At 36.8% G+C, this 250,404-nt stretch overlaps 6 protein-coding genes and 2 long non-coding RNA genes across 19 annotated transcripts in view; 3 read left to right on the plus strand and 5 right to left on the minus strand.

The window, feature by feature from the left end:
* The window catches only part of LOC106059564 (neurocalcin), a 116,517-nt gene extending 39,564 nt beyond the window's left edge, over positions 1–76,953 (plus strand). The window contains exons 1-3 of one of the 2 annotated variants that reach the window (XM_013217217.2): positions 28,988–29,560; positions 61,836–62,457; positions 75,252–76,953. In XM_013217217.2, the coding sequence (XP_013072671.1) occupies positions 62,080–62,457; positions 75,252–75,455 (582 nt within the window). In that variant the 5' untranslated portion in view covers positions 28,988–29,560; positions 61,836–62,079 and the 3' untranslated portion in view covers positions 75,456–76,953. Of the gene's footprint in view, positions 1–28,987; positions 29,561–61,835; positions 62,458–75,251 lie in introns of those variants that run through there. The other variant, XM_013217218.2, reaches the window with a different exon arrangement.
* Positions 76,954–80,788: 3,835 nt separating this feature from the next.
* LOC129926263 (uncharacterized) lies at positions 80,789–82,862 on the plus strand. Of its 6 annotated transcripts, none has more exons than XR_008777902.1 (6): positions 80,789–80,827; positions 81,680–81,740; positions 81,881–82,180; positions 82,237–82,442; positions 82,504–82,648; positions 82,682–82,862. It is a non-coding gene; the product is annotated as an uncharacterized LOC129926263 (long non-coding RNA). The 6 variants fall into 6 exon arrangements; XR_008777900.1 differs by having other exon boundaries at positions 81,881–82,086; positions 82,120–82,442; XR_008777901.1 differs by having other exon boundaries at positions 81,881–81,997; positions 82,120–82,442.
* A 728-nt stretch (positions 82,863–83,590) lies between these two features.
* On the minus strand, positions 83,591–90,912 carry LOC106059565 (dual specificity protein phosphatase 23-like). Its single transcript, XM_013217219.2, has 4 exons — positions 90,371–90,912; positions 86,123–86,299; positions 85,550–85,656; positions 83,591–84,527 (listed from the first exon to the last, which is right to left on the minus strand). The coding sequence occupies exons 2-4, from the start codon at positions 86,286–86,288 to the stop codon at positions 84,273–84,275; spliced, it is 528 nt and encodes a 175-aa protein (XP_013072673.2). The 5' UTR covers positions 86,289–86,299; positions 90,371–90,912; the 3' UTR covers positions 83,591–84,272.
* Positions 90,913–93,322: 2,410 nt separating this feature from the next.
* On the minus strand, positions 93,323–107,139 carry LOC106059566 (protein phosphatase 1 regulatory subunit 42-like). Of its 6 annotated transcripts, none has more exons than XM_056028928.1 (11): positions 106,908–107,139; positions 105,703–105,765; positions 104,604–104,798; positions 103,953–104,122; positions 102,938–103,076; positions 102,597–102,831; positions 102,304–102,447; positions 101,989–102,057; positions 100,718–100,805; positions 99,732–99,821; positions 96,542–96,682 (listed from the first exon to the last, which is right to left on the minus strand). In XM_056028928.1, exons 3-10 carry the CDS (start codon positions 104,736–104,738, stop codon positions 99,749–99,751), a joined length of 1,053 nt encoding a protein of 350 aa, XP_055884903.1. In that variant the 5' UTR covers positions 104,739–104,798; positions 105,703–105,765; positions 106,908–107,139; the 3' UTR covers positions 96,542–96,682; positions 99,732–99,748. The 6 variants fall into 6 exon arrangements, with proteins under 6 accessions (XP_013072678.1, XP_055884901.1, XP_013072679.1 ...); XM_056028930.1 differs by lacking the exon at positions 99,732–99,821 and adding an exon at positions 98,789–98,837 and having other exon boundaries at positions 96,543–96,682; XM_013217224.2 differs by lacking the exon at positions 99,732–99,821 and having other exon boundaries at positions 93,323–96,682.
* A 27-nt stretch (positions 107,140–107,166) lies between these two features.
* LOC106059567 (EARP-interacting protein homolog) lies at positions 107,167–126,973 on the plus strand. Its single transcript, XM_013217229.2, has 9 exons — positions 107,167–107,308; positions 109,504–109,587; positions 112,226–112,358; positions 113,036–113,189; positions 113,649–113,742; positions 122,157–122,293; positions 123,551–123,718; positions 123,978–124,145; positions 126,718–126,973. The coding sequence occupies exons 1-9, from the start codon at positions 107,267–107,269 to the stop codon at positions 126,890–126,892; spliced, it is 1,155 nt and encodes a 384-aa protein (XP_013072683.1). The 5' UTR covers positions 107,167–107,266; the 3' UTR covers positions 126,893–126,973.
* Positions 126,974–127,616: 643 nt separating this feature from the next.
* LOC106059560 (uncharacterized) lies at positions 127,617–220,247 on the minus strand. Its single transcript, XM_056028925.1, has 7 exons — positions 219,835–220,247; positions 209,086–209,315; positions 178,445–178,590; positions 152,151–152,291; positions 151,837–151,907; positions 142,929–143,124; positions 127,617–139,074 (listed from the first exon to the last, which is right to left on the minus strand). The coding sequence occupies exons 2-7, from the start codon at positions 209,116–209,118 to the stop codon at positions 136,170–136,172; spliced, it is 3,492 nt and encodes a 1,163-aa protein (XP_055884900.1). The 5' UTR covers positions 209,119–209,315; positions 219,835–220,247; the 3' UTR covers positions 127,617–136,169.
* Positions 154,112–154,667, minus strand: LOC106059568 (uncharacterized). The gene is made up of 3 exons (XR_008777884.1): positions 154,595–154,667; positions 154,477–154,554; positions 154,112–154,396 (listed from the first exon to the last, which is right to left on the minus strand). It is a non-coding gene; the product is annotated as an uncharacterized LOC106059568 (long non-coding RNA).
* A 27,924-nt stretch (positions 220,248–248,171) lies between the features above and the next one.
* Positions 248,172–249,197, minus strand: LOC106063485 (uncharacterized). Its single transcript, XM_013221882.2, has one exon. The coding sequence runs from the start codon at positions 249,195–249,197 to the stop codon at positions 248,172–248,174; it is 1,026 nt and encodes a 341-aa protein (XP_013077336.2).
* Positions 249,198–250,404: the final 1,207 nt, after the last annotated feature.

Raw genomic sequence — 250,404 nt, forward strand, 5'->3', positions numbered from 1 at the left:
CATCTAATCGTATTGTTGTGTTCCTAAATCGTTATTTGATTAGTTTGACTTTGGCAATGAACACGCAGAAATAGTTCAGAACTCCTGTATGTTATAGTAGAGTATGTAATAGATCTATCAATGAAGTCGTTCATGAGTATAAATATTAGATCTACAGAATTTTTTGTTTTTAAATAATGGTATTTGACGGTTACATCTGGCAGTATTAAAAGAGCTGCCTTGGACTTTTCTGTGTTTAAAATATCAACTCATGTGTTGGCATGTCTAAATGAAAATTATCAGAAACAATAGACAAATGAAAAGGAACATTAGAAAATGTATTTTATGAAATCGTGAGCGACTTAACAGCAATTCGTAGACATTGTTTCTTGTATTTGTTTTGTTTGTTTGTTTCTTTGTTTTATGTGGTTTGTTTTGTTTCTGTCTTTGTTGTTTTTAACATTTGGAACGTCCGGTCAGAAGTGAACATGTCTTACTCTACGTCCTGGCCCAAACTTTCTGCAGACGACAGGGAATGATGGCGGGTAAGGTTGAAACTCAGGACCATCATGATTACAATCCGAATAGCGTACAACGCGACCAGGCAGTTCTTTGGATTTTTGTTTTCTCCACTGATGTGTCATAGTGTGTTAACATTTGTGCCACATGCTAATGTCAAAATTACAAACCATTTCAAATTGAGATTATCTGCGATTTTTCGTCTCGTTTCGTTTCTCTGATAGAATTACTTTTGATAAATTTTGAAACTATTAAAAAACAACAAAGTTTTATTGATCACGACAGACATATTACATAGCTGGTCAGTGGACAAATTAGTTGGATTTAATCAATACGAATCATTTCTTATTCAAACACTTAATGGGTGAACGTTTTGAAAAAAATGAAATACTAGCCAAGAATTATGTTCCCATTCACAGTTCACACATGTGGTCAGAGAACAGCAGGATGGTCAGTTTAATGGCCCTAATGCAAGTTTAATACCGAGACTTTCAGCTTTGGCCACGATTGCGTCTCTTCCCCCCTCCCAGGGGACTAAACCGCCATTATCCTCTGACAACTTACATGTTCGCATCGATTGTCTACCCTATGTTTGGCTAGGAATTGTGTTTCTGTTATTTGAACCTCCACCCAACGTTGTCCAATGTTTATAAGCGAAATAAGGGAAGGTCCAGAAGACTACATTACTAGGTCAATGGAGGCTCTATGGAACACATGCTAGGCTAGCACCAATCAATAATCTATCAATCTCTTGCTACCTATTGTAGCACCAATCGATTGATCGTCTTATTCCAAACTAAATACAGTAATGCCCAGACTACATAACATAGCACTAAATAATGATCTTGTAAATACTTACCAAGAGCCACAAACCATTAGTGAACCAATCAATGATCTAAAGATCCAATAACTAGATAATCATTAAAGAATTACTGTATCTTAGGATCCCAAGCTTGCTACAGTAGCATCTATAAATGAGCTATGACCCCATAGTAATTACTGTATCATCGGTCAATGATCTACGTATCCCGTACTAGATAATGTCACTCCAATCAATAGTCTAAGGATCCCATTCTCTAATTTCCGTTAATGAAATTTCGAATCATATACTAACTAGCTAGAATCAATCAATGAAGTTTCAATGAACTATGGATCACAGTCTTAATAGAGATTGAAGCTGCTGTGTCATATATCAATAGGGAATGATGCTACTGTGTCACGTATCAATAGGGAATGATGCTACTGTGTCACGTATCAATAGGGAATGATGCTACTGTGTCACGTATCAATAGGGAATGATGCTACGGTGTCACGTATCAATAGGGAATGAGGCTACTGTGTAACGTATCAATTGGGAATGAAGCTGCTTTGTCACGTGCTAGTAGGGAATGAGACTGCTGTGTCATGTATCAATAGGGAATGAGGCTACTGTGTCACGTATCAATAGGGAATGAGGCTACTGTGTCACGTATCAATAGGGAATGATGCTACTGTGTCACGTATCAATAGGGAATGATGCTACTGTGTCACGTATCAATAGGGAATGATGCTACTGTGTCACGTATCAATAGGGAATGATGCTACTGTGTCACGTATCAATAGGGAATGAGGCTACTGTGTAACGTATCAATTGGGAATGAAGCTGCTTTGTCACGTGCTAGTAGGGAATGAGACTGCTGTGTCATGTATCAATACTGAATGAGGCTACTGTGTCACGTATCAATAGGGAATGATGCTACTGTGTCACGTATCAATAGGGAATGAGGCTACTGTGTAACGTATCAATTGGGAATGAAGCTGCTTTGTCACGTGCTAGTAGGGAATGAGACTGCTGTGTCATGTATCAATACTGAATGAGGCTACTGTGTCACGTATCAATAGGGAATGATGCTACTGTGTCACGTATCAATAGGGAATGAGGCTACTGTGTAACGTATCAATTGGGAATGAAGCTGCTTTGTCACGTGCTAGTAGGGAATGAGACTGCTGTGTCATGTATCAATACTGAATGAGGCTACTGTGTCACGTATCAATAGGGAATGATGCTACTGTGTCACGTATCAATAGGGAATGAGGCTACTGTGTAACGTATCAATTGGGAATGAAGCTGCTTTGTCACGTGCTAGTAGGGAATGAGACTGCTGTGTCATGTATCAATAGGGAATGAGGCTACTGTGTCACGTATCAATAGGGAATGAGGCTACTGTGTCACGTATCAATAGGGAATGATGCTACTGTGTCACGTATCAATAGGGAATGATGCTACTGTGTCACGTATCAATAGGGAATGATGCTACTGTGTCACGTATCAATAGGGAATGAGGCTACTGTGTAACGTATCAATTGGGAATGAAGCTGCTTTGTCACGTGCTAGTAGGGAATGAGACTGCTGTTTCATGTATCAATACTGAATGAGGCTACTGTGTCACGTATCAATAGGGAATGATGCTACTGTGTCACGTATCAATAGGGAATGAGGCTACTGTGTCACGTATCAATAGGGAATGAGGCTACTGTGTAACATGCTAACAGGGAATGAGGCTACTGTGTAACATGCTAACAGGGAATGAGGCTACTGTGTCACGTATCAATAGGGAATGATGCTACTGTGTCACGTATCAATAGGGAATGAGGCTACTGTGTAACATGCTAACAGGGAATGAGGCTACTGTGTCACGTATCAATAGGGAATGAGGCTACTGTGTCACGTATCAATAGGGAATGAGGCTACTGTGTAACATGCTAACAGGGAATGAGGCTACTGTGTAACATGCTAATAGGGAATGAGGCTACTGTGTCACGTATCAATAGGGAATGAGGCTACTGTGTCACGTATCAATAGGGAATGAGGCTACTGTGTAACATGCTAACAGGGAATGAGGCTACTGTGTAACATGCTAACAGGGAATGAGGCTACTGTGTAACATGCTAACAGGGAATGAGGCTACTGTGTAACATGCTAATAGGGAATGAGGCTACTGTGCCAGTTCACTAGTTATCACTCAACACAAAAATAATTGTCAAGAAATATTGGAGAGAACATCCTTCAATGTTAGACTCCAAAACATCAGAACGGATGAGGCTACTGCTAAGGCGTGAATGTTTTCTTCAATATGTGACAACGATGACTTGCAGAGTCGTATTCATATTTCATTCTAAGGAACTAAACATTGTACCAAACAAACTTTATTTAAATCTTCTTTTTCTTCTATTTGTAGACGACATGACTGAAGACAGGTTTTGGAAGATACAGTCATATATTTTTGAACGTTTGGCCTTGTGCTTTATTGTCATGGCCAAGGTTAATCTACCAGGGAATTGTCTGCGCGTAAAGGTAAAAGGCAAATGTGAATCTGATGAAATCAGGGATATCTGGGGAATAAGGACAGTTTGTGAGGTAGCAGTTGCGATAGCTTTACACTCTAGTAGGCCCTACGTTGCGGTTAATGCAACCTCTAAATAGCAGGGATATGGAGAGACTTTGATTCGGATTGTGAACTCGAGGAGGGTCATGCGGACGTTCTCTGAAGTGAATAGTGAAAGAGCGGGAAGTATTTGAGACATCGTGCCACAATTTCAGCCTCGCCACCATAAACGCCGAAAGTATTCATATAGGCAGCGTATTGTCGAGCAGAGTGTATGACTGTGCTTCCGTGAGTAAGAACAACGGACAGGGCGTAGCCATAGTTATCCCAATGTTTGCAAACAAATCTTACAGCCATCTTCCGAAGTTTGAGAGCAACAGTTTCGTCGATGACATTTTTCCAGAAATATGCGACTGACAAAAATAAACAGTTGCCTGATGCAGGAAATTCGACTACATAGAAAGACCTGTTGACTCCATGAAATATATGTGAAGCGGTGGCCCTGGTTAGGAAACAAGGAGCAATAGGAATGGCAAAATCAAAACAAGCTCAGAAAAAACATGCAACTATTTTAATGACACCAGATATTAACGTGTATAAAAAATACAGACATAAATGTAATCAAATATAGAATGTACAAAGAGGAAGATTACTTGTTCTCCCCCCCCCCCCTCTTTTTTTTCTGAGCCGTGCTCTCTGTCGAGGTGAAAGTTACTGGGGATAACTCTAGTCCGACATGCAGAAATAAAAGAGTTATATTTCCGTGACTTTATCGTGGTGTAACGCATGTTTGGGCCATGAAGAGAATTATATATAGAGATACCCACATTTAAAACTGGCACACCGAGTCTAAACTTGATGCAAAGAAAAGTTGTTTCGTTTTTTTTTTTCGTTTGTTTTCCCCCTCAATAACAACGTAAACGTATCGAATAGCTCACAAAATGTGTAGGAGAAATATAGACTGTTTGTGGTCTCAGAAGGTTCTAGAACTATTTGTCTGGCTTTTAATAGAAACTAATCAATAGTAGTCACTAAACTATGCGGATTGGTAGTTCTACAATTTTCCCCAAGAAAAGTGGACAATCTGAATAACTTGAAACCTCTAAGATAAGCAGATTTGGGAACCTTGATTCCGCCCCTCCCTCCAACGCGCACATCTGCAGTGCCAGGTTTAATATGTTTGAAACTATTCTAAGAAATGCAAATGAGTTCTATACTTGAGAGTAGAATACAACATATTGATGCTACCGTCTAATGTGTGACGTGTATCATGTGAAAGCTACAGTCTAATATTTGTAGCACAACAAAGACAAACTAAAAAAAAAACATTAATGATATTATCAAAGTAATTAAACTAATGGGAAACCATGCGTGACAAAGTCATATCGATCTGAACATGCCAGGGCGAAACCTTTTGTTGTCATTTCACTCAGAGAACGATTGAGTTCTTCGTCTCTCCCTCTCTCCCTCCCTCCCCCCCTCTCTCTCTCTCTCTGTCTCTCGCGCTCTCTCTCTCTCTCTCTCTCTGTCTCTCTCTTCGTACTTGCTCCCTAAAGGGAGAAATGAAAAGACAACATTGACCTAGGTAAACAATTCACCTTCAGTGATCATTGCATCTTTCATTACATTGATAGATGTCATCATAGTAGTATTGGTTTCGGTTTTCTCTCTAAAGTTAGCCTTGCCTTGGTCATTAGACTGGTCACGTGCTACAGTAATCAATAGAGTTTTTTCGACGTGTATGATTGGACAATGACGCTCAAGTGTATTTGTTTGACCCCTTTAATGTCCTATGAAAGCTAACAGTGTGAACTATTGTTGTATATTGTCTTACATTTTTGTGATTCATCTCATGGCAAAAAAAAAATAATTGAAAGTTTCCGACTTTGATCATTTCATTGTTTATGTTTCAACACTTGTCTTCAAAATCAAACTTTTTATTTCTAGGCATGACCTACTTACGTTGGTGACATCTCAGACTAGACAAAGTGAAGTTCTCAGCGCGTCTATATTCATCGGTCTACATAAGACATTGTTATTACCAATATATTTATATTGTGGTTTGTTTATAGAAAAGTGAGCCAACGACTCATCCAAATAGAAGTCTGGTCTAATTTTAGGTTCTGTGTTGTAAGATCTCATGTGATTGTCTCATCCTAAAAGACCTCTGGTCTAGTTCTAGTTTTGTGTTGTAAGATTTAGTGTGATTGACTCATGCTAAAAGACCTCTTGTCTAGTTCTGTGTTATTAGATCTCTTGTGATTGGCTAATCTTTAAAAAACTCTGGTCTAGTTCTGCATTGTAAAATCTCATGTGATTGCCTCATCCTAAAAGACCTCTGATCTAGTTCTGCGTTGTAAGATCTCGTGTGATTGCCTCATTCTAAAAGACCTCTGATCTAGTTCTGCGTTGTAAAATCTCATGTGATTGCCTCATTCTAAAAGACCTCTGATCTAGTTCTGCGTTGTAAGATCTCGTGTGATTGCCTCATCCTAAAAGACCTCTGATCTAGTTCTGCGTTGTAAGATCTCGTGTGATTGCCTCATTCTAAAAGACCTCTGATCTAGTTCTGCGTTGTAAGATCTCATGTGATTGCCTCATCCTAAAAGACCTCTGATCTAGTTCTGCGTTGTAAGATCTCGTGTGATTGCCTCATCCTAAAAGACCTCTGATCTAGTTCTGCGTTGTAAGATCTCGTGTGATTGCCTCATTCTAAAAGACCTCTGATCTAGTTCTGCGTTGTAAGATCTCGTGTGATTGCCTCATTCTAAAAGACCTCTGATCTAGTTCTGCGTTGTAAGATCTCGTGTGATTGGCTCGATAGGTTTACAGTAAATAATTAAAAAATAAACGGAGACACTTCGCCTTAAGTGTTTTCATAGACTTATGCTCGCTTATTGAACTCTATTATCAAAGAGTTACAAAAAAGAAATTCTCCTCTTTATCAGGTGTATGCAATTCGGAAGTGTTTCGTTACCTAAGTAGTCTGAAAGGCATTAAATAATTTGTTATTTTCTCCTTTATAGCATTGCAGAATTTAATTTCTAAGCATTTCTTTCACTGGGTCATTTTTATTTCAATGGCAACGGATCTTTCAATAAAGAGCTCTTGACATAAGGTAGTTTCGTCTTTTTGACTTCAAAATCTATCCCAATTTTATTTCATTATATCGCCTTAGCATAGTTTTGTGTCCATTTCTCTTCTTTTTCTATCTTACTGTACTCTACTGCTTAAATAATGGAAATCGGATCTTAAAATATCAGATTACTAACGAAGTGCAGATTACTGTGAATATCACCTAAATATCATAATCCTCTATGCCGATATAAAATATGCAAATGAAAATAAGTTTTCAAATGTTTACTCTTCAGAAGACCAGATCTGACCTAAATTTTACGACAACGGAAAGCAATAAAAGTATGCCTTCCGTGAAAACAGTCTATAAATAAATCAATGCAGGACCGCAGTGAAGCGGATTGTCTCCAGGCAACCAGTAGCTTCGCAGTAAAAGCGTCTTTGGAGATTTATTTTTTTCTTATTTATTTATTTATTGAAACTGTTTATTGGCCCTCTGCCCAAGATCAATACAGAAAATCATGGCTTTTCATGGCTTTCATAATTTAATGGATAGGTTCGTTAGTGTTACTCACACTTCAGTTTTTAATCAATCTTTTTTCCCCCCTGTAAGTTGATGTCCAGATAATATTATTCTTGAGTTTAATGAAGCGTAGACTACTCCAGGCATGAGACACATGTAAGAGAGAGTAAAAGGTGGACATGTTGACAGTGGGCTGACTGGAAGTAGCATAGGAAATGGCGATGGATTTCAAGTCTGAAGGTTAATGGTGAATGTATTGTAAAACGTGGCTGCACAGACTTGAAATGACATCTGTTGAACAAAAAAAATGGAATAAAACCACAAAGTGTCAAATAGTTAAGAAAATTTTAATATATTGGAATTACAAACACTTCCGGATAAGCGACAGTATTTTTAGATCGATATTATTTAGTATAGATTTTCATCTAAAGTAGATGACTATATACTGAACCTTAATGTTGCCAACGAGATAAACAAGAAAGAAATACTTTTAAAAAGACAATAGCTACTGTATAGAACTTACAGGCGATTGTTTGGCTTGTCCTAACTAATTAATGTTCAATTTATAAAAAAAAAATGGAGCCTTTTATTAACGGCCCCATTCCAACCCCCGAGAAAAAAATTCTTGTGAAGTGAATGTAAAGATCTACTAGACTTAATGTAATATTCCAAAGATAAGTTTTAGATTAGACTTAGAAGACAGGGAGCCATAGTAGTCTAAACATTAATGTTTTAACTCTTCAATACATAGAGGCCTATTTATCTTTTAACTTTTTTTTTTAACACCGGTTACACCAGAATGCTAGCTAGTTACAGTTTCTCCACTCTCTTTGACAATCACTAGTAGTAGGCCTATATACTCTTTTGTATCATTTAGTTGTAAACATTGATCTTTGAAATAGTTTTCTTTTAATTATTTAGAATAAAAATGATGTTTCCTGACAATCCACACTATTGCTTGTTTGGCTATTAAATGACGCTTCACAAATACAACAAATGAATGGACTTTTGGTTGTTGTTTTTTTTAGCATCATCCGTGGCTTGGTAAATGGTTGGTTACGGATGCTGACCATTTAATTCTCGCATTTGACATGTTCCGACCTCCGTTGAGTCCAACTCAAAAGTAATGCACTTTCGTTTCTTCAATTTTGTCATTAAGTTTAATTTTTTTTTACAACTGAATAAACACACACAAAAAATTAAGGCTTAAAGCCAGTGGGGAAAAATTATTCTCAAGTTTATTTTTTTTTTAACAATACGTTTAAAAATGTTAACATAATGAGTTATTTGTTTTTCTAATATGTCCCACAAAATGTTTGACCTGCATGAAAATTGCACTTTACATTGTGTGACTTTCTTCAACTGTTTTGCATGTTTCGGATTTTTCTTCAGAGTTGAACATAATCTACATCCTTGTCCAAATCTCCAGCAGGACGACCGGGGGGTGTTGGGGGGGGGGCAGCAGGCATGGCATGAACTCGGGACCACCGAGATGACCGAATGACAGTCCAGCGTGCATACCGCACGACCAGGCATATAAAACTAAATCAAATGGTCTCGTTTCCTAACCATTCTAGTTAAACTGTTGTTTTTTTTTTTCATTTAATTCTAGCCTCTGCATAAAACACAAACAGGTACTTTGATTTATGCTAAGAAAAGATAACTCTTCATTACTGTTCAATGTTAAGCTTCCTGTTGTTGTTTTGTTCAGCTTCCCTCAGTCTTCACTATTCTGCATGGACTATTATCAAATACTTTTAAAATTGGCTTATGTCGACAAAGTAACGTAATCAATCTAGATCACGTGTTTACTGACCAGTGTCCAGACGGCATTTACTTTATATTGTAATAACTAAAGTGAGGCAACTCAACGAGGCACATATATGTTTATTTACACGACATCACAGATACACAAAACAGCATCTATCTTAGGCAGTCTTTTCATTACAGCTCTCAACTTGGGCGGAAATCGTTCTTCTCCTAATGTCAACATCCTTTTCTAGTCTGGTTACTAGAAGTGCGCATCTCTGCACTAGCCTGGATGGCGGTGCGCATGGCAGAGTCATAACAATATCAATCTGTTTGACGTTTGTATGAAATCTGTTTTAGGCATTTTTTTTAAAATTCTGCCAGCTAAAGAACCATTGTGAATCAGAACCGGACTTTATATTTGATTGAACGGCTTGAGTTCTAATACCGAGCAGAATTGTCTTTGTTGAACGGGCAGCACAGAAGCCATGTCCCCACTGGTCCACAAAAGAGATTGGACTTTGCGTGCTATAAGCTAGAAAGATGCACTATATAAAAGCAACTTTTTTAAAAATTATTTTGTTGTAGTGTCAAAAAGAAGCATTGGAGGAAGAAGAATGACTAACTTGCGCTTCGCAGATGACATTGATGGCCTAGCAGGGACAGAAGAAGAGCTAGCTGACTTGGTGATGCGCATTGACAAGACTTCCGCAGCATATGGTATGCAAATAAATGCTGAAAAAAACAAACAAGTTATGACCAATAGCCAACAGGGCTCTAAAATGGGGCATCAGTATTCGAGATGAAAAGCTGACTAGTATCCGTTGTTTCGAATACCTCGGAGCTTTTGTCTCAGACGAGAGAACGAAACCAGGACTGCTAACCTGAATTGTACAGTCCACAGCAGCACTTTCAAAACTTAAAATAATATGGAAAGACAAATGCATAGCCCTCGGCACCAAAATCAGACTGATGCGCTCCTTGGTCATGGCCACATTGTTGTATGCTTGTGTCTTCGACGCTGACTGCAGAGCTAGAGAGGAGGATCCTAGCAATGGAATTGAGAGGGATCCTAGGTATCCCGTTTAAAGACCGCATCACAAACCAAGAGATTAGAGACAGGGTTACTGCAGCGATTGGACCCCACGATGTCCTGCTAAGTTTCGTAAAAAAAAAAACACAAGCTAAAAATCTATGGCCATATTATAAGACCTTCCTTCAGGGAACAGTACCAAGAAAAAGAAGACGAGGCAGACAGAGAAAGCGATTGGAAGATAACATGAAAGAAAGGACAGGCCTGCCATTGAAAGAGGTTCTAACTAAGGCAAAAGACAGAGAGGAATGGAGAAAGACGGTCATCAAATCTTGCATGGTGCCCCAATGGTCCAACAGACTAAGGGAGAGGTAAAAGTAAAGTCAGAAATAAATACATTGTTACAGTGGTAGTAATGGCGGTAAACTACCAGATATAAGGACGGTCTATAGAAACATGAATGTGCCTTGCGCGCGCTAGCGTATGTTATTTCTGTAAATAGACTGTGTGTGGTGTACCTGTAGGCTATATATGTCTGTATGTGGTGTTCGTAAATAACCAGTGTGTTGTTGTGTTTTAGTCTACCTGTGTGTGTGGTGTGCTTGTACATGACCTGTGAGATTTGTATTTGTAGATGACCTGTGTGTGATGTCCATAGATTACCTGTTTGTGTTTTTTTGTTTTTCTAATGACCAGTGTCTGTAGACGCTAAACATTGCCACGGCCTAGTATTCTCTACCATAAAAATGCCTGAAGCAAGCCGTAATATTCACTGGCCGTATTGCAAAGGCAATATTTGGCTGAACGACACACACACACACACACACACACACACACCCCACTGTTGTGTGTACTTTAACTAAGACAAATTAGTTTCCAACTAATAGGCATTTCCGACTATTTGGCTGGTCCTGTTGTGCGCGCCGCCATGACAACGGAAGTGACGTGATGAAGACGAGAGAAAAAAAATTTCCCGCAGCCTGTTCTAGAAACAAACTGTTTGTACTAAGAAAGTCTCGATGTGTTTATGAGTACATAACATTATCAAGTTTTTGACAGGAGATACTGAGTGTACCAGATCTTAACAGCTTCAATCACTTCTCATTGGAGAACAGAGTGACATCTAGGACTATAAATATAAGCCCTACGAAGACCGCATCACAAATGAGGAGAAAGATGGTTGACAGATCATGTGTGTTACCCTAACTGTTCAACAGATTAGGAGACATGTGAAGGTGGTGAGATATCTAAAGTAAAATATATTCAGTTGAACATTCATTGCGCCTCTCGTTAGGAGAGATGTACATCTCTATTCAATCCAAAAAATGTCTTTACACATTTCCATGGGTCTGACATAGACAAACTAGGCAGCCTAGGGCCTCGTACAGGACTCAGAAAAAACTTTTTAGAGAAAAAATTGCGCAACATGAATCAGATCTCAAACCTACCAGAATTCTATATCTCTATGACTACTAGCCTAGCTTTAAGTCTCGACCATGACTCAGGGATTATCCCCGATTTTTGAGATCTGCTTGTTAGACTACATATACTAAAAGACCATTATTATTTTTTTTGGTGGAGTTTTGAAACGTTATTTCTAGTCTGCTCATGAATCGTCCATGAAGCACATTCGTGCATCGACACCACATGAATTGAACTTCTTTGTTGATTTATAGATACAGGAACGTTTTTAAATTTATCACATATATAGTATTATTTTTTTGTTCTACTATTTAAGTTGAGGCATATTCTCTTCGTCTAGGGTCTCAAGTTACCTTTGGCCGACCCCCTGGTCTAGGGTCTCAAGTTACCTTTGGCCGACCCCTGGTCTAGGGTCTCAAGTTACCTTTGGCCGACCCCCTTGTCTAGGGTCTCAAGTTACCTTTGGCCGACCCCTGGTCTAGGGTCTCAAGTTACCTTTGGCCGACCCCTGGTCTAGGGTCTCAAGTTACCTTTGGCCGACCCCTGGTCTAGGGTCTCAAGTTACCTTTGGCCGACCCCCTGGTCTAGGGTCTCAAGTTACCTTTGGCCGACCCCCTGGTCTAGGGTCTCAAGTTACCTTTGGCCGACCCCCTTGTCTAGGGTCTCAAGTTACCTTTGGCCGACCCCTGGTCTAGGGTCTCAAGTTACCTTTGGCCGACCCCTGGTCTAGGGTCTCAAGTTACCTTTGGCCGACCCCTGGTCTAGGGTCTCAAGTTACCTTTGGCCGACCCCCTGGTCTAGGGTCTCAAGTTACCTTTGGCCGACCCCCTGGTCTAAGGGTCTCAAGTTACCTTTGGCCGACCCCTGGTCTAGGGTCTCAAGTTACCTTTGGCCGACCCCTGGTCTAGGGTCTCAAGTTACCTTTGGCCGACCCCTGGTCTAGGGTCTCAAGTTACCTTTGGCCGACCCCTGGTCTAGGGTCTCAAGTTACCTTTGGCCGACCCCTGGTCTAGGGTCTCAAGTTACCTTTGGCCGACCCCCTGGTCTAAGGGTCTCAAGTTACCTTTGGCCGACCCCCTGGTCTAAGGGTCTCAAGTTACCTTTGGCCGACCCCCTGGTCTAGGGTCTCAAGTTACCTTTGGCCGACCCCCTGGTCTAGGGTCTCAAGTTACCTTTGGCCGACCCCCTTGTCTAGGGTCTCAAGTTACCTTTGGCCGACCCCTGGTCTAGGGTCTCAAGTTACCTTTGGCCGACCCCCTGGTCTAGGGTCTCAAGTTACCTTTGGCCGACCCCCTGGTCTAGGGTCTCAAGTTACCTTTGGCCGACCCCCTTGTCTAGGGTCTCAAGTTACCTTTGGCCGACCCCCTGGTCTAGGGTCTCAAGTTACCTTTGGCCGACCCCCTGGTCTAGGGTCTCAAGTTACCTTTGGCCGACCCTGACGTAAATGTCCGTATCGTTGAGCGGGGATATCAGAGGGCCAGCACAACATCCTTACGCCTTTAATTCTGCACCCATTTGCTATGGTACTTAAGAGTTGAGTGTATGTGATAAATGCAATGTTATAATCTCACTCCAAACTGGGATGTACATTCGACCAATATTTGACCACTGTTGAATATCGCACCGTACAAGTATACTATTTTTAGGAGTTAGCCTTTTTTTCACTTTTTTTTTCTCTTTAATTAAGTAAGCTAGTTCTACTTGTATTTCCATTGCTATATTTGCATTTTATCATTTAAATTTATAAATACCTTTTTTTTAACTTGTTGGAAGACAATAAAACAAATAAGTGAAACACTTTCTGTTGGTATATTTTAAAAGAAACACTTTGACTACGTTTTGATCTCTACAATAAAACTGGGATAGACTGGTTCTGGTTTTCGACTTTTAGTTTGTTTTCCTTGCTTCTGACTCTGGCTCTAGTTTGACAGGACTACGTGTAGTGGCCCTCTCGGCTCTCCATCGTATTTATTTAATCCTTGGATGTTGTGCTGTGTAGCGGCGCTAAGATGGCAAACGTGGGGATGTCTGTTGGACCTTTGGGAAATACGCTTTCTATCGTGTGATGTATGGCTGGACTCCACGGATCGGCCTTTTAATTGTCCCCTGTTAGTCGCCCCTGGTCAGCAAGTGTTCCCAGTGGAGATATTGTGAGGAGAAAGGATATAGAAGAGACCAATATCTCGTTGAGGGGTAAGAGATTGAAGCTTGCGGTGGACTTAATATGGAGACAGTGGCGAAGCTAATGATTGCTGATGCTAGTATAGCTTGTGTGCACTTTTACCAGCCAACCCACCAACGTACACAAAGCATAAACACTATAGAAGATATGTAAGATAATGTGTTTATGTATTCAAACACTAAAATATTATTGTTTACATTAGTCATTTAGAAAATATTTGGCTCTGTATGCATGTATGTATAGACTTTATGTAGTTGTTGTCTTCCAAGAATAGCATAGAATGTTGATCTTTGTACCAATGTTTTACATGTTTCGGATGTTCCTTCAGAGTTGAAGATAATCTACTTCCTAGTCCAAGCCTTCCTCAGGACGACGGGGGGATGTCGGCTGGAAGGGTTTGACCCCGGGACCATCGAGACTATAGAATCTCTGTTTAGGGTCTATACCGAACGACCAGGCAGTCAGCTATGTAGCTTTAAAACGTTTAATCCCTCGACTCTTCAAACAAAAATCACAAAATTTTAAGCCAGACCTGATGTTCTCAGATAACAATCTGCAAGTTCAATCTTTTTTAAACGAAAAAAAAAAATCAGGATGTGATTTTCTTGAAATCAAGTTACGAGTCTGGTGAATTCACGCTTAGGAAATGTATCTCCCATCTCAATGTATTTCCTACCAAGTCTGAAGGATAGAACACAGACAACTCTGAAACACAAAAAGGTCCAGGGTGGGCTGCCATAATGGTTTTAAGACCATTTCAATCTGATGTGAGTATTTTAAAAAAACTTCGCCTGCCCATTTGAGTGGCACGATCTTCACGAAAGATGACGGTGAGTGTGGTGCTCTGTCCAATAGGTCAACGGTCCAACGTCTAGCATAATGATTCAACCCTAATTAGCACCACTCGTCAACTGTATACTTATCACACAGTGGTTGCAGGCGTCTAGAGAATATCGAGACCCTTCTGTGTGCATGTACACTATACAAGAAAGTATCGACGTCCTTTATGTACATGTACAGATATACAAGGAGGCGCGATGGCAGAGCGGTAAAGAGCTTTGTTTCCGAACCGGGGTTCGGGGTTCAAATGCTGGTGAAGACTGAGATTTTTAATTTCGGGATCTTTGGGCGCCCCTGAGTCCATCCAGCTCTAATGGGTACCTGACACTAGTTTGGGGAAAAGTAAAGGCGGTTGGTCTTTGTGCTGGTCTCATGAAACCTTCGTTAACCGTGGGTACAGAAACAGATGACCTTTACATCATCTACCCTATAGACCACAAGGTCTGAAAGGGGAACTGTTATACAAGAAAGTATCGACGACCTTTTAGGTACATGTACAGTCAACAGTTACACAAGTAAGGAAACCTCACAACAAAGGTTATAAAGCCTATGCCTGTAAATTTGTTCGTTGACGACTCCCACAGCCAGGAACCCCCCCCCCCCACCTCTCCCGAATAATTGGCCGTGTTGTTTGAAATCTGAACCTGCCATAGCCAGATACCCTGTTATGTTTGGCGCGAAAAGACGCAATTACGCTTACAGTGTTATCTTGTAATCAACCATTCTAGCTAACGTTTTAAATCTTACAGAATCGTGTGACATTGGATCCTTCAGGCCACTCGCACCAATAGAATAAAGAAATTGCAATACGCAATGCTATGTTGAATATTTAGACTTGATAAAGCCCTAAGCTATGAGACATCTAGTAATCGACATAAGGCAATGTATTCCTTTGCTTTGTCTTCAAAACAATATTTTGGGTGCTATTGCTTATGTTGTCTATAGGTAATAACTGCAACTGTGTATTTCGGAGTGTTATTAATTACACGTATGTCAGACATTGTGTGAAGAAAGTCTCACATATACCAATAGGAGTCTGTATTTCTCTAAGCACAACACATCTGAGCTAGACTCTACTTCAGCAACACACACACACACACCACACATCTAGATACACCGACGTAAAAGTTAATTACTATACCACGTGTTGCTGTCTTGGGGCATTGTGCCATAACTCATTCAATCGTCATAAATTAAAAAGTAGCTCGCCAGCCATAGGGGCGAGAGTGTATTTCCTTCACAGGGCTATGGGGATCAGTGGGTGGTGGAATCTCGGGCGGGGTTGGCAGTTTTCATAATTTAAAAAAATTATTTATTACATGTATATTGTTATGTGCATAGTTGACATATGTATTTCTTCTATTTCCAACATCAGTTCTAGGCTTAAACTAACCTATGCAATAATTCTATCTGTGTAACCCATGTTAGTATGGACTATGCAGACACATGTGCTTCATTTGACCACCTACGACTATAACTATGACTTGCTAAAGACAAAACACACTTTGACAGCACACACATTGATCTTGTTCCTAGCGTGCTGTGTCGAAGATGTCGTGAAATTCGAGGCAAGATAATCGGACGCCGTGCTGTGTCATCGATCGAATGCCAGCTCTTGTGTGGCATCAGGCCAATTTACACTCACGGAGAAGCGCAAAAATAAGCCTCACCCTCACACACACACATCCTCACACACACTCACACACACAAACACCCACAAATAGATATCAATGAAACGTCTAGATATTTATGTTGCGGTCTTTCTGATCTCATTCATTGCATGTTACTCATGAATTCTGAGGACAAAAACTACCTCCCAGTATAGAGCTCTCCATTGGAGACCAATCGTCTGTCTTCCTTTGTTAACTTTTTCATGGCTAGTAGGAAATGCGTTTTAAATCGGATTGGATTACGTAGAGAAGGAAGCTACCAACAATTTAACGAATGCCAAATCTATATCTATTTATCTATCTAGATGTATGTAATATTACGAGAATAAATAAGTTAATTGATATTGAACTCAAAGCATTTTCTTTTTAGTCTTTTATGTTCTACTTTTGAAAATTTGTCTTGTGTTAAAAGACCGTTAGAAAAGGCTTTTGCAAAAGAGGAACCTCTCAAGCTCTCACTCAAATGGAGTTTGATAAGGCTCCTAAGTTGATGTGATACCTCCATTAAAATTATTCGCTTTATTGCCCCAAACGCTCTAAGTTTCAAATGTAGTTGTTTCACAAGTATTTGATACATTTTCAATATTGTTTCAGACAGTAATGATTATGGTAGAGTTGCGACTTTTGGGAAAACTTATGTACCTTCGAAATACAACTTTTTTTTTTCTATGGCCTCCTTCAGTCGTAAGGCGACTATGGATCATCTTATAGAAATGAGATGAAATCATCATTATGTATGGTGGGAACAATGTCCACTCAGCAATTCTCCCTTTCCGCGCAAGTGCCGATACAGTTTAGGATCAGTGGCGTCGCAGATTCTACCAGGGTGTAGCACTGTGCTGTAAGCTCCCTAGGGATCGCCGGCTCCTGATTTTTCCTTAGGGTTGACTCTCGAAGCCTTACTCTTGTTTGGGTAAGCCAGCAGAGGTTTGAATTCAGAGTTTTCCCTCCCCTAGGCGTGAAGCCAGCAATGGCAAACGAGTCCCTCCTGCCAGAAGCTTACTGTTTTAAGCGCCAGTTACTCGCATTTGCCCCTTCTCCTGTCAGTGAAAACAGTTCTGATAGACCCAATATCTGAGCCACACGAGAAGGTTAAGAGTTGGACTGGTTGTCAGAGGTTGTTTGAGACGAATGCAATTAGGAAGCATTTTATAGATTGTGCAGTGCTAATAGCCATTACCACTTTTGCCAAAAAACAGCCTTACGGAATCAAAAAACGTAATTAAATTGTTTAGATATTCCCTTTAAAACAAAACAAAAAACATTTATAGTTTTTCATTGTTTAGTTTCTCGCAACGCTTTCTTAATATCATGTTAATGTAAACTATGTTTTGACATATCAAACTTGTACTCAGGTGGTAAGACGTTCTGCGATGTATATAACGCGAAATGAGTCTAAATTAGTCTAAAATGTCACTGCAGACATAGCATTAGGTCTAGCTGCTGAATGTGTTCAAGTCTTTGTGTTACGGGTAAACTAGAAGTATTTAGTCCTGGGCACTGTAGGATCGCTAGCCTTGAAAGAACACATCACTCACTGCATTAGCTTTCTCAAGTGGTTTCTGGGCACACTTTCAACCGGAAGTACTATCTATCTAAATGTATGTAAATGAACATCGTGTGACTTATTTCCGGGTCACAAATCTCTGACCCAGGGGGGCATTGCTTTTCTTTTTTTTTTTTCCATTATCAAAAAGCTCTAAAGATGTATACGACAAATATAGGCAATGGTATAGGTCACCCTTTAACCTTTGACCTCTTCCCATCGCCTGTGTCATCAAGATGTATTGGGGGGGGGGGGGCTACTCATCAATCTCTGAACTCATGTCGAAGTAAAGTCATGACTGATGTAGACCGCATTGAGACTTAAGTATCTGTGTCTCACTGCTACAAATGTCTTTTAGATCCTAGTTCCTTATTTGTACTTCTCTCTTTCTCTATCTCTCTCTCTCTCTCTCTCTCTCTCTCGAATCTCTATTGATTCTCCCTCTCTCTCTCTCTCTCTATCGATTCTCCCTCTCTCTCTCTCTCTCTCTTTCTATCGACTCTCTCTCTATCGACTCTCTCTCTCTCTATTCTCTATTGACTCTCTCTCTTGACTCTCTATTGTTTCTCTCTCTCTCGACTCTCTCTCTCTCTCTCTCTCGACTCTCTCTCTCACTCTCTTTCTATCGACTCTCTCTCTTGACTCTCTATTGTTTCTCTCTCTCTCGACTCTCTCTCTCTACTCTCTCTCTCACTCTCTCTCTATCGACTCTCTCTCTCGACTGTCTCTATCGACTCTCTCTATTGACTCTCTCTCTCTTGACTCTCTCTCTATTGTTTCTTTCTCTCTCTCTCGACTCTCTCTCTCTCTCAACTCTCTCTCTCTCTCTCACTCTCTCTCTATCGACTCTCTCTATCGACTCTCTCTCTCTCTCTCGACTCTCTCTCTCTCGACTCTCTCCCTCTCACTCTCTCTTTATTGACTCTCTCTATCGACTCTCTCTCTCTCGACTCTCTCTTTATCGACTCTCTCTCGACCCTCTCTCTCTCACTCTCTCTCTATCGACTCTCTCTCTCTATTGACTCTCTCTATCGACTCTCTCTCTCTCTCTCGACTCTCTCTCTCTCGACTCTCTCCCTCTCACTCTCTCTTTATTGACTCTCTCTATCGACTCTCTCTCTCGACTCTCTCTCTATCGACTCTCTCTCGACCCTCTCTCTCTCACTCTCTCTCTATCGACTCTCTCTCTCTCTATTGACTCTCTCTATCGACTCTCTCTCTCTTTATTGACTCTCTCTATCGACTCTCTCTCTCGACTCTCTCTCTATTGACTCTCTCTATCGACTCTCTCTCTCGACTCTCTCTCTATCGACTCTCTCTCTCTCTATTGACTCTCTCTATCGACTCTCTCTCTCTCGACTCTCTCTCTATCGACTCTCTCTCGACCCTCTCTCTCTCACTCTCTCTCTATCGACTCTCTCTCTATCGACTCTCTCTCTCTATTGACTCTCTCTATCGACTCTCTCTCTCGACTCTCTCTCTATCGACTCTCTCTCGACCCTCTCTCTCTCACTCTCTCTCTATCGACTCTCTCTCTCTCTATTGACTCTCTCTATCGACTCTCTCTCTCTCTATTGACTCTCTCTATCGACTCTCTCTATCGACTCTCTCTCTATCGACTCTCTCTCTCTCTATTGACTCTCTCTATCGACTCTCTCTCTCTCTCTATTGACTCTCTCTATCGACTCTCTCTATCGACTCTCTCTCTCTCTATTGACTCTCTCTATCGACTCTCTCTCGACCCTCTCTCTCTCACTCTCTCTCTATCGACTCTCTCTCTCTCTCTCTATTGACTCTCTCTATCGACTCTCTCTCTCTCTCTCTATTGACTCTCTCTATCGACTCTCTCTCTCGACTCTCTCTCTATTGACTCTCTCTATCGACTCTCTCTCTCGACTCTCTCTCTCTATCGACTCTCTCTCTCTATTGACTCTCTCTATCGACTCTCTCTCTCGACTCTCTCTCTATCGACTCTCTCTCTCGACTCTCTCTCTATCGACTCTCTCTCTCTCAATTGACTCTCTCTATCGACTCTCTCTCTCGACTCTCTCTCTATCGACTCTCTCTCTCGACTCTCTCTCTATCGACTCTCTCTCTCGACTCTCTCTCTATCGACTCTCTCTCTCTATTGACTCTCTCTATCGACTCTCTCTCTCTCTCTATTGACTCTCTCTATCGACTCTCTCTCTCTCTATTGACTCTCTCTATCGACTCTCTCTCTATCGACTCTCTCTCTCTCGACTCTCTCTCTATCGACTCTCTCTATCGACTCTCTCTCTCGACTCTCTCTCTCGACTCTCTCTCTATCGACTCTCTCTCTCTATTGACTCTCTCTCTCGACTCTCTCTCTATTGACTCTCTCTCGACCCTCTCTCTCTCACTCTCTCTCTATCGACTCTCTCTCTATCGACTCTCTCTCTCTCTATTGACTCTCTCTATCGACTCTCTCTCTCGACTCTCTCTCTATCGACTCTCTCTCGACCCTCTCTCTCTCACTCTCTCTCTATCGACTCTCTCTCTCTCTATTGACTCTCTCTATCGACTCTCTCTCTCTCTATTGACTCTCTCTATCGACTCTCTCTATCGACTCTCTCTCTATCGACTCTCTCTCGACCCTCTCTCTCGACCCTCTCTCTCGACTCTCTCTCTCTCTATTGACTCTCTCTATCGACTCTCTCTCTCTCTATTGACTCTCTCTATCGACTCTCTCTCTCTCTCTATTGACTCTCTCTATCGACTCTCTCTATCGACTCTCTCTCTATCGACTCTCTCTCGACCCTCTCTCTCTCTCTATCGACTCTCTCTCTATCGACTCTCTCTCTCGACTCTCTCTCTATCGACTCTCTCTCTCGACTCTCTCTCTATCGACTCTCTATCGACTCTCTCTCTCTCTCTATCGACTCTCTCTCTCTCTATCGACTCTCTCTCTCTCTCACTCTCTCTATCGACTCTCTCTCTCTATCTCGACTCTCTCTCTTGACTCTCTCTCACTCTCTCTCTATCGATTCTCTCTCTCTCTCTCTATCGACTCTCTCTCTCTCTCTATCGACTCTCATTCTCTCTCTATCGACTCTCACTCTCTCTCTCGACTCTCTCTCACTCGACTCTTTCTCTCTATATATATCGACTCTCTCTCTCTCACTCTCTCTATCGACTCTCTTTCTCTCTTTCACTCTCTCTCTCTTACTCTCTCTCGACTCTTTCTCTCTATATATATCGACTCTCTCTCTCACTCTCTCTCTCTCTCTCTCTATCGACTCTCTCTCACTCTCTCTCTCTCATTGTTTTTTTAACTATACACGTTCCCTAACAAAAAAAAAAGGATATTTGCACTATATATATATATATATATATATATATATAAATGTAATGAGCATCCTGAAATGATTTAATTAAAATGTGAACTTAAATACCGATGTTTTGAAAGTAAATCTCGTACTATCTGAAGACCCAAGCGAAATTTCGTTCAGCCGAGACCCATACATTATTCAATGGCCTGTTCAATTTTCCATCACAAGAATAGTGCTACATCTAGATCACAGTGGATACAAACAAGTATATTTCACGCTATAGATGGGTCAATAAGTCAGCTAAGGTACAATTACTTAAGTCTGTTTTTAAATGTGAAGATGCATGTAAATGATGAATATTCAGACATGCTCATCGAAAAATTAATGTGATCACGTAATCAGACCAAAAACAAAACCAAAAGAAAACAGAGCGTTAGTTTCGATTGTCTGAAAGTCAAAACTTTAATTTAATCAATATCATTAAAGAACTCCATCTTTCTCTGGTGGAAACAGTTGACAGCGCTCTGAATAGAGGTAAATAACTTTGTATTTGTTACTTCCCCTCTATGGGGACTGTTTGAGGTGTGGTGTTTGACGTCACTTCCTTTCCTCATTTTGTTTTTCTCACCATTTTACTCACATAGGCTTTTGTTTTGACTCCTGTTCAAATTTAATGTAACATTATTTCATAGTCATTTAAGAACGCTGCAGTAGGACATTGGGGGGGGGGGGGTGATCAATAGTGTTCTGGCTGTGCGAATAGCGGAAAAAGCAGGATTCTGGGATACCGCTAGATGGCGGGAAATTGACACCTATCGGCCTTGGAGGATTAGTTGCCACGTCTGCCAGATTGATCTGACAAATTATTCATGTCCAGTTGATGAAGAGGGGTAGAAATGGTGGGTCGTAGTTTCTGACCGTGTCCGAGGTGTCTGACTTGAATATGAGTGGTCGCCACGCTTAAGTTGTGCTTGCACGGTAACAACGAATGTGTCATTCACATGTCATCGACACGTCATGTACATGTCAGATATTTTTACGATAAAACGACCATCTGTCCATTGACCAACTCAAGACTCACAAGTATAAAGAGGTTGACATTTGCCGTCTAGAAATAGCTCTTTGAGATATTCTGTTTAAACTACAACTGTACAACAGCAAACAAAAACAATATCGCTTTTTCGTTTCCTCCAATTAAAATGACAATTTTAGAGAATGTTAAACCAGTTCATTGTATCACTTTAAAAGTAACACATTTTTATGTTTAGTGAAATACGATCGCAGAACAAGCCCTTCATTCCCGGATAGCTCTCCTCCCCATGTGTTCATATGATAGATTGGCCCAATACGCAATGATCACAGCCTAATATCATTCTCAGAAAGACGCAAAGATAAAAGCACATTTCTTGTTGACTTTTCTTCCTACAAAAATACTATAAAATAGTTTCGACCTAGGCCATAAACACCCCGCGTAAAACTCATACTAAACGCCAACTCTTTGTGGGGTTTTTTCACTACCAAAATGTTTGGGGCTAAATGTGTTTTGTGACCTAGCCAAAAAAGTATTTTCTACTTTTGAGTGCGTTGTTTAAAATAATTTTTTTAAGTTTATATTATTTCAACTCTACTGAATACAAAGAAACATTTGAGTAAGTGTGGGAATTCCCGTTAAGCCGTGTTCAGTCGAGACCAATCATTGTAGAAAGCCTCAATACGTCGGAGCACGTGGGCAGTGGAAACCTGTGACTTGGCAACGTGTGATTGGTCTCCACTAACCATAGGCTGTGACGTTGCAAATCAGTGTTCAGGCCTTCTGTGACGATTGGTCTCGGTTCAATCCAAATCTAATTTTAAGATAAATATATTTTAAACCATTATAACGGTCAAACGGTTTTCACTAAATGGCTAAATAGGTAGTTATCTTATTTTTTTTAAAAAGTCAAAATCTTAAATTTATAGGAAAATTGATCGAAATCCTCGTCAACTGTCCAGGTTCCACCCAGTGTCCAGGTTCCACCCAGTGTCCAGGTTCCACCAAGATTCTGGTTTGAACCCATGAAAAGTTTGCATGCCAATAAGAGGAATTGTAGAAAAAAATGGAGTGTTTATTGACATTTCTGTTTGTTTATTGCACATCATTGCACATCTTGTTTCTTTCATTGCGCACCGCCCAGCCCCTTCTCTCTCTCTCTCTCTCTCTCTGAAACTACCCTGTACTTCAATCAAAGCTTAATTCTAATCAGATAGATTGCTTCTCATTTTGTTCCATTCACCAAGCTACAAGAGTTCTCATTATTTATTTATCGTAAAACAGCAGTAATGCTGTTGTGTTGTATGCACTGGAGACAATGGGAGTGTTCATGTGTGTTCCGTTAAAATGTGTCGATGGAGATGTAGTTGTTTTTTACCAGTGAGAGTAAATGTAAGATTAATTGCTGGCTGTGGAGTTGCAGCACTTGGGTGATGGATGCTGTCCACCAGGTGGCGTCCGTTTGAGACTTTTTTTTTATAAAGGGAGCACTAATAGGATGACGTAAGGTCCAAGTTGGGTTACAATGTGTCCAAGATCAGGGTCCCACTCACCATTATAGGTGCATTCCACTGTGTCTTTCACTGTCCACGCATGGGTATGTCTTCAACTACCTAGGTGTCAACATAGAAATAGTAAAAGGACTCTCTGACCCTGTGAGGGGAGGCGACTGGACATACATGCTGTAAAGGCGTTTTTTTTTTTCAATGAACAAAAGTTATGTTGTGATTGCAGGTGGCCAAAGATCAATATTTGAGTTTCGATCAAGTAAAACGACATTACCAATGTTACCAATTTAAAAGTGTTAAATTAAAAGACGTCTTTTCAACATACAAATAACAACGCACAACTACACACATATAATCTTAATCTATGCCAGAGGCGCCCGCGACGTCATTGACTTAAATCCAGTCTTGTAAAAGTATTTCAATAAGTCTCTGCCAAAGGAACTTTACCTTTTTTTTTTTTTTTGCATTTGAACGGTCTCGAGAGCATCGTTCATTGATTTGATGACTATCAAACCCATTACAAGTCAACATTGTCCAGGTGCCTCGAATGTCTCTCACGCTTTAGTATCTGCACGATCTCTTCTTTATGGGCCTGCACTTTATTTCTATGACGAAGCTTGTGCTCTAGACGCCACGAGAAGGCATTTATGGAGCTCAGATTACAAGTTATAGCTTGGTACTAGTCCTATACCTCGGGCCCCGCTGGTTGAGCTTACAGCTCTCTCAAAGATTCCCTAGCTTGTCAACGGGGGTCGGGGGGGGGGGGAAGAGACTCACAAATGTCCTTGACATTGATGATTTCTACACGTCGTTGATGTGACGATAAAATTCTGAATATTGGGAAAAAAATAGTAATAATAACAATAACAAATGGTGACTTTCCTCCTGCTTTCAGAGCAGAACGTGAGTTGACCAAAACTGGCCTGTCTGGACAAACAACTTTTATGTCCTGACTTAGATAGTATCGGTGTTGGCAACGAGTGTCGTGTAGGCTGGCTACTTAGACCGAACACAAGTCATCCATTAAGCCGTGACAAGTTTGCTCCCGTAGGCTTGCTTGATACAACGAATCGATAACTGGTAATTAATGTGCGTATTATAACTTGGACTGGCATTGATGTAGTGTTGCTATTTTATGCCAAGACATATTTTGATTACTGTTCTATTTCAAGGCAGCCTTTTGTTTACATGCATTGTTAACGCTTCTTTTTTTAAATGTGTTTTGAAAATGTGTAAAAAAAATAAAAAAAATAAACAGTTCTAATAATTTAAAACGTCCTTGAACTTTTCTTCTTTATAAATGTATTTTTAACATTTGTTTAAAAAAAATACAGTTTTAACTATACAGACTTCCCCAACCTATTCTTTGTTTCAATTCTGCACTTTTATGGACGAGAGGGATTAGATGGCCTAAATTACAAAGAAAGTAGACACGACTGTAAAACTGTATAGAATTCATTATATTGAGTACATTAACGTAGTCAAGTTTTTAAAAGTTCCTCATTCAGACCTTTTAAAAACTTGAAGACAGAGGATGTAAAGGTCAATTGCTTCTGTGTCCTGTATAAAGACCAACCGCCTTTACTTTCCCCCAACTCAGAGACGCCCAAAGATCCCGAAATTAAAAATCCGAGTATTCACCAGTATTCGAACCCGGCCAAGCGATTTACCACTCAGCCACCGCCCCTCCAACTGTGAACTCCCTTGTCTCGCATGTCTTTGTATTATGCAGAAAGTGAAACTGATAAATGTTGGCATCTTTGCGCTGTGTCTTGAGTAGGCTGTGTTCAAAATAAAGGTAACAACCAAACTTCTAACTAGCAGTTGAACACATTCGAGTGCCGACAATGAGACGATCAAGAGCGATGTCATCTCAGAAACATTGAACAGATAAGGAAGAGAATCGGTCTCTGTCGTCGCTCAACTAAATGTTTAAGTCTAAAACCTATTTAGTGTACAAAACTTTGTTTCTAAAGACGCTAACATTTGTAATGTTTTCTTCTTCCATTACTAAACCTAGTCTTTGTGTTTATCATGACGTTATCTTCGTTATATAAAACCTAACCTGAAAATCACGGAACAAATGAATCTCAACTTATCGCGCCAAATTCCTTTTTGTACACTAGTGTAGCCTAATATAAATATTTTTGTCTTGAACAAAGTGAACAGTAATTAAACAAACAAATAAACAAAGACATATAATTTAACTAGCAGTTAGAGGCCTATTGAATCCTCTTTTACAGTGTCCACTGAGGACTTTCTGGTGACTTGGCAGGTCTGCAATAGTACCGCTCTGTTGAAGGCAACCCGGATTTTCTTATGGATGTTTAGGGCCTCGAAGGTGTCTGCTATGTCGTCACTGTCTTCTGGGCTATTATCACAATTGGGTATATTATTACCGGTATTTTAGTTAGCTTTCATAGACGTAAAGTTTAGGTTCTCATATTTGGACTTTTTTTTTTAAAGTTCCTTTTTTGTGATATAGTAATACTGTGATGTCTATGAAAATTGAGGATTTTATTATATTATTTATTATTATATTACCAAAACAAAACCAAATGATACTGAAGGAACGTATTTTCGATGACTTTAAATTTTGACAACTCTTCAATCTAAACTGACAAGAGTCATGACTGCCTGTGACTTGTCGCAATGAAATGATTGATCAGCATTTCTGGTTGGACTGGTCAGTAATGTCAAAGTTTTTACATGGCAAACTTTGGGTCTTTTGGTGCGGTTTAAAAAATATAACAATACAGGTCAACAACTTCTTACTTTAAATAAATAAAAAAAAAATTTTTAAGCCATTGTGTGTCCCAAGTCCTGGCACAAACTATTGGTAGAAAACATGTTGAGTAGCTCAATAGAAAACATACAATTAAATTGTCCAACACACAAATAAATAAAGTCGTGTTCCTTCAAATAAATCGTAATTATGTCGTGTGTGTATCTGTGCGAAGTGCGTGTGTGTATGGCTTGTGTTTGAAAGTTGCATAATGACTGAATTGAAAAAGGCTAAAATCTTTTTTTTTTTTGTCTTTTTTTTTAAATTAGTATTTTAAAAATACCCCCCAAAACCAATAAATTTGCCTTTACAATTATACAGAAGTAATAAAAATGCGCGTTTTGTTTCTTAGTGTTCAAAATATTTGTAGCTTGAAATTTGGTCGAAACCACAAGTATCGTGTATAGTTATCAATAGTTTGTTAAACAAGTGAAATATTTAAAGAATATCTTGAAAGAAAAAAAAAGGTTGTATTGAGTGAAATGACATCGATTATTTTGAATCGATCGTGTAATTGATTTTTAATAGATCTAGACTTACAATAAGAAATATATGCGATTGGAGATATTTTATTGTTTTTGTTTGTAGCAAGTTTATCCCGGACCTATATTCTATGGTCCAATCACATTTGTGGACCGATTGGAAGGGGTGTCCGTGCTGCCTTTTACAAAAGCTCAAACTTCCATGTTGGAGGGACGACGCGTTAGCCACTTAGCTATCCAAGTACTAAAGTACCTACTAAAAATAGATGGTTTTATAGTCAATTTTTTTGGGCGAACGACCAAATTCTCTACACGAGGCTTATCTCCCCTTTCCTCGGTAGGCCCTAAGGCCTAAAGTCTTTATATAAATCACAATGAATTACAATGAATTAAATACGTCTATTTCAGATGTTGACAACCTTTTTGTATCGAGGGTCGCATTAAAAAAATTTTGGGAATGAGGGGGGCCGCACATATAATGTATTTATTTATTTATTTATTTATTTACAACGTAGAAAAATGCGTTAGCTATCTGTGTATAATGTCTTTTAATTCAATATTTATATTGTGTGATATTTTGTTTTCGCACTCCTAATTGAAGAATTACAAGAGTTAGCAATTTCTGAAACCAATTTTACGAGTTTTTTTGTGTGTAAGTTTTGCCATTGTCTTTTTACATCACAACCTTGAACCCCTAATGTACAGTTGTACTTAATGTGAAGTATTTAACCGTTTACTCTCGTATACTAGTTGTTATCCTTGTGACTGCTGTCAATTTACAGTCAGTCAACACCAACCTTTGAATACACTTGTTTAGTTTCCACACACAAAAATTTGTTCACAAATGTATGTTTACCCAAATAATGTGAAAGTTTAGCAGCAAAGTTTTTTTTAGTGTGGAAACACAGCTTCTGGCAACCATTAAACTCCAGTGAAAGAACTGACAGGAACTTCTCTTTCAGGTCGAAAAAGTTCTCCATCAGTTGTTACACTTGCTATTTTGTTTCAAGCATACCCAAAACTCAACACAGTTCTTCATAGCATTGAATAAATACTGGCCTGAGATTATGTCTTCGACTGAGTGTAATGAAGTATAGTCAATTAGCTTAATCTTCTTTTACTTGCAACTTTTTATAATGAGACAGTTTCAATAATTTATATATATAGATATTTATAATTATTTTTAATATATTTGCATTTTTATATGTATATACAGTGGGCACACCATATTTCTGTAGGTGTCCGCGGGCCGCATAAAACACACCGGCGGGCAGCATGTGTCCTGCAATTTGCCCACCCCTGGTCTAATTGACTTACTAATTGTTTTTCTTTTTTTTTTTATTTATTCATTTGTTGTTATCGACATTGAATACTTGTGCACGGTTTCAAATTGATCCGAGAATGAGAAATGGGAGAACGGACGTGTACACGGTTCCATCCAGAGTGAGTTGATAAGATCATAAGTTACAAGTTTTGTATTTTAAAAAAAATATCACTTTAATATCCAGGCCCTAACCTCCTACAGGACGACACGTGATGTAGACACGAGGGTTGAAAGACGGGACTATCTTGGTGTAATTATAAAGACTAACTTTTTTTGTTTGAAAAAGTTAATTTCAGACTTTAAGCCAAAAGCCTTCATACAAACAAAAAAACACCGTTACTAAACTGTAAACTACAGCACTTAATAGGGAAGGGTAAAAAAGGAAAAAGGGGGGGGGGGGCGGGTAGACAACGCACACTATTATTGATGCTGCCAAGTCTACAGAGCGATCGAACCGTTTCGTTTGCTTGCAAGCTCCCCCCCCCCCTTTCCTCACCTAGGCATTGCTCGCCCGCACGCACACAGTCCAGACTGGCGTAAAACACACGAAGGCAGCGCGAGTGAACATTTTGAATTGAGCTAAAGCTTTCCATTGGCTCAACTATTTTCACACGATCTGTTTTTGTTGTGTTTTGTTCGCCTCTCTCTCTCTCTCCTCGTGGATTTGTGGTGTGTGGACCTTTTTTTTTTTTTTGTTTCTCCCCTCTGCGCCGTGCAGACGTACTGTTTGATGTAGATCTAGATCTATTTTTATTTTTTGTTGAATTCTGTTTCTAGATCTTGGCCAACTGGATTATATTTCACACAATATTCTGGTGTGGTGTTGTTTTTCATTTATTTTATTTGATATCACTTACCGTTTTGTTCAAAGCTAGAACTAGAACCAAAGTGAAGCTAGACGTGTGTGTGTGTGTGTAGATTGTTAACACGGGAATCTCCTCCCTTACCTCGGCCGTGAACTAGCGTGGAAGCCATTCTACCGTGTGCTGCCTGCGACGTCCTTCTGTGTGTCATCACATTGGCACAGGTGTACCGCAACACATTAACTGGTGTCCAGAAGTGTGGAGTTTAATACTAAATCTAGATCTAGGAGTCAAAGTCTAGTCTAGTCCTGTCTAGACTATAGATTCTAGATCTAGATCAAGAAAATCAGAGTCTACTCAGTCTAGAGCTACCTTATTAGTTACTTTAGACTTTAGACACTATAGTACCTGCTCAGGTTACGCTGTCAGTTACAGGTAAAGAATTGTTTCGCTTTTCCTTGTTTTTTTTTTCCTAGTCTAATACTAATAGTTTACAATTACAATTAGATCTATTTACAATGGACAGTCGAGGATCTAATCTAGGTTAGAAGTTTTGTCAAAGCTAGATAATCTAGATCTAGAATAATCAAGATCTAGATTAGATATAAAAAAAAATACAATCGCCTGAATAGCTCAGTCTTATAAATAGAATAGATCTAGCTAGTGCTAGATCTTCTATAATTGTAAGTCCACTATAGACTAATCCATGTATTTATAAAAATGTTTTAGATCTATATGTTTTGTCATGATCACGATGATTCGGATGTTCCTTCAAATTCTGAAAATAATCTAGATCTAGATCTATACTGAATACTCTATATTAAGTCCATATAGAATCTTTAATATGAATATATCTCGATCTGTATTCTATATCAAGTATATCCTAGCCCAAACCTCCAACAGGACGAAAAGGGGGGGGGGGGGAGCGGGTAGAGTGGGACTATTGTATGAGCCCGGGACGATAGATTTTATTCTAGAAACTATTCTATTGAATATCCAGTGACTAACTGGCTCTAGATTAGTCTAGATCTATAATTGATCAACCAAGATCTAGATCTATATACTCTAGATTCTGGACGAAATGTTATCTAAAGTAGTATGCACGATTTAGCCCAGGCTTAGATCTATGTGTGTATTGTTACAAATGAACAGTGATAGGTAGAGGTCAACGTATGACCCCGGCGAGATGACACAGCAGCTAGTGTTCCCTGGAATCTACATGTACAAACAAAGACAGGATGTGACGTGTCCACACGTGTTGTTCCAGGGGACGAACAGATCTAAGTAGGGGGACAGTTACTAATGAACAGTGACAGATAAAGGTCACTACGTGTGACCCCGACTTGATGACACTGCAGCGAGTGTTTTCTGGAATCTACGTGTATAAATAAAGACAGGATGTGACGTTTCCTGACATGTTATTCCAGAGAATACTAGGAGTGTTTGTGCAACTTTGGAGAAGCGATTAGGGACTCTATATAAGCCAGAAAGTTAATGTGAAAGTCAGTCGTATGGAGTCGTCAGTGAGCCGTTACAGTCGATACAGACTATGTAAGACGTGTGCGGCTCTGTGGAAGAGAAATGTGTACGACTCGATGCAAGTTAACTAGGGTAGAGTTAACTGGAGTGGACTACTGTCGTTAAAGTCTATACAGCGAACTACAGTGGACTTGAGCCGTTACAGTCGATACAGTCGATGTAAGACGTGTGCGGCTCTGATGTGGTAGACTAGAGTACGACTTGGTTCAGCTTTGGGAGACCTGGAGCGACACTGGGAAGTGTGTCGTTGGTCTGTCACGACTTGGTTCAGCTTTGGGAGACCTGGAGCGACACTGGGAAGTGTGTCGTTGGTCTGTTCTGTGGAATACGGCTCGATGCAAATTGAGAAGAGAGGAATTGCAACGAAGTGAAGAGATGCAGTGCAACGAAGTATAGCTAACTGTAAACTGACAGATATTGTACAGTCTTCTACGCTACACGTTACAGTAACGAATTGTTAGAGTTAATAGTCATTAAAGTTATATGAAACTGAAAGTTTAGTCGTCAAGTTATTAGAGTTAATAGTCATTAAAGTTATATGATACTGAAAGTTTAGTCGTCAAGTTCTTTGCTGTGTTTTTATTTGTGTGCCAACTAATACATCTAGCCAGAAGATTCAGAAATACGTAACAATTGGTGTCAGAAGTGGGATCTTTCTGGCTAGAATGTGTTCCATCAAACTTCTTAATGAACTTGACATGAAAGAACTTAGACAAGAGCTTCGAGAAAGAGGTCTACAGCTTAACGGAAATAAGGAAACGCTTACAGCACGTCTCAGACAAGCCCTGTTGGAGGAAGATGAGAATCCGGACACTTGCCAATTTGAAATCAAACCTAATACGATGGAGCTCCTGAGAACCTTGCAATACAAAATGAACTCGGTGAAAGAGAGCATTAAGGAGATAGAATCAGAAATCAACACCAGATTTTCTTCATTTAACCAGTTGACCAAAGCCATGAATGAAAATGAACAAATAGCTACCACGCCCAACAAGACAGAAGAACAAATAAAAGATCAAACGAGAATCATGATTAATGAGCTGCTGAACACTCAGCAGTATCAGATTGAGTCGACAGATGAAAGAGCTACACCATTGATGAACAGCGAACAATTGTCCAACCAAGAATGTGGCGATACAGACAATTACGATAAAGAAGCTGGTGATGGCTGTGCTGTCTGTGACTGTGATAGCAAACCAAACGAATGTGGCCAACAAGAAATGAAAAGAGACGGTAGCTGTTTCTGTTTCAACGAAAAGCAGAATGAGACCGCTGAAGAAACAATAGAAGAGACCTATAGTTTGACCGAAGCTTTAGCTACAGATAAACCTGATATGAGTACCTCAACCAGCCAAACAGATCAAGACAACGTTGGGTCTGCGTCCAAGCCTGTTGCTGTGGGCCTTAAAGACTTCTGTCTTCTATCTGCCAGTGTCTACGAGAGGAACTCGAAGCTTGATTACTGCAGCTATGTGTTTGACAAGAACTGTACGTACGTAGCTTTAGAAGAAGACTGTGAATGCCAAGAAATACACCAGCAAGGTCTGGACTTAACAGAAGCTTGTCCAGCTGTCAAGATCAGCGCGAGAAGCCCTGGTCAAAGTCAAGGAATTACAATAGAAACTGATGCTGAAGTTGATGGACCTTTGCACGTTGAATGTTATCAACCTGCCCCACAGTCGAGTCCTCCAGACTCGGATGAAGGTGATGACGTGTTTGACAACTTGCCTTCAAGTGGACTTGCAGCTCATTCGCATAGCACCCATCGAAGAATAATGCTGAAACAACTTGTTAGATCAACAGTCTTGATGACTACAGCCATGAAATGCAATACCTTCCTATGTGCTATGTGGCTGCCATCAGCATTAATTGACAAGAGAGTAAGACAACGACATCAACGCAACCAAAGAAATTTCAAATGGAGGAAGCGGAGAAAGCGACACATGCAGAGTGCAATGTGGATGGCCCCAACAAGATCAAGATACAAACCCACCCCTTCTCCCACTGATAGACCCCCACCTGCATTTATGAAACTCCATAGCCCATGTTGTTAGAAAACAAGCCCACCACTTCTCCCACTGATAGACCCCCACCTGCACTAACGAAACTCCATAGCCCATGTTGTTAGAAAGATTCTGTCCGGAACCATCAGACCAAAGAAGAAAGCCTTACGAATCAGTTGAAAGTATGAAGCCACTAAAGAATAATCTAAGAACATTCCTCATTAGAATAGGTTTGATGAAGTATAACAGAGGTTTTAGAAGAACGATAATCAAGTCAGAAGCAAGAATGACAGAACTAGTTTAAGATGCCAGAACTGTGAAGTGAGTAACCATCTGAGATAGAACTGTACAAATAAAACTGTGCGAGAAGAGCAACCCAACAGGCATCGTACAAACCCAAAGTCAGTTGCTGTTGTAAGAAGAACATGTGAATAATGCTGTACTGTAATGAACCTGGTCATCTCTGAAGAAGCTCTGGAAAAAGCCCTAACCCATCTGTAAAAAGATGCTTGAAAATGTAAAACTCAGCCAGTGAAGCACGAACTCGTTAGAATGCTGATGAATTTTCTCGACAAGAGTGCCCAATGTCGTCATCTGAAGGTCGATGTTTCCATACCAAGATTGATGAAAACATTTGTGAGGAACTGCTGAAAAATGAGGATTTGGTTCCCATTCTTCTATAGAAAGAAGATGGACATCGGCCAGATTGAAAGAACATCTCTGAGAAGGGGGCAACCTCCAAAGCTTCCTACTTGATCGTCGATCGATTTCATCAGTATCGTGATGAAGTAGAATCTGTTCGGGACGAACAGATCTAAGAAGGGGGCAGTGTTACAAATGAACAGTGATAGGTAGAGGTCAACGTATGACCCCGGCGAGATGACACAGCAGCTAGTGTTCCCTGGAATCTACATGTACAAACAAAGACAGGATGTGACGTGTCCACACGTGTTGTTCCAGGGGACGAACAGATCTAAGTAGGGGGACAGTTACTAATGAACAGTGACAGATAAAGGTCACTACGTGTGACCCCGACTTGATGACACTGCAGCGAGTGTTTTCTGGAATCTACGTGTATAAATAAAGACAGGATGTGACGTTTCCTGACATGTTATTCCAGAGAATACTAGGAGTGTTTGTGCAACTTTGGAGAAGCGATTAGGGACTCTATATAAGCCAGAAAGTTAATGTGAAAGTCAGTCGTATGGAGTCGTCAGTGAGCCGTTACAGTCGATACAGACTATGTAAGACGTGTGCGGCTCTGTGGAAGAGAAATGTGTACGACTCGATGCAAGTTAACTAGGGTAGAGTTAACTGGAGTGGACTACTGTCGTTAAAGTCTATACAGCGAACTACAGTGGACTTGAGCCGTTACAGTCGATACAGTCGATGTAAGACGTGTGCGGCTCTGATGTGGTAGACTAGAGTACGACTTGGTTCAGCTTTGGGAGACCTGGAGCGACACTGGGAAGTGTGTCGTTGGTCTGTCACGACTTGGTTCAGCTTTGGGAGACCTGGAGCGACACTGGGAAGTGTGTCGTTGGTCTGTTCTGTGGAATACGGCTCGATGCAAATTGAGAAGAGAGGAATTGCAACGAAGTGAAGAGATGCAGTGCAACGAAGTATAGCTAACTGTAAACTGACAGATATTGTACAGTCTTCTACGCTACACGTTACAGTAACGAATTGTTAGAGTTAATAGTCATTAAAGTTATATGAAACTGAAAGTTTAGTCGTCAAGTTATTAGAGTTAATAGTCATTAAAGTTATATGATACTGAAAGTTTAGTCGTCAAGTTCTTTGCTGTGTTTTTATTTGTGTGCCAACTAATACATCTAGCCAGAAGATTCAGAAATACGTAACAGTATGTTTAGTACTTTAGCCTAATTTAAACACATCTATTATAACGCTGCTTAGAATTAGATTTAGGCCACATGCCATCTTATCAACAATGTGCTGTGTTAATTAATGTCCAAGGAATTCTATTGGGAAAATTAAAAAATCACAAGAAGCCTAAATCTATTCTAGATCTTCTTTCCTTGTTGGGGCGTATTTTTTTTTTTAAATGTTTTTTTTTAGATGTATATCTAGATCTATATCTGGACTACAGAATGTACTGAAAATCACTGTTGAAAGGTTCAACCTACCATAGTACAACTAGACTAGATCTAGATTCTAGATCAACAATCAATACAAGTAGTTCTAAACTATCAGGGCATGGTTTTCAAAATCGATATAGATTTAGATCTTTAAATCAGTGGTAATTTAATTATTAGATCTAGATCTAGAAGGTTGGGATTAGTTAGGTACTTTTAATGGACACACCGCCAGTGTAGGCAAGTTTATTGTTGACTTTAATCATGTGTAAACTCTAAATGCTATCATAGTATCGTTACAATGTGACATTGTCATGCCTCCTCAAACATTTACATGTGTTCCTCTGTAATTGGGTCACCAGATGTCGGTGGTGTGTTGTGCAGTGAGTGGGTGGACAAGCCGTAGATCTTAGAAAAGGGAGCTGTAGTTCTTCTACTCTATGCACCCATCATTCACCTGCAGACACTGGTTTCTGCCCTTTTTTTCCCCCTTCCTTTCTGTAAGTAGCTCAGGTAGAGAGTGTGTGTGTGTAAAAAGAAGGCTTGTTAATGGCGATAGCGCCAACTCATTGAAACTATTGTGACTACGTGTTGATTAGCTCAGACAACACATCCGCACTTTACATTCCACGAACCTAAATAGTGGCTTTTAATGGTTTGGTTTGACCCTATTTTACTTCCTCGACTAACGCCATGTGCTTTCTGCTTGCAATCGGGTTGGGGGCAGCATACAGCAAAAAATAAATCTACATTTTTATGGCAAAAATTAAGTATGGATTTTTTTTTCTATCGTGCTTCACGATGTACTTATTCAGTGGCGTAGCAAGGATAGGGGGGGGGGGGCAGGGGTCAAGATTCGAAAGTCCTCCCGATTCCAAAATGAGTGTCCTAAATTTTTTTTTTACATTAAATATTGAAAATTACGCAACTGGTATAAGGCGGTGTTGATTCTTGGCAATATGTCTAATGTAGATCTGTTACTTCAGTAACACCGGCGAAAGGCCGAAACAATCAAATATGTAGTCGACGCTGATATGTTGTTCTATAAAGATATTTAATACTCAAGAAGGGAATCGTCCGATGTCAGCTATGTCCGTAAATCCGTATATCTATTGTACTCAAGTCTACTGCTCTACAAGAAGCGTCTTCCTTTTAGCGTTCTTGTTTTTTAACCAACTTTACGTCATCGTCGCTAAGTAAAACTTTACCCTATTCCCGAAACAAATAACTAATTCCTAATCATGTCATAACAATATATATATATATATATATATATATATATATATATATATATTTCGTTTCGGTTAATTGTTTCCAAAACACTCTCAATGACTATATCGACAGTGACACGCAAATTAAGACCGTTTTATATACTGTTACAATGGCATTGTGATAGTTCATTAAATACATTTTAAAAAATGTCCCCAAATTTTCGAGGTCAATTGGTACATGATGGCTTACATTCATTATGACGAATGAAGGTCAGTACAGTTGAAACCCTCCTCGCTATGACGTCATGTAACTCACCTCTGGGATTCGGGCTGATGTAGAATTTCTATAAATAGACCGACACTTGAAAAACCAATGACGTTTTCAAGCTTTTCGTTTTACATACGAGCCCCCCCCCTCCCTTAGTCCTACTTCTCTCTGCCCCCCCCCCTTCTTTTTTTTTATTAACATTTGTATGAGATAGCTTGGCGTAGCTTTTTTTTTTTTATTATTCTTAAAAATCAGATTTTTGAATTTATATCTTTATGTAGGCCAGTGTTTCCCAAACTTTTTCCTTAACGGAACACTTCGCACATACTGAGTATTTAGCGGAACACTTGGCACATACTGAGTATTTAGCGGAACACTTTGCTTATTTATTTTTTTCAGAGAGATTAATTCTCCTGGTGGCCTACTAGTTAATTTAACTTATTTTAGTAGTTCGTGGCTCACCTATTCAGGCCTCGTGGAGCACTAGGGTTCCGCGGAACACTGATATGACCTATTGTTTGAATTGGGGATTAGCTGTGCATTGAGATCTTTTCATCATTGCCGGAATCTACTTATTATAAGATGAAAACCTTACCCCCAGTTTTGCCTTCCTGGCTCGCACTTTCTGTGTATTTGAACAAGAAAAAAACCAATCTGTGTGTGTGTGTGGTTCAACAGAAGCTCAACTCGTTTTCTCTTTGGGAATAAACAAAGTTTACACAATTTTCAAGTGTGAAGTCCTTCCTGGAAGATTTATCTCTCTTTTGTCAATGAGAAAAAGCATGTATGATTATTTAGCACTTTTAGAGTCACGTGGTGTCCCCAACTAGAAATAAAGATTTCTCTGCGTCTATTTATTTTTAAATAACTTGTATCTTACTATCTCAACTTCCACATAACATCGACTTAAAGAATGGTCTTTCTAACTCTATTTTGTCCTCTAAGCGATCCACAGACAATTTAATTGCAATTCACTTTTTTAAAACTTTTAAGCACTGATCATAAACATGTCATTGACATTAATTGATATACAAAACAAAAAATCACTAATAGATAGTAGAGTCAATTACGACCTGAATCTCACCCACACTTTGTCTCATCTGGTGTATTGACATTATAGGTGTCAGTGTGGACGCAGAGATACGTAGCTAAACATTGAGAGACTGAACTCTGGACTGCAGGTTCTGCTACTAATTATCTTTTTTTTTTTTAAATTTCTGATTTCGTTGTTTTTTTCACTCTCATCGTTGTCCGTTCCGATTCCTACCCCGGCCGTATGCTGCGTCCACTATAAAAGTTAAGTACCCCCTTCAGACCTTACGATCTATGGGGTCAGATGATGCAAAGCCTGTTTCTATGCTCGAATGTTATCGAGGTTATCATGTGACCAACGCAACGACCTTTACTTTCCTAAAGTCAGATACCCATTAGAGTTGGCTGGACCTAAAAATTCAGAGGTTCAAATCCCAGTCTTCACGGGAATGCAATCTCGAGACTTCCTCGGTTCTGAAACCTAGCGCTACTCAGCCACACGCCCCAGCGTCTCTATGGTAGCATGCAGCATTGCGTCTGGTGGATCTCTTTACATTTGTACGCCTTTTGTAGTGTGTGTGTGTGTGTGTGCAAACTTGATTTTCAATTAAGCCGAAATATAATTTACTTCTCTTATAGTACAACGGTCAAAATCAAATACTTCTTCCTGTTCTGTGAGTGTGAAAAAACTCTTTTTGTTCCCCCTCGATTGTTACCAAATATTTCTTCCTGTTCTGTAAGTGATTGTGAAAATCTTTTTTTTTTTTATTATTCCAGTTTTATCATGGCACTTGTTTAAGTATTCATATAGACTATACCACTCTTGCTTGAAAATGTTTTCTGTCAAATTTTCACTTCATTTTTCCCCGGTTTTTTAAATGCCATTTTTCATTTTACATGAAAAGTTTTGGGCATTTTTATGAGTACAGCGAGGCTTTGCATTGTGGGCCTTTACGACAATTGTATCGCGAGCCCCCGGCGGCTTCATTATGAACAGAACATTCGAGGGATCGAACAGTAACGTCTGTAAAGTGATCTCGGGTTGTATTTTGGTCAACCCTGGATGAGTAGTTAGACTGTTATTTATATTTTTATTTTTAACACAATACATTAATCCTATTGAGTCAAAAGGAGGCGCGGTGGCTGAGCGGTAAAACGCTTGGGCCCAGGGTTCGAATCCTGGTGAAAACTGGGATTTTTAATTTCAGGATATTCTGGCGCCTCTGCGTCAACACCCATTTGGGTAAAAGTAAAGGCGGTTGGTCGTTGTGCTGGCCACCTGACATCCTCGTTAACCGTAGGCCACAGAAACAGATGACCTTTACATAATCTGCCCTATAGACCACAAGGTCTAAAGGGGGAATTTTACTTTTATTTAGTCGAAAATTTAATATTGTTATAATATCGTTTTGTTAATTTTTTTTTTTTTGGCAGTTCTGGAAACATTTCAACAAGTTTCATTCTTTTTCCCCCCCCCCTTTTCCTCATCTTCTAGACCAGGAACGTCTATCGTTTGCACTTAACATTTGGTGAAAAAAAGTGTACCTGAGGAATATTTGTTTCCTTTGAATGACATTAAAGGTTTATTTCAAGCATTAATCATTGTTGCTTAAAACTGGAAAGATAGTATTTACATTGGAGCTAACTGCTTGAGATTTAGGGCTAGTGTCTGTTTAAATTAACTGAGTTCAAGAACTTGACTCAAAACTTGTTTCCGTTCTTTTCAAGGCGCTTGTCCAAACTGTGAGATACAAACCACACGAGGGAGGGTTCATTGAAACGTGCCGTTTGTACAAACTGTGAGATACAAACCACGCGAGGGAGGGTTCATTGAAACGTGCCGTTTGTACAACGTTCCAGGTGGATTGTTTGTATACATTCATTCCAGGTTGAACTTTATTATATCTTCACTAGAAGTTGAGCTTTATATACCTTCACTAGAAGCATATATGTATATTATTATACATTCACTGGAAATTGATATTTACCTTCACTAAAAGTTGAATTTAATTATACACTTATACTTGATTAAAAGTATATCTTTTTATACCTTCACTACAGGTTGATCTTTATACCTTCACTAGTGGTCAATCCTTATACCTTCATTAGAGGTCGATCTTTTTCCTTCACTAGAAGTTGATCATTCTTACACCTTCACTAGAAGTTAATCTTATACCTTCAATATAAGTTAATCTTATACCTTCATTAGAAATTAATCTTTGTATACCTGAATAGAAATTGATTTTTAATTTACCCTTAACAGAGAGTATTTTTTAAAATACTTTTACTCCAACATTATTTTCTCTACTTCCCTAGAAGTTGTTAGCTAAATGTTGCACTAGAAGTTGTTAGATGAATGTTGCAGTTGCACTAGAAGTTGTTAGCTAAATGTTGCACCAGAAGTACATCGTTGTGCACTCAACACAAGCTGAGCTGAAATGTTTGTTAGTCATACAGTATCCCAAGCTGTCAAGTTGAATTTCTATTCAATTGTAAAATACTAGCTCGTTGAAACATGAAATGTTGACACAAGTTTACAACACAACAAGTCTCCTTACATTACCGTAACTCAAGTGAACAGGATTTTTTTTTATTTAGCTCAAATTTCCCAGCCTATTGATGAGTGCTAGACAAATACTTTCTTCACTTATTAAAAAAAAAAACACTTTCAGTCTATGTGACTGGTGGATTTCTGTTAATAATTTATAGTTAGATCAGTGCAATTAGCTGTGTGAAGCCTGAGCCTCGCATTGATTTGAAGAATTTATAGTAAGTTCGGTGCAATTAGCTGTGTGAAGCCTCAGCCTGGTATTGATTTGAAAGAGATACTTTTAGTCCATTTACATTTTTTTTGGTGTGATAGACATAGGTCACTTTACGGTGGTGTGTTAGAGATCGTAAGTCACTTTACGGTGGTGTGTTAGAGATCGTAGGTCACTTTACGGTGGTGTGTTAGAGATCGTAGGTCACTTTACGGTGGTGTGTTAGAGATCGTAGGTTACTTTACGGTGGTGTGTTAGAGATCGTAGGTTACTTTATGATGGTGTGTTAGACATAGGTCACTTTACGGTTGTGTTATGCTAGATATCATAGTTTAGTTTAAGATAGTGCCTTAGGTAAAGTAAGTCGCTTTCCATTCCTGTGGTGAGTTACATAAAAAAAAAACAAAAAAAAACATTTGTCTTTAAATCTGCGTTGTGAAAAAAAATGCTCAGAATCATTGCCCTGGTCTTTATTTGGTACTTAAGTGAGCTATAGCTCAAGACATTATTGATCAGAGGCTCAGTGCCCGTCTTGAAGTTAAAGCTTGTCAATATTAAGTCGCTGTTTACTTTGACCGTGTCTTGTCTTTGACGCGAAGAACTTGCATTGCGCACAGATTCGCCCCCCCCCCCCTCCCGATCCATATTTGCTTTGAGAAAAAAAGGATTCTTAAAGTCAATACATATATTTCTGAAAACGGAGCACGGGGGTCATGCAAACTCGTAGGCGGACCCTGCAGGTCATCCCGACTCACTCACTGGCACATAAAACCACACCTATATCACATTGACAACAGGATGCGAAATGTGTATATTGAATAGTGTTTTGATGAGCGGTTTAAAAAAAAAATGGATAAAAGAATATTAGTGCAAAGGAGTTACATCTCTGACTCTGGAACTAAGATCTGTGTGAGAGCTGTTCGTATTAATCAGTGATACACAACATTTTTTTTTTTGCTAGGGTAACAAAACCTTCCGGCATGTGTCAGGGGCCAAATACCGCTAGTCATTGGAAATGTTCCCCCACCCGCTTTCTGCGGCTTCATTGTGCACTGTGGGTAGAAGTTTTGAAAGGCTGGATAGTTCCAGGGGCGGGAAATGGCATACATGCTGTAGCTGAAGCACTAGCTAAACACTGTCAACGACGACCCGAAACAATTTAGATCTAGATCGCTATCAAATCTTGCATTGCCCCCCCCCCTCCTTTTTTTTCGCCATGTTAGGTAAAGGTTTTCATTGCTCTATAGAAAAAGCAGCAGACTATATCGCATCTATTTTGTAGACGATGGGGCTTCAATCAGATTTCCAAACGCGAGTAACACGTAACATTTTTTTTTAAAATAATGTCTTTGAAAACTAGTTTATACGCTAGTGGACACTTAGAGTCGCCATTAAATCTTTCTTGAGCACTCGGAAGGCGAAAGCGAATTCTGATATTTAATAGCGCCTAACATTGTTAAAATTTCAAATTTCCATCTAATACCTGCATTATATAACTTTTATTTTTTATCTCTTGCCAGAGATATAGATCGTCGTCGCTTGTCTATGATTGAGTTCGGGTGCTAAAAAAAATTATATGTTTAGATTTAGGTATTAAAGTATCTTCTATATATATAATTCTCTTCTTCCCTAATCAGGTCAAACAAGAAGTAAAGGAAAGATCACTCTCTTATTTCTGCGGATAGTCACCCCACGAAAAAAACAAAAAAAAAAGGGGGGGGGGGGGGGAGAACACGTTTTCACAGCTCGCTACGGATGGCTGCGCGCTGGACTGTCAAACCCTGCCCGCTCCCATCCCATGCGATCGTCAACTCTGAAGGAACATCCGATACATGTGAAACATTTTACAAACACTAAATAGCAGGGCCGGACTTAAGCATTGTGGGGCCCCATTCGAAACGAATTTCGCGGGGCCAAGTTTGGGTAGGGAAGCGGACTATAAGTCAAATAAATTTAAGAGTTTGTATTAGAAAATAAATTCGTCTATGCATTTTATTCATTCTTTACTACGTACAGAATTACTTTAAGAGCCTTGCGTGTAGCAAAGTCATACAGTACATCATAATAATTCTTTTTCTCACATAAATCCCGCTCAATAGCAAGAATTACCAAATGTTTAAATCTATCTTTGAGAATTGTTGACATCAAGTAATTCTTCATTAGTTTGAGGCGCAATTACACAATTACGGTTAATGCATAATGCCGTTTTTATTAACATCGCGTATGACAGACGTTTTTCATATTGAATGACACCCCAAAATGACAATTTTTTTCTATGTATTTCCGTATATTTTAAGGACTTTTTCATATATTTTGCAATTTTGGGAGATTTCCAGGAGCTCCTGGTAAATCGACAGGAGTGCGCGGGAAATCTGTTTTAAGTTATAGAATGGTTTAATTTAATAATTTATACACCTTGAATTAGCGCGGGTTCCATGAAAGTGCGGATCCTTCGGTCACATAGGTTGCAGTGGCCTAAGACCGGCCCTGCAAAATAGCGGCGTATGCTATGCTGCCGGTCGACTAGTTTTATTTTCATTGGTCATGTAGGTAGTCGTATTGTGTACGTTCTCCCATTAAGTGTGGTGCCAATATAGTCTTTCAAAAGTTATTCTTTATACTGTTTCTTATTGTTCGTAGTGTCAATAGTCTTCTCATATTAACTTGATTGAAGCGGTGGGGAAAAGGACTGTTCTTGTGTTACATATTATCCATGGTCTTGACAATGGCCACTACATTGGTCGGAGCGCAGAGGAAGATAACTTGTGAGAGAGATTCAATTTGATTCAAATCTAGAATGTGTATACACTTCTGTCTGCCGCATCCTCATTAAGTTCCTGAAGCTCGACACTGCACGCGTCCACGTTTAGGTAAATTGGACAAACTTTCATTTGGTTCTTCGCCCTGAATGAATGTTTCATGTCTTTGGTCTAAAACATAGAATAATAAGAACCCTCATTAATTATAGCTGGGTCTTCACGCAAGCAGCCCCGGGTGGAGGGGGGTCCGAAAAGGTGGACACGTTGTTACTTGTACTGCCTACGCGATTTACTGGCGCCTATGGCCCTGCAGTGACAGGTTGTACATTTACATTTATCAAGTTTTATAGGTCACACTATGATGGTGTGCTGATAACCATAGGTCACTTTATAGTAGTGTGCTGAACACCATAGGTCACTTTATGGTAGTGTGCTGAACACCATAGGTCACTTTATGTATGGAGATGTGCTCTGCATTATTGTCATTGGTCACTTTATGGTGGTGTGTTAAATATCACAGATCACTTTACTTTATGGTGGTGTGTTGAAAACCATAGGTTGCTTCATGGTGGTGTGTTAATTGTTAAAGAACTGGTGTGTTGGGTATCATTACGGTGATGTGTAAGACATTATAGGTTGCTCTAGGTTAGTGCTAAAGATATAATAAATCGCTTTTAAAACACGTGGAGCGCCAACACGAACGTGTCATTCACATTACATGTTTTTTTGCACTTTATACGAGTTGCAGTTTAAAGTAAGCCTTGATTTAAGAACGTAGTTAATTTGCGTATCAATAATTGTACATTGAAGTAGCAAAGGATTCGAGCGTATCCTGAACAGAAGAAGGTTTTTGTTTAGAGAGTAAAGAAATCAATAAGAAATCAACGTGGGATCACAACATCCTGTAGCAATAGAGTCACGTGCAAGTCTCGAACATTCCTCGATTTCTCTGTTAGGAATGACACCTGTGTAGGTTGATCTAATATAATTCAAGTCTAACCACCACCTGCACTTTAAAATGAACAAACCGATTACGTTTTCGCTAGAAAGCATGCCGCAATGTTGAATGGTGAGTTTTGTGATTTGCAATTCGAGCGCTCATGAAAACGGGTCATAGTTTTTTGTTTTGTTTGAAAGCCTACACTGGTGCATGCGTTGAAATGTAGGCCTAGAGAACAGATTGTGACTCAGTGGCGAGTGCTGCGCGTTGCATAAAGTACTCACGATCTGGTATCAACGCCAACAATCTGGGAACGGGGGGAGTGAGTAAATTGTAGAAGCCTCAACGCACTGCTGGCTAATCACTGGACTACTAACTAACTAGTGGATTGGCGCTAATCTGTCAGTCATTGACCACATGTTGCAGGTGTGTTGTACACGCTAAAAGTTATTTCGTTTGACGCTGACCTTTGGTAAACACAGCCTTGCCATGTGTTACACTCATGTGCTCCGTAATTCATATGTATATAATAATAATAATAATCTTTATTGTCCGTCAGGAAATTTGTCTTACAATTTGTGCATTACACCAAGCAAAACATTATAGCTATAAAAAACCAAAATGTACATTCACACCAGACTCACTTATAATTTACATGTGAAAAGTTTATATCAGATTGTTTCTGTTTAATGATTTGATTGCCAGGGGAACAAAAGAGTGTTTGTGTCAGTTTGTCTTTGCCATCGGTGTGTTGTATCTCGTTTGTGATGGTAAAATCACAAAATCCTGACACAAAGGGTGATTTTTTATTTCTAGAATCTTTTTCGCTTTTTTTAAGGATGTTTGTATCAAACAGCTGCCCAAATGGATGTAGTTTATTGTCTGGGATAGTACCAAGGTATTTAAAAGTTTGCACTATTTTAATAGTCACACCAGCTACAGAAACAGTATCATATATGATGTATATATGATCTCTAAAATGCGGTTAGTGATACTGGGAGTTTTTCTTTTTGTACATCCGGAAGTTACACACAACCCCCGTAATTAATACATTCATGTTCGATGTTCTAATTTGCTTTTAAAAACTTGAATAAAAACTAAATAACTCACAACATGGTACTCTCTAAACTTTAACATAGGAGATTTTCACCATCAACTAGGCAATGTCAAGGAGGCCAAAGAGAACGTAACTGTTGTCAACTAAATCAAACAAGAAAGGAGCTAAAATTGTAACACACTATCCCAAGGCGTCATCTTAGTATAAGTATCCTATAGTCACTTTTATAGCCGCTAGTTAGTTGGCCACTTTGTTTTGAACTAAGTTTTGAAGTCCTAGAGTGAAAGTCTGTTTCTTTCAACAATTTCTATAGGCTAAAAACGGACGCGCTTAGAAAATTTGGTTCTGCTAAAAAGTGCACGCACAGACACACACAGACACACAACAACAACCACATAGTTATCAACACTTCCTCAGCCCCACACACACACACAACAACAACCACATAGTTATCAACACTTCCTCAGCCCCACACACACACACACAACAACCCATAGTTATCAACACTTCCTCAGCTCCACACACACAGACACACACAACAACCCATAGTTATCAACACTTCCTCAGCTCCACACACACACACACACACACACAACAACAACCCATAGTTATCAACACTTCCTCAGCTACACACACACACACAACAACAACCCATAGTTATCAACACTTCCTCAGCTCCACACACACACAACAACAACCACATAGTTATCAACACTTCCTCAGCTCCACACACACACACACACAACAACCACCACATAGTTATCAACACTTCCTCAGCTCCACACACACACAACAACAACCACATAGTTATCAACACTTCCTCAGCTCCACACACACACACACACACAACAACAACCACATAGTTATCAACACTTCCTCAGCTCCACACACACACAACAACAACCACATAGTTATCAACACTCCCTCAGCTCCACACACCGGATACACCAAAAAAAGCTATCTATTGTTTCTCCGCCATGTATGAACATCTTCAAGTAACGTCCTTAGCTTTTGATGACCTAGCATTGCCCTTTACAAGTCAATATTATTGTAAGTTACAAGGTTGATCTTTATGCATATGGAATGTGAGTTCAAACGATTTATTTTGGCTTATTTTCATATTAGTTTCATGTCTGCTGGGTTCCTCGTTTTTTTTTGGTGGTTTTTTTTTTTGTTGTTTTTTTTCTTTTAGAGTAACAAATGAAAACAAAAACTTTCAGGCTTTTTTTTTTTTTTACCTTTTTTCTTCTCTTAAGTGTAAACCCTAAGATATAGTGAGGGACAACAATAAGGTTAGAACCTTGCTATGAACAGTTCAACATGTTGGCTATATAGGGGAGTGCGTGAAGTTAGCTGACACGTGTCCTGTGTGTCTTTGTCCAGCGAGACACCCGAAGTTTGAACTCCGGTCTATTGGTTGTTTTGACCTCCTTTTTCCGCTTCTAGACTCTATCATTGCGCAGAGGTAATAGAGATAGAGATATTGAACGCTTTCTCATTGATCGGGCTGAAAGCCATTAACTTTGCACAGGCTAGACGTTTTTATTTATTAAAATAATGCATCGCCTGCACATTTTGGTTCAGGAATATTTGGAATGCTATATGAAGACATAATTATGTAACATAGATTTTTGGAAAAGACATTTTAGTCCATTTTACAGATCTCGAAAAAAAAATGTTGAAATCATTGAAGAGCGTCAACATGGTGTATGTATATGATCAACACAACTGTTCACGTGTGACTGATCGCTAAGTGTGTCTCATGTCTAGTGGCAGCTAGTGCCTGATGAAACCCATGAGTGGATTAAATGCTGGTGAATGAAAGAGAAGACAGAACTACGTGTGGATGATTGTATGGTCAGGTGTTTTCTAAACAAGTCGACATCTTATATTTTCACTTTAAAAAAAATATATATGTCTACTTTGGTGGCTATATTAATGTATTAGGATAAAGTAAATGCAAGCATTAAAGTGACGAAGATGATCGAGAGGCAGCCAAAATTGTGCGAGTGGGATATAAGGCAAAGGGTGTCCTCGTCAGACTTGATAAGTCAGAGCTTGAAGAGATGGTTACGTTCACATACCTACGCAGCTTCATAGCAAACGATGGGGGACTCCTATCATACCGAATAGGAAAGACAGGGGCTTGGAGGGACGATCGTGCTTTTGGGCTTGAGACAAAAATCTACCTATTCAACACAATCAACATCCCAACAGCGATGTATGCAAGCAAGACATGGAAGTTTGTCTGCCAAAATCAAGAAAAGTCTGGATTGGATGTGGCTTAGCAAAAGTGGTTAAAACGAATTTTAGGAGTCACTTACATAGGTCAGGCCCCTAATAAATCTTTTGCCAAATTGGGACTCGGCTACTTGATGAAGTTGTGACAGGACGTCGCATGAGGTAAGCCGGACATTACGCATACCAAACGTTCCAATGGCGTGGAGGTCTATACGAGAAAAGTGAAAACATCGACGTCCTCGTATAACCTGCTGCGCGGCACCCTCTTGGAGGACCTCGGATCAATGGACGCCAGCTGGCAAGGTGTTGCCTATGACATATATCTATGGAGGCAGCTTGCCACCTAAGACTCCTAATGGCGTGGGAGTGTCTATGCAGATCTGTTAGATAAAGTCAAGTTTTTGTTTGTTAAAGAAGTTATTGAGTTTTATTCGATTTCTTTGCCATGTTTAGTACGACGAGTACAATGGTAAATTGAAACAGATTTCTGCAGCTACAACTAAACACCACAATCCCTTTCAGCACTGATAGAACCATTAAATGTCGGATTTGTCATCTAGTATATAGTCACACGTCATGCTGACGAAAGTGGTCAATTTCACTGACTGGGCCAAAACATGACCGATATCTCTATTCTATTTAATACGAGTCGTGCGTCTCTAAGTTACTTAATGAAGAACAAGTCCTAGATTTCACACACTTCTTTATACAACCGTATTTACCAATATCTTAGTCCTTTCGTTGATATTTCAAAATAAATGACTTTTTAGTTATCGAGAAAAATGTTTTGATTTTGTACATACGATACACAGAGATAAGTAAATTGTGCCACTGTTTTTAAATGACATATAAAAAAAAACAATACATGCTTGTCTACGAGTCCGAAGATTAACCGCGGCTACACAGACCGTTCAGCTAGCTAGTTGGTCCCCTCTAACGCAGACAAGATAATATAATATCCTTCCCAGTGGCCCTACAGTCCATGGAGGGATCTGGCTGCTTCAACACATCCCTCCATCCTCTCCAGGGCCTTTCGACTCCATGCCCTGATATAATAAAATTTGCATTTTCTGTTTTCGCCTTCTTTGTCTTTTGGGCGGTCTTTGTGGTATTAATAATCACACAGTATAATATCAATAGTAATGTCTATTAGCTGTTATAAAAGTGTTACAATTTGTTAAAACATAAACACAGTTTAGATCGCGTCTTAAACTTTCAAAGCATTGAAAACTCTCGAAACAGTAGATAAAACTGTTTCCTTCAATGTTAATTGAATATTTTAAACGTCTTAATGACGTGCGATACCATTCTGAATTTTTAGCATATATATATATATATATATATTTCAAGCTATGTTCAAATGACCATTACTCAAGTAGTACACATTGTTTCCCCAAGAGACATTCCATCGGTTCACTCTTAACATATACCGGTCCTACCAGTCCAGTTTGTTAGGCAATAAATTGTTTTTTATTTTCACACTAGTCGTCGAGTGGTTATATCTGGCTGAATATTTAAGTACCTGTATAGATATATATTACCTTCATGTCAATTAAAGTTGAGATATATTATACACAAGTCTAAATGATATTATGTCTCACGTGGTGAAGAGTTACTAAAGTATATTTGATTTTCTACTTAAGTTCCATTGACTTAATATAATGACACAGTCTTCTCTAAAAAAAAAAAAAACAAGGTTACAAAACAGTTTGTGTGGAAACACAAAACTTAAAATTGGCATCCGAAGGGGTCCACCCAGGCAGGAAAAAAGGCACGTTTCAATATTTTCAGAAAGAACATCGTAATGAAATTCTATTAAAGGCAAATGACAGAGAAGAATGGAGAAAGAAGGTTGACAGATCCTGTGTGGTGCCTCAAAGGTCCAGTAGACCAAGGGATAGGTGAATGTGAAGTTAGATGTGAACCTGGCCTAACTGATGTCTTATAATGAGTATCTAATTGATCTAATTGTTTTTGTAAAGGGTCAATCTCTTATTCAAAGCCTCAAGAAAAAAAACATTTCCGTTAAAAATTAATTTTAAAAAATTCTTTAGTTTTGTGTTCCATGGAGATATGGATAATCTGCAGTTCACGCGATAATATGAAAAACTACTTATTAATTGTTGTTTTAAATTATGTCTAACTTATTTGCATAGTACACAGATTTTTTCTCTTAAAAAAATTTTTTTTGTAAATGTAAAAATCTTTTTTTGACCAAAAATCTAAAACCATTTGCATAAATGTGCTATAAAAAATTGTAAATAGACATCTCCCTTACTAAACAGCCTCCAGTGTAGGTTACTGTTAATAGTTGTAAAAATGATGTATTTTTTATGAAAAAAAAAATGCATGCATAATTAATTTTAAAAAATGAGATTTTTCGCTTTCAGATAAGAAAAAAGAAGCCCTTGCACCAGAACGATCCAAAATATCATGATGTCCGATTTTCATTTTCTCTTCTAGTTTCTGAGATCTAAACGGGACAGACGGACAGACAGGCCACACAAAACCAATAGCGTCTTTTCCCCTTTCGGTGGCCGCTAAAAAGGCAAAGAGACACTCCACTACTTTGTCAGATTTTGTACATGCTTATCTTCATGTCACTGATGTTTGTATACATTTTATTGTAGCACAAGTAATCTAAGGTTTATTTATTCTTTTGTTCTATATGGATCCTTCTGTCAGAAACAAGTCGATTCCTGCGCGGCGAATTTAGCCACAGTTTGTACATCAGAATGCATCTGTTGTTATCGGACAGGGCAGTTACTTTTCGTTTTCTCGTGTTTAAAGCCGCCCAGGCTTGTTATTGAAAATGACCTTCTTATATAGACATTTATTGATTGGCTCATCCGTTTCCACTTCTGTGTGCTCTGGAAATAGGCACAGTTGGCTGCATTCTTTTTGGAAAAGGAAAGGTGGGTGGGAGGGTAACTTCTTTCATTGATTACAATCATCATAAGAGCGTTAAGAAATGCTCGTTTTTTTTTTTTTGTTGAGAACAAGTTCAAGATTTTGTGTCAAAAATTTATCACAGATTATAACTGTCTAAAATAATTGCTGAATACATTCCTTCCATCTGAAATGTGGAATCTTCTGTAAGTTTAAATGATTAAACTCTCAATATTTGTTCTTTCTACCCTAGGAAAAACAAATTTTTGAGAAAATAGTAGATGAAGGAATGTAATCGTTTTTTTTTTTTTTTTTTTTTTTAGTTTTTTTTTTGAACAAAACACACTTTTCAAACTTATAAACTCATTTTGTTATACCTTAGCACTCCAGGTCACACTAACCTATTCAAAGATGAAATGTTTACAAAGTCATGTCCATTTCTTGTCTGTTGTTCAACATTGAAGTTCAGCATGTTGTTTGTGTGTGTGTGTGCGTATCACTTCGGGTCGGGAAGGGGGGGCGTGGAACAGAGAACAACAGTTACACAAAAATAATGTTTGGGTCAAAATCGTTGGCACTACCGTGAAGTCAATCATACAGTAACATTGAATCTCTAATTTCAACAGGGAAAAAGATCAATTCTTGTACATTTTAATTTAGAGTCTTATTTCTTTATACTGCAAGATAAGTTCGATGATACAATATTATCTTTTCATTTATTTATGTGTAATGCAAGTCTGAAATAACAACTCAGTCACTAAGGGAGCAGGTCGGTGTATACTTTAAGCCATCCTTTAGGTGCTACAACCTGTGCGAGTTGGTACACAGGAACATGTGACGCGAGTCGAGCTGAGAGATAGTGTGTATAGGCTTCCACACTGAGACTTCAATCATAGATGTAATGAAAGAATTTGAGATATAATCTTATAGCTACCGGTACATAAATTTATTTTTTTTTTGATCTAACAATAAGGCTTGTCTTCGAGTCCCAAGATTAATGAGGAATGCAGTGGCTCTAGCAATATACATTGACTGCTTTCTTATCTATTTAATGCCATAAATCTTATATTAAAAGTTATATTAAATCAGTAGAGACCAATAGGTTTGGTCACAATCTCGATATTTATCAAACTTTTTTTTTTAATTCTATAACCTCCATATCACCATAATAAGTTGTAAATCTTCTGACATGTTATAGTGTGACATCATCCACATCAAATAATATTGACTTTTTGAATTTATATTGTTATTTTTATGCCAAAAGCAGTCTTTTTTTTTTGGGGGGGGGTGTGAACTGAAAGGTGGTCGACGGTGCCTACGGAAACGCTTTAAATACCAGCTTAGGAACCAACTTGCTTTAACTGACATAGAAGAGAGCACCTGGTTGCAGCCGGCTTGAGAACAAAACAGCTGGAGGTCACTTAACAAAGCTCGCGGGATACACATTTGAGACCAAATGAAAATCCACTGCTGAGGACAGACAGCGAAAAGAAAATCTAAATCGACCACCGGCGGACAATGGCTATGCATGCGCTGGTTGTGTTGCAAAATATGTAGGTCACAGCTGTTGCAGAGTAGCCACGGGAGATACTGCATCCCTCATTAATCTTTGGACTCGAAGACAAGCCTTATTATGTGGTCTTTATCATTAGAAAGTAACAATACCACGTTTTAAGGGACGCGAGATTAGAGATGTAGCTATCTATGTACTATATGGTATAGGGATCATCTTATCAAGTTATCTTTAAAGACGCTAGTTATTTCATATAAGGTACTGATCTAAAGTCACGTGACAAACTTGACAGAAAATAATTTAATACATTTTGCTTTTATTTTTTGATGAGGCTATCATACACCCCCCTCCCATCTCTCTCCCTCCTTCTCCCTGTTGTTTGTTTGTTTGTTTTAAATGAATTGATTATTTTTGGGGTGACTTTTGTCGCGCCAGTCAAATTGGTTTCGTGTTTCATGGGATGGCTACACCAGCTGTAGCCTTTAAATCACGCATGGAGTTAAAATTGTTAGCATCTTTCTCGAGCTTTCTCGTAACAGTAATTGTACATTTAAAAAAAAAATCTTTTTGGGGGAAGGGCGAACGTTTCAACATTTTTCTTACCGCAATAGATTTTTTATTTCGTTTCGCGACATGGTGACTTGTCTTTGATGGATTACTTTTTACACGCAATGACGTCAGAGCTGTGACGTGAAACGTGGTCTTGGCCTGGCAAGGCCAGTGTTTCTTCTGTCTGGACCTCGTTAACTTACAGACTTTTTAAAGAAATCTTCTTTCTTATTTTATTTTTGAATCTACATGCTGTAAATGGTTGCTATATGTATGCAATTGTGTCACTAGGTCATCTCGAAAACGAGATTTCCTGCTCTAGTGTCCTACCAATAATTCAATCTTATATTTAGCATTTAAAAATGAACATAGATTAAAATATATTTCTTCGATGTATTTTTAACCCAGGGGTTCAGCGTTAGGACTTGGATTAGTCCGCCGTGTGTAGTATGTGTGTTTATAATCTGATGCAAGATGCTATTTTTAGATTATGCCGGAATACATATAGTTTATTTTGAGATAGCACGTGCGGGGCTTGAACAGGAAGTGAAGTAGGATGAAAGAGAGGACGCATGCAGAAACAAAATGGCGTCAGTAGATTTCACAATCCAATATCATGTTGTGTTTCGACTTGTAATTCCAATATTGGGCCTCCTAGACGGATTTTGAAAGCCTTGAGATTTTCGTGAATAAAAATTTGAGTTTATTTTTGTTTGTGAATAAGTATTACAATCTTATATTGTTTTTACCCCTTCAATGAAATTCATTCAACGTAAATATTCATAAGTGACCAAAAAGTACAATGATATATTTTACAAACAATCCAGAATGAAGGGTTATGAACTATTCTAAAACAAAAATAGGTTTGATGGAATAATACAAAGTGTATATACGATTTTTTTTTTCTTTGTACCGGTGTGAATCGAGCTTGTAACAGGTTGCATGACTAAGTTAGACTAGTAGAATACTTTCTTTGCATAATCACAATGTGAACACCTAGATTAATACACGAATCACACTAAGGTGTAACATGCTGTTTCTGTATTTCTTGTGTGTACGTTTTGCAAAATGACAATTAATAGTACGCTGTCATGGTCAGTATTTTGGATAATGTCCCTAACGCTATTTTTTTTTTCCATTGTGATGATTTTGAAAACATTTTCTGTGAAAAGTTGTCTGTTCTTAAGTGGTCTTCCCTACAAACTATGTCGGGGCTTTCCTCCCCTTACTGAACGTATCCATTAATGATGGATGGGCAGAGGCCATCGCGTTCATGTTAATAAGTCTGATATTCATATCCTGTTTTCTTTTAGAGTCGTCTACATTTTTGTTTCTTTCATAGAAAAATATGATTAATGATTGGTCTGTCTGGGCCAGAGGCTCTCACGAATGACCTTTCTGACGCGGTTGCTATTTTTTCATACGATGTGCTTAGAAGTTATACTGCTTTGGTGAGCTATGAAAATTATTGGCTCGCAAAAAGAAAAAAAAATATTGAGAATCCTAGTGAGGTGGAAGAAACCTGGGAGATGTATCAAAGTAGTATCAGTGTCAAGCGCAACTTAAACTTGTTGAATACTATGGGAATAATCTGCCAGGACAAGCTTTGGACTCAGCATATGGATCTTCCATGTTTGGTTTTGACCAGGTCAAACTCTTCATGTACATCTAAAACTCAAGAACAGGGCATTGTCTGTTATCTATTTTTAAAAACATACTCATTTACACCTTAAGTCGTACTTTCTTCAAAGTTGGTTATCGACAACTTTCTACATAAAACTAACGCCCACAGATTTGACACTTGCATATATACCAACTGTATCAAGTATTTACAACCGTTAAATAACTATTCACTGTCACTGCTCTATGTTGATATGCTATTTGGTGCTTCTGTAGCTAGTGGTTTTTCTACAGGGTAGCGTTGCTAGCCCAACGCCCAACCCTCCTCCTTTCTCAGTCGGGCTTGGGGCCATTCTATGGCGGAGTTCATACTGTTATATACTGTCCGGTAAAGGGAGATGTCGTTGCTGCTGTTAGTGGGAACAAGTCTGATGTGGTTGGTGGGAGTAAGACTAGGTTGAACTGACCACAGAACCAGTACCTTATCATTCGAATATAGCTTGAATTCAGTTCCAACCATTGTACCTCCTTTAACTTTGTCCTCTGAGAAATATTCTGGTGGTGTGGCAGGTCTGCAGCAGCACCACCCTCTGACAGACGAGAATCATCTTTGGGATGTTTAGGGCCTTGAATGTGTTGGCGAGGTCAGTTGTCATTACTTCTTCGGGTGATAGAACAACAGGAATCAGACATTGTCGTATATTTTCCTTCACTTTCACAGTCGCTAAATTGCAAATCTTTGATGTTCATATGTTTGTGTTTGGTCTTGTTCTGCTACACAATCTTTCATTCCTATATTAGGTTAACAAAGAGCACTCGTAGGATTGATGTTATAAAGGACTTGCTTCAATTCGATATTATCGTACATTTTGATCTGGTATCGATCTGAATCACTAGCTCGCCTTGTTCACCCCGCTCTGCGCTTTAAAAAAAACCCAACTGTTTCATAGATTTTAATGACTGCAATAAAATGTTGAGTTTAAGCCTTTTGGACTTTACCGTGAACAATTTATAACCAAGTATCAACAAATCAGCTACAATGAAAGAGCAACTATTGACAGCCCAATAAATATTGACAACTCCAAATGAAGGTCTTAGAACAAAGGGGGCTTATCGTGTCATGACATAATAAACTATAGATGAAAGTGAATGTTTAGATAAGTGATCTCTTGATAGGATTTCATTGTGATTAAATCCTTTACTTCTGACACCATTTGAATGTCTTGGAATCAACTGACAATTGTAGGTAGATTTTTTATTGTGTTACCAGATTTTATATATACATTTAAATATTTAAATGTAACCACTGCGATATTGATCTTGAAAATGACTTTGTTGTTTTAGAATGCTTTATGTAATAACGGGTTCAATTTTCGTATTGTATCGTCCATCACAAGTGGAAGGATTGGTGATCAGTGAGTCGTCGGAGTTTTTTTTTTATTATTTCTACATGCATACACCAATTTTAACTGAATTTTACCAAACAAAACAAAAACAAAAACGGATCTAACAAGTTGTTGATTGCCATATTCTACTAGTTTTCCAAGAAGTCACCAACTTCACTGGATATACGGATATTTGAGTTTTTACTTCAGACTGTAGACCTCAGCTAAACGCAATGAAGGCTTTAGTTGTTGAAAAATATCTCTTAATTGGAAGGTCAGATTTTATGGTTAGCTCTAATGAAAAAAAAGGGGGGAAGGGGTCAGATAACAAAACCCTTTGCCGTCGCGAGACACTCTAAACAAACTTTTTTCTCAGGGTTACATGAAGAGGTAACTAGCAGTCCATATCACGAAGGCACTGAATGCTCTCGAGTTTAAACTAAGTTTCAAATCTATCCATTTGCATTATACCCTTTATAATAATTAAAGGAAATATAAAACATGTGTACAAGAAATATTAAATCAGACAATGTCTGATCACTGGATGTTCTCATCTTTCACTTTTGATAGCTTACGAAGAACCCCCATCTGTTTTATACCATTCATAGCCGTAATGTTATTTTATTATCTGCATTAATTAACTGCCTGAATACCCCCCCACCCCCACCTCCCATACTAAGCTGAAGTGAACGAATGTTTTCCTAAGAATGTCAATCTGGTCTGAAACACGGGCCCAGATAATTATTGTGTCGTCTGTTTCATGTAAATTCTGGGAGTTATTCCCCCTTGAAAAAAAAATTCCTTCCCGCCTTTCTCCGTGGACACGATTTCTCGCCCCTGACAACATCAATGACTTGCTTTGTGCTGTGCTGACGTCATCGGCATCGATTCCTGTCCGATTCGCTGTTCTTCACTGTTGCTATTTTGTTTAAAAGGTCCTTGTGGTGCATGATTACTCGGCCTTTTTGTCGTTACGTCCACAGATGTGATACAGTAGCTGGGCCTTCATGTCTCCAGTATAAAAGGATGTATATATATATATATATATATATATATATATATATATATATATATATATATATATATATATATATATATATATATATATATATATATATATATATATATATAAACAGTGCTTTTTTGTGACGGTACGCACCGGCACGGTGTACCGGCACATTTTTCAATGTGGGGAAAAAATATTATTTTTTCTTGTATTCTAACGTTTACTATTAATTTATTTGTAGTTAAAAGTTAGGCAATACATCACTGAGTACCGGCACATATTTGTTTTTTACAAAAAAAAAGCACTGTGTATATATGTATATATATATATATATATATATATATATATATATATAGAGAGAGAGAGAGAGAGAGAGAGAGATGTGTGTGTAAGTGTGTGTAATTAATACGAACCTAGTAGTAATATAAAGTCTATTTCTCGCTTGTCTGTATCGGAAAGGCAATGTGGTTGAGTTACCTGTAGTAATAAGACTGGCGATTGTGACCAAGATTTATTAGCGGCTCCAGAGAGGGGGAAAGACGCTATTAGTTTTGTGTGGTCTGTCTGTCCGTTACAAGGCAATCAGATCAATTAGATCATAATCATTATAAGACATCAGTTAGGCCAAGTTCACATCTAACTTCACCTTCAATTTCACCTATCCCTTGGTATGCTGGACCTTTGGGGTAACACATTAGATCGGTCAACCTTCTTACTCCATTCTTCTCTGTCATTTGCCTTTGATAGAATTTCATTCTGATATTATTTCTGAAAATATTGAGACCTGACTTTTTACCTGCCCGGATGGATCACTTCGGGGACCCGATTTTGAGTTTCCACACAAACTGTCTTTGTAACCTTGTTACTAATGTGTTTATCTGTGGCATGACTGGGAACGTAAGAATGTTAAAAGTTTCCGTTGTACGAAAGATTACAAATAGCTCTAAGAACCGAGGTGTCATAAGCTAGGGTCACTATTACAGTTGACCAATTAACTTTGCCGATTGGCAGGCATGACTTCTTCTCTACGACAGCCACCCCCTTTTTTTTCCCGCCTACGTTTATATCGAGTACCCTAATATCTTTTCTGTACTTGATCGTCTGGCAAGTAGATTAGCCTGAATTAAACCACGGGTTTGATTTAACAAAAAAAAGGGGGGGGGGGAAGTGAAGGGTGTGATTACGTCATCCTGTTTGCATTAAACTTGAGTATATCTTTGTGTCTGCGTATTAACGTAATCCACGATTTGATGGAGAGTAATCCGCACTGTGCACTCAGATGTGGACACTAATGGACAGCCGAAGAGTTTTATTCTAATCCTGAATAGTGGGGTTTACATGTGGGAGGTTGTGTGTACTCCGATAACCTCTGACCTCCAATTCCTAGTTGATGATCATCAGTAACTGTGGTTCCCCTGTTCCTTTGCTCTCTCACACACACACTCATGGAGAGTCACACTTCTGTCTGGCTAATTGTATACGTTATTGTAGTCGTTCGTGACCTCAGTCGCTACGTGTACAATAGATCAACGACCCAAGAGGATGCTATTCGTTTCCAGGTTTCTTGGTGGATTTAATTGCGCAGGTGAAGAATGGGGGAATTACATATGTGCCTAATATGAGCTTAATGCAAAAGAGTCACAAAATTCGGCAGCCGGATAACTCGCTTTTCCTTTTTACGAGAAAAAAAATCTTCGTACGCGAATGCATTAAGTCACTGATTAACATGCATGACTAGATTGACACATGAAATGTGTTAGGACGTAATTATCTGATATCTTGTAACGTCTCTGTAACTTATAGAATAGGAAAATAAAGAACAAAATATGAAAACTTAGTTTAGAAGTTATTTGAAATAATAATATGCTCTGTTCAATCAATCGAGGGCATAGAGACAGCTAACCTCGAAGAAACATTCGAGGCCCTAAACATCCCTTAAAAGATTCTCATTACCTGTTAGTAGGCAGTACTGCTGCAGACCTGCCACATCACCAGAAAAATTCCTCTGTGTACGCTACAATGAAAATGTACTTCCCTTTAACGAAGCTCGACCCATGCAGTGCCACTCGCTGCCAGATAATGAAAATTAGCTCATTTTTACAATAGTAATGCTAATAAATTGTCCAATGAAACTGACCCTCTACACCTTTATTATGTAGTGGGCAGTAATTTCGTTTGGCCGGATAGAACCCTCGGGTTATAATTTGGTCATCACTGATTTAGTCACGTACTTTACTTTTTTGAAGTCCACTGATTCATTTTCAAAAACATTTTCGTAAATAGTATAATCATTTTTTTTTTTTTAATTAAATGTTCTCATTATTACTAGCCTAAGGTACATACTGCGCACCACTATTGCGCGTCTCCCCTTTGTGTTTCCATAAATAGCCACCCTACACCGGCTCCGTGATCAAACGTAAGTTCCTAACATTGGACGCGTCCCGTATACTCCTTGAAGAGACCCAAGAGAAAAGTGTGTGTCTACCGCGGCCAATGTCCATTGATTAGATTGTGAGCCTCCCGTCTGCTTCTCTTAGCGGGTCGAGACGAGACCTGGAGTGTCAGCGAAGGCGTTGGTAGACGGGCGTGTGGTGGTCGAGGCATAGCCTGGATCTTGAAGTGGTTTGAGGGCGTAACTGAGCGATCAATATGAGTATGGAGTTTTGACTGGTATTGCCATTGACATATGGGTCTAGGGTTAAGATCTAGCACGGCAGGTTTTGTTCATGCTTTAAATATTCTTATCTCAAAGGCATGTTTGATCGCTCGTCATTTGATACTCTCAGTGTGTTCATTAATTAGAACATACGTTAATGAAATGAGATCTAGTCTAATTAATAGTATACAAAACTAATTTCACTTCAAAGTTATCTTTCTTGTAGCTTTATATTCGCTGGAGTTTGATTTCGACTTTTTTGTTTGACAAGCATATGTTGTGTTTTTGTTTTTCTACGCTATGTCTGTCTGTTCCAGCAGGTCTTATTCTCAAAAGAGGAGAAGTGTGGGAATATTGACCTATAAACACAGTCTAAATTTCATAACAGATTGATATCAAATGTAGTTGCGCGCACTTTAAAACAGAAAACCATTTATTTTTTTTTTGTAGTATTTAATCAATAGATATCAAAGCATAGAACTATTTAAATTAGTTTTCTAAAATGTTTTTTGTAACCTAGGAACGGTTACGTGTACGCACATAAAATTCAAGTAACAGCTAGGGAATGGTTACAAAAATAAAGATTGTTACTGATGTGTTTTTTTTTTATTGTTTTATTTTACTGGAAAGCTTTGAATCATGGCCAAGTTTGTATCAGATGATGTCTGCGATACAAGTATCTTACATATTTGTTTACATTTGTATCTCGATATCAAAGACATTGTTTGTTTTATTTTTTTGCACATGTAAGAGGGGGAATCGTCTTTCTCCTGTGTAGATACTGTTTGTCTGTTCTGTTTGCTTTTCTTCAATGACTGCCATGTATATTCCATAGCAATAGACACACAGAATACCTTGATAAAGCATCAAACAAATATCCCTTTTAGTAGACCGTGCCATCTATAGGGCAGAGGATATAAAGGTCATCTGTTTCTTTGTTTAACGGTTAACGAGGATGTCATGTGACCAGCTTTTCCGAACTAATGTCGGGTACCCATTAGAGTTGGGTGAACACAGGGGTGCCCTAAAAATCCAGAAATTAAAAATCACAGACTTCACCGAAGTTTGATACCGGGACCTCTCAGTTCGGAATCCAAACGCTTACGACTGTTCCACCACGACCCCGATAAAGCATATTCAAAAGGTCATCAAAACTAGACAATAAAGAAATGGTTTTTATATATGCATTTCAATTATACTTAATGACTTATTCTTTATCATTATCACTTTTTTTCTATCTCTAACGGACAATACCTTGAAGATGTTTTTTATAAGCTGTTGTCAAATCGAATGCGATCCTGAAATTAATTTCGACTACTGCACCTCTCTCTAGTTTTTACTTCCTGTAGCACTTGACTATATCTCCTGATTGAAACAGTAAGGTTTATTTTACATTAGAAATACCTTATCTACATGAAATACTCCCATGAACTGTGTCAGGTTGTCCAAAATATGCACAGTTCTCTTGTCCTTTTTACACTCGACATACGCATTAGGTCAAGGACGCGTATGGTCAAAACAGAAGAAAAATGTGCTCTAGATGTTTAGAGAAGCTTCAAGTTAAGACATTGACTAGTCGGTATGAAAGAATATTCTAGTAAAGATTAGAAAGCTAATTTGCTCATAGAAATGTTTTTTCGACATACCTTTAAAAAAAAAAAAAGAGTTGATGGCGCATATCGTGTTCAGGTAGAGTCAGTTCTTTCAGTCACGCTCCGTTGTGTCAGTTAATTGCGCTAATATTCATACGTTTATGTTGCATTTAGTACTGTTATTTCTAATTCATTTTAACATTTGGATCTGTATTGTCTTTGGGCTTAAACCCTAACCCTAAACCCTTAAGTTACTGCTGTGTCACTCAAGTCTATAACTTACACGTGTATTTTCTATTGAGAGACAATACCACAAAAACATGAACATCTTTACAAGAACGCGCCACTTTAATCAATATTCTCATTGGCGTCCTCACCCCAACATTCTGTTTGTTCTTAGCACTACAGTGTAAAAAGTGTACAATGTAAAAAGTGTACTTTAATCAATATTCTCATTGGCGTCCTCACCCCAACATTCTGTTTGTTCTTAGCATTACAGTGTAAAAAGTGTCCAATTCTAACGGTTTCACAGCACCCCCCTGCGACTCAACAGTTTGGGAACTACTAGAGCCATGGCTCCAGTTAATGCGCCTGATAATCCAACTTAGATTATCAATGCGCCTAAACAAGGTACATTTTGTGTTTTAGTTGGTCTTGAGGTCCCCCCCCTTCCCCTCCCGCATTTCCCTGACTTGTTGACGTTCAGCGATTATTCCCGGATTATTTACTGCCCTTGTGTCTGTGTGTGCTGCGGGAGGTAGGAAGGTGTGACGTCTCGTTTGACCTCTAGACAACGGTGACCTTTAAGGAAAACTGATCTCAGTACAAATTAATACATGTAATAAATAAATTGTGTCGTAATGAAAGGCGGTCCTACCAACTTGTAGTTCGTTAGGCGCACCCCTTCGTGTGAGGTACGAGCGAGATATTGACTCCGAGGCTCGGACGTAATGTTTATTGGCTCATAAATGTGACAATTATAACCTTCCGTTGACATTTGTCTTGCACAAACATCATTGAATCTGTTCTTGACTTTCATTGCTACTTTGGTTACAACATCATCAGGAAATCAGACTTTGTTTTAAAATAAAGATGATGCTTTTAAACAACTTTACTAAACCATGATTAGAATGTTTTTGTTTTCTGTAAATAAACAACAGAATGCATTACGTTTTAGTTCTATTAGTTCGATGAAGATTAGACACACAACAGAGGTGCTAGATGACACACACACACAATGTATATCTCTCGTAACAAAGCGCATTAAATTATTATTTACAGTAGATCTCAATCTCTATGTACATGAAATATGCGGGTAACACGTTGTACAAGCGGGCTCAATGGCAAAGCAACAAGGGAACAATTTATTGTGTTAAATTCCTTTGAAGTTATTTTGGTGAAATTTGATTCCCCTCGGATCGATACCATGTCAACGTGACGATACCTCCACACGATACCTCCACTTGCTCTACCAAGACATTATGTTACAGTGTTTTACTGTTTGAATATAGAGAATGTATTTACATATTGAGTTTAACAAAGTTTTCCATTGACCTTGGTCTTATTTGATTTTTCGTTTCATTTTGTTTCAGAAATTGAGTTTTTGCTAAAGACATTTGCCACCCAGCTGTTGTTCTCCAAGTCACAGACCTCAGAGCCGGCTTCTTCCAGGGACAAAGTCCAACAGGGGCACACTGAGCTGACATCCGCTCTTTGCTTGGACCCACCGCCATCACACATAGGCAGCTTTCGTCGTTAGTTTTTTGGGGGATTTGTTTCTTCTTCCCCTTCGTTTTTCTTCATATTTTTTTTTGATCTCATCGGCGTGGACATACCATGGGAAAGCAGAACAGCAAGCTTAAACCTGAGGTCCTGGAAGATCTCCGCCACCAGACACAGTTCACAGAGGAGGAGCTCCAGGAGTGGTACAAGGGTTTTCTCAAGGACTGCCCCAGCGGGCACCTGTCTGTGGAGGAGTTTAAGAAAATTTACGGAAACTTTTTCCCCTACGGCGATGCGTCGAGGTTTGCGGAGCACGTGTTTCGCACCTTTGACACCAACGGGGACGGTTCCATTGACTTTCGCGAGTTCATCTGTGCCCTGAGTGTTACATCCAGAGGGAAACTGGAACAGAAGCTGCGATGGGCCTTCAGCATGTATGACCTGGACGGAAATGGATATATCTCACGACAGGAAATGTTGGAAATTGTAACGGTAAGAAACTAAACACCTTCTTGTGTTTCTCTGGTAATTACATATATTTATACGGCTGTATATGTGTAGTACTTTCTCTTAGATAAGCTTTGTGGGGTTTTTTTCCAAGACGTATTTTTTTTTCTTTTGCTTGTTATTCAGATTTTTTCGTGTTTTTGTTTATAGTATCTTGTATTCTGCCTATTCTGTCTATACAGATAGTACATGTTTAGGCCTAAATCTTTATTAGTGAGTACTTACTCTCGTGTTTTTATTGTGGATTACTGGTGAGCTGTAATGATTCATCTCGGCTATCAAACTAATCTTGAGACATTACATTCAACGCTCAGAGCCAAGTTCTCCCTTTCCATAGATAACATTTAGTCTAGCTTCGCAGCTGTGTACAAATAGATAAATACTGGAGTACAAACAAATGAATGAAATGGTAGTACGCGGAGAGTAAATTGCGTCATCAAATCTTGTTGCGTCTAACCCTGGGAGTAAATTTAGGTTTGCTATTCGGTGTTTTCAGCCATCTAAGGTGGGTTGTTGTTTTTTTATATTATTATTAAAGTGATACTAAGTCGTTATTTTAAACAGCTTTTTCAAAATGTAAACAAACTATAGCTCGGCTGTTTGACTCCTTTACATTCTATTGTTGATTAAAAAAATCCTCATAATTTCTTATTGTGGAATCTTCTAGTTTGCTTTCTATATTAGTCTATGTATGTTCGCCGTGCATTGTTGAGTAGAATGCAATAGTTAATTTGTTACTTGTTTAGTTATAGGAATTGAAGATGCTGTTGTCTACATTATGGTACAGGGGTAATAACGTGATAGAATACTGAAAATCAATAGACATTCAATGAATTGATCTACATAGATTACGATGTCCATAGACATGCCAATAAGAACTCTTTATTACTTTCTGTACATACATACAGACTGCGTATATTGCTAGTCTCCCCTGAGATTATGCAAATTGGCTCAGTATAAGTCCCGAACGAATGTTCCGCACATCAGGTGTAACAAATGTCTAAGACGGTTCACTGCTTTCGTAGTTGTTGCCCTTGTTCTCAGGGAACGAATCGTGCTATTAATAGCACCTTTCTGACGTCAGGTCTCACAGATTTTCTGGTGAAATTAACCTCTAATTAAGTTGAAACTGTCTTGCTTAATCCGTTTTTTTTTATATCTACACTATGACGCTTCCAAATCCTTGACACATGAGTGAATACTGCTCTACCTAGCTGAAACATATCTCTACAAATAGGTGTACATTTTTTGTGGCTTACTAGATCTAGAGGGTCTGTCTGTACAGATGACCTATTTCTCAGAAGACTATCAACAGAGTCAATGTCACAAGCTGAAGATCTCACACAGCTAACTAAACCATGAAAACATTATTCATAGATATCTTAGTATACGTTCCATTCACTAATTATTTTAATTATATTATTAATAAGTTCACCCTTGGTCATTTTTTTTTGGTCCGATATTAGATTTCTATTGGTTACTGGCCTTGTTATCAATTCTCATCCTATCGGTGGCTATTGAAAGCTTTAGAATAGGACAGGTCTCCCCTTATGGCATTCGTATGTATAACATGAAAACAAATCACATACTGTTAGGGAATCATTATGGAAGATCTAAACCTTTTTTCCCCTTTCAATTCTTAATATTTAAATGACATTTAGTTAACACTTCTATATCTGCTCACACATACCAGACACAGAAATCTTAAAGCTGTCCAACATGAACAGTATCAATGCGACAGTGAAAAGGTCCCAACTTCGACGGGCGGGACATGTAGTCCGCATGCCAGACAATCGTCTTCCCAAACGACTTCTGTACGGGGAGTTGTGTGCAGGAAAGCGCTCCCAGGTAAGCCAATACAAGCGCTATAAAGACACTTTAAAGAGCTCCTTCAAGGAATTCGATATCAACATTCATGGCTGGGAAGAACTAGCTCTCGTGAAGCTGTGAGTCTCAGAGTCTCAAGACTTGAATCAAGAAGAGTGGCCAGGGTGAAAGAGTGCAGAACCAACAAAAAAGCTGAGAGAAGAAGCAGGCAGCAGACCTATCTGCAACTGACCAAACCCACCCATGCCACATATGCGGCCGGCTCTTTAAAGCAAGGATTGAACTTTACAGTCATCTTCGAGTCCATAGGAAATGAGAAATGTACTCATTTTCGATAACGGAGGAGCTATATATATACATCTGCTCAGAACTTTTGTTTTTTCCACATCTGGAGTGGGCTTCTCTTTATTACTTATAAAGTGGGCTTCTCTACATTAAAGAGCCGAACCTTTCAGACAGACAAGACAGTTTTGCTTAAGACATGTCTTGTTAGTTATTAAAAACAGGAACTAGACCACTCTGTATAGTTTGAAATCTTTCACTGAAGACGCTTCTCTTTAAATGTCTAGAAGTATAACTAAACATTTATCGTTTAACCTTGGTAAATATAGCGCTATGTGGTGGGCAATAAACACTACGGAGACTCACTAACGATAACCTACGTGAACTTAGGCGACAGTTGTCTCCCCATCACTTCTCTCTGGGTGAGAAAAAGTCAGTGTTCTATAAATAGTGTCCTCGGGATCGCTGAAGGCACTCCACACCTGTAGACGGTGACCATCTCGCTACTCATTGACCATCAAGTATTGATACCTGGAACCGGCAGTATCGATGATATCAGCTCGGTTGAACACAGTGCACAAAGTGCATAGTTGACTGTAATAGAACATAGTTCGTTCAGCTTGTTAGTGGCTTCTTTACCAGTTAAAATTCTTACAATGACGACAAAGTAAAAGATTGTAGCATTAGTAATCTGAGTCAACAGGGCCGGTCCTACAGATTGCGGGGCCCTATGCGAAACGGATTGCGCGGGGCCCAGTCTGGGTAGGGATAAGGATAATAAGTGAAAATTAAGATTTTGTATTAGAAAATAAATGTGTCTTTGCATTTTATTCCTACTTTACTAAGTACAAAATCACTGTCAAATTAACTCTAAGAGCCATCTGCAGTAGATTGTAGTTTTCCAACAAAGACATTCAGATCTGCTTTTTAGATTTACTATCGACTAACAGAATATCGCTTTGGTTGTCTTTTTTTAAGAGGTCGAGATAGATTTAGATCAATATTTGTGGTATTTGAACTTCTTGTTTTGGTTAAAACTCGCCTTATTATTAGGCCTACATTTTTATTACATGAAAGCCGACAATGCCGTTTTATTTTATCGCGAGTAGGATTGGCGTTGTTCATATTGAATGACACCCCGAAATTACAATATGTCTGTTTTTAAGGAGATTTGCATGAGTTTTCAGAAGATTTTAATAATTTCAGATTTTCATGACTTTTTCGTATATTTTGCAATATCAGGAGAATTCCAGGAACCCTTTAATAATAAGTTAAAATGGTTTAATTCAATAATTTACACCTAGAATTCGCATCGCGCGGGGCATATGAAAGTGTGGGGCTCACTGCGGCCGCATAGAATGCAGTGGCCTAAGACCGGCCCTGTCTGAATAACAATGTAACTGATAGTAACATGAGTTATGAGTCGCTGTTACAATGGAATAGGCTGATTAATACGTCTTGGTACTTTCAGACGTTCAATCTGGTGACCCAATACGAAATTGTATGCTTGAGATAAAGAAACAACAGATCTATTCTTTTCGACTCAAAATAATTTCATTTTTCATATAGTCAATGTATCGACTATACACTGAGCTTAACTAAACCAAGTCAATGTATCGACTATACACTGAGCTTAACTAAACCAAGTCAATGTATCGACTATACACTGAGCTTAACTAAACCAAGTCAATGTATCGACTATACACTGAGCTTAACTAAACCAAGTCAATGTATCGACTACACACTGAGCTTAACTAAATCAAGTCAATGTATCGACTATACACTGAGCTTAACTAAACCAAGTCAATGTATCGACTATACACTGAGCTTAACTAAACCAAGTCAATGTATCGACTATACACTGAGCTTAACTAAACCAAGTCAATGTATCGACTATACACTGAGCTTAACTAAACCAAGTCAATGTATCGACTATACACTGAGCTTAACTAAACCAAGTCAATGTATCGACTTTACACTGAGCTTAACTAAACCAAGTCAATGTATCGACTATACACTGAGCTTAACTAAACCAAGTCAATGTATCGACTTTACACTGAGCTTAACTAAACCAAGTCAATGTATCGACTTTACACTGAGCTTAACTAAACCAAGTCAATGTATCGACTACACACTGAGCTTAACTAAACCAAGTCAATGTATCGACTACACACTGAGCTTAACTAAACCAAGTCAATGTATCGACTACACACTGAGCTTAACTAAACCAAGTCAATGTATCGACTATACACTGAGCTTAACTAAACCAAGTCAATGTATCGACTATACACTGAGCTTAACTAAATCAAGTCAATGTATCGACTATAAACTGAGCTTAACTAAACCAAGTCAATGTATCGACTACACACTGAGCTTAACTAAACCAAGTCAATGTATCGACTATACACTGAGCTTAACTAAACCAAGTCAATGTATCGACTACACACTGAGCTTAACTAAATCAAGTCAATGTATCGACTATAAACTGAGCTTAACTAAATCAAGTCAATGTATCGACTATACACTGAGCTTAACTAAATCAAGTCAATGTATCGACTATACACTGAGCTTAACTAAATCAAGTCAATGTATCGACTATACACTGAGCTTAACTAAATCAAGTCAATGTATCGACTATAAACTGAGCTTAACTAAATCAAGTCAATGTATCGACTATAAACTGAGCTTAACTAAATCAAGTCAATGTATCGACTATACACTGAGCTTAACTAAATCAAGTCAATGTATCGACTATAAACAGAGCTTAACTAAACCAAGTCAATGTATCGACTACACATTGAGCTTAACTAAACCAAGTCAATGTATCGACTACACACTGAGCTTAACTAAATCAAGTCAATGTATCGACTATAAACTGAGCTTAACTAAACCAAGTCAATGTATCGACTACACACTGAGCTTAACTAAACCAAGTCAATGTATCGACTATAAACTGAGCTTAACTAAACCAAGTCAATGTATCGACTACACATTGAGCTTAACTAAATCAAGTCAATGTATCGACTACACATTGAGCTTAACTAAACCAAGTCAATGTATCGACTACACATTGAGCTTAACTAAACCAAGTCAATGTATCGACTACACACTGAGCTTAACTAAACCAAGTCAATGTATCGACTACACACTGAGCTTAACTAAACCAAGTCAATGTATCGACTACACACTGAGCTTAACTAAACCAAGTCAATGTATCGACTATACACTGAGCTTAACTAAACCAAGTCAATGTATCGACTATACACTGAGCTTAACTTAACAGTTCTCGACAAAATAGCAGGTTAAACACGAAGTCCAGTTTACGATGTCAGAGAAAACCTTTCACGTGCCATCGAGTCAAAACGTGGATTTGGATCAACGGAGCACTGGCAATAGCAAAAAAATAGGAGCAGCAGCGTCATTGATTAGCTGCATTAGCTGGGGTCTTGCAGATATCTCAGGCAGTGAGCTGATTCTTTGGGCGTTCTGTTTGTTGATGGCGATTGTATTCTCGAGGACTTCATTCGTTTTGTCTGTCTAACGTCATTGTCAGCAACTACATTAAGTACAGACTAAACATGGACAAACTGCTCGCCTAAGGCTACTATGGCTGTCCCGTGATGTCTAACATCATTGTCAGCAACTACATTAAGTACAGACTAAACATTGACAAACTGCTCGGCTAAGGCTACTATGGCTGTCCCGGTGTTCAGACAATAATAATTAACCTTGCAGTCAGTGACCTGACATTTCAGATATACGTAATGCTGTTGGTGTCATCAAGAAGATTATCAATTTCTTTCGTAACAGTCCCAAAACGAGAGCGTTGGTACTAACATTTACCCTTTTAGTTACAACTTTAAGAAGATCTTTGACTGTTTGGGTAATCTTAAAATAACAGCTGCTGGTGAAACCAGACAAACTGCGCACGTGTAATCAGTTACGACTATAAACCATAAGTTAAAACGTGCACCTCCCTTGGATCTCCCCTGATCAGTGGACTATTGTATTGGAAGCTTTACCGGACCTTAACCAATATTTAGCTACATCACAGGACTCATGCATTGAAAGCTATTACAAAGCTTTACTTTTGCATGACAGCCTCACTAGAGACAATCCTTTCGGCCCCCTCTCAATATTCGGGTTGTCTTTTACCCTGCGCCTTTACGGTTTCAATGCTAGTTGTACTATCGATCTAGTGGCTACGCCCATGCAATCCGATTAGCTTATAACGTATTTGTGATACGTACAGTTATGAAGACTGGAAGCTTCTATCTCTACTGTATGTGTGACGTTTCTTTGGAGGAAGAACTATTGATTTCTGGGTTGTACTGATGGGGAAACTGGGTTGTTCTATTTTTAACCTACAAAACATCGCTTGTTTTATCTTTAATAGTAGAGAGTGCCACAATAAAAGATTTGCAGTCTAATTATGCCTTAACTATTGTTTGACTGTCAGATTCTAGATCAGCTCATGTACATCTATATTGTCTATCTTCAGCGAGTTGATAGTCACGTGATGTATATAGGAAGATGGGTCGGACCTAGTGAAGAAGGGGAGATGGCGTTTCTATTTTAGTTTCTGTTTGGACGGACGTCAGCAATGAGGGATCCATTATAACTATAACCCACGACTGTACATTTTTTTAAAGCGTTTGCTAATATGTGTTTTGTATGCTTATTTTACCTGCTACTGTGTGCGACTTTAGCTTGTTGTGTGTGTGTGTGCATGTTTTCAGCTAGTGTGTGTATGTTTGCTGCTAGTGAGTGTATGTTTGCTGCTAGTGAGTGTGTTTTCTTCCGGTGTGGATATAGTTGCTGTGTGTTTGTGTGCATGTGTGGTGTTATTAAAACGTCAAGGGCTATAACATGGCTAACAGAGCAGTCTGGTATCCCTTGATGTTTGCATGTTTGTTCATCGTCTTTGAGAAGTTTTGATCGAGTAGCTTCCCCTCTCCCCTTTCTATTCTATAACACACACACACACACAATTGATTAACAACAAATCGCTTTTGTCAGATTTCCTTTAGAATCTGTATGAACAAAAAAAAAATCGATCGGACTGACCTGTCAACACAATTTAAAACATTTTCTGTGTCCAGCACCCTGATTGATTCCAGGCATCGATTTTTGTTCAGTAGTGCAACAGTGATGTAGATTGTGCATGGGTGATCGGTTTGATTGGACATTTTCATTGAATGAAGCCAATAAGGTTGGGGAGCGTTCGCACGTGCTGTCATAATAAAAGCATTAGAATGAATGGATTGATTTATCTTTTGTTTGTCGATATCCATCAACGTGCTGATCAGGTCCCAGTTTTTTTTTTTTACCCTGAACGAACGTCTGGTGTCTATTATCACAAAGTAGGAATCGATGCTGACAATTAGCATTAAGAATCGCTGCTTGGCAGTTTTGTCTAATGGCAGCCGGAAGTTGCCAGAGCAGGACACGACCCCGCACTATTCGGCAATTCTGAACATTTCCTGTTGTCGTGGCCATATTGGGAGTCCCGGAGCGTACGGCGTGAGTCATCTTTAGATGTATTGATAATAATAATATCGTATGGGATTTCGATCGAACTGCACTATGGATATATATATTATATATATAAATATATATAAACCAAAGCCCTAGATGAGTGTTTATTCATTCATCTTAAACTAATTTCCCCACATAGGGTGCACCCTTTGAGCATAAAACTCACGGTATTCATGCCCATTGTTAGACCCCTTTGAACTGCTCTTCTGTCTGGGAGATGTACATTTTTTACATCCTTTAGACCGATGGCTCGTACCCCAAGACGCTCAGACCGAGCACATGGGGGATACATTATCAGTCGTGCGGGTGTCCGACATGAGACGACCCCTTGAGAGGCTCTTCCATCCCCTCCAGTGCAATGCACTCAATCCTTGGGCACCCCCAACTGGGTTTTTGTTTTTGCTACTTTATTGGTCTAACCGTCTTCTCTAAGGACCGTTTCCGCACGGCTCCACGTTAAGGCAAAGATCCGGAACGGTGGACAGAAATCATACATTTTATTTTGCCTGCTATTTATTGACTTTGTTGACTACGTGGGAAAACAAAGCACGTTTTACTATTCAAATTAGTGGGTTGTTTTTGGTACCGATACTTGTTCATAGAACTGCGAACTACAAAACATTCAATTAATAATATTCCTTTGCTTGTTACTCTTAAGTAGCGGAAAAAAAACATGGTCGAATACATGTATCGTAGCCTATATGCTCCCTGTGTAGTTATTTTGGTCACCATTTTTTAATTTCATGTTTCTTTTCGTCACGTGACAGTTTTGTCGCTTACTTGTCAGTTTTGTCAACATTTGATTTAAACTAATTTAACCTTTTTTAGCGGCCTCCGAAAGAGGAAAAGACGCTATTAGTTTTGTGTGAAATGTCCGTCCGTCCGTATGTCCCGTTTAGATCTCGTAAACTAGAAAAGATAGTGAAAATGCGACATCATAATATTTTAGTCCATTCAAAGTTCTGATGCAACAGCTACTTTTTGTTTTCTAAAAGCGAAAAATCTAAATTTTTTAAAAATCACTTATGCAAGCATTTTTTTTTTTTTATAAAAATACACCACTTTTACAACTATTCACTATTAATAGTAACTAACATAGGAGGCTCTTTACTAGGGGAGATGAATAGTTACCATATTTTTAACACATATATGCAAATGGTTTTACAGTTTTTGTTTAACATTTTTTTTACATTTGTATTGCTACATTGTGTAAGTTCTGTCCTACTACTATATTTACCCAAAAATAATGTTTACTTTTTTTTAAGAAAATAAAATCTATTTTGTATGCAATTAGATATTTATTATAAGACATCAGTTAGTCCAGGTTCGCATTTAACTTATTCACATTCACCTATCCTTTGGTTTGCTGGACCGCTTAGGCACCACACAAGATCTGTCAACCTTCTTTTTCCATTCTTCTCTGTCATTTGTTTTTGATAGAATTTAATTCTGATGTTCTTTCCACACAAACTGTCTTTGTAACCTTGTTGTTGTTTTTTTTTACCGCTTATTCATTCACATGGTAGTTTTTTGTTGGCGACATTTTGTCAGTTCTGTCACTGACAACTCACTTGTTAATTGTAACACTGACATCGCGCGTGCCGCATGGCACTATTTTTTATTTCTTGCGCGTGATTGCACTTTAAACATTGAAATTGAATTGACATATCAGAAGAACCAATGTATTACTTCATTGACATGTAATTATGTAATTGGATAAATATTATTTGGCAATATGCAGATGCTATAGCTCCTCCTTCGTAGTCGAAGATGAGCATATTTCTCATTTCTTGTGGACTCGAAGAAGTCCAATCCTCGCTTTGAAAAGCCGCCGCATACGTGGCATGGGTGGTTTATGTCAGTTGCAGATGACCTGCTTCTTCTCTCACCTTTTTGTTGGTTCGGGTCTCTTTCCCCCCTGGCAACTCTTCTTGCTTCAAGTCTTGAGACTCCGAGACTCACAGCTTCACGCCATGAGGAGAGACCGAGAGCTAGTGCTTCCCAGCCGTGAATGTCGATATCGCATTCCTTCAAGGAGCTCTTGAGAGTGTCTTTGTAGCGCTTCTATTGACCTCCCTACCCACAGCTCCCCGTACAGAAGTCGTTTGGGAAGGCGATTGTCTGGCATGCTGACAAATGTCCCTCCCATCGAAGTTGGAACATTTTTACTGTCGCGTTGATACTGTTCATGTCAGACGTCTTCAAGATTTCTGTGTCTGTATGTGGTCGGACCAACGCACCTTATGGATACTCCTTAGACAGAGTAGATAGAAGGAGTTTAGCTTCTTGGTGTGGCGGGAATATACGGTACAGGACTCAGATGCATATAGGAGTGACGGGAGAACTACAGCACTGTAGACTTTCAGTTTTGTGAATATGCAGATGATATACACCGACTAAAGTCAGGAAGCTACCATATCTTACGGTAATCAAACGAGTGGACCGGTAACGTCTTGACAGTTTTGGAAATGCCATAAATATGTCTGTAAACTTTTGATGTATTAATTGCGGTTTTCTTTCTGAAGAGAAAGGGAGCACTGACTATATTATGTACCAGTCTTTTTGCTGCTTTATACATTAACTGTTATTTCTTTTTTAGAGCACGCATTGGGATAGAGGCTGCTAACTTTAAAACGTGTTGGGATAGAGGCTGCTAACTTTAAGACGTGTTGGGATAGAGGCTGTTAACTTTAAGACGTGTTGGGGTAGAGGCTGTTAACTTTAAGACGTGTTGGGATAGATGCTGCTAAATTTAAGACGTGTTGGGATAGAGGCTGCTAACTTTAAGACTTGTTGGGATAGATATATTTAGAGTTACTAGCTGCTTAAAAAATGACCTTTTCACTTAGTAAGTGTGTGTATATGCAACAGATGGTGTGTTTAATTGGTTCGTTTGTTGTGTGTTTGTCTGTTGTAACACTGGGCAACCATTTTTGATGCATGGCGGCCTTAGGTAACTGGAGGCCCATGGGAAAGCCATTAGGAAGAAGCACCAGATGAAATGGATAAACAAAAATTAAGACCGAATAATACGAAATGAATTATAAACTGTCCTATTTCTAAATCAATAAAGTTAAATTCATATAGCGTTGATAGCACTAATGTGCTTCATGGATGATTCATGATCACCAGACTTGAAAAAATGTTTTGATATTGCAGCATAAGGAAGAAACCACATAGTAGAGACTTAGAGCGATGCTAGTAGACATAGAGCCATAGAGTTCTGCTATGTTTGAGATTGGATACACTTCGCAATTTTTCTGTGCGATGCCCTAGGCAGCTGCCTAGTTTGCCTATGCTTAAGGCCAGCCTTGCTGATGTGATCTGTAACAGATTTGTTGTTCTTTTCCTCATAAAGATAAATACATAGTGTTCATTTAGGAAACAAACTATTGTTTTACAATTATGCAAAAATCCTATACCATTTATAAAAGACAATATTTTGTTAGCTCTATTTAAGGTAAACACAGAATAAGGTTAAATAGCATACACAATGAATGCAGTTTAAGGGTTGTCTTCTGAGTAGGCAAGAGTAGAATAGTATTTGTATCAGCCAAAAAAATGCTGAATCAGATGACATTATTAGATTTTGAGATTTGAAATGAAGGGGAAAGTAATTTTTAACCATAAAATAGATAGATACCTGTTCATACCTTCTTATATAATATATAAACATTTTTTACTGTTGGCACAGAAGTTTAACAGAAAACAATCTACATTTCTAGAGGACCATCTGGAAGTTACATGTCAAACAACAAAAGAATACACATACACACATTTATTGATGATACTGTACTGGTTCCTTGTTCCATTTAATACTAGGACAAATTTCTACAACTACTTCTTCTTCCCAAGTGCTATTAGAGCATGGAATGGGTTGCCTGAGTCAAAGAAAATGAATGACATTTAGAGTGTAAGTTATTGATTAACATGCATGGCTAGATTGACCTAGGCACACTGGTCTGGTGTAATTATCTTCTTTTTTGAAGTAACGTCTGTATTTTATAAGATTTATAAGATAAAGTAGACTAAAATGTAAAATGAACTCTAAAAACTAAATGAAAGAATAAAAAAAAGTCCAAACCAAATAGTGAATTTGATGATGAGAGAGATGTGTATTTCCTTAGTCCTGAACTTTCCTAGCAATATTTTCTTGTTGCTGATCTGGGGGCATTCTCTCCCCTTTCTTTCCATGAGAATGTTTTTCTACTGCCCACTATGACTTAGTCCCAATGCCACATTGAATAGATTTCCACTTAGGAAATATTGTGTTTAATTACTCAGTCAGTGCATATATAGAAATATTTTTTTGTATTTTTCTATATCTTTAGGATTCTCTTTAAAAGTTAGAATAATGTTGGTTGTTTTGTATGTGCCAGCATTTTACTCTCTTTAATGGTGAAATGAGAAGTTTAAAAAAACCTAAGATTAATTGAATATACTAATTGCTAAATTAGCCCAAATTTCTTTCTCTTGCTCATTTTTATTTTCCTTGTAATGGTTACGTTTTTCTAGAACAAAATCTTTATAAAAAAAAAACAAAGCTTATCTAAGAGGGAGAACTCCACACTTACAAATATATCTTTCAGTAATGTTCATATCAAACAAATTAATTCATTACCAATAATTAATTGATTGATTGGTTTCTTTTTTAATTGACTCACGTTTTGTTAGTACAATAATTTTTTTTTTTTAATGTTCAACTTGATCCAAGAATGGATGTGAGAGAAATAACGTGTTCAATTCTCTAAGGGGGCGTAATCCTATATATTTAGATGAATCTGTGAATACCGAAGGATTGATTGGTCTTGTTGGTATGAAACAAAATAATTACTGGTAACTAATTGACTAATTTGTTTATTTTTTTATTGATTCATGTCTTGTCCATGACAATGAATAATTGTGCAAAGTTTCAACTTGATCTGAGAATGGGTGTGGGGAGAAATAACCTGTACACACTTGTTATCAGACGGACAGAGTGAGTTGATAATAAGCTTTTTAAAAAGATAAGGTTATTTAGAAAATGTTTGTGATCGTTTCCTTCTTTCATAAAACTGTATTGTAAGTTACGACACATTTTTTCATGACTTTTTAATTTTTTTGTAATAAAAGTTTTTTTTATTTATTTTTAGGCTATTTACAAAATGGTAGGCACTGTCATGAAAATGCCAGAAGATGAGTCCACACCAGAGAAAAGGACAGATAAGATCTTCAGACAGATGGACAAAAATCTGGACGGCAAATTATCTATCGATGAGTTTATAGAAGGGGCCAAAAGTGACCCTTCCATAGTGCGGCTACTCCAGTGCGACCCACAGGCTGCAGCCCAAAGTTGAGACCTATGGGTTCTCACTATTCAAAATAACAGGTCAAGGGGGTGAAGGTTGTTTGGGGTTGGATATTTTAATATGATGTAATGAGCACTCCACCGTACGGGGTGGGGATACTTAGAGCATATATTTACATACTTGACATGTATAGACATACATTTCTACAGTTGTGAATGGAGATGTGTAAGCAGGTTTTTAACAAGATTCTAGTTTTCAATAATGATTTGTGTACTTTTATTTTTATTCAACCAAACAAATTACACAAGAATAAATTTATTCTACTACTGACATTAAAAAATAGTGTGTTTTTTTTCTACACAGATGTGTTTCTCATGTGTAAAGGTTTTTTTTTTAAATCTTACATTTATTGTATATATACCTTTAAAGTCAAAGATTTGAAGGTTTTTAAAGTTTTACCTGACGATGCCATTATGAGGGCTTATTTTGTTTTTCCTGTCCAACCTCTCCCTCTCTGACCTAGATTTAGGGGGGTGTGCCCCTCATCCCACACACACACACAAGATGTGATAGGGTTGAGCCACGTGTGAAGTGGTCAGTTACCACCCATTCCACATTTCATCCTGCACCTGAGAGTGTCTGGTCCTACTGTGGTAGGCACCCCATGCTTGGATGCATGTAGCCCTGGTAGCCTGTCATGCATGCCTGTTTGTGAGTGTACAAGTGATAATATCTCTATACTTATGGACTTTTTTTTTAACACCGCAGTGTAGAATTTTTTTTCTATAACTTGTGTGAGAGCAACATTGCCCATCACTAGATTACCATTGTCAGTTTGCCTACCACTACACTACCATTATCAGATTGCCCACCACGAGACTACCATTATCAGTAATTGCTAATAAAAAAAAAAATAAAGGTTTTGCAAAAAATGTAAATTAGATATTTTAAAGTGTATTTAGTTCTGTTTTTATTTCTTCTAAGCAAAATAGAACAAGCTGTTCTACTCAATTGTAGATCAAAAGGTTTTATAGCATTCAATTGTATGTTACATTCAAACTCACATCACAAAAGGTTTTATGTGGTTAGGACAATTATCTGTTTGGATATCAAGATTAGCTAACGCTTCAAACCCAAGCTTTTTAGGATCACACCGCAATGAACAATTCTCTTTGTTTTGTTGTGAATAGTATTTCAGGAGGGAATGAATGTCTGGCATCTGAATGGAGTGGATAAGAGAGGATCATGGGAAGGATGGGATTCATAAAGGGATGATTATGAAAGTAAACAATTGTGTTTAGGTTGTCTGTGTTGTCAGTGTTGACAGTTTTCCCATTGTCTCATTTATTCTCTCCACTCTGCATCATGGATAGATGGATTCATGGGAGAATCTTCATGTTGTTTGTTGTAACGACAGTTCAATATTTTAAAGATTTATTTGTTTTGTTCATCTTAAGACAGATGCTTTCATTTATAATTTCCTTTGTAAACAGCAAGATGTGAAAATTTCACAAATATGCTTAGTAACATTTAGTTTTTATTCAATGTTATTGTCCTTAGAAATTTTAAACTTAAGATAATTTCATTTTTGCATTTTGTGACAATTGATTAGAGATTAGATAATTTAAAAGTTTGTGGGGGGTTTTTTTGTATGATTTAGTCAAATTTTTAAAATAATATTCTTATTACTTTAAATTAATTTCAAATCGACTTTATGAATTAATTTACTTGTTTAATCCTGTTCTTTTTTTTTCTTATCAAAGATAAGTTTTTGTATACTTGCACTGGATTGTGTTTTAGATTGATACCTTATTTGATATATATGTAATATTGATTTGGTTTATAAAGTATTACATCTTTATTTAATATTTCATCCATTTTAATATTTAATGCAGAATGCATCTGGCATATAAAAAATAATTAACAATATGTTAATTGTGGAGATTTGAGTCTTAAGTAACAATAGAACAATATCACACTATATTGAGTTCTATATTGTGAATGATGTATGAAGGTCAAATTATAATGTCTAACTTTTTTTTTTTTATTCCTCTGATGTCTGCTGAATTGATTTTACTGGATGGGTTTTTTTAAACAATTTTAGCAAAAATTTTAACAATTTTGTGAACACTGTAAATAGCATTCAAGCTCAGCACTAGAAGGGGCACTGGCAAAGTGTTGTTTTTGTTCTTGATAGTTTCTTTTCTTGTTTTAATAGCTTTGAAATTTGTCTAAAAAATTTTTATTGAATGAAAAAAAATATTTAAGTTATGTTAATGGTGAGGTGTCGTCTTTTAGTTCAGTTAATGGCCTAACAACTTATGAATCAAGAAATTGTTTTAAATTTGGGATTTGCATTGAAGAGGACTAAATAATCCTGAGATGAATGAATGGTCAGGGCAAGGTTTAAAATGTGCTGACATGCAACATGACTTTCTAAAAGATCTAGGCCACACACTTGGTACTAACCTAGAAGTGTGAAACTGATCAACAATTAGTAACTCGTGCAGCGGTGGTAAATTTTGGTTCCCACTGGCTGTTTCTACTAACAAACAGCGACATTTATAATCACTAGTGAGACCCCCATTTCTAGTGCTTTGTTGTTTCCCCCCACACGTTTCATTTGTTTCTCTCTTAATTGTGTGCACTAAGAAACTATTTCAAACCAATGTTTCTATCTGTGATGTTCCATAACACACCCTTTTTCCTTTCATATCAATTTCCTGGTCACTGGATGTATACAATATAATTATTTGTAGCTTTTATTTGGCCTGTTTCCTTACATTGTGTGCATCAGACAATTACTTCTATAGTCTTGTTCTAAGGGAAACTACTACAGTTATTGCCTCACTTTTTTTTTTTTTTACTATTAAATGTTCTCAGATTATATTTTCTCCCATCTGTTCTGTAGCTTATATATTTTGCAGTTACTGCCCTTTATTAATTCTTTAGAGTGCTTTATTGAATTAAGTATATTTTTTAATCAGCACACTTACATTTGTTAATGTTAGAATCCTACTGACATGTCAATCTACAGGTAGCTTTTCTTAATGTTCTGAAGATTTTTGTTTCCGCTAATTAATTGGAGAATATGTATTGTTTCTGACTTTTGATCTAAAACGAATATTTCTTTCTTGCTTTTCATTTCAGCTTTTTAAACAAAAAAATAGAGTACAAGTTTTTTTTGTTGTTTTTTTATTGATGATAGCTTTTTTATAAATTTTTACTAGGTTTTTTTGGCACAATGTTCTACTTTCATATTTGTTTTCCTTTGTTGGCCATTTCATTGAGTCTAGATATCATTAAAGTACATTCTAAACCCTGATTGTGATATGAAAGCCCAAATATCAACTTACATATTACTCTATGTATTTATTTTGTTCTCTATAATATAATCTCTAAGCATTTCAAATCAAACTTCATTTAGCCTTTCATGGACATTTCCCAATCTTCAAATAAACATTTTAAATTGTGTCTTTAAAGAATTTTTTTTTGTGTATGGAATAGAACTGGAGGGTTACAAAACAAATCTGTCTGGTCTTGTGGTATGCACTCTGGGCTGTCATCTTAATGGTCCCAGGTTTAAACCTGGCTTGCTGCCTGCCCCACCATCTTGCTGGAGGTTTAAGCTGGGATCTAATAATCTTCAATTCTGAAGGAACATCTGAAACATTTATAAACCCTTTCCAAAAAAGTATTAAGAAAAATGATTTAATGTGGCAGACAATGCATCTCAGATTTAATGTTTGTTCATGCCACAAATTCGAATCGTTAGAAATGTTACCAATAAATATCCTTTAGAAAAGTTGTGCATTACTATTTTGCATTGCTGTTGCCAAGTATATTAACTGTATTGCTGGTTCAAGCAGTGATTTGATTTTTTTTTTTTATGGCAATAGTCTAATTTTTTATTTTATTTTAATTAACTTTCAGGTTTTAGTGAATATTTATATCAGTAGCCTTTAGATGCATAATGTATCATTTGATTATGATGATTTTAGTTTTCATGTGAAACTATGTAGCTTTATAATAAAATCCTGTTATTCCTTTTCTACCATCACACACTTTCATTATTATGTTTATTTTTTTTTTGCCTTTCTTTGCAAATGGAAATAATCTAATAGAATTTCTCTTTTTTTTTTTTAAATAGTTTTTAGGTGGTAATAATCTAATAAAATTATTATATTTCTTTAAATGAGATTTTAAAATTAAATGCTGTGTTTCTAGGTTATATTTGGCAAACATTTTAACAATTTGAAATACATTTTTACAAGCAGGTATATTGAATTCTGTAGCCCATTAAGATTTTCAATATTCTATTTGCACCCTTTTTTTTCAATTTGTAACAATGCCTAGTTTTCCCCCCACTCAGTACATCTATAGCCTCATGGCATCAGTTGTTTTGGTTTTAACTTTTGTGATAACTTTCTTGACAAAAGTATTCTAAAGTAACCCAATGTTCATGTTACTGAAGTAAGGCAATACTACTGAGATTACATAGTTAGAGCTTAGGTTCTGTTCATCTTTCTCAATGTTCATTTTCATGTCACCTTCTTCAGCAGTTTTTGCCTTAAATTTCTCATCCACATTTCAAGGCAGGTTTTAGTTCATGTCAAGGCCATTTGTTAAGGTCAAGGCTATTTTCTACAATTATTTCTTGTTCAGAGACTAATTGTTACATTTTAGAGAATCAGTTTCATTGTCAAATTTTTTGTTTGTTTGTACTATATTTTATTTTTATATCAAGCTTTTAAACTTAAATTTTTTTTTTTTCAAAATCTTATCCTGTCATTTTTTTAAAAAACCAGGTTGCATCATAGATGTTCATTTTATTAAACAAAAATATGAATCAAGTCTTTTTTTTAACTTTTATTATAATAAAAAGTGCTGTATTCAATATCATGTTTTCAATATCATAGTTTAAATAAAATGTTTAAGAAATATGTTATAAATAAACCCTCTTTAGAGTCCATATCCAAAAATTCATGAGCTTTCTATATTGCTAAGAACAATGAACAGTAATGAACACAAAGGCTACATCATTGAATTGTATGGTTTAGCACACGTACACAGAACAAGAATGTATTGTTTTTATCTCTCACAGAATTGATCTGTTCCCTTTTTGACCTAGGTCAAGTTAGTAGGAATCAGTCAGTGTCCACACAACTCTATTGTCTATTAGTAAATAAAATATATACCAGACGTGGCTAATCATGATTAAAAGTGATTTGGTCACTGCATTGTTGTGATGCCACAAAAAAAAAAAAAAATATTAGGAAGGTGGGATGATCTTTGTTGTATTAGGAAGGTGGGATGATCTTTGTTGTATTAGGAAGGTGGGATGATCTTTGTTGTATTAGGAAGGTGGGATGATCTTTGTTGTATTAGGAAGGTGGGATGATCTTTGTTGTATTAGGAAGGTTGTTGTTGTTGTTGTTGATTTGAGGCACATCGGCACAATTTAGGCCATGTCGTGCCTGCAGTCCCTCAAGGACCACTCTCTCTCTAAACAACAAGGGCCAGATTCTATACAGTCATATAATTAAAATCAAGGTCTATTCACAGTTAAAATAGTAAAGGTAGTAAAAATTTAAATATTTGGTAGAAATCTAATGTAAATAGTGCATGTTCACAAATTCAGAAATCAGATCTTCGTAGATAGCCCCACTTCCCGAATAAAGCCCAGTACCTTCCCAGGGTCGACATTATTTAATAGTGTTTTTAGATTAGTGGCTCTAAAATATTTCGCCCTGACATCCTGGTATCTGGGGCAATCAACGAGGATATGTTCCACGGTGAGGCGAGAGTCACAGTACTCGCAAAGTGGGGGCTCCTCTCTCTTCAGTACAAAAGAGTGCGTGATGTAGGTGTGGCCAATCCTAAGTCTGGACATGGTTGTGCTACCACGCCTTGTCAGATCCTTAGGTGTGGGCCGCCACCTGACATCCGCCACAATCTGCCTGAGTTTACTGTGAGTCTCAGCCTCCCATCGGTTCTGCCACTCTCGATAGGTGGCAGAGGCAATACTTTGTCTCAGGTCCGAGTAGGGAATTTGGGTTCCTGACATCGCATGATTTAGGGCTCTCTTTGCTTCTCTGTCTGCGGCTTCGTTTCCCTCAATGCCAACATGGGAGGGGACCCAGATGAAGGTGACATCCCTACGGTCGGCTGTTATTAGGTCCAACAGCTTCAGGCTCTTATGTACCTATTAGGAAGGTGGGATGATCTTTGCTGTATTAGGAAGGTGGGATGATCTTTGCTGTATTAGGAAGGTGGGATGATCTTTGTTGTATTAGGAAGGTGGGATGATCTTTGCTGTATGGTATTAGGAAGGTGGGATGATCTTTGCTGTATTAGGAAGGTGGGATGATCTTTGTTGTATTAGGAAGGTGGGATGATCTTTGTTGTATTAGGAAGGTGGGATGATCTTTGTTGTATTAGGAAGGTGGGATGATCTTTGTTGTATTAGGAAGGTGGGATGATCTTTGCTGTATGGTATTAGGAAGGTGGGATGATCTTTGTTGTATTAGGAAGGTGGGATGATCTTTGCTGTATTAGGAAGGTGGGATGATCTTTGCTGTATTAGGAAGGTGGGATGATCTTTGCTGTACGGTATTAGGAAGGTGGGATGATCTTTGTTGTATTAGGAAGGTGGGATGATCTTTGTTGTATTAGGAAGGTGGGATGATCTTTGCTGTACGGTATTAGGAAGGTGGGATGATCTTTGTTGTATTAGGAAGGTGGGATGATCTTTGCTGTATGGTATTAGGAAGGTGGGATGATCTTTGTTGTATTAGGAAGGTGGGATGATCTTTGTTGTATTAGGAAGGTGGGATGATCTTTGCTGTATGGTATTAGGAAGGTGGGATGATCTTTGTTGTATTAGGAAGGTGGGATGATCTTTGCTGTATTAGGAAGGTGGGATGATCTTTGCTGTATTAGGAAGGTGGGATGATCTTTGCTGTACGGTATTAGGAAGGTGGGATGATCTTTGTTGTATTAGGAAGGTGGGATGATCTTTGTTGTATTAGGAAGGTGGGATGATCTTTGCTGTACGGTATTAGGAAGGTGGGATGATCTTTGTTGTATTAGAAAGGTGGGATGATCTTTGCTGTATGGTATTAGGAAGGTGGGATGATCTTTGTTGTATTAGGAAGGTGGGATGATCTTTGTTGTATTAGGAAGGTGGGATGATCTTTGCTGTATTAGGAAGGTGGGATGATCTTTGTTGTATTAGGAAGGTGGGATGATCTTTGCTGTATGGTATTAGGAAGGTGGGATGATCTTTGCTGTATTAGGAAGGTGGGATGATCTTTGCTGTATGGTATTAGGAAGGTGGGATGATCTTTGTTGTATTAGGAAGGTGGGATGATCTTTGTTGTATTAGGAAGGTGGGATGATCTTTGCTGTATGGTATTAGGAAGGTGGGATGATCTTTGTTGTATTAGGAAGGTGGGATGATCTTTGCTGTATGGTATTAGGAAGGTGGGATGATCTTTGTTGTATTAGGAAGGTGGGATGATCTTTGTTGTATTAGGAAGGTGGGATGATCTTTGCTGTATTAGGAAGGTGGGATGATCTTTGTTGTATTAGGAAGGTGGGATGATCTTTGTTGTATTAGGAAGGTGGGATGATCTTTGCTGTATGGTATTAGGAAGGTGGGATGATCTTTGCTGTATTAGGAAGGTGGGATGATCTTTGCTGTATTAGGAAGGTGGGATGATCTTTGTTGTATTAGGAAGGTGGGATGATCTTTGCTGTATTAGGAAGGTGGGATGATCTTTGCTGTACAGTATTAGGAAGGTGGGATGATCTTTGCTGTATTAGGAAGGTGGGATGATCTTTGCTGTATTAGGAAGGTGGGATGATCTTTGCTGTATGGTATTAGGAAGGTGGGATGATCTTTGCTGTACGGTATTAGGAAGGTGGGATGATCTTTGCTGTATGGTATTAGGAAGGTGGGATGATCTTTGCTGTATGGTATTAGGAAGGTGGGATGATCTTTGCTGTATCCTCACTTTGTCTATGTAGGTTATAAATCATTGGGTTAACAGTTTTCTGTAATTTAGTGCTGCCTCCATTAGAAATTCATTTAAGTATATTTTGGATTAATATGAATTTGAGTTCCGATTCATGAGCTCATAAATTGATCCAGTGTGCTAAACATATTGCTTTGTTCATCTTTAAGCCCCCCCCCCCTTTTTTTTTTTTGCCTTTGATTTGGCCACAGGGTGTAGGGTGGAAGAAGAGACAATTTTTGTTTATTCCTTAAAACCTAATGATCTTGTAGTGATGCACCAAGTAGAGCTCTGGTCCTACATTGTTGAATGCTGCATAACTACAAATGTGAATCTAATAAGAGTTGAAACACTGAAGGAGGAATCAACATGGAAGGTTTCTAAAGAGTTGGATACAGTAGATTTAATGTGAGAAAATAGTGAAAACTCTGGCCTGGGCACCAACACACAGGGTAGCAGTAACACCAAGACCATCCAGAGTCATAAAAGTGCCTTCTATTTACCTACTCTTATTTAAATAGTGTTTTATATTGTTCTCATTCCATAAGTTACATGTTTGTAAACACCGTAAATTAGTGTAAATAGTATTCTAACCTAGCACTACATAGTGACCAAAATGAAATTCTGCTTGTAGTGCTGCACAAAGCCTTGTGCTAATCAGTTAAGTCTTAGTTTAAGGTATCCATACTTCTTAAGTGTAGAGTCTTCAAATGATATATAAAGACTCTAAGAAAACAAAGACAAGGCTGAGTAGGACACGCCTTTGACTTGTCTGGCTCACAAGAATCAAAGATGTAGCTCCAATGTCCAGAAACAACTGTTATATGCAGAGGCGTCTCCAAGACATCTAGTATGGGCTTGTTTCGCTTTCTCCTACCAGCGCTCGAGAAGCTGATTTCTCCCCTTGCGTCTGTTTCTGTAGCCAGTAGGAATAGAAATGTGAAACCAGCATTTCTTGTTCAGCTGTTTCTACAGATCCAGGTCTCAGTCGCCTAACGTGTGCAATGGCGTCCATGTCAGTCATCCCTTTAGTTTGGACAAAGTAACAAGACAGCATGGTGCCGGTCCTACCTAAGCCGTGGGCACAGTGAACACAGGTGGCCTGAAATAGTTCAATAATTAAGCAATCAATTAAGCCGTACTCTACGAGGCCGAAGATCTATTTATCAATACATGGCATAATTGTCTCCCTTTAAAACCTTTTTTTTTTCCCTCTGTAAAATGAAAATTTATTTTAAAAAGTATAGTAGACCAGTTACCAATTTTTTTTAACTATTTATATAACTCTTTATTACATAGTATGCTAGTACAGGAGTTTGGGGGGGGGGGGGGACAATTAGCGTATATTTAGATTCAATAGTTAAAAAGTATGCTAATTTATTGTCAAGATGCTGACATAAAAAAAAATCCTCCATTTTGTCTTATTGGTTTTAAATATAGAAGTCTAAAACACAGACGCACTGGTTAGAGAACACATTTAGACGTCAATAACTGATGCTATCCCAGCATGCAGCTGGTTATCCAAACCATTCTAGAACACCAAAGACAAAGTATCAATCTCTGATATGTACGCCCGGTATGAACAGTATAGAGTATAGAGTGACTTCTTATGGTCCGACAGTTACGTAACCCGTATGGGAGACGAAGGTATGCCAGTGAAAGGTGGTCGACAGCGATGCCCCAAGGAAACGTTTGAAAGACCAGCTTAGGCGCCAACCTGTTTTAACAGACATAGAAGACAGCACCTTACAACTTACAAAGACTGCGGGATACGCATTTGAGACCAAAAGAAAATCCACTGCCAAGGACAGACGTAGACGGCGAACGGAGAATCTAAATCCATTACTGGCGAACAATGGTTGCCTGCGCTGGATATGGCAAAAAATGTAGGTCCAACTGGGGCTGCGTATCCACATAAAATATTGCACTCCTCATTAATCGTCGGGCTCATAGTCAATGCCTTAATCTGAACAATTACATTGACAATGAACTTAATAACTTTCTCTTAATCTGAACGATTACATTGACACTGAACTTAATAACTTTCTCGAAGGAACGTCTGTATTGTATACACCAAGTCAATAGTTCATGCATGAATAAAAATGTTGAACAAATAGTTAGTACCCTTGCTTTACTTTTGGTTTCTCTGACGACTTCAAGAAATAGTTCCACTTGTTCTAGAGTTGGTGGGGTGTAATCACGGAAAGGTATCCGAATCACTTGAAACTCATCTGAAAGACACAAACCCTCAAAAAATGTATTACGTCTCAAAACAATAAAATGATTTCTACTGTATGAAACTTATTAACCAGTTAATGACTGTGTCCATTCTTTCATTCTTAAAATTCATTCTTAAAAGAATGAACGGGCGTACCACTGAAAGAAGTTCTAACCAAGGCAAAAGACAGAGAGGAGTGGAGAAAGACAGTCGACAGATCTTGCATGGTGCCCCAACGGTCCAACAGACTAAGGGATAGGTAAAGGGCAATTACTGGGTTCCTAAAGTTCTGTAATGCTTATTCAGATTTTCTTTCAAGCCACAAGCGAAAGCTAAACATAATGCTTCAAGTTAAACAAAAATAAATAGTTATAGGTTTTGATAGCAGTCTATCACAGCCATTCCACACTACATACTCCATGTAAAGCGTTAGGATCGTATTTTAATTTATTGAGCTCAAAGTCCTGCAGTCTACCTACCCGTGATACCATCTGAACAAACTTGCTTCTCCGCAGTCAGTGAGACCAGAGTGTAGATGTTATGGTCAATCATGTACTGAACATTCTCCATGCTGGATGGGAAAGCGCAAGCAGCAAGAACCTCTTTTTCAACCCACGAAAAATTGTCAGGAATAGCTGCAGCCATAGTGAGGGTTTCTGGGAAGATAAAATGACATTGCAATAGTTCAATCATATAGAATTATGACACTAAGGTTTCAGTATTTAAAGCAGTAGAAATACTTTATATAGATCTATTTTCATGTTACAATAAAGACTACATAAAATTGCCTATACATTTGTTTATAGATTGACATCTATTTTGGTTTTAATAATGTGTTATCTTTATCATTCTCTTGCCATTCCTAAAAAAAAATATATTTATAGATCTAATAATGTGTTGTCATTGGAATTTTAAGGTTTATTGAATACCAAATACAAATTCTTGAAGTTTAAGGCTAGTGATCAGATATGCTGCTTTCTTCAAAGGCTTTAAAAAATATAATTCAACGTTCTAACAAAATTGAAAGTTATATGTTCGAAATTACAAAAAATGGGAGCTCTAGTTTTCATTTGAACTACTGCTGTCTGGTTATAACTCAAATGTCGACGAAAGAAAAAAATAAAGCTTATCTAAGGGAAACAAAACTCCATATTTACAACTAAATCTCTCAAAACGTATTTCCCTTTTTCGATAACAGACAAAATAATTAATTACCAGTAATTAATTGACAAGTTGGTTAATTTTTTAAATTGAATCATGTTTTGTTAGGTACAACAAATAATTGTGTAAAGCTTCAATTTGATCCGAGAATGGGTGTGGGAGAAATACCGTGTTCAAAATTGTGATAGTGAGTTGATATTAGCATTGTAAAAAAAAACAAGGTTACAAAGACAGTTTGTGTGGAAACACAAACTTAAAATCGGCCCCCGAAGTGGTCCACCCAGGCAGGCTTCAATATTTTCAGAAAGAACATCCTAATGAAATTATATCAAAGACAAATGAGAGATAAGAATGGAGAAAGAAGGTTGACATCTTGTGTAGTGCCCCAATGGTGCTGCAGATCAAAGGATAGGTGCAAGTGAATGCAAAGTTAGATGTGAACCTGGCCTAATGGACCTCATTCACCAATCGTAAACAAACAACATTTAGTCACGTGATCTTATTGATAAAACAACGAAAAAAACTCTCACGTGACAACCATCAAAAATTGAACATTAGATCGTAAATTATATAGAAGAGATAGAGCACCACGTGCTAAATGTTATTTGTTTACGATTGGTGAATGAGGTCCATTGGTTCCCCCTTCAGACCTTGTGGTCTATAGGGCAGATGATGTAAAGTTCATATGTTTTTGTGGCCTACGGTTAACGAGGGTGTCATGTAGCCAGCACAACGACCAACCGCCTTTACTTGTCCACAACTAATGTCAGGTACCCATTAAAGCTGGGTAGACTCTTGGGCGCCCAAAGATTCCGAAGTTGAAAATCCCAGTCTTCACCAGGATTCGAACCCGGGACCCTCGGTTCGTAAGCTAAGCGCTTTACCGAGCCTCTCCTGGTGTTTACATAATGTGATTGTTTTGAAAGTGCCTAGTCCTTTATTCAAATTCTCATTGACAATACTTAAAATAAATATTGAAGAAAATGGAGTTTCTAAGATTACTATTCGTTTTTAGGTCTAACTTAAAATGCATACTAATCAGCTTTTTCTCTTAAAAAATCTGCTTGCATAACTGATTTTAAAAATTAGATTTTTCGCTTTCAGGAAAAAAAAAGTAGCCGTTGCATCAGAACTTTGAATGGTCTAAAATATTGTGATGTCGGATTTTCAATATCTTTTCTAGTTTACGAGATCTAAACGGGACGGACGGACAGACGGACAGACATTTCGCACAAAACTAATAGCGTCTTTTCCCGTTTCGGGGGCCGCTAAAAAGTATGTTCAACAAAAGTCGTCCACTAATTCCAAAAAACAGGCGTCCGCATTCAGGTCTGGCCCTAACATGATACGTGCCATGAGGTTAGTGGCGTAGCAAGGTACCTGACAACTCTGGACGTGTGGGATCCTATGCAGGTCTCTACATTTACCACAGTCCACTTGTAACGGCTTTTTTTTATATATAAAGTAGTCCAAGACGTGACATTCGTGACCATTCTCGTAGGGTTTCAATCGTGTGTGACCAAGCCAACTAAACATAAACAGTGGACATGACTTCGGTTTTATCGTTTCAATTATCTGTAAGAAACCTTTTATTTTTATTTAAACTCACCAGGGTAGATAACTGAATGAAAATAATCTGAGTTATTGGACTTTACAAAATTACGTTTTTGAATAGAGTAGTGAATCGTTTTATTAGTGTATTTTGTAACCATCTTTATATATACGAGAGATGAAAACTAAGCATGTTACATGTTGATGTCATTATAAACCAGCCTACTAGACTTTACAGTCATAGTGCACTCCAGCAGCTAGATGACTAACATCTGTGGGAGTGTGAAGATCAATGATTTACACACATGTTAGAATAAGTCATAAGAGCCTGGTTTTTCATCTTTTTCTCATTTTAAAAATTCAAAGAAGGTTGAACGATGTTTTCTCATTATTTATTGCCTTCAAGTTTGGCGCCTCTTAATGTTCTTAGCTTCATAGCTTCAATCTGGCATTATCTTTGATTCTTTCCATCTGATGTGAGACAACACTCTCTCAACGATGTCAGAAATTAACCTTTTTATTTTTAAATTAGCAAATCAAATCCAGACTTTATTTTGTTACGTTATTACCCTGACTTAATATCTAGTAGCTATTTAAAGGCTTTCCTTTATGTACTGTTGTAAGGCCAGGTGGTAGCTGCGTAGCCGAGTAACACAGCTTACTGCAATCCTAGAACATGAAGGCAATGTCACATCACTACCAATAACAAGTCGAAAGAAAAGTTTTTCTTAGCATATCTAGATCTAGATAGCCGATTGGTGTGACTGGCCTCGCTTTTTTTTTTTTTTTTTGGAAGTGTCTCGCAACTAGACATAACAGCAGTTTTATGTTTCTTGGGGAGCAGTATAGGCTATCAGTAATGTGTCTTGGTACAAGACAATGGTAGGTCAGATACGTGTCTCTGTAAGTATAAGACTATGGTAGGACACGCTATCGGATGTGTCTTTGTAAGTACAAGACTATGGTAGGTCAAGTTATCAGATACGTGTCTCTGTAAGTACAAGACTATGGTAGGTCACGCTATCGGATGTGTCTTTGTAAGTACAAGACTATGGTAGGTCAAGTTATCAGATACGTGTCTCTGTAAGTACAAGACTATGGTAGGTAAAGCTATCGGATGTGTGTCTTGGTACAAGACTATGGTAGGTAAAGCTATCAGATACATTTCTCTGTAAGTACAAGACTATGGTAGGTCAGGCTATCGGATGTGTCTTTGTAAGTACAAGACTATGGTAGGTCAGGCTATCGGATGTGTCTTTGTAAGTACAAGACTGTATGGTAGGTCAGACTATCGGATGTGTCTTTGTAAGTACAAGACTGTATGGTAGGTCAGGCTATCAGATACGTGTCTCTGTAAGTACAAGACTATGGTAGGTCAAGCTATCAGATACGTGTCTTTGTAAGTACAAGACTGTATGGTAGGTCAGGCTATCGGATGTGTCTTTGTAAGTACAAGACTATGGTAGGTCAGGCTATCGGATGTGTCTTTGTAATTACAAGACTATATGGTAGGTCAATCTAGATCTATAGCAAATAAAATATCTTTTTTTGTATTCTACCAACTGAGACACTCCATCTGTTTAACTAGATTAGGCTCAAATATGTTCATTCTGTACTTACAGCCGATAGCTTCGTGGTTGTTAGTATCGTAAATATCTGGCCAAATGGTAAAATTGTTGATAAAACGAAATTTCAAATTCTAGAGGTAGGAGGATATTTTTTTTACCAGAGAATTTAGAATGTGTCTCAGCCCTCTTAAGTTTTACTCTTACCTGAGTTCAATTTGTGAAAAAAAAAATTCGAATAACTGTTGTGGTGTCAACACTATACCCTGGCCAATGACGTGTCTCTAAGTTGAATTATAGAATAACTTTGACTGTGCTTAGTTTTTTGTAAGCTATATTTTGGAATTTTATTTTTTTTTAATCAAAAGCGTTTTACAATTGAATCCGTGAGCATAGATAATACAACTCACAGAGTAGAAGAGATTAATGTACAAAGAATTTACAACTTACCTTGTCAAAAGCCCAAAGTGATCAATTCAAAGCCCAGCGAATTCCAAACTGTTCAACTTTATACAGTGCCGGCTGTCACATTCATCTTGCCCTGCTCAAAGAACTGAATGTCCACTGTCTGTATCATAGATTTAGATAAAATGCCTCATCAAGACAAAAGGTTTTCATCTCCCCCAAGACTACATATCAAGACTCACTATGGACATCCTTATTTGAAACATTTTGTGTTTTGGTTACGTTTCAAGTCAAGCAGTTGAGCTCCGCCCACTTCAACGATGAAATGTGTGTTTTATGTACACACAGCCGTCACGAGTGTGTAGTGTGTCGCGCGTTGCCTCCATATATTTATTTTCACGCTTTGATTCCGTTTTTTATTTTTAATTGACACGCTTCAGTTGTCTACCGGAACTGGCGGGTCAATATAGGGCATGTTCCTTTCCTCTAGTAAAAGAAGGAATTAAAAAGACGAGCACTTCAATTTTGATGAAAATTTCATGATCTCAAAATACGTTAAGGTTTGTCTGACCCAAATAAGTGTGAAGGGGGGAAAAACTAGATCAGTTAACGGTTAGCTATTAACAGCAGCACTCACACGGCTGACTGAAAGCACTGGGCTAACCAAGACGGGCGATTCCAAGTATAATGACCTTTATGAGTTACTAGATCTAGGTCTAGACCCAGTTCTCCCTCGTTCCGAGGAAAGTGGAATGTTCGGTTAAAAATTAATGAAGCGAGCGAGTTGCGAGGGAGGTAACTGGAACAATAATTAACAAACTGAAGGGAGAGAATGTAACCTTTCTTTTGAAGACTGTCGAGATCACTTAAAAGTACTTTTAAAAAAAATAAATTATAGTATTATATTTAGTTCTCGGAATCGAAAGGTGTTATTTTTCGGATCTCGAGGGAAAACATTGTTGTTGTTTTTTTGTATGCTCTTTCACGCTTAACAACATTCATGAACTCCGATGCTTAGCCTACATTTACCAGATCGTCTGTACAGCTATACACTAAGAATGCCTATAAGGGTTTTCAACACATAAAGACTAGTATGCGTCACTAGGCAGGTGAGGGGGGTGCGGTCCGCACCGGGTGACACCCGGGCACCAGTGAGTGACACCCAAGTGGAAAAGAATTGTACTTTGGAAAAAAAACAGACAACTTACAAGAGAATAAATGATTAGCTAGAAACCCAAACATACTTTGATCTATATATTTTAATTTACTTTTTTTGGGTTGGTCTACAAATGTCAGAAATGCTAAGTGTTGAAAATTGGGTCGCAAAGGTTGTCTTTCGTTTAAAGAGAAAATGTCGGTTGTATTTGCATTGCAATTCTTTCATATTTTATTATTAATTAATCAAGTAAAAACGGCTTTGTTGCCAAAATTTAAAAAAAAATATTACTATAACTAGAACCTTTAGAACCTTTCCCCATTAACTACAAGATCGAGGCAATTGTTGTTTTTTTTTAATAAGACTTTTCAATGCGTCTTCAACAACGCAATTTTAAAGTCTTCTAACTTCTTATGACAGAACTGATAAATTTCTCTCGACTGACGTACAATCGTACTATTGTGTATGATACGTGAACAGAACAGGCCTGCTCCTGCTACAAGCCTTCTTGTTAAACACGAATATGATCTAATGAATATCAAGCCCATTGAAAACGTCCATGTTCTACTGCAGTGTTTCTCAAACTGTGGTGGGTATGACAAATTTGGAGGGGGCGAAGCCTTTTAAATTATATTTCAAGGGTAAAATTAAAAAGTTGTATTTTTGTGGAAGTTATCAATCTACGTCTTAATATTAAAACCAGTCAAAAGTCTTTCTTAGGGCAGAAATTCTCACAACTGTTGAATGTTGTTATTTTGATGACTTTGTGTGACAAAAACTAAATGCTTCTCAGCGTACGTTCTTACTGAATAAGAAAATGATCTTAAGACCGTCACGCCCACTACAGACATACGTGCGCTATGTGTAGCTTGAATATATCCCTCGCATAACAGTATTGACCAATGTTAACTCCTTCTTTATTAGACTTAGCTTTTGGCTTACGACTTTTACTTTTTTAAATTTGAATGCATAGTGCCTTCTGATTGCAAGAAAATAATTCAACATCGGAACGTCCTTGCCTGTTAGTCATTTCTACATGATCTCTGCATACTACGAGAAAGAACTTTGAAGCCCAGAACGCAGGAAGGCGCCAGGCGTCAAAGCTTACGGCGCTTCCCCTGGATATTTTCGATTAAAAGGGGGGGGGGAGTGTTACTGTTATCTATGTAGTTGTACAGTGCAATTATTTCACTATCTAATAGCACCGCTTTCGTCTATTTTGATGACTTGAGTCTACAAAAATTATCTACAAATCAACATTTACGAAATCAAAGGCTCGACGGACTAGCTTTTCATGAACATTCATTTCGATTCTAAACTTATTGTGAATATTTATTTTTTAGAATTAAACCGGAAAATTGTATCATAATTATATGTCTTTAAGTATCTTTTCTTTTTCACAACATTCTTAAAAGCCTTCCGAAACCCATTGTTAGAGCCTTCATCTGTTTCCCCTTTTAGGTACCTAGCTGACTAAGGGGGTGCGATAAAACAAAATGTCTAGGGAAAAACCAGAGGGAAAAGTTTGAGAAGCACTATTCATTCGCCTCGAATGTTTCTTACACTTCAAAGTCGGCCCTACCACCTCTTCTTCATGTTTTGTTAAATGCGATTTCTGACTAGGAGAAATGATGCTATCTAAAACCAAAGAAAATGAGTTTCTGAAGTTCAGAAACACTGAAAAAAGTTGGACCAATAAATGACTAAGGGGGCAGCCAACATTTTTTGGTCTAGATTCTAAAATATTTTAGATGGTAATAAAAGTTTGAACAAGGTTAGCATAATGTTAAACAGTTTCTGTAATGTGTAAAGGACATTAAAATATAGGAAAGAAAAACATGTTTAGTTAATGTAAAGTCTATTTCTTATTTAATACATCTTAATACATGTAGTAACCATGGATAAAATGTCATAATCAATCACAATTAAAACAGAATAGAGACTCATTTTACATTTGTCTAACAATATTGGGAAATGTTTGGAGACTGTTGTTGGGGAGGGGGGGTTGAGACCCTGAGCCTACAGCACTGGTTGACACTCACCCTAGTGGCGCCACTGGTATGCAGTTATTTGATATGTTGTCCACATCAACACAAATATACCAGAATCAATTTTTGTAAGATATTTTATTTATCAAAAAAACATTGACATATAGATTGTATGTAATAATAGATATCAAGTATATGTATTTATAAATTAGACACTATGCAAATAAGCAACAAAAAATAATAATAAACAGCCTTCAATATAAAATATATTACATTTGGCCTTTTAAAGAAAGTAAAGTTCCCCTTTCAGGCCTTGTGATCTATAGGGCAGATGATGTTAAGGTCATCTGTTTCTTTAGCCAATGGTTAATGAGCAGGGTGTCTATTAAATGTGAAAACAATATGCAAGCTCTGATGAGATCCAACAACACTGATGTACTGGTAGTTCTTAGTTTAAACAAAAAAATATAAAGTCTCTATACTTTGATAAACTTCCTACTTTGATTGTTCAGAGTCCTGAAGAAGACTATCAATTATTAGAAAAGCACTTTAAAGTGTACAATTAAGTAGTCAAGATAAATAGCAGTCAGATCATTTTGAAACTGTTAGTATTCTATTTCATAGCTTTCTAAACAACTAGGAAAAAACACAAGGAGACCCAAAAAAAAACTCACATAGAATGAAAATTGATAATATGATGTGTATATAGCAGTAGCTCTAAAACATGGCTGTATTGCTAAGCATGCACTGTTCTCTGGTCCAGATCAATTTCTGAGGAACTTTTTATGTGATTAATAGAAGCTTTTAAAGAAGTATTTTATAAAGTAAAACCAAAAAAATAGTATGGCCAATATCTTTGTCCATAAAATAATTTACTGGTGAATACAGTAGGCATATGTGTAACAGTGAGAAAGATTATTTGTTACTAGTTTCACTATGCTTGATTGGAACTGGGGAAACAAAACACAGCCCCCCCCCCTCCCCATAAGGACTTGAAGTTCATGGAATGGTGACCGAATATTTTATGTCACAAATTCACAGCACTCACTACTAAATGAAGTTAGATAAAGAAAAGGACAGTATCTGACGTTTTGGTGCAGCTGTTTTAGCATAACTATTTTGGTGCAGCCATTTTGGCACAGCAGATGTTTTGACATGAGATATTCTGACTAATTTAAGAAACATAGATTTTATAATAAAGTTTATTTTACTATATGTATGTATATTATGAGTTCTACCCCCATCCACCAATTTTTTAAAAATAAATGTTTTGAAAGTCAGATTCCTACCATAAACTAATTTAATTAAATAAACCATTTTTGTGTCAAATAAAATATGTATTGATTTTTTTACTTTATTTTTTCCACTTTGTACCTGTAAATTAGCATAATTACTTAAACAAATAGTTTGAAAATAAAAATGTTCCACTTAATAAACAAAAATACATTATGTTGTTATCAGACATAATAATAAATACTCATCTAATTTATTTCCAAATCTAATGAACAAAAAATTACAATAATTTTTGTCTATAATATTCCCCCACACACACACACAAAATGACAAAACATTTCACCCCAAAAAGTCTCTTGCACCAAAACTGTCATCATGCCAAATTGGGTGTGCCAAAACGGCTGCACCAAAAACCAAAATGTCCAGCTTTGGACTAATATAAACAAAATTGGTCCAAAGTAATCAATAAGAAGTATGAGATAACTATTCATTATATACACAATTATATATCTATATACTAATTCTAGAAATTGAACACAGTTATTAACACAGTAAGGCAATTAGTGAGAGAATACATTCAATAGATTTGTTTTCAAGAGAATCAAAATATTTAGGTATTTTTTAATTTTGTTAAAAAAAAAATTATATCTAAAAACTTCAAATATAAATATGACATAGATTTTTTAAATCTTAAATAGCCCCCAAAAATAAATAATGTAAATAATCCCACCCCACATCCCTAAAAGTGATAAAATTAAAAAAAAAAAGCAGACTACAGGTATTCAGGTCTTTAAAACCCTAGTAAGATGCAAAATATCCCTAAAACAATTTTTTTTTAGTACTGCAACATTGTATAGTAAGTATTCATATATGAATACTTACTATACAATAAGTAAATAAAAAATAAAAAAAAAATATATATACATACATACACACACACACACCTCAAAAATGAATAATCTATCAAATTTAGCATACAAAATATTTTTCTTCTAAGCCTTTTAACAAATTTCAGCCTTAATGAACAAAAAAGCATTGGTGCAATAATACTGCTAGGAAAGTGACAAGCAAAACAAACTAGAAGCCAACAGAAATTGAAGCACTATTGGGATACCAAGTTCCTGACTTGCAAGAATAATGACTGATAGTTAAATACAAATTACATTTATTTAAAGGGCTTGGACATGGTTTTCTTTTTTCTATCTATATTTAAAAATTTGTTACAAATAAATATTACTGAATACAAAAATAGAAATGCTTTTCCTAAATTATAACCAATAAAAAATTGACGTTTAAAATCAGTTCAGGTGGAATTGATTTTATCTCATCAATGATTGATACATTGTAAGCTCCTGTCAGTCCTCTATAAATATTTGTTAATATAGCAAAAGCTGCACTAAGTTAGAATATAAAAATGAATGACTTTAATATTTTATTTCTAAATCTTAGTGTTGACTAAAATTATTAGCTGTTAAAAAATATATTTCTGAATATAAAAAAAATACATGCAAAATAATGAAATATTTTTTTGGTGAATAAAAAGCATTGTGAAAAATGAAATGAAATAATTTTTTATTTTTTTTTGAACACATGCATTAAAGAGTGATGATTCTTTTAATACTGAATTTCACTGTAGCACCCCAAATAAAAATTTAATGACATTTCATTTTAATTAGTAAATTAATAAAACAAATTAGGAATTAACACATTTCTGTGTTGTTGTTTGTATCTATTTTAACATATTTTAAAGATGATTTCACACATAAAACAAACTCATTCATAAAATTATTTTAAAAAGTTAAATTTTCAAATCAGAAATTAAAGGATAAGATTAAGAATTAAAACTTGAAAGAATTTTATGTTTTATGTCGACGGGCAGAATGTGAAAGATGAATGCTCTCAACACTTAATGGTCTTGGAAGTCGATACAAAGGTGCTGACTCAGGAACTCCCATTCTGAGTATTCTTCCTCGTCCAAACCTACAATAACAACAATAAGCATGTTAACATTGCACACATTTAATATTGTATTATAGACAATTTAAGATAGGAAAATGCAAACATGTTCTATGCGCTAATTCAATTCATTGCTAACAATTTAAAAGAAAAATAGAAAACAATGTCACTTAAGAAAAAGATAAACTTTTCATATTAATCTATTAATTTTGAATTTGAGTATTAAACTTTAATTATTTCATATTTACTGAGAACTTTAGCTTATAATTAACTATTGTGATGAAACTCATTTTCTTTACCAAAAACAACAAAAGAAAATGCTGGCAAATTAAAATTGAAATATTTGTTAAACATTGGTTAAGTAATCTTCTTCAAATACAATTTTTTTGTACATAAAAAGTAATTATTGACATTAATAACAAATTCTGCTAATTTGAAATAATGAAAACACTATAATTCTGGACTAAATGGATTTATTTTTGCTATATTTTAGTGTTGTTTTTAAGAAAGCACAGCACAAAATAGAAAAGTTTCAAATGGATTTTCAACCTAAGTTAAGTCTGGTGGCACATGCATGAAGCAGATTCTTGACAAGTTTTTAGATGAAGTTTCAGAAAGTAGGATATAGGCTAGGAGGTTATAGACATTTAAACACAATTTTAACAAGCAATAGAAAAAAAAAAACTTTTTAAAAACAAAACTTCTCTAAGGGAAAGAACCCCTAATTACTGTCATTTATCTGACATTACATCGTTTAGCTCCCTTTCTACTATACAAAACAAAATTAATTAATTAGTATTAAATAAATTAACTAATTGGTTAATTTTTGGATTGATTCATTTATTGTCATCGACTATGAATAATTATGCAGGATTTCAACTTGATCCAAGAATGGGAAGTGGAATAAAAAACATGTCAAGAAGTAATAATGGGATTAAATTCAAATATACATCCACATCTCTCATTAAGTAACATTTACTCCCCTTATTTCGATCTCAAACAAAATAATTTAACACCAACAATTAATTAACTAATCGGTTAATTTTTTTGATTGATTGTCAGGTTCAATGCAAATTTGTGCAAAGTTTTAACTTATTCTGAGAATGGGAAACGGGAGAAAAAACATGTACAAACTTTTTACCAGACAGACAGAGTAACTTGATATACGCTTTGTAATAAATAAATGTAAGCAGTCTATTATGTATTTATATTTCCTCATGATTTGTTATTAATGTCTGGTTTACTTATCAAAAAATCAAAAAGAATTATTAATAGGCTAAAAGGTAAATTAAAAATACTTTTGTTTTTGTTTGTTTCTTTGTTTTTCTAAAAAAAAGGAATAGCAAGAGTGAATATGCACTCTGTGCTACTGATTCATCTAACTAGCAACACTATCCACAATACACCAAGGTATTAATACAGAATGCATTATGTGCCTAGTGCCATTTACCTAAGCTAAATGGACTAAAAACAATACATTATGACCAATGAAAAGTAGAAAAAATAAAGAACATAAACGTATAGTGGCCACCCTTACAGTTAAAAGCAGGGTGAAAAGCTTAATACAACTTTAAACATCAAGTTTTTAAACCAACAAGAATCCAAACAAAAAAAGTGTAACAAAGAAACTGCAACTTAAAGTAAAATATTCACCATCAGAAACTTTATGATTGATAATTAATTAAGCTAGTTTATTCATGTTTTAACTTTTCTGTTAGTTTTAAAGAAGCATTTAACAGTAAACAAAGATTGAAAAATGTATGATTGCTATTTTGGCTGCTTTTAAAAGCTTAATAAAACAAACAATTTATATTTTGTAATAAACAGACATATGAATATTTCATTGAATGTTATAATTTCCACAAATTTTTTTTTAGATTAACAGCCATTTAGCATAACAAATAAGAAGTTTGGTCAACTACTGTTTCTTTGTCAGAAGATCATCTAGACTTGTTATCAACATCAACTAACAAACAAGAAATTATTTTTTTTACTAATTTATAATGAAATTAATATTTAAAAATAAAAAAGGGGAGTTGAACAAAATTAAAGAAAAAAGTTAGTCTAAAACACAAACTCAAAACCCTATGACAACAGTAGAGCTAAGAGCTGAAATGCACATGTCATCACCATTAAAATCCTTCATTCCTTAAACAAAACATGGGTACCAATCTTTTTTCTGCAACAATAAATGTAAGTGTCTTTCACTTGATTACATCAATAAGAAATAGAAGCACAGTTGTGAAAGAAAAATGAAACGTTTATAAAATCAGGAAAAAAGTGACATTTTTTTTTACACATTTAAATAAAAATTGTGTACGTCCATTAAAAAAATGTCATATCTGAAAGTCAAACTAAGAAGTTAAGTTTCAAGCTCAGAAATGAATACTTTCAGTGAACAGTTCAGTTCATAGCATATATTATATAAGAGCAATCACAGACTCTTTTAGATGTATATAAATGTATTTCTGGAGTCAAATCAATCCATTCAATTCATAAGTTTCAAGCTTTATGTCAAGTCTACTTTTGTGAATCAACTCTTGAATTTGAATTATAAAGTGTAGTATTGCTTCTGAATCACAGACGTTGCTAGTGTATTAAATATTTTCATACTTTATACTTGGAAGGATTAAAATATTTTATTTTGTGAACAAGAATTCAGTTCAATCTAGACAAGGATGTCTTGCAGTTGGATATCGGGTCAAGAAATTTAACTTCTGAAAATGCCAAGACTTATTAACCACCGAATTCCATTGTAACAATAATACAAATACTTGCATTGTAAAGTGTGAGTTTTGATATCAGTTTTTGTAGACAACTGTTGTTTTTTTTTCTACTTTAAATCTTTTGCATTATCAAATATTTATTTCCCACCACTGTTTTTTTTTTTAATTATTGCTGTTTAAATCTCTTACTACTATCTAAGATCTGATGCTGTATAGTCTAACTAAAATCAAAGAAGGTGTCAGAAGCTTGTACAGCATAAACAGAAAACAAATAGGAAGTTAAATGTTTGAGAAGCATCACAGCACACAGGAAATTCAACCATCAAGTTAGAAAGATCAAAACACACTTTTGATCATGTACTATTCAGTACAACTCAAATAAAAATAAGGTTGGCTCCCTTGGACTCATTAAAGACTTTTCTCTTATTGGTGGGAACCTGGAAAATTGTTTGTATTTGAAATATTTAGATTTCATTAATTGAATGTAACTATAATGATTTATGATATTACTTTTTAAAAATGTGAATGTCATATCAGTGATTATAGTAATGTTCCCCTTTCAGATGATGTAAAGGTCATCAGTTTCTGTGGCCAATGGTTAATGAGGGTGCTATGTGGCCAGCAAAATGACCAACCGCCTTTACTTTTCACGAACTTATGTCAGGTACCCATTAGAGCTTGGTGGATTCCAAAATTAAAAATTCCAGAAGCCAAGTACTTTACTACTCAGCCACAGTGTCTCCCATATCAGTGACACATTTGTTATTAAACTTTAACTAGTTGATCACTGCTCTAGATATCTGAACTCCTCTTGAACTATTGGCGACACATATTTTGATATTGCCTTAGGTATCAAATTCAATTTTTTCTAACTTAGCAAATATTGTGTCACACACCCTCAGTCATTCAATGATTGAGAAAATGATTTAGAAATCATTGATTATCATTTTTTGAAATTATAATTAATATTCATTCATTCATTATTGGCCTCCACCAGTCAAAAAAAAGAAAGATGACTAGGACTCATGACTAGGTCTGAACATTGGTGCCTACACAGCAGTTTTCCCCACACCATGCAGCAGGGTCTGACACAGTGTAACACAGTGCTACAAACTTCTTAAGATTGTGGTACTCCAATGGTCCAACAAAGGGATAGGTGGAGGTGAAAGGTCACCAGCTCTTATTTTATCTAAGGGTTGACTCTCATTGACTTTCCAGTCTTTGGGGGCAGTGGAGATTTGGAGTTTCCCTTCTCCTTTATAAGTCTTCTAATTCTCATGTATGAAGACAGTTTTGGTTTATTTTGATTACAAAATAGAAACATATTCATTACTTTGCTCTCAGAATACCATTTCTTGGTTTGTCGTTGTCTGTAACTGATGATTTGGCCAAAATTTCATCAAATTGTCGTCTCTGCATTCCTAAAAAGATATATTAAATTATAATCTTTTTTTTAATTCAAGATTTAATCAATAAATACTTTTAAGTATTGTTTCAACCAGTTCAAAAAATTTAATTAGTTTTCCTTTTTAATCTAGAGATCTATGAGGCAGATGTAAAGGTATTGTCAGGCAGTGTTTGAAAACAGAACACATGAGTCATGCTCATTACATATCCAAGTTCCTGACAGATCTTCTCACCCAGTTATTTTAACGTTAGTTTGGAATAACAATTGAATAGGGGAGTTTAACAAATTGAATAGGGGAGTTTAACAAATTGAATAGGGGAGTTTAACAAATTGAATAGGGGAGTTTAACAAATTGAATAGGGGAGTTTAACAAATTGAATAGGGGAGTTTAACAAATTGAATAGGGGAGTTTAACAAATTGAATAGGGGAGTTTAACAAATTGAATAGGGGAGTTTAACAAATTGAATAGGGGAGTTTAACAAATTGAATAGGGGAGTTTAACAAATTACAAATTTATTATTGGATGAATATGTAAAATATCTACTATTGACCAAAGCAATTGTGTAATAACTAACTGCAAATAATTAATATAGACATTTTGTAGTATTACATAGGCACAGAAAAAGATTGCATATGCTACAATGATCCAAAAGGGTCCAGACCAATCTGGCTTGACAAAGATGTTGCCTAAACTGGATCAGTTATGCATGGCAAACAGTATAGTACAGCCCAAAACCAAGAATCTCATCATGACTAAAGGCATCATAGCGAAACAAGATCAACACATGATAAAATGGTGTTCAATTATGCAAAACATTTAACTACTGCAATACACAAAAATAAATTACATTTAAAATTGTCTATTGAGCACCATTGAGATTAATAAATAAAACATGCACAAATAACAATCTTTCTTTCCCCAATTAACATGGCCTTAATTGTGCTGATGTGCTAAAAAAAGAAAAAAGACTTTTTCTCAAAAAACTCACTTAAGATCTTCTAAAATATATGATTTCAAAATCACAGCCTTCACTAGGGATTAGTCTTAAGAAACCTCTTATCAGAAGCCAAATATTTACTATTGATGCCATGAAAAAACCCACTAACTTAACCAGTAAATACTTTTTTTTTTAAATTACACATTTAGCATGTTATAAAATGTATTTTTAAAAAGTCTAAAGAGAATCTAAATTACCTGGCATTATATAACCTCCAACACCTTTCAATCTGGTAGGTATGCTTTTTAATGGAGGCAGTTCAGTTCCTGATGAAAATAAATTATAAAATAATTCACATTGGCAAAATTTCATAGAGCCCAATGACTAGCAACATTAAGTCAAATTTTTTTATGTAATAAGACTGGTTTTTAAAAATCTGAACTGTCCCTATCATCATATTTATGACAGGAAAAACTTAAATCTAGATCATTGAAAATTGTTTCTATTTTATACCGAAAATGGCTATTTAAAAAAAAAAATTCTAATATATACTTAAGAAGTGTAATATTTACCTGTATATGTATTGGGAAATGAAGCAAATGAATCTTCTCGAATGCGGATTTCTTCAAGTTTTTTTCTGTTTTCATCTCTATTGGCTTGCCAATTGACCAAAAACTGACGTGCTGTGTCTGTTATACTTTTCCCATCAAGCATTTCTTTAACAGACAAAAAATTATTGATGAAAAGTTACTTTTGGGACTTCTGCAATTTGTCTGATATAGCAGCAGATCTATATATTATTATACTTTATGTAATGAATTTCACATTATTCAAATAATATTTTATAAATAAAATTGAATGCTACCCAAGTTTTTTCCAAGGACAATAACTCTGTCTTTGTATTTAGTTCTTTGGCACAATGGATTTCCAGAAAGATCAAGTTTGGTGAGAAACGTCCACAACACTAAAAGCTGAGTCAATTCTTTCATATCGTTTAGTTCATTCTCTGCTGCCATTAAATGTGTCAAATTAGGCAGCTGCTTAAGGTCTGATAAACTGGTCAAATGGTTGCCAGAAACATTTAACACTTGTAAATTTGTCTGGAAGTACAACAGGCATCATTGTTATTATGCTAATATTAGAAAAGGTGATTAAAAATAACAGAAAAAAAGATTCTCCTATATCCTAAAAAAAAAAGCAACTCACTCCTAATGCCTGTAATGTACGCGGATCAAACAAAAGTTGTTCCCCGATCGGCAATCGCTGATTCTCAATGTGTAACTCTTGTAATTTGTCTAATTTCTCCAAACCCTCTACTACTGTTATTGTGTTTCCTCCAATAAATCTACAGTTGGAAAAATAGAAAAATGTACATCTAAAAGCACATCAATGTATTCAAGTGAATTTTTAAAGAAATAGTAGAAAAAATCTTTTAAAGATTAAAATAATGATATTTACAAAAAAAGTGAAATTCCCCTTTCAGACCTAGTGATCTATAGGGCAGATGATGTAAAGGTCCTCTGTTTCTGTAAGCCAATTGTTAACAAGGGTGTCATGTAGTCAGCAAAATGACCAACCACCTTTACTTTTCCACAATTAATATTAGGTACCCATTAGAGCTGGGTGGACTCAGAAGCGCCCTAATGATCCAGAAATTAAAAATTCCAGTCTTCATCAGGATTTGAACCCCAGGCCCCCTTGGTTCAGAAGCTAAGCGCTTTACCACTCAACTACCATGCTTCCATATATAAATACAAATATAATCAAATCTAATGGATATCGTACCTAGGAATTATGAATTTCTAAATTACAAAGTATTGATTTAAGAAACTGAGATTCTCATTGATCCCTTTTTTAGGAAATGTAAACTCTAATTGATGACCATTTCAACAATATTACACTATAATACTTAAGATAATGAAACTAAATAATAGAAGGGGTAACAAAATAAATCAAGTTTAACTTGAAATAAAAAATCAATGCTTCTTATTAAAGGCCTAAGTGTATTTATAATGTAGACATAATTGAACATTAAAAATGTTGAACCATTTATTATAATAAACTCATTGTTTTTTTATATGTCATCAATTACAGTTCACTCTACACCCAAAGTCTCAGTTACATTCTTGGCACAGACACAATATACAGATAGACATTAAATCTTGGACCATCAAACTATCCTACTATATAAATAAAAAGTATAAATTCTGATAATAATTACAGTTTCTGCAAATGCTGTAGTGAGGATAAATGCTCAATAATACTGATGTTATTATTTTGTAAATATAGATGTGTTAGGCCACTGCTGTTGGCAAGGCAAGGAATGTTGTTGAGATGGTTATCATACAAGTACAAGACTGTTAAATTTCGACATAAAGATAAGCAGTCACCCTGAAATCAAGATAAACATTATTGAAAATCTTAATGAATAAAATAATGGTACTGAAGCAATTATATTTCAAGTTTCATAAAATCTTTATCTTAGAAATGAATAATATAGAAAAAGAATGTAATGTACAAATGTAAATATGTGCAAATATAAATTTATCAAGAAAGCAATCCTTTTTTATCACAAGGAGCAGAAGTATATAAAGATTATAAAGAATGATTGTAATTATATATTCTAAGAATTATATTTATTACTCAATGCACAATTTGGAAAACATATCTATTCTATTTATTTTTTTTATTATTTATTCTATTATATTCTATCTATTTATACATTATTTAAAATATTAATTTCTATTTTTTAACTACCTTTGCATCAACCAGTATTTTCTTTTAACGATTTCAACAATGTAAAATGTCTTTTTTTTTTTTAAACATAGATTTAATAAATTGTAAAATAAGGTAAATGACAACCACTTCTTACCACATCATCTATGTTTTTATTCTCCAGGTAGATGTGAGTCAATCTTCCAACAAACTGAGGTAATGTTTCATCTTTTTTCTTTTTGGTATATCCAGAGGTTGCCCTTGCGATAAGTTCTAAGGATAACTTCACCATTATACAAGGCAAGTTTTATCTCCAGATACTAGCAAACTATTTACATATGATTCTTGAATCCTATCAAAGAATGTCAAATGTATGAAATAAGTAGAGTATAAAGTAAAAAGAAGAAAGTCACTTTAAGATCTATAAAGGTCAGTGGGGCAGATGGTCTGTTTCTATGGCTAGCTAGTATGATAATGAAGCATCACCTTTAACAACATTTACTAAAAATTTCTCAGAAAAATAAAAATTCCAGTCTTCATCAGATCCAAACTCATGATTCCTCAATTCAGAAGAAAATTAAGCCCTTAAATTAATATTATAGCTTGGCCTCATCTACATTCTCTAAAGGCCTATAATCTGGGCCTTGGATTAAGATTATTCAAATTAATTAAATATATAGGCCTATTTATATATATATATATATATATATATATATATATATATATATATATATATATATATATATAAATATATATATATATATATATATATATATTTACAAATTTATGGCAAGCACTCAAATAAAGGAATATGTATTAAGTAAGGAATTGAATAACTGATGTGTTTATTAAAAGATACAAAAACAAAGACATTGCAGGACTTCAGCTTTCAATACACAAGGAGTCTTGTCTTTAGTTTCACCAGTCCTTTCCTACCCAAATCTTAATACCAACCACAAACACACTTCTCAGGGTTAACAAGATCCTCGAAATAAAGAATCACCCTTTTGTGTCAGGATTTTGTGATTTTACCATCACAAAAGAGATACAAGACACCGATAGCAAAGACAAACAGACACAAACACTCTTTTGTTCCCCTGGCAATCAAATCATTAAATAAGAACAATCTGGTATAAAGTTAACAATTAGCCCTTTCGTTCAGTCTTTGCAATCTATAGAGCGGATGATGTAAAGGTAATCTGTTTCTATGGCTTATTGTTAATGAGAGAGTGTGAAGTGGCCAGCACAACACTTACCATGTTTGTTTTCCCTAACTTTATAGGAGTTTGTTTTGTTTGCTTCAGAAATTTCTGTCATTCCTTCAGATATGAAGATTAAATTATGAAAAATTATTTGAAAAATTAATATCTCTGCTTCCATTCATCGCAAAGGATAAATCTGGTGAAGATGGAAATCTTCTTTTCAACTTCTTTTTAAAAAATTAATATAGGCTATAAATTGAGAGTCTAAATCTAGACCTATATATAGGGTAAAATATATAGATCTAGTGTAATATTGTATTATTTTGATTTTTTTTCCTACTCAGCTACTGCCTACTTCAGTAAATCTATACTATACTCAATAGGCCCTTATAATCTAGATTCTAGATCTATTATATTGTTTAGTTAATTGCATGCATTCATATGTGCCTTGCAGAAGGATCTTGCAGCTAATCTAATTATAATATTACATATGTAGCCTATGTATTAATTGTTTAATAAATTATTCTATAAAATAAATGATAATATTAAACATAAAGCTAAGCATAAATAAATAAGTCCAAGCCTAAGCTTAATGTGTATATACTGCACATGTATATCTAGATCTGAACTTCATATAAATATATATATTATATATTAATATATATATATATATATAATTAATTACTTAAATCTAAGCCCAGCTCGAAATCTAGATCTACTTGATATCCTGCTATGAACAGCTGCTGACTGGAATAAGTGGAGGGATTTGTTAAGCTAAGGCTAAGGGACAGATCAGATGACAGTCCATGAGAGAGAGAGAGAGAGAGAGAGAGAGATTGAGAGAGAGTGAGAGAGGGAGGGAGATGGAGAGAGAGAGAGATCTGCATCTAGATATAGTCAATCTTGATTTAATCTTATAAAATACAGATGTTACTTCAAAAAAAGAAGATGATTACGTCCTACGACTACATTTGTTCTTAGTAAGTCTTAGAGTCTTAGTCTTTAGTCTTGTCTTAGGCGACTTAGGACACTTACTGACTTAGGACAGTAACTTAGGTCTAGAGTCTAGGTCAATCTAGATCTATCATCTAGATCTAGTCATGCATGTTAACAATGAATGACTTAAAATTAACTTCTGAAAAGTCTAACAATACTGACAATAGATCTAGATCTATATTATTACAAGATTTCAAGATAGATCATTCTAGTCCTTCTAGTCTAGATCTAATATCAATAATAATAATAGTTTTTGTTTTTACCGTTTGAGACATTGTTAGTGTTGCTATGCTGGTCGTCAAGAAAAAAATTGCGAAAAAAAAAAAGACTATTTCGACTTTTTCTTTCTTTAGACTCTAACTACTCTAAGTCTAATTAGATCTAGATCTATCTTATTTTATAAAATACAGACTCTAAATGTAGATCTAGATTAGATCTTAAGTGATGAAGCCTTTAATTATTTGTTTCAAACAGAAATTATGATATTTTTTAAAGACTAGACTCTCTACGTAGATCTATATTAGATCTGATATCAACTTTCTTGGTCTAGAATCTAGACTCTAGTTAGATTTTTTAATAACTCACTAGAAATCTAAAAATTAAGACTGTTATTTTCATTAAAATGGAAGACGAAGCTCCCGTAATTTATGGGTTGGAATTCCAGGCGAGTTCATAAATTTTCTAGAGATGTAGATTCTAGATCTAGATCTGTCTTCTACATCTAGATCTATATCATTTTCCTTATATCTACATAATATAGAGTCTAGTCTAGTGATTATATATAATATAGCCTACATATTAGATCTACGTCTACATCATTATCATAACATTTAGTTACAAAAACATGTTCATGATGTTGATGTTTTCCCTTATTTAACTTATTATTCTAATACTTGTCTTATCATAAAAGACATTATCATTCATTATGTTATTCTGAACTTATTGAATCAAGTTATTGGCCTTATAACCTTATATTTATATTAATAATTCAATTAACTGTTAACATTTAAGGACAACTTAAAAATAACTTAGTTAAAAGTACTTAAAGTTAAACTTAATTTAAATGTCTTAAAGTTATAAACCCCCAAAGGGAAGGCAAAGGGCCAAATAGAAATTACATGAATAATGAATTCATGTTTTAATAATAAAAAATGCTTTTTTAGCGGCCCCCCCGAAAGGGAAAAGACGCTATTAGTTTTGTGCGAAATGTCTGTCCGTCCGTCCCGTAAACTAGAAAAGATATTCAAAATCCAACATCACAATATTTTAGACCATTCAAAGTTCTGATGCAACGGCTACTTTTTTTTTTCCTGAAAGCAAAAAATCTAATTTTTAAATCAGTTATGCAAGCAGTTTTTTAAAGAGAAAAAGCTAATTAGTATGCATTATAAGTTAGACCTAATTTAAAACGAATAGTAATCTTATAAACTTCATTTTCTTGAACATTTTTATTATGTATTGATTTTGAGAATTCGAATAAAAGATTAATTTTTTTTTCAAAACAATTACATTATGTAAAGACCAGGAGAGGTAAAGCACTTGGCTTCTGAACTGAGGGTCCCGGGTTTGAATCCTGGTGAAGACTGGGATTTTCAACTTCGGAATCCTTGGGTGCCTCTGAGTCTACCCAGCTTTAATGGGTACCTGACATTAGTTGGGGAAAAGTAAAGACGGTTGGTCGTTGTGCCTCATTAACTGTAGGCCACAAAAACAGATGAACTTTACATCATCTGCCCTATAGACCACAAGGTCTGAAAGGGGAACTAATTAGGCCAGGTTCACATCTAACTTTGCACCTATCTTTTGATCTGCAGCACCATTGGGGCACTACATAAGATCTGTCAACCTTCTTTCTCCATTCTTATCTCTCATTTTTCTTTGATATAATTTCATTTGGATGTTTTTTCTGAAAATATTGAAGCCTGCCTGGGTGGACCACTTCGGGGGCCGATTTTAAGTTTGTGTTTCCACACAAACTGTCTTTGTAACCTTGTTTTTATTATGTTTAGGCATGCAAATAAGAAGAAAATAAATAATTTTTCTTTATAATTATATCTTTTTTAACAACTTTTTTAAGAAAAAAAATTTTTGTTCCAGGTATTTTTAGCTAAAAGTAAAATGTAAAAATAGTTAATTTTCATGTCAAGATTTCTTGAAAACTATTAATTAAACTAAAGTCACACTAAAGCTAGTTCAATAAAACTTCAGCTGTTGATTATCAATACTATTCTAAGTACTACTAGTAGAAGATTGTGAAGCAGAATTTACCATATTCATTGAATAGAAAAAAGTTACAGCTCTAAACAATGTGGCTCTTTATTTCAAATGCTTATAGAGGTAGGCATAAAATTTTTTTAATTAGGCCTACTCTAAAAGTTTTCAACCTTTTGTAATTATTCTGCTTCACTTTCCTACTTGTATGTATATATATACAACATTATGTGTGCCAAATTTCAAGGCAAAATATTCATAAATAAATTTTTTATCATGCTATCTCTGAACAAAAAAATATGAAAATGGTTAATAGGAGAAAACAGCAAAAAACGACAAACTCTGTGGTAAAAACTAAATTAATTAGTATATAAAATATAAAAAAATATTTAAAATTTGGACTTGTTGTATATACACCAAATTGTTCAGAAATGAATGCTGTCAATGCTGTATAATATCTAGTTATAAAAAAAAATAGATAATTTTGAACCATAGGGGGGTTTAAGCTGTCCTTAATTCCTAGACTCAAGGCAGCCTAGGCCAGGCTTTTTAATTAATTTAATACTTTTATTAGTTTTATTTAATTTTAGTTAGATCTAGTCTATATTTTATTATTAATTATTTAGATTATATATATTTTTTTTTAAGGCACGATCATTGTGTGCTCAAGAGTCTGAAACAGACAGCATCAGATTTCTTGTTGGTACACAGTCTCTCAGATCTGAAAATCAGGTATTTGGCACACTATCTTAAAAACAAAACCTAATAAAATACTCAGAAAGACACAAAGATAACTTAAAGACACATTCCTTGTTCTGTATTGCTATTGCTCTGCTGGGACAAATTTATACAAATACTCCCTTTTTCCCTAGTGCTATTAGATTATGGAGTGGGCTTACTGATTGATTAACTTGCTAACTATACGACCTAGGATAAGGTGAACAGATATGGGGAGCCAAAGTGGTACACTTGTTGATAATGTGACGTAAACTGAACAGGCTTCTAAAGAGCAATATTTCTTACAATTTAGATGTTATTAAACTACATCCCAATGGACACAGACATTTAAAATTTAAATCATTGCTGGCTTTATGAAATGTTTTCCAATATATATCATCTTTCTGTGCGATCCATCTGAAAGTGCTAACCTGTCGAATAGGTTGCTTCTCTCTCTGAAATACCCAGTACTCTGCATAATTTTCTTATAATTTTATGATTGCTGCTCCTACACCACTTTTTCTAACCCGCATACTTTATTGGTGTGTAACCTTTTTCAAATTTTCATGCTTCTTTCATGCATTTCTGAACCAATCCATCAAGGGCAGAAGATAATGCAAGAGCACTGACTTTCTAGAACTTCTGCATGGAATGTAACCGCAATGCAATGTACAAAATGAAGCAACAATTCATCACGCTTTTGATTATGGTGGGACACTTCTCTTCTGAAAAAAAAAGTATTTCAAAGCAGGATATATTTTAAACAGTCCTGCCACCCAATGCTTCAGAGCACCTGGTCTTTCCATAGCCCAAAATTCTGCTATATTCTAAATCAATGAATATTGTTTTTGTTTTTTTAAAGATTTCCTGAGATGGATGGAACACAGAACTATATCATCAGGGGAAACAATTTCACTTTATTGTGGGCTCAAAGCTTTCATCGTTGCTGTCAAAATGGAGTATTACTAACCTGCTTGTTACTTTGTTCGTTATATAGGGGTCATACCTTTAGTTCTTGCCCATTTGTATTTTGGGTCTTACATTTTTAAGCAATTTCAAACCTAGTCAATTGATCCAAAACTATTATTATGGAAAACTGTATGATAGGTAAAAGTACCTATAACGGCTGTGACATTTATTAAGGATTCCTGTTTGTAAATGTTGGAGAAAACCTTGAAGCTACCAACTGAAAATTACAATCTGAATTCAGCTGTGATGACACATCTAGCATCACACTTTACTATGGCTGTTGATTTTTACTAGCACTCTTTATAAATAGGAACTCTGTAAGTCCATATATATGGACTTTGTGCGACATCCCTGTTTGTAAGTCCATATATATGGATTTTGTGCGACATCCCTGTTCGTAAGTCCATATATATGGACTTTGTGCGACATCCCTGTTTGTAAGTCCATATATATGGATTTTGTGCGACATCCCTGTTTGTAACTTCATATATATATGGATTTTGTGCGACATCCCTTACCCTGTCATCGATTTGAACAGAAAGGAAATACAAGTCAAGGAATACTGCATGCTGGAATTGATTAACAGAATTAGTGAGACTTATGCCTAATGACAATACTCCAAGAGTCGACAGGAAACATGCTGATGTCAGTATCTGAAAAGAAGGCAGGAGGCTGTAAAGTAAAATCACTACTATGAAAATCATGTCAGACGGTCCAAAGCGATACTGTCACGCCTAAGTCGGGACATCTGGTCCCCTTTACTTAGGGACATGCGTAGGACGTAATCATCTTTTTTGAAGTAACATCGAAGTATTTTATAAGGTATAGGTCATCTTTCTTGCATATTCCTAGTGCTATGGTCCTATCTCTTTAGTGAACCTGTTGGTGAGGAGGGTAAGGAATGTTTAGGTACATCGGTACTCATTACAAAATTACGCATAGTTACTGACATTCTGGGGGTGCTGTCTGTCACCTTGTAATAATTCTAGATTTGGTGACTTACACACTTGAATCCATACAGAGACTTTAAGTAGAATCCCCTTACAGACCTTGTCATCTAAAGGGCTGATGATGTAAAGTTCATCTGTTTCTTTGGCCCACGGTTAGCAAGGGTGCCATGTGGCCAGCACAACGACAACCGCCTTTACTTTTCCCAAAATAATGTCAAGTACCCATTAGAGCTGGGTGTCCAAAAGAGCCCAAAATTAAAAATCCCAGTCTTCACCAGGATTTGAACACAGGACACCTGGTTCAGAAGCCAAGCACTTTACCGCCCAGCCACCACGCCTCCTACAAAGAGAATAGTGAGTTAAAAATGCAAATTTACAACTGACTCCCTGATTTGTCTTCTCTGTCCTGTTTATTTTTGTTTCTCTATATTTATCTTCATGAAGATGTTCATGTCAAATCTGAAAGAAAATGCAGAAAACTAAAACTTTTCTCTCTACAATCTTTTTTTTTTTTACATTTATCACAACTTCCTGTGATGCTATTTCTATTGAAAGAATTTACTGAGTTCCTGGAAGATACTGTCACAGAATTTCTTGTACTACAGCAGTACTGTGCATGCTGTCTGTGTGCAGAAGTATCAGATGTAGATTTGACATAAATACTGTTTTTGATTTGCCTTTAATATTAGTTTCTAAAATGTTTTTAAGCATTTTGTTCCTTCAATTGTAAACAGGTCCACTACATTGACTTTGACGATGAAAACAATATCATCAACAAAACTATATTTCTTCATCGTGAAGGTGAAATTTGGCACATAAGCTCATCTACTTTTGATGCGTCACTTTTTTCAACATGTTATAATAAAAGTAAGTGAAATTAAATTTTTGCAATTGAAATTAAAAAGTTTCCTTGATTTTTTTATTGACTGCACTGTATAGATGAAAGACAAATAATTTTAGCTTAATGCCATTTGTCTCGGCTAAGTAATTTTGGATTTTCTGTCATTTTCCTAAGCAATAAGACCCAGAATCTCTTTGTTTAAAGTAATAAATGTCCGCATTGTGTTTTTGTTTATGATTTTAGTGTTAAAATTATTCCCCATGACAAGGATTTCATATTGTAAGACTGTGTGTAAGGTGTGCTAAGTCAGTGGGTAAAGATACTCTAGTATCCGGCAATTAGTGTGAACATTACTTATTGCATTAAGTATTATCTAGTGTACAATAAGCTAGCAATTAAATAGTATAAGAAAATTATTTTTTTTATAAATAATCTCTAAATTTGTTGAATACAGTGAGTTAACATAAATTTTATTGAAGACCTTGTGATCCTTTGAGCAGGTGATGTTCTTATGTTTTTAGGTCAAAGGTTAACGAGTGTGTTTTTTGTCAGTCACAACTGCCTTGCTTTCCCCATATGAGGCCAGTTATTTAGATAGATATGTAGGTGAACTCAGGGACTTAAGTTATAATAGTTCAGATCACCAATGAAATTCCCTGTACGTCCCATAACTATACTTGCACTTGATTTCCATGATTCAAAGCTTCAGATTGCAAGTCTGAACTAAAGGCTGCAGTGTGGCAGATCCCAGAGAGTACAGATGCTTTCAACTCATCCAGTGAGGACACATCAAGTGCTCACCCACACCTACAGCTCAAGTGTTACTTAACTCCTGAAGAGAATGTTGATGTTAAAAGGTAAGCCTTAAGATTGCCAAGAGCAGGACACAACCTTACATTTGTGTTTCAACAAATTCAATTTCACACTATTATTGAATTATTGACATAGTTTCCACCCATACCACGCTAGGATAGTTTCCACCCGTATGCTGGGGAACATTACTTTGTTATGTATGCGTCATCACAACTCTGAGATAGAAGGATAATTGTGCTTGATTTTTGAGGCACAAACTTCAGAAGAGCTTACAGCAGCTGGCTAACAAATGAGAAGTTTTACTTTTTTACGGGAATGAGAAATACTTTCTTAAGTTTTATTTTTTTTAAATACCAACAATGTTTTTATGCTTTCTCTACTACAACATAGTTATTTGGGTTAAGAAATATTTTGTAAGTAGCTATTAGAGATGTTTACATTTGCAATATTTGACTTATGTCCTGTGTAATTACTTTGCTTTTGAACTGCTATTCTCTACACAGTATTTTATGGCAGCCTGCTGGAGATAGTCACTCAGTCATTGGACTCTGTGAAGATAAAATTATTTCTTGGGATTTGAACTCCTCAACATCTAAAGTAAGTTCACTTTTTAGGCTATCATTTTGAATTAATTGTAACTTTTTGTCTTTAGATCATCTCTCCCATCATCAATGGAAGCTTCAATGCCATTATTACTATATGATTTGAGTATCTTTATTTTATTTATGCTAAAAGTTAAAATTTTTCTTTTACTTTTAAATCTACAAGAAGAATCATTGGCCTGTACAAAACATCCAGTTTTTAATTTTATTTCAAAATTTATCAAAATAAGACCATATAATTACAAGACTATATTTTTTTTGTTTTTTGTTTCTGAACTGATGTCTTATAATGAATATCTAATTGATCTAATCTAATTGTTTTGTAAAGGGTCAATCTCTTATTCAAATCCTCAAGAAAAAACATTTCCATAAAAAATAGTTCAGTGTACTATATTTCCCGTTGGCATATGACTGTTTATGTGATAATATGAAAAACTACTTATTAATTATTGTTTTAAATTATGTCCAACTTATGTGCATACTAAATAGATTTTTTCTCTTTAAAAAAAAAAGAACTTTTATTTTTTGTAAATGTAGTAGTTAGTATGACAGAACTTACATAACTTAGTAATACAAATGTAATAAAAAGGTTTTGACAAAAAATCTTAAACCATTTGCATAAATATGTTAAAAATATGGTAAATGTTTATCTCCCCTTCTAAAGAGCCTCTCCTGTTTGTTACTATTAATAGTGAACAGTTGTAAAAGTGGTGTATTTTTATGAAAAAAATGTTTGCATAAGTGATTTAAAAAAATTAGATTTTTAATCATTTAGACATTGTCCATGCTAGATTCCTTACATAGCTGTAAAAACAACTCAAACAACAAACTAGAGTCGTATTCTTCTGAGTTGGAAGTTTCTTATAACTAGTACAATGAGACAAATTGCGCAGTAGTTTCCAGATCAGTCAGCTCTCAATATAGTTTTTCTTCTTTAGAAAGTTTTTCTGGGCTATCTAAACAATGAAATAAACAACAAACAATAGTAGTTTCACTCACTTTCAATTAGATTGTGAGACTGATATTAAGTTGGAATAGTTCAGTGTTCTCTTCTTAATAAATTATTTAACATAGCTGTCACCGTAGTTATTTTATATGTTATGAATGTGGCTGTGGTTATCAATGTAGGCGTGGTGGTGACATTGGGTTCTTGTTACAAATCACTGAATATGAAATGACGCTGGGTGTAGCATACACAATAAGTTTAATATAACACCACATAGTGAATACACCATACAATTCGACCCAGGAATGGTCAGTATTAATCCAACAGTAATATACGAATATCACAACTTAGTACTTATTCTATAACCAACTACTTTAAACATCTAACTCTACTGCTTATATCTTAAGTGACTCAATACAAGTGCTTGCTACAAGCTCTCTATATGGACTGACTGCCTTTAACTCTCTGGTTCACCTAAGGTCAAAAGTGTTCACCTTAGTGCAACATGGGTTGTGAATAAGATTCACAATATGGAATTAACATACACAATACAGAATTTGGGTTTCTACTCTATGGCACCAACTTTGAGGTGGTGACATTACCTATCACCCCCCTTTTGAAAAAAATTTTGAAGAAATTTTTTTCAGCTTGACGACATAAAATAGAACTACAAACTTGCAATAAAATATATAATATGACAGTGTTACACAAAATATTTGCTGAATCAAAAAAATTCATACAAGGGCAAAATTCTCTAATCCATCATATTCTTGTAAGGCAATTCAAATAATTCTCTGAGTCAAATACTTAACATCCCAAATAATTCTTTACATGTAGTTCTAATATATACATCAATGTTCAAATGTGTTCAATATTTACAAGTCTTTATCATAATAATATGTGCAAAGTGTGACGAAAATTTCAATGACAATCTCCTATGTCACAATGTGAAAAATTAATACAAGTTTTTATTCACAATATCTATTTATAAAAAAATCTTTGACACTATATAAATGTTAGAAGTCTGTTTTTTTAACACCAATAGTACAATATGTACAAATCATGTAGAAAATGTTACAAGTAAGTCTCAATATGTAAGTGATAAGTATAGAAAAATTCAAAATATATGTGTCAAAATTCAACATCAAATTGATTAATGATCATTGTTACAAATTCAATGTATCTGTTTACTTCAATATGAGGTTTGACATCTCCATAAAAAATTGTTGTGCATTAATATTACACAAGTAAATATGTATAATTCAAGTATCAAAATATTGGATCAAAAGTATCAACATGAAATCAAAATCATAAGTATCCTTCATAGTGCTTTTACATGCACCTTATGTTTCAATTAAGTATTTCTCTATATGCCAGTTCAAATAATTTGTAGCTAGTAATGGCAAAAGTTTAATGTTACATTGTTTATCAAATAATTATTGAGTACAAAGTTCAAAAAACTCTTTTGTCAAAAAAAGATTCAACTGAGAAAATGTGTCAGTTGTGATACAATCTTTGAAGTTACATTAATTTGTTCAAGCATATACATACAAGCATAACATCATAATGGTTTAGTTGTATTTATTTTAATCTGTTGTGAAAAAATGTGTAAGTCCAATTTAAAAGAATAATATCAAGTGTCTCTTTCAGTACTTGAAATATCAAAAAGTTTGTACAACAATCTTCTTGTTTACATCAATGATTGTTACAAAAAAATATAGTCCATAAGAATAATTTGACAAAAATGTTTTCAAAAAAATACAAGTGTATGTCAATATTTCATTACACTAATTGACATTAAATAAATAAGTTACATTATGAATCAATCTCCTTTTTCAATAGTATTGAAAAATGTGACTAAGTTATATAATTGTGATAAATGACATAGTAAAAAAAATTCCACTCTTGTTTACAATAGCTGTAGAAAAAAAAATTTGTCACAGTTGTTCTCAATACAATGAGAAAAATAATGTTTACATTGTATGGAAAAAAAAATTAAGCTAGGTACTGAATAAGTTGGGAAAAAAATTCAATGTTTGTTTACATTGTTGAGTACAAAAATGTTATTCTTGTTGACAAAAGAATGTGAAAAAAATTGTTGGTTACAATGTAGTAATCAAATTCCAAAGTTTGTTTACAAATAGAGTTTTAAAAAAATGGTTTCTAGTTCAATGTTTACAAATAGTACTCAATGTTTACAAAATAATGCTCAATGTTTACAGAATAATGCTCAATGTTTACAGAATAATGCTCAATGTTTACCAGATGCGATGTATTAAGTCAACAACACTGATGTTAATTGTGAGTCCCTTAATTGGTGTTCCATATATTTTATGTAATAACTCTTTGTAATGGAGAAAGTTTTTTATTTGTACCCACATTGACTCTCCAAGTTCTGGATGTTTCCAAACTTTTTTATATCCAAAATCACAAGTTATATCTTGTACTATTTGAAAAATTTCTTTCTGAAAATCAGAATCAGACAGGTCATAAAACCATATTGTTTTATGTATTACTGGCTTTTGATGCACTTTAACTTTTGGATAAGATCCAATAATTACTGGACTGATAGTATTTTCAAGTATTACAACTTTTATTTTCCCTTTTATAAATGGTGATTTGATTTCAGCAATGGCAGTTTTACATTCTATCTTTCTAGAGTTTGGTAAGGTTACAATGGCTATATCATTCAAATAATCTTCTTTTTCTACTAAATTGGGCTCTACAAAAGTGATTGTGGATTCTTCATCAACTATGCATACAACATCCTGATAATTGACTTCTAGATCATATACTTCTATCTGTTTGCTATTTTTAAATGTCAAGGCTAATATTTCCTCTGTTATTATTACTTTAGGTGAGCTAGTGTTAATGTCATTTTGTATTTCTTGTTTTTCAGCTTTATCTTTATCATCTATTTGTATTTCATCTGTTTGTATTTCACTATCATTTGTTTGTGTGTTAATTGTTTGGCAATCTTTATTTAGTTTAGATGCTTCTGTTAGCAAATGAGTTTGACATTCTACATCTATTTTATTTGCATTTGTAATTGACTGATTATCTTTAGTTGCTTCATGTATACTGACATTGTTGTAATCATGTGAATTAGTAGTTGATGCTAACTCAATGTTTTCTTGATTTACACTATTAGCCCATTTTACTAAGGCTTCTTCTGATAGTTCAACTATATTCTCTATGTTCCCTATAATTAGTTCTTCAGCTGGGTTGTTCATTACTATGGCTTTGTATTGACCAGTGAACCATGGTGATTCAATGAAAACTAATGCTGTTTCACATTCTTCCCATAAGTCTTTATTTGCATAAGTCAGTGTGACCTTGTCTTTTAGGATCTGTTCAGGTTTTACTAGTGATTTCTTCACAATGATTGAGGTGCAGCCGCTGTCACGTAATGCATATACCTTAATGCCATCCACATAGGCAGGATACACTTTTAATTTGGCTACCTTTGTCTGTATATATGCTACTGTTTCATATTCTATTGGTCTTTCAGTTGCTACAGCTGCTATGTTTTGTCTGGTATGATTGTTATTGTGGTAAGTATGTTGTCTATCTTGAAATTGGTCTCTTCTAGACATTCTGTTGTTTTGCCATCTTCTGTTTGTTTGATGTGATCTACTGTTAGTTGGACTGTAGCTTTGCCATGTTCTTCTGTTATATTGTTGTTGATAGGATCTATTGTAGTTAGGACTGAAGCTCTGGAAAGTTCTGTTATCTCTTCCATATTTATGGTTTCTATTTACATATTGCTGTTTTTCTGATGCCATTCTCTTTCTGCACTCTGCTTTGGTGTGACCCAATATGCCACAGAAAAAACATTGTATGCTCTTGGCATATTTAAATTTATTTGTAGTTCTTGGATGGTTTTCTGTCACTGTTGCAGCTACATTGTATAATTCCCTTTTGTCAATGGTGATGTTTGGGTGTGAGTCTTTGTATGTTGTTAAGTTTGATATCAATTCAGCTTCATTTTTTATTTTTCTCTCCTTCAGGAATGAGAATGCTGCATCTGTAACATTAATTAGCACATTCTCAATGAGAAAGAAATCTAATATCTGTTTGGGGTCATCTAAGTTGCAGTTTGCGAGTTGTAGCCACTTTGTCATGTTCTGGCGCATGTCATGTATTGTTCTTTTTAAATCTGCATTCTTGGCTAGTTTTATTTCCCTAAAAAGTTTTCGATAGTGCTCCTCCGTTTTGCCAAAATGTTCAATAAGTCTTTGTTTTACTGTGTTGTAGTCTTTTCTTTGCTCCATAGTTAGTGTGTCGATGATGTTTAGTGGTTCACCTCTTAGGTTAGCTAGAAGTTGTTGAGCCATTTGTGCACTATTCATATTTGCTGTTTGACAGATGTATTCAAATTGAATAATGAAATTTTCCAATGTGTCTTCTTTTGGGTCAAAGTTCCTAAATTTGCTATGATACTGATGATGAGATGAAGTTTGACTTGCTGAATTGTCTTTATTTTCCTTTGCTAGTTTTGCCATTTTTTCTTCATGTTCTTTTAATTTTATTTCATGCTGGCGTTCTTTTTCTTTCTCTAAGTTTTCTTGTTCTTTCTCTCTCAGTCTTCTTTCATGTAGCCTTTCTTCCCGTTGCTTGTCTTTTTCTACTCTAATTCTATCTATTTCAATTTTTATGAATGCAGCTCTATCATCTTCTTTTAACTTTAGTTTTTCCACTATCTCTATTAGTTTTTCATACTCAGCCATTTTCAAAGATTCAAATTAGTAATATAGTTTATTAATAGATATGTGTACACTAGGTAGTTGTAAATGAATATTGTACGATAAATAATTATTATAGCTCAAATAGTAATTGCAGGTAATAGTAGATATATATTTTGTGCGAAACAATTGAGGTTATGAGGTATCTTAAGTTATTCTTGGTACTTTGTCTAGTTCGTAATGTAATACTTTACTGATCAATTATGTGATTATGTATTTCTAGTATCTCCACTTGCAATGTAAAAATTTATTGCAACAAATAATTCACAATTATGTGAGCCTTATTAGTCTGATAAATAGTGATCAATGTATCAATAGTATCAAAATAGTTGAATGTGTTTGAAGAGTATATACAATATAAATCTTGTCAATCTCAAATCAAAATATATCCCATAGTGTATCAAGTGTGTAGTGTAGTGTTGATAATAAAAAATAGGTTGAAATAAGAAGTAAAATAAATATATATATTAATAAGTAATTAGACAAACATAAATACACTATAGATACTAAACAGTCTGCTTTAAAGAGACATTACAAGATAGTAGAAATAGTAGACAAAAGAATTACAATGAGAAATAACTATGACGCAAAAGAAAATTCAACAGATGTAAACAAGACAATATCAATACAAGAGTTTAACAATATGATAGATACTTGACGAAATACAAACTTGACTAATACAGCTATACGATCAAGTATTTACTTTATCTAAAAGAGTCCCTACCAATACCTGGATGCTTACTTGAAAAAAATATAAATGCTCAGACTCAATAGATAATTAAATTTAGTCCCTAAAGTCAAATGTATATATAAATACAAATGTAAACAATGAAAAAAAATTGTGGTGTAGTTCAAGAGAACTAATCAATATTCATTAATACTAAAGGGTAATTAAAGTTACTTCCCTTAAATATTCACTTGATGCTTGACTTGTACATAAAGTTCCGGTGATGCTCCACATAAAATATGTCCACGGTACAGTTCATATGTAATCCACTTTCTAAATCCGCAGCACAACGGTACAGTTCATAAGTAATCCACTTGTTAAATCCACAGCACAATAGTACAGTTCATAAGTAATCCACTTGTTAAATCCACAGTACAATGTTACAGTTCATAAGTAATCCACTTGTTAAATCCACAGTACAATGTTACATTTCATAAGTAATCCAATAAATAATTCATGTGCTTGATAGGTAATCCACTGTTTCGTACAGTTGCTGAAACAAATATAAATTTAACTAAAAATGACCTTAGGTAGTGACGACAAGAGAGGTCTAAGAGTAAGAGCGCTCTCTTATTAACTGTGCTGTTAGACAGCGACAATAGGAGTGTGTCATTAGAATTATGACGAGCACTCGATGTAGATGATTCTTGAATATGTCAGCTACTTCGACTGACCATATATCAGCTGTCTTCAAACGATGACTTGAATGACTTGTAGTACTAGATTTTCACCCACACCGGTTGTAGTATCACGGTTGTCTAGTTTCACCCACACAGGCTGTAGTATCCAGGTTGTCTCAGCATATCATGTTTGATCTCTTTCGCTTAGGATGTTAAAGTGACTTTGAACAATGCTGTGCTCCTAAAGCTATCTCAACTGGTGTAAAAGTACAACCACATAAATCAGGCTTCCAGATAAATGACACTTAGGACAGTAGTCAACTGGAAAAGTTGAAAATACAGCTCAGACAGGAACAGTTCAAATTGTTCAGTTCATCACAGATGAAAAAAAATAGCTCGCTAGCGGTAACTGTGTCATGGCAGGTCAATGTGACATGTAGTAGTAGCTCTAGATACCAAGTGTGTAGTCAAAAAAATTTAATAAATTCTGGATTAGTTGTAATTCATGTAGAGTTCAATCTTGAAGTACAAGTTAAAATAGTAGGCACAGTTAACTTTTAATTTCAGCTCTGCTTTCTGTTAGAGTGTTAGACTAGCTGAAGATAATAATAATGTCACTCCTGGATCACGTGAATCTCACTTGAAAAATTGTGTGCTGGTCTCAATAAATGTAGATCTAGGTCATCTCTATAATGTTGAATGTGTCGCTGAACGACCAAATGAGAAAAATAGTAGAGTCTATAATAATCAGGTTTTAGCTTTCTTGCTCGTTGAGTGGCGTCATGATTTGTGTAAACAAATATTTTTTAGAGTTACTTCTGACACCATTAAATGTCACTGGTTTATTTTATATGTTATGAATGTGGCTGTGGTTATCAATGTAGGCGTGGTGGTGACATTGGGTTCTTGTTACAAATCACTGAATATGAAATGACGCTGGGTGTAGCATACACAATAAGTTTAATATAACACCACATAGTGAATACACCATACAATTCGACCCAGGAATGGTCAGTATTAATCCAACAGTAATATACGAATATCACAACTTAGTACTTATTCTATAACCAACTACTTTAAACATCTAACTCTACTGCTTATATCTTAAGTGACTCAATACAAGTGCTTGCTACAAGCTCTCTATATGGACTGACTGCCTTTAACTCTCTGGTTCACCTAAGGTCAAAAGTGTTCACCTTAGTGCAACATGGGTTGTGAATAAGATTCACAATATGGAATTAACATACACAATACAGAATTTGGGTTTCTACTCTATGGCACCAACTTTGAGGTGGTGACAATAGCCAACAAAGAGTTTTCTGTACATTTTATAAAAAATAATTGTTTTTTTTAATTTGCTTGAATGCTCAGGTTACTAGTAGCTTTAATGTTGAAGCTAGAGGTCAGCACAAACTGACCTGTGGTCGATGGAACCCTCATCACAATTGTAATCAGATAGCTATAGCTAGTGACACATCAATTAGAGGATTGGATCTTCGCACAATGAGGTCAGTGTAAAAGAATATTTATTTAAAAATTTAAATAACAGCAGAAAGAATCTTTTTTTTTTCCTTTGGTTAAAAATTAAATTACAAAAACATAACTATTTTTAAATGCTAGGCTGATTGGTAAATTAAAACAAAAGTATTTTATGTATCTACGGATTTAAGATACCACTTTATTTCTTGATTTTCTTGAATTCTTATTTGCAATGCTGTAATGTAAAACATATTTCCTTCAAGATAATAAAGTTGTTTTATTCATTATGTCTACTGGCTATGCCTTATGTTTTGATCCTTATTTTGCTTCGAGGCACATCAACTCCACAAGATAAGAATCTAGGTTCTCCCATCCTCAGTGTTCTAGCAAGAGTCTCACACCATTTATTTGTCACTGCTCAAATGTTGTAGTCTTAAGGTTGCACTTGTTTATGAACAAAAGATTTGAGCAGCTTGTTTAGTTCAAACATTTACACACACATAATAGCACATTTGTAATCACCTGCTACAAGGAGACTTAAATGAGCCATAACAAGACAATTCAAAATTTTGTGAACAATCACTTGCTATCTGAGCCTGATTGGAGGTTACTAGTAACACCTTTCTAGATTACATAGGATGTAATGCTCGTTTTAAGGAATGTCTGTAATTTATAAGATTAATCCGCTAGTTCTCTGGTAACCATAATTTCATTCATTAAGTAGGCTCGACTTACTTATTCAAGGCTAAAATATTTTACTACATTTAGAAGATAAACTTGTTTAAATCTTGCGAACAACTACCTCAAATAGCCAGACTTCTCTGCTTTGTGCCACACTTTATTTACTATAATGATACTCTTTAATTTAAAGTAAATTTTTCTTAGGGTAAAATGATTTATCATTAAACTTGAAACTAGGTGGTTTTAAATCTTTTCACTGGACAAAAAAAGTTAATAACATGTTCACCTCAGATAGTGTGTGTCATAAACAACTTAAATATAAATAATATAAAATTTAAAATAATTTTTTGGAGGTGGGGGATTCAAAAATACTTTCATAGAATGATAAATTTAACAAAATGATTCATAACAATTTGCTAGCTTATGTTGATTAAGTATAGTATTATGGATAAACTACCATCTAATTGTAAAGAATCCTTGAAAAAAGAATATTCATATTTAGAAACAAAGAATCCTGAAGCTTATATGAATAATTTTTTTTAGTGCTAGCTATCTAGACATTTTATCTACATTTGTATAAAAACTAAATTGTGTGCATCTTATAGCCAGGTCTTTCAGATTGAGTCAGCCCATGGACAGCTTGTCAGGGACATTGACTTCAACCCAAACAAACAGTATTACCTTGTTTCTTGTGGTGACGACTGTAGAGTCAAGTTTTGGGACACTAGGAATGTATCAGAGCCTTTAAAAGTGTTGTCTGAACATTCCCATTGGTGAGTCAATAATATACATTTTAGAATTGAAACATTTCAGTTTTTGAGTTGAAAGTGTAGCTGAAAATTTATTTTTTTTAGTTAGGACATTAGAATAAAGGTCTCACAAGGTTTATCTTGATCTGTAAATGCAATCATGCATATGATATGGATTGTATTTCACTAGAGACATTTCAAATTTTTAGCATTTTTTTTTTTAATAGATTTGTTCTGAATTTTAAAAAGAAAAGCTTTATTCCAACACTTTGCTATTATTCAGGGTTTGGTCAGTTCGTTACAATCACTTTCATGATCAGCTGGTGTTGACCTCCAGTAGTGACAGTCGAGTTATTTTAAACAGTGTCATCTCGCTGTCTTCTGAGCCCTATGGCCATCTGTTAGAGAAAGATGAGAATGAAGAAGGTGACTCGGACAGTTTAAATGAAGGGTAAAATGTTGGTTTTTTTTGTGTGTTTTTATATTTTTGTTACGCAGGCTCCATCTCATCTCATTTCTGCCTGTGGGAGGGGGGGGGGGGTCTCTCCAACTGTCCCCATGTCTGGTCCATATGCTTGGCATCTGCTTCGCCATGTATTCCTAGGCCATCTCCTGTTCCTCTTTCCTTGTTAAATTCAGGTTAGGGCTTGCCTTGTTATGTTTTGAACTATCCATCTCAAGTGTCTCTTAAGGCAATCTACTTCAATGGGCTTCTGCTTTCTTATTAGCCAGTTTCTCATTTGAGATTTTGTCTGGCCAGCAGATCATAGGAATCTTCCTCAGGCAGATATTTAAGAATACCTGCATTTTTTTTCATGGTGGTGATGGTGGTTCTCTGCTCCATATTGTAGTATTGGCTTAACAATGATGTTAAAGAACCTGATCTTGGTGGTGGTGCTTATTTCCCTAGATCCCCAGGTGTTCTTCAGCTGATGGAAGGCTGCTTGAGCTTTACCAATGTCGGTTCTGGCATCTACACCTGTTCATCTATGGTTGTCTAGGATACTGCCAAGATAGGTGAAACCTTCCACCTCTTCCAGCACCTTGCCTTGGACTGTAATGGGTGTGTTGTTGGACGCCATTATCTTGAACACCTTGCTCTTCTCTCTGTTTATGGTGTGACCCAGTCTAGCTGAACTGTCGGCAACATGCTTCTCTTTTTCTGCATCTGCTGTTGTGTGTGAGAAAGAAGAGCCAGGTCATCTGCAAAGTCAAGGTAGTCTAGCTGTTTCCAAAGTGTCCTCTGTATACCACTCCGCTTTTGGTCTGTTGCTGTCTTCATGCACTATTATGTAAGTCATCCCCTCATGTGGCTTCCTGATGATATTTGTACTTCGTAGTATCTCAGTGGTCTCCAGAGTCTGTCCGTACTGTCGAGTGCCATCTCATTGTCTATAAAACGGACTGTACCAAAATGAGGCTTCATGGAAATTGATTAAATAAATGTATACCTATATTCATGTAGTTATGGCAATACATTTTTTTGTCTCTCATTGTGTCTATATCAGATTATTCTTTATGTCCATATATTTTTTTATACAGTAACTAGCATTACCCACTGGTTGTGACAGTTGATATGTTCCCTGGCTATATATTGTTTAGTTTGCCATAGACCCTTGCCTTTTTTTCATACTTACAGCTATAATAATAAAATGGCCCACAAGTAAACACTCCCCCATTCATTCCTTTGGCCAACGAATTCTAGTAACTATTCTGTTGAATTAGACAGGCCCATAAATTCTAGTAACTATTCTGTTGAATTAAACAGGCCCATAAATTCAAGTAACTATTCTGTTGAATTAGACAGGCCCATAAATTCAAGTATCACTTCTCTTTTCCCCCTCCAACACTCCCCCTTAATAAATAGTCTTATTTACACAATCTGACTATTCTTCTGCTTTTCTGTTCTTTATCAAAATATTTATTAATAGTCTCTTAGATATTTTTTTGTATGGGCCCTTTATTCTTTTTACATCCCACAAATCGTAATGCTCACATAATATTTTGTCAGAACCCCCATCCTCTTTTTTTACTTTCCATATAAAACTACCCACATTTCAACAAATCCCCTCTCTCTCCTATCTGCTAGTATCTGTTTCGTCTACTTGGCACTTAATAACTCCTACCTCCCAAACATATACCTTTGCCCATGAATTGGATTATTGGTATGACTTTATTTCCTCCACCCTACGCCTTAGGAAATAGTCTTACAAACAAGCTCTGAGTATCATTCTTTTTAGCTCTTTATTGAACTATGTGAACAGTTCTATGGTGTTTTTTTGGCTAGAGTGTTTTATTAATGCATCCAGCACATCGAATGCTCACATAATATTTTGCCCCATTTAACGCTTCTAATCCTAATTTTGGCCCACAAATTATAGTATGTTATGTTACATTAGAACGGCCTCCTTTTAATGACCTCCCATACTGACACACATATTTCTGGCCTGTGAATTCTAGTATCATTTTGTTCACTCCTCCCTCCCTTATCACTAGCCTTAAAAAAAATAATACATACATAATATATGCTTAATTTAATATTATTTCCTCCCTTGCAATCTAAAATCTCTTAACTAAGAACACACCTCTGTTAAATTGCCAAAATAAATTTAACAAAATAAATCCCACACTCCTACCCCTTTGTAGAAGCTGCGCCCACCCTTATGAAACTGTAAACCATATCCTCTTTGAATGCCCCTTCCTAATCCACCTTAGGCAGACCCTACTACCACTAAAGCCCAGCATAACCAACATTCTGTATGGCAGTGCTGAACAACTGTAGAGGACAGCACACTATTTTTCCTTGGCGCAGTCTGCAAAAGAGCTCACAGCTCAGCAGCAAAAAGCTGGCTAGAAGAAGAAGAATTTAATATTAAAGTATTTCTTAAGCTCTATGTTACTTTTTGGTCTAATGTATTTTTGTGCTATCTCTGGCATCATAACAGCATTTTTAAATAACATAAAGAATTTGAAGAATGGTTACCTGGTTATAATTCATAACATTTATTATTTAACTTATTCAGACAACAGGAGCCTGTAAAAGATGGAGTGATTGCCACATATGAAGAGCATGAAGACAGTGTCTATGCTGTGGCCTGGTCAAGTGCAGATCCCTGGACCTTTGCATCCCTGAGTTATGATGGTCGTTTGGTAATTAACAGAGTTCCTCGTTCAGAGAAATACAAAATTTTATTGTGATTATTGTATTATTAGTTGAATTTTTGGTGCACTGATGAAATGTATGTATTGAGTTCATTATTAAAATACCTCTATTCAATTCGTACATTTGTGGAAACTAAATCCTTGGTAGTCAAGGATCTCATAAAAGGCTCTAATGATTTTCCTAGAAATTTTCACAGTTGATGCATATAACTGGGAAAAGAATTATCAGCCACACTGGGGAAAACTTTTGTTTGACCATTAGAATTTTTCAAAGTATGAAAAGGAATTAACCGACTTTACGTCTTCAAGTATTCCCGTATGTAGGCCCTGTTCATTAAAGAGTTTAATAAATTTATGTTCCGGAACATTTTGCATACCATCTTCTAGGTCTAGATCTAAATGGCTATCATTAGAATATTATTAAGTGTTCTACATTTGCATTTTGTTCTTGTGGGGTGGAAGGGGTATGGAGTGGGGTAAAGAAATGTTTGTATTTTGGATATTTGGCACATCAGCATAATTAAGCCATGTTGTGCCCTAAAAAATGTTCCATTTTTTTAAAATCTAACATTCATTGGTTATTAAGAGCAAAATAATGGCTCTGTAAGTTATATAAAGAAGGTATTGTCTTTTTTTTTTAAAGTATTTTTTATATTGTTCTTGTTTTCAGGGTTATTTTTTTATTTTTTATTTGTTTCTTGGGCTTTTAAAAAAATGGTTTCATTTGTCTAGAAAATTTTTTTTTTTTTTTTTTGCATCCTCAATATATTTGTTGCATTAATTAATTTTGTCTTCAAGTGATATTCAAAACAATTTTGTAAAGATGTTTGTTTCCTGTGCACTGTCAACACTGGTGTTCACATCTTGACACTATGTAGAAAATGTTACATTGATGCAGTAAGTCCTGAGCTGGTGTAAGGAGATGTGTGCCCTACTTTCAGTGAAAAACAAAAGACATTGTTTGAAGGCTGCAGGAACAAAATATTTGTTTTAATATTGTACAAGCTGAGGAGAAGGAGGGGAGATCAAAACTTGGATCTTGAACATCAAAAATAGAAAGGTTATAGGTCAAAAAATGAGACACAACATAATATCAGAGGCAATACAAATTGTATGTATATAAAATAGTGTGTTGGTAAAGGATACAAATGGACTTACATAAGCATGTGTGTGAGTTGATGATGGATGAATGAAAAAAAAATGTTGAAGTTTCAACTGGCATGATATAAATCTGGGTCTAGTATATAATCATGGTGTATTTTTTAATGTTACTTCATTCCATATTCCATTGACAATTGTTCATTAAAGTACCTTATAAAAAACATAAGCTAGTCAGTACATAAATTGTCTACCCTATAAATACATTTTTGTTTTGTTTTTCTTTAAAAAAGAAATAGAGGCAACACATGTAATTAGGATGTGTGTTCATTACAGACCACTGAAAAGGTGAAAGTCTTTCATTAATGTGGAATGCTTGAAATAAATTAAAAAAAAACAGATGTGTTTAGTACAATGACCATTGGGCTGGTGTATTTTAATTAGTGTTGCCTCACTTTGAAGCTCCTTGAAAGCAGTTCAATTTTGTAATGGTCAGTCCTTGTCTGCAAGGTTAAAATCTTATCAAATATCACAATGTACAAATTTTCTTCAAACTTTTGTTTTAATTCATTGGTGGTATAACATTATTAGTACAGCATGTATTGCTCTGGTTCATGTTACATTACGAAGTCTACATGACATTAGTCTTTTTTTTTTTTTTTTTATGACTATTTAGTAAGACATTAATTAAATGTGGTGTATGTGTTTGTGCATAATATGAATAACAAAAAAAAACAATACTTTTTCACAGCAATTTCATTCAACATTAACATTTGATCAACAGCACCAGTTTAAAACTTAAGTAATGCCAGACAACTAATAGGCCTGTGACCTGAAAACTCTGAATCATAATACAACTTTTTTATCATTTATAATTTTTTAGATAATGGAGAAAAAATTTAAATCCAATTTAAAAATTAAAAGTTAATTATGTTTTGTAAATTTAATACATTATGTCCTTTTAGTAAGTAGAGATCTATAGGAAACCATTACAACGTTAAGATTGATAATGTTCTAAAAATTACTTATTTAATATCATCTATTATGGTTGTATTTTGGAAATAACAATTATATAATTAAATAACTGGAGATAAAATTATTCATATGCATATAAAAATATACATACATATTACAGTGAATCACAATCTAATGCATTTTTTTAAAATATATAAACATAGAAATATTATACTTTATAAATATATATTTTTTTAAATATTGGCCAATAAATAAATAGGCTTTTCATGTGAGTATAAATAAGTCTTTGTATTTACATGACATAAAAACAGTGACAATGAAACATTGAGAACAACAAAAACATTTAAGGAGCAAAAAGTTTATTTGGAATGAGGGAGAGACTTGATCAGAATGTCAGTTGGCTTAATGACCATGACCATCTAATCGTAAATAATCATAGGCTGGGTTTATAGTGTGAGCAGAAATGGGTTTCCGTGTTCAATCGGAAGTTGATATCATTGTGAGGGAGAAGTGGTTAAAGTATCCAGGTGTCACGTTGACACAGATCTCTCCTTGTATCTGGCTAGGACTGGGCGTTACAGGTAATAAGGTCATGTGACTTCAGTAACTATGGTAATATCCGTAACAAAGGTCAAAACACTGCCCTTTTTAAAGAAAAAATATCTGTATTTGTACTTCGACGAACAGACAACATTCCAAACAAATGTCGAACAATAGTCGTAGAAGACAATCTTCAAACTTACAGTTGGAATAGGATTTTAAAAAAAGAGAAAACTGGATAGGCTATTGACCTGAATATTTGTCCCAAGTACAGAAAGTGTATGAAGTTGTGAAAGAATCTTATCATTGCTACAACTTCCATGAGGTTAACAGATTAAAAAAAAAACAACACTAAAGAGCAGAGCAGTGTTTCCAGAAGGATAAATACCTTGAAAGCAATGCTTAACCTTGTCGGCTCTAAACGCTATTAAGAAATGATGTATAGATCTTCTAAACTGTGTCTCATTGTTCAGAATGCTCAAATGTCTAGCGGTTCTACAAATAGCACAAATACTCTCTAAGATTTTGCTGTGCTACAATACAATATGTTGTATGATTCACTTTGACGTCATCAATTTGTGAGGACGACCTAGATCTACTCGTATTGCCTCTTAAATTACAGTGCTTGACATTAGAGATGATTTGCTAATACGAAGTCTGTGAAAGCAGATCGATAGTCATGGCAACACCTGATTGTGGAACAACAATTTTACATAGTTAAGCTGTTACCAACAAATATCTCGCAAGTTCCAAGATGGCTAATGAAAAAAAAAACTTTTGTCTTTAAAATTATTATATCAGGGACGCGATACTTGCAGAGCAATAAATTTGTTTTCTTGTCTAAACTCATTTCTCGAATGAAGAGTTTGCTGAGAGAGGGATGGCTTGTATTTCCACCCAGGACATGCTATTTCATCACACAATCTCAAGACTTAGTGTTTAAGAGCTTTGATAAAACGCTGAAGAAGATTCCAAGACTTGAAGACTAGGGCTCAGTACTGTGAACACAAGTGAGGAAGACATTTGACATAAACGATAGAATAGTTAAAAATGGCAATGTCTCCGATCCCGAATATAAAGGATGAGTGAAACTAGTAAGGGGGGGGGGCCTTAAAGTGCTCGTCGTGTGCATCTATTGAGTTATTGTACTAGCAGTAATGCCCAGATCAGTTGGAGAGCTCTCACAAACATTTGAGACTCAAAGGAAAGCCATCATTGAAGCCGGAATGAAAACTTAAAAGCACCGTCAGCGGACAACGGTTTTGTCTGCATAAGACGCGAAAAATATTTAGGTCGCAACCGGGCCTGCACAGTCATATAAAACGCTGCACGCATCCTTAATCTTCGAAATCAAAGACATTGCCATGAATGCAAAGAGAGTGAAACTGAATTTCCATTTGTTGGGACCAATACTATCTATTCTATAGGCCGATGTCGCAATTATGTGTACCGGTATAAAAATTAGTGTCACAGGTCTTAACAAATTGGAACCAAATAAAAAGCTTAGAAAAGGTTACTTTAGGCTGTCATAATGTAATCATTGATCATCTATAGCGTGGTCGAGAGGCTAAGTGCGTTTGAACTTAGCTTGGCTTGGCTACCTATGAAAAGGGCTCGAGGTTCGACACTCGACTCGGGCAGAGAGGTGTTTACTGAGCATCTGAAGGCAGCACGGAAAAACCTTATCCCAGATACCCCCTCCCCCCACTGGTCCACAACTGAGATTTGACCAAAGCGCTTGAGCTTTGAAAGCATGAAAGTAGCCACAATTTATTTATAATATATATATATATATATATATATACAGAAGTTCTTGAAACTTGGGAGATTTTAATGTAAGACAACAGAAACATTGATGATCTATGTCCTGAGAATTCACGGATCAAATGTTAGGAAATAAAAAGAGCCAGAGTTGCTGATACAAGTCTAGGATTAGAATGGTTGGTAAAGTAATTTCCGAAGCGTTGCTGGTTCAACTAAGTTGTAACATGAGTGTAACAACTCAAAAGGCTATATAAGAGCTTCACAATAAGGTTAAAAAATAGAAGCATTAATGGTTCTAAGGTTTTGTATGTAGCACCTACAATTAATTTAGTATGTTCTAGATCTATTTAGTTTGACGACAGGATTTATATTACGTCCCTCTTGAACCGGTATTAATAATTATTGTCATGGTTTTAAAAGAAGGATTAATTAATGCATCTTACAAGATATTTTTTTAAATAATGAAACCCTTGAAGCGCTTTGCTTGTTTCTTTTCACTGACATAGGGCCTAAGCTAAATCAAATGTTCAAACCAATGACTTAGCAGAGTTGAAGTCTCTAATTGACATGTACGACTAGATGAACCCATGGATACGCGTAGGACGTTAGTAGGCCTATCTTCTTTTTTGACGGAACATCTGTAATTTTAAAAGATATAGATTCCAAAACCCCACAGGTATTTAAACAAGATAGGTAGTGTGTAATTGTGCAGAATTGAGCAGTTTATGAACGGTGCATTTTTTAATTTTTTTTTTTTTTGCATGGGTAGGCCTATAAATAGAAACATGAGTGACAGCAAAGTTTACCAGAATAGAACAACTTTCAAAATTGTTAGAATCAAAACAGCCACGGAAAATATGAAACAGAAAAAAAAAAAAAATCAGGTCAGCTCCCCGATAGTTCAAGCTGTAAACGACAAATTAATTGGCGAGTCCGCGAGCCAGACAGGAAGTAGATCTATTACATCACGTCTTTCGATCGTCACATCAACTCAAACAAATTGGTAAAGTTGTGCTGTGGTAAGGTCAGGGTCGTGAGCATGCAGACATTCATTATTTCAACATTTTGTGCATTTAATTGAAAGCGTACAACGAAGGTGCTAAAACAGCCAAATTATCAACAAAAGTGTGGAAATTAGAAGTGAATTAAGAGTTACTGTTCTTTGAGTGTCTGTTTCTCGTTTTGTTTATTCTTATAAAAACTGGTATCATTTCATTTTGAAATGCCCTCTTAGCTGGGTCAAATGAGTAATCTTTAAATACTAGATCTCATTGTGTTTATCTTTGCATGTCTATACTATATGGTTCTTGATTTTCTAAGGGAGGCAACTATTAGCATAAAATAAAAATGTGTATTGTAACCACACACCTATGTACCTATAGTATACCTAGACTGGACATGGAGATTTCTAATACTGCACAAAAATGTAATGAAAAACCTTTAAAAAACTGAAACAAGGCGTTGTTTTGTTAAGTAGTTATAAAAAGGTAAAGTTTTTGTTCCAACCCTTACCTATGTAATTGAACATCGAAAATAAGAGCACTCTTGTCTCATAATTATTATTCTGCAAATTTTATAAACATAATATAGATCTAGAAAGTTGTAGGCAATAAATCTATTTAAATGTATAATCTAAAATCATAAGATGATTAAAATCAACAGACTTACATTACTTCGATCTAGGATTTTCGAAACATTATCTCCACAGGAAATGGCTTTCTATCATAGATTTGCGTAAATATAAAGTTTTGTGATTAATATTAATAATAGCCCATTCTATTTAAAATAAAAAAAAAATATTTGAATTATTTCTAAACTTTGAAAACTAAAGATCATTACTTTTCTAAGATAGAAAAGATCGATTTTTCTAGATTTGTGGCGACTTCTCTAACAGCTTGAAAAAGAGTTACGTACATAACAATACATATATATATATATATAGGTCTGTGATTGTAACAATGAGCTCATTCAGTACAGTGGTTCCCAGAATGTGAGACAAAGCGTCGGTGCCGAATTAAAAGTCTGTGTCTTATTAATTTTTGTGTGCATTGTACTGTGGTAATAACTTAATTGAAACTACTAAACACGGTGTAATTGATGATCTAAAGCGATGTCGATAGACATAGGAAACAAAGTCGTTCAACTACAAGAAAAGAGAGAGTTGGGGAGAGATTCATATTTTAAATGAAGATTGAAAGATCTAAATATAAAATAAAAAAAGTTTTTATAATGTACTTGAAATGTAATAAGTTATTCAAAATACCTAAGATCACAGAAGATTCTTTAACTAGGCTTTCTAGATCAGATTATCAAGCGAGTTCCTTTAACAATTCAGCCACATTGGCAACCATTCAAAACTCAACCTCACTGACAACCCTTGGCAACCCAACCTCAATGACAACCCTTGGCAACCTAACCAAACTGACAACTTTTGAAAACTCAACCACTTGTTGTATTGAACTTGATCTATAAATGAATTCAGAAAGCTTTTGACCTCCTGGAGTTAACTGCTGATACATTTCCACTTTCTCATGGATACTAAAACCTCATGAACATTTTGTGACCAAGATCTAAAATAGAGAGAGAGAGAGAGAGGGGGGAAGATGACAGCATCTGAACATATCTGTTAACACTAATTGTGCCAACGTTCTCTAGGTCAAGCGAAGTCATTCTGGGGTAAGATGGCAGACGTGCCAGCAGTGATTTCCTTATTGATTAAATTTCTGGACTTTTGTGTGTGTGTGTGTGTGTGAATGTGTGTGTGTGTTATGAAAAAAAAAGACTGAGAGAAGATGAAACAATACAAACAAAGTGTGGACCCATGGTGTCCTGTTTTCGTTCAAAGAAATAAAAACAATAAAAAACCTTTATTAATTAAGAGAAATATTATTTTGTCCAACATACAAGAAACCTGCGGGACACATTTTGACAGTTATGCTCTTAGATGATGAGAAGCTATGTAAGAAGAGAGACGTCACCAAGGACAATTCTAGGAAAAAAAATCTCTTGGAATTAGTATTGACAATTTTTAGTCTAGTAATACAATGTATTTTTGAAGGCTTCATTATATCTGATATTTGTCTCTCCCCCCCCCCCCCCATTTCCCCATCTCTTTTGAAAACTTTTGTTTTTCTCGCATTATTATGTTAATTAAGTTGCATATGCTCGATGATTAATGTATATACACTCAGAGGTGTGTGGTTGTATATATACAGAGAGGTGTGCGGTTGTATATAAACAGAAAGGTGTGTGATTGTATATATACAGAGGCGTGTGTGGTTGTATATACAGAGAGGTGTGTGGTTGTATATACATAGAGGAGACTTGTGATTATATACATAGACATCGGGTCTGTGGGGAAGCATACGAAGACAGGGTGTGCGGTAGCAATGCATATTCAGATTGTATTATTTACATTGTTACATCTAGTAAGTGAACAGGTTTGTACTAAAAACAAGTTATAAAATGTATATCACAACCAAGTTATCACGGCCATGTTGTCACATCCATGCTGTCACAACCAAATAGTCACATCCATGACGTTATAACCACGTTGTCACATCCATGCTGTCACAACCAAATAGTCACATTCATGACGTTATAACCACGTTGTCTCAGCCATGCTGTCATAACCACGTTGTCACAGCCCTGGTGTCACAATTAAGTTCTAATAGCCATGTTTTAAAAATGCCATATCAACTTCATTGAAGTATCACATTTGCGTCTAACAAATCCAGTGTCACAATTATACATTCCTAATGTCCTATTCATAGCTTCACATTTGTTTTTCGAATTCACATTGTCACCCTTCACATTGTCACCCTTCACATTGTCACCCTTCATATAAAGCGAGAAAATATCTAAATGAAAAGAATAGCTTTGGGTAATGAGTTTTAAGTGAAATAATAATAATATAATAACCATTTTTTTTAGAAATAAATCATTTTACATTAAGCCATACAATTTCTTGTAGCTTTCTGTTGCACACGGACTATGATATAAGTATTGTCAGTTAAAAAAAAAACAAATAAAAGAAACAGATACAACACACAAACTTTTGTGAGTGTCAGTTGCTTTGTGTGAGACTACATAAACTTTATGTACAAAAGAGTTAATCATTTTAGAAAAATATAGAATGCAATCTCATTGTATGGTACATTAATTTGAAATAAAGGTACAATACAACTATAGTTTTTGTTTATGCAAGAAAGCTGTTCTTGCCCACAAAATAATTATAGAAACATGGCAATGGACTTAATAGGTGAATTGTGAATTTTTTCATTTGATTATCACAATAAATATCTTTGGAACTGTAAACAAACAAACAAAAAAAGCCGAGAAAAAAGGTCCTAGTTTTAAATTAGCTAGCCTGATGTCAACTGCACACCTTAAGGATTTTTAAACGCTGATATGGTTATGCCTGAGCTAGATGGGCAAAATATGTAGATAACAGCTGGGGCTGTGTAGCCACGGGAAATACTGCATTCCTCAACGATCTTTAGACTCAAAGGCAAGCCTTATTTTTATTATGTTAGAAACGAACGACCCTGGTAGAGTTTCGTTAAAGGGAAACAAAATTCATCGTAGTCCCTTTATCAGTTTCCACTGAGCAATTTTCTGGTGATGTGGCAGGTCTGCAGCAGTATTATCATTATTATTAATATTCTATCTTTCTATCTATCTATCTATCTATCTATCTATCTATCTATCTATCTATCTATCTATCTATCTATCTATCCATCTATGATATTGCACACATTTGTATATCTGAATTCTGTGGTCACGGCATCTCTAATTTTGTTTCATGAACCAGACAGTGACATGGATGATATGAACTGAATGGATGATATGAACGGAATGGATGATATGAACGGAATGGATGATATGAACTGAGGCTTTAGCATTGAGAAGAATGTGCAAGAAACATTGGGAGGGGTTAGTGCACTGAAGTCTCGTGTAGATCTTCTTCAGGGAGTTTAATAATGGGAATGGAGCGGTCCTGAAGCGTGACAGACTGCAGCTGACGTTGTACGAATGTTACAGGAGATCTAGTGTGACAGTTGGACCAAGCTGCAATCCGTCGTATATGCAGAACTTCTTCATCTATCTCGTCCTCCTCTTCTTCTATACTGTCCTGAGGTGAGATTCTTCTGGCAGAACTAGCGCTACTGTCACTACCGAGGCTCGAGCTGCGCACGCTCGGGGCTAAACGATCTCGCCTGCTGGCACGGTCCTCACACAGAAGTGCTGGTTCGGTGTGCTTCCGCTGCAGCCGGTGTCGGTGAAGTCTGGGAGATCGTCGGATTCCCAAACGCCCCGTTGTTGTTGCCTCTCGGCTGGCTCCTGCTGGTTCATGGGGCGTCGTAGGGATTTCCTGCCTGACGAACTCATTGAAAATAGAGTTAGTTTTCTCGTCTATGCTATAGTCTCTGACAAGATATCTACTTCTGTGACCACGAGAATGGGATTTGAAAAATCTGGCAAACACTGAGATTTTGTTCGGGATGGAGCTATCTTCGAAGCTGTCTCCAGAGTGAAGCTCTGGCTTAGAACATGTTGGCGGCTCGTTGATGCTTTCGTAGACCTGCACCGTTTGTTTTTCCCTTGAGTACTCGCGGCGTTTTTTGGAGGCCGTTTTTCCGTTGCGGCGATCAAAGTGTGTCGTTGACGAAGGTGGCGATTTGTGAGGACCTTCAGCCTTTGCGTTTATAACATTACTGCTGATGTGACGGCTGTCGCGATATAATGGCGATGGTTCGATTCCGGAAGCCACGGCGCCGGCGATAGGGCGCTCATGGTGCAGGCCTTCAAGTCGTTCTATTTCCGCTTTGCTGCTGCGGCGTATGGCAAAGCCGACCACGCCGTCAACTATGGGCTTGCTGTCCCGGCGAGCAGAGATGCCTTCACAGCAATCCACGCTCATCCTGGTGTCCCACTTCATTGTTTCATGCTCTCCGCACTCTTTGGAGCTCTGCTGTTGAGTCTCCAAAGACTTGTAACCGCTGTCGGCTTTCATCTGCCTGAGCTTACTGGCCTGGCTCTCCGTGGTGCTGTCTGTGTTTTCTGTGGTGGTCGTGGTCGAAGATTCAAAGGAAGTGGTGGTCACCTCGTACCTGGAAGTATCCGAAACGTCTCCGTCCGTTTCGACGCTATCAAAACTGTTCTCCACGCTAGTGGACTGGTTGTTTCTCTGAAACCGGTTGTTGATAACATTCCGGTAGTTCTGTCGCCTGTTTTCGTAGTTGGGATGTAAAAAGTTGGCTTGATGACCCGGCCGCGATGACGTTGTACTCTCAAACTGGATCCCGCTGTCTCTATGATCACTTGGGCACGGGTCGCTTTGAGCGTTAGACTCAAAAGAGGTCGTAGCAGGCGTCACGTGCTCTCTGTCGGGAGAATCATCTGGTGATGTGATGTCTTCCATTCGAATGTTATCACTGCATTCCTCATCCTCCTCCAAAGTCGCCCTCAGCCTCCACAGAGCTCGATATTTTCTTGTCCCGTTCAGTGTCTCTGCGCTGTCCTCGTTATCGTCGGGGCGCTCTTGTTCTTTTTTATCCTCCACTACAGTTGCTTCCTCCACCTCGAGCTCCGCGGAAAACTCTGCATCGTTCAGCTGCTCTAGACTTCCTGTATCGTTATACCGAACCTTTGACACCGTCGGCGATCCCAGCTCCAGAATGATGTCGTAATCAGCGTTATAAAATGGCCCTCGTGAGAACTCGGTGATTTTCAGCACGTCATGATCTTCGTGGTCATCTCCGTAACTTTTGACCTTTCTGCTGTTTCGGTAACATTTTTGTCGAGACGGATTAGCCGACTCCAAGCTGTGGGAATACATTGTTTTGTGCTGGGCCTTACTGCGTAGTAGCAATGTCTTTTTGGGAGGATTGCAAGAATCTGTGTAAGATCTCGTCCTCTCCAATCGCGCCAGGAGAAGCTTGTGCTGCTCGTCGGCGACCGCTTCTCCAGAGTGAGAGTGAGGAGCACCAGTGTGTTGAGATCCAATGCTGGAGTGCTGTGACGTCGAGGGCACATGGTGGGAACCGCTGATAGAGTGTTGTGTAAAGCTGTGGATCTGCTGAGGGTTGTGAACTTCTACAGAGATTTGTGTCTTCGCTGATTTGTATGTGGGCGAAGGGGAACTGCCCAGACTGACCATTTCGTTGATGGGCCTAAAAGGAGAAGGTGGTGAGCCTTTAACCCCTGTGTCACGTGTAGCCAGGGGAGAGAAATTTGACGGACTGTCCGGGATCGGCCTGAGAGGCGGTGACGGAGAGTTTTTGCCAACCACGTCCTTGATGAAGTTGAAGGTCGGGGAAGGAGAATTTTTTAAGCCTTTAGGTGTCCGGTAAGTGGGCGAAGGTGAGTCTCGTTTATTTGGTTTCAGTTGGTCTAGAGACAAGCGATTGTCTCGCGAGTGCTTGGGAGATGTCTCTCGCTCTAGAGACAGGCGATTGTCTCGCAAGTGCTTGGGAGATGTCTCCCGCTCTAGAGACAGGCGATTGTCTCGCAAGTGCTTGGGAGATGTCTCCCGCTCTATGCTTGTCCGCCGAGACTCACGCGAGGTCTGTTGCTGCAGCTGCTTCGGTTGCTGTTGTTGTTGTAGCTGAGGTGGGAGTGGTTCAGTCGGCTGTAAAAGTGACGAATGCGCGCGCTGCGCTTCTTGAGCCACTATTGGTGGAAGGAAAAATGTCTTTCGCTCGTCCAAGGAGTTAAATTTAAATTGAGGGTCTTCCAACAAACTTCTCCCTGGCACAGCGCCTCCCATGGAAAACTGTCTTGGTAAATTTTTTCCTATCTTTGAATGTTTCAGATGGTGGAAATCGCCCTCGATGTACCTGAAATAAAATAAGAAAAGTTGCACGATAATTAAGTTTACCTTGTGTACCTACAAACCTAACAATGCTGCTTCGTGCTTTAGCATTGGATAAAAGAAGGTTTACTGTTTTCACTAAACGCAACTAGATTTTAATTCATAGAGCACTGCGAGGAGATATCATGAAGTTCAAATCGTTTTGAGTGCATTGAAGTCCTAAGTCAAAGGTAACAACTCAGACTGATCTAAATACTATTAGAACAGTTTAGTTTTGAGGTCTTTTTGCATTTAGTGATGCATGTAATTTGTCTAAGCATGATCTATGCTTAAAGGAGAGCGAGCTCTCTTGAATTTCGGAATTTAAGGTCCTCTAGTGGAAAATACCGAAAGAAATGTGCAGCACTGAAAGAGACGAATCCATGGAGCGCGAGTATTTCTGGGAACATATGGAGTGGTCAGTTCTCTAAGACACGAGAGCTTTTCATCTAATGGATGTAAACTAACAAAGCATGTTCACTTCGTAATCACAATGACACACACATACATATAGATATTTAGTTTTAGAGACTCGTGATGCCTGCATTATCATTTTCAAATTCAGCCTAACAAGTTCACATTAAAAGTTTAACATTGAAAAACCCAGCTGTCCCATTTCGTATAGCTTGAAGTGTTTTATGATATAACAAGATCATAAAGATTGTGACTGTATCCTATAACAAGAAAAACATATTTAAAAAGATATACGAAGTGTAATTGTATCAACTACCTTGGATCAGTTGTGTTATTAAATTTGTAATAGGTCTAGACCAACAACAATAAATATGTGCGATTAGAAATATTTTTACCAATTGTTTTTGTTGAGCGCTTTTTCATGCTTTTAGCTTTCTATATGCTGTGATTTGGACCAGTTGGGAAAAGGGGGGGGGAGGGAGAGAAAGAAAAGGTTACCTGGGTGAATTTTACCGTAATCAGGGTTTAAAAGTATTTACAAAACAAAACAAAAAAAGGGGGGGGGGTGGGAAAGACCCGAATTTGAACTCATGGCTCACGCCTCCTCAGGCTAACACATTAACCACTCTGCTAGTGAGGTGTTTATGACTATAGAAGATTTTATTGTTATGTATTGTTTGTTTCAAACGTACTTTGAGGCGGCGGCCTATAAAGAGGACTAATTCAGCTTATACCACTTCACCACTTCAGTCAAGTACAATTTCTTTCCCTTGTTCGAGATAGTTAATAAAAAAAATAATATTATTAATAGTTAACTAATTGGTTAATTTATTTTATTGATTCTTGTGTTGTCAGGTAAACAAATAGTGCGAAATTTCAGCTTGATCCGAGATTGGGTGTCGAAGGAAATAAATTGTACCAACTTTTTACCAAAGTCAGTTGATATAAGTTTGGTAAAAATGTATTAAAACGCGTAACAATTTATGAAGACTATTTCGTTACAGCCGCCTGCCCATTCGTGGTAAACCATTTGAACTATCCCTATACTGCTTAGAAACATAATTGTCATCCCGACGTCGAATTGTGTAGCAAGAACATAAAGAAAACGTTCAAATATGACCTCAGAGCAGTGGACACCAATTGGGAAGATGCAGCAAACATTACTAGAGACTGATTGTCATGGAGACAGCTGGCCGACAAAGCGCCAAATGATCAAAGTTAATTAGTCAATACACTAATGTCATTGAAAATAGCCTACATTCTCAAAGTCATTTTTTAAAAATATATATGGTATAAGTTAAATAACTTTTTATTAGGCCTATTGGATTAAATGAAAGTATTAAAAAATGCTAATAAATAAATTTCAATCATTAACTTAAATATTAGAAATAGAAATAGCCTGCCGATGAAGTTGTTTGTTAGGATTATTGTTTCATTTCCTAAATATAGAAATGTTCTTGAGAGAATCCCTAGCCAATACAATGCCCCAACAGTAATACTATTACAGAAGTGTGGACTGAGGCGACAAAAGAATGGATCCAATAAGATCCCAAGGTTACAGAAGTGAATCTTTGCATTAATTGTGACACTGAGCTGACGTAGACTTCCTGTAGCCATGACACTGGAGCGTGATGGTCCAAACTCATTCACGCCCATTCTAATTTAGATGGAATACAATAAGGTCAAACTTCATCCTTCGGTGTTTATGGGGTTATTGCCCTTTCAATCACGTGACCGGATTTTTTTGTCAATGAAAACTTGCTTTTATGTATTGCATCGTAAGAAAATTGGCACAGTTGATCCCACATTTCTCTACAAATATTTACGAATTAAATTAAAAACATTTGTTACATTTCTGCCTGTTGTAGGGATTTGTTTATCAAACAGCAGAAAGCTTTTCTTTATTTAGCTTTTAATTATATAAGATATTCTTACTCCAGTATTGACCAGATTGACTACAACATAGGATGGCTGCCTGGTCGTGCGGTTTGCGCGCTGGACTGTCGTTCGGATTTATCGAGGGTTCAAACCCTGCCCGCTCTCATCCCCCCTCGTCCTGCGGGAGGTTTGGACTAGGAAGTAAACTATCTTCAACTCTGAAGGAACATCCGAAACATGTAAAACATTTTACAAACAAACATATTGATAAAACAAAATTAAAAGGAAACATTTATAACCTTAGCAATGTAGAAAAAAAAGAAGACTGTAGTTAAAGTGCCATGAGAAATAAAAAGTTGTATATTTTAAAAAAGTGTCCTTCTGTCAAAAGTAAGCAAATATAGAGAAGAAGAATACATAGCGATGAAATACTGCTGGACGAAACATAAAAAGAGTGGCTTTGGCCACTAGGGCTTTTTCATTGACAAACAATGAACACAAAGTAAGGGTTAGGGTTGAGACATTTCTGCTCATACATTTCAAAATGTACAATTGATCTAGGATAGATGAAACAATTTACTGACAAACTCTGACATGTTTGGTAACCACATTAAAGGAGGCCTACTACCAAGCAGTGCACAATGAACACTGAGAAAAATGTCCACATGTAGGGCAACAAAGTCACATGACTCAGAGGCGGCTTTAGCTGGGGACCTGGGCGAACGTATTAATAAATAATAATAAATTTAGCTTTTATATAGCGCTACCCTCATGCTTATAGCATGCTCAGAGAGCTATGGTCCAATCTCAGTTGTGGACAAGATGGGGTGGGGGGGGAGGGGGTATCGGGTAGAGGTTTTCCGTGCTGCCTTTAGGAGGGGCCGACACAATGTGTTAGTGTAGAGTAGACTAACCCTAACATTGTTTGGTGATTGGCTAGTTAGTTTAAATCCGACACTGAAGGTCGTATTTATATCCCATTTTGATACCAAAAAAAGCATGCCAAGAGTTATCATGGTACTTGGTGTAGCTGTCATGAGAAGCTCCTAGAAAATTAAGTCACTATTCCTGATTTATGAGAACTGCATTAAAGTAAATTGCAATGACTTCTATAACGTATGTCTACGGTACATTAGAAAGTGAGGCAGAAGCCCCGAATGTTAGTATGAAGGATAACCTGATGGGGACAAGAAGTTTCGTATGGCGGGTGCGGGGCCTGATGCTGTTGCCCCACTCATCACCCACAAGGGCCGCCTTTGAAGAAGATATCGTGACCAAGTGACCAACACAGATTACAACAATAGGTCTACTTTTGTAGGGCGAAAATGGAAAGAAGTGGATAGCGTTTTGTGCTTAAAAGTGGATAGTATACAAGAGATGTGCCCAACACACAAAAGAAACACTTATCAAACAGAAATGTGCCATTATAAGTTATACTTTTATGGTAATCTCGGACAGCGTTTATTAAAAAAAAGGGTGCATTTTCTGTCAGAATTTTTTTAAAAGCGGAAGTCGCCATTGGCAGAGCATGCGCACTGCAGCGCACACCTTCGAACTTTGAACTCCACGTTTGAGCTTGACCTCATCAGATTGTCCAGCTGGAATGATACTCGCCTACTTCCGCTTCCGGCGTTGCCGCCATTTTGACTTGTCTTTGACGAAGTAGCAGCAGTCCCTTGTGCCGAAGTAGTCTCTGTTTCGTCGACCTGGGTGTAGAAAGTGCTGTGCTGGTCTCCGAACTCATCTGTTGAAAAAATGAAACGACACACGTTTTAGAAATAAAACACTTTGCGTCCATTATTCTTTAAATTTAATTATTTTTCGTGAGCCTAGCATTTGTTGATTTTTCAAGCAAAATATTTCTGAATGACAATTACTTTGACTATTGGCTACTAAAATCTTAGGCTACAAGCTAAATCTTACGGAACAATCGCAACACAGTATGTAATGTCATCAAACGGCCAATAGTAAAGTACCTACTTAAGATAGGCCTACTTTGTTTTGTAACAACAATAAGGACGAGTGTATATAGTGTAAGTTAACGGCTCCCGGGCCCTCGAATGGCGATCATTTAGCCTTTACACTTCCCCCTCTCCCTATAAATGAACATGAATGTAGGTCTCGGTGGCGAAAATGTGCTGAAACGAGAGGTCTGAGCTCAAATCCCAGTGTGGATTTTAACATCATGTAACGCAGTTTTAAGATGAAATGTAAAATCACCAAGTCATTGTGCTAGCTACATAATCCTCCTAACTGAGGATCTAAGATAAGTTAATACATCATGAGCTCTTTAAAGGGCTGCTATCACATCACATTGTCACGTGACAAAAGGTTTATTTCAACGACGAATGTTTAGTTTGAGTTCATTTGTTAATCGTGTGTCCATATGTGTTCTGGTGACATCGCCCCTTCTTGTGTTCACGTGAATTCGCCCCTTTTTTGGTTCATGTGACATCGCCACCTTCTTGTAAAAGTAACAGTAAAGTTCCCCTTTCATGACCTTGTGGTCTATAGGGACAAGATGATGTAAAGATCATCTGATTCAGTGGCCTACGGTTAACGGGGGTGTCATGTGGCCAGCCTTTACTTTTCCCCAACTAATATCAGGTCCCCATTAGAGGCTCCCAAAGATCCCGAAATTAAAAATCCCAGTCTTCACCAGGATTCGAACCCCGGACCCCGGTTCGGAAGTCAAGCTCTTTACCGCTCAGCCACCGCGCCTCCTCCACCTTCTTGTATTCAGGTAATATTGCTTCATTCTTGTGTTCAAGTGACATCGCCCCCTTCTTGTGTTCAACTGACATCGCCTAATTCGAACCCCGGACCCCGGTTTGGAAGTCAAGCTCTTTACCGCTCAGCCACCGCGCCTCCTCCACCTTCTTGTATTCAGGTAATATTGCTTCATTCTTGTGTTCAAGTGACATCGCCCCCTTCTTGTGTTCAACTGACATCGCCCCCTTGTTGTGTTTAAGTAGGATTTGTGGACGAGAGGCTAAGTATGCTTGAACGTTGCTTGGCTACCTATCAATGGGGCTCTAGGCGCCTAAAAGAGACCACCCCCTCCTCCCACTGGTCCACGAATGGGATCGGACGATAATGCTCTGAGAATGCTATAAAAGCAGGAAAGTTGCGCTATATAAAAGCTATTTTTAAAAAGTGACATCGCCCCCCTTTTTTGTGTTCAATCTAGGTCTAGAGAGATATCGCCCAATCTGGGTTTAAAGTGACATCGCCCAATGTTGAATCAAAATGACATCGCTGTGTTTTAAAAAAGCTTTGTGTTGAATGTTTTCTTACAGACCACAACAAAATCAGACTTACAGACCACAACATAATCAAACTTACAGACCACAGCATAATCAGACTATCTCAATATTACAATTTTTAGAACATGCAGGTCATTCATCAATTTGTGGATTGTCACAAAAGCTGTCTTTCTATATTTCAACCATTTCGTAATGCGACGCTCATGTGGTTGTGACATTTCATCTAACAACCGAACGGAATCCCAGCTTATTAGCAAATCCGATAGATTGAAAATAGATATTTCAAAGCAATTGGAAAACTATCTGAAGTAATGGGGAGATGACTCCGGCTGTGTGCGTCATGCGTTGCTAGGCAAAGGGAAGCAAGTGTCGCTGGAGGGGACATAACCGTGTGGGTTTGTGGGATTGCGTTGAGAAACACAACAAAAAACACGAGCTCCAACGTCTGCTTGTGTTCACTGGAGAAAGACATGAGAATTGGAAGACCGGTATTCAATCAAAACACAGACTTTCTAACATTAACTGTCACTCTAACAAAAAGCAATATAGTTTGTGTATGACGTCAAAGAATTTTTATGTGATTAGAATAAAAAAATATTTTTTTAATATAGACTAAAGGATAGGTAAAGTAAAACACAAGCTATAGCTTAGGGCCCCCACTAACTTAGGGCCCCTACTAGCTTAGGGCCACAACTAGCTTAGGTCCCCACTAGCTTGGGCTCCCCAAAATATTTTCAATCCATTCGAAGAGAGGGCAAAAAAAACAAACAACAACAACAACAACCTTGCGTTGATTAAAAGGGGCCCGTTGTTATTTTATTATTATCTCTCTAGGCTATTATTAGTTCTAAGCTGACTGCTGCAATAACAATGAACATAGACTTTTGGTTTACGTACTGGCAAACATTATACACGTAACCTTTGAACTTTTTGAGGCTTTAACATCGGCTATAGATAATGACAATGAAATCTATCTATCTACATAACCTTGGTAATCATACGCAGCCTAATTGCACTACGTGGTTGAGGGGTGCAGTTCCATAAGTAGGTCAAATAAATATTCACATTGTGACAAACACACATTTTTCAGAACTTATCAACCCTTTCTTCTCCTGCCATTGGTCAGGTTTGTGCTCAGGATTGTTGGTTTAAAGAATTAAGAAGCAGCTTTCAATTAATTTTAAAAAAATTAAACTTCGGATTCTTTAATCATCAAATGTCATCATCTAATGACATCAGGAAAACCACAAGTTAGCTTTAATTACTTGAAACAGGTTTAATTAGTGCCTTGCAGTCTTCCCATACATCGGTCATGTTTTTAATAAGGAGTTTTCTAGTCTGAGTAATGAAAGACAGACGAATATGATTGTACATTAACAACTCTTCACCTTAATTTTGATTCGTAGTTGTGCTGACATAAATACTAGTTTTTGTTTTTTCTTAACTGTCCTACATTGTGTTAAGTGTCGTTTCACTTTCACTTTAAAACAAAACATCAGAGGAACGTGACGGAAAAATGAATGAACTAGTACAGTCAATTGACAGAATCATATCATTATGGAAGCAAAGTTTTGCATTTCAGTTTTTGTCACCTGTGAAGCCAATGTTAATTGACGAAGCATACGTTAACTGGTGAAGCCAATGTTAACTTTTGGAGAATGCGCAGACCATTGGGGAATGGGTTGACTTTTGAATGCATGGACCATCGGAGAATGCATTGATTGTTGGGGAATGCTTAATTGTTGGAGAATGTGTTAAACGTTGGGGAATACAACTATCGGAGAATGCTTGAATGTTGAAGAATGCTTTGTTAATTGAAGAATGCCTTGACTATTGGAGAATACAATGACTATTCGAGAATGCAATGACTACTTTATAATGTCTTGACTATTGGATAATGTCTTGACTATTGTTGAATGCAATGACTATTGGAGAATACAATGACTATTGGAGAATACAATGACTATTGGAGAATGCAATGACTATTGGAGAATGCAATGACTATTTGAGAATGCAATGACTATTGGAGAATGCAATGACTATTGGAGAATGCAATGACTATTGGAGAATGCAATGACTATTGGAGAATGCAATGACTATTGGAGAATACAATGACTATTTGAGAATGCAATGACTATTGGAGAATGCAATGACTATTGGAGAATGCAATGACTATTGGAGAATGCAATGACTATTGGAGAATACAATGACTATTGGAGAATGCAATGACTATTGGAGAATGCAATGACTACAATGACTATTGGAGAATGCAATGACTATTTGAGAATGCAATGACTATTGGAGAATGCAATGACTATTGGAGAATACAATGACTATTTGAGAATGCAATGACTATTGGAGAATGCAATGACTATTTGAGAATGCAATGACTATTTGAGAATACAATGACTATTTGAGAATGCAATGACTATTTGAGAATACAATGACTATTTGAGAATGCAATGACTATTGGAGAATGCAATGACTATTGGAGAATGCAATGACTATTGGAGAATGCAATGACTATTGGAGAATACAATGACTATTGGAGAATGCAATGACTATTGGAGAATGCAATGACTATTTGAGAATACAATGACTATTGGAGAATGCAATGACTATTGGAGAATGCAATGACTATTTGAGAATACAATGACTATTTGAGAATGCAATGACTATTGGAGAATACAATGACTATTGGAGAATACAATGACTATTTGAGAATGCAATGACTATTGGAGAATGCAATGACTATTGGAGAATGCAATGACTATTGGAGAATACAATGACTATTTGAGAATGCAATGACTATTTGAGAATGCAATGACTATTGGAGAATGCAATGACTATTGGAGAATACAATGACTATTGGAGAATGCAATGACTATTGGAGAATGCAATGACTATTGGAGAATGCAATGACTATTGGAGAATGCAATGACTATTGGAGAATGCAATGACTATTGGAGAATGCAATGACTATTGGAGAATACAATGACTATTGGAGAATGCAATGACTATTGGAGAATGCAATGACTATTGGAGAATGCAATGACTATTGGAGAATGCAATGACTATTGGAGAATGCAATGACTATTGGAGAATACAATGACTATTTGAGAATGCAATGACTATTGGAGAATACAATGACTATTTGAGAATGCAATGACTATTTGAGAATGCAATGACTATTGGAGAATACAATGACTATTTGAGAATGCAATGACTATTTGAGAATGCAATGACTATTTGAGAATGCAATGACTATTGGAGAATACAATGACTATTTGAGAATGCAATGACTATTTGAGAATGCAATGACTATTGGAGAATGCAATGACTATTGGAGAATGCAATGACTATTGGAGAATACAATGACTATTGGAGAATGCAATGACTATTGGAGAATGCAATGACTATTGGAGAATACAATGACTATTTGAGAATGCAATGACTATTGGAGAATGCAATGACTATTGGAGAATGCAATGACTATTGGAGAATGCAATGACTATTGGAGAATACAATGACTATTAGAGAATACAATGACTATTGGAGAATGCAATGACTATTGGAGAATGCAATGACTATTTGAGAATACAATGACTATTTGAGAATGCAATGACTATTGGAGAATGCAATGACTACTGGAGAATGCAATGACTATTGGAGAATGCAATGACTATTGGAGAATACAATGACTATTGGAGAATGCAATGACTATTGGAGAATGCAATGACTATTGGAGAATACAATGACTATTTGAGAATACAATGACTATTTGAGAATGCAATGACTATTGGAGAATGCAATGACTACTGGAGAATGCAATGACTATTTGAGAATGCAATGACTACTGGAGAATGCAATGACTATTGGAGAATGCAATGACTATTGGAGAATACAATGACTATTGGAGAATGCAATGACTATTGGAGAATGCAATGACTATTGGAGAATACAATGACTATTTGAGAATGCAATGACTATTGGAGAATGCAATGACTATTGGAGAATGCAATGACTATTGGAGAATGCAATGACTATTAGAGAATGCAATGACTATTTGAGAATGCAATGACTATTAGAGAATGCAATGACTATTTGAGAATGCAATGACTATTGGAGAATGCAATGACTATTTGAGAATGCAATGACTATTTGAGAATGCAATGACTATTAGAGAATGCAATGACTATTTGAGAATGCAATGACTATTTGAGAATGCAATGACTATTTGAGAATGCAATGACTATTGGAGAATGCAATGACTATTAGAGAATGCAATGACTATTGGAGAATGCAATGACTATTTGAGAATGCAATGACTATTTGAGAATGCAATGACTATTGGAGAATGCAATGACTATTGGAGAATGCAATGACTATTGGAGAATGCAATGACTATTAGAGAATGCAATGACTATTAGAGAATGCAATGACTATTTGAGAATGCAATGACTATTGGAGAATGCAATGACTATTTGAGAATGCAATGACTATTGGAGAATGCAATTACTATTTGAGAATTCAATGACTATTGGAGAATGCAATGACTATTGGAGAATGCAATGACTATTGGAGAATGCAATGACTATTTGAGAATGCAATGACTATTGGAGAATGCAATGACTATTTGAGAATGCAATGACTATTTGAGAATGCAATGACTATTAGAGAATGCAATGACTATTGGAGAATGCAATGACTATTTGAGAATGCAATGACTATTAGAGAATGCAATGACTATTTGAGAATGCAATGACTATTAGAGAATGCAATGACTATTGGAGAATGCAATGACTATTAGAGAATGCAATGACTATTTGAGAATACAATGACTATTTGAGAATGCAATGACTATTGGAGAATGCAATGGCCGGTGAATTAAACGTTATTCTGGTGGTGGAGCATGAGTTGACTGGTTAAGCATGAGTTGACTGATTAAGCACGAGTTGACTGGTTAAGCATGAGTTGACTGATGGAGCATGAATTGACTGATGGAGCATGAGTTGACTGATGGAGCATGAATTGACTGATGGAGAATGAGTTGACTGGTTAAGCATGAGTTGACTGATGGAGCATGAATTGACTGATGGAGCATGAATTGACTGATGGAGCATGAGTTGACTGGTTAAGCATGAGTTGACTGATGGAGCATGAATTGACTGATGGAGCATGAGTTGACTGATGGAGCATGAGTGGACTGATGGAGCCTGAGTTGACTGATGGAGCATGAGTTGACTGATGGAGCCTGAATTGACTGATGGAGCATGAGTTGACTGGTAGTCGGATGGCTTAAATTTTTTGCCTACTCTGAAATTCCTTGCTCCAAAATATATTGATATTTTATTAACCGTCTTCTTTCATAGAAAAAGTCATAAGTAAAAATGTTGAGAAATCTCCAGAATGAACTTTGAAGTACATCAGTTTCTTCCAAGTCAGTTTAACCCTTACACTCCGTACAGGAGTACACAACAGTACATCCAGCATTCCGTGGGATTGTTTTATGCCACAACAACCTTTTTAAAAAGAATTTTGCAACAAGCTGTCAAAGCGTGTACATTCCCGACATAATCAATGGTCGTTCTATAAGTGCTCTGGACTGTTGTCTCGATGGTCCAGGGATCGAAACCCTCCCGCCAACATTCCCCGCCATACTGCGGGAGGTTTGGTCCAGGATGTAGAGTACAATAAACAAACAATTCTTATCGCTCTAAATTGCTTTGTTGGGCTTATGTTGTATGTCCTTGTGGGCTAATGTTGTATGTCCTAGTGGGCTAATGTATGTCCTACTGGGCTAATGTTGTATGTCTTACTGGGTTAATGTTGTATATTCTGTGCTAAAATTGTATGTCCTACTGGGCTAATGTAGTATGTCCTAGTGGGATATTTTGTATGTCCTACTGGTTAAATGTTTCATATTTTATTGGGTTAATGATTTTTATGTAACTGTTTTTTTTTTCTGTTTTTGTTTTTGTAATTCTAAATTATATATTCGTTTCTTGTAGTGGTGTAGAGTTTTAATTTGATACTTCCACATTGTAACACATGACACCCTCAGAAAAGAAATAAAAGACGTGTTCAAAAATCATTCTATAAAAGATATTGGAGATTGTCATCTACGGAAGATAACTCTGAAGCCAGCAGTTTGGTGTATCTGGTGTACAGAAGAAAGGACGTGCTGATGACATTTGTAGTTTTCTTCTTCTTCTTCATCGTTCTCATTGTTATGTTGGAGTGTTCATATGACTAGACCAATACATGAGATGAACTGCGCAGTGGTTTCCAAATCAGGGAGCTCTCCATTTAGTTTTCTTTCTATTGGGGTGATTTGGGGCCAATGTCTTATACGGGCCTCTTGGTAGAGAGAGCAGTTTTGGAGGACGTGGTCGGCATTTTCTAGTTTGAAAGGTATGCAAAAACTAATGCGTGAACTTATCTTATAACTTACAGACGCTCCATCAAAAGAGAAGATAGTTACGTCCTAAGCGTATCCATGTATTAATCTAGTTGTGTCTTAATTAGAGACTTAAAATCTCTTAAGTCATTGATATTACGGGCTAATTTAGGCAACCCGCTCAATGCTCTAATGGTACTAAAGAAGAAGGAACACTTGTACGAATTAGTCCTAGCATACGGAATAACGTTTGTACCTTTATCTTTGTGCATGGATCTTTTTTGTGTTAAGTTGTGTTTTGTATTTGTAGGTTATGGTTCAATGTCTAATGTATTATCGCTACCTTAATTTTTAGTCTTCTGATTGAAGTGTCTCTCAGTTTAGTGACTTTACTCATGGGCGTAGCAGGGAGGAGGGAGGTTGGGGTTTAACCTTTTTTCTGAAATAAAATCACCCCTCCCCCAGGAAAAAAAAAGAGTGGAGTTTGTTAATAATTAGTATTTTAAAAGGTTTTTTTTAATTGGAAGGGAGTTTTGAGGTTCAACTTCCCCCAGCCCACGGCGTAGCCAGGTATGTGAGTTTGGGAAGGGGTTGAGGTGAAATCCTCCCTCCACTACAAAAAAAAATGTAAAGCAAAACTACAGTCACGAAATTCCATGGGCGTAGTCAAGTGAGTTTTGAGGTTCACGCCCCCCCCCCCTTTCCCATTTTCGGCCCCCTAGTTTACTGTTTACCCAATGTATTGAAATAATCAAAATATGTCTATGAATGCAATAAAACCTAGAAATACCTTTTGGAAAATCAGACCGGAAGTTAGTTGTCTCCGTGGCGCCTTCCTGTTCGCTAACACGATCTGGAAGTCTGACACAAAACAGGAAGTCATATAAGCATGGTGGGAATGAAATAGTACGCCAGTACATAAGTTAAAACTAGCTTCTTTAGCCGAATTAATATTTCAATAGATATAGATTATGCTAGCAGCTAATGTTTGTATTACAGTGTAATCTGCGATTGCCTTTTCTTTGTTTTTTGTTTTGTTTATGTTACATTCGAATTGTCATTATTTTTGGTTAGATAAGAGTTGAATAATTTCAAATGTATTACCTGAAATCGACTGTTTTCCTCGGTGTTTGGGGAATGTCAAAGGAATAGGAGCTTGGATCTGAGAAGATATCAGAGTTGATAGTTTCGTATCTTTGTAAAGCTCGCAATGTGTTGTCAGAAACGTTCTCTCTGCTTGATGTGCTGGATTAAAGAAAAAAAAGATCTTCTTGATTAATCACGCTTAGTCTAATTAGATAGTATCTTATAGTTCTCATGTATCGCACCAATATGCACTGCATTAGTGGATTTGTCCTAAAGAAGGACTTGTTACTCTATTATTATCAAAGTCTTTCTGCATATAGATATCAATTACGGTGAATGTTCTAGGCAGAACTGGATTTAGACTTCACAAGGCCCTCACATATTTGAGATCTGGGTCCGCTTGGAAAGAACTTGTGGCAATTTTTTCTTTGCTTTTTCTTCAAAATGATAGAAAGTATTCCTGGCACATTTTTTTTTATTACTAAACTAAAGCTTGTATTACCTTTAGGTAAATCTAGCACTCGCTCTTGGAATGATATTTTGGATTTGAGCAGGGGTCCGCAGAAAGATGAAAATTAAATACAACTAAAGTAACTTCTCGCTAAAAGCCAGTTTATCGGATCAAATAATCTGGCCCTATCAATGGCGGGGCCCTATGCGAAACGTATTGCGCGGGGCCCAGTCTGGATAAGGATAAGGATAATAAGTAAAAATCAATATTTTAAATTAGAAAATAAATTCGTCTTTGCATTACATTTTTATTAAAATAAAAGCTGACAATGCCGTTTTTTTTAATCGCTCGTAGGAATTGCATTTTCTATATTGAATGACATCCCAAAATGACAATTTTTGTCTATCTTTAACGAGATTTTTATGAGTTTTCGGGATATTTTCAGAAGCTCCTAGAAAATCAGGAAGCCGCGGTTATAATGGTTTAATTTAATAATTTACTTCTATAATTAGCGCGTGGCTTATGAAAGAGCGGGGCCATCTGAGGCCGCATAAGTTGCAGTGGCCTATGGCCGGCCCTGTTTATTAGGCTACGTACTGTTCTATGACGACCTAAATCACATGGCTATTCCCGACTGAGTGTTGAACCCTAACCGCATGAACAAACTCAGATCCCAATCACAAGTGAATCCACACTAATACAGGAGCAGCTTATTAAAACAACCAAAAAAGGTAGGAACTTAAAACAATGTTTGAACAGATTCCCATATTTCACATTCGGGCTAGGCTATATAAAAGGATCCCGGAGTACAAAAAGTTTGAGAACCTCTGGATTAGAGTAATGGTTTGGCTTCGTATATGACACAAGGGTGTCTACTGGCTGCCTGGTCGTGAGGTTTGCGCGCTGGACTGTCGTTCGGATTTATCGATGGTCGAGGGTTCAAATCCTGCCCGCTCCCATCCCCCGTCGTCCTGCGGGAGGTTTGGACTAGGAAGTAAACTATCTTCAACTCTGAAGGAACATCCGAAACATGTAAAACATTTTACAACAAACATTTTACTGCGAAGCCGCCTCTGCACTCACATTCATTTTCTGGCTACTTATTTTTGTGACCCCCACAGCGTCATAATCAACAAGCTTGACCAAGTTTTGTTTTCTTGTTTTGTTTCTTTAGGTTCGATAAAAAAGTGTTTTTGTTTTTAACTCTACAACTTGGAAAGTGCTAGAATGGACCGCAAGAGGGCGAAAGAACGTGTGGCTGACGTCATGGTGGCCAGTGATTCGGTCTTTACTCTAGGAACGTCAATTTCCCTTCATATCCTGCTGGAGGGCTGAAAGAGAGCCAGGGCGCCGATGTTAGTAAGACTGTGGGGGATGAACTTAAGGGAAGAGCGGGGAGTGTTAGGGTGAATGAAAAGACCACAAGGGGAAAGTTTCAACTCGATTGTCTCTCGTGTTGATTTCCTTCAAGCCAGAACAAAAAAGTTCAAGAGAATAACAAAAAGAGTGTCACATATTAGTTCCAACAGTTCAATGTAACCTATCTGTTCCAGATCATTCGCCAACAGTTCAATGTAACCTATCTGTTCCAGATCATTCGCCAACAGTTTAATGTAACCTATCTGTTCCAGATCATTCGCCAACAGTTCAATGTAACCTATCTGTTCCTGATCATTCGCCAACAGTTCAATGTAACCTATCTGTTCCAGATCATTCGCCAACAGTTCAATGTAACCTATCTGTTCCAGATCATTCGCCAACAGTTCAATGTAACCTATCTGTTCCAGATCATTCGCCAACAGTTCAATGTAACCTATCTGTTCCAGATCATTCGCCAATAAGTTCAATGTAACCTATCTGTTCCAGATCATTCGCCAATAAGTTCAATGTAACCTATCTGTTCCAGATCATTCACCAACAGTTCAATGTAACCTATCTGTTCCAGATCATTCGCCAACAGTTCAATGTAACCTATCTGTTCCAGATCATTCGCCAATAAGTTCAATGTAACCTATTTGTTCCAGATCATTCGCCAACAGTTCAATGTAACCTATCTGTTCCAGATCATTCGCCAACAGTCCAATCTGAACGCTTTTCTTTAGAAATACATTTTGCGATATTAAACAAACTAGCTCTATATTGTCTGAAATGTTGTAATGTCTTGTTGACACCGGAGAATATAATTTAGAAAAACGCCTAGTGTGTGTGTGTAGTGGGGTGATTATAGTTGTGAGAATATATAATGAAATAAATATAAGATTCTTAGCGTAACCGGATATATTAGAATTGGTGAAGAAAATAAAATCCTCCTCAATGATTGGAGAGTTAAATAATTTTAATTTTAAATCCTAGAATGTATATACACAGAAAGCTAAGCTGGAAAACGGAAAATGATTTTAATTTCAAAACCAAATCCACAGAAGTAAAAAAAGAAAAAAAGTTCCTTCTCAGACCTTGTGCTCCATAGGGTAGATGATGTAAAGGTCATCTGTTTCTGTGGCCTACAGCTAACGAGGGTGTCATTTGGCCAGCACAACGACCAACCGCATTTGCTTTCCCCAACTAATGTCTGGTACCCATTATAGCTTGGTGGACTCAGAGGCGCACTAAGATACCGAAATTAAAAATCCCAGTCTTCTACAGGATTCGAACCCCAGAACCCATTTCGGAAGCCAAGCGCTTTACCGCTTAGCCACCGCGCCTCCACAGACCTAACTTAATATTAAATATACAACTTACGAACTTCTAACTTGTCAACTGTATGTGTATTCTTTTTGACCAAGACAGAGCAAGAAAGAATCTCCATCATTGGAAGTCATGTTCAATTTTGGTTTTAATTAATGTTTCTAGTCTACTTAGTAAAACCATGGTAAAACTTAGAGACAATGTCGTCTGGAATAAATATGCAGCCAAAAACCTTATTTACGTTCTGCAAATTGATAACTTTTTTTTTACATTTTACTAAGGAGGCGTGGTGGCTTAGTGGTAAAGCGCTTGGCTTCCGAACCAGATGTCCCGGGTTTGAATCCTGGATTTTTAATTTCAGAATCTTTACTGCACCTCTGAGTGCATCCAGCTCTTATAGGTACCTGACATTAGTTGGGGAAAAGTAGAGGCTGGCCACATAACACCCTCGTTAACCGTGGGCCACAGAAGCAGATGACCTTTACATCATCTGCCCTATGGACCGCATAATCTGAAAGGAAACTTTACTTATCTTTTAAGGTAACTACTAGAATCTAGCTATTTCTGGGGGCGTGGTGTTCTCACTATGAGCAATGTTTATGATGTGATTGTGCATTGCAGTATAGTTGTATTCAAGAAAGATCGAAACTATTAAAGCACTTCGACATGAGAGAGATAGAGAGCAGAAAGAAAAAGAACGTGAGATAGATAGATAGATAGATAGATAGATAGATAGATAGATAGATAGATAGATAGATAGATAGATAGATAGATAGATAGATAGATAGATAGATAGATAGATAGATAGATAGATGTTTGTAAAATGTTTTACATGTTTCGGATGTTCCTTCAGAGTTGAAGATAATTACTTCCTAGTCCAAACCTCCCGCAGGACGACGGGGGATGGGAGCGGGCAGAGTTTGAACCCAGGACCATCGATAAATCTGAACGACAGTCCAGCGCGCAAACCGCACGACCAGGCAGCCATACAGGCAGCAGATAGATAGATAGATAGATAGATAGATAGATAGATAGATAGATAGATAGATAGATAGATAGATAGATAGATAATCTATAAGATTACGAGTTTAAACAGTAACAAGGATCATCTGTTGCCATATATATTTTCCTCATTACGTCACAGATAAGTACGCTCCTCCACCATCCCCTGACTTATTGACATAACTAGCAGCTGGGTGACTAGAATGTCACTAGGTTACTAGCTAACTAAATTTAAACCCTCCTGTCTGCCAAGTTACTGGGTTATTGGGTAATCATGAGGACTTAACAAAACTGCCAGCATCGATTTTGTTTTTCTCAAATTATATTCACTTGGCTCTTACAGCGCGGGCTCAGTTATCATTGTTATTAGAAAGTGGGCGTGGCCAGATATGTGTGTCACATGATTGGGGTCCTGATATAGCTAGGCAGTAAATGGCATATGTTATATGTGTGTGTGTGTGTGTGTGTGTGTATGTTTACGCGTGTATGTGTTGTGTGATACTGTTTATATTTTGGAATGTATGGGTACACAAGCGTGCATGTGTGTGTGTGTACATTAGGAATTAATAATGAAGTGCGTGTAACAGCTTTGGCACAGGAACGGATTGTTTAGACTTTAATAACAAGTATGTTTTATGGATTGTATATAGGATAGAGAGAAAAAGAGAGAAGAGAGTTAGAGAGAAAAAGAGAGAAGAGAGTTAGAGAGAAAGAGAGAGAGAGAGACGGAAGGAATGGGGGAGAGACGTGAAAGAGAACAGAAAGAGTGAAAGAATAAAATGAAGTGTAGAAGGAACAAGGAACTACGCGAGTAGGTCACTGTTTGGGAACAGCAATTGTTTGTTTCGGATGTTCCTTTAAAAATGGATTTTTTTTACATTGCAGTCCAAACGTCCAGCAGGTCTGCCATTGACCAATTGAGACGACAGTGTAGAAGGCATACCAGATCACCAAACTACCATCCAAAATGTATAACAGTAGATTGGAGAGAAATTTTAGTTGCGCTAGAGATTGGGAGAAATAGAGAGAGAGAGAGGGAGAGAGAGAGAGAGAGAGACGGAGAAAAAAGAAAATAAGTGAGAAACAATGAAAGAGAGAAAGACAGAAAGAGAGAAAGAGAAAGACATATACAGAAACACAGCGAAAGACAGAGAAATAGAGAAAGACAAATGCGGAGACAGAGAAAGATAAGGAAAGCAAGACAAAGACAGATATAAAGAAAAAGATAAAGGCACAGAAACATAGAGATATTCAGAAACAGAGGTAGAGAGAAAGACAAAGAGATAAGAGGTAAAGACAGATAATGACACTGAGATAAAGAGATAAGAGGTAAAAACATAGAAAACATTATAAAGACAAAGATAAAGAGATAAAGACAGACATAAGAGATAAAAGCTAAAGACGGAGATAAAGATGTAAAGATAGAGTTGTCTAAAGAAATAAGACAGGCGTAAAGACAGATATAAAGAGACAGAGATAACTGATTAGATTTAGAGTGACAAATGCCTTGTTGTGTATAAATATAATACGATGTCAATGATATATCCAACACTAAATAATCTGTAATCTTGTAAACACTTCCGATATAATTACTGTCACCTCTAAACTATTTCACTATTGTTGCGTAATATTTATATATACATCGACTTCATGACATACATAAGAACTCAATTGTCCTTGACATTACCAATCAATAAGAACGCCATTAAAGTTGATTACAAAATAAATATTGAGAACCTACACGGTATGCTTAATGAAAAGTTTTGAGTGTAGAGAAACATTTGGTGGGTTGGGGGTGTTCACTCTTTCTCTCTCTCTCTCTCTCTCTCTCTCTCTCTCTCTATACATATTATATTTATTTTATTTTATTTTTGTATGTTTGTGTTTCCAGCAACACTGACTAAAGTCAGGGGCGTAGCTTGGAATTTTCCAGCGTTTGTGGGCCCCGGGGGGGGGGCGTAATATTTAATTTTCAATGTAAAAAACTCTCATTTGGCCCCCCCCCCCCATTAAGTGGGGGCCCGGGGGATTTTCTAATTCTCCCCCCTTCCTTCCTCCACCCTAGCTACGCCACTGACTAAAGTCTATTTGAAATGTAATTCTCTCCTCTCCTTACTTTATCAGTCAATCGTGTTACTATTGTAGTAGGTAAATAGTCTATAGTGTCTATAATAAACAAGCACTTGCTCCATGTTAAGCTCAGAATGTCATAATAAAATAAAACATTACGCGACTAAAACATCACTACATTAGTAGGCTATTACTTTATAAAACGGGCTACTGTTATTTTAGAAGACATGTTCCCAAAAAATCCAATTAAAGGAGGGAGAGGGGAGGGAAGACGACACAAACACACAGACACACTGTGAAAAAATCTCTATCCCCCAGGTATTACATCACCCAGTGACTCGATTAGCAAAAAGTCTATTTATCTCCCCCAAAGGGCAAATTGGGCCCAGTCGATCATTAAGTCTTGTATTAGACTTGTAGTACCAGGGAACAGTCTTGTATTAGACTTGTAGTACCAGGTAACAGTCTTGTATAGAAAGAAATAAGTTGACGCATTTTCTTCTAGCGATACCAAATGAAACTTATCGTTCTTATAAAGTGAGTCTTCTGTTAAGATAACTATTCTAATTAAGCATTGTTGTGTAGGATGACCACTGGACATTTTAGTGACATTAATATGGAGAATTAATTGCCACAATGAACAACACCTTAAAAGTAATAACATATTGATAGAATAACAACTTTTCACATTGCGATTGTTTTTGTATGTACTTATCAATGAGAGAATATAGAACTTGTGCTAAAAGGAAATTATGCCAATTCTATATTATGAACATGACAATAACATCTTCGATACCAGCTGACCTAACTCATCAACTGTGCTCTAAGTAAATATCCAATAATATCAATATATTAATATATTTATTAATTTCACTAAATCTGACGCTGGATGAGGAGGACTCTTGAGAGTAAATTGGGACCGTTGTTTTTACAAAGTTCTGTCCGTCTGTCTGTCTGGTACAAATTTTGTACACGTTATTTCTTTCACTTCCTATTCTCGGATCTTATCTTATCTTATATAATACAGACGTTACTTCAAAAACGAAGGTGATTACGTCCTACGCGTCATGCATTCTGTCATCAAGTTGAAACTTCACACAATCATTCATAGTGTAAGACAATACACGAATCAATCAAAAAATTAACAAATTAGTTAATTAATTAATTAGTGGTACTTTTTTTTATTATAGAAAGGGAAATAAATCTTGCAGTATTGAGATATATGCTGTAGTTATGCGGTTCTTTCCTTCATTTAAGCTTTGTATTTTGTAAAGTATTTTTTTCTAATTTTACATATTGCTATTCGATTGAGGTCGAGAAAAGCTAATTGTAGCTGTAAGTTGTTTATATTGAAGAGAGTCAGCCTAAACAAAGTTCGCTTAGTATTTGCCTTATGCTATGTTACTTCCCCCTGTCTTTTCATAAGTTTCCCCGACTTGTGACTGTGTGCTTACTGTGTCAGTTCATGACAACACATTCATTACAGATCAGAAGAAAACTTGCATTCCCAGGTCACGTGGCAGAAAAAAAAAAGATTTGTATCTTTAGTTGGGAGAAAGGAGGATTAGAAGCATATCAGGTAAGTTTCAGTCCGCCATAGGCGGCGCTCACTAGGTTTGACCAAAATGAGGGGTGGGCATAGTTCATCATTAGTTCAACCCAGTGGTGCAGCAGGACCCGCAGCTTGCAAGAGCCGGCCCTGCGCAGTTCAAGGGACGTGTTTCAGCTCATCTTTCCGCTCAATATTGAGCTAATTGTTAGACACGATTATTCGATGTCACAGAGTCAGAAGTGTTTAGAATTGAATTGACAACAAGTTAAGCCCTCCAAAGCTTCGGCGCTGACGTCAGACTTTTTGTATGACGTCATCGTTAATGGTTTTTTTTTTTTTTGAAGAATCAGTTCCAGAAAAACAGCAGTTCTTTGTGTGTGTGTGTGTTCGTGTTTGCCTGTTTGTTTCTTTGTTGTTGTTTCATTTCTTAGCAGAGCGGAAACAACGTTTTACGTGACGTCAGCTTGATTTCCTTGACACTTCAGACCAGGCCTACACGGAAGTGGTCACGTGATTTCAAACAGGCGATCTTCTTGAGCGTAATGACGTCATCTGCCTTGAATGAAAACTGTCGAGATTAGCCTGTCTTGTTGACAATGTAGAGAAGTGACTCTAGAGACATCTGCTAAGTAGCTCGAAACGCAGAAACTCAGTTTTGTTTTTAATGACATGAAAAACCTTCTACCTGGCCCTATGGTCTGTCGTAATGATCATCTTTTTCTACCTGAACGACTGTCGTAATGATCATCTTTTTCTACCTGGCTCTATGGTCTGTCGTAATGATCATCTTTTTCTACCTCGACGACTGTCGTAATGATCATCTTTTTCTACCTGGCTCTATGGTCTGTCGTAATGATCATCTTTTTCTACCTGGCCCTATGGTCTGTCGTAATGATCATCTTTTTCTACCTGGCCCTATGGTCTGTCGTAATGATCATCTTTTTCTAACTGGCCCTATGGTATGTCGTAACGTTCATCTTTATCTACCTTTTAGAGTTGGGTGGACTCAAGGGCGTCCTAAAAATCCCCGAATTATTCATCACAAAACGCTTTACAGCTTAGCCGCCAAGCCCCCGACTGGCGATAAGGTTAATCAAAATGTACCCTAAAGATTTTTCCGTAAAATTGGTACTTAAAATGACTGGAAACGTTTTTTTAGCGGCCCCCGAAAGGGGGAAAGACGTTATTAGTTTTGTGAGAAATGTCTGTCCGTCAGTTCGTCTGACCGTCTGTCCGTCTGTCCGTCCGTCCCGTTTAGATCTCGTAAACTAGAAAAGATATTGAAAATCCGACATCACAATATTTTAGACCATTCAAAGTTCTGATGCAACGGCTACTTTTTTTTTTCTGAAAGCGAAAAATCTAATTTTTTAAATCAGTTATGCAAGCAGTTTTTTAAAGAGAAAAAGCTAATTAGTATGCATTATAAGTTAGACCTAATTTAAAACGAATAGTAATCTTGTAAACTTCATTTTCGTGAACTTTAATCTCAAATCCGATATAGAGGTAAGAGATTGGGCCTTTTCAAAACAATTACATCAATTATAAGACTTCAGTTAGGCCAGTAGAGGCGCGGTAGCTGAGCGGTAAAGCGCTTGGCTTCTAAACCGGGGGCCCGGGTTCGAATCCTGGTGAAGACTGGGATTTTCAACTTCGGAATCCTTAGGCGCCTCTGAGTCCACCCAGCTCCAATGGGTACCTGATATTAGTTGGGGAAAAGTAAAGGCGGTTGGTCGTTGTGCTGGCTACATGACACCCTCGTTAACCGTAGGCCACAAAAACAGATGAACTTTACATCATCTGCCCTATAGACCACAAGGTCTGAAAGGGGAACTAGTTAGGCCAGGTTCACATCTAACTTTGCATTCACTTGCACCTATCCTTTGATCTGCTGTACCGTTGGGGCACTACACAAGATCTGTCAACCTTCTTTCTCCATTCTTATCTCTCATTTTTCTTTAATATAATTTCATTTGGATGTTCTTTCTGAAAATATTGAAGCCTGCCTGGGTGGACCACTTCGGGGGCCGATTTTGAGTTTGTGTTTCCACACAAACTGTCTTTGTAATCTTGTTTTCTTAAGTATTAGGTAAAGTGTCTCCTAACTCACTAGATATAGGCGTTGTTCCTGTAATTGCAGTCAATTAGATTTACCTCTAACATTGTGAAATGGAAGTAACTGTTCATTAGATCCGGATTTAGAATTGATAAGACCCTAAGCTATTTGAGATATCGGGCCCCGCTGTAATCAAAATAAAGCAATTTTTCCTTCTCTTTTATTTTAATGTTTGCAACTCTCCCTGGTAAAAAAAAACTTTTGAGAGCCTCCTAGTTAGTGTGTGTGTGTGTGGGGGGGGGGGTCATTTAGCAATAGCTTATGTTGTAGCCTAAAAGACCAGCAGTGCTGTTAATTGACATTGGCCAAATGTTTGTGTTTTTGGTTGTACATCTACGAGACTCGAAAGAAGTAAAATGACCTTTTAGGTGTCATAATAGTACCACAGAAAAAAACAGCTTTAATGTAATCTCCCATTCTGACCAGTAAACAATAAAGGCTACTAAACATTGCTGTAATAGATTGGTCAAGAAAATGTAGCCAGAGTTAAAATGATATGAGAATTGAGATAATACAATTATGATAATTTGGTTCGCAGCCATTTCAAGATTCCTATCATTATACGCTCATTCAACATAATGTTAAGGGCTAATTTTGATTTATAAATAAGATTGTTACCTAAAAAAAAAAAAACATGGCGAATGTCTATAAGTACGTAGTTGTATAACTTGTATAAACCTTTTTTTTTTTTTTTTTTACTTTCAAAACTTTACTTTTTCTCCCATATTATTTGACACTTTTCCAATAATCTTGTTTAAACAGACCATTCCAAGAATCTGACGTGAACCTGACTTCCCATAACACCGGCACACTCGGATCATTAGACTCGGGACAAGACATATATTCCGGAAACAGGCACCAGCGCATTCTATCCACATGGGAATTCTTTGAAGCAATTTGCTACCAGGCTAGTTCTCCCTCGGCGTTTTGTAGGGAAAAGATTTTATTTCTAAACTTTGTTATGGAGAAATTTTGGAAGAACGTGAAATGAGACAAATTGTTGAACTATTGTAGACAGACATTTAAAAAAAAAAAAGAGTAATATCTTCACTAATGATTCTACATAACATCAGAACAGGATATAGTATCTATGTTTGTAACTCTGATAGTGTTTATGTTTGTGATTCTTATAGTGGCTATGTTTGTGACTCTTACAGTGCCTGCGTTTGTGACTGTACCTATACTAGTGATTCTAATAGTGTCTATGTTTGTGACTCTTACAGTGCCTGCGTTTGTCACTGTACCTATATTTTTTATTCTAATAGTGTCTATGTTTGTGACTCTTACAGTGCCTGCGTTTGTCATTGTACCTATATTTGTGATTCTAATAATGTGTATGTTTGTGACTCTTACAGTGCCTGCGTTTGTCACTGTACCTATATTTGTGATTCTAATAGTGTCTATGTTTGTGACTCTTACAGTGCCTGCGTTTGTCACTGTACCTATATTTGTGATTTTAATAGTGTCTATGTTTGTGACTATTACGTTCGTGACTCTTACAGTGCATACGTTCGTGACTACCACAGTGCCTACGTTCGCGGGTCTTACAGTGCCTACGTTCGTGACTATCACAGTACCTATGTCCGTGACTCTTACAGTGTCTACGTTCGTAACTGCGGCTCTAATGCTGTATATGCTTGTGACTTTGCCTATGCTGTTACTTTTACAGTGCCTACTTTCGTGGCTCTCACAGTTCCTACGTTTGTGACAGTGCCTATTGTTTGTGGCTCTAATAGTGTCTTGTGTTTGTCAACCTGAGCACAAAAAAGCAAAATATAAAAACTATTTTTTTAAAAGCAAAGCTTACATAAGGGAATGAACCACCCAATTACTGCCATTGTATCGTACTGCAAATTTATTTCCCTTTTTCTATATAAACAAAATTAATTGATAACCACTAACTAATTAGATAATTCGTCATTTTGCGGTTGTTTCCTGTATTGTCATCGCCAACAATGGTGCACATTTTCAACTTGATCACAGAATGGGAAGTGGGAAAACGTGTAAAAGAATACTGCCACCCAGACAGACAGACAGACGGACTGACTTTATATAATCTTTGGAAAAAGTTAACGAGCAAAAGTTAGACAGGTTATTGTGTATTTCGGGATCTCCATGACGACATACATTCAGGTAATAATAAGAGACGTTGTAACGTTACAACTTCCCTTTGTAGAACACAATGATAACTCACGTCAGCTTTTCAGTGGGATTGTGAATGGGTTGCTACATAGTTATATATCAAATGACATTTAATATTTCGCAATTCAATTTTGTTTTCATTGTGGTAACTGATAGTGCATGTACCATCAGGAGACATAAGTGCAAATAATATCATGTAACTAGAGGACTAGGTCCTTCAAGATGTGAGACTTAAGATCACTAAATTGTCAGCTTTATATCAATGTACTATGGGTTTCAGAATTGATAGCAACGCGTTCGGCTTTACACACAAGCCGATGTCTTTTTATCACATCTTCACTCCCCTAGTGAGGTAAATCTCATCTTTATGGAAAATGAAAGTTAAACCTAGCCAATGAAGCAATGAGACTTTAATCTTCTTCCCTTAATGCCCCAGAGATCATGGAAAGGACTTTTACTTATTTGACATGTAAATTTATTGAAACAGAAAATCCGAAATAATAGTCTACTTTTCTCTTAAGCCGGTTCTTCACGAGTTTGTGTTTTTAAATTAGTCGAATCATGTGAGAAGTAGTTTCTAAAAATAGAAATCAAGTTCCATTCCAGCAAGTCGCAGTGTGATCTTGTTTTATGTTTGTACACGCCACTCTCAAGGGCTAGGTTTTAAAGGATTATCCACAGGCTACACCAGAGTCTAGAAATGAATGAAAAAAAAGTATTTTGACTAGTCACTAGTAGATCCGAACGGGAAACCAAAAAGACTTTATTTCTTTAATGTCTACTCTTTGCTTAATCTGGACACGTTATGACGTCAGTTTCTGTAACGTTTTGAAATTTCAAACTTGTGATTTGTAAGTGAAAAGTTTTGGGCTGCACGAGGTATCTATGACGTCACGAGCCATAATTCAAATAGAAATCATTAACACTCTTTCTAGAAATCTGATATGATATTTAAGTAAAAGTTTTCTGGATCAATCAAATCCGTATCAAAATTTGTATTTTCGACTTAGGAGAGTGCTGATGAACAACGAATAACGCCCAAAGCTCACAAAAAGCTTGGTTAACATAAATGTGTAGATAGTTGTGTGATTTGAATAAAGACTTTATACATAAAGGAACAATATTTTTAATACAGTCATCACGTGAAATGCATTGACATTTTATTTTGTAGGCGATTTCTTTTGTAGGATGTCAACCAAAACTTATCAGCGAAAAGTTGGAAGTTTGGAAATATTCTGATTCATGCTTTTAACTCCTACAAGGATTCCTCAGCCGTTTCAAGCGCACACATAATCTATTAACAGTAAAATAAAAGTCATGTTTTTTTTTATTTTCTCAGCAATGAATCAAAGCACAATTTGCAGTACTTGACTCTTACAATAATTATATAGTCTAGTGCCCTAGATCCTAGTCTTCAATGGTGCCACTTAGATTCTATATTTAAGTAATCTATAATAGGGGCCTATATGAACAAAGGCTCTGACTGAACGACTCAACACTCACACCTCACGTGAGGTGGTCGAAAACAAAAAAAAGAAAATTTAAACTGTAACTACTTACAGTGTAAATAAAACAACAATGCCATTTTCACAATCAAAACCGCAGCGGTTAAATTGAATAAAAACGACTTTTATTCTCTAGCTCAGGTTGTTGCAAATATCCAAACTTCGGAACTCGAGGAGATCCTACATTATGTACTGTAAATAAAAGAATCAGTCTTTGTTTATTTAAGCTTTTTTAAAAATAATCTCCTCGCCTTCAAAAATTATTTGCAGTTAAGCGTCATCGCTGAAAAACCAACTTGTTGTTATTTTTTTCGTATAGTTTAATTTCAATTTCCTGTATTTTGACTCGGGAATGTCTATGGAGGAATATAAGAAAAAGAAATGTAGAACCAACGAAATCGAGCAAACCCCATGAAGTTTGGTCCAACGAACCAAGGAGATCCATTGTTAGTAACGGCTAATTGATCGTCTCGTTCATATTTAGCAAGGAGTAAACGTTAACCAACAGCACTTTAGTAACGGGGACATTAGTCTCTAGTCTCTAGTCAATTTTTTTTTTTACTAAGGAAGCATTTAAATGATCTTATTATCTGATGGCATAAATGAATGAGTGTGGGCTTATGAAGGGGGGCTTTTTGAAGGGGGCTTATGGAGGGGGCTTTAGACTCGAGTCTTAACATAGTTAAGGATAGGAAGGAAAGAGAAGTGAATTGAGGTACGAGGAAAGAGCGAATGAATTCATGGCAATGTGTGTTTCGACTCTGAAGATGAAGGATGCAATGTCTCCCAGGACCACACAAACCCAGTTGCCACCTGCATATTTGTCCACAAGTAGGAAACAAAAAAGTTTTCTTCTGGCGCTTTATTTGTTGTCTTTTCTTTTCGTCTTCTGCTCCTCAACAAGTTTCTTTAGGCCTGATAGGTGTGTCCCGTGGCTTTTGTGAGAACTCTCCAACTTTCTCTTAGGCCATCTGCTGCTAGCTACTGTCCTCTGTGCCTGTGAGGGAGGCATGGCGCCTGAGTTGATCATCATAGTGCTTACGGGGGGCAGCTCTGCGTCTTCTTTGACGAATGTAAAAGGGGAGACAATGAAAGTAGGAGACAGGAATGCTGTTTGATCGGAAATGTTTTGGTTTTATGATTTCTTAATGTAGCAAATTTTAACAAACGTTTTTTCCCCTAATTTGGATGACTTGTTCGTTAAAGAGAAACAAATTGTAGAACTTGTTGATCTAGCAAGTTATTGTGTTGGAAGACTTAGCCTCGGAAATGTCTCTTTTTTAGTTTTATTTGTTTTCCATTGATCGCACGTTCTATTAGAACTGAAGATTATTACAGTCTAGTTGGAATCTCCTTCAGGACGATGTGGAATGGTGGCTACCAGGGTTTGAACCCGGAAACATCGAGACGATAGTCCAGAGCGCAGAAAACACGATGTGACGGTCACTCATTTAACATTTACCAACTTGCGAATCATCTTTTTCTTCAAAACTGTTTGACTACGATTAAACAGAGCTCCGACACTATGTTAGCTGACCTATGACCCGGAAACAATCCATTGATCGCTTTAAACAACTAGCAGAAATCTAGTTCAACAACTAATGGCGGACAACTAATGCCAAGGTCAAACTTTTTTTTCTTTTCTCTAAAAGTTTTTTAAAAAAAGGAAAGAAATTGATTGGATAACGCTTTGACGTCACACACAATCGTCTGCGATTCCGGTACAAAAAAAAAGTTTCATATTTTAGATGTAAAGAATCTTTGGGTGAATTCCCTTTGTGACATTGTCGCTAGTAAATGAAAACAACTTTATCGTGCTTGTTGGTAAATTATTGATTTCACTTTGTGTCCGAGAGTAATTGTCATTTCTTTATCGCGGCGATTTGAAATACATTGTTAGGCGCGCGTTCAGCGAATGGATATTGTCGAAATAAAATTTTACAAAAGATCAAAATCTGAAATACTTTGAAGGACGTTTTGTGCTTTCCTAGAAAGTGTAGATAGACGGTTTGTACACAACTAAGCAAGAGGACTACATTGTTTGAAACACTTGTAGGCTGACTCGCAGTCCAATATTTGAATGAAGTTAATACAAGTCTTTCAGCTTTCTAATATCATGAAAGAATACTTAGATCTATGTTTTTGTTTATTTGACAGGAAAGTACATGCAGTCAGAACTAACCGTCTTCTAGGACACCAGGGCCTCTAACGCCACTTTCCCTCAGCTACCTGTGAGTTTTACTTTAGAAAATTAAAGTCATCAAAGGTTGTTGTTTTTTTTTATTGACCACAAAAGTATGTTTGATTATTGAGCATAACATGATTAAATGTGTTTGTTTGTTAATTAACATTGGTGATGTCTTCAATTCCAAAGATCAAGGATGGGTGCAAGTCTTTCAGCGTAGGACTACGTAACTGTGTGTTGACTGTCTCACACATCTACTTAGGACTACGTAACTGTGTGTTGACTGTCTCACACATCTACTTAGGACTACGTAACTGTGTGTTGACTGTCTCACACATCTGCTTAGGACTACGTAACTGTGTGTTGACTGTCTCACACATCTACTTAGGACTACGTAACTGTGTGTTGACTGTCTCACACATCTACTTAGGACTACGTAACTGTGTGTTGACTGTCTCACACATCTACTTAGGACTACGTAACTGTGTGTTGACTGTCTCACACATCTACTTAGGACTACGTAACTGTATGTTAGGACTACGTAACTGTATGTCTGTCTCACACATCTGCTTAGGACTACGTTACTGTGTGTTGACTGTCTCACACATCTACTTAGGACTACGTTACTGTGTGTTGACTGTCTCACACATCTACTTAGGACTACGTTACTGTGTGTTGACTGTCTCACACATCTACTTAGGAATACGTAACTGTATGTTGACTGTCTCACACACCTACTTAGGACTACGTAACTGTATGTCTGTCTCACACATCTGCTTAGGACTACGTTAAATGTTTTGTTTGTTTTACATGTTTCGGATGTTCCTTCAGAGTTGAAGATAATTACTTCCTAGTCCAAACCTCCCGCAGGACGACGGGGGATGGGAGCGGGCAGGGTTTGAACCCTGGACCATCGATAAATCTGAACGACAGTCCAGCGCGCAAACCGCACGACCAGGCAGCCATCAACGTTACTTTGTGTTGACTGTCTCACACATCTACTTAGGACTACGTAACTGTATGTCTGTCTCACACATCTACTTAGGACTACGCAACTGTATGTGTCTCACACATCTACTTTGGACTACGTAACTCTGTGAGGACTGTCTCACACATCTACTTAGGACTACGTTACTGTGTGTTGACTGTCTCACACATCTACTTAGGACTACGTTACTGTGTGTTGACTGTCTCACACATCTACTTAAGACTACGTAACTGTATGTATGTCTCACACATCTAATAAAGACTACGTAACTGTATCTCTGTCTCACACATCTGCTTAGGACTACGTAACTGTATGTCTGTCTCACACATCTGCTTAGGGCTACGTTACTGTGTGTTGACTGTGTCACACATCTGCTTAGGACTACGTTACTGTGTGTTGACTGTCTCACACATCTGCTTAGGACTACGTTACTGTGTGTTGACTGTCTCACACATCTGCTTAGGACTACGTTACTGTGTGTTGACTGTCTCACACATCTGCTTAGGACTACGTTACTGTGTGTTGACTGTCTCACACATCTGCTTAGGACTACGTTACTGTGTGTTGACTGTCTCACACATCTGCTTAGGACTACGTTACTGTGTGTTGACTGTCTCACACATCTGCTTAGGACTACGTTACTGTGTGTTGACTGTCTCACACATCTACCTTAGAAACTAGTAACATGTTTTTTCCCCACTAAATCACTTTGTAGTAAATGGCTAATGTGGGCGGACTGCTGGAAGAATCCCGCAGTTTGAAAACGGTAAAAGACGTGGGATGGGTCAATAATCACACGAGTCGATGTTTTTTTTTTTTTTTTTTTTTTGTCTTACGATCCTACAACTGCGAGCAAGTGAAAAAGTTTTTTTTAAAGTAGTTTTAGTTTTTTTTTTTTTTTGTTCTCTTGTGAATGAACTTTTGAATGAATGAGATTTAAATCAAACGGAACAATGTCTGACGTGGGACTATAGAAAGAGAAAAGAATAAACAAGGATCGAATGTATTCTTCTAGTTCTAAATGTGGAGTTGTATTATCATTTACCATGTTATCTATTTAGACTGCACCAATAGGGTATGGATGATTGGACAGTGTAACAAGTGTCACTAACAAGAATTCATTTTGTCGCTATCCAATCTCTAGGTCCTAGGATCACTCTCATAGAATGACCTGGACATCTGGACATGAGCAACGATCGGAACGAGGGTTTTATCCACTTCACCAGCTACTATTCACTGACATACTTTAGAATCATCTTCATCAATTCTAGTTGCAGCATTCAATATAGCAGTGGTTCTGGAACTGTGATCCGCGGACCACAAGTGGTCCGCAAGACGATCATAGTGTGTCCACAGAAAGATAAAATTGCATACAACTACATTGCGTCTTCACTAAAGCCAGTTTATTCCATCGGATAATTTGAATTGAAATCCACTCGCCCCTCACGTCTGCTTGATATTTTTAAATGAAATGATTCAATGACGACCTCAATGAAATAGTTAAAGACATTCTTCACTTTTCGTTATTCCCGTCGGGATATTTAACCCTTTTTACGCGTGGTCAAAACTTAGGTCCCACAGATAAATACATGATAATGCATGAGCAGCTTATTGAAATATCCTCCAACGAGGAACTTAAGTGAATGTTTGAACAAAGGAGACCACACATTCTGGTTAGAACTCTATCATTTTTATCTTGCATTTATTGTCATTTTGAAAGACTTTCTGCTTTCTCACGTCTTCTTCTTGGTTACAACATGGAGTCGTGGACGTCATGGGACCTCATCACAAAGTAAAGAAACCGACTAGAAATGTGTCCTCCTTGAAATTGGCGGGCTGCTACTTACGTTGAGCCGGACTTACATCAAGTCTTTAATTTGTAACAATTTTATTTGAAACCAAAAGTTATAAACTGACTAAACACACCTTCAACAAAATGTTTCTTTTTACACTTTTAAGTTATATTCTATGCATTTATGTAGCCTTTTTTTTACTTAGGGGTCCTTGTGCAAAGTTTGACTATATGTATAAAAACAAAAAGTTTGAGAACCACTGCAATGTAGGACAACGAGATCCGAACATCACACCTGATACAATTGTTAAAACTTCCTCTCTGTTAGCTCATGTTTTGGTTTGTAGTCAGACATCTTCATCTGTCCTTGACCTTTCACTCCATGTGCCAAGTAGGGCATATTCCTTTGAATTGAATCGTGTGTTGGACTTTCTATAGGATTTAGTCCATCGCCATCATTGGGAACTGGCCACCTTGGCAGCATGCTCGATTGTCTGTAGGTTCAATGGTTTTTTTTTGCGTTTGTATTCACATGGACCTAAATTCAAAGGATTATTGACTATTCTTCTTATCTTATCTTATATATTACAGACGTTACTTGAAAAAAAAGTAGATAATTACTTGTGTCAATCTAGTCATGCGTGATAATCAATGACTTAAACTCAAAACGATATAATCTAATTTCTACGAAAATCGTTAAAGCCGTTTTCGAGAACTAAGTCCAGGTTCCATCAGAAGGCTTTACCAAGTAACTATGATTTAAATTAGGTATTCTGTGGTTGACAAATGGAAGGAAATTATAGAAATAGTAACTCTATTTATCTCTAAATTACTTTAAAATTGTTTTAGATTTTTCAATATTATCAATAATGTTATTAATTACATTTATATTGAAGCTCCATACAAATCCTGTCCTGTGCCTCCACTTAGTTAAATCCGGCACGGATGAATACTCTGTATATCCTGGTGCCGAACTCAATTCTCAAAGCTAACACTTGATGACATCATTTGGGTTTATTTGAATTCAACTTGATCCGAGAATGGTAAGTGGGACAACTAACGTATTCAATATGTGTACAAGAAAGACAGATTGAGTTGATATAAGCTGTGTAACAAAAATATCAGTTTTGTTGAATAGCATGTAGTTTGCCTGGACTAATCTTGATGAGCATACGACAGAAATGTCAATGGAACTAGTGAATATTTTCAAAGCACAAGTGTTCATTTGGAGGCGAGGCGGCTGAGCGGTAAAGCGCTTGCCTTGCGAACCGAGGTCCCGGGTTCGAATCCTGTTGATGACTGGGATTTTTAACTTCGGGATATTTGGGTGCCTCTGAGTCCACCAAGCTCTAATGGGTACCCGACATTAGTTGGGGAAAAGTAAAGGCGGTTGGTCGTTGTGCTGGCTACATGACACCCTCGTTAACTGTGGGCCACAGAAACATGACCATTACATTATCTGCCCAATGGACCACAAGGTCTGAAAGGATAACTTGACTTGACTTGACAAGTGTTCATTTAAAATATATCTCTGTAATTGTGTAGGTACTGTTTCAGCCCACAGATGCTTACCGTGTATAAAATATGTTGATGTGAAATACATTTAAAAAAAATTAAATACAAAAAGAACAAACAAAAAAAAAAAACATCTGCGGAAGTGCCAAAGGTCATGTTTTAAGTGACATTTACGCTTTGAACAGTTTGGGGTGTAGGGTTTCGGATAGATCAGTGTTTCCCAAACTGTGTTCCGCTGAAATAATTAACACCACGTGAATAATCTTTCTGAAAAAAATTAGCAAAGAGTTCCGCTAAATACTCAGACTGTGCGAAGTGTTCCATTACGGAAAAAGTTTGGGAAACATTGGCCTAGACAATGCAGTTCGTTTTAAACCTTACCTACGACGATAGTATGTCGGATTGCCGAAAGTACCAGCCTAGTATTCTGGACTCTCAAAGAAAAGCTGTATGTCTACCGCCTGGACAGTTCAGTAGGTCTCGTGGATCATAATTTATATATTTATTTCCTTGGTGTAGCGTTCAAAGTTCTTATTGAAGATTGAAATGCATTTATTATGAAATCAAAGAACGGAGCTGGACATCAAAGAATCATCCACAAAATTAATAAAACAAATATTAATTTTTAAATAAAATATATAAACGCCAGCACGTCAAGTAGTCGACCTACATAAACCGAATGTTGCCAAGGCAACATAATCTATTGCCTACGTCATCAACGCTCTCTTGTATTGAACAAAACAAGAAAATAAGAACAACTTTAGCGACAGAAGAAGGATTTGATGTTACTATGATGCACTAATATTAGTCAATAGATTCAAGTGCTTTTTTTTTTTTACATTTTTAGGTTTTGGTGGAACTTTATGGAATGTTCCAGGTAACAATACGTTTGGCAATAATATTTTAATTCAAATGTATTTAAGTGGCAGCTGGCGCCAGGGAAAGATGGAGTCTCGTTACCTATCTAAGTGTATTTTGTCTTCTCGCTCTGATAGTTCAACTACATTTGCTCGTGGTCAGATTATAATGCATCACCCTTCTAGTAAGGTTAAAGTTCCCCTTTCATATCATGCGGATGATGTTAAGATAATCTGTTTCTTTAGCCAACGGATAACGAGCAGGTTGTCATGTGGCCAGTACAACGACAGACCGCCTTTTCTTTCCCTAACTTAAGTCATTAGAGATGGGTGGACTCAGGGGCACCCTAAACATCAAGTAATTCAAAATCACAGTCTTCACCGAGCCCAGGACCCCAGGTTCAGAATCCAAGCGCTTAACCACTCACCCTTCTACATTTGTAATACCCCCCAAAGTCCATAAGGGCTCACCAGTTGAGGATCCCTGCTCAGTACGATGTTCACTTTTATTTTCTCTATGGATCTAGATCTATAAACAATACAAATAGCTGAACTACAGCACTACACATGCCACAACACAGTTCTATTCAATATTCAATGAAAGATTTAAGCATTGCAAAACGAAATGGCTTAAAAGTGCTTTTGTCGTTGCATTTAGTTTTAATGTGGCTCTTTAAAATTGTAAGTATTTATTTTTTTTTATTGTTTTTTCAATGCGATTTTCTAAAAAATCTGGCTAGGCGGAATATTCGGAGATTATTCCAGACGTTATTGAAAATACAGCCTTCCGTAATGGTAAGACCTGAAGACATTTGCCTTAAGAAAATATATTTACTTTCCAATGACTCTTAGTTATCAAAATGTTTGTTACATGATCTACACGAGTGTTGCATCAGAAAAGGGACGAGAGAGGTTGGTTGCCGGTCTTTGGACTTGATGGCTCTCAGCAGACGCATGACCCTTCGTCCAACCAGGCGTGGCCACGTGACATTGTGGTTTTGATCCCCATCCCTTTAGGCGTCGGTTCTAGTTACATTCATGAATGATATTACACTTTTCATAGTTTCATTTGGGGGGAGTGGGGTTAGAACTAATTATATTAGTTGATGAGTAGCATGTCTTATTTTACAATGGCATTTAAAAATGGGCAAAGCTCTTCGGAATACATGTACTGTTTTTTGGACACTCAGTTAAGGCTACTATTATTTCATAATTTTGTGAAACTAGTTAAACAATTTTTGCGGACAACCACAAAATGTTCACATAAGCCAAGATAAGACAACCCGTTGAGCAATGACAGAAATCCGAGATATGTTAACAGTCGTTAAAGTCATTCATCTAAAGTTCATTTCGTGGTATTTAAAACTAAGAACTCGGTCAATAAAAATACCAAGATATCGTCTCCCATCAGTCATCAGGTTTTGCTTTACTAATAATTTGAAATAAGAGACTTATGTTTATGTGTATGTCTCGTGTGTCTCAAAAAGGGTATGTGTTGGCGTTGGTGTCTATATGTGTCTAATGTGTCTGAGATAAATCGGGTGTTGGTGTTATGTTGCTAAATCTAAGACACTAAGACAGAGCTGGTTAAATAAAACAAAGTGAAAGTCCGACATAATTCCGTTTTTTTCACCCACTTTTGTCATTGCCACATCTTTGAACCTTTCAGCGGGTATTCCCGCTCTCGACTCGAATGTTCTTGTGTAGGCCTATTTAGTAAATCAGTAGATGTTCATGAACAAGTAGGGCACCATCTTATGTAGAAATGAGTTGGTCTGTTAGAATTGATTTGTGAATAAGGTACTTGTACTCTTTCAGTGTATCGATACACATTTTCAACACTATATCTCTTACTAGATCTATCAATAGTACATCCATAATTAGATCCACCAGTACTATATCTCTAACTAGATCCAGTATTCTAGTCTAGAGAACTGTCTTTCAATACTTTGAAGTCTGGATCTATATCACCAAACTAAAATATTCTTAACCTGAGTAGATTTATAACATTACTTTTTTTTTCGGGTGGGGAGAGGGTGAGGAATGGTTTGTGAGAAATATTTTTCCTTTTTTTTTTTTTTTACAATTCCTCTGTTCAAATCCTTCCTTTACGGAGGTTGGAAGCTGATCTCGAATACTGCTCTAACGATTTTCCTAGAAATGTAACAGTTGATGTGTATCGCTGAGAAAAGAATTACTAGCTTGTTGGCCACATGGGGAAAAGTCTAGTTTGACCTTTATAATTTTTCAAATTAAAATATAAATAAATATGAATTTGGTTAGAAACTTACAAATCTTTATAGGCTATAGGTCTAGAGCCAACATGGCGTAGTCAGTAGTATTACAGTAATTATGCGATAACAATTTAAATTGCTTCAACATATTGAGGTTCATAACTCATAAGTGTTGCTTATATTTTTATGTAAATCTAATAGAGATTATATCTGAATTCTAGATCTAGACTAGATTTTAAGAGTTCTCAATCAGAACTTTAGGTCTAGTGTTAGACCTAGATGTCCATAAAACAAACATACCAATAAATAATGTCAGAAGCATGTCTTCCCCGCTAACCGTTTGAACTTCAAGGCAATCAAGCAGCTGACTGTTTCACAGGTTCGATATCCGAATTGAATTTTATTGAATCAAATATTTAAAAAAAAAAAATAATAATTATTATTATTATTTTATCATATTCGAAGTTTAACGATGGAGGTATTCTGTTATGTAAAAAAAAAATATTTTTATCTACACCATCACGCAGCCTTTATCTACACCATCACGCAGCTTTTATCTACACCATCATGCAGCCTTTATCTACACCATCACGCAGCCTTTATCTACACCATCATGCAGCCTTTAACTACACCATCACGCAGCCTTTATCTACACCATCATGCAGACACCATCAGGCAGCCTTTATCTACACCATCAGGCAGCCTTCATCCCAGACTTTAATATGTCTATTTTTAAAAGAGGAGAGAAAAACTCCCCCACCCCAGACTCCATACTTTCAAAGCTGGGGGGGGGGGAGGAGAGAAACGTAAGGTGGAGGGGGAGGGAATGACGCCAATCACCGTTTCGCCCTCATTAATTATAAATGCTCATCTTGGTGGAGAGAAAGACTTCTATTTTACTCAGACTCTTGAGAAGGAAGAAAATACAAATAGAAAGTAAAAAAAAAAAAAAAGCGAATATCATTTAAAACTTCTTATTTTAGCCAACAGTATTATACCCAGCGTAGAGGCACGTGGGATGTCTTGAGACTCAAGGAATAATGACTTTGTATCACAAAGGCGACTTTGAAAGAAAAAAAGTTCTTTGTTGGCTTTGGAGCTGGATAAAGTATTAAATATTTGATGTCCCACAATTCATTAGGATGTATACACACAGAGGTCAGCGGAGGAGTCAATACAAGAGGTAAGTTCAGATTCGTAGAGAACGCTAATTGGGTTTGGGCCCTAAGGTGATGGTGTATGAGGCAGGCTAGTGTCCAGCATTGTGCAAGACAGTCAGGGATAAAGAATCAAAGACCTACGTTTGTTAAGAAACACAAGGATACAGAGACAAGGAAGAATCCAAGAGAGACAACACCTAGTTCCAGGGAAATAATGCTATAGAATATTTTCCAACCATTACAAAGGTAACACATAGCATAAACTAAACACCAACGAAGAATAAAAGACAGTACATAATACATAAATGAACAACAATGATTCATATCAATGTAAATAGATTTCATAACGACAGCTAGCGAATACTGTACGAACATGGCATCACAAGATACAAACATAGTATCACAAGATACAAACATAGTATCACAAGATACAAACATAGTATCACAAGATTCACGCGTGGTTTCACAAGATACACATTTAGTACAATCTCTAAATTTAGAAACCTTTCAGGATAGATGACTTAAAAGTAAAGTAGCAATTATAGATATAACATTAAACCATAATCTTCAAATAAAAAAAAATAAAAAATACCAAGAAAGTGTCAAAGATAAAGGCATATTCCATGTTCCATATGCTAGGAAACATTTGTACAACTGCTCCTTCTTACCCTGTGCTATTAGAGCATGGAATGGGTTGCCTGGGTCAGCCAGGAAAACCTATGACTTGGCAGAATTTTAGTAATCGATTAACATGCATGACTAGATTGACATAGGAACACCCTTCGGACGTAATCATTTCCTTTTTTTTTGAAGTAACGTCTATATTTCATAAGATAAGATAAGATACGAACATGGCACCACAAGATACGAACATGATATCACATGATATCACAACACCCTTAGTGCTCGCAAAGACCTTCATACAGGGAACACTTCCAGGGAAAAAAGAAGAGGCAGACAAAGATGAAAACAAGATGAAGAAATGGACATGTTTGTCAAAGAGAGAGACCCTAATCCTGTCAAAATACAAAGAGGAATGGAGAGAGAGATGGTCAGTAAATCATGTGTGGTGCCCCAACGGTATTGAATACGCCATGTAAATGGGACTGTTATGGCAGTTTTTAAAGTTCATTCAGTTTGTACAGATTATTTTTGCTCTTCAAAACGATAAGAATTTTTTATAAAAGAAGCTTCAATCCTTACAGTATGAATATAAAAAACGGTAGTAAGTCATTTATACAACTCAAAGTGAGTTCAGTTTCAAATGTTATAATAAAATGCTTAAATGAAAAGTTAAAAAATACCAAGCTATCTAAATACAAAGACAATAAGGAATATAACAAAGCTTGTCGGTAGAGAAACAGGGGGGAGCGTGAAAATACCCTGTATGTGACGTCATAGGTCATGCACAATAGAGTGAGATCATATGAATCGAAAAGTCGGAAATTCTCATTCCAGGTCTAGGTCTAGGTCTAGGGCGAGAAGGTTCGCGTTGACTCTTAGGCTTATGAATCGTATATATGAGAGGATGCAATATAGTGAAGAGGAAGAAATGTTGATTCATTTCTATAATGTACTTTCGGTTTGACTTAACAAATATATTCATCGTATTGTGTTATTGTGACTAGAATTAATGAAGTCATTCTTAATATGCTTATTGGATTTATGGAATTTTCTGAATTACTAAATCTTATTTTTTTTTTTTTTTGAAGTCTTATATAGAATGAAGCCGCTGATTTATTATTTTTTTACAACTGAATTACACTCAATTAAAGTAAATGAACAGCTTGTCAATAAGTCATTCAATTGATTCTTTAAAAACCTATAAGTATAAAACTAATGCTAATTAAATGTAACTTTGCATCAATTTTAAAAAAGATGTATATCGCTGGTGACAATTAAGAGTCAACTAACTGTAACTAGTTGCATAATAAATTTCCAATTGTCAAAGGAAAATGTTTATTTGTAAGCAGACGAGATAATTCTGGGTTGTGTATGTCTCCATTCCCCACTGTAACGCCCGGCTCAGTACATCTAGTAAATGTATTTCGGACTTACCTTCGATCTGGTTTTCTTTTGCCCTGACAATAGGTACAGACTAGGATGACCGTAACTACGATGACCAGTCCACCAAACACACCCACCAACAGGACCAGGCTGGTAATATAGGTGGACACAGAAGCCTGTCTTTCTCCTGAATGGTACTGTGAAGAAAAATAAAAAACTAAATGCTACAGGGGTAGACAATTGTGTCAATAAGGGGCCTGTACAATGTTGATGGTATTTAAATAGACCCATACATTCACATACATATTTTGTAAACTATACTCTGCATATATACTGGGTTTGGGTAGTCATGTGAAACTCTGTACTCATCCTTCATCTTTGGAATCCAAGACATTGCCAGTATTATTTCTATACATATTGTAATAACTTAAGTGAGGCAACTCAACGAGGACATAGACGTTTATTTACATAGAGACATGACAAACACAAAGGACATCTGCCTTGAGCACAGCATCTCCATATTGGCTCTCTCCTTGGGCGGAAATCGTTTGTCTCCTAATGTCAACATCCGACTTGTTTAGTCACATAGTGCGCACCTTCTTTCTGCACTATCTTGGATGGCGGTGCGCATGGCAAAGTCATAACAATATAATTCTCTTCATGGCATAATGCCGTTTTTTTTATCGCGCTTAGGATAGGCGTTTTCCATATTAAATAACACCCCAAAATGACAATTTTTGAATACATATTTCAGGAGATTTGTTTTCAAAATATTTTAATAATTTCCTGATATTTCCAGGACTTTTTCGTATATTTTGAAATTTCAGGAGATTTCCAGGAATTCTTGGTAAATCAGGAGGCCACGGGAAATCTGTTATAAGTTCTAAAATGGCTTAATTTAATAATTTATACACCTAGAATTATCACGGGTCTTATGAAAGTGCGTGGCACACTGCGGACGCATAGGTTGCACTGGCCTAAGGCCGGCCCTGCTAAAAAGCGGCGCATGCTAGGCCGCCGGTCGACTAGTTGTTATATAATTATTTTTATTTTGCTGCTAAGAGTGTCAGAATGTCAAAGTTCAAATGAACGCCATATGTTGTGGCATGCATGTGTAGGGTTACCTCCTGCACTTGCACGCGCCTCACACACAAACACCAGAGCAACATCTGCCATAACACAAGTCATAACATGTTATAACTACGTCATAACATTTCTGTTATAACTAATTTATAACATTGCTGTTATGACTAACTCATAATATTTCTGTTATAACGACTGAAGGTGACCAGCACCAAATAATTGTTTGTTTTTTTATATTGGAACTGAAGGCCGAGCAATTTGAAGCATTGGATTATGTACTTTTTTTTTTATGACGTGGGTTCGAATCCTATTACTGCTTAAAAATGTGTATGCACTTTTTCTTAAGCCAAACGTATCTGAATACGAATGGTCAAAAGAGCAGACAAGTTACACAAAAGTATGTAGAAATCACGGATGACTCTAGGAATAGGCGTGTAATGCAATGTACCTTCTGATCATTATTAATTTGATCAATAGAATCATTATACAAGTGGTACTCAAACGTTCATGCAGAGATCCCCCTCCTCTAAAAATAATCAGGTGGGGGCAGTAGCCGTGACTAACGTTTAACGTGTTGCTAAGCTCGTAACTGTCATCTGGACAGAGCCGGCCTTAGGCATAGGCAAACTAGGCAGCGGCCGATTGGTCTAAACGTTATTTCTAGTCTGCTGGTCACGAATTGTCCATGAAGCACACCTGTGCTAGCGGCGCTCTAGGAATTGAACTTAGTTGCTGAGGGTTTGTAACTCATTGCGTCCTAGCTTTTACATTTTTCCTTGTTCATTTGGGACCAGAGTATTCACCTCGCCTAGGGCCGCCAATAACTTAAGGCTGGCCCTGACGGGGATAAACAAGAGACTGAGGCTACTTTTCTTGCTAACGTCCATTTTATTTGTTTTATAGGATGTCTATCGGTGTAGGTGAGTTTGTGTTAACTTGCAGAACTTAGCTTCCATTTACCAAACCTTGTTATTGTAGCACATAGATCTCTGTTGTTGGGGTTAGGGTTAGGGTTGGTTACAATCCAATGAGAAAATACCCGGATGCAAGTTCTGGTACATGACGTATAGGCGATACACGTGGCACGTTGCAAATCGCCATATTTGACAGTTATATCAACGATGGCTACCTGGTCCTGAGGTATGCGCGCTGGGCTACCGTTCGGACGTCTCGATGGTCCCAGGTTCCACCCGCCGTGGTGCTGCGGGAGGTTTGGACTAGGAAGTAGATTATCTTCAACTTTGAAGGAGCATCCGAAACATGGAAAACGTTTTTCTAACAAAAAAAAATTAATGGTCAATAGCACATCAGGTAGCTATGAGTCTATACCCTCACATTCCATAGATAAAAGCCACGTTGTCACGTCATGGACGCTCGCCATCTATTTGTGACATAAACGATCATTCTTATCTATCAAAACTCACACGTGTTCCTGCTAAAACCTCATAGCGCCATTACGTCTTACAGGCACGTCAGAAACTCACGTCATTCGGTCACATTCATTCATGAACCAGCGAGACTTTGGTGTCTTCTGCTGTCACTTTTCAGTCAAGTCCTCATCCGGGAATTTACAAGGTAACTCATACAGCCTTAATTTACGTTGCACATTTATTTCCTGCTCTTGCCATCCTAAACACACTCTTTAGTAAGACGTCTTTAACTCCCGCACCCTAATGTCATGCAAGGTGAAATCAAAACGTCACACTCACACACGTCTTTTGTTAACGTCTCTGGCTCTCACTTTACCGCATAAAACCTCGGCGGCATACTGAACAGCAGCGTGTATTGCATCGTGTCAATCCAGACTAATGACTTGTGACTCATATTGATGTCAAACAGTCACGTCAATCCAGACTAATGCCTTGCGACTCATATTGACGTCAAACAGTCACGTCAATCCAGACTAATGCCTTGCGACTCATATTGACGTCAAACAGTCACGTCAATCCAGACTAATGCCTTGCGACTCATATTGACGTCATACAGTCACGTCAATCCAGACTAATGACTTCCGACTCATATTGACGTCATACAGTCCAGACTACCGTTGTGACTCATATTGACAGCCAAGTTGTATGACCAAAATAATGAGTTTAAATAACAAAACAAAACAACATAACTCTGTTAATGACACAAAACTGGGGTTACTGGTGTGTGTATTTTTTAATAAACTGTCTGGGAATGTACATACTTGAACATACAATTCTACTTAATTCTACTTGGGGTATCTATTGGCAGAGAAGTGTTAAACTAGAAGTTTCCAATCAAAATTTGGCCCGATGCAGGGAGGGTCCACTCGTGTACTCCTTCCCCGGCATCGCCGTGATGTGATCCAGTGATCCTCTAGCTGATGATGGATCTGGACAAGGAACAGCTGAAATGATTACAAACATACAGACATAGCCATAGTGTTGGCTGTTGTTGTTTGTTGGTCTTCATTATGACGCTAGATGTTTCTAACCCTTGTGAGTTGTGTTTCTTTTCACTTTTGGCGGGTAGGTCAACTTTCATTTTGTTTTTGTAATTCTTGTATGTGATATTTTGGAAGCTATGGCTAATAAATTAGAATGAGACTAAACAGTATGTGCATTATATATTATCTTTAGAGCCAGTGAAGATATGATATTATGACGGTTTTACCTGTATTGGTATTATAAGTTACACTTTCTGAGTTTATGTCTATAAACGAAGATTGATTTAGCACCTTTTTCAAGAACAGAAAACTGTTGATGTTGTGGTACCTAACTATATGCATATACTCTTAGTTATGTACACGATTACTAAGAAGTCTGGGAGGATGTCGTAATTAAAGTCATAAAATGGAAGTTACTTCTTTGTAGCATTCAATATTTATTATTTCTGTTTTATATGATACTTTAAATACATTTAATGATTCATGTTTAAGTAAATAAACATTTGAATGTTATGTACATAAACATCTCTAGGTGTCAGAATTGTATTAGTGTGTTTTTAGGTGTCTGCCACAAATTTACATACTTAGTGAATTTTGAGTCGTGTGTGTATGTGTGTGTGGGAGAGAGACAGTTTTATGTGTGAGTGTGAGAGAGAGAGAAACAGTTGTGTGTGTTACTGTGAGAGAGAAAGAGAAAGAGAGAGAGAGAAACAGTTTTGTGTGTTACTGTGAGAGAGAGAGAGAAAGAGAGAGAGAAACAGTTTTGTGTGTTACTGTGAGAGAGAGAGAGAGAGAGAGTTTTGTGAGAGGGAGAGAGAGTTTTGTGTGAAAGAGAGAGAGAGAGAGAGAGAGAGTTTTGTGTGTGTGTGAGACAGGCAGTTGTAAAAGTGAGTTGTAAGATAGTGAGCTGTGAAAGTTGGATCAGAAAAATTATTTTAACTTTTTGATTCTCAAACTATTAAATTACATTTTGACTCTATCTAAAAAGTAAGAGAATAAAGAATTAATTAATATTGACTGTACAGACACATACAGCATACACATTGTAGAAAAGAACTCAAAACGACAAAGTGATTCAACTTACATTTTACTTTCTAATATCCCAATGGCCGCTGTATGAGAAACAAAAAGATTCTTTTGAATGAATTCAGTGATAAAGCTTCCTTGTGTCTGCTGTTTACAAGGTAGACAACCAACAATGACGTCAGATGACAAAAATAGTTGAACCTGTTCCCCATCTGCTACAACTTTCTGCCCTTTCCCTCCACAGGAAATTCTCAGCATTCTGGGAAGGGAGTACCTCCCAGCAGACGTGGCAGACGTATGTTTATGTACTCACCTACGTGTGATAAAGGTAGGTAAGTAGGTCGCGGTCTATCCGATTTCTCGTCTGATTAATCGATAAGAACGGAGTATTTATCCATGTTTTAACCCTAACTCTAACAAACGTCCTTCAGAAAATTAATTCATATTAATAAAAAGGTCAAATATGAACTTTAATTATCGTGAGTTAATATGTGTGAACATTTGTATACTAGTCAAAGCAGTCACGCAGTCTAACATGACCAAGGGAAATGACACACGCCATGAAAAGAAAGCAAGATTTTAAAAATTGACGTTAATGTACAAACTTGTAGGCGGCCCCACCGGGTCAGTTATGTTCAGACATATTGTGACACAATACACACTAGCTAGCACCCAGGCATTCCTTTGTATTCCTACAATATACCGCTACTAACCGCGAAAAGACCGCCATATTGAGGGCGGTAAAAGATGACATGTACCAGATTGTCAGGTTCTGGCTGAACAGATGCGTTTAACAATATTCATTCAGCATACACTCACTTGGGTACCGGGCCCCTGACCCATTCATTCTTACACGTAAAGAGTTATACAGGATAAGCAAAAAATGAAAGCAATGAAATCTATACACGGTGAAAATGAAGTGTGATTCTGTAATATACAATCATCAGGCCAAGATCACACTGAACCGTTTCTTCAATAACAATCAGTTAGATGAATAATTAGGAACAATAACAATGTCATCCTGACAATATCGAAATAAATATATCTGCAAACCCTGAGGTGCCACGCTGTCATTCGTCCAAGCATTACAATCACGCTGAAAGCACTTTTGCTACACACGTGAACTTTGTGTGGATTGATGTAGGATTGTGATTGTTGATAGTTTGTAGTTTATAGCTTCTGATATACGTTCTGGTAATATTGATATCTACATTTTCCCTGCATTTCTTACCAAACTAATTACCCTTAAGTGGACCCTTCGGGGCCGACTCTGAGTTTATATAAAAAAAAAACTTTGTAATATTGCTTTTCTTCTTCATTCAAAGTTCCGTAATGCATTATTAATTTAGATCTACACATCAACGTATATTAAACAAGGTTTTTTTTAATGAAGAAAGGGAGATCGATGCTGCTCAAATAATGACAGGTAGATCTAATTCTACAAGTACATGTAGCCAGCGCGTGTGTTTAGTTCGTATTGACACCAAGTGGATGTGATTAGGAAATAGATTCTAGATCAATAGAAGCTACAAGTGGCAATCATTTGTCGTGCAGTTTGAAATCATTGACCTCAACTGATTAGGACGTGCTCGCAACACGACGACCTAGTCATCGATACCATCCAACCGACATTTAGAACAAGTAGTCAGTAGCGTTCAGGTTTGATTGTACTGCTCACTTTGGATGATAGATATGCACACACACGAAGAGAGAGAGAGAAAGAGAGAAAGAGAGAGAGAGACAGAGAGAAAGCGAGAGAGAAAGAAAAGGAGAGAAAGAGAAAGAGGGAGGGATTAGAAGAATGAAAGGTAAAAACAATTCAGGTAGGACCAGGTGTGTTGTGATGGGCCAAAAATGTGGCCATTTTGGACAAACAAACATTCTGCAAGGAATTTCATGAACAGCGATAGTTGTAGCAAGTTCTGTGACTTTTGTCCTTTATACAGACCCTGGCGAACCTTCAGTAGAGATTGTTCATCACATTTTGTTTCCTTGCATTTAGTCCTCATCATAATCATGTGTAAAGAGGAAATTTGTAGAGCTCTTTTTTTTATTCTTTTACTTTTAGCTGACATCCAAGGTAAAAGTTGTCGGTGCTAGGAAGTATTTATCTAGTTTATCTAGATCTATAGTTTAATAGATCATGACTAGTCTAAAAATTTAAATAATGCGACGTCATATAGTACTTTAAAGTACATGAGGCTACTTCCCAGAGTGCCGAGATTCTCCTGTGAAGTGAATGAATAAATTGCCGAAGATAAGACAATTATAATTTTTTTTTTTCGTTGAATGGTTCGTTCCATCTGTTGTCAACACCCAAATGCAAAGAGCAAACTTAAGTGTTGGTCTCTCGCCATTTTATAAAGTTTATAAAGTTATACCCAAGCTTTCCATGTTTCTTGTAGCGCAAAACGAAACGGTCTTAGTTCTTAGATCCTGAAAGTAATATTTTAGTGTCGACGCGCAATCAAACAGGTTTTATGTTCTTAGCCTACAAAATATATTTGCCTGTTGTTTTTTTTTATTCCGAATGGCGGTCATGTGAAAATGAAATTTTAACAGTTGATCTTGCCTTTTCGGAAGAATTTTTTTTTTTACAAATTTTGCATCAAATTGGTCTAAGACATTGTTTCTTATTATTTTTTGTAATGGTGAGTACCCCTCGCTCCCCTCCCTGTCGGGAAGTTTTCTTTTTGTGTTTAATAGTTGTGTTTTAATGTATAGGAAATAGTTTGTATTAGGTGCGTTTTGTTGTCAAGAATATTATGTGTGTTTACGTCACGCTTAGTTCCCGTATTGCCTTTGCAGTGGACAGGCCTTTTTAGCTAGTTACGTTACAGTTCTCTGTTTTCCCGTTTTAACGGTACGTAATTACATAGTTTTTGTAAGTAAGCTGATATTTCGGTACGGGTGTCGCTAATGAAAAATTCTTTGATGTAGCGGCATTGCTAGATTTAGGTTTTCTTTTGTTTCAGGGTGTTAGGCTTAGGGCTATGGGGACGAGTGTCGTCTTCTCTCCCTTGGTGCCGTGTCTTTATCTAGTGTTTTTTGTTATGTATGAAGTGGCCGATCTGCAGAGCGCCGAGATGGAGTGTGCGTGTGGAAGGTGTGTTATTTGTACAATTATTAATGCAATGTTAAACCACCATGATTCGTTGATTGGTAGGCCTATACATTGAAATATCTTGTTAATTTGCAATTAGGTTATTATTAAATAGTGTTCGAGCTGAACAATTGTTGTTTATTCGTTAACTGTTCAGTTGAATGACATTTAGTCGATGTTCAGTTAAGTCGTAGTTTTATATGCTTTTACTCTTTAGTTTCCTTTATACTGTTGGCGGGGAACCCGGAAAATCAATGCAATTAGGTCATTCCCTAGATAAACAACCTGTAAACCCACTTGACACCCACAACTGTATTTTATTAACAGACCATTGTAAGTGGATATTTAAGAATACCAGATTAGTTCTTTCCCGTGCAACGCGTGCCTTCTCCAAGGTCTTCCCGTACCCCTGGGGGTAGGCCTACCCACTTTGGGAAACACTGGTCTAAGACATGAACAAGTGCGAGAAGTCTAAAGGTAGTCACCAAACACACACGGACTAACCAGGCAGGGGTCTTAAATAAACATTGAGTCTGTATGTTTACTATATGTACGTGTATGTTTTTGAATGTGCGTGTAATTCTATTTGCATTTCCCTATTCTTTCTTTAAAAAATCCTAGCCTTTTTTTTTTTTAATGCGGTTTTTTCAGATATACTTTCAATTACAATAACACACAAGACAAACAGGTGAACGAATCCACGTCCTATTTTTTTATTTTTTTTTAATTTGTCAATTTTTATTCTCTGCTACCTTATTATTTTCTCTTGAATATGCCTATTTCAACGTTGCGTTAATTGAAACATATAAATAATTCCTAATCGTGCTATAACAGGTGAATATGTCCTGGAATATTCAGAAGTTCAATCTGATGACTCAGTGTCCACTCGTGTGTTAGAGATCGTTGGTTATAGAGAAAATTCCCCTTTGTTATTGAGAAAGTTTAATCCTTAAGTTGTAAACGTGAGTACGCACACTATATGTCAAGCAATAAATCGCTTAATAATTCATATTGAATAATAAATAAGATTAAAACTGATGAACTGAACAAACTGAGTTCGAATCTTGAAAAAAAACTCTTCCACTCGATTTTCACACCGAAAGTTCAAGAATGTACTTCTATCGGAAACGAATTATTGCCCTTTCGTTCATTTATTTTTCAGTGCACAAACTATATAAACGCTTCAAAAAGGCTGAGGGTAAAAAAAATAATTTTTGTTTACATTTCTATTGAAATCTTGACGCGTACACCACGTGATCATAAAGTACATCATGTAACAGACTCTTACCACGGAGAGCTCTAAAGCTAGAGTGTGAACGAAGTTTTAGTAGTGCATAATGAAAAACATTTTTGGAAGGGAATGCGATAAGCTGTTGAATCAACACTTGATCAAGTCATAACTTAAAGCCTGTTTGTAACGATTAATGAAACAAATAGTTTGCCTACTTAATTATTCAGTATACCTGCTCGAATCTGTCACCAAAACCAGTTATATTATGTTCAGTGGCATAGATAGGAATTGGCCATCATTTGGGGGCCCGGGGGGCATGACCTCTTTGGGGGGGTCTCTGCATTTTGACATTTGAGATCATGACATGAGATAATGGCGTAATATTTAATATTTAATGTAAAAAAGAAGTTCGAACAATTATTTGGGGTCCCCCTCAAGTGCAGGCCCGGTTTAATTTTCAATTCTCCCTCCCTAATCTCCCACCTTAGCTACGCCACTGATTAGGATTTAAGTTTTTTGAACGTGTTAACGATCTTAAGCTTCACCATCTAACAGACTAGGTGCTCTTCATTCCGAGGAGAACTTTTCAAAGCTTCACCATCTAACAGACTAGGTGCTCTTCATTCCGAGGAGAACTTTTCAAAGCTTCACCATCTTACAGACTAGGTGCTCTTCATTCCGAGGAGAACTTTTCAAAGCTTCACCATCTAACAGACTAGGTGCTCTTCATTCCGAGGAGAACTTTTCAAAGCTTCACCATCTAACAGACTAGGTGCTCTTCATTCCGAGGAGAACTTTTCAAAGCTTCACCATCTAACAGACTAGGTGCTCTTCATTCCGAGGAGAACTTTTCAGAGCTTCACCATCTAACAGACTAGGTGCTCTTCATTCCGAGGAGAACTTTTCAGAGCTTCACCATCTAACAGACTAGGTGCGCTTCATTCCGAGGAGAACTTTTCAAAGCTTCACCATCTAACAGACTAGGTGCTCTTCATTCCGAGGAGAACTTTTCAAAGCTTCACCATCTAACAGACTAGGTGCTCTTCATTCCGAGGAGAACTTTTCAAAGCTTCACCATCTAACAGACTAGGTGCTCTTCATTCCGAGGAGAACTTTTCAAAGCTTCACCATCTAACAGACTATGTGCTCTTCATTCCGAAGAGAACTTTTCAAAGCTTAGAATCACGTCATCAATAAGAATGGCACATAGCCACGTAAGTGGGTGGAGCCTAGATATCATTCAAACTGCAGGAGAAAGTAATTGATACGTCGCTTAAGAATAAGATAGTTGAACGACTATTTTAAACTATAAAAGCAAAACTGTGTCTAGACACTTCATTAACAATGCAGTTGTGTTTATTTCACTTGACTTGACTTCTAAAATTACAAAAATATTGACTTATTATCGTGCTCCATACAAAGCCCAAAGATCTGTCCAACTTTTGCTGGTAGTTTCTACATTCAGAGTCTACTTCTCGTTTCTTCGACTCTTCCATTTCATTAACGCAATAATATTAAATGTTACGATACCATTCGCGGTGAATCATAAGAAGACGACCCAAAATGATTCGGCAAAGTTTTTTTAAAAAATTAAAAATAACTGTCAAATCATCTCGTTGAAACTAAGTAAGTATTTTTTCTTAGTTGAAAATATTGAAAAATCTTTGATTCTGTCCGGTCAAGGTAAGAACAGTTCGTTAGGTTCAGTTCGTACCGATCAGTTGTAAAGTTTGGGTTCGGTTCGGTCTTAAGTGAGTTTCGAGCTAGGTTCGTTCGGTTCGGGTTCGGTTCGTGTTTCCCCATCTCTTCTTGTAATCTTATTTCGATTACACACAGACAGACACACACACACACACATATATATATATATGTTGGTTAAACCTAGCATTAAATAACGTCAAGACCCTTGAATAACTCTCTCTCTCTCTCTCTCTCTCTCGTTTCTTCTCTTTTCATAATCGATCGATAAATTACACTCATATCTGTGTTTTTGAAAAGCTGGGTTTAAACTTAAGCCTGCCACTCCAACACAAGTATGCTCACTGCCTAGCAACGCCTGTTGACGGAATCATTCTTTAGAAAAAAAGCGACTCATTGCGTCAGTCTGAACTCAATGCACACAGACACACGTGAAAGTATTACTCACCCATCTCTAAGAGTTGACACTACAGCTTCTACAAGAGGCTTTTTTTTTCTTTAGTGCTTTAGTTGTACACTATTCATTTTGCAATGAAAGAAAGTTTAAATAATACATTTATAAGTTAATAAATCTTTGGAACAACTGACCAGAGAACTGGCTAGAGAACTGACCAGACTAAAGAAGTGACCAGAGAAGTGACCAGAGAACTGGCTAGAGAACTGACTAGAGAACTGCAGACTAGAGAAGTGACCAGAGAAATGACTAGAGAACTGACCAGAGATCTGCATAAGGGAACTGTCATTGGAACTGTCTAGAAAACTGTTTAAGTAATGTCCGAGAAACTATCTAGGGATCAGTCTAGGGAACTGTCTTTGGAACTGTCCAGAAAACTGCCTAAGTAATGTCCAACAAACTATCTAGGGATCAGTCTAGGGTACTGTCTTGGGAACTGTCCAGAAAACAATCTTGTGAACTGCCTGGAAACTGTTCATGGAACTCTGTGAAAAACATTTTCTCGAATAATGATACAAAAATATTAAAAGTTACGGGTAAAAGTTGAACAAGAATTGATAAATATTTTAAAAATAATTAATTTTTTTTTTTGCTTTGAAAATCGATGAGTCACAGGGAAAGCTTATAAAATTCTAATAGGATAAACTATAATAATACTTATTTATCTCTTCGTCGACGTTAATTAAACCAGTAACAATTGTAATCAATTTTAATTAGAAAAAAAACAACAAAATATAGGGGTTGTCATTAACGAGTTTTAATCTTCTTAAAAAACTAAAAAAAAAACAATGTATTAAATAAGATAACAATCGGGCTTTATACAAACTCGTAGGCGACCCCTGAGGGCCAGTGATGCTCACATATTACGTAATACCTAAATTCATGTCCACAGTATTAGCCACAGTCACAGGTTAGAAAAATGTAAATCCTACATATAAACTATATAACAACGTGAACGGAAATATGACTAGCAATAGAATTTGATGCGTAACATAATCTTAGCCATTATGATCGTTCCAAGTCATAAGATTACAATAGTATCATATATTTGTCATTATTAAAATTGTTTATGTTGACTTCCATGTGTATAAAATATTGATATAAAAGAAATCTCTGGGGATTGGATTTCCCGACGTGCTGGTCTGTCTCTTTGGTATTTAGTTGTAGAGAGTTGCATTGAATTTGATGTATGGAACGATTTCTAGTTTTGAATGTTGTCATGTATCTGTACAGGTTCTGTGACGTTTGGTGACAGTGTGTGTTCACAGCAGGGAATCCTTGTTGTGTGTTGCAAATTGATGTCTTAAATGTAGTTATTAAAATATTGTATAGACCACTTGAACAAAATCAGAGTCATTAAAAAGATGTATGTACCAGAGAGAGAGAGAGAGAGAGAGAGAGAGAGAGAGAGAGGGTGGGAGAGACGGATAGATTTCTACAAGAGATTGGGACAAAAGAGAGAGAATAACTATAAGAGAGAGAGAGAGAGAGAGAGAGAGAGAGGAATATGGAAAAATAAAAATATAAAATATACTTTTTAACAAAACTTATATTAAATATAATTGTATCAATTAGTTTAGGTCAGTCATGTCATTGAATGTGTAATAACACTAGACTAACAATCATAAATCTATGCGATTAGAAATATTTACCCATTGTTTTTTTCATGTTTTTAGCTATCTCCAGGCGCTATGATCCAATCACTTGTCTCCAGGCGCTATGATCCAATCACTTGTCTCCAGGCGCTATGATCCAATCACTTGTCCTGACCAGTTGAGAAAAGGGGATGGGGGGATCTTTGCTGACGGCTACCATGATAGCAAAAGTTGTACGACTTAAACAGGAATTTGAGGGCTCAAACCGCCACAAGCCAATACACTAACAACTATGCCAGTGAAGCGCTTATGAAAATAGAAATTTTCATAGCTATCTATAGTTCGTTTCAAACTTGTAGGCGACAACCTATTTCTTTGCACAAAGTATAAAAGCGACTAATTCAACTTATCATTCAAGTACAATGGTCGGATACCAAGAGTTATTTTTAAAAAATTGGTTCTTGTTATGTCTGGTACAAGAAATAATTGAGCTACATTTCAACTTGATCCAAGAATGTGTGTGGGAGACATAAAGTGTACAAACATTGTACTACACAGACAGAGTGAGTTGATAGAAGTTTGGTAAAAAGAGAGAGAGACGAGGAGAGCGCATGACCTAGAACTGTTTGATACGATCATTATCCAGTGTGTACACATTACCTCATCCGCTATTCAACATTTAAGAAGAAAACATTGTCTGTTTGTTATAGAGTAGATGAAAGACATCTCCATGTACATTGTGTACATTCCAAAGCCTAAACTGTTTTAAGGTAAAGAGTTGCTGCTAGGACGCGGGCTCGTGATGAACCTTAATGGGAGATCGTGGGGGAAAAGTAAAAATCTTCTTATAATCTTAGCTCTAAAGTTTACAATAAGATTTAAAAAAAAAAAAAGATTTTAGAAATAAACTTTAGCAAGGTAATTCCAACAAAGTTTTTACAAAATAGACTTTGCCTTAGGCTTTCTGTTTCTCTACTCCCGTAGAGGTCAAGTTTGAGGTCAAAGTTAATCATTTCTTAAATATATTGGCTTACGTTCGTCTGTCTATCGTGTTAGGCCTCAACAACTATTTAAAACAAACAATCAAAAATTTTTAAAAATTAATTTCCCCTTCGTTTTCTTGTCTTATACATTATAGAGGTTACTTCTAAAGAGAAGATAATTACGTTAATAATTATGTTAACCGGTGACTTTAAGTTTGCTAAGTCGATGGTTTTCCTGGCTGATTCAGGAACCCATTCCATGCTTTAATGTCAATCAAACCAAGAACAGAGAGGTACGAAAACTCGTTCGTACCTCACTCGGTCAGACTATATCAACTCCACTCGTTGATCAGGAAACATGAAAAGGACCAAGATACCTGTGTTTAGTCGCTGAATGAACTTTTTATGTTGTGTCTGTTGTATTTAAGTGTTTGTTTCTGTTGTGTTGTCTTTATATGAGAAAAGAGTCCTTGCAATCACAACAAATTTCCAAAAGGATCAATAAAGCAGTCTTAGTCTTAGACCGCAGTATGTGGAGAAAAGGAAAGAAAGAGAGAGAGAGAGAGAGAGAGAGAAAGAAATAAAGAGTGACCAAGAAAGCTCTGAATGAAAACTATACGTAAAATGGCTGGTCCCTCTTCCATCAAACCAAATGCCACCTTGAACTCCTTTCAAAGTGGACGGGAATGTCCCTACAGAATAAAGTTCTACAGTCACATGAACAAGTTCTCCACCAGATGAACCAAAGTCGTTCTGTGACTTCATGATACCAACGAAGTGTGTATATTAGACAATGTGAAGACATTCAATTGTTCTGTGACTTCATGATACCAACGAAGTGTGTATATTAGACAATGTGAAGACATTCAATTGTTCTGTGACTTCATGATACCAACGAAGTGTGTATATTAGACAATGTGAAGACATTCAATTGTTCTGTGACTTCATGATACCAACGAAGTGTGTATATTAGACAATGTGAAGACATTCAATTGTTCTGTGACTTCATGATACCAACGAAGTGTGTATATTAGACAATGTGAAGACATTCAATCGTTCTGTGACTTCTTGCTACCAACGAAGTTTGTATATTAGACAATGTGAAGACATTCAATCCTGCTAACGTTAAGAACTAGAAACCATTCTGTAAATAAAACTAAAACAACAACAGTCCCACAGAAATTGAATCTTTCTCTTATGGATAAAGTATTTAAAAACAAAATGAGTTGCTAATGAAATATATTTTTTTGTGTTTAAAAGTAATGAGATCAAATTACTTTTTTTAGTCTCTAGGAAACTTTTTATGATATAATTTGAAAGCATTGTTTTCATTTGTTACGTAATGAAACAACAGTGAGTGTACTCTGTTGTTGTTGTTGTTAATGTTTGGCAAGGTTAACGTCAACAATGAGTTTAACGAAATAAGCAAAATAAAAAACTTCGTTTAAAAGGATATTCGACCTAAAGATCTGATGATAGCAGATTATGTTACATAGAGGCAATAGTTCCATGAAGTTTAAAACATACGTTTCAATACATAACTATTTGTTTTTTTCTTCAGTTAAAATGGCAATTTAACGAAACTAGAAATTTAAAACTATTCTTAAAGAGATAAGGGAAAAAAAATGGGTGGAGGGGGGAGATATCCCACTATCTGAGTTCCAAATCATTAAGTTCACTTCCGGTGACATCTTTGAAAACGAGTCGTCTGCTATCCTGGAGCAGAAGACGCAGACACGAAAAACAACGTAGGTTTTCAACAATGAAGAGTTCCACTGAGAGAGAAGAAGAAGACTTGGCTTTCTGTCCCACTATTTGCTTTCTAAGGACGCGGAACTCTTCAGTCTTTGAGTTTACTCTCAGAGGACTTGTAAATCAAGCCTTCTCCATTCCCCAGCATCCATTTTTTTTTTATTCCTATTTAACAAAAATCTTAAGTATTGAAAAACTTTTTTTTTCAATCATTTCTTTTCATTTTGAAAAGAGATTAACATTTTTTTTAACTATCACATTTAATAAGCAAAACACTTGCTTATTAAATGTCCTCAATGGAAGAGCGAGCCTTGACATGGTTGCAAAATGAAAAAGTCTGAATAATTGCTGAAATTATATAATTACACAAAGAACGACATGGAAAAAGTTTTTAAAAATATATCTTTTTCATTTCCGTTCACCTTCTCCGATAATCCATTTACAATGTCATTACAATTCCTTTTATCCGCTTGCAAACTCTTGGTGGATAGAAATGGGTGGACACGGATTTTGAAAACGGCTCTAACTATTTTCCTATAAATTTGATATTTTTTGTATATCTTTGGGAAAGAAATTACCAGTTCATTGGCCACACAGTGAAAACTGCGGTTTGATCATCATAATTTTTCAAAATATAATCATATTTCTCAGTCTTTTCTGTTCAAACACTCTTCAGGAGGAATTCCCGCACTAACTTCCATTTTTTAAAATTCAGTGGCGTAGCCAGGTATCTGTGGGCCCGGGCTCAAAAAATTATCTTTTAACACTGTCCATTCCGCAGACTACTCTCGTCACTGCACTAGACTAAATCTACTTCTTCATCACTACACTTGACTAGATATACTTTTTCGTCACTGCAATTCGTACCCATTTTCGTGTCTATTTCAACCCTATTTTTTCATTTATGTCTGTATGTGAATACATTTTACTGTTTCTTATATTGGATTATTTAGAACTAGAGTTTCGTCCATGTTGCTTTGCTATATTTTTAGAAAGCTAAGGAGTGAATTAATCTGACTATTTAATTGTGTACCTGTACTGTACTAAACTTGATCTAAAGCTTTATCAGAAGTACGAAATTCTGATACGTTATGAGAAAAATGTCATTTTGTGAAGTAGAATATACAAGATGTTTTCTGAGAAAGAGAGAGAGAGAGTGAGAGAGAGGAATGTACTCTGACGGCTTTGTAACTGATCTGCAAATCCGTGGAACATCATTTGTTTCACATCTGGACGCCTCTAGGCAACTGTCGATGCATCATTTTTTAGGCCTCATTAAAAGCCTCTGGGCCAAGGACTGAGTTAGCATTAATCTAATAGCATGTGTAAATAGTACTTTTGATTCTCGGTTATGTAAACACAGGTCAGTATTTTTAAGCGTTTGAAAAAAAAAATGGTTTAGTTTGACTGTTACTATTTTAAGCTTGGGGAGACTAACTGAAGTTGGCAAGCTACAGAAGATTAGAAGTCCCAAGAGGGTTTGGAACCTAAATGGTTTCTATCGGGCTGGTCTGAGAAACTTGTACGGAAAATAGAGAGAGAAAAAACTGTGCCACATTTAGTTTAATCCGATTGCTGTGTTGGACGAATGCGTTTGGGATTTGACTTAGAAAATGCCACAAGTTGAACTTGTCAAGAACTGTATGTTCTGGAAACGCGGTTCAACAGTTTGACGATTCGAGAAAAAAGAGAAAAAAGAGAAAGAGAGAGCACTTTACACTTACACATTTATTTTTCACTTTTCCCCACCACAATACACACACTGAAACACTTTGAGTGAGCTAGGTCCTCGAGTTACATCATATGGTGTTGTTAGTTCCCTTAGGGTTGAAGCGTTAGGGGCACCACACATGATCTGTTGACCGTCTTGAACACAGTTGAATGTAAGTAATGGCGTGTTGGGAATAAGCATTGACCCGTCATTGGCCATGCAAGACAGAATGATGCGTCAACCTTAAGGTCAAGGCTGTTGGTGAAGTTGGTGGTCCCACTAAATTAATGAGTAGCTTGGAAGGGGGGCGGCATGTTCCATGTGATAAGGTCCCTCCATTCCCCCCCCCTCTGTATCTCTGTTTTATGAAGTGTATTTTTTAACAAAAATTGTTTAATGTTGACCAACCAATAGTATTTATAGGAGGACAAGGATAAGCATGGTTATTCAGCACAAGAACAAGAACTGTACTGTAAAGTTTGGTAAGTAACTAAGTGTTTGTTAAAAGAGTTCTCGTTCTTACCACCACACATTATGTAATCAGTACGTTCAAGGAGGAAGACATTAAGACCTTCAACTTTACTGCCTCATCTTTAGGAACTCTTCAAACTATTGAAACTAGAAATTTAGATTCTTTAGAATAAATACTATGTCCTTCAAATGTGTGATCTAAAAGTTGTATGATTTATATTAAATGTTGTCTGATTTTAAATGTTGTATGATTTAAAAGTTGTGTGGCTTAAATGTTCTCTAATTTAAAAGATGTGTGATTTAAATGTTGCCTAATTTAAGATGTGTCTGATTTAAATGTTTTAAAACTGTATGTTTCAAAAGCTGTATCGTATACAATCCATTTGAGTGTTTAATGGATGTGTTCATCATGATGTATTGCCTTTTTCAACCCATGTGTGTTTTTCTCACTAGCACTGTGTTTATACAGCACTGTTTAGATCAACTTCTGTCCTTCTACGCAATTCAAATAATTCAACAAGTTTTAATAGCTGAAATGAATGTTCAATACGTCCAAGAGGGATGAAAATCGATTATCAAAACGTCACCACCAGTAAGCCTACCCCTTTCTCTTCAGTTCAAACTCAAACCCCTCCCACCCCCCACCCCCTTTCCTACCCCCGTCCTCTGACAGTAAATGTAGAAAAATGAAGAAAATCACAAACAAAAATTGCTAGGAATACTGTTGACCGTGTGTCTCCCGCTTGTTGCCAGTAACCCGAGACGTTCCCAGAGCACTCCGTTATTATATTTCAAGCCGTGAGCTGTTAGCGTCACAAAAGTCTGGCCAATACATAATTCATCATGGAAGTTGCGCTGCTAGTGTAGCCTAGCGATGGCTGGCAATAACAGTTGCCAATGTGGTAGCTATGTTAAGGCAGGGTGGCCAGATTGAACAAGTCGCATTTATTTCTCTAAGTTTATAAAGCGAAAAATAAAGAGTAGATGGCCAGGTGATACATATGGTGTATGATTCTTAATCTTAATTAGCAAAGAAAATGTTAAGTAAAATTGCTTTACATGACATTCGGTTGATATTAGAAAGTTCAAAAATATGGAATTCAAAAAAATATTTCTATCTAACTGACCTAACAGGAAATACATCACTAAAAAGTCTACAAATATTTTTTTTTAATAATTATAAATAATTGTCTTTTTGGTTAGAAGATGGAGAAAAATTGTTCTACATGTAGCTATGAAGACCCAACTGTAACCTATATATCACAAGACGCAATGACGATGTTTTCTTAATGTTGGACGAAATGTTTTCAAACGAATGGCAGCCTGGTCATGTGTTATGCGCTCCAGACTGTCGTCTCGATGGTCTGGTGTTTGAACTCTTCCCGCCACCCTCTCCTGTCGCCCTGTTGGAGGTTTGGACAAGTAACATCTCTAGGTCTGAAGAAACGCCTTTAAAAAAAACGTGACACTTCCACAAAAGACTTTCTTGAAATGTACTATAGAACTAGAACTTTGTATGGCTCTAATGATTTGTTTGAAAACTTCTCGAACTCTATCCCCACATTTTTTTGTAATTCCATCCCATTCTCCAACAGTATCGAGACCTTATCACAGACGTTAGAAAACAAATGGCGGGAACGAGAATGGACCAGTGACCCAAACAAAGGTCAAAGTCGATTCGCGTGTTTGCTGTCAGAAGCAGAGCGCGATCACTTTCAAGTCTCCGAGTTCAGACCGGGGCTAGTGTGTGGTCTAGAAACAAAACATTTCAGTGCAAAAAAAAATAAAAAATCATTCATTTGTAGTTTGATGTAAAATTGTAGTTTTTAGACATTTTTGTTGGAATTGTCTTGTGGTATACGCTTTGGACGGTTGCCATGATGGCTTCGAGTTTAAAACCTTCCCTTTTTCATCCCGTTTTGTTTCAAGAGGTTTTTGCTAGGATGTTATAATCTACATTTTTGAAGGACATCCGAAACTTGTTCACATTCACCATCACCTTGCACCTATACTCTAGTTTGTTGAACTCTTGGAGCACCACACACGATCTGTTGACCATCTTTCTTCATCCCTCTGTCTTTTACCTTGGTTAGAATTTCTTCCAATGAAAGGCCTGTACAATTTTTTTTTTTTTTTTTGCTTTCTCTGTCTGCTCTTTTTTCTGGTTCAGTTCCCTGAAGGAAGGTCTTTGCTAGCCCTGAGGACCTTGTGATATGGCCATAGAGTTTAAACTTGCTTTTTTTAATAGTAGTTAAAGAAAAAAATATTAATTTAATTACATACATTTAAAAAATGAAAATATATGCGGTTAGGAGAGGGGAAACTACGTGTCTATTAATTGGCTGGACAAGCCAAACAGAATTGGTTCAAGTTCTGGACAAGCCAAACAGAATTGGTTCAACAAAATTATTTTTCATATTTTAACCAAGATCTTCAGTTTGGATTTTAACAATAGCCATCAACAATTTCCAAATCTTTATAGTTAATATTCGCCATGAAATAAGACATGTTACTCGCATCCTATTTTTAATTCCATCAATGGATCCACAGAGTAATAAAGTGTACAATTTAGAATTCCCTGCGCCTGGACATGAGAATGTCAATGACAAGTTTTGGTCGGCCAGCAATCAACTTGGCATGAGATGACACAGAGAGTTTTTTTTTTCTTTTCCTGACCCTCATCAACCATGCTACCCCCTCAGGCTAGTAATTACTCTTATATTCGCTAATATTTCAAACAGCACTGGATCGAAAGCAACACTTCCGGTAAACTTAATTAATGGCTCTTGCTTTGAGACATCTATATGGCCCGTACTTTGAGACCTCTACATTGGCTCATACCCCCCGAGGAGACATCTGAGTGGTTAAGAGGGGCGGTTGGTTGAATATAAACCTGGCAATGGAGGGGTCAACTGTGGTCTGAACATGCGGTGGAGATCAAATAAAACGTAAATGGGGCGACTAAATGTTGGATATTTACGCGTAAAACGAGTTTTGGAAAGCACCAGTAAACAGATGTATCATCAATGATGACAGAGACAGGGAGACAGGTATATATTAGCTAGTTCAACGATGCGTAATGACATCATGACATTGTGATTGTTGAGTACATCTTCCAAATGAGCATCATTTGAAGTCATAAGAAGTCCCAACTGCAGAACTTACGGCTCTAGCTGGTCTTCAAGTGTAAAGACTGAGAGAAGTACAGTATATCACGTGATTACACAGTCCTATCTGTGACCTACATATTTTGACACAAACAGTTCAGACATAATCATTGTCTGCTGTTTGGTTCTCATTACGTCTGACCTCGGCAGATTCCCTTTTAGTCAATAATGTGACTATTCTATATTCTTGATATGAACTATCCCCCTCACTCGTTCGGCGGTTGCCTTCTGCCAGGTGCCCCCTCCCCCGAAAACGTTCAACTGTCATTGTTTCCATTTGTATAAAGCTGTTAATAAACCTAACGTAGACTTCAGACGTTATGAAAACATAACAGATACCAAAACAGGGGCCTAGCTAGGAATTAGCCATCATTTGGGGGCCCGGGGGGCTTGACCTCTTTTGGGGCCCTGAATTTTGCGTACTATTCAATACTTATCGTAAAAAACACTCATTTGGGGGCCCCCTTCAAGTGACGGCGCGGGGGGATTTTCAAATTCTCCCCCCTCCTCCCCCTACCCTAGCTACGCCACTGTAACAAAACAAGAGTAGAGACGATAAACTAATCGAAACAAATTGTGAACAGGTAGGTCTTAATGTTATTCTTGGAAGTAAGAGGTTAGTCTGAGCTTTAGAGGAATCGAATTTCAAACTTTTGGCCCCAAAACTTTTAAGCGGCAAAAAACGCGGCACAACTGAGCTTTAACATTTTATAAACATACGAAATTCAATTAGAGAAGTCTATACATAGATACTGGTAGCATTTGAATGAAGTTCAAACTGTTAAGTTAAGACCTATTTCAACACACATCAATGTTTCAGTTTTCATAACTTGACTTAAGTAACTCCTCACACGACTCACGATACATGTATATAGTAACAGGGCCGGCTTTAGGAGCCCTCGTGTCGATTTACCAGGAGCTCCTGGAAATCCCCGGAAATTGCAAAATATACGAAAAAGTCCTTAAAATATACGGAAATATTTAGACAAAAATTGTCTTTTTGAGGTGTCATTCAATATGAAAAACGCCAATCCTACGCGCGATAAATAAAAACGGCATTATGAATTAGCCGTAATTGTGTAATCTGGTAAAAGAAGCTTCTCGCGCCTCAAACTAATGAAGAATTACTTGAGGTCAACACATCTTCTTGCTATTGAGCGTGATCTATGTAGGAAACAGAATTATTATGATATACTGTATGACTTTGCTACACGCAAGGCTCGTAAAGTAATTCTGTAAGTAGTAAAATGCATAGACGAGTTTATTTTCTAATACAAACTCTTAAATTTCAATTATTATTTGCTTCCCTACCCAAACTTCACCCCGCGAAATCCGTTTAAAAAATGCCCCACAATGCTTAAGTCCGGCATTGCTCTGATACATCGACAGAGAAATATTATGTAGACTATAGAAAGAGATTTTTAAAAAGAAAAAAAAAACATACAGCCCAAAGAAAGTTAAATTAATCTCTAAACGGCAGCTAACAGCTAGAAAATTAATCAATATATGCGGTTAGGGGAGGGGAAACTACGTGTCTATTAATTGGCTGGACAAGCCAAACAGAATTGGTTCAAGTTCCATGAGAAAAATATTTTCTGGACAAGTTCCAGGAACATGTCAATTATATTCCTGAGATAATGCCCCTACACAAAACATCCGTTGACATATTAAGGTCAGATGCTGAAAGAAACGTTTTTAAGAAAGAAATAACGAATGGAGAGAGAGAGAGAGACCGAAAGGAGAATAAAAGAGAATCACAAGACAGTGAAGACATTCACACATTCCTCTGAATGGCTCCAGTCGGTTGTACGTCGTGATTTAAATACGCGCTGGGTTTTAAAACTTAGAAGTTTGATTTGATCTCAAATGTCTCCCTGTATATAGATATCAATGACTTTATCATCAACACTAACTTGGGGTCCTTGAAGAACTCTTTTGAAAGAATGATTTTATTACTGAATGATCTTTTGGTAGAACGATCTTTTGACAAAACTATATTTTGGCTTCGTTCAAACGTTTGTCGGTATGGGTGTTATTTCTAGAAATCAAGATCTTGATAAAAATTGGCATGAAGTTTGTTTACATTTTAGCAGAGACTACGCTAAATTAAAAAACATGATTTTTTTTTAATTTTTTTTTTAAGTTTTCTAATATGACGGACGATGGTTTTCTTTAATAAAGTTACTGACAGCTACAAATATGCTAATTACTTTTACCTTTAATAATTTAGATTTCACTGGGGATTTTAACAATAGAAACTTTATCATGTTTGCAATGCATGATGGCACCACAGAGCCTATGTATGAAAGCCTCGAAATGAATGTCACATAAATGGGAAAGTGTATGTTGTCGGTAGTTATAAGAAACAAAATCTGTTGGCCTATTTCCACGGGGGGAGGACTTTGTAAGATGATAAAGTTTTTTTTTTAAAAAGGAGCCTAGCCAGGTACCTGTTTGTGTGTGTGTGTGTAAAGAGGTCAATACCAAAATCGCAAAGTAATTTCGGCTTACAATATCTCAATCTGGCACCACTTACCCACCGGGAGGCACCTATCAATACGTAAAACAGCTGAGGCGGCTGAAGTAATCTGGCAGGCAAAATAAAATCAAAAGTAGGATGGAACATGTCAAGAAATTCTTGTTTTTAAAAATAACTCTTTCATCTCGTCACTATCAGGATCATCAAGAGTACTGCGCCCTTACAGAAATGCCAAGATGAGTGGAACTATAGATCTCCATTCCTTCTTTACAAAAGCAATCCATTCTAGCGCAGTGGTTCTAAGACTGTGGATTTTTAAACAAATCATAATGAATCAAAAGACAATCTGTGGATATCTTTGCACATCAGGCAAGAGTGTATGCAAATCAGGAGACAATTATTGGCAAGGTAACAACAGTGAATGAAAAAGCTCTTAAGGCTTTGTATATTATTACATTGCAAAAAGCGCAGAGCAGAAAAGCACACAAGGTCGCGGAGAGTTTCATTATGCCAGCAGCTTTAGAAATATGCGATTCGGGAAGACAAATAGGCTGTCGGGGGTCCGCTAACATCGTATGACTTGTAAAGGGGTCCCTGAACTGAAAAAAAGTTTGAGAACCACTGCTCTAAGATATGGAGAGACAGGCACTGTAGTATTTCTTTCTTTTTTTTTTTGGGGGGGGGAGGGGGGAGAGAATGTGGTCATCTTATCTCCCTGACATGTACTACAGGTCTGTACCAATTCCGTTTCAGTGTTTTGTTGCTAAAATATAAACTGATTTAATTTGATTCGAAACCTTCAGCTCGACAATTGAAGTCCCTGTTACACCCGTGCTTCTTCTGCCTGGGATCATTTCTGTAGAAAGTTCATCTGAAGACAGTTTTACTTGAACAGAGACTTTTATAAACTGACTTTCTCTTTATGGCAAGAATAAGATCGTCTGATGAATAGATAAACATTGTACATGCTTAGTCACTTTGTTTCAAATACAAAGAACTTAAAGCTGCGTATCTACACTCATGTTTCTGAGTTCAAACGTTCAAACACTGATAGATAGATAGATAGATAGATAGATAGATAGATAGATAGATAGATAGATAGATAGATAGATAGATAGACAGACAGACAGACAGACAGACAGACAGACAGACAGACAGACAGACAGAGATAGATAGATAGATAGATAGATAGATAGATAGATAGATAGATAGATAGATAGATAGATAGATAGACAGACAGACAGACAGACAGACAGACAGACAGACAGAGATAGATAGATAGATAGATAGATAGATAGATAGATAGATAGATAGATAGATAGATAGATAGACAGACAGACAGACAGACAGACAGACAGACAGACAGACAGACAGACAGAGATAGATAGATAGATAGATAGATAGATAGATAGATAGATAGATAGATAGATAGATAGATAGATAGATGTTCAAATGTCTTATTCATTTTTTCATTTGAGTTTTAACTCACGCACACGAACACGCACATATATTACACACTCACACACACACACTCACACACACACACACTGACCCTGGCCTATATGAAATTAAATATTCTAAAATAGCGAACTGGTTAGAAGACGTGCAAGTCTACTCCATCTTGGTTAGTTTACAGAAAGTAATTTCCCCATTCTTCTGTCATCGATATTTTTTTTTCCTTTGGCTAAGCCCAGAACACAACCACATACTCACACACATACACACATACACAAACAACGCGCCGACATTTTTTTTTCTTTCGCCCTGTCAGGCACGGCCCTATCTCCAAGTGCGGCATTTTAAGGTGATTGACCCCAAGGGAGATCTCAGTGGTCAGTAGCTTTCACCGGGTCAGCAAGGAACTTCACGACATTCCCATTGAATGTGTTCGCTGTCTGCAAACTCTACAGAGATCTAGAGCAGGAAGACGAATGATTATAGCGTGTTTTTTATGGAAATTGTATTCCCTAGAGCTCCCACCAGCCCAGAGCTCCCACCAGCCCAGAATGCACTTTAAGACCTATAAGAATTTAAACAATACAAGGATTTTTGTTCGTAGTAACTTAGAAAATGTACGCTCCGAAAACAATGGACTTTCGCGTGGACAATAAGCACTGCTATCATTTGGTAACTTTTTGATGTGACTATCCTTTAGATTTTCTAATTACTAGTCTTTCCGAAGGAGGCGCGGTGGCTGAGCGGTAAAGCGCTTGACTTCCAAACCGGGGACGGGGTTCGAATCCTAGTGAGGACTAGGATTTTTAATTTCGGGATCTTCGAGCGCTAATGGGTACCTGACATCAGTTGGGGAAAAGTAAAGGCGGTTGGTCGTTGTGCTGGCCACATGACACCCTCGTTAACCGTTGGCCACAGAATCAAATGACCTTTACATCATCTGCCCTATAGATCACAAGGTCTGAAAGGGGAACTTTACTTTATTTATTTAGTCTTTGCGAACACATTTTTTTTAAAAATAAGCGTCGGACTTTCTTCAGAAATCAAGTTTATCGTTTACTAGTCCAAACCTCCTGCAGGGGTGCAGTAGATGACCACGGTCAGGATGACCGAACATTTCTCAGGATATATGTAGAGATTAAGTTCCAGACAGTTCATCTAAATTATCATGTAAAAGTTTAGTAGCATTTTATTTATTTGAAATATTTGACTTGGAATGATAGAATCTTCTCCCTCGTCACAATAAGCGACTCACAAAAGCAGAAGATTCGTTGTCCTGAACAAGTAAACAGAAGATAGTGTGTAAGGGTCTAACATTGTCAGATATCACGACACCCTACATTTGTCGTAGTCCTTTGTGTAGCATATTAATTATTTGTCTTGTTGTAATGATTTTTTTTAATATAAAAATTATAGGACACTTTGATTTTTTTTTTATATCAGATTCTATTCGAACCAATTCTAGACTCATTCATGATCGGTTCCTGAAAGTCGATTACATAATCTTGATAAATGACTAAATATGGTTCTTCTTTGACTTATCTATTTTAAGCTTATCTGGCCAATTTGGTTGTCATTAGTTACCAATTGTTGCTCGGTGTTTATGAAACTCTATAATCTTGACAATGCTCTTCAGACCAAGTCTTCCCGTTTTATTTTGTAAGTACACAAGCTCGGCGGTCTAGCAATCAACTTTCCAAACTACGGTAAACTGATAGTTTGATTGAACAACTTTCTTAACTGATGGTCTGATTGAACAACTTTCCTAAATGATGGTCTGATTGAACAACTTCTCTAATTGATGGTTTGATTGAACAACTTTCTTAACTGATGGTTTGATTGAACAACTTTCTTAACTGATGGTCTGATTGAACAACTTTCCTAAATGATGGTTTACCTGATTGCAAAATCATTGGGAATTCTGGATCATACGTATAGCGTTCGTGATGAGTGGGCGGGAGTTTGTGTAATCCAATCCTCTATTATATAATTATTCCAATGAAAGAAAGTCATGTCCTAGTAACCACTACAACAGTCACGCACAAGCCTACCCACTCAAACACACACACTCTAACAAAAACACATCTCTTCGAATTGAAAACATTCCAAGGTTGAATATTTTGTTTCACTCTAGAGACTTCTAGTCCGTTTGCTCCAAACGCAAAACAATTTTGTATTAATTTCCGAGAACTTCAGAGGCAAGGAGATTTGTTAGTTGACTGGGAAGGTGAGATCGATCCTCTGATATCTCAAAAGTATGATCACGATTTAAATTTTTTTTTTACTATTTAACCCCTAAGCAATTAACTTATTAAGTTTCCAATATTTATAGAATATAATAAATAAAGAAACAACAACGAAGACAGGACCAAGATACATCACTGTTACAACTCATGGAATAACTTAGAAAATGAATGTTTGGGAAGTGGATAAGCGTTTGATTGTCTAACATCAGAATGTTTAGAAAAAAAAAATAAAGAATATATTGAGCTTTATTCAATTTACATGTTTTAGGGCCCAGTAGATCATGGTTATTAAGAAGTATTGAAGTGATTAAGGATCTTTTTTTATTTTCTCATTAGAAAACTCCATTGAATCAAGAATGAACATAGAAAGAATCAAGAATAAATCAAGAATGGATGATTGAATCACAATGAATCAAAAGGCTTTAAGTATTCCAACTTGAGAACAGTCATGAAATTATTCAGGTTTATACAATTATATAATTCAATTCTACTGGTACAAGTAAAGAACAGTTTGAATGACCTGGAGCTGTCCATCAGGATCAATATCTGTTGGAACCAAACACAATCAACATAATAAATGTCTAAATGGTATAATTTAATCAACCATTCTAAATTGTTAAAAGCTTAACAACAAACACTTGAACAGTACCGTTGACAGACATACGCGTCTGTGTGTATCGTCTGAACTGTGACCTGTAAGAAAGCCATTCATGAAAGACAGACAGACTGGACTAATAGAGAGCTGTTGATAGCCTGGTTTATTTGACAGACTTGACTTAATCCTGTGCTCTCCCAGTGGGAGCAAAGGGCCGCAACCATACGTCTCCGCCGAACTCGGTTCTAAGCAGCATTTATCATCTGCTCCCATGTCAATCCAGTAGACTCAGCTTCTCTGATGACTGACCTCTTCCAGGTTTGCTTGGGTCTGCCCAGCTTCCTCTTTCCTTGTGGATTTCAATCAAGTGCCTGCCTTGCAACATTGGTAGCTAGTTTTCGCAGGGTGTGTCCTATCCAGCCCCACTTTCATTTTGTACGTGGTGTGTTAGAAGCGTCTCTTTTTTTAAATATATATTCCAATGAGACATGTCTAGGAACATCTGTGATCTATCTAAAGGCTTGTAGTTGAATGATAAAGTTAGTTGCTGTTAGCTGCTGAATGAGTGGGTCAACGAAAGAAGCAAACATGGAAGCATTATTATTACAATAGCAACCAAAGCAATGCCAAGCACTGCCAGAAGCATAAATAATTATTCCAGAGTTGTCCACTTTGTGTCACGTTGGTCAATATGGGAAGAGCATTCCAGAACATATACAGAACAAAAAAGACAGGAAAGACAATACGTCTGCTTTAGCATTGCATGACGTCATATCACGTTCACATTCACTATTCATTCCTGGCTATGACGTCTCTTCCGGTGTGTGGAACGGACGGAACTCTAGTGTGCATCATTACCGAAATGTCGCAATCTCCGTGGCTTTTCTTTCACGACTGGTTCAAGATGTCATCCTCTCTTGTTGCTTCATTCTGTACTCTTTTTTTTTTTTATTAACCTGATCACTAGACCTCTCGTGTGTGTGTGCGTTCTCGCGAGTGCGTGTTGGTGTGTGAGTGTATGTGTGTGGAACATAAAGTGTCCACTCTCCTTCAAATCTCTGACAACGTCCAGTTTGGCACGAGCAAAGGTTTTACAATTTGATTCCGGCCTTAACAAGGGAGACAATCTTGTCTTTCCCAGGAAGATTAGAAATTCGGTTAAAGAGTAAAACACATTACATCCATTTACATGTACGCATTTTATTAATTATAATTAATTTACGTTTTTTTTTTTTTTACTTTTCTTTTAAATCCAAAAATGTTGACATCTTGGGCTGGAAACACAGTCTAACAATGTCATTATATATCCTCTTTCTCAGAGAATTGTTATTTATTTTTCCTAATCATAATTTATTTTATTCTACAGATTCACTGCATTCATCTTTATATCTTTATTCTTCTTAATTTCTAGAAGGTCGTAGGGCAGGCCACACTACACTCTCATCAAATTGTATATACTTGCTGAGCCATCACTTGCCAAGGTTTCAAGAGAGACTTTCCAGTTTACGTCAAAGACAACAATAAGAACTGACCGTTGTAAAAATGTTTCAAACTAAGCTTCTCAGTTTGCCATAGAGACGTGTCCAGAAGACTGAAGTCCTAGAGGCGTAGAGAGAATAGTTACTTAGACTTAGGTTCCTCTATAGACGTAGACAGAATAGTTACTTAGACTTTGGTCCTTCTATAGACGTAGAGAGAATAGTTACTTAGACTTAGGTCCTTCTATAGACGTAGAGAGAATAGTTACTTAGACTTAGGTCCTTCTATAGACGTAGAGAGAATAGTTACTTAGACTTAGGTCCTTCTATAGACGTAGAGAGAATAGTTACTTAGACTTAGGTCCTTCTATAGACGTAGAGAGAATAGTTACTTAGACTTAGGTCCTTCTATAGACGTAGAGAGAATAGTTACTTAGACTTAGGTCCTTCTATAGACGTAGAGAGAATAGTTACTTAGACTTAGGTTCCTCTATAGACATAGACAGAATAGTTACTTAGACTTAGGTCCTTCTATAGACGTAGAGAGAATAGTTACTTAGACTTAGGTTCCTCTATAGACTTAGACAGAATAGGATTACACAAAGTATTTAGAGCCATAAATGAGTGTATTTAAATACACAATTGTGTTTGTAATGATGTTGTGGCAAATTGTTGGCCTAAATTGATAGAAATATTTATTTTGTGATAAAATTGTTCTACCAATATATAATAACACAAAAGGTTGCTATGGCGACACAACGACAGAATGTTTCTATTGCAACATAACATATACTAAAAGTGACGCATGATGGGAGTCGTGGTGTCTGAGTGGTAAAGCGCTTGGCTTCCCAACCGAAGGGTCCCGGATTCGAATCCTGGTGAAGACTGGGATTTTTAATTTGAGAATCGTTGGGGGCCTCTGAGTCCACCCATTTCTAATGGGTACTGGACATTAGTTGGGTAAAGTAAAGGTGGTTGGCCACATGACACCCTCGCTAACCGTGGGCCACAGAGATGACCTTCACATCATCGGCCCGATAGACCACAAAACAACTAAAACTCTATGGCCATATCACAGGGTCCTCAAGGCTCGTAAAAACCTTCCCTAAGGGTACAACAGTACCAGAAAAAAGAAGAAGAGGCAGACAGAGAAAGCGGTGGGAAGACAACATAAAAGAATGAACAGGCCTGTCATTGAAAGAGATTTTATCAAAGGCAAAAGAGAGGAATGGAGAAAGACGGTCAACAGATCTTTAGTGGTGCCCCAACGGTAAAAAAAAAACAAACAACGAAATAACAATCTAAACCATTTGAAATTGCACAAGCGCTTTTAACAGGTGTAGAAGAAATAAAAATAAGTCAACTGAAGTAGAAGAGAGATAAGTCAGTCAACTGAAGTAGAAGAAAGATAAGTCAGTCAACTGAAGTAGAAGAGCGATAAGTCAGTCAACTGAAGTAGAAGAAAGATAAGTCAGTCAACTGAAGTAGAAGAAAGATAAGTCATTCAACTGAAGTAGAAGAGAGATAAGTCAGTCAACTGAAGTAGAAGAGAGATAAGTCAGTCAACTGAAGTAGAAGAGAGATAAGTCAGTCAACTGAAGTAGAAGAGAGATAAGTCAGTCAACTGAAGTAGAAGAGAGATAAGTCAGTCAACTGAAGTAGAAGAGCGATAAGTCAGTCAACTGAAGTAGAAGAGAGATAACAGCAGCAACAACAACATGTACTGTTCCAAGAAACCTTGTCTTAACTCACCCCGGGTGTGCCCGCGGTTGTCCCTCTGTCCATGACATCATACTCTCAGCTGGGGTGAACAAGACTTGACGTCATCAACAGTTCGAACGGCCTGGAGCTGACCCTCATGTCACGATCAATGTCAGTGTTTCAACAGGTCACCAAGCCCGTCAGAACCAAACCCAATCACAAACAGCTGATATACCTTGGTCTCGTTCCCTGATAAGCTCCTTCCCAGTAGATCTCTTAGACTGAAAAAAAAAAGGCCAGTTAGTAAAAGAATGAAGGGTAGATAACTAGGCTAATCAAAGTAATGTCAGGGGCAGTGCATTTATCATTTGATAATAAAAATAAATATAATTTAAATTACTATTGATCTATTGATCTAGATACAACTTTGTCTTTGAAGTTTGTATTCCATATTTAAATAGTGACCCTAATAACTTCCACGCTGCTGAAGCTAAGAAAAGTGCGAAATAAATGTACCGTGTGGAGAGTCACGTGATACGCTAAAGTTTCACTGTAAGACAATTTGAATTCTCAAGTTTGATTTACAGTGTTCCCCGGGACACTAGTACTTCACGAGATCTAAATAGGTGTTCCATTAATTTCTAGAACAATTAACTAGTAGGCCACCACGTGAATTAAGCTCTCTAAAAATTAAGTAAAGTATTCCGCTAAATACTCAGAATGTAACAAGTATTCCATTCAGGATAAAGTTCGGGAAACATTGCTCTAGCCAGATGGTGGAAAATATTAATTATATATAACACATTTTTCTGTTGAGGTGACTGCAGCCACGGGAAATACTGCATTCCTCAATAATCTTCGGAATCGAAGACAAGCCTTATTATGTTGAGGTGACCACTCCCTTAAATAGTCAAAGTTGGTTTTCTGATTTGTTTATTAGAATCCATTTAATTTAAGTGAAAATTTACAGTGACTGTACAAGGTTAGTTACTCAGACATTGATTTAATCAATTAGTTTCAATTAGATCTGTACACTCTTTGGGTTTGCCATCATTAATTAAAATCACTGTCTTTATATTTTTCTCTGCCCCCTTTTTTATGCGGGTAGGGTTCGAACACGGGTCCGTCAAGTCGACAGTCCAGACCGCAAACAAAACAACTAGGCCACCAAATATTTGAATAATGTATTGTGACAATTTCACATTAGAATAAGCAGCCCATGAATATGCCACTGTAACAAATTAAAAGTGTTTTATTGAACAGAAAGTAAAACAAACGATCTATTTAAATTTATCCCAAACCGATTTGCAGTTTTAAGATAACCTTTTATGTTCAATTTATTTCCAGATCGAGCGGGCAAAGGAGAGCAGGATTATGACATTGAAGCCCGTGGTGACAACAACAGCCAACTTAAAGTATCAATACCACAATGCGAAACAGTCAAGTTTACAAGAAGATAAGATAGTTTCTGTGGTCAGTCGTGAGTTATTGTTAGTTTTAGCTGCTTAGAAACCTATGGTCCAAAGATCATCTGGACATTTTGAATGACTCACTTTTATCCAGTGGAATTAGACCTTACGAAGACCATTGATTTAACAACTAAGTTTTCTACCATAGGTACTATACAGAAAGCAACAAAGACTTAATCCAAAGATGCCTGCGCTCAATCGTGACAAAAAATACGGTGACAAGAATGCACCACTAATAGTGAAGTTCTTGCGAATGCCTGTTTGGACGGTACAGAGAGATGGCCTGACAGCTACGTTGGGCATGGCACATATTCCGTAATGGGGAAGACCGTATTCCAAGATCAATCTTTTTGGTGACAGGAAAGCTGGTCTGCGTAACAGATGTTCCACTCCATCCCATTTGGAAACGCTTTAAAGACCAGCTTAGGTGCCAACTTGCTGAAACTGACAGCTGAGAAGCGGATAGCAGGAACGAGACGGAGGATTCATACAAGGGCCGCGGGATACACATATGACACCAAAACAAGAACCACTGCCGATGACACGCAGACGGCGTGCGCTGGATGCCTGCGCTGGATGTGTCAAGATATGTAGGTCGCAGCGGGGACTGCGTGAGCACGTGATATGCTACACCATTGATCTTCGGACTGGAAGAAAAAACCTTTATATTGTTACGTTCTTCTCTATCAGGCCTTCTGCATACACTGCTAAACACAACAGCTCATCTAACACAAGAACTAGACAACAAGCGCTTCAACACACAAGGTGGCGGTTTATTTACAATTACATAAAAAGCCAATACAACACAATTGGCCACATCAAATTCAAAGGCTTTCTTGTACAATAGAACTGCCTACTAAACACTACAAGTCTTTCTCTGTCTACTTCGACTCACTTTGTAGCACACAGTCCTTACTGCTTGCTGTCCTGGACTCTACTGTCTATTGTTACACACTACCACTAGTCCGTGAAGGCTCTCGATCACATGACCACAACATGGGTCATATTTGCGTGAACTAGCAGTATGTCCCCTGTTCAACAGCCCTTGACCTGTGTGATTGGCCTGAATCATTTGTGTCAGTAGGCCGCACACACATTAACCCTTTCAGTCCGCCACTAGGGTTATAACAATATTATTATTTTTATAACATTCAGCCTTTATATTATTATTATTCGTAACATTCAGCCTTTATATTATTATTATTCATAACACTCAGCCTTTATATTATTATTATTTATAACATTCGGCCTTTATATTATTATTATTTATAACATTCGGCCTTTATATTATTATTATTTATAAACTTCAGCCTTTATATTATTATTATTTATAACCTTCAGCCTTTATATTATTATTATTTATAACATTCGGCCTTCTTGTATAACAAGCATGAGGCAATCTATAGAATCCAGTTTGAGAGAGTGTTGATATTAATATATAGATTGGCTTTGAATATTACATCTAAGGAATCACTGACAAGGTAAAGCCACGAATTTTTTATCTTTCTTATCAGGAGTTCATTCCATTAGCGGCATTACTCATCCTCTTGTCTCCTTCCATCTGCCCCTCTGGCGAGGTTCCGTGGTTGACCCAGTACAAGAGCTAGATCGACGGTAGGGTTCATAAATCCGAAAGTTAATTACCTTTTGACCAGTGGCTCTGGGTGATGGCTCATCGATCGAAGGATACACTTTGATCTGGTTCTGGGTGATAAATTCCCCTCTTCGTATTTGTCTTGGCTGTGAAGCACACATTGACAATGCCGAGTCAGGGCGGAATGGCTTTCGGCGCTTTTTACCTGGGCCACAATCTAATTTTCAAACTTTTAAAATTGACGGTCGTTGTTTGACATGGACCATTCACGTTCCGTTTTCGTTTGAAACATTCACACAATAAAGTTTCTCTTGTTCCTCCTTAATGTAGACAAAAGTGTTCTAATAATACAACAATAAATATATTAGACATTTTTATGATCAGAACAGGTGACTTTCAATTTTGAAACTTATCTGAGAAACCCGTATACTAACAAACTCTCCATCAACTGAGAGTATCGACATTGCCGAGAAGACAATTCAAAAGTTTAAATAAATTTGAAAGAATACGAAACGAACGATATAAAGTCCAGCGTTAACGTGTTGGCCAGTAGAAGAGAATGCAAAGTTAGAATAACAGGTTCTTAAAATATGTACAACCTTAGACACTATTCAATAGTCTTAGTGTTGAAATAGCGAACCATGTCAAGACACCAGATAAATTCTCAGAAAAGTAAATGTACAGTGAAGATGTAGGCGTAGACCATCCATTAATTAGTCATTGGCATCCTTTAGTTTATCTGGCTACAAAACAAAAGCTTTCATATCAATCAATGTTAAACAGGTTAATTCAGACTAAACGCATTGATATCTTGTATTTTATAAGTGCATGCTTAACGCTCGAAAAAAAAATTCCATCTCTCTAGAACTCACTTTGCTGCGGACACATGCAAATGACATTCGAATGTCTGCTTGTTGACTTGGCGCTACACCTTGCTAAAATAAACCAAATTACACCATGCGGAAATATCGTTTCCTCAATGCGTATTGATTTTTATTTTCTGGACGTGCCACTTTTGCCAGTATGGACAAGGCGTTAATGTGTGTGTGTGTGTGTGCCGTAGTGTCGGATTTCATCGCAAAAACCTTATACTTTTTTTTCTCTTTGTTTGATCAATTTAGTTCCAGCATTAGCTTTAAAAAAAAGATGTGATTAAAGAAGATTATGTTTCTTTTTTTTTCTTTCTTTCTTTGTGCTTCGGGGTGAATCGAAGCTAGTCTCATTTCTGCTGAAAGTGCACATTTGCATCCAAGAATGCAGACATGATTTCAAGGCGAGGTTAGATAGCGTTGAGCCTGTGATCTCAGAAGATATTCTGCTTACATCTAATCAAAATTGGTCTGATTTACATTTCACAAAAAAATATTATTTTTTTTTGGGGGGGGGGGGGGGGGGAGGAAAAGTTCAGTAAATAATAAAACCAAATACTGAACACAAAATGCTATATGCTTCTATCTTTGAATGATTTACAATGAAAAGTGAGATGTGTGGCTTGGGGGCTTAGGGGCTTAAACCGCTCGAGTTTAAAACCCGACTCAGAGTTGTATTTACTGAACGCCTCAAGAAAGCATGGAAAACCTTCGCCCCAGATACTCCCCCCCCCCTCAGTGGTCCACAAAAGCGATTGGACCGTAACGTACGCACAGAAATGTAAAATAAAAAAATAAAAAGATAAGTCTGACTCTTGAGTGTCTCTCTCTCTATATGCACTGTGAACGTTGAATGAATCAGCGAATGTCTGCAAACTTCCTACAAACTTCCTACAAACCTCCTGCAAACTTCCTACAAACCTCCTGCAAACTTCCTACAAACGTCCTACAAACCTCCTACAAATCTCCTACAAACTTCCTACAAACCTCCTACAAACCTCCTACAAATCTCCTGCAAACTTCCTACAAACCTCTTGCAAACTTCCTACAAACCTCCTGCAAACCTCCTGCAGGTCAGCAAGGGTTCAAACTTGGGACTGTCGTGACCACTTCGGTCGAGAAATAAGCCAAACATAGAACTAAAAGTTGGTTGATATTTTTTAAATGGCATTCTAAAATTTTTACTTGTAAAAGAACTTAACGATCTAATTTTAATGATTGCGGGCCAAATTTTAGAAACATCACACTAAATTGCAGGCCAAATATGTATGTATTAGTAGGCTAACTTTAAAAACATTTAGGCCAAATTTAATGTACCTGTAGGTCAAATGTATACAATATTTAGGTGCTTGCATAGCAAAGTTATACATATAGAGCAAATGATAGGTGCCTAGAGGCCAAATTTAAACAGAAATAGAACATTCTAGGGGTTGGAGCTACTCACTAATTTCTCGCATTTCATTGGAACTCACTGGCAAGGTCAAGAAGGGAATCCGTTTATCTAGTGTCTTCTAGACTGACCTTATGACTAATCTGTGGTAGATGTAATAATCTTCAATTCTGAACACTATTAGTTTTCGGTTTTCAATTACATGTAGCTATCGGAAGATGGGCTTTTATTTGCGGCTTCTGACATACGGCATTGACTCAATGTCTCTTCGTCTGTAGCAATACAATACATTGTTTGGGGAAAAAGTAGTAACTTATTTAAAATAGAAATGAATTCATTTTGAAAGACATAGACGAATCAATTTCAAAGACGTGAATGTGCCCATTTCAAAAACATATATGTATAAATGTTATAGACACGCATGAATCTATTTTAAAGACATGGATGAAACTATTTTTAAAGACATCATTCTGGGATGTCTGAAAGACAGCATCATGCTCTGACACTTGAGAATGACAAAACGAGTTGAACTAATTTAGCCGTCACTGACGTCACAACGTAATGCGAAACTAAAACAATTCCTACAACCGCACTAATGACGCATGCATTTTTCAAAAAGCAACTGTCATAAGAAACTGCCAGAAAGATCACGGAAACTCCTAAAAGATAGTCATATCGTCTTAGTTCGTGTGTCTTCTGGAGTTCTGAGATTAGATTTGCTATTCTTGATGACAGAGCGAGAACTGTCTAAACAAACTTGATGTGATTTACCACTATACAGTTGAAGCAGTCAAAAAAAAAAACAACCTTCGTCCACTGAACTCACTAAAAGTACTTTCACTATTACATTATTATTCTATGGTCATTTAAATAACAATAATTGCTGTCGTCAAACGGATAGGCGATGTTCCAGATGTATAGTAAATACAGAGGGTTCAATGCAAGAATGATTTTACCCAATCAAGAAATCAGATAGACATTAAAATAAAATTATATTAATGCTTAGAAATAAACTATTCTTTCAGTAACATCTTTTTAGTAGTGCTATCCAACTTATTTCAACATTAAACTTGTCAGATGAAATGTAGACCTATAGATAATCTATAGATATATGAAGCGAAACTCCCCCATTTGATAGATTTAAAATTGTGTAAATGACCAAAAATAATACTTAAGAGATTGTTTCTAAATTTAGTAAATTTTAACTCCGCCATCTTGTCAGTAGAAATCCATAGCAAGAACGTGCAGATCACGTGACTATGCTCCATTACACGAAGCTTCTACTTCTAAAGTATTATTTAGTTTGATAAGTTGGAAAAACAAATTTAAACCATTCTTTTTTTACCAAACTTTGTATGACTATAACTGCGAATGCCTTGACGATCTTATGATAATGAACATAGATCTAGTTAGTTAGATGCTTCAATGTAAACCTGGCTGCCATTTCATGAGCTATGCGCTCGGGCTGTCGTTACAATAGTCTTGGGTTCAAATCCCAGACGCTTCCATCCCCGCCCTGTAGGAGGTTTGAACTAGAACGTAATCATCTTCAGTTCTGACTGAACTTCCGATGAAACCCATAAAAAAAACTTTAAAAACGTTTTATTTTAAAAAAATATATTTAAAAATTCTAGGACGGAAATAAGTTTAGCATACGATCCACAACCGAATTCCAAAATCTAAATTCAGCTTAGAAAAGTTTATTTCTAGATTTAAAAAAAAATAAATAATAATAATAGTCCTACGCATTAAGTTACATATAGTCAGTCCTTTAAGACACAAAAAAAAGTTATTTTTAAAATCACGTCTGCTTGCATAGAAATGGAATAATGACGCAAGGCGGCGTGACACAATATAAATAAACAACAAAAGTTATCTGTTATCTTGGGCTTTAAATATCATAGTGCGACTTACTGTGCAGAGGGAAGAGGCGTGGCAGGGCGGGAAGAAGGCGTAATTGTAATGAAATCGAATTGTCGTCTGCAACTATTTACCAAGCGTGTAGGCAGAGAAAATAGGAACGCTGCTTAGTGACGAGCATAGTTTGAATAGGAGATAAAAAAAATGTAGATTATTTTTGTTTCGTTTAAAAGTTTTTGAACGATACTTTTTAAAGTAGTTTCTTTCAAAAGTTGGCGTTAAAATAATTAGAGGGAAACAAAAAACGACAGAAATGTTTGCTATTCGCTAATTAGGTTTTTGTGGGAGTTTTCTTTTTTTTCTAACGTAAAAGAGATCGTTTTATTTCTCCCCAGCAATAACTGTAATTAATTGGCTAATTGCTTTGAAATAAAAGTGTATTAAAGAGTAAAAAGCAGAATGTTTTGTTGGAAGAATTGATTGATGACACTCTTGTATAATGAAGACATAAATGGTTCAGAGTTTTGTTTATTTCTACTTTTATTTTCATCCTAGGATTAGTGAGTAGAGCCTTATTGGTTGACACGCATTAGAAAGAAGATAATTAAGTTAGCAGGTATCGAGACAGTTATCGAGTCAAGTATTGAGTCATCAGGACCACACATAAAGCAATGTGCTACAAGCTAAACAAAAGTTTTAAAAAAATATGAACATCTTCTTTTTACAGAAGAATCAATTTTTCATGAATATTCAACATTTCTTTACTCTTACAACTTTGATCAATGAAAAAAAATGCATGCACTACTATTTATGCACTACTTTTTACGCACTACTTCTTATGCATTACTTTGCTGGCGATTTTCAATATACATTAAACAATACTAAAGACAATAAATTAAACCTCAATGTTGACAGCTTAAATGCATTTAAAAAATATACTTTTCAAAAACCAAAACTTATCTGATTACTGCCATTTATCTGAAATTTACAGGGTCTATCGCCCTTTCTGCAATATACAACAAAATAATTAAATAATACTATATGATTAACTAATTGGTTAATTCTTGGATTGATTCGTGTAATGTTATTGATTATGAATAATTATGCAAAATTTCCACTTAATCAGGAATGGGAGTTGGGAGAAAAACATGTCAACACGTAATAAATGTTTCTACTTTCTGTTTCTAAGTGAACAAATATAGAGAGATTGTTCATTAAGAAACATTTATTCCACTTATTTCAAAATTAAATTAAATAATTAATCATCCACAATTTATTAGCGGTTAATTTTATTGATTGATTCGTGTCTTGTCAAGTTTAATGAATTATTGTGCAAAGTTTTAACTTGATCCGAGAATGGGAAATGGGAGAAAAAAAATGCTCAAACTTTTTACCAGACAGTCAGAAAAACAGACAGACAGCGTGAGTTGATATAAGCTTTGTAACAATAGCTACAAACAGAAGAACTTAAAAAAATGAATTCTTCAATACTAAAAAGTGCACAAAAGTGAGAATATACCTTTTTAAAAAACAAAGCTTATCAACAGTCCTTTTTGTTCTGCTAACCGGATACACCAATACGCTAGCTATTTATAGTTCCGGTCATAGATTACAATGTTGGACAGAAGTTACAACCAACATTAATTGTTTCTAATATTATTGAGTCAAAGCAAACAATGGGAAGAGTGTTGTTGTGAACTAGAAATGTCTAATTCAAAAAATGGGTTAGGTAAGTTGTAGTGCTTGGCAAATGAAGGCTAGCTTCGTGAGAACGGATTTGGGTAGTTAGCTAGGGTTTTCTAGCTTTTTTTATTTTCCTAGTTTTTTTTTTTTTTTTTTTAACTTTTTTGGTGAACAAATTTTATAATGTGCCTTTTCAGTCCCAGGTCATGGTAAGTATGACCACCTCCAAATTGTGCCATTTCTTTCTTTTTATTTTCTTTCTTTCTCTCTTTTTTCACTCTATCTCTCTCTTTCTCTCTTTTTTTGTTTTTTCTCTCTCTCTCTCTGTCTCTGTCTCTCTCTCTCTGTCTCTCTCTGTCTCTCTCTGTCTCTCTCTCTGTCTCTCTCTCTCTCTCTCTCTCTGTCTCTCTCTCTCTCTTTGTCTCTCTCTCTCTCTCTGTCTCTCTCTCTCTCTCTCTCTCTGTCTCTCTCTCTCTGTCTCTCTCTGTCTCTCTGTCTCTCTCTCTGTCTCTCTCTCTCTCTCTCTCTCTGTCTCTCTCTCTCTCTCTCTTTGTCTCACTGTGTTTCTACTTTTTGTTTCAAAGTGAACAAATTCACGTTCTTCGCTTTTTACATAAAAATTTTCTAGAATTTTCTAAAACAAAACCAAAAAAAAATAATTTAAAAATACTTTTTTAAAACTCAAATAAAAGTAGAAAATGATGTCGTGCTGGGAGAGTAATTGCCGACCTCCTAGTGTTAGGTTGCAATCATCCCCCCCCCCTCTCTGCTCTGCCCTCCCCTCATCAACAAGACCGGAGTTGATCAAGTTAAAAATCACAAGTCCTACCACCACACACCCACCAGACCTAGCAGGCCGTCATTGTCAGGACCTGAGTGAACTACTGTACTAGCTACAATCAATTAAACACCGTAGTCTGCATACGTTAGTTCTTGTTTTACTTAGACAACGTAGTCTGCTAAAGCTAGTTCTTGTTTTACTTAGGCACCGTAGTTTGCATAAGTTAGTTCTAGTTTTACTTAGGCACCGTAGTTTGCATAGGTTAGATCTTTCTATAGTTAGACTCAGTAGTCTGTATGAGTTCTTGTTTTACTTAGACACCGTAGTCTGTATGAGTTCTTGTTTTACTTAGACACCGTAGTCTGTATGAGTTCTTGTTTTACTTAGAAACCTTTATTTTTTGCATCATACATGAGATACAAATATCTATCAAACAGAGATTCTTTGGGTCTTCATATGTCAGAGGTCAAACTTAAAGACAAAATAGACCGCCTTCTAGCTCCTTTTTAGATGCTGTGTAAAATTCCCAGAAAATGTCCAGACCTATGGAGTCTGACCTACACAACTTCTAAACGGGAGCAAGGAGACGGTCTTTTTTTTTTCTCTTAAGTTTCTCCTATCTCACATATGACATGTGATCGGTAATACGTTTGAATTCCGTAACGTGCCTAGTCTCAGCCACAGGCAGAGTAAATTTCATGTAGCGAACACTACCATTATGGGAACACCCCTCTGTCTGACATTCAATATACTTAAGTGTGCATATTTTGATGAGGTAGTGGGCATGTATTTCGAGATCAAGTTTGAGAACTGCATGAAACACATAGAAAACTTTTCACGTAAACATTACATCCCACAAATAAAAATGTTTACTGTAGAGATGGTTCTAAATATGTGGACAATAAGCCACAATAGTCGCACTTTGACTATTTAAAATGTAAAGTTGCTTGTTGTATAAAAATATTCTTATCATTTTATTCTTATGTCTTGTTAGCTCACCCACGAATCAAAGAGTTAAATCATTATGAATCACTCTTACATGTTTTTTATTATTTTAAAACATACGAATTAATGAGTTATATCAATTTAAATTACTAGTGTTTTATTATATAACCCACGAGTCAATGAGTTAAATTAATTTGAATCACTCCTACCTTTTTTTTTATTACATAACCCACGAGTTAGTGAGTTAAATCAATATGAATCACTCAGTAAACTTCCTGCCGTCTTTCCGAGTCAATGGTTTTGTGCTGAAACTACCGAAGAGACCTTAGAACTAAATCTTTGTTTTGATTCACTACTGCCCTCACATCAATGATTGAGTAAGCACTAGAGCACTGGCGACATGAATGACCCTAACTGTCCTCCAAGTGAATTCTAAATCTCCGACTGACCACTTAATGAAATCTTGACCAGCAGTGACCAACAGTGTCCAAGCCTCTGGGGGTCGCTAGCGTAGAACTAAATCCTTGATACAGACTAAGCACATAAATAAATAAGCACAGACTAGCACACTCACGCTACTACTGTGAGTGCTCACCACTGTGACGACAACTCCTACACGAGATGCTACGGCAGTCAAACTCTACTGGTGACTTAAAGCATTCACACAAGGCGTGGGGCTGGCTCGGGGTTGGGGGGGGGGGGTGACTTGGTAGAGGTGGGAGAGCAGGAAAAGGGATGGGAAGGGTTGGGAGAGGGAGAGAGAAGAAGACCGCATTGTGCGTTTGTCTCTGTGCGCGTGAGAGATGTTAAAGGACAAGAGAGAGAGAGAGAGAGAGGGGGGGGGTGATATTAACTTAGTCAAAGAACCAGAAGAGAGGAGTTATCTAACCAAATTTCTCTGCTTACTTTAATCAAAGAGATTCTGACTTGGATTACATACACAGAAATGAGTAATAATTATATATTTTATCAGCAGAGATCAAATGCGAATAAGAGTGGGTCGGCATGGGGGGTCTTCAAACTTAGGGACCCATCACCATCATTCTTTTATCTATAGAATAATTTCTGAATTGTCAGAATATCTGTCACGTTTCTAGGTCGGTTCTCCCAGGAACCTCTTCAGTTAAAGAGTTTCATTTTTTAAATACTTCCTAGTTTTTGTTTATGTTTGTTTTTGCTTCTGGAAAGAAAGACAGACATGGAGATTTTCATAAATGGCGGGAAAACTAAAATTATATTTTTGGTGTATCCGGTGCACAAACTATGGGAAGTGTTGCTAAGCTATGTGTTTTAGAAGCTAAATGATATCATATACGCACGTTTTAACACAGCATAATCCTATTTTTTAATCTCTTCGATTTGTAACTTTTAGTTGGCAAATTTGAAGATCAATTTAGCGTCCTTGACATTGTTTAGCCTATCGTGAAAACACATTTTTGAATAAATTGACCTTTCGTTTCTCTTTAGCATCACTGCTGACATTTCCGGTACCTGTCCACCCCATATAACGTCGACTTAGAGCCGGATTTACCCATAGGCAACACAAGCTATAGCTAAATGCCCAGAAGAAATATTGAGCACTTACGTCATGTCTGGGCTATTGAGAGCCCAGAAAGGGACCCACATCACAAATAGGTTTGCTTTCATCTCAATATTTAATCCGGCACTACAACAGATTTGTGAAGTACCCCAAACTGTACCCCATTTTTAAGTACACTCTACAGAGAAAGAAATGAGTGGCTGGGAGGTTTAAACCGCTTGGTTACCTTTCAAAGGGGCTCGACTTTGAATCCCTACTCTAGTCTAGTTGAACTTGCTGATCGCCCAGCACGGAAACCTTCTTCCACATACTCTCGAGTCTTTACCCAATATGTCCTCAAATAAAATAAAATCATGGACCATTGCGCGACTGAACATGCTTTGGATGAAAGATACGTTATGCAATAATAATAATACTAATGATAACAATTCACCATCATCTTTCTTTGGTATCTCACTTCCCCCACACCTTCTTTTTTCTTCTACGCCTATGCATCTTTTATCTTATCTTCAGTTAATACTTCGCGCCAGTGATATCGTGGTCCAACGGAAACCTGCGACGCCCATGGAAGAGGAGATCGTGCGGTCACGTCTGCGCCGGGGAGGAGGCTTGGGCTTCAATATCGTCCAGTTATTGAACTCTGGGAAGGAAACGGGAGTTAGTGGGGAGTGGGGCGCTGCTTTGAAAGGCGAAAAAGGAAACTTCAATTTCGCGTTCTGTGTGTGAGTGTGTGTTGACGAGCTGAGAGGGCATGGAGAAGTGGGGAGAGGGAAGGAAGGCGCGTTCCAGTTGACCGTGAATCGAGATCTCATTTTCTCTAGCTCATTGAGAAGGTTGCCGAGAACTCGCTGAATGAAACTAACCCCTAGCACGGGATTGGTGGAGAAACTATTGAATGGGCAAAGGAGAGACCACGTGACCTGTTGGGGACGTAGACATGTCGCTATTTTGTTTGACAGTGTGAGCTTGTTGTCCAAACAGGGGCGTGAGGGGGGAGGACTCGGTTTCGCGTTTTGTTTTGTTTTTGTTTTGTTTTGTTTTGTGACGTAGTGATTGGGAGAACAACAATGCAAGTTTCACAAAGCGATGAGGTGATGACGTAAACGACGCTGCAAGGTGGCGCTGTCAGCTGCAGACGTGCGATCGCGTGTTTTATACAAATAGATATCTTTAAAATGACCTTGAAAGACGCTATTTTATTATTTCAATAACGTTCATGTTTTAAAGTGAACATCTAAACATTATCAGGTTCTGTCCTTTGTTTTTTATAGATTTTAAACGTATTCACGTGAATCACAAAATCAGCGCTGGATTTACATATAAGCAACAAAAGCTATACCTTAGGACCCCATTGTTTATTGTCCATCATTTTGAAGAAAGATCAAAGGAAAAAAATGCCTTATGTTGATTGCATGGGGACCCATATCTCAAATAGCTTAGGGCCTTGCCAAGTCCAAATCCGGCCCTAATCCCAATATATGTATGAACCCTATCCACATAACATAGACATAGTTTGAAATCAGTGGTATAAAATTAGCTACTTTAACCGAACTTAGATGGAAAGAGAAGGTTAGATTCGATAAAGCAGTTTGTCTACATCACATATTTTTAGTTGTTCAAAGAGCAGTCATGTACATAGTAACCGTTTCAAGTTTAGATGTTTATTTTTTTTTTTTACTTTGTGTTAATATTAATTTCAAAAAATTAAAAATATGGATCAGTGATACTTGAGTTTTATTATACTTCTAGTCATGAATGTTTACATTTCTTGCCTTGATTCGAAAAGAGAATGAACGAGCCTTATAGTTCGAAACATAACGTGTAGGCATTAATTATTTAGTTTGTGCTTCTGGCTATCTGAGATTGGAGCTATTTTATTTATGGTGGTGACATACACTCCACACACATACACACACATACACACACATACACAGTGTGTGAGCATGGGACCGTGTCAAATGTAACAGCGTGGTTGTTTTGGTCCTGTGATAACGTGGTTGTTTTGGTCCTGTGATAACGTGGTTGTTTTGGCCCTGTGATAACGTGGTTGTTTTTGTCCTGTGATAACGTGGTTGTTTTGGTCCTGTGATAACGTGCTTGTTTTGGCCCTGTGAAAACGTTGTTCTTTTGGCCATGTGATAATGTGGTTGATTTGGCCCTGTGAAAACGTGGTTGTTTTGGCCCTGTGACAAGTTGGTTATTTTGGCCATGTGATAACGTGGTTGTTTTGGTACTGTGATAACGTGGTTGATTTGGCCCTGTGACAAAGAGACGCATATTCTAATATTGGCGTAATTTAAGTTCCCCTTTCAGACCTTGTGATCAATAGGGCTGATGATGTAAAGTTCATCTGTTTCTATGGCCCAAGGTTAACGAGGGTGTCATGTGGCCAGCACAACGACCAACCGCCTTTACTTTTCCTAAACAATTGCCAAGTGCCCATTAGAGCTGGATGGACTCGAAGGTACCCAAAGATCCCGAAATTAATAATCCCAGTCTTTCCCACGATTTGAACCCCAGACCCCCGGTTCGGAAGCCAATTAGCGTAAACAACGTTAAATAGCTTTTAGTTTCATGTTCTTGTTTGATATGTAAACATTCTTAACTTATTCTTATTCGTTTTACTAGACACTAATGTTTCGTTAAACAATGTTTCTTTTTAAATGTATTATCAAGTTAATTTTATATTCATTGCACTGTTGTTGATTTGTGTGTTTCCTTCTTTCTGAAGACCATTGTTTTTAAAATCTTGCTATAAAATAAAATACAAATTAAAATGTAAGATAAAAAAAACAAATGATATTTCTAATTAGTAAAATAACATTTTTATCACGCCATACACATATTTTTTTTCCTAATATATCAAAAGTTTGAAGTTAATCATTGTTAAAACACACAAAGGCGCACACACACGCACACATTAGACAGCTGAAGTTAAAAACTTTCCTTGTCCTAAAAAAAATAATTCTAATTTTGAATGTCGTAAAAAAGAAAGTCAGGTTTCATCATTTTTGTTAGTCTGATGTATTATTGACGCTGGCGTTGTGTTCCACTGTTTCCCAGGCCATCAAGTCTTAAGCAGAGCTACTGCGAGAGACAACCAAATCTGTAAAATTACTGCCCCTGGTATGACTCGTTCCCTGCTGCGGTCTTCTGGGACAATTAAGTCAAGACGCCACCTTTTAGTTAATAGCATCAGGTCGGAGTAGATTTCGCCATCCGGAAGTACAGTCTGATGGGTGACTCGTCATCATCGAATGATGTCGCAACCTGTTTGCCAAAGTTTTGGACAAATTACGACATTCGTTGTGAAACGAAAATGTAACAATTACGTTTTCAAAATATATTTCAAGGAGTTGCTTTATTTTACTACCAAAGTTTATCGTCTCTTTATGAGAAACTGATAACATTTACATTAATAAAATATGAGGTTATGGCGTGATATTACAATAAAAACGTAATACTTGCAATGATGTCACTATTATTATAGCTTTTATATAGCGCTACTTTCTTGCTTATAGCATGCTCAGAGCGGTTTTGGTCCAATCTCATTTGTGGACCAGTTGGGGGGGGGGGGGGAGGGGGTATCTAGGAGTTGGTTTTCCGTGCTGCCTTTAGGCGCTCGGTAAACACAACTCTGCCCGAGTCGGGGTGTCGAACCTCGAGCCTGTTCTAGGTAGCCAAGCCAATCCAAGTAGAAGCGCACTTGGCCTCTCGACCACTCTTCTCACAATTGGAAAAACGGAATTGTTGCTCATATACAAAGCATAATATACTTCAAATAAAAACTTTTTGTTCATCTGCCACAAAAAGGACTTCTCCAAGAATGTCATTATAGAAGTCAGTAGGTCAGTAGATGATCTTTTCGTTTGACATTATATCTCAGAGAGTTTTTTTTTTTTTATCTCATTGTGAGATTTGTCCGTCTAGATATCTAAACTTGTAAAGAGAATTTTGTCCTTCAAGAAATCTAAACCTGAAAAGAGAGCTTTGCATATCAAGAAATCTAAACTTGTAAAGAGAGTTTCCCGTCAAGAAATCTAAACTTGTAAAGAGAGTTTCCCGTCAAGAAATCTAAACTTGTAAAGAGAGTTTCCCGTCAAGAAATCTAAACTTGTAAAGAGAGTTTCCCGTCAAGAAATCTAAACTTGTAAAGAGAGTTTCCCGTCAAGAAATCTAAACTTGTAAAGAGAGTTTCCCGTCAAGAAATCTAAACTATAAAGAAATTGTTTTGTTTGTCCATCCAGAATGTTGACTTGTGTGTAAACCACTCGACACTTGCTTGTCATCCCAAAGAGCTTCTGGTCCACTGTTGATCTTGATGGAAACCAAGGTTTTAGTCACATTATAAGACGTCAAACACTAAGAAGGTCTTATTATTTCAACAGGATCTTCTTACATTGCCTATAGAAAACCTAATACTTGGACATTGTTTGTTTGTCAAATGTTTGTGAAATGTTTGTGAAATGTTTGTGAAATGTTTGTGAAATGTTTGTGAAATGTTTGTGAAATGTTTGTGAAATGTTTTGAACGTTCATTCGAATTTGAAGATAATTTCATCCGGGACGGCGCCGGGCTGGAAGGAAACCCGGGACCATTGAGACGAGCCGACCGACAGTCCAGTACGCATACACCACGCCAGCAGCTATTCTCTATTAACTGAGAGACAACTTGCTAGAAATAACTTCGTTTACTTATGCAGCACGGAAGCCTTCTCCCAAATACCCCCCCCCCACCCACTGTTCCAAAATAGAGATGCGATGATCCATCACGTACTGAGCATACAGTAAGCTTGAAACTTGCGCTATACAAAAGCGATTCCAATAATATATTTGAATAAAAGAATCAAGAAATTTAGTAGTTGCATTCAATGCAATATTTCTTTATAGTCTGCACTAGCTATCCATTATTATTGCTAAAAATTCCTGTAATCTTAATATGTGTATAACTTCTATTTTAAGGATAAACTTTTTTTTTTACAAAAACCCATTAGCTTGATGCCTTAACATTTCCCACTTTTTAACCATAAAAAGCACCTGGGTCAAATCGACAACAAATGGTAATGTCACCCTCATGGAGTCTACGCATCTGTTTTATTTTTCTTTTGGCAGTTAATGTAAAGGAAGGAGTAATCCATAAGGAAAGCTGAGAATTCTCTAGCGCCCTGTTGGGCGCCTGCACGCACCGACGTCATTTGGACACATAAAAATAAAAAGACAAATCAACTCCCGGAAACAAACATGGTGTAGATATTATTTATTTCGTATCTCATGGGTGGGAGAGGAACGAGAATTAATCAGCCTCCATATATGACGTCAAAGAGCTGTCCGGGACTTTATTCTGACACCAAGTGGAGAACGTCAGAAGACAAACACATGAGTTCAAACTCAGTCCTAAAAATAATTTTATATACGCCTTTTTAGTCTGGAAAAACTCAAATAGACTGACAACAGGGCCGGATGTAGACTTGATTAGGACCTAAGCTATATAAGTTATGGCGCCCTGTTATGGAGATGGAGTGAGTGTGTGTGTTTCTATGGTGACTGTGGCAAGCAATTGGTTGTGAATGATGTAACATAGGTAGCATTGTCGTCATTTGGTTTTAGTTAGGAGAGACGAGTCCAGAACGTGAGACTGAAAGGTTGTGTTATTGAAGTGATTTAGATTTTGTTTAAAATATTATTTTTAAAGTCTACTACATTTATTTCATTTATGACCAGTTGATTTTGTCTAGATTATAAATAAACTTTTATATAGTTATGTTCACAAGGAAGTTATTCAAGTTATTTACAGCGGTTTAGTTGTCTACCAGCATTTTGGTGTTTAATGTAAACGACCGGTAGCATATTTGTTTTAGAAAAAATCAGAAAACAATCAGATAAACAGGTCTACATTGGAAACGTATCTAGGGGAGTGAGATAATACATCTTTAACATTAACATTATTCATAATTTCATATCAAACTCAGGCATAATGTTGACTTCCTCTCCCCCCCCCCCCCGAAATGCTTTAAGAAAATGGATGCCCTAATCATATAGGACATTATAGGTCAATCCTGCACTGACTGGCATGTGTTAAATGATAACAGTAAGCAGGGCGTCAAAGCATAATATTGTTTTGGGTCCATCATATCAGTCAAACGTGTGCTCCACTTACAAAGACTTTAGGACAAACTATCTCACTTTGTGATATTTCATTTTTGGGGTCCAATAAAAGAAAAAAAATAACTTTTAATATTTTTTTTTAACTTGTATTCATATTGATGTGTTTAATGTCATTTTTATGCAGGCCTATTGTACTTATGTGTTAATGACACTTTGGGCTAGCTGCTAGGCCCATTACAGTGTTGTGCTACCTTATTTAAATGTAACTTTGAATCCATTATTATAATGTGCTATCTTCTCTGATGTAGTGCTAGCTCTAATAATACATTATTTTTTAAAATTTGGATAATAGCAAAAAAGAGTTGTAGTTTTGGATAATAATGATTACGCAGTAAAGTCAATACCGTTTTTAAATCATGTTATACTAGACACTTTTCGTTACTGACTGTGCCTTACTTAGTGTAAGGAAATCAAGAAGAAACTACTGTTCAATATTTCATCCAATATGAATATGAGTATACAAATAAAATAATTGGTAAAAATAAAAAATAAGGTTTGAGTCGATTTCCAAAAGTTTCAATTTATTTTGTTGAGTTCGAATGAGTTTATATGTAATAGAAAAAATTTTCTGAATGGATTCCTTCCCTTCACAGATTAGACAACAGGAAACTTAAGATACGCGCACTTTAACTTTAGGATGTCGCTACAGTAACTGATGGTAAAACTATTTCCTACTTCTGGTGGATCTCATTCTGACCTACTTTCCACGTTAGTATCTCAACTGTTGATTATGACTACACATTATCAGGACGTCTTTTCGGGACTAAAATAGTAGGTCACTAAAATAGTAGGTCACTAAAATAGTAGGTCACTAAAATAGTAGGTCATTGTTTTTTTTAATAATGGAGTCTGTAGGCGTTCCAAATGAAGACTTTAATAGTTCACATATCAAGACAGACCTACCAGTGACCTACAAATTTTGCTTCTACTGATGCACACAAGAAAGTTGATTTAAGTTGTTTTTTTTCGTTTCTTAACTATGTATTTGTATGTTACTTTTCTTTTAAATCTTGTCTAGCGGTTTTGTAAGAGTCTTTTGTTCAGCTATGTCAATCAGCGATAAGAGAAAGTTGACGTCTGCACTGGTTGGAAAAGCGTTTCCGGGAAGCGTCATAGTTACAATGACCTCACGTTTACTTTACGAAAAGGAAAATGCCTTTGACTTGGCTGCACCACAATGGGGCACCACTCAACATGAGAGAGAGAGAGAGAGAGAGAGAGAGAGAGAGAGAGAGAGAGAGAGAGAAGAAAGAGACACAGATAGAGAGGAAAATAGTGAGAGATAGAAAGTCGGGGGGGGGGGGAATAAGAGATGAAATTAAAGAAAGGGAGGGAAAAAGAGAGATACAGAATTAAATGGAGAGAAACAGAAAGAAACAAAGAGACAAAGAAAGAAAGATATATTATCTTATATAATACAGACGTTACTTCAAAAATGGACGAACAGAGGCAGAGAATAATAAAGAGTGAAAGAGAGTGAGAGTGAAAAATATTTTTAAAGAGAAACGAAGGGAGAGAAAGGGAGGAAGAGAGAGGAGAGAGAGAGAGAGAGAGAGGAAGGGAGGGAGAAAAATTGAAAAAGAGAAAACGGAGGAGAGAACTCTTTCCTGCTAGACCTCAAGGATTGTTTCGTTTCTAGCAAGCAATAAAGCCAGCAGCACGAGTCTTTGACAAAATCCATCTCTCGCATGACAACAAAAAGAATTCGATGTCTGTCTCATTGTGTGTCTGTCGCATTGTGTGTCTGTCTCATTGTGTGTCTGTCTCTAGTTCTTCATTCATTTCCACTTTCATTCTTTACTTCCCCATTCACTTGAAAGTGCCGCTGCACGGGGGTGGAATTGGCGATGATTTCCATTGAGTTGCTATTTGGTCATTGCATTCAATTCTTTTCTTCATCGTCTGTGTGTTTTATTGTGTGTTGATTGTGTGTAGGTCTACGGTTTTATGTTTCTTTTACTTATTCTAACTTTTTCTAATGTTGTTGTGGTAGTTTTTGATGTCGGTGTTGATGTTGTTGATTTCGTTGTTTTTGATGATGATGTTTTTGTCGATCTCGATGTTGTTGTTGATGATGTTTTGTTGTTGATATTGTTGTTGATGATGTTGTTGTTGATGATATTGTTGTTGATGATGATGTTGATGATGATGTTGTTGACGATGTTGTTGTTGATGATTTTGATGATGATGTTGTCGATGATGTTGTTGTTGATGATGTTGATGTTGTTGATGACGATGTTGTTGTTGATGATGTCGTTGATGATGTTGTTGATGACGATGTTGTTGTTGATGATGATGTTGTTGACAATGTTGTTGTTGATGATGTTGTTGATGACGATGTTGTTGATGATGATGATGATGATGACGAGGTTGTTGATGATGTTGTTGTTGATGTTGATGACGACGTTGTTGTTGATGTTGATGACGATGTTGTTGTTGATGATGTTGTTGATGGCGATGATGTTGTTGATGTTTTTGTTGGTAGTGTTGTTGATGAAAAAGAAGAGGCAGACAGAGAAAGCGATGGGAAGGCAACATAAAAGAATGGACGGGACTGCTATTGAAGGAGATTCTATTCAAGGCAAAAGACAGAAGGGGATGGAGAAAGACGGTCAACAGATCTTGTGTGGTGCCCCAACGGTGCAGCAGACTAAAGGATAGATGAAGGTAAAGTTATCTTATTCTGAATGTTTTTTTTCTTATAAAAGCAATTTTTTTCTAGGTGAATAAAAATTCTCTTCTATTTATGTTTCTGTCAGATTCGCCGATGCCACCCGAGATTCACGCTATCTACCACGAGCAATGAATACGAGGCTAGGAGTGTTTCATCTGTTACGTTAGTTCTATTTCCCTCGGATATTTCTTTCCCCTGAATGCACGCCACACGGCACTACGACTGTTCAATCAAAACAACTGCTTGTATTTCTACTGGGCCTAAGCAAATCTTTATTTCTGCATCGCGGAACTGACCGGGAAAGTGACGTCATCGTCATGGCTTTGAAGCCAGGAGAACAAAACATTGAGAGTTAACAGTGATGGGTAGGGGCCTGACTGTCGTCTGTATAGCAAGACGTCCACTAAGCCAAGTCGATAGATGATCGGCAGACGATTACAAAATATTTTTTCCAACTTGACACTGTAGAGGTCGATGTGCTTGAACGAAATACATTAATATCTGAAATCAGCAGACGATATTTATTAAGCAGACGATAATGGGTGTATTCATTGTAAAACTTGGAAAGGTTGATTCCGAATATTCCAAGACTTTTATACTACATTTACAAAAAAAATGGTTACTATTTTTTTCAAAGAGCATATAAGTGGAACATAATTTTAAACAACAATTAATAAGTAGTTTTTCATATTATCGGGTGAACTGCAGGGAGTCCTGACTCCTACAAGACACTGAACTAAGGATTACTTTTTTTTTTATGAGGCTTTGAATAAGAGATTGACCCTATACAAAACAATTAGATCAATTAGATAATCATTATAAGAAATCAGTTTGGACAGGTTCACATCAAATTTCACATTCACTTTCACCTATCCCTGGGTCTGCTGGACCTTTGGGGCACCACTCAAGATCGTCTCTGTCATTTGTCTTTGATAGAATTTCATTCAGACATTCTTTCTGACAATATTGAAACCTGCCTTTTTACCTGCCTGGGTGGACCACTTCGGGGGCCGATTTTGCGTTTGTGTTTCTTTGTAATTGATTGTATTTATCAAAAAAAATATATTTCTAGACTAAAGTTGTCATTGAAAGGTTTAAAAGGTAGTTCTTCTCTTGGAAATGCTATTAATGTCTCTAATTTATTTAGCTAGATAATTCAGTTAGTTGATCAGTTAGAACATTGCATTGAGAAGCAAAATGCTGTTTATAGATTTTCAGCACCACTCCTGTCTGCAACAACCCTTTTTCTTGCCAAACCCATGACCAATGGGCGTCCATGTCGTAAGTGGCAATTGCCTTTCTGAAAAGAAAGTTTCATTTGAAATTATTTACAGTAATTGTTCTAAGCATTGACCTTATTTTGTTTCATTTTTTCCCCTTTCATTGTTCCAAATTTGGTAAAACTATAGAAATCGTATTGATTCTGAAATTTACTAAACAGAAAAAATAGCTTAAGACTCGTTTTGTTTTTGTTTTGTTTTGTTCCTATTCAAAGAAACGCATGCCATCTTATTGATTGAATTGATCAAGACAGCCAAGAGTGATCGAGCAGTTGGAATGTGAATGAAGTTCTACGGTGGGATGGGGAGATCACGTGCACTCGGAATCGGAGATGCTGGGAGAGCGTTGACGTGCTGGCACGGCGAAAATCGCGCTGTCACGTGGTGGATCGGGTCGCCGAGATTCAAAACGAGGTTAATGCTTTGACAGCAGCATTGTAATTGCTAACTGGTTTTATTGTCCGGATCTGGAGGTCGCTGTGAATTCGCTTGGTCGGCGTTGCGTTGGCTTTAGTGGTGGTGTCTTATTGTCCCTTGTCGACCTGCAGCGGTTTTGGTTGACGCTTGTTTACCCCAAAAATGACGTCATGAATGCTACAAGATCTCATAGTTGTACGTTATTTTGTGTGGTATATTGTTCCAGGAATGATAGAAAATGTTTAAGATGAAAATAGTAAATGCCATACGTTTTATTTATTTCAAGCATACTGCCTTAAAGTGTATGGTTTGCTTTGAAAAGTTAGATTAAGTTTAGACACTTTAGTTTTGGTCATACTTACATGTTTGTAGAATTTGTAATTCCTTTGGCACTGTTGCCCTGATCCTGTTTCCAAAATACTTCGTCATATCATCTCTCCCTATTACCTGGTCCTATTCCGCTCTTATTTGGGGACTATAGGATCAAAGCAGACGCCATTTTGTTCTCACTGCAGAAAAAGCAGGCAGCAGGCAGCAGATTGCTTCTGAATAACACCTGGAGAATTCTCACAAAGGTCGCGGGGTCACACATTTTAAACAGGCCCAGACAACGATAAGTCACCTTAAGTAGACTTTCTGCGGACTACGGCTACATCTGCGTTAGGAGTGGCAATAAACATCCTTCATCTTCACCTTGATCCCTCGTTGAGTTGCCTCCCTTAGATTTATAATGCTTGACCGCAGAAAAGTGCTAGGTCATGCTTACATGGCACTGTCCACTATAAAATTGGCATACTCACTGTCACATAGCCACTGTCAGTTAGACACCTTTAGACTTGGACATGGTCACAGGTGTTATCTTTCATTCAAGGCAAGAGGGTCAGTATGACACCTTAAAGGTTAGCCAAAATGTTAGTTAGAACGATGTTATTTAGAATATTCATTTGGCCTCTAACCATTCAGCAATCAAAGAACCAGAGAATACCAAGAATTTGTTTTTGTTTCTCTGTCCGTCAGTAATACTAGTACTTAGAGATATTTCAAATGCCTATATAAGCTCATTCCAAAGCTAATATCAACTCTGCCTAGCACACCATATTTCTCCCATACCCATTCTCGGAGCAAGTTGAAACACAATTATTCATTGGCCTAGCCCTAGACTCTAGACAACACATGAATCAGTAAAAAAATAATAATTAACCAGTCAATTAGTTATTGATTATTAATTATTTTGTTTGATACCAACACGGAAAATTCATTCTTCAGTATTTACAGATACGGATAAATATGTAAAAGTTTTGTCCCCTTAGATAATTGAATACGTTATTTCTCCCACATCCATTCTCGGATCAAGTTGAAACTTTAAACAATTATTTATCTTTGTTCTTAGTAAAATATGAATTAATATAAAAAAAATTAACCAATTAGTCCATTTATTTTTAGAAATTAATTATATTGTTTGATATCGAATAAGGGAAATAAATCATTCATTAATATTAATAATAATAACTATTTATAAAGCGTTGTTAAAAAAAAAATGTAGGCCCAGGGCGCTGTTATAACAAACTAATCTAAAAAAGTTTTAAACAGGTAGGTTCTTAATGTTCTTCATGAAAGTAGTGTAGCATGTTGTCTGTCTCAGATCAATGGGGAGTGAGTTCCAAACCTTTGGTCCGTGCACTGAAAAAGCCCTCTGACCGTAGCTTTTGAGAGATTAAAATGTAAGAGCGAATTATTTTTTTCTAATCTTGCTTGTTTTGAAAGTGAAATATTTGAGATTATCAATTTGAGGGTGGACTTTTATTATTCTGTGGGTATTCTGTGAATCGTGTGTGGTAGAGGAACTTTCGTGTTAAAGATTCTTAGGCCGGAACTGCTGTCATCATCGATTCAACTTGAATATGGTTTACTCACCAATACAGGCGTTTCACTGACACACATTAAACTTCAATAGTGGAGATTTTCACAATCAACTCAACAATTTCAAGGACGCTAAGTGACCCTCAATGCTGCCAACTCAATCAAAGAATATAATGATAAAATTTCTAAATGTATTTTTGTTTATTGAATGCAATAATTACTAGCCTATAATTTCAAAATGGTTATTTATATCCCGCTATTGCTTATTTCCTAGAGTGAAAGTCTATTGCTGCCTTCATAGTGAAATAAGTTCGTGTTTAGAAGGAAGAATTTAGACAATTGTATTCTGCATAGTTTCTTGCCATTAGAAACCTTTCAACATTTATTTCCTAGAGCTAAGTCTTGCCACCATTAGAAACCTTTAAACCTTTATTTCCTAGAGCTAAGTCTTGCCATTAGAAACATTTAAACCTTTATTTCCTTGAGCTAAGTCTTGCCATTAGAAACCTTTAAACCTTTATTTCCTAGAGTTAAGTCTTGCCACCATTAGAAACATTTAAACCTTTATTTCCTAAAGCTAAGTCTTGCCACCATTAGAAACCTTTAAACCTTTATTTCCTAGAGCTAAGTCTTGCCATTAGAAACCTTTAAACCTTTATTTCCTAGAGCTAAGTCTTGCCATTAGAAACCTTTAAACCTTTATTTCCTAGAGCTAAGTCTTGCCATTAGAAACCTTTAAACCTTTATTTCCTAGAGCTAAGTCTTGCCATTAGAAACCTTTAAACCTTTATTTCCTAGAGCTAAGTCTTGCCATTTGAAACATTTAAACCTTTATTTCCTAGAGCTAAGACTTGCCATTAGAAACCTTTCAGAAACACCAAAGCTTATCATCACTTACTTTGTACACCAGATTCACCAAAAAGCTACTTTACTGTTTACAGTTTTTTCGCCATGTATGAAAATCTCCAAATAAAATAAATAAGAATGTTTATCTCAATGAAAAATATAAATTACAAAATTGGGCCATTTGGAAAGTCAGTATTTAATTCTTCTTGATCGAATCAGTTGTTCTCTTTTGCCATCCATGCCATGGTCGCGTGCATTTGAATCACAACAGCTCAATTGTAGATTTTTATACCTTATACATGAAGGTAAATAGACATAAAAAGAAAGTTTTGTTGTTGTTGTTTATCCGAAGTATAGAATACGAAAGTATTAGTAAGCGAAGTATTTTAATAAATCAAATAATTTGTGTCACTTCTCACCACCGTGGAGTCCTTTGCTTGAAGCATTAACTACGTTTTATTAATTAGTTGGCAACAGTGACCTTTTACTATAGCGCCCTTGACATTGGTATTTTATTTACTTTAATATCAGAACCAATCTTCCACTTTTCATTGACTTATGTTTTTGTATAGGCTCCATCATATCACCACCATATTTCTTCATTTCACTTTCCCTTTTTATCCCCCTATTGTATTTTATCGTTTAAAGAACTTAAACGAAATCTTACAAATCAAGGTGAAAACATGGAGCAAATGACTGTGACTAAGCATGAGCATCTCAAAACATCAGAATCAATACTTTGGTACATGTTTAAATATCAAATATTATATTTTATAGCTTACAATAAAATGACATTGTAACTTAAAACAGAGACTTCTTTTTCTCTGACTACATGGTGACTCACTTAAATACAAGATGGCTGTTTCTAAACTTTCGTTTCAAGCTTATGCTTCCGGTCATGTGATGATCCTACAGAACAATTCACTCCTGCTTTATTCCTAATTCACGAGTCATCTCCCCATAGCCTATGACATTTTTTGTACCCGTGACCAGGGCCGGCCTTAAGCATATGGAAACTAGGCAGCCTCTAAGCTATATAGGCAAACTAGGCAGCCGATAAGCTCTCCTAATTGGTTAGGGCTTGGCACAGGAATTTTTTATATAAAAAATGCGAAACTTAGATCAAAACTCAAATATAACAGAGACCTTTGTCTACTAGCCTAGCGCTACATCTCTACTGTAACATGGTTTCTTAGTGAAGGTTTTTGTTCAACTTGTTAGACAACTATGTTCAGAAGTACTTTGCTTAGTTCTATTGGTAACTAGGTCAAAACGATATATCAATTCTGTTACATCTAAACACAAACGAAAAGCGGAGAATGTAGAGTTAATTTATTAAATTTCGTTAATCGTCAGCATTGATTGTTTTAACAAAACAATAGAAATTGTGTTATTTTATTGTATAGTCATAGACATAAATAAATATAGACTGGAAAAAGGAAGTAACTTCATGTAACTTGAAAACATGTATATCTATTGTATTCGGATTTCCGAATTATGAAAAGTTGCATGATCTTCATTCTTAGAGATTAAACAAATCTACACTGCCTCCTTATATACAATATATATGGGTGTGTATCAAAGTTAAAAAAGCACTTTTATACTGCTCATAAATGCTGTATAATAAAGTACACAAAATTGCAAGTCACACATTTTCGTTTCATAAAACTCTTTAATTGGCCAGTCTATATTTATTTATGTCTATGTGTATAGTGTTTATTTCTATTTTTCTATTTTATTTGGATTTGGAGCTACCAAATGCACTTCGCCTATGGCCTCCGATTATTTAAGGCCGGCCCTGGTATGATAAGAGTAGTTGTAATGAAATCTATAAACATTAAATGTATGACACACACACACACACAAATTATTGAACGACCATTTAAAAAAATGAAAGCGACACACTGAAGTGCAAAAAGTCCAAGACATTGCCTCGAACTGAAAGTCAAGATATCCAAATATTATTTGATCAGATCATTTCTTCATTTAATTTTTAAGATGCAACACAACTTATTATAGAAGTTAAAAAAAAGTATTTCTTTAATCACAATAATTCAATTGATTTTACATTGTCCGTAATTCTTTTCTTTTTCAATATTCTAAAAATAAAACCTGAAGTATGAGAAAAGGGGAAGTAATTGGAAGGAAATGTTTTTTAAAGAAAAGGAATTGACAAAGCGCTCCTTTCATAACACTTTTTTTCCACTTGTTCGATATTGCTAGGAAATAATAATAATTATTAAAAGCAGGAACTTGAGATGAATACGTTACTTCCTTATGGGTGGGAATCAATACAAGCGTGGAATAATGTTTCGTCTTTGCTGTCTCTTCCCTTATATTTTCCACTCACACACCTCCTTCGCACACATTTCATTTTTTTATACCTAACTAATTGTTGTGAAGATGACCTTGTAGGCCTGTTGCCATGACAAACGAGTCAAAGCCTGGACAACGATTAGCTCTGTGGTTTGAGTTCTCTCTCTCTCTCTCTCTCTCTGCCTCTCTCTCTCTCTCTCTCTTTTTGTTAGAGAGGTTATAGAATATGTTTATAAACACACAAAAAATACAGTGGTTGCTATGATAGGTGTATACATTGCCATGGCGACCACGTAGCCTGGTTGTCAGCGTGAATTGCCATGTTACCAGTACACCAATGAGCTGCTAAATCATCGGGCTGTTCAGCGAGTGTTGGTGACAATGTCTATGTAAACATTACTTTGTAGACATCTTTACCGTCACTATCATCATGTCCACGTAGAGATTACTTTGGGGACATCTCTATCGTCAATATAATCATGTCCACGTTGACCTTACTTTGTAGACATCTCTATCGTCAATATAATCATGTCCACGTAGACATTACTTTGTGGACATCTCTATCGTCAATATAATCATGTCCACGTTGACCTTACTTTGTAGACATCTCTATCGTCTATATAATCATGTCCACGTAGACATTACTTTGTGGACATCTCTATCGTCAATATAATCATGTCCACGTAGACATTACTTTGTGGACTTCTCTATCGTCAATATAATCATGTCCACGTAGACATTACTTTGTGGACATCTCTATCGTCAATATAATCATGTCTACTCGGTGTGTTAATGAATGTGCTCTTTATATAGATTTAGACTGCTTTAATATAGGGTTACCAGGCGTACTAGTACAATGGGATATTGTCCTATGTCCAACAGGCATCGTCCAACATTTGGAAAATGTCCGGCTTTTACACAGTTGTAGACTGCAGTGGCATATTTTTCATCAATTTAATTCACTCCTCATTCAATGTTTCATAACCTCTATACAAATACACGAGTATGTTGAAGCGAACTACTTTCTTGTTATTAAATATCCTTCTTGAACAGGTATTCGTAGATCGTATATTCTAGGCAGTACGATTTATTCAGATCTCCTGATGTACTGTGAATTTTTTTTATTTCTTTTGCAGCCCCGGCATAAGGCTGAGGTCAAAAGTTTGTATTCGCTGACCACACAGTGTACAAAAAATAGGCATGGACTCTCTATTGACTAATTGAGAGTGTTTTTTTTCACGATGCATATCTGAAGAAAATGTCAGGCATAGAGTTCCACACGTATATAATGTTTGCACAAATAATACACTGCTGAGAAACATCACTTTGTCTTAAAGGACTTTGAGTTATCAGCATGATTTGATAAAATGCGATGTAATCTTAGTGTGTGTTTTTTTAAAGTTGTCATTCCTATGTAAGGGTTTGTCATCTTTTGTGTCCTCCCCTGGACATGTAAGTGTCTGTTAACCCTGCTTTAGTAGAATGTATAAAATATTAATGTACTAGAATAACTAGATATTGTTAATATTGAAAGATAATTTCGAAAGTCAGTTCCTCAATGTATTTTGTCCACATTATTCTATGTTGTCATGACGTGAGCACCCACATGGCCAGATTTTGATCACAACAAAATTTTGTCAGATTGAACTGCTGCCAACTGAAAATGGGAAGAGCTCAGATGTCAACACAAACATTACTTTGGAAGTTGTTTCTTGTTCCCATGGTCTTAGCAAAAAAAAAAGAAAAAGGTTTTTGTAGCCAAGTCAACGCCAATGGTGAGATTGTTTCACTTGATCATTCCAACAAAGTCAACAAACTCAGACGGTAAATGTATTGAAAGTATAACCTTTTAGAAACTAGATTTAAAAGAACAAGATGAAAAAAATATGCTTTTATTCTTTGAGTCACAACGTATTCATCTCAAAAGTATTTTAATTAGACATAGATATCATTGTGACGGCTCTCTTGTGTCTTTATGCGTTTAGTGTCTTATATCGTGATTCTCGATCCAGAAAACGATTGGTAGAGATTTATGTATAGATTTATGAACAGATTTATAAACAGATTTATGAACAGATTTATAAACAGATTTATGAACAGATTTATGAACAGATTTATAAACAGATTTATGAACAGATTTATGAAAAGATTTATGAACAGCTTTATGAACAGATTTATGAACAGATTGAGAGATGTAGGAATGGACAGAATTATAAGAGAATAGATTTTAGAAAGATAATTTAATAGACAGATTTTTATAGAATAATAATTTAATAGATGGATACAATGTTGGTTTAATAGACGCATAGATTAACAAATAGATTCTGTATGTTGACTGTTGTCCAGATTTGATTTCTCGCTCTCTAATTTATTTATTTTTTTATTAAATTCTGGTCGACACTTCTTTGAAAACAATATGATGACACAAAATGGAAATTAAAGTACAGGACAAAAGAATACAAAATAAAGTAGCTATAATACATCAAACGCTAAACCATAATTTACTAAAAAAAAAAACCTAATAAAATGATATCAATGTGATAGACGGAGGCGCGGTGGATGGCTTACGTACCGGGGGTCCCGGGTTCGAATCCTGGTGAGGACTGGGATTTTTATTTCGGGATCCTTGAGCGCCTCTGAGTCCACCCAGCTCTAATGGGAACCTGACTATAGTTGGGGAAAAGTAAAGGCGGTTGGTCGTCGTGCTTGCCACATGACACCCTCGTTAACCGTGGGCCAAAGAAACAGGTGAGCTTTACATCATCTGCCCTAAAGACCACAAGGTCACAAAGGGGAACTTTGCTACTTTTTACGTGATAGACGGACGGACTGTGCTTGCAATAAGCAAGGCCGAGATAGAAGTAAGCCTATTCCTATATTTTTTCTTAATTTTGTATTTTAGGTTAATACTTTTAGTCATCTTTGTGATTATGTTAGACTCTTCATGTTGTCAAGAGGACAATGACCGAACTAGAAAAGTGTGGAATGAAACAAATACACTGTACGTCTAGAAGAGAGAGAGAGAGAGAGAGAGAGAGAGGGAAGGAGAGAGAGAGAGAGGGAAGGAGAGAGAGAGAGAGAGGGAAGGAGAGAGAGAGAGAGAGGGGGAAGGAGAGAGAGAGAGAGAGAGGGGGGGAAGGAGAGAGAGAGAGAGAGAGGGAAGGAGAGAGAGAGAGAGTCAGAGGGAAGGAGAGAGAGAGAGGGAAGGAGAGAGAGAGAGAGAGAGGGAAGGAGAGAGAGCGGGCGATAGAGAAATAAAAAGAAACTGAGGAAAAGTGTAAACCGTCGAGAGACAAGTAATTGATCTGGTCATGTGACTAATGAATTCCCTTAGGGAGGCAGAGTTTCTCACTTTAAACACACCGGCTGGACCCTGATGACTCAGTTGACCACTCTGACCACATGAGCTAACAAACTAGACAAACTAGATAATGGGAGAATGATGTCATGGACATTAGACAAAGGTCACGGCAATCTGAGGATGTTGAAAAACAAAACTTCAAGATATCCACACACAAAAAAAAATTAAAAAGAAGAAAAAGATTACATAGGTTACATTTTCCAAAGTTTAGTGTTTCCATTTTATAGATCTAGATCTAACTGATTCTACTTTGGTTTTTAAAAGTTGATCATTGGTTCTAACTCTCTCTGGTTGTTGTCACGTGGTGCAGTGTCAAGGTCTCAAGAAAAGTGTAACCAGGACTAACAGGAAGTTTACTTACACATTGACTTCTGGAAGAATAAAGATTCTACATATAACAGTCAACATGTCTTGGGTTATTTTCATTTTAAAACCTATTTAAACGGATACGAGCTGGAGTCCTCAAATCTGTTCTGCTCATAAGTTTGAGACTTCATGATTACTCTACTTTTGAAAATGTATTATTGAATCTGAACTATGAAATGTATTATTGTTTGATATATCTGCTGAGTGTTTTTAATCTTTTCATGATCTATAGTTGGAGAGCTCAAGTATTTATTTCGTAAAGAATTGTTATTCTTATCCCCCACAAATATTCCCCGGCATACTTTGGACTTTGGTCACCGCATTCGACGTTTGAGAATATAAATATGTATTAGGCTCCCTATTCCATTGTAATAATTGTTTTAGCAATTTGGAACCGAAAGATTTGCCTATTAAACATGCAGATATACTTCTCAGGAGGACAGAAGCAATCTATATAGTAAGACTGTCAGATTATCTTATGTCTATAAATATACATTATAGTGTATCATTCTACAATTAATACAATACCTCTATCAGAAGTCAGAACTTCGTGGAACCTGGAGCCTGCATGCACGCTGATCTCAAAAACGGCTCTAACGATTTTCCTAGAAAATTTACTGTTAGTGTACACGATATATCTCCCACGCTTATTCTCTCCTCAAGTAGAAACTTTGCGCTTTTATTTATTGACATAGACAAGAAATGAATCAATTAAAAAAAAAGTAACCAATTAGACAATTAATTACTTTTAATTTACTATTTCGTCTAATAGCAACAAGGGAAACTAATATTTTAGTATTCACAGATATGGATCAGTTTATTGGGTTTAGTCCCCTTAACTAATTGATAACACTATTTCTCGCACACGCATTAACTGATCAAGTTGATACTTTAAACAATTTTTTTTACCTAACAAAACGCGAATCAATTACCAAAAAATACTCAAATAGTCAATTAATTATTGGTAATTAATTATTTTATACTTATAATAATTAGGGAAATAGTTTGTACATTATTGGTAGATATCGTTTTAAGGAGTTCTTCCCCTTTAGAAAACTTTTTTTTTTTGTTTCGTAAGGATTTTTTTTTTTATGTTTTACAATTTCACCGTTAAACCATGAAGAGAATGCAAGCTAATAGAAATTGTAAAAATATCTTCTGAGACTTGCTGTGTGGATAAACCCATGAACACGTTTACATGGAGTTTCTGAGATTATATTGTCAATGTTACTAAAATATCTTAACACTTTCTCTCCGTAATTATTTACCACATTCTGGTGGAATCAACGCTGGTATCGTCAGTTAGGAGAGAAAGAGTTAACACTTGAGCATGTGCACTAGATGATAATGGGTCCTACAACATTCACTACACTATTACGTTTTTATTTTAAGGTTCTCAAATTACTCTAAACGTGCCCGATGCTGATATGTTGTTTTTTGTTTTTTTTTAGCCAAGTATGAATCCCGCTTCGCCGCAAATGTTGGCGAACCGATTGAGACTTATGCCAACCAGTTGCATCCTAATCGTTTCAAAAATTGTTTTGACTCGCGTGACTATCCAGATTAGGCGGTCAATATTTCTATCTTGAACAAATGCGAGACAGAACTGATGTAGAAATACCAAGGACGCGCTCCACACAATTGCCTGGTTGACATGTTTCAAGTAGCAGGATTGCTTCACTCTCTCAGTCTAGTAACAAAGCACACGTGACTGTGACGTGACATGACCAAAACAAAAGGGGAAGGGAATAAAAGTCGATAGTTTATAAATATGGTGACCGGTTATTTCATACCCGGTCGCTTCATCCCCGGTCACTTCATCCCCGGTCATTTCATCCCCGATCACTTCATCCCCGGTCACTTCATCCCCGGTCATTTCATACCCTAGTCATTTCATCTCACGGTCACTTCATCCCCCGTCATTTGATCCCCTGTTATTTTCATCATCTGAACATTTTATCTAAAAAATAGTAATTGTAGAAATCATGAATTGAGAAATATTTAATATACTCATTTTTCATGGAGATCCTCAGAGCAGGTGGGAAAAGGGTTCAGACATGCCAGTGACAGATTTTGTGGATACAGCTTGCCGCCCAGTACGCCGAATGGCGCAGGAGGATAGGTTAAGGGTAAGTAAGTAAGAATAGCAGATTAGGTTTTTAAAATAAAACTTTTTAATAGCAGGATACTGTAGATATCTCAGAATATGTATTTTGTTGGCTTTCAATACCGAAAATAGTGCTTGGCGGAGGGGGTCTCACAGCGCTCCCCCAAACCCCATTGCTGGCAAGGGCGGGGAATCTACAATTTTTCCACTAACTCCAGGAACCTATTCTAGGGTACAATATACGTCTTCCGAAAGAACGAAAGGGCAGAATGTAATAAAGATTAATGATGTACACACACACACACACACATAAATTTATATTTATATATTTGGCCCCTCAAACCCACCCCGAAAGAAATCTTGGATACGCCCATGTATATATAAATATATATTTCTATGGCCTCCTTCAGTCGCGAAGCGACTATGGATCATCTCGGTGAGATGCATGCCCATGGTCGGAACGATGTCGCCCACACACCAGTTCCCCCCTCTCCACGCAGCTGATGTATCCAAAGGAACGCAGTGCCGATACAGTTTGGGGTCAGCGGCGTCGCAGGTTCTGCCAGAGTGTAGCACTGTGTGCTGCAAACTGCCTTAGGGTCGCCAGCGCCTGATTTTTCCTCAGGGTTGACTCCCGAAGCCTTTCCCATGATTGGGTTTAGCTGCAAGGTAACAGAGGTTTGAATTCAGAGTTTTCCTTCTCCTAGGTGGGTAGCCAGCCATGGCTAACGAGCCCCTCCTGCCCGAAGCTTACTGGTTAAAGCGCCAGTTACTCGCCTTTGCCCCTTCTCCTGTTAGTGAGAACAGTTCCTCCGGACTCAATATCTGAGTCACTCATGAAGGTTAGGAGTTGGACTGGTTGTCAGAGGCTATTTGAGACGCATACCATTTGGAAGCATTTTATAGGTAGTGGAGTGCTTACATCCATTACCACTTCCGGCATATATATATATATATATATATTCCTTTTATTAATTTATTAATTAAAAGACTTCACAACTTAATCATCACTATCTTTTCTGCAATCTCCCCGTACAAATGTTTTATTTATTATGAGAAGGGAAATAACTATATTCTTTGACTTTCACGACTTTAAATGTTTATCGCCCTTTTATGTATTTTTCTTAATTGACCTTTGTGTAATTTGTAATGAACAATCCCCTTCCTTGTTGTAAATTTAATCTAAAAACGTCTATTTGTTTCATTAATGCACAAGAAGGCCCTCTTTAACTTTTTTTTTTTGGGGGGGGGGGGAGGGAATCTATTTATTTAGCTTAGACTTAACCTTGCTGTCAATTACACCCATTACGTTACGGATACACCTAATGCTGTTTTTGTCGTTATAAATGTCCACAATATTAAATTTGCCTCTTTTGTGTGAGAAAGTATGGAATAAAAAATACGAATCCATCTTTGACTGGCGGATCTTGAAGTCACGTCTGGTGGTGAAACCAAACCACACGTGTGTAATCAGTGCCTGCTTCTCATGTACATTTCTGATTAGTCTTTTTATTGTTGTTAATTAATCATCCTTTTTTTTGAACCAGTAGCTCAGCTGTTGCAATCTGTCCAACTTGACATGGTGGCCACTCAACAGCACATCAGCAGTCTCAATGACTTCATCAAAAACCACCGTGACCATGCCACTCCAGGGATGACATCCTGAGTACAGCGAAACTGCTGGCGGATACACATGATGTTGAGTTGGTGCTGCAGAGAATATGCAGTCGACAGACACACCAAACAAACACTAAATTAGGATTTTAAGAGTTGCCCCAGTTCTTTTCTTTAATATTCTCCATAACAAGAAAGTTAAAACTACAACTATGAGCCATTGGTTGCAACTTGAACCCCCCCCCCCTCCCTTTTCAGCAAAATATCCTGCGGGAGCCCCTGTTTAGTGAATTCCTTTTCAATTTCCCTTCTTGTTGGTTATTATAACAAGGCGTAAGTAAATAGTTAATTAAGCGTAGGGTGTAATTAGATTCTTTTAGAAGGAATGTCTCTAAAACTGTATAAGGTATAACGTATTGAAGTGTAGGCCCCTATAATGAGGATATGTCAAAAAAGTAGTTCGTTATTTTTTAAACTTATAACTAAAACGAAGTTCGAATCAAAATTCTTTTTTAAAAATAACAATTGAATCAGTATTCTATTCAATGAGTTAGTTAATAAATGGAAAATCTATTTTGTAATGATCCATTGACACTTTTCTTTTACCATTGTTACCTTAGTTGCAAATGTTTTGTACCAATGCTTAAATCTATGAATGAAGCTTGATTTATTAATGAAGTCCATGACCTTTCAAAAAGAGTTATCTCCCCTGAAGTTTTTCATTGAAAATTGGTGTAATTTTTTTAAACATCTGCTTGCATATCTAATTTTAAAAATTAGATGGTTCACTTTCGGAAAAGAAAAAAGTAGCCGTTACATCAGAACTTTGAATGATCTAAAATATCATGATGTCCGATTTTCATTTTCTCTTTTAGTTTCTGAGATCTAAACGGGACGGACGGACGGACAGACAGGCCACACAAAACTAATAGCGTCTTTCGGGGTCGCTAAAAACATTCCCATAAAAAATTCCTTTTTTTAAATAAATTTTTATTTCAAAGAAAACACATTACATATTATTTTATATTAATAATAATACAAAGAATATTTCATAAAAACAAATTTTTATAAAGGAAATAGTTTCAAAAACACATTCCAGGATTTCCAGCATGATCGTGGAGTAGGCTGCAGCAAAGGTCCAGAAAATGATGACAACAAGGGTCTACTAAATAATGACAACGTCAATTTACAAAAATCTTGAAAATTTTTGTCAAATCAAATATTCCAAAACAATTTTTTTTTTTTGGGCTTCTGAGAAATTAAAATGGCCCTTTTTTTTTTTTTTTTTTGCAACAATTTTTGCCCTTATGAACCCAAGACAAAGGACCTCCATCCTATGTCATCAGGAGTGCTCTGGGGTCTGTTAGAGTTACAAAAATGTACATATAATGAATCAATTTGGTTTCTATAATAGTACAGAATACTTACATGTATGCGTATGAAGAGCATAAAAAATATTACATTTTTGAACATAACTCATTTTAAGATTAATCCTATTACTTAAAACAAATATTTTATAGATCAATTTTGTCCTTATTTAAATAGTATTTTAAACAATTTAATGGTCCATTTGGTCCATCCTCTTGAATTCATATCCTGTTTGGGTTGTCTTGACAATTTATTATATTTAGTCCAAGGGGATGTAACCAAAAGAAAATTTCGGCGTAATACTGGAATGATTGTCAATAAGTTAACAACATTGGTAGTACAGAGCAGGAAGCACTGCACTCAGTTCTAACTACTCAAGTGTGACAAGAATGAAGATCTTCTTAAGTAGTTTTTGGGTCTTTTTTATCTGAGCTATAACGTTGAGAATATCCGTGGAGTTCATTGTTTATGAGACAATTGATGGATTCATATTTTTTAGTGATTTGTATATTCTTGTAATCTCCCTTGGGACGAAGCATTGGCGTTGTCTGAGTTTCTCCTTCATTTTTTGTTCAAGTTTATAGTGGTGTGAGTTCCATCGAACAAACAGACTTTCTTGTCAGTGTGTAGGACTCCAACTTCCGGTAACGGTGTGCTACTGTTGTACTTCCTCTTTAGAGAAGAGGTACGTAAGCACTTGTTGTAGGACTCCAACTTCCGGTAACGGTGTGCTACTGTTGTACTTCCTCTTTAGAGAAGAGGTACGTAAGAACTTGTTGTAGGACTCCAACTTCCGGTAACGGTGTGCTACTGTTGTACTTCCTCTTTAGAGAAGAGGTACGTAAGCACTTGCGAGTTCGTTTGTTGGGTGTGCTAGGGGTGGGACACTCACCAAGGCGACCCGGCCGTTGTCTCCATTATAACTGAGCACCGAGGAATTAGACTTTTTAAAAAGTATTATTAAATTTTGCGTTCTAGCTCTAAATACATGGTTACTATAAAAACTCTTTAACTAAATAGAAAGGATTATTTGGAATATATATATATTCATGCACACCCACATACACACATATATATTTCTTTTTCTTTAAGTTAATGGACAATCTTGATATATTTATTGAATACTACATTGTTTCACTTTGCGTTCAATAATTTCCTTAAAAATGTGATCTAATATAACTTTATTATCGATTTTGTTATGGTAGACAATTTGTAGGTAGGTATTCCGAATGAGATTTCTATATTCTGATAGAATTATTATCTTATCTTATCTTATATAATATATCCATATCTCTTAGTTTTTATTTATGGCTTTTGGTACTTTATTCAAAAAGTATTTACATTTGCATAGGTCTGACTGTTTGCCTGAATAATATCTTCTCAAGTGTTTTTCACTTCCTCAACCCTCTCACATTCACTAAATAAGTGTTTCTCTGGGTTTGGGTTTTCTTGTTTACAAATTTCCCAGGTATATTTGGACCCGTTGTATTGGAGACGCTTCCTTTTATTGGGGTCATCCCGAAAGTAATCTGTAAGCCACATCTCGTGCTTTGGGTGCTATGTATTTGTTGCGTAATTGCGTGAATGTGTCTGTCCAGTTTAATGTTTTAACCCCTAACTCCCTGCTCCACTTACTTTTAACTTCTAGGGTTTTCTTTCAACTTGTCTCTGAGTGTAGTTTATATTGTTTTTGAGTCGTGGTGTGTTATGTTTTCTTTGCTTGGTAGGTGACTTGTAAGTGGCCTATAGAATGGGTGTGTATGGTTACCGAAATGATGAGGTGTGTTGTTTTGAATGGGGAGAAGTTTGTTTAGTCCAAAATAATATAATACTAAAGGGAAGTTCTTGTGTTTTTAAAAATGAAATTTCTGATAGTGGTGTGGATGTTATTTATGAAATTATGGGGTTGTTCCACTATATTTGCTAAGTAGATTATCTTCGGGATGACCAAGTTGTTTATTAATATAGCTCTCCCAAATATGGTTGTCGCCTATACTGAAACATTCCAATCATGTTCTTTGTGTGGGCCAGAATCTCTGCCCACTGTTCATTGCAATAGTGGGTTGCTGGTCCACACCATGCCACATACTTTTATTTCTTTTTGTATTCTAAGGTTAAAGGGGATGTTGGGGGGGGGGAGGATTTCCCACCTACCCAGTCCCATAATGGAGGATTTATTAATGTTTATTTTGGGCCCGCTCGCCCTCCCAAATAATGTAAATTTCTCTATAATTTTTGATATGTCTTTCTCAGAGGTCGGGAAAAGTGTGGTATCGTCGACATAAGCCTTAATTTTGACTACGGGGTTGGACAGGGGATTTTTATTCCTAAAATTTCTTTGTCTAACCTAATGTTCTCTAACAGGGGTTCTAGGCAAAGGGTGTATAAAAGGGGGGATAGGGGGCAACCTTGCCTAACAGATCTTCTAATGGGAATCTTGCTGCTGAGTTTTTGATTTATTATAAGTTGACTTGTGGCATTGGTGTAAACCAGCTTTATGTATTTTGTCAAAGTCTAAACGGGACGGACGGACAGACATTCATACAAAACTAATAGCGTCTTTTCCCCTTTCTGGGGCCTCTAGTAAAAATTTAAAAAAATCATTAAAAAATTTCTATTGGTAATATCTGCAATCAATGTTTCTTCGACCATTGAAATGCCAGAGATTTAAACTTTGGATTACACTTAAAGTACACTGGGAAACTGATGCTGCAGTTGAGTGTCTCTATTAGTTTCCGAGGTAAACTGATCACCAGGTACAGATCGTTGTACTGACCACCAAGTGTAAACTGTGGCTCCACAAGAAAGAATATGTTAGTGACTACTTTCGGCGTGTTGGTTAGTAAGTAGAAACCAGAGATTAAAGCAACTTGTTTTATGATGAGGAGTTCCTTGCCGCTTAGTTTCTGAGAAGCTCGATGATCTAATGTTTTGGAAACATTGCTTGTAGACATCCTAAATTTAGCAGCACGTCTTAAGCCGTCTGCCATTATCATCAAACAGATGATGACAATGATCTCAGTACAAAAAGGAATAGTTGTGTCCGCGGTGGTCCAGATAATGTCTTTTACTAATTGCCTGTTTGGAGAAAGCCAAAGTGCCGGGCGAGTAACATTAATGTTTGGGTCATGCTGGGTAAAAATAGCCATACTGGCAAATAGTGGCAAGTAGCTGGCCAACGAAAACGCCCAGACGAAGACCAAGAGAGAGATGCACCTTCTTATGGTGAAGGCGTTCTTAAAGTGAATCGGCTTGACCACACACATGCAGCGGGCTACGGCCAGGAAGGTTGTTATGACCTGTATGCTCATGTGAGCTATGACGCAGATGTTGCCTAAATATACCATGAGACCGTAAGGGTCAACGCTGAAGGTGACCAACGGGTGAAGCACTTCGAAGCAGTGGAATAAAAAACCAAAGGACATCCCAATAACGAAAATGCAGAAGATGAGTTCTGTTATGGACAGCACAAAAAATGTGATGGTCATTCCATCCTCCAGCCCCATGAGAATGAACGTCTTGACGCTTAGGACGTTGCCCACAATGGAAAACATGGCCAGGACAATGATGCAACTTGCAATGAACAACAATGTTAGGGAGTACTGGTATTTGCTAATGATAGCAGATGTTTCTAGCGCGGTATTTGTCAAGTTAGCCATTGTAAAGTAAGTTCATGAGAAACTAGATTCTTTCAATAGATTCTTCATTGGCTAGATTGAACAAAAATGGCATGCCATCCCTATCATCATAGCTTGACCACTCTCCAATCTTTCAAACTTCTCCTTTTTGCAGCGTTTGTCTGAAGATTATATCAAAAGTACTATTTTAAAGATGCCTTGATCCCATTCCAACCTTGCTCCTTGAATGTTTAGATGAGCTTGTACCATCAATTACTAACATTGTGAACACTTCACTGACTTCAGGCATTGTACCACAGCAATGTCAGCATGCACTTGTCAGGCCCTTATTAAAGAAGTCCAGTCTTGACCCGGAATCTCTAAAACACTATCGCCCGGTATCAAATCTTCCTTTCCTGTCAAAGGTTCTGGAGCGCATCGTGATAGCGCAAATTCTTTCTCATCTTGAACAGTACTGTCTCTTAGAAGAATTTCAATATGCATATAGGAATTGCCGTAGCACAGAGACAGCAGTGGTCAGGGTACTAAACGACTTACTTCATTACTTCACAATTCCGACATAGGCCACATTTCAATTCTTTCCATGCTGGACTTGACGCAGCCTTTGATACACTAGACCATGAAATTATGATGGCCAGATTCTCTGTCACTTTTGGTTTAGCAGGAATCGTCCTAAAGTGGCTTGGATCCTACCTGACTGAACGCACCCAAAGTGTCGTTGTTATCGGGACAGAATCAACAAGCTTACTCTTGAAGTACGGAGTACCCCAAGGATCAGTTCTAGGTCCAGTGCTTTTCACTATGTAAATACATACCCACTCAGCGGTGTCATACAGCCAACCGGCTATACTCGATGACAAAATAGCCAAGCTGCAAGGTATTCAGAACATCAGTTCATCAGTTGATATATAACAGCGAGATGCCCTTGTACCTTAGCGAACTGATTACTCCATATCTCCATCAGAGAGCCCTGCGCTCAATGGACTCGCTTCAAGTGGTGCCACGATTCTCCCTCAAAAGCAACGGTCTGCGAGCTTTTTCAGTCAACGGACCAAAGGTTTGGAAGTCACTTCCCCACTGATCTCAGACAGACAACATGTTACACTACTTTTAAGAAGAACATTAAGACCTATCTGTTTAAAACTTTTTTTGATTAGTTTGTCATTTTAGCTGTCGTGTTTGTGTTTTTAATGTTATTACAGCGCCTTGAGCCTACATTTTGTTTGTT

This window comes from Biomphalaria glabrata, chromosome 5 (genome assembly GCF_947242115.1).
Source record: "Biomphalaria glabrata chromosome 5, xgBioGlab47.1, whole genome shotgun sequence".
Classification (NCBI taxonomy): Eukaryota; Metazoa; Mollusca; class Gastropoda; family Planorbidae; genus Biomphalaria; species Biomphalaria glabrata.

What these genes read in the sequence shown, in the direction of transcription:
- LOC106059565 (XM_013217219.2), bottom strand. Translation starts at nt 86,288, where the DNA reads ATGGCTGCAGCTATTCCTGACAATTTTTCGTGGGTTGAAAAAGAGGTT. An exon ending in TTGTTCAGATGGTATCACGG is followed by an intron (nt 85,657 to 86,122) that starts GTAGGTAGACTG and finishes TGTGTCTTTCAG; the next exon opens with ATGAGTTTCAAGTGATTCGG. An exon ending in AAACCAAAAGTAAAGCAAGG is followed by an intron (nt 84,528 to 85,549) that starts GTACTAACTATT and finishes GAACTATTTCAG; the next exon opens with GCCACCTGTGTTCACTGTGC.
- LOC106059566 (XM_013217224.2), bottom strand. Translation starts at nt 104,738, where the DNA reads ATGGTGAAGTTATCCTTAGAACTTATCGCAAGGGCAACCTCTGGATAT. An exon ending in GTACATTACAGGCATTAGGA is followed by an intron (nt 102,832 to 102,937) that starts GTGAGTTGCTTT and finishes TTGTACTTCCAG; the next exon opens with ACAAATTTACAAGTGTTAAA. An exon ending in TGGAGGTTATATAATGCCAG is followed by an intron (nt 100,806 to 101,988) that starts GTAATTTAGATT and finishes ATATCTTTTTAG; the next exon opens with GAATGCAGAGACGACAATTT.
- LOC106059567 (XM_013217229.2), top strand. Translation starts at nt 107,267, where the DNA reads ATGGAAGACGAAGCTCCCGTAATTTATGGGTTGGAATTCCAG. An exon ending in TTCAACATGTTATAATAAAA is followed by an intron (nt 112,359 to 113,035) that starts GTAAGTGAAATT and finishes CATGATTCAAAG; the next exon opens with CTTCAGATTGCAAGTCTGAA. An exon ending in GAGAATGTTGATGTTAAAAG is followed by an intron (nt 113,190 to 113,648) that starts GTAAGCCTTAAG and finishes TTCTCTACACAG; the next exon opens with TATTTTATGGCAGCCTGCTG.
- LOC106059560 (XM_056028925.1), bottom strand. Translation starts at nt 209,118, where the DNA reads ATGGACAGAGGGACAACCGCGGGCACACCCGGG. An exon ending in CAACCGCGGGCACACCCGGG is followed by an intron (nt 178,591 to 209,085) that starts GTGAGTTAAGAC and finishes TTTTCTTCACAG; the next exon opens with TACCATTCAGGAGAAAGACA. An exon ending in AGGAAAACAGTCGATTTCAG is followed by an intron (nt 151,908 to 152,150) that starts GTAATACATTTG and finishes GTTTTGTGTCAG; the next exon opens with ACTTCCAGATCGTGTTAGCG.
- LOC106063485 (XM_013221882.2), bottom strand. Translation starts at nt 249,197, where the DNA reads ATGGCTAACTTGACAAATACCGCGCTAGAAACATCTGCTATCATTAGC.